The 257,861-nt window shown below is 41.7% G+C and overlaps 4 protein-coding genes and 1 long non-coding RNA gene across 9 annotated transcripts; 2 read left to right on the top strand and 3 right to left on the bottom strand.

The window, feature by feature from the left end:
- Positions 1–10,479: 10,479 nt before the first annotated feature.
- SOCS2 (suppressor of cytokine signaling 2) lies at positions 10,480–13,129 on the bottom strand. The gene is given in 4 exon segments (XM_068402202.1): positions 10,480–11,847; positions 11,850–11,981; positions 12,984–13,083; positions 13,085–13,129. Coding segments are annotated over 4 exon segments (591 nt in total). The 3' UTR covers positions 10,480–11,533.
- A 19,111-nt stretch (positions 13,130–32,240) lies between these two features.
- On the bottom strand, positions 32,241–39,414 carry MRPL42 (mitochondrial ribosomal protein L42). 3 transcript variants are annotated; one of them, XM_068401555.1, is made up of 7 exons: positions 39,334–39,351; positions 38,339–38,402; positions 37,696–37,858; positions 36,439–36,502; positions 35,099–35,183; positions 33,646–33,809; positions 32,241–32,356 (listed from the first exon to the last, which is right to left on the bottom strand). In XM_068401555.1, exons 2-7 carry the CDS (start codon positions 38,384–38,386, stop codon positions 32,311–32,313), a joined length of 570 nt encoding a protein of 189 aa, XP_068257656.1. In that variant the 5' UTR covers positions 38,387–38,402; positions 39,334–39,351; the 3' UTR covers positions 32,241–32,310. The 3 variants fall into 3 exon arrangements, with proteins under 3 accessions (XP_068257656.1, XP_068257657.1, XP_068257658.1); XM_068401556.1 differs by lacking the exon at positions 38,339–38,402 and having other exon boundaries at positions 39,334–39,414; XM_068401557.1 differs by lacking the exons at positions 38,339–38,402; positions 39,334–39,351 and adding an exon at positions 38,675–38,844.
- Positions 39,415–53,460: 14,046 nt separating this feature from the next.
- UBE2N (ubiquitin conjugating enzyme E2 N) lies at positions 53,461–73,628 on the top strand. Its single transcript, XM_068401937.1, has 4 exons — positions 53,461–53,554; positions 70,712–70,958; positions 71,146–71,286; positions 71,912–73,628. The coding sequence occupies exons 1-4, from the start codon at positions 53,525–53,527 to the stop codon at positions 71,950–71,952; spliced, it is 459 nt and encodes a 152-aa protein (XP_068258038.1). The 5' UTR covers positions 53,461–53,524; the 3' UTR covers positions 71,953–73,628.
- Positions 73,629–79,624: 5,996 nt separating this feature from the next.
- Positions 79,625–111,812, bottom strand: NUDT4 (nudix hydrolase 4). Of its 2 annotated transcripts, none has more exons than XM_068400730.1 (5): positions 111,403–111,812; positions 95,316–95,426; positions 86,403–86,447; positions 83,832–83,919; positions 79,625–82,377 (listed from the first exon to the last, which is right to left on the bottom strand). In XM_068400730.1, exons 1-5 carry the CDS (start codon positions 111,499–111,501, stop codon positions 82,175–82,177), a joined length of 546 nt encoding a protein of 181 aa, XP_068256831.1. In that variant the 5' UTR covers positions 111,502–111,812; the 3' UTR covers positions 79,625–82,174. The 2 variants fall into 2 exon arrangements, with proteins under 2 accessions (XP_068256831.1, XP_068256832.1); XM_068400731.1 differs by having other exon boundaries at positions 83,832–83,916; positions 111,403–111,810.
- LOC137663470 (uncharacterized) lies at positions 111,252–223,183 on the top strand. 2 transcript variants are annotated; one of them, XR_011048189.1, is made up of 7 exons: positions 111,252–111,385; positions 116,954–116,998; positions 119,319–119,453; positions 122,999–123,157; positions 124,241–124,540; positions 134,538–134,773; positions 223,037–223,183. It is a non-coding gene; the product is annotated as an uncharacterized lncRNA (long non-coding RNA). The 2 variants fall into 2 exon arrangements; XR_011048188.1 differs by lacking the exon at positions 111,252–111,385 and adding an exon at positions 112,078–112,421.
- Positions 223,184–257,861: the final 34,678 nt, after the last annotated feature.

Below are 257,861 nucleotides of genomic sequence, written 5' to 3'. Positions count from 1 at the left end.
GCGAGCTCGAGAACGGCCTGAGGGAGAGGGGCGCCAGGGGTCCCCTCCGCTGCTCGGGGCCGAGGGGCTGCCGGGGGTGGGTGTCTCCCCGGAGGAGGCTCCTTTCCAGGAGTCTGGAGGACCTGCTGCGCTCTCCGCATAAGGGTGGTGGGGTTTTGTTTGTTTTGAGTTTGTTTTTTTTTTTTTAGAAAGTGGAGGAGTTGTATCTAAAATTAAATTAGAAATTACAAAAATAGAGTTTTCATGACATTAGAAACAGCTGATCTCATTACTTTCCAGGGATACTGGTTCCTATTTGCAAGTATATTCTAAGCCAAACTTTGTCCAGGTGCTGGTATCATTGTATCAAACATACAACAATGTTGCAAGGAATACTATATATATAAAAAATATATAGTTTCATTACTTTCATCTGAACAGCCTAAAAATGAAGACACTTTCAAAGATGAAAACCATTTAGTAAGATCCAGCCTGTGTCTACCACATTTCAAGTGCTGTGCACATTCTCGTGGTTTTCTTCATCTATTACTGAATACGAAAACATCTCTTTCACATCATTTTATACGAATATTTGAAACAAAAGTACGGTAGAAGAGAGAAAACTGTGATTCATAGAGCTATAAAAATGAGGCAGTGTAATTTCCTATCACATATCATCGAAGAACTTTTTTCCATCTTTACGCAGGTGTCAGGTGTCACACAGGCTTGAGCAGTGTCAGCCCTTTTCTTTCATGTTGGGACCGCAACAGCTATGAAAGGAAAAAAAAAAAAAAAGATCCTGCAGAGCTGGAACACGCTACCTCAAAGCTGCAGGCAACCGCAGCGAGCTGGCTGTGGTCTGCTCCGCTTGCTAATGCCTACCCTCTGGAAAAGCAGGAAAGGTGGTTGCTGCAGCTGCTGCTAGAAATGCTGCCACTGTGTGAATCCCATTTGTACGTTCAGTTTAGACTAATCGTGCAGATTTAAGGGTCTTTGGAAGATTTAAGGGTATTTGGAAGTTAGTTGTGGAAACGTTTACATGCCTTTCCTAGGTGGTGTACCCAGGAAATGTTTGCCATGGAAAAATAAAACTGAAAGTATTATTAGTAGAGCTCACATACTGCATATGCTCAACGTGATATTTATCTTCAAGGTTTTGCATAAAGATGCACACTTAGTTACACTCAGAAAGCTTAGATCCTTTTCCTTCTATTTTCCTGTGGCTGACAGCAAAGTTGAGAATTCATGTGGACGCAGAATGTAAATCACAGTCTTAAAGGCAAAGTTTGTATGCTGGATTTAAGAAAGTTTTAAAAAGTTATATACATTTATTATGTAGCCAGCTTCTGCAGATGCTACTTATTTGGCAATTTCAAAGCAATATTTTGGTTTAATTGACATAACGTTTTTATCTAGGATTATTTCCAGACAATAAATTTGATAGAAGGGGTTTAAATTGCTTTTAAATAACAGATAAATAATGTCGTATTCCAATACATCTATTAAACCAAGGTAAATGTTTTTTGTCTTAGGCACACATGTTAGTCTTCTTGGAACACAGACATAAAAAATTTAAATAGTCCTATGGGTTGTTTTAGAGTGATGCATTAATGTATTTACTATGACCTTGACAACACTGGAAACAACATGAGTAAGTCATCATCTGTAATTCTAAGACAAGAAGTATGCTGCTGTTGTAGCCAAAGTGCAGCTGAGGTGGTTCTAAATTGTCATGTCACAGATAGTTTGTAATACAGGTTGTGAGAAAATACATTTATAAACAACACAGACTGGCACCAGGGAGCAGAGAGCACCACAGATCATCTATACGATCATTCCTCAGCACAGCACTGTACAGCTACTGAAAGTTTCCTTTCTTAGCTTCTTGTATTTACGATTGCGAGCTCTTTTTTTTTTTCAGTCACGATCTAAGGAACTGTAATATATCTGGAATTGAAGTGACCAGACTTGGAGACTTAAAATATCACATCATTGTGATCCTGACAGCTGCATTTAATTGCAGATAATGTGCCTATATTTTAAAATAGAAAATGAAGACAAGTGGTTACATCACTTGCATTTACTGTATCTTTTTGCCAGATGAGGCAATTAGGATTATTTATTTCATACTGTCCAAGAATATCTTAGAAAGTTAGCAAAACATATGGATGTGCACAGAGCAACTCTGGTTCCTGCTCAAGTAAATGGTAGCAGCCGTACAGCCAGCATTTAGTCATGTCTTTGCTTACAGTCTAAACAGAGATGCAAAGAAGGAAAGCAGTGAAAGGAAACAGATAAGCCTAGGAAGGGAGAGGATGACTGCAGAGGTCCAAGTCTGGTTAAAGGGAAAAATCTGGTGTTTCCTTTTCCTCCCACTAGTTTATAATGAGTGCTGCAAATTCACTAGTGGAAACTGTAAATGCACTAGTGGTGTTTTGGGTTCCTCTTTAGCAGTGCACCCCAGGTGCCTATTATACTCTGCAGTTACAGAATAAGGATGCGCACGGGTAACACTTTTAAGTCCACGGAGAGAAGCCCTTAAACTTTTTGGTTCTGTTTGGGTTCATCCCTGACTAAAGTTCTTCCAGTTCTGGTCTGGTCTGAGTTCTAAAAAACTTCAGAAGGATGGTTCAGTTCTATTTGAGTTTTAGGGGAAAAAAAAAATGTATTTGAGCCATTTTGGGTTCAGCTCAGCTCCCCACTAACTCTGCTCAAATCTCAAAGCTAACCATGTAGATTAAAAAAGTATTTCCTAGGCTTTGTAGATCAGTGGACTACGGTCAATCCTGCACATCAGTATCATCAGACTTTTAGCCTTAAAACCTTGTTCTCTGTGGTTCTGTGGACTGGGGAATCACCGGTGCTCGTCAGGCCGCACTTTTGAGGACTGCTGAATTCGGGGTGGCAACCAAATCTGTGGGAGCCAAGCTAAGCAGGATCTCTTCTGACAATGCTGTTCTCTTTACATGTGGGTTATTCCAGGTCAGCATACCAGATTTTTAAATTTACCATACACTTTCTTAAAGCTCACTTAAAAGTCCCAAATCTTTTAGAAACTCTGTGCAAGTATAATGAGATTTAAAAGAAAAGAAAGCTTTTGGAAGGATCCTTTTTGCTTAGAGTCAAGCTGTATACTAGCATGTACATATTTTCTTTGTTTTCTACAGATTAATTTGTTTCTGTTGATAACAAGAGCCAAAATGTGTTTTTAAAACTAGTGCAAGCAGATTTAATCTATTAGGACTATGCTGTTTTCAGTTGTCTGTAGGACAGCATTCCAACTTTAAGGACAAAAGAAAAGAAATACAAGCCTCTAGATTTGTTTATTAAAAACACATCTAATTGGTTAAATCTCTCACAAAACCTCTGAAATGAAGATGGAGAAAAAGAAACATATTATATGGTTGCCTGTCATTTTTAGAAAGAGCAGCACAGAAAACATTTCTGAATGTGATGTGTCTCAAAAACACTGTTAAAATACAAGTCAGGGTGGCCCAAAGACCAGATGAGGGTATTTCAAGCCATTGCCGTCCACTGCCGTCCCAGGCAATAATCCCTTCCCTTCTTCCCTCTCCTCTTCCTCCTCACCCTGGTCTGCCTTTGCAAGCATGGCCCTCCCTAATGCCAACATCCAGGTCTCCTGTGCCAACCACGGAAAACCAGGCTGATGCCAAGGAAGGGAAGGTTTTGGTATGGAAAGGCTGCCCAACTTGTAGACTGAGCTTAGGGTGCTGGCAGGATTTGAGGGCACTGGCCCGTGGGTTGGGAGGGGGTGTCGCTCTTCAGGTGGCATTTCCTACTCCAAAAGTGATTCCTTATCGCTCCTGGGAAAAGATGACTGGAAGGACTGAAGTGCATCACTGAAGGGGATCAGCCTTTCAGGCTGCTTAGATTATTCTGATGCTTCATAACTTCCTGTTTATTTAAATAATAAAGGCTTTAAATTAAATGCACATCAAAGAGAGCAATGACTATAAATGTAGGTGACACATCATGAACTTGCTTAAAAGTATTATTTTATTAAAAGGCGTGTCCAGCATGTGGGTAAAATACAGCACAGAAAGTTTCAAAACATCTTAAACCATGGGGTTTGAAGTGACCGTGTAGTGTCTGTATGTTTACATTTGTTTCAATAATAAAAATAAGTGTTTATTAGCAGTACTGCAATTAATTAATGCTGTTTGCTTTGATACAAATAGTCTCTAGCCAAAAGTTGAATGCAGAATAGTTATAAGAAAAGATAAAAGCATCAAATGTGAAACTTTTCTATTCATTCCAGAAAAAAAAATCTCTGCAATGGATTGTAATAAAGACCCTGCAGTTAATATTTACAAAATGTGACTCCGTATTTCTCAGAATTTTTAGTCCATTTTCTTTAAATATATGAATTAATGTAGTTCTCTGTTTGTTTTTGAAGTTTAATTTAAAGATGCTTTGAGGAGACAGATGAAATACTGCAAGCCTCTAAATATTTATTCCAGACTTATTAAACTATTTTTTAAATGTAGAGCAACCATTTTAATAATGTGAGAACAAACAAAGAAAATTCACAAATCAGCCTGAAAATCAAACATTGACAAATAAGTAAAAGGAATTTAGGATTCAAGTCTGAAACCTTTTCACAAAACCAACTTTTTTTTTGTTTGCAAATGACAGCATATGAAACGATTGTCTAGTATTTTAGATAAAAGACTGGAAGGTTGGTTTTATTTAGGATTAGAATAACTAGTGCTTTTTGTAATCTCCTGTTTCTTTCCCAGGCTTTGAACTGGACAAACTCATACACAGTACCTATGTTTTTAAAGTTTCTTACTTTCAGGTTAAGCTTTTCAGGAGCCAGTAATGATTCATGGAAAGTTTTTACAGGTGGCCTTGCAAGAGATTTGCCACTGCTTATACTTCTTCCATACGTCCTGTTTGAAACAAAAAAATACTCTGTGATTAAAAATTCACTTACTCTGTTTTGTTCCCTTTCAAAATGAAGCCTGTCTGCATGCATGGTTGCAGTGAGCTGGTTAAACAGCCTGGAGCACTGCATCCTCCATCAGGGGAGTTAAGAGAAACGGAGGAGTTTCCATAAAACAGTTATCTTCTCGCAGGCAGTTTCCCTTGCAGAGAACACGCGTCTGAAGCACTTCAGCTCACGGAAGGAGCTGTGATGCCACTTCCACTGCAATCTAGTTAGACAAGAATCTCACCTTTCTAATTTATTTTCTTCTCTCTTCCTAGCAATGCAGCCATCCAAAGATGTTACCATCATTGCAGCTTAAGTTCCTGTCAATGTTAATTGAAATATAAGCGACTTTTCGCCTCGTGCTGATGACTTACAAAATGTTAAGGCCACTCCCTACTTTACAGATAGGTAAATTGCAACTAATACAGGCTCAGTCTTGTTTAATATTGCTCTTCCTAAAAGAAAATGAACCAGCTAAAAATCGTGTAAACAGGAACAGTTGATCCACAACTTATTCCGCCCTCCAGGCTGTGTCAATAAGCAGCACACTAGGTAAGAGAAAAGCAAATGTATAACGTGTAATATAGGTGTCCGGAGCAACCCCTCAAATTGGAAGATTCTCCCCAAGACAAACTGAGGTACGGACATTCAGCTGTGGGTACAGAGATTAAGCTGAACAGATCCTACTTCAGGGCTGCAACCTAAAGAGATACAATTAAATTGTAACAAAGCATTTTGAAAAGGGATTTTACAGCTTTCAACTATCAGTCTTACAACTCTATCTTATATAATTCTTGTTATCAAGCCTGATCCAAATAACCTCAATAAAGTCAAAAGAAGAATTTGTGCTGGGCTTTGAATCTTTTCCCACGTTTAATATACCTCTGCATTTACTATTTGTTTACTGCCAGTGCACCAAATTGCAATCCTCAGCTATGAAAGATAAATTATGGAACAACTTGACTGAAAACAAAAAAATTTACTTACATAAACCCTGCCTGCCAGTGAAAGAAAAATTAAGGCAGGAACATTGAATCTGGGTTTTTTTAAATGTATTATGTTCTTTGCAGCACTCAGCACTAAACTTTTCCTGAGTATTATCTGTTTGAACTTTTTCCTACTCAATGCCAGCTTGTTCCTTATGCTAATATAAATAGCTCTTGCTCCTGCATTTTATTCCTCCTTAGTACCGCAGAAAGTAATGGTATTATTTTAGTATTTCAGTTCCCGGAGAGTTAATGGCTCCAACTCTGGAAAAACAAAACAAAGCACAGGTGCAATCCTTTTTTTAAATACGATTTAAGTAGAATAAAATCCACAATTTATCAGGCAGATTAAACACCATAATTACCGTAATATGCTTTTACATTTCCCTAGACTTTCTCAGAGGCACTGGCTACTTCAAAGCCCTGTAGATAACCTGCTTAATGATCACAGTTAATCCTTTCCCACCTTGGCAACCCTGGGACCAGGACAGACTGATTTTGCTATAAGGTTTTTTTTTTGTGAAATTCAATTATCTGGCCAGACTTTGTTCGTATGTGGTTTCAAATTGTGTCCTGATACTAGTTACTCCCCTGGACCTTTAAGCTCTACTAATACACGTTTCAGCATCGTACTAGTCCTGATGCACCTTGCTGATGCTGGCTTTTCCATGTTCTGTCCCTTCTCAAGACACCAAAAGCCAGACAGATGATTCACTCCTCAGCAAGCAGAAGAGCTTCTCAGCTGGTTTCCTTGTGGCTGTATTTTGCCTAGCTTTTAGCGTGCCCTCTGTCCACGACAGCGGATAAGGACCAGGGATGGTCAGCACCCCCTGGCAGCACCAACTCTGCCTCCCAGTTTCTTTGACTGATTGTCAGTCCCTTGTAGAAATTACCCAAGTTCAGCAATACCGTGGCAAACCGCCATGTTGTTGTAAAGCGAGCTCAGACCTTGGTGATCTGAAGTTACGTGTCCGTGGAAGGTTGTTTCCAGGCATTTTCAGTCATGCAAAATCCTGAGACCTGCTGAAGTTAACACTAATAAAGAAAAGGTTTTCAGGAGCTAGGCTGAGATACCAAAGTAGCTTGTCATCCCCGCTTCCTTTGTGCAAACAGCACTAGCCAGCTCAGACCTTTCAAGTAATTTCTAGTTATTCTATTTGGAAATTTTATGGTTTATGTACTGAAAGTTTCCTTTATTTCTATAGTTTTTAAAAAATAAAATTTTTCCTTTCAACAGAAAAGTTTCTTGTAATTATTGAGAATCAGTAATACAACTGTTAGAATCCCTCAAGCCATTACTTCCTCTAGCAGTCAATATGATACTTAGATTTATTTTAATGACAGCAAAGTCAGCAGAAGTTTTATTTTATTTTAAATGACCGTTACACGTGACACCCACATCTAAATTTAATTCCATCCTGTGTTTTGCCTTAAGAAGAACAAAGCCCTGACACCACTCGACTGACTTTCTGCTAGATCCTAAGCTTATAGCCAAAGGAAAAATCTGTAGGAATTTTATCACGAATACAAGAAAAAGCTCTCGAATAGAACACATAAGTAAATAAAGTTTTTCTACGATCTTTAGCAAGGTAATTTACCTACAGGAACACTTTTTTAAGACACGAGAGGTGGCTAAGATACAGGAATTCTTGCAACTACAGAACCCTGTCTTTCCTATCGTATGTAGATTCTGTTTTCTTAAGGTGATGAGACTTAATAAGAGTCTTGGACGCTAAAGCTCCACAGTTTTTAGTGAGGAGTAAGTTCTGGATTGTTTTAAGATATAAAAATAAACCCCTCTGCCCCCATATTCTAGTGAACAATTTTTTCTTCTTGCTAATAATTATATATTGTTTATCTAAAATGTGGTTACATAAAATATAATTAGGACAATAGTGACAAGATCAGATTAAAATAAAATTGCTTCTAATGCAATGGGCGCAGCTGCCTGGTTACATTCCCACTCTACCCACCCGTCTTGTACTTGAACCATTTTCTGTCTCTGGTGATACTACTAGCAGCAGGGAAATACCCATACAACTTAAAATGGAGCCATAGTTCACACTTTTGCTAGGTTTAGTGCTCAACTAAATAGAGTCACCAATTCCTTTTTCATCATTCATCTTGCAATTATTTTTTATTATTTTTTGTAAGCACCACCTTTTAGGATTGTGGGATTCTCAGCTTTCCTTTAATTAAAATGAAGAGGTTTTCAGCAACTAACATTCCAGGTATGAGCTGGAAAATCAGAAACCTCAAGGCTCAAAAACGAAAAACCAAACCAACACATGGAGTGGAAAAAAAGGCTTAGGATTAAAGTCCTTATCATGATTTTTGTTGACTCATGGGCATCGAACCTGTGGAAATGTCTTCACTGAACATTCGGTACTAGCAATTCAAGCTGACATATATCAGTTAGAAGTAATTTTTGGAATCTGAAGGGCCAACAATTTAAAATCTAGTGCTGCAAACAAGCCAAAACAACATCCACAAAGTAAAAAAAAAAAAAAGGCACTGGAACTTTTAAAAAAATGTTTGGACAACATGATTGTGCCTGAAAATTCACAAGGACTACATGCAAGATTTTTGCACCACTGTAATCTAATCATGTGCTATCCTTGGATTTTTTGTACCAGAACAAGTCATTCCTATGTGCTGCGTTAGAATGATGCCGAGCTTTCAGCAAGCTATAGTGTGGTTTAGTTTTACTAGTGCAATGCATCAGCCCTAGGGCTGGCATCCTCATGAGGACAAGAACTATGATTTCATACAAAGAGGACTAGTTCCCCCTCCAGTCTGTTCAAAATATTGTTCACTGCTTCAAGCACACCATAGCTACAGACCCTACTTTTCCTCACAGTAACTAATACGAATGATACAAAGTGTAAGCCAGTGTGCTCAACATTTGGTGACTTGATTCCACATCCCAGTAACTACTCTTGATTATTTACAATAAATCACCACCTTTCACTTTGCTAGCACTCCTTGTCTTCAGCCTGCCATTTGCCCTTGTGCTTTGGAGAACTGCTAACAAAAAGCCCAGAAAGCTGCCCTGCATCTGCCCTGTGTTGTTCCTCAGAGCTTGGCTCTGCCGTGGGCTATAGCTGGCCTGTGACTGCTTACAGTAGGCTGCCAGCAACGAGCCATACATCATTTCTTATACGTACAACACAACAGTCTCATTGCACCTCAAAGCTCTTGCCTTCTTGGCCTGCTTATTCCAGCATTGGTATTCATGGTTTTAAATCCCCAGGCCAGGGGCTAGCCTGGAGGGAACTTATTTTAAAGGACCTTTGTATAATGCGTTCACCACTAAGATCCCAAGCGTATCGCAGATAAGCATCATCTTGGCTAAAAATGCCCAGTAGTAGGAGGTTAATGTAGCAGCAGATGAGAGTGTTTCTTGCTGTAACGGAAGTTATTCTGTGTGGCAACTGTCTCATCTCAAGGCAGAGCTAGGCAAGAACTGTAAGAAAACAGATTAATCAGAATGGAAAGTGTTCCCAGGAATACGGTTCTTTCGTGGGCACTGCTCACAGGAAAAGCTCCTCAGTTTCAGCGTAGCAGATCCTAGCAAGACCGATGACAAGCACAGAAGAACCACGTGATTATGACACGTACCTGGAACACAAGAGGTCTCCCGGGATGGGAACCAGAGAGTGGTCACCATGTTATGTGAAAAAGTTATGCTGCTATGTTTTGGCAGGGCATGGGGAAAAATTTTACATAAGAAAAGCTTTTGTTTTGTTTTTCAGGAGAAAACTCCCCCCATTTCTATACTAAACCTTGCATTAAAAATGGGGAGAAGCTGTGGAGGAGGTGGGAGAAAAGCCACGTACCAAGTATTTGCCATACTAAGGGACTGTCACCTCTGCCTCGGGTTCTTGGTGTCTTACTTGTCTCAGCAGCTGTACTATTCATTTCTGCCAGCATGTTGATAACAAAACTGAGACGTTAACACTAGGAGTTTAGAGGCAATGAAATAAGCTAGTCAGTGCCCCAGAGTTTATGAGAAGGGACACAGCATCTTGACAGTACTACAGAGCAGTTAAGTCACAAGGAAAACAAGATGATTATTTTATGTTGTTTCTATTTCAGCCTGGGCAGGGCTAGATTACAGCAAGTCTTGACAGCCCTCCTTGTTCAAACACAGGTCTATTTGCTTTAATTAAAAAGTAAGCTAAGGAAAGAATTAAAACTATGAAATTGTTGACTGAGGATGAATCTATGTCCTTGTTTCTCTCTTTACTGATCTCTTAGGACTCTCAGCCTGGATATTTCTTCTATTAAATACTTTACATTTAGACTGAGGAATGGGTACTGAGGGTCTTAGTCCCTTCTTCCCATTTGGAGGACCGCTGTAACAGAAAAAGCAATGTCCTATGCTAATACCTAACTACGGGAATTCAGCAGGCAGCCTCTAAGCCACTAATCTGAACGTAATCCATCTACTCCTTTGAGCAGCACCACAAAGGCAAAGCAGGGGTATTCATCCTCCCTGATACGTGTACATTTATTTGAGTATTAGCTGGGAAATGATACAGGTTCATAAGATCACTGTTTCCTGAACAGTAGCAAATCCATCCATAGAAAGACTGGGAGATGGTTGTGCAACTTGATTTACTTTATTGAGTAATAGTCTGATAGCTACAGTGGTGAATTAGAAGAAAAGAAAAAAAAAAAAAAGAAAAAAACCCAACCCCCTCCAAAAAAAAAAAACCAAATCCATATTTCCCCACATTTTGGGAAACAAGCTGAAGAAAACATTCTACACTGTAGAAGACAGCTGTAACTGCTGATATCCATGTTTTGACATTGGAACACAGCAACTGCAAGTCTGCAGTGTACAGTCCTAAAGCCTCAACCAAAAGAGGCTTAATAGTAATAACATGGATATATCACCACTGGGACGATGTTAACATGTTAACAAAGATTCTGGGATACCAATCTGGTATAATCAGCAACATACTGGGTTCCTATGAAAGATGTGGCATTTTCTCTTAAGGTCAGCTTTTAGAGAACGTTGAAAAACAATGTTTTAAACTGATTATTTACAGTACTCCTTCGCTTGCAGAAAAGCACAAGAATTATAGTTCAATAAAAACTGAATACATGATCACTTTTGTGACTGGATTTGATTAGTTGCATAACTTTGGCAAGATTATCACAGTGTGATCCAGTTAAGCTTTCAGGATTATATGAACACCAGCACCAAATTAATATTGGAATCAGACAACTGAGATACTTATGCATTCTCATACGTCTCTGACCACTTCTGCAGCCTCTCTCGGTCCCACTGCTTCAGTTAGCATTTGATAGTTAGTGCAGTATTTTATGCCATTGACAAAGCAACACAATCAGGATAGATCCCTGGCTTCTCTCTCCTCACAAGAATACCACGCCACCTTGTTGAACCCCCGAGGATGCAAGCTGGGATTATTCTACATAAAGTCTCCCTTTGTGGCATCTGAAATAAAAACCTTTCCCCCAGAACTGCCACTGTTTTGATAGTGAATTCCATGCCGACTTGTACAACTGGTTACTCAGTTCTTTGGCTGCTTTTAAGAATTGCATTTAAAAGTTTCTCTACATTAGAGGCATTTAGAAAAGATATTTATACCTGGTATTGGTACTCTTTCAAGTACTCTTTTAGTCTTGTTGGTAAAGGCAGCTCCCAGATCTGATTTGTACATTTGTTTATAGTTATTCTGCAGCGGTGTTGCAGAGATGGAGCGGACGTATAGAGAGGTTTGTTCAAGTAAAGATGAACTGTTCCATTTGAAGGTGTTTCAGTTCTGTCCTTGCACATAAGAACATAGTACTCAATCAAATGCACAACACTGTTGAACTGTTTAAGTCTAGATCTGACACAAGTGATAGAGTCCAATCTAAACTTGCCATCTTGATATTCTATACGTAGGTTTGTCGTCCCGCTGATGTTTTTACTGAAATAGTCAGTAGATACTCTGAATGAGAACTATCCCTAACCAAAAAGGTCCCTTCGGGGGCATCCTGTAATCTCTCTTTGGCTTCAGCAACACTCATGTTGCCCCAGTACCATCCTGTTAAAAGAGGAGAGAAAGAAGGGTTTTGTTTACTCCTGTTTGCTTGTTTGTTTAAAAAGCTGCTCTTTGGCTGATATGCTTGTAATAACCCATTTCCCTTGTTGTTTGAAAAGCTAAAGTCCTGCAGGCATTGTAAATTTTTATTTGCTGTTAAATTCATTTGCTTTACAATGCATCTCGTTTGACAGAGCCTTTCAGGTCACTGGTTTATTTTCGTATCTATGCATACACACGCACAAACTTTCCTGCCACACGTCCTGCGAGGCTAACGCCGAAGCCGCGACCCCACGGGCCGCCCAATAAGATAGGAGGGACGCGCCCCGCGGCCCCGCGCTGCGCACAACGCCGGGGAGAGCGCTGCCTGCGCCCGGCAACACGCTGCCAGCCCCAAAGAGCCCGCTTGGTAATTCTAGGTAGGCTGTTGTTGAAATGGGCTTTCTCGAGCAATCGGAAGCAGAGAGGGGTAAGAGAACAACTTCGGCGGTGCGGCTGCGGTCCTTGCAGGGAGGAGATGAAGACAAACGCCCTTCCCTCCGCCCGCGGCCAAGCTCCGCGTCCTGCGGGGGCCGGGCGAGCCGCCGCCACCCCGGCGAGCGCAGCTCAGGTACGTGGGGCCGAGAGGATCTGGTGGCGGCCGCCGCCCGCTCCCCACACCGCGGCCGCCCCGGCCGGCGGCAGCGCCCGGCCCTCGCCCGGCCGGCGATCCCGGGCTGCCGCCGGGGCGCGGCGCTGCCGGCGCAGGCGGTGCTTTCACTTCGGCCGCCGCAGCCCGCGGAGCCGCCGCCCCTCGCCGCCGCGGAGCCGCGACCCCCGCAGCGGCGGGCGGCGACGGCAAGCGTCTCCCGCCGCCCGCTTTCCCTCTCGGCCCGGCAGGGCTGCCTGCCGCGCCGCTCCGCTCCGCCTCCCCCGGCAGCGCGGCAGGCGGTGGCGAGCCGGGCATCCCGGCGTGCGCCACCGCCCCCAGCGCTCCCCCCTTCCCGGCCGGCCGCCCGGGCTTACCTCCCCGCCGCAGCTCCTCCATAGCCGCGGCCAGCTGTGCCGCCTCACGGGATTCCTCGGCAACAGGCGCCGCCGCCCCGGGGTGCCCACCGGCGCGCCCGGGAGCCCTCCGTGCTCTCCAGGGACCCGGCGGAGCGCAGGGTCATGGGGGGCGGCGGCGGCGGCGGGCGCGGCCCCGCTCGCACGCAGGTCGGGGGCTGCCCGCGGGGGAGAGGGCTCCGCTTCGCCGCCGCCGCCGTGCTCAGCGCTCGCTCCGGGGTGCATGGCCCCGGGCCCGGCCCGGGCGCCGCCTGCGAACGGAGAGCGTGGTTAGCGGCGAGCCCCGCGAGAGGCGCTCCCGACGCAGCCCGTGCGCTTCTGGCGCTCCCGCTTCGGAACTTCCCAGCATCCAGAGGAGGGACCCGAGCCGAGAGATCACCTCCCGGCGGAGCGGGGGAGGGACATCTCCTCCCCCCACCCCACGCCGCCCAGCCTGTCTCCGGCTCCCCGCCGCCGGGGACGAGGCGGAGGCGGCGGCCCGTGAAGGTGGTCTCGCTTTACCGCAAGGACAAACCCGCTGATGCGCCGCTCCCTCGGCCGGGGTAGGCGAGCCCGGCCGGTAGCGCTGGGGAAGGGGGGGACGGTGTTTCGGGAGGGAGTAGGTCGGGGGGAGAGTTGAGCACGGAGAGGTGTGAGTGAGGAGGGGTAGGCACGGCGCAGGGCAGGTCCCAGACCCGGCTGCACGCCGCGGTGTGCAGGAACGGCACGGTACGCCTTTCCGTAAGGTCATCCGCAAAGTCGTACCTCTAGGAACGGGAGCCCGGCGTGGGCCGTGCTACCGGGGCGAAAGCGAGCCTCTCCCGGGCTGCGGCGTGCCCGGGGAGCTGCGGGGAGGGTGCGCGGGCAGCGCCGGCTCCCGGGACTCCCTGGCCGCTCGGGTCCGGGAAGGCGCAGCGCGGTGGAGGGCGCGATATATTTAGCGCGGGGCAGGAAATGTGCTTTTCCCGTTCCATTAAATGCTGATACGATAAAAAAAATTATCTTTCCGCTCGGCTGAAGCAAACGGGAGGGACAAAAAAAGAGCCTCTCGCTCTCCCACCGTCGCGCCGGGAGCGACACGAAGCCGGGAAGCGCCGGCGAGGGGGAGCCTAGCCGGCTTGGCCTGGGGCGGGGAGGGGGCTCGCGGGGAAGACCGGGAGCCGCCGCCCGCGCTTGCGAACCGGGCAGAGTCTCTGCCTCCAGGTGCGCAGCAGCCGCCAGGTGAGGGGTTATGCCGAGGTGGCTCCTCCCGTCACAAGTTCCGCGAAACTTTTCCAAATTAAACTTTGTTGGCAGCTGATCGGTTGCTCTGCCGGGTTTCTATCGCAATATCTGCGGGCACACACGCGGCAACCTCCCGGCAAAGCCCATCCCCGTCCCCTTCTCCCCCGCGCAGGACCTCCCGCCGCCGGCTCGGGGGACTGGGCGCAGGTGCGCCTGTTCATCGGAGCGGCTGCGGGGGCCGCGGCGCAGAGCCTCAGTGCAGGTGGGAGCAGCCTTGCCGGGGGTGCTCGGGCGCGGCCCCTTGTGAAGGGGAAGCGCCGCGAGCGCCGGGCCGCCAAGTGCCGCCGCCCGCGGGAGCTTGGCGGGGACGGAGGGTTTGCGAGGCGGTGGCAGCTAGCTGCAGCGGATCGTCCCGCGGCAGAGACGAGGAGCGCCGGAGAAGACCGCCTCCGGCTTCGGGGGAGCCTCCATCCCGCCTGTCGGCAACTCCGTCCCGGCAACAGGGCGGTAGGCTCCCTGCTCTCGGGGAGCGGCAGGGCACTGGGCGCAGGGGACGACGACAGCACTCACCCGGGCTCGGCGGGACGGAGCTGGGGCCGCCGCTGCCGCCGCCTGGAGGCGGGGCGGTCAGGTTGTTCTCGCTCCCGGCGGCTTTGGGGAGCCGGCAGGGCACAGCACCCGCCGCCGGGGAGAAGAGCCGGGGCTGTGCTCGGGCAGACAGGCTGCCGCTGCCGGAGGAGGATGGTGCTCCTGGGGAAACAACACCCTCCGCTCCCCCCCCCCCCCCGCCTCTCCCCGGCGCGGGCGGTCTGTTCGCCTTTGATTGCGAGGCGAGGGCATCCTCCCCCCGCCGCTTCTCCCCCCTCTCTCCCCCCCCCCCCCGCATGGCTACATACAAAGGCTGCTTTCCAGGAACTTTCCAGGAACCGCATCATGTGACTGGACCCGCTCCGGCGCCTCCACCGGAATCGCGGCCAGCCGGGGCCGACGCACCGAGCCGACGCCCCTCTGTCACGCTGGGGCAGCGGTCCCTTAACCCTTCCCCCGCGTCCCCCCCTTCTGCCCCCCGCCGCCTCCGCCCGCGGAGCAGGTCAGTGGCCGGGGGCCGCTGAGGTACCGGTGCGCGGGCGGCCGTTGGAGCCCGCCGGCGGGGCCGTGCGCCGCCCCGCGAGGCACGGCCCCGCCGGCGGGCTCCAACGGCCGTCGGGCCGCGCGGCACCTCCTGAGGTAACCGGGCGAGCGCGGGAGAGCGCCCCCCACCCCCTCCTTCCTTCCGCGGCGGGCTGAGGGCGAGGGGCTCACGGCCTGCCTGGCGCCGGCAACCGCGGGCACCTGAGCGCGGCGGGGTCCACCCTCAGAGCCGGGAGCGCGTCAGGGGCCGGTGCCAGGAGCTCCGTGCCAGGGAACTTGCGGCGGCCGAAGCTCCTGGGACACCCCACCCTGGTTTCCACCCCCCTTCACCCTCCGGCGCTAAATACCTCGTTGCTACAAACAGCCAGTACCCGCCGATGCGCGCGCCGCTCCTTTTCCCCCCCCTCCGCGATTTTTTATTTTATTTATTTATATATATATATATTTTTTTTTTTTTTTAAATAAACTCGTAGTGTTTTCAGCGCAAAGGTGATTGATTGCGCCGCGGGTGCTGCTCGGTAACCGGCCACCTTCTGCCGCTGCCCGGGCGGCCTCGAGCCGACTTTAGACCAAAAAAAAAAGGGAGGGGGGAAAGAAAAGAGGGGAAACAAAGCAAAAGGAGCCGTATCAGTCTCACCCCAGCCCCTGGCAGCAGGTCAGGGCTCCCTGCGAATTCCACAGCGGTGTTTGGGGGGGGGGGGGTGGTAGTATTTTTCGGGTTTGACGGGAGAAGGATTAAGGAGTGTCTTTTGAAAGTCCTCAGGAAAAAATAATAGAAAATAATACAAAATAATCTCTTTAAAAATCGGGGGGGCGGGGAGCCTTTGTTATCGAAGAGATAAGTTAATATGTATTAGGCTGGACGATCTGGCTGAGGCAGCGGGGTAGCAGCGGCACGCCAGCTCCCCTGCACAGAGAAAGCTCCCACAGGGACACTCCTGCCTTGCGTCGTGCTCCCCTGTAACTCCTGAAATTCAACGTTTATTAAAAAAAAAAAAAAAAAAAAATCGTGGAGGACAGTTCCTGAAGGCTTTTGTTAATAGACATTATTTATAATTTTTAATCATAAGGGGATGGGTGAAGAGCATTAGAGTTAATAGTTCTCTTAAAAAATAAGTATTTAGTAATTAAGCAGATTCATCTGAGGAAAAAAATGTGCTTTGTTAAGTGAATTGATGAGTATGGTTTCATCTCTTTGTAATGCCTGGGTGCTTTTGAATTTAATTTATTCAGTGTATGAAAAAAAGGTGGTTTTAATCACTGACAGCACCGCAGATTTAGAATGAGGTCTGAGGAGCAAACATGGGCTTTCTTACTTGAGCATTCTCAGAAATGGTTTAAAACAGTTTAGGTCTTGAAGGTCATTCTTGTTCCTGTTTTCATCCATGCAGTTCAGATAGCCTCAGATTCAGCCTCCAGCGACTCTTGTGGAATCCCCACTAACTTTTCATTGGATAAATACGAACAGGGGAGAGAACGTGTCTGTGTCCTTTGAAATTTAGTTGACAGTTCTGCTATTGATGATATGAGAACTTGCATAAAATCTGATTTACTTTTTCAGAATTACACTGGCTTCACTATGTTCAGAAGAACAAAAAAAAAAGGAATACAGATGTATTTTTATTACTAAAATAATTCCGTACATGTATTTGCAGGCACAGAGCTTTTGCTCAAAAATATGTTATTTTGATGTAATAGTGTTCAAATTAGGGCTATTCCTTTACAGTTCACTAATTCATCTTAGAGAAATGGAACACATCTTGTCTAGATGCAAAGCTGCTTTTCTACAGCTTTGCTGTAGTTCTCTTTCCCTATGTTATTTATTAATGGCATTTTTATGTGGATAGTATCTCAAGACTTCCTTTGCTTCTGCTGTTTATTCGTCACTTGAAGTCACAATAATTTGTTTCTAAAACCACAGCTGGCTGCTATAAAGGCAGAGAGGAAGACCATGATTTATGTGGTGAATGAGAAACAAGAACAGAAGAATGTAATAAATATTTGTTACTTAAAACTTCAGATACAGTTATGAAAAAGGTAGAATAAAAATTAAATAGGCAGTATATCAGCAGGATCTTTCTGAAACAGTTCTGTTAATTTTTTTCCATGAGAAGCTAATGTCTTCTTAAAATAGTACTAAAGATCTGATAAATTTACAAGAGTAATGAAATTCCAACTTAAAAACTGCAAATTGATCTTTAAATGACACTTTTGGCACCTCACAAGAGTACTTTGGTTCACAGTTACCTTTATTCTCTGGTATGAGACTTCCATAAGTACTGTAGGCTCGGTGGAATAAGTTAGTATTTCACTGTTTCTTTCAACAATGTAGTTAGCTGGTTTTCTCCTCTCTCTGCGTGAGTCTTTCACACAGTCACAGGGGAGAAAAAAAATAATTTTTAAGTGTAAGAAAAGGTGATTAAATTAAATTACTTTTGGGATTATGGGCCACATGTGATGCATTAAACTACTTTAAGCTACTTTTAAGCTGCTTTGGCATTAGGATGTTTAATACATACTTGGTCTGCCTCAAGCGTTTTACTATATAAAAAATTAGAATGGAGTAGGAGAAAGATGTGAAATGGAGAAAGAGAAAAGAAGCAGCATGGAGATCGCAGACTCCGAAAACTTAGCTTTCCATCATGTAAACAAAATAAGATTTTTTTTAGTTTGCCATGTAACAAACAGAAATTCTTCCAGAGTCGGTAATATGAAGAGAAAATTAGTTTATACAAATGGGGATTTAAAATTTGTAAGGACAATTCAAACCAAGTGATTTATTTATTTTTAGTCTATAAGTTTTGGGGTGGCAATTCTAGGACAAATATTGCCTGTATGTATACAGTTATGAATGCTTCTGAGCCAGTTTTAGAGCTGTATCATCTGACTGGAGATGAAAGGCACAAACTTAAACAATCTCTGATTTCTTTTCCAGATACTTTCTACTGTGCACTGTTCTGGTTTGGGCAGTATATCACCCATGTAGTAGGTATTTTGAATTGAGATTTAGATTAGTAGTGAAAACATGAACATTAAGAGTTCTTGAAAATCACAAGCAGAATATATTATATTTCTGATTTGTTTTCAAATGTATGTGCTCAAAAAGAGAAGGGGAGGGACAAGTGGATTTATTTTTTATTTTTCCTTTGGGCAAAAATCCCTTTCATGACCAAGGAAGGCAGCAATAACGTTTTTACAATAGTGTGAAGTGCCTGTTGCTAGAAATGATTTTCACTTTGTTCCTGAAAAGTATGCCAAATTTGCTGGAGAGCTAGCGTGCTGATTTATTTATATAACGTGACGTGAGTGGAGGAGGGGGTAATGCATTTTTGGCCCAGCTGATGTTGCTAAATTTGCTTTGATTTGCTGAAAAGGTTTACTGATTTATTTAGCGGGATTTATCTAGTTACCTGAAAGAATACAAGGGGCCTTTCCTTGCTCTCTGCATCTTCACTTCCCAAAGATGCAGCACAGAATATCCATTATCCATGACATACCATGTGGTCAGATGAAATCCGCTTTAGTTAAAAGGCCAGTTATTGCTTATCACATATGTCTATTTATTCACCATGTTTTGACAACTGTTTAGCTGAACTGATCTAAATAACAATGCATAACTGCCACGGTTTCTCAGGCAGCACGTCTGGTTCTCGAGCAGAGAAATATGAATATTGAGCCTTTATCTCAAGCAAATTAGAGTAAGTTAATTGTAGCTCCACACCACGAACAAGGTCCACAATGCGAGCCCTTAGAGAATTTCTCACTCAGCAGTCAGGAGTCAGGTTTGCTTATTTCACAGAGAGTTCCTAAAACATAATAAATACAGCAGAGAGAAAACAAATATTTTCATAAATGGGATCACTCTGCTCTTTCCAGCTGCCTGAGGAACAGAATGTTTTGATGAAATAAATTATGATGTATACCAAACAATTTTACTCTTAACCGGCTGCCACCTTATTTCCTGCCATTTTTATCTATTCAGGTTTAAGCTTTATCTGTCTTAAGAATATACGTTTGGTAAAAGAGAATGATCAGAAATCCAGTGAATAATTTCTATGAATCAGTGGTGTTCTAAAAGAAAACCAGCACTTGTAATTTAAAAGCAAACCATCAAGAAATGGCACTAAGAGAGCAGTACTTTGAAATAACATCCAGATTACTGTCTTTCAGGGATGGTTGAGAAAAAGAAGGATCATTTCCATTAGTTCAGTGGATAGGTAGATGGATAATCACTGGCAAGCATGAAACTCTGACCATAAAACGGTAGCATTTAAATCCTTCTCTCATCTCATCATGTGCTTTATACTATTTAAAAGTTACGGTAGCATCTAAAGGCCTCAACTGCATTGAGTAAGAGGTTATCTAGATGCACTTAGGATCTTTAATTAAAAACATTAAATGTAGTGCTTTTATAGTTTCTCTAATTTACTATTTACAATTTAAAGTAAAACCAAAATAACGTAAAAATAATTTGGCTGGACTTCTTAAGGAAAAGTGGAATGTGGTGACAGAGGGTACTAATATATTTTAAAAAAGATAATTTACACAGCAGTTTTCACCTTACACTATGTTAGGCTTCTTTATTAACAGTGAGCAGAATTCTGTTCTGTCACTTTGTTATTTTGTGAACTACGCAATTTCACTCTGACTAGAATTAGCTAAATATTGCTGAAAGTTACCTGAGGATAATTGGTAAATATACATGCTTTGGCAGCGTTTTCTCCTTATCACGCTTCCTTTTTATTAACACGATAGAAAAAAAGACTACTGGCAAGAACCGTTTTGATAGCAGTCATTTTAAACAACAACTAGGGGAATATTTGCTATGGATTTCAATATTCAGATTATAGTTTAAGATGCTGTGACTGTAATATTTACCTTGGGTTTTGGCTGAGAAAGTGTGTATATCCCTGAGAAAGAGTGCATAGGTGTATATATACACATACACCTAGACGTACACATGTTCACAACCACGCTCTTTGGATTTTTGGATTTTTGGAGAAATGTACACTCTTGTCTCTGTTTTAGAAAAATCCTAGAGATAGCACAGCTGAAAGCACTCTGAAATCTTGCATTCTCGTCCTAGATGCTGCCAGAAAAAACAAGCCTTTTATGCTTGAGGAGCTTGAGATTTGTTCTTGCAGTTGCAAGTCCTACTTCTCAAAGTAAAAGAGAGCAAGTAATGTATGTGAAAAAAGTTTTCCTGACAGACGGCATGCAGGCAGCTCTCCTGTGCTCTGCCAATCCATAAGTAATTAAAGTTCCTTTGTTGGCGAAGAGTCAGTTCTGAAACGAATAAGGAAAATTAAAACAGGTGATGCAGTGGCTATCTCCAAAGGAGAGAGTTTTGAGTGCAAAGTAAAATGAAGATGAAGAAGAAACTGGGTTATACATCTCTGAATAAATGGTCTCCCATCAGAAAAAGATAAATTTTAAATCACTCTTCTAGTTCTTATATTGAAGATGGTTTAATGCACCCAGAGCTATTTGGCCTTGAGGGTGAATTCCTACAATTAAGTGTTTATGATTGAATGTGCTGCCATGGAAAGCAGACAGATGAATATAATTTCAGGAGTACTGTGAATCATTAAATGATTTGTAGAACCTTTTCCTGGGCATGAGCCACTTTTAAATTTCATACTAAGGCTATAATAGGCTTCAGCATGAGGCCTGACGTATTGCTGTATTTAGGAGTTTGAATAACAGGAAAATCAAGATGTACTAATGTGTTTATATAATTTTAAACTTCTTACAGTTAATTGCAAATATGCTGCCCATGGTATGTGCATATGCTGCTTGGATCAAATAGTGTGTTAATTGTTAGTGTCAGGTAATGAACTTAACCTGCCTCTGATGCGTTGGCTCCTTTTGGCTCAAGATAGGTGTGGCTGCTTTCCCCACTTCAGTATAAAGAGAGGCTGGACATGGAATGTGATACAAACCTGAACAGATGACAAGAAAACAGTGCTAGCTGCCATCTACATTCTCTCTCTTTATTTATCATGATTAGTGCTTGTTTTTTGTCAGGAAGGCTCAAGGCATCATCCTATAACTGATTGGCATGTTGGGAGGACGTAAAGTGAAATACAGGCCAGACAGACAGACTGGCATTTTTTGGGCTCAACAGAGGAAATACAGGGCTACTCTTCCTGGTTAAGGAAAGGGCATTGGTCCACAGCTCACCTTTTCTTGGCACTGCCTGTCCATTCCCAGGATTGCTTGCCCCGCCTCTCAGCAGTTTTGCCAGGTATGTGAAATTAAAGCTCAAACAGTAGTAGGTAAAATTGGATAGATTGCTTGAGGCAGTTATTATCTACCCTTATACCGTACCTGAACCGTACCTGAACCGTACCTGAACCGTACCTGAACCGTACCTGAACCGTCCTTCCCATGGCTCTGACAGAGTGCTGCCTGCAGCAGGGATGAGAAATTAACTCACGCATCTCCTCCTAAACAACTTCAGCTTTCAGTCTGGTGTGTTAAGATCAACCTCAATTTCAGCGTGGCTCAAAACTGCGTCGTTCAGGAGCAGCTTCTCGAGGTGTTTGGTCGTGAGGTGGCAAATTCTGTCACAGGGTGGGGTGAATGGTTGGGGATGAGAGTAGTAACTCCTTCAGCCATGTGATTTTAATCCCTTACCATATGTGACTTGAAGTCCTTAGATGCCCTCTGCTGCCATATACCAGAATTAACAGATGGCTCTGTGTAACCAAATTCAGATTTGCTGAAGTTTGTTATATTCTCTCTGTCTTTGTAAATGAATGGGGGAGGGGAACTAATATCCATAATTATTACAAAATATGCAAAACCTGTTTATAAAGTGTGAGTTTGGGCTAGACATCTTTTCTGACTTTCAGTGCCATTGACCTGTATTTCAAAATTTTAACACTATTTTTAGCATTCTCTTCAGAGCTCACGTCTCTGATAAATTATCCCTCTGGGAATCAGTTTGATCCAGAAAGATGCCTGAGGCACAGCAGAATTTTTCCCCAGCATTTCAGGCCACTTCATGCTAGACAGAAGGAAGCTGCAAAACCTGCTGAACAGAAGAGTCTCTGTTCTGGGAAGGACCTAAAGGATGCATTTAACCATTGGATGTATCGTTTGCAAAAGACAGAACAGCAGGCAAGAGTCTATATCGAAAATGGAACACGCATGACATTTGTGTCGCACATTTGACAGTGTTATGACAGCGTTTGTGTGCTGGCAGGCAGAAAGCAATCCCAAGTCAAACAGAACTAATCCTGAAGGGAATCACTCTACAGGCTCTAAGAATCAAGTGTTTCTGCAGTGCTTGAGCTTTAGCTGAGTTGGTTGTATCAACTCCTTTTCCCTCTGTAAGGAAAACCCAGTAAAACAATCACACCTTTAATTCCCCAGCCCAGGTTCCTAACACTGATTTGACTGAGTGGGTTTGGTCCAAACGAAATTAGCAGCCATGTTTTGTGGACATTTTTAGACATGCCTAACCTTTTCTGAGGACAGTCTATCACTGTCATTTTACTCCAGGGGGTTGCCAGGGATGTTAGAGACAGAAGCGGGCACGGCAGGATGGAGCATGAGCTTTCCAGTGGGGCACGTGACAGCGGGGATCTGCTCCAGGTAAGCGAAGGGGTACATGTACATAGGACATGCAGGAGGGCCTCTGCCAGGCTAATGAAAAGATAAAGCATGGGTTCATTGAAGGTGTGAGCGTTCACACTGTGCTTTCTTTTCCCTCCAGCACAGTCTTCCACGTTCAGGCACAGTGGTCTAGAATGTGCTACTTACATTTCTCAGGAGCTTTTGTAATTTTTCCAGAACATAATCTCAAACTAACACAAGTCCACAGCAAAATATTGTGAATGGGGGCTTTGTTCTGTGAGACTATTTCTGAAAATGCCTGGTTCTCTGTTAGCCATTGCATAAAAGGCTGAAACATGAATTTGTTCATATGCTTTTGTTTCCAGCGTGTTCATTCCTTCAAAACCTGCCCTTTCTCCAAGAAATACGTGAAGCTCTTCAAGTCCTCCTGGCAGGTGGGCCATATATTATTATGGTGGCAAACCTGTGAAGCTATACCAATTTATACCACCTAGCAATATGTTCCATTGCATGTATTTTTACTAGATCCACATTTTTCCAATTTCTTCATGTTCTTTCAATGGCATTTTTTTTTCTCTGTCCATCAGGGAGTGGAATCCTGCATCCAGAGAATGTAAGTAACAGCTGTTTCCACTCAATTTGCATTTATATACTTAACACTTCCAAACAGATTATTTCTAGAAGCTTTCACAATCTAGTCAAAATTCCTATTTAGTCAGAGGTACTAGTGAGATGTTAATGAAATCCCTTTGGACTGGCTGATGGAAAAGAGGCATCAACAACAACGAAATTCCCAAACAAGACTGATCAGTTATGTGAGAGTTATACTTCAACAATCAATTGAAGCAGATCTTTTAATCTCCTTGGGCATTTTCAGGATCAGTTCCTTGGGCCGTTCTAAGGGGGTGAGAGTAAGCCAAGTAAGGAGATGAATTGTTAAAAAATCTGTGCTGAACTGATAGTGTATTTCTAGCAAAATTAATCATATGAGTACAGCTGAAAAGGGAAAAAAAAAACCAAAACAACACCTGGCAAGCTAAAGTGAACAGCTTATTTACCAGTGTCACAGATTTTTAAATAAATAAACCCCTTATGTCCTGAGAATAACTGAAAAACAGCTCTTTGTTTTTTGTACCACTATTTGTTGACATTTCACTAGCCCTGAAATGGGAACACAGCATTTTTATTTAGTAATGCCTAAATGAAGATTTTAAGAATTATGTCCAATTATTGTTTTTTTTTTTCTCCAGGAAACTTTGAAAGCCTTTCACTTCATTATTTTGCCAAATGCCTCAACTTGAACCATACCTTTAGATTTCTTTGATCCTCTGAACGCTGAGAATCACAGAACATTGACATTTAGTGACCTTTGGCACGGTTCATTTACTCCAGTGTGGACTGTTGAAGAAGATGCTTGCTCCTAAATCCAGATTTTGTTTGAAGTTATAGAAATGCACTTTCTTCTCTGCATATTTAATTTTGTTTATCCAGAAGGAAAAAAAATCCTTTTATTTTTACAAGAGTCTCAACTGGGGCATCTCTGAACTGGATTGGACAGTCTTGATGTCTCAAGTTGTTTAGAGAGAACAGTAATTATGCATGTGAGTTGCTGTTTTTTCGAGTCTTGGTAAGCCTGTACCAGACTCATTCAGACTTAGTAGTCTGAACAAAAACAATCATCTGAGCTCAGGTTGTCTGTAAAAACGATGTGGGGCCCAACCGCTTGAATTCAGAGGGCATGCTTGTATTTCTAAATAAAAATAGTCCCAGACGCCAAGAGGCTTGGCTTATATTCGTACTAGCTGGGGCTGGTTCCCTCATGACACTCCTATATTCACATTCCGGTACTCCTTGGACTCTTTCTGGTGCCCCTATAGACCCAACATGTAATTGTGATTTTTTGTGTATCTTTCAGTTTGAAGTATGTGAAATTATGTGAAACTCTACTGCAGCCTGGGAGAATGGTGCTTTCCTAGCATGAAAGTTCCATGTTTTGGGATGTGGTAATGTTTGAGAGCGCACAGTCAGCTTGAGCAGTTTAGAAGAGTATGTAGTGTAAAGTCAAACAAGATGTGATCTCGGGAGCAGTGCTTGGTGTGAACTCTCCCTGCAGGGGTGTGCAGCCATTGCTTTAAAGAGGGCTCGGTGGAACGGGGGAAATAACGAAGAGGTGTGGGGATCAGCAGCCGGAGCCTGAGCTTGCTGCCCAGCCTGCAGCAGTAAGGACATGCTCAGAGGGACCCCGAGTATCAGTCTGCTGCTGGCGACCGTCTCTGGCTGAGGCAAAGTGTAGACACAGGTGTTTTGACTGTGGGAGAAACGCTTCACTCTTAAAGAAATTTAGGGCTTCTCATGTATCATTTCCACAAAGTCATGAGTTAAAATCTTGGTCATATTGAAGCAAAACACTCACCCAGTTCCAGCAACTCAAGGTTTTGCCCTTGGTTTGGACAAGGACTGGCTGAGCACTGCATAGGTACTAACCCCAGCTGCTCTCCATCAGGACCACCACTGCTCTGCTCTTCAGAGGTCATTGTGTCACCTTTCAGCCTTACCAGTGGCCTCTTTGGGCTCATTCCAAATCTTTTTCTTCAACAAATGTGGCCATATAAAGTCAATGAATTGTAACCCACGCAGCCAACATACAGCATGTTTATTTTAGTAGATTTGAACATACAAATACATGCTCTAGAAAGGGAATTTCTTTGCCGTTTTTCTTATCTCTGCTTCTGGTGAACTTGCCATGAATTTTGTTTGCACTGTGCCTCCACTCTGGGTGGGAAATCCTTTTTCTTAATCTAATTCTAAAATTTGTGGAACTCGCTGCCACCCTCAGGTTCCCCATCACTAATGCTAGTGTCCTGGTTTGCACTAGGACAGAACCCATTCTCCTTTCAGTTAAGTTTCTTCTAAGTGTAGTTTCTGAAGGTGACTACACTGTGCTTGTTCCCATGGAAACCAGGGTCCTTGCTGGGTCTCTTTGTTCCACAAGTGAAAGGGCTTAAAAGTGTTGCACCTGCAGGGAGGAGGGGACAGGTGACCCAAACCTGACCAACAGGGTATTCCATCCCACCCACATGATATTCAGTTTAAAGCTGAGGGACCAACAAGGGTCATGCTCTCTTCCCCTGTGGCCGGCATCTGCAGAGGTCTCTGCGTGCTCTTCTACCTTTGATCCTGAATCCGGTCCCCACCTGCTGCTGAGTCCAGTTCAGGATGTCCTAGTGCCTGCCCTGCAGCATCAGTGCTGATGTGATTGTCATTGGGGGGGGGGGGGGTGGGGGAAGAGCTCAATAGTTGTTTTGTATACAGTTCGTTATTTATTATACTTTTTTTATTTATTATACTCTTTTAAAAATTATTTATTATTTATTAAAACTGTTTTAACTTTCCAACCTGTAAGTCTCTCTCCCTTTTCTCTTTTCCTTTTCCCTCCTGGGAAGGAAAGGGTTAATAGAGAGCATCTGTTGTCCACATAACAGCCCAGCCTAAATATGAAAAATGGGGTGGGGGGGAAAGAGAGTTTTATAAAGATATGAGGTATTCTTGGAAAATAACAAGTGAAGCCATACGTAAGCCAGTCAGGATTAAAAATTGCAAACTAGCAAAAAAATATGAAAAGCCTTATGCTACTGTATACCGACCATTTGTTACTAATTAGGGGTCAAGGAAAATTTTTTCCTGGCATTAGTTTATTACACAATTGAAATCCTCAGTGTGTCTTAACTAAAGCAGAAGGTAAAGATCGCTGCTGCAGCACAGCTCTGATCCAGCGTAACTCCTACAGATGTTGACCTCAGAAAAATGCTACTTTGCTTATTATTTGTTTAAACAAATACATCATAAATTTGAATAATGAGAAAGACTAGCAGTATTTAAGAAACACTAATCTTTACATTAAACCATAAAGCTCTGGTTTGTTAGCATTCGTGAGTAGGAAATATATCTTTGTACAGTAGGGTCAGGCTTTAATAGTTCCATCTTTTACTTAGGTTAATTTTTATTCTACATGATAATGGCTTAATGGAGTAGCCTAATTAAACAGTCACTTTTCACTGTTCATTTGAATTTTCTGTGATACGGTTATGGTTAAATATGGTTAAACTTTTATTAGTTTTGTCAGAAGAGATGCTAAAAATGAGCTCTTCCAGAATTCTTTTTTTATGATATCTCATATTTCGCTGTAGGGAGATTCTTTTGCTGAGGAACTGTGAATTTTGGTAGGAGTCAAACCTGGCCTTATTTTAAATGGTAAACTGCCTCTGACCCAAGTCTGTTTTTCATCTTGACAAGCAGAAAAGCTGAATATAAGCACAACTGTTTTCTGTATTTATTACTTACTTGATTTTTCAGAAAGACTAGTTGGCAAAGTTTCTCAGCTCTGTGCGCCATTCCAGCCTCCTGTGGTGCCTCTAGGTGATGATAAACTTTGTGATACATTGATTATCATTTCTCACCTACAACATGACACTTTTTTAAGTGGTACTCCAGGCCATGAAATTTTACTTCTCTAGAAGCCCTGCAACACAGAACTGCTGACCAAATGTGCCATTTGGTTCATGCAGCTTCTACATGGCTCCTACCTTCTGATGTGCAGTGTCCTAACAGCTGTAGTTAGATGCAGTGGAACTAATATTCTTTGTAAATTGTATTTAAATTTTCAGAGAATTCTGTGCAAATTTGCTACTTTACTTTTAGGGTGACAGAGCACTGGAACAGGCTGCCCAGGGAGGCTGTGAAGTCTCCTTCTCTGGAGATACTCAAAACCCACCTGGATGTGACCCTGTGCAATGTGCTCTAGGGGAACCTGCTTTAGCAGGGGGTTGGACTAGATGATCTCCAAAGGTCCCTTCCAACCCCAACTATTCTGTGTTTTTTCTAGAAGTATGTAGAGGTAACAGCTGGGATCATGAGCTCATTAGAAGAGGTGCTATAAAGATACATAAAATAAGTATCTTACTTCTCCTGTGACTACACACCGAATTAAACAAAAAAGTAACAGTGTAAGTATTATCTTTTAGCATTGAAGGATTGACTGAATATAAGGAGGCGAGATTAAAATCCTATATACAATTTATTCAAAATTACAAATTAAGTGTGCATGAATTACTCTATACAGAAAGCAAAGAGTTCCTATATATGGACTACATGCTACTGAAGGCTAGCAGAAACAGCAAAAATTATTTTATCTTAAGTGGAGTATTCCACTTTTATATATAGGCTCTCTTAAATTAAAAAAAAAGGTAAGACTGTTTTCATTTGCTATGATACAAGCATCTGAATCTCAACTCAGCTTCATCCTGCCTTCACAGATGAGAAGGAAAAAGCACCTCCAGAGAACAATTTGTGTGACATTCTAGACAGTAAAATCTTAAAATAAGATCAACTGCCTTGTGTAGGTACTTTTTTTGGTGTCAGGGAGCCTACAAAGATTAACTCAGGCTTAGATGTCTAATTAGTAGCTGTCTCCAACTTGGAGATGAATCCAACTTTTAAGTATTGTAGGTACACAGTTTGTCTGATGTTTATTCTAGTCAATGGTGGGCTTTACATCAATTTTATTGTATTGTAGCATTAAACCAAAATAGACATCCTCTATTACAGAAGAGGAATGCGTCTACATCTATTTGATATCTTCATTATATAACTTTGTACTGGTTTTGAGGACTGAATGAGCATGTGAGACATTATAGCAGAGCAGATGCTAAAATTCATAGATTGGAATAACGGAGAAATGCAGTGTTGGCTTTAAACAGCAGTCACTGCTGTGACTTATAACGGAGCTGCAGCAATGATTTATTCTGGTACAGCAGAATTTAGACATGGCAGCTGAAATTCAGACCTACTACAACAGTAAATGGACAAGAACGGAACTGTCCTATAGGGCTGAAAAACTGGGGGGGCAGGAAGGCATGGATGCATGGATGGATGGATGGATAACTGCTCCCTCCATTATGGTCATGAGGAACTGAAGCACAAAGACATGACACTTGTGACTTGGGTGCATTTGGCAGTCAGGTCCCAGTACTGCTCCACCGTTGGCTCAGTTTTTGAAGACAGGAGAGTGACATCTCTGCTACACATTACAGAAGTCAAATCAGTCAAAGCAAACAGGCAAGTCCCGCAAAAGAACCTTTGACCCTTTGAATCCAACAACTTTCAGACCTGCTAAGGAGTTCCTTTTTCTTAAGTACTTACAAATTTAATTAAAGAGCAGCTAATGGATGTCCCTCAGTGTTAAATTTGATGATATAGCTAAATCCTCTGTGGTTTCAGTCAAATCCAGTTGAGTTATTGTGCAAGATTGCCTCCTGGTGGTAGTACCAAGAATCTGCAGAACAACATTTGAACATAGAAAAGGCAAAAACCTGTTTTAAAAGCATGCCTCCTTTTTTAATTCAAGTCTAACTAGAGGAAGTGAAAGAACTTTCTTTTCACTAGGACATCAAGATAAATTGAACTGCAATTTAAATGGTCTGAATTGAGGACAAACTTTTTGACTGAAACAGTTTTCTAATGGCAGGCTGGCAAGCAAAGCCTCAGACTTTTAGTGAGACATTAAAAAAAATCAGTAAGATGTACCCAGCTGTGCCTAGTAAGGTCTGAAACACTTAGTAAGTAACTACTAGATACAAAGGAAATGGCTAGGTGTCTAAAATTGCATACAAAGACACCCAAGCAGACTTAACATTCAGTAAATTCTATGCAACTAAAGTTTTCAAACAAGAGCAACAGACAACCGAAATCCCAAACTAACTTTCAGAGGGGTTATTCTTTTGCATAGAAATGGAAAAAGAGTTGAATGGATGGATGGATTTCTAGTTCCAAGTTTTCAAGTGAAGAGAAACAGATAAAGATAGTTGTTCAAGGCCTAGAAAATCAGATCAGCTTGGAATTACTGTGAGGGTAGGATTTTAATTAGGTTATGCTTCAGGTGACCCAGGAGAAAGATTTAGTAGAAGAGAACATAGAAAGATTGAGAGTGGCAGTGTAATGCAGGGAAAGATTTTAAAATATTGATTTTATTAATTAATGTAGTAATGAAATGGCAGAGGGTACATGTAGTGAACATGTGTTTTAGACTCAGTTTCCAGCAATGCATCAGAAGAGGAAGTACTTTAAAGATAGCAGTCCAGCACATCATAGATTCTTAGCCCTCAAAATGCCTGAAAAGCATCCAAAAATGTTTGGGAAACATTGAGAAATCCAACATTTCCACAGCGATTGTGGATGTCTGATCACAAACAGGGTTTGACAGGCAGGAACAGACAAATGTGGTAACAGAATGTTTCTGTAAAGCAAAATGTCTTAATAGAATTAGGCAGCAAAAAGCAAAAGTATCAGGGAGAAGAAGGGGGAAAAATAATTGAAAGTTTAAATTAATCCAAGGATATCTTTGCTTACACTGGAGTAAAGTCAAATGGTGACAAAGTAGGTCTCAGCTTTCCAAAAATAAAGGGGGCTCGATTTTATGCAGCAAAACATAACAAACACTAAACATGAGCTGTAAGCTTATTGCTTATGGACCAGTGTCAGTATCAGGCACCATGAATTGATGAAAATACTAAAATTCATTGTACTACAAATTACTGAAAGCTATTTTAAAAGTTCTATTCTAGGCAGAAAAAAATCAATATTTTCATGCGATTGAACTTGCAGAGTAAGCAGCGATCCTCCTCATAAACACAATAGACATTCCTTCATGATAGCATGTTTGTTATCACGCGAGCAACACATCGTATAATACGGAGCCAAAATCACTTGGCTGACGTAGGCTCAAACATGGACTCGGCGTATAAGCACAACAGAGAGAGTAAGTAAAACTATTTCATGCTCTGCCTTGATAAGCCATTATCAGCTAACTGGCATTTGGATTTAAAAATGCATTTTAAAAAATAATACCAAGATAAATATTTAGACTAGCTTTACATAAAATTTTCCAGAAGTATTTAAAGGCAGTCTTTTTACACACATCCAAGATGGCTTTTTTCACAATTAAAGGAATTTCAAGGAAAAAAGGTTATTTAGTAATAACTTCAGAAAAGCGAGTGTTCTTTATACTAACAGTGACCAGAATTAGAGACTTTTTATGATACTCAACTTCTAGCCAAATCTGTAGGTAACACATGCTGGCAAAGTGACACTAGACTAACAGAAGAAACAAGAACCTTCCCAGCTTATCCAAGTTGCTTTGGAAAGGAAATACAATAAAAATATATGACATATATGGTATAATTATTTTCTGACTATTTATTAGGATCTGCTAAGATCATGTAATGAAGTCACTGGGATCTCTGCAGAGGCACAGTGTACCAAGCTAGCCCTTTGTGTCAGAAGGCTGATGCCTAAAATTGGGGACTGGAGTAGGGAATCTCCTTTTCCTGAGGAAAAAAAAAATGCTAGGTGACACAGAATATTATAACAGCAGAAACATTTAAGCACCACAAAATGCTAAAACTATGAAGTAGAATCAAGCCACACTTCTTTAATTTAAAGCATTTTATATAATAAAGGACCCATCGTTTCCCCTAGGTAAGCTAGCAAGCTGGGAGTCTTCACCAATTACCTTGCTGAGGCAGAGAACTCCTCCCCTGGGCTACAGCTATTCCAGTTTATATACAAACATAGCATCCTCACTGAACAGGAGTTGGGGTGGAGTTAAAAAAAAAAAAAAAAAAGCCCACGAACCACGAACACACACGGAAGTTCTTTTCAGAGATTTGGAAGAGCAAGTCATTATGCCTTGGAAGCTACAATTTAACCACGTTGGCCAGTTTTCAGTACATGACAATAGTTTTAAATACAATCACTTGGCTGATGTAGGATTAAACATGGAATCAGATCTCTTACAAGTGTCACAGAAGAAGCAAAACTATTTCATAATTTTCATAAATACCTTGTATAATATTTTTCATCAATACTATTTCATTAATACCTCAGTATTCAAGCTCACCTGCATTTCAGTTACTAGATTTCTAAGAAAAAAAAAAAAATCCCCAAAATAACACCAAATCCTCACGTGTTCAGTTCTGGACTTCCCATTTCAACATACTGCTTCTATGCATTCATTTCACCAGCGATAAGTCTCTGACCTGGTTTAATCGGAGCACTCCAATCACCTGTCACATCCAGCTCTAAGCCTAGCACGTTCCCTGACCGTGCAAGTACAAAAGCCTTCACTGGATCCTTGTTTCAGTAGTGCCATTTTGTTTTTCTGTCAACTAGTTGAAGTAGAAAATAACAGTCAAATTTAGTGAAGCATGTTTCAGTTATAGCACTCACACAGAATTGCCAAACATCTCACTTTCTGTAATTTTTATTTCCAATAGAGATTAATAGCAAAGTGCTGATGAACAAGGAGTTATCTTAATTATCTGTCTTTAGGAGGATTAGGATTCTTGCGTCTTCTATGATACCTAAAAGAAAAAAAAGACTGCAGTGAATGCAAGCTTTGGACAGTCTGTGATTCCTGATATCCTTCCCCTCAGTGAGTGGTCTGGAGGTTACACAAGTAAGAGAAACACAAAATCCACGAGCACAACCCATCACCACTCATTAGATGTCATCTCTTTTGTTCATGGAGTTACATAATGCTACTCATTTCTATCGCTACATCTGCTACAAGCACGCAATAATCCAATCAGTTCTATGGCTGAATAGGTACGAAGGCTGCTGGTTATTCTTAATCCTTTGTGCGAAGTTAATTTTATTACATGGTCGGCTTTTCCTGTAGCTAAAGTGATTGCTACAGAACAAAGAGATTTTATGTTTAAAGGGGTTAAGCTAGACTATACGTTAAATAGTGTAATATTTTGCAGACAAACTAAAAAACAAACTCTTCACTAACTAAAAAATGATCCCTACTTCCTCTTAATTGCCCACCCTAAACCATGCAGATCCTGTTTGATGCTCATTAAAGTGACAGCTACCCTTTGGGCCATAGAAAATTCTATCATTCCACTCCTTTTATCTACTCCCAAAACACAATAATTAAAAAGTTTTCTGTGGACCAAAAAAAAAAAAAAAATCTGCCTGTATCAAGTCTCCGTAGCTATAAAATAAGCAGCTACCAAAAGGTGTAGTAACATCAACTGGAAAGGAGTAACACAAACTAGAATGCCATTTGTTTCCAGTGGTATATCTGAATGTATATAGTTCCTCTGTAAGCTCACCCATGCATATCGGCACCTCTCCTCCTCCTAGGTTTCCGAGTACACAGCACACCAAGGTGCACTTTTCACCATTTCAAATTAAAAATCTCTACTATTCTCAAGTCTGAGAACCATCCCATTTAAGTTTTTTTCTGAAAAGTTTATAAGGAATAGCCAATGCATGTTTCCAAGCTGTATTTGGTTATATCCATTGAGGGTATTTTACATAGTAGACTCTTATGCTGACTTCACTTATGCAACTTTAGTAAGTCACCTGAACCAGCAGCTAACGAGATGGTATGAGAAATTCCTACTTCATGATATATTTTACAAAAAAAAAGTTACAAAGGCCACCAAAGGGGCAATGTTAAAAAGACCTCACGAAATACCGTCTTCCATTTACACAACACTGCATTTAACAGGTTATGCAGTAGCCCATGTGCTAACAGTATCTTGTCTCACATGACTTATCCTAGGTTGAATCTAGTCATTAGATTATTCCTATATCTCCTTTTACATCCCAAAGGAACAAATATTGAAAAGAAAATACTTACTGTCCCACAGGATACCAGCGATGTTTTGTCGTATAAAACATTTTGCTGAGCTCTTCGATTGTAGGACCTGTGTTGTTCTTTAGCTCATTTTCATTCAATCTGGATTTCAAAACTTGATCAAGGGTTTCTTCTTTATTATTCACTGGATCTGGCCGTGGTATGGGCTATAAAAACAGCAATGTATATATTTCCTTTTTCTCCTTTTTTTGAGACAAATGAAAAGCCAAGCTACGTAGATAGCATTACAATTTTGTCTTAACAGCTGAAACCAAAGGAATACAGAAGAATACTTGTAATTGTAAAGGCTGTTTACCACCCCACCCCCACAACAAAACCACATCACTGTGGAGCAGATGTCTAGCAACATCTAATTACCCCAGGTGCTACAGCTGATTACCCTACCCCTAAAATCAGCACTGCTGTCATCATTACTGCTGATCTCATCCTTACAATTCACTAGCTGAATCATAAGCTTCAGTTCTACTAATACAAAAGTACTCATATTATTCCTATTTCGAAATTTATTCATAGTGATGATCATCATCACTAAAATAGCTTTTAAATGATTTGTACCTCGGAGAAGAATGTCACTTCCTAATTGTTTGTGCATCTGCTAAGACCAAGATGTTTGTTCTCAACATGAAACCTAACTACTAGCACTGTTACAAATATTTTTCCTTGTTTTAGTCTTTTACACCTGTTTTTCCCGAGACATACAACTGATTTTAAATTTAAAGATACTGATATGTAACTTGCAGGCAAAGAGTGGTAAAATGTTTTAAGTTCTCCATGAAGAACTTTCACATTGGGTACTTCAGCAACACAGCTACCATTTGCAGTATTTTACTAGCATGTGAGAACTGGAAATTGAAAGAAAAAGCATACACTAGAAAAGTTTACCTAGACTTACTTTCATCAGTGTAAAGAACACATTGAAAGTACTACTGATAGATAAAAATTCCATGTTTAAAGTTTTTTGTGGCATTTATGAACCCAGAGTGCTAAATGGAATTCAAAGTGTGAGTTGAAGAAAACAGCAGCACTTCTTTACATCCTCTTGCCCAGACTGCTGCATCCGTACACAGCAGGATGTGTGAGCTATAACCTGCATTCCAAACATCCTCTTTGAATACACTCACAGACAGACAGTACTTTTCTCTGTACAAGTGCACAAGTATTTGAGTGCCTCATTTAATTCTGTTTGAGTCACTTAATACGCTGTGGTAGCTGAGCATTTCTTACTCTGCAGCTTTCCTTCAATTCAACTAAAAATAAGGTCCTCCTCATGGCAGCAGCTATATTCATCATTCACTTACTTCACAGACATGCTGGTAACGTAATGAAAAGTACCTCGGTATTTTAAATTAAAAAAAGATGCCCTAAAGACTCAAAATTATGAACTACTTATGCCGCTACATGAGCAAGAAATATAAATGTGTACATTTGGACCTACTTTTGTATGCTCGTATGGAATCTCAAGCGAAGGGTGGTAGCAGACAATGGTCTTCAAATCTGATGTCACTGCAAGTTCCACTTTGCTATAAAAATAAAAACTTACACTCTTCAATATATCCCTTAAAATTTGTAGAAACACTGAGCAACTGAACAGCCCAAGTCACAAAGAAAACCAGATTTGACCCTGCATTTATGAATTCTTAAGAATCTTCTATAAAATAAACCCTTATAAAATAATGGTCACAAATACTTGATCTGAACTTCCCCCACCCCCAAGCCATCTTCATGTTTCTTTTTTGGATGGAGAGGAAAAAGGCTAAAATAAGGTATTAAAGATAGCTGGAAATACAGGTTGGAAAAACATCTTTAACACTTTGAATAATTAAATATAAAACTGTAGCAACAGAGGGGGGTAATGATCATTAGTGATACCTACGACATCAGGCCATAAAGGCCTGATGGCACGTACAATAAGTATGGCACCTTCAAAAGAAAGAACATAAAGCTCTGTTTGGGGTTCCAGCTTTTACATTTGGTAAAAGTTGATGAGAATGATGTACAAAAAGTCGTACTAAGAGACTCCTTGAGGAAGTATGAATGATTCTTTTCTCACCTTCCTTCCTTATTAACTTCCATGACACATTAGTTTCCTAAAACCTTGTATGACACAGATGCTGCATTTCTCACTATATTTCATAGAATCACAGAATGGTTTGGGTTGGAAGGGACCTTAAAGATCATCTAGTTCCAACCCCCTGCCACAGGCAGGGACACCTTTCCGCTAGACCAGGTTGCTCAAAGCCCCATCCAACCTGGCCTTAAACACGGCCAGGGAGGGGGCAGCCGCAACTTCTCTGGGCAACCTGTTCCAGTGTCTCACCACCCTGACCGTAAAGAATTTCTTCCTAATATCTAATCTAAATCTACCCTCTTTCAGTTTAAAACCATTCCCCCTCGTCCTGTACCATCTTTTCCGGTTTCTACTCAAGTTTCCCATGCAGCAGCACAAAAATTCCTGGACTTCATCTTAACAACAAGCATCAATGAAAATGACTGTTCTTAGCTACTTCTGCTCTTCCACAAACAAAACTGGAGGGTACTGGGGTCATCACCATGTTTAGAATTAGTCTGGCATGATTTTTCACTACGCTTATTTTTTCAAATCTTAACTTCACAATCACTATGATGGGAAATGGTACTTTAGTTAAAATTATTACATATACCCAAAACGGGCAGAAGATGTATCTGATACCATTATATGGCAACTTCACGATAAAGAAAGTAGCCCTGGAATAAATGTTACATGAAAAGGTCACACATCAAAGCACATTTAAGTACCAATTGTAGTCTTCAGGGAGAACAGAGTATGTAGATTTATGGCAAGCATGATACACAGCTCCATCTGCAAAACATGTAAAGAACACTAATGTAAAAACAGAGCTGTGCCAAATTTAAGAATGTTTACATTTTCATTCCATCCTAAACCTTAATCAGAGATTATAATCATACTCTGTTTTAGATTAACAAAACCCAAATACTGTCTAAACAGAAGTTCACTTTGCTACACAGATTTCTAGTGCAATCAAAAAATACAGTATCTAGGTAGCAATGGCCTATGTTTACCTTTCCAATTGTACTCTTTTCCTAAGAAAAATCACAGTATGAACAAAATACCTACAGATTTCACCATTAGAGCATATTCTTTATATACGCAAAGAACATTACCTTATGACTTACAGGGAAGATCATAATTTCATTCATAGCAATATGTATTATAAAAACCAAATTTGTACTTTGCTGGTGACTGCTATATATGCTATACAAAACACAAAACTATAATGTCTTGGCTGTTGTAACACTAGAGAACTTCACCCCTTTCCCCAGGTTCCTGCTGCTCCAAGGAAAGCAATCACAAGAATTACAAGTGGTAGAGAAGGCCAACAGCATCCAGGACTGTACTAAGCGTACTGAGGGAAGGGATTATCTGCCTCTACTCAGCACCTGTTAGACCACATGTGAATACTATGGCCAGTTTGGGGCCCTTTAATAAAAGGGAAACTTGAACGAGTTCAGCAAAGGCCCACCAAGAGGGTCAGGGACTGCAGTACCTTCCCCGTGGGGAGAGGCTGAGGGACCGCAGCTGGCTCAGCCTGGAGCCTATCTTTTCTCCCCTACATCTTTCTATGACATCTAAAGCACGGACAAAATCTAAGAAATGATATTGCCTGTTTTCACTTGTTCTCTGTTTATGTTAAATAATGAGATTCTACTGTAGCCTTTTCTCACCACTGTTTGTAAGTCTGAAAAAATAAATTTAAATCTTCAAATACAATCAGCGGTAAGAAGGGTGGTATTTACAAGCTAATTCATAAATTAGAGAGGCATCATATGTGGGACCATGGAAGCTTTAAAAGAAAAAAATAAGATATCCTTTAATTATTAGCAGAGAACACGGAATATCAGACTTGATTCTGTTCAAACAAAAATTCACTTCTACGCTTCCATTACTTTAAATAGTATAGAAAAAAGGCTCTCAAAGAACAAATTTTAATATGACTTCTACTTCATTCTAGTAGTGATTTCATCACTACTTACTCTGCAGTGGGGCCTGCTTACAGGTTGCTACTGAACGCATCCAAAAGAAGTTGGACCACGCAGTTCTAAGTGATGTTGCCATGCTGACAGCAGAGAGGAAACCAGTCCTAGACAAGATGGAACTCAAACGGACAACGTATCCTTTTTTTCTGCAGAACACCCTCTGAAAGAAACCAGTTTCGTAACTGTTCAGGGTACAAAAGACCAACAATTTAAATTCTTGACTATCTTAAGGAAAAATAAAATTTGTGCAGTATATTCCTCAGTTGTTTAGAAGTCCTCATTATTTAAGATACTGGCACCTGCCTCCTTAATAGTCAAATGTGTTACAAGACTTTATTTACAGAGAGGTACTCTTTGAAGGTACCTCATTAACTTTGAAGAAAGTTTTCAAGCTTGGGGCTTCTCAGTTTTTCTACTGGAACTTGCCCACCTAAATTTTGCATCCTTCCTTCTGTGCGCTCCACAGAATTACTCCTGAAACATGCTTTTCTTGTTCACGATGTAAATATCAACACTCAGTACAAAAACAGAAGTGCTTATAAATAACACTTGCTTTAGTTAACAAACTGTCTAGATGCAGTTGGTTTCATCCATCTCAAAACCAATACACCTAAAAGCTACAAAACACCATTTGGAATACCTTAAGTATTACCCCAAATTTCACAGAAGCAGAAGGACACATAAACATCTTCAGTTTTCATTGTCTACAGAAAAAAAAATGCTTCAAAGAGAAACTTATAATGATCCTTAATAAAACCATATTTTGAGACAGTTTAAAGGCATACTCATAAAAAAAAAAAGAGACATAAAAAAGGTCTCTTTAAAACTACTTTGTATTTAGCACTTACGAACACCACCAGAAGTGTGTATTTTAGAATTTCTACAGATAATTATTCATAGTTTTCTTTACTTGTGACAAGTGCTGTTGAAGTTAGAGAATGCTAACACAGCATCTGCTCAGCTGCTCATAACTTGCCTTTGAAAGCTCGTTAACAGAAAAGGCGAGAAGAACATGGTGGATCTGGGCCACCTTGTCAAAGGATGGGGTTCAAGCACTGGCCCATTCTCGACCTCATTCGAGGACCACTACAGTTTAAATCGGGACAATCCCATCCCTGAGACAGCACACAGAACAATCCTAAAGATCTGTCAGCAACGAGCAGAAATACAAAACCTGACACTTCAATTATTGCAGAAAATATTTAGCTTAAACAAAAAGGTCATTAATCCGTCTAAGCAAGCAAAAGAGTACCCGTTATAAAAACAGATCTGCAGGCTATTAAAAAAAAAATCTGAGTGCGAAACGCAGCGATTTAACTCCTCTGAAAGCATATAAACTCCCTTCCTCGGGCCCATTTCGAGGCCTGGCCTGCGGCTCCCCCGCATCGGCCGGGCACGCCTGGTCATCAACGGCAAAAACAAGGCGGGGGCTGTGGGCGGAGCGCTGCGGAGCGCGACCCTCAGGCGAAGCAGCCCTGCCCGCGGCCGCCCTGCCCGGCCCGGCCCGGCCCGCGGACACCAGCGCAGAGCGCAACAGCCGAACCCAACAACCGCAGACAGGAGGGAACCGCCACCGCCTCCTTCCCTCGCCTCCGGCCACGATAGCGCGACAAGCTGCCCCGGCGCAGCAGTTACCCGTGCGGAGCCCCCCGTCTCCTCACGGGCCCGCCGACCGCCGCAGCACCGGAAGTGGCACTGAGCGCCCTTCCGGTTCCGCCGGCGGCCCGCCCCGCGGCACTCCGGGAGACGTAGTGCGGGCGGGGCCTACCCCAGGCGAGGCGCCGGCGCATGCATCCGTGCCCGGCGCCGGCGCATGCATCCGTGCCCAGCGCCGCCCCGGCCCCGGCGGCAAACCCTGAGGCATTTCAAAGTACGGCTGCGACGACAGCGAGCCGCCCCTTGGCCGGCGGAGGCGGGCAGGGCCAGGGCAGGGCAGGGCAGGGGTGAGCGGGGGGACACGCAGCGCTCGTCCCCGCCCTCGGGGCTCCCCGACGGCCCCGGTGCTGAGCGCGTTTCGGGGGGCAGCGGACTGCTCCGATACCCGCAGCGGGGGGCTGTTAGGGCACCCCGGCGTCGGCAGCAGCTCTTCAGCCAGGGAAGAGGGCGCGAAGTACCCGGCAAGGGGCGGCGGCGCACCTGCCTGTCCAGGGGACATGCCGTCCGTCGTGTTAGGTTAGCTGCAAACTGACCCCCTCTAATCCTATAATTTGAAGGGACATCTCTAGCACTATGGGTTATGTCACAAGCCTGTGAGCGTAGCCTGATTGCTTTCCAGGTTAAATTACACAGTGGCTGCAGCAGCTCCCTCTGTTCACCCTGCCAAGCCTTCGCAGTACCTGTAATACCTTTTTGGGGTACCTATATACCTGATACGGGGAAGACCTGGGGTTTATGTACGTGAAAGAGCACATCTCAGATATTTAAGGCATGCAGAAAACTCACCTGAATGCCCCAGGCACACTGCTGCTCTGGGGCTACTTGCTTTGCTGCTTTTGGAGACTGAGTCACAAACCGCTTCAAAGACAATGTTACATTTACACAACACTGATAAAAGACAAGAAGTAGAGACAAAAATCAATTCTCTGACCTGCTGCTCTAGTACCATCATTCCCATCAAGTTTCCTTGTGCAGCTACAGAGGGGTGTGATCTGGGCTCAAGCACCAAACAGAAGCAACGCAGTTCTACGTATCTTCTGCTGTGTACCAGCTCATCGTTCCCACAAGGAAATCCTTGTACTAGGATGAGGGCAGTCCTTGGATGAACGACAGCCTTTTGAAGCTGAATACAAGTCACAGAATCACAGAATCACAGAATGTTAGGGATTGGAAGGGACCTCGAAAGATCATCTAGTCCAATCCCCCTGCCGGGGCAGGATTGCCTAGACCATATCACACAGGAACGCGTCCAGGTGGGTTTTGAATGTCTCCAGAGAAGGAGACTCCACAACCTCTCTGGGCAGCCTGTTCCAGTGTTCAGTCACCCTTACAGTAAAGAAGTTTTTCCTCAAATTTAAGTGGAACCTCCTGTGCTCCAGCTTGCACCCATTGCCCCTTGTCCTGTCAAGGGATGTCACTGAGAAGAGCCTGGCTCCATCCTCTTGACACTTGCCCTTTACATATTTATAAACATTAATGAGGTCACCCCTCAGTCTCCTCTTCTCTAAGCTAAAGAGACCCAGCTCCCTCAGCCTCTCCTCATAAGGGAGATGTTCCACTCCCTTAATCATCTTCGTGGCTCTGCGCTGGACTCTCTCTAGCAGTTCCCTGTCCTTCTTGAACTGAGGGGCCCAGAACTGGACACAATACTCCAGATGCGGCCTCACCAGGGCAGAGTAGAGAGGGAGGAGAACCTCTCTTGACCTGCTGACCACACCCCTTCTAATACACCCCAGGATGCCATTGGCCTTCTTGGCCACAAGGGCACACTGCTGGCTCATGGTCATCCTGTTGTCCACTAGGACCCCCAGGTCCCTTTCCCCTACGCTGTTCTCCAACAGGTCTGTCCCCAACTTGTACTGGTACATGGGGTTGTTCTTGCCCAGATGCAGGACTCTACACTTGCCCTTGTTATATTTCATTAAATTTCTCCCCGCCCAACTCTCCAGCCTGTCCAGGTCTCTCTGAATGGCTGCGCAGCCTTCTGGCATCTCAGCCAGTCCTCCCAGTTTTGTGTCATCAGCGAACTTGCTGACAGCGCACTCTAATCCCTCATCCAAGTCATTAATGAATATATTGAATAGAACTGGTCCCAGAACCGACCCTTGCGGAACTCCGCTAGACACAGACCTCCAACTGGACTCTGTCCCGCTGACCACTACTCTCTGGCTTCTTTCCTTCAGCCAGTTTATAATCCACCTCACTACCCGATCATCCAGACCACACTTCCCCAGTTTAGCTGCGAGGATGCTGTGAGAGACCGTGTCAAACGCTTTACTGAAATCGAGATAGACCACATCCACAGCTTTACCATCATCTATCCACCGGGTAACATCCTCATAAAAGGCTATCAAGTTGGTTGAGCAAGACTTCCCGTTGGTGAAGCCATGCTGAGTGCCCCTAATGATCCCCCCTATCCTTGATGTGCCTAGAGATAGCACCAAGAACAAGTTGCTCCATCACCTTTCCGGGGATGGAGGTGAGGCTGACCGGTCTATAGTTACCTGGGTCCTCCTTCCTGCCCTTTTTGAAGACTGGAGTGACATTCGCTTTCCTCCAGTCCTCAGGCACCTCTCCCGTCGCCCACGACTTAGCAAAGATGATGGAGAGTGGCCTAGCAATGACTTCCGCCAGCTCCCTCAGCACCCGCGGGTGCATCCCATCAGGGCCCATGGATTTATGGACATCCAGGTTGCTTAATTGGTCCCTGACCCAGCCCTCATCAACCAAGACAGATTCCTCCTCTATCCTGACTTCTTCTGAGGCCTCAGGGGTCCAGGGCTCCTCAGGACAGCCTCCAACAGTATAGACAGAGGCAAAGAAGGCATTCAGTAACTCCGCCTTCTTTTTATCCTCTGTCTCCAGGACCCCCACCTCATTCATCAGTGGGCCTACATTGCCTCTAGTGTTGGCTTTACCTGCAATGTATTTGAAGAAGCCCTTTCTGTTGTCCTTGACCTCTCTTGCAAGGTTTAATTCCAAGGAGGCCTTAGCTTTCCTAGTTGCCTCCCTACATCCTCTGACAACAGACTTATATTCCTCCCAAGTGGCCAGCCCCTCCTTCCACGATCTGTACACCTTCTTCTTCCACTTGAGTTTGCCCAGCAGTTCCCTGTTCAACCATGCAGGTCTCCTGGTACCCTTCCTTGACTTCCTACCTGTTGGGATGCTCTGATCTTGAGCTCGGAAGAAGCAGTCCTTGAATGCTAACCAACTATCTTGGGCCCCCTTACCTTCTAGTACCCTGTCCCATGGGATTTCCCCTAGCAATTGCTTGAAAAGGCCAAAGTTGGCCCTCCTGAAGTCCAGGGTTGTGATTCTGCTAGCTATTCTGTTCCTGCCACATGAGATCCTGAACTCTACCATCTCATGGTCGCTACAACCAAGGCTGCCCTCAACCTTCACCTCTTCAACCAGACCCTCCTTGTTAGTGAGGATCAGATCCAGCAGCGCTCCTCTCCTAGTTGGCTCATCCACCATTTGCATCAGAAAGTTATCATCAATGCACTGGAGGAACCTCCTGGACTGGGGATGGCTGGCTGAGTAGGCCTCCCAGCAAATATCAGGGTAGTTGAAATCCCCCACAACAACCAGGCCCTGTAATTGCGAGACTGCTCTCAGCTGCCTGTAGAAGGCCTCATCACCGTCCTCATCCTGATCCGTGTGGCCTGTAATAGACACCCACAACAGTACCACCCCTGCCAGCCTGCCCTTAATTCGCACCCACAAACTCTTCAACTCGCTCCTGATCTGCCTCTGGACAGAACTCAATACATTCTAGCTGCTCACTCACATAAAGACAACTCCACCACCTCTCCTTAGCGGCCTGTCTTTCCTGAACAGGACATAGCCTCCATGACCACATTCCAGTCATGCGAGGCGTCCCCACCAAGTCTCTGTAATTGCCACTAGATCATAGCCCCCCGACCGCACACGGATTTCTAACTCTCCTGCTTATTCCCCATGCTGCGTGCAAGTGAGACATATTGATGGACAAAGAAACATGTTGAGGGTTTTAAGCTCAAGAAACAGCGTTGACAAAAATAAATAAATGGTTATAAACTGTCTGAAACAAGTACAGTCTGGAAATTGAAAGAAAGGAGGGAAAATGCATTTAAGGAGCAAGCTTCAGGAATGTGTTGTCCATAGGCATAGTGGGGATAAACAGAGTCACTTCAAAGTGACTCTTTCTGAGTTTATGACCAGGAGCAGATTGTGACAATGGGGGAACCGCTGCTCAGGATTCTTCCCTGTCTCCTGGATGGCCCCAGTGTGACACACCTGTACGCAGATGCACCTTGCTATGGTCCCTTAGCACAGAACACTGTCATGTGTGCTACGTGTGTGTGTTTGTGTGTGAACCTGTGACACAAGTGCATTAGGCCTTGTTCTGGTTTCCTAGGAAAAAGTAAAATTAAGACTTCTCTGACTTATCTTGAAGGTGCTCATGACTTAGTTGTTATACCTTCTTTAAAAGATTGCTTAAACTCAGGGGTGATGATGGCTGTGGTTGACATCTCTGATTCTTAGATGTCTTCTCAGGAGGGTATTGTTCATTTACGCAGGAGACAAAAATCCTTTGCTGTCCAGTGGAACCTTGAAATTAACTCCCTTCACAGCTGGAGACCACTGCAAATCACACCTCCTTTCTCCAGTGTAAGACACTTTCTTCTTTTCTAACTTATCTTCTCTATATTGAGCAGTATCTATTAGAAAAATCAATTTTTAAAATCCTCTTGCTAGCCCCTTAGAAAATTGCCCTCTCCATAAAAAATACTAGATCTTGATATGCTCGAGTATATTAGTCATCATTGCAATATAAGCCTTCTGTGGTGCTGCTACATTACTGTTTCCTATATCAATTTATTTGCTTTTATCAAGACAATTTTTTTACTCTTCAGTGCCAGATGTATTTTATGAGGACAACACACAGACACATACTCATGGGTATGTGTGCTCTATCTCCTCAGACACAAGTTTGAAAATGTAGAGTTTCTGATGTTACTGATGAATGAGACCAACATCTTCTAACGCTGCGATTTTGTAGGCTGGTGGTATTCAGTTGTTAGCTAAGGAGCTAATTAATCGATGAGATTGTAAAGAACAGCAAAAGATCTTGAATTTGAAGTGTCCTTTTTTTTTTTTAAATAAATGTTGCATCACATGCCAGTCTGTACTGTGTTGTTTTCAATTATTGTATTTTTTTTTCCACATAGCAAATGCTACATGGTTCTCTGGGGAGAATTTCTGATTCCGACAGCAGGGCAGCCACCAAGAGGATTATGGGTATCTATTACCTAGAGCCACCACATCTTTAGTCTTCTCTTTCAACATCACTGCAATGGAATATCACTTGCAAGGTTCATCAGAAATTGTTAGCAATATTCTGTCCCTTGTGTGAACTCATTGGGAACACTTGACAGCCCTCTGAATCTCGATTCACAAAACAGCCTTCACTAGATTTTTCAGATTCCCTGATTTTATACCCTTGTTGCATAATTAGTTTTCAATTACAGGTAACCTGTGGGTATTTCTGTAATGATTTTATTCTGGAAATGTGTGCTTTTAAAACATCACTGTAATGGCAAATCTTATAACTTAAATCCTGGTTCTAAAAGGTTGCAACTGAAAGTACTGCAGAACTTTATTTTTATTTTTTTAAAAACTAAACCACATTCCCTGTTAAGCTTCCAGGCTATTTTTACACAGTTTCTATAAAAAGATTTTTTAGGAGACAGTAGATGAGGTCTACCCCCTCCCTGACACATAATGTTCTGTGAGTCTATTCTTAGAAGCATGTTCTGATGGATTACAACTTTCTGGTAGGGAGATGGGAATTGCTTAAGGACAGCTCAGAAGCGTGACTACACACTTCTCCAGCATGTCTGGAGATGGGGTTATTAATAACTGCCAACGGCCTTGCTTGCTTCAGCAGGTTGTAGACAGCAAAGAGGAGAGCTGCGCACTCTGTATTGGCTCAACAGAAAGATTTCTCTCTCCATTAACTGCAGGGATACTGTAGAGGCACTAACAGTGATGAGTTGCAGACCTCTGGGACTTCATGTCTTGGAAAAACTGGAAAGTTTTGTTTCTAGGTTGCTCTTTTGCTGAAGAAAAAACATCATCTGTTCTTAGTCAGTCAGTCACAACCTTCTCCAGGAAATATTCTGATAAAACAGTTGCCCTATAGTTAGGCAACAAATGCTGTGTAGTCATGAGGGCAGGACTCTGTTGGTTGTCTCTATTTGAGAAGAACAAATTTATAAATCAGAACTGGCATCTGGATTGGCATGGGGTTTGTGTAAGAGCTGCACACGCGCACACACACACACACTCCCCCCTTGTGGGAAATGGGAAATTGGGACTTGGCTGTTCTAGCTCTTTTGCTGCAGTGGCATATTTAGGAAATTGTTTCTTAGTGAAATCATTTAGACTGCTCATTAGCAAACTGACTATAATAAATATTTATTTTTTCATAGAAAACAATGTTTCAAAATCTTCCAAGAATAAGCATTTGGTTTCCTTTGTTTCCTTTAAATCTGGAGTAGAAAAGGTACGACACAATCATACCGAGAAGTGGAACTGAATTTGTGAATGGATGGGTTTGTTTTATGGCAAAGGTGGTGTCTGAACAATGGAGATGAATGAGCCTTCACTCCTGAAATAACGTATCTTAATCTTTGTGAGGTTATTCTATAAATTTAGGATACAAATTTCTAATGAGACATTGTAGCTTCGTTATGGTTTTAATTGTCAAATCTTCTCAAGTTATGCTGTAGCCAGATAGATTTCTTGTTTTAAGTCAATCTGTACACACCCAGAGTAAATGCCAACGCTTATGTCGATAGGCTATCTTCATTCTTTAGCAGATCTCACACCATCTCATCACTGGTCCATCCGGTTACTGGTAAGGAGTCAAGCTGCAACTGTAAATAACAGATGACAAAACTAAAGTGCCTGTAGCGGTCATATGCAGCCTAAATAATTTGTGTTCCTGTTAATTACTGTAGTTCAAGTAAGCAATGTTATGCCTCTATTCAAGCAGCCACTTAATGAAAAAAATCAGAAGTTATTTGCTACAGCGAAGGCTCCTACATCACTGCTGTAGGAGTGTACATGCTGCTCCTACACAGCATCCCATTCTGATGTCCTAAGTTGGTAAACCATATAACTGGTGGGGCTTTTTTTCTTCTGTCAGTACAGTTTCACCTAGTACTGATAGTTAAGATCATTCAGAAATTGTCCAGTGATTCTTACAATTAGTGCTAAGTGAAAAACACTGCATTTCTGTGTCTTAGTTTCCCCATTTGTACATAGGAATCATAACAACTCTTGTAAAATGCTCTAGGATTTACTGAAGAACATTTTTAGTATAAAATCTAAATATCACTGTGAGAATTCCTTCTGCATGTGTACATACATACATCTGTTTTTTGCTGTTGAACAGACTTTTGACAATACTTGACAAAAATATAAACATGCTTTTATGCAAAATAAAGAATATGGGGTTTGAAGTGGGGTTGTAATTGCAGTAAGACTTTTATAAGATTGCAAAGCTGGGTAGGAGGAGGAAGTAAGATTAGTCAGCCACAGGCTCAGCTGGCCTGGATGCGCCCACTCAGTGAGTAACTCGATGACAGCAAAAGCTGTCACAGGAAGATGGTCAGCAGCTGTGTTGAATTGTTCTGGGAGTATTAATTGCATAATTGCAATTATTCATTTACCTTTTCTGCCTATAGTGATATTATAGAGCACTTTGTTGGTGAATAAGGTGGTTGCCTAACTTTGTTCTCAGAACCACTGTAATCCCCGTGATTTGTAGGAGAAGGACTGTGCTCTCCATCCTGGCCTTCACATTAGTGCGGTGGGACAAGATCAGCTCAGCCAACAGAACAGGTCACTGCTGCGGGAAGGGGTAATCCTACATCTGTCACATCTCACTCTGTTTCCTACTGCTTCTCTTGTGCCAGCTCTGGTGCCTCAGTGAGCTGCTCAGAAAGGTAACTCAGCCAAAAAAAGCCTCTGTACCCCAATAGGTACGTACCAACAGAAGGAGGGGATCAGGAATACAGCGGAGAGTGCAGGGAAAGGGAGCAGGAGCTCAGTGTTGCCTGCAGCTTCTCCAAAAGAAGAAGAGGCATCCACAGATGGGTTACTAACTCCTGGATACTACAAGGGGCAATGTCACTCCGACTTGTGTTACTCACCTTTTGTTGTCCCTGGCACTTGCTAGACCCCACTGTAAGCCAAATCAACTCACCAGTCCAGCAGAAGACCAGACTAAACAGCTGTTTTTCTGCCAAATTAGTGCATTGAGTCAGCTCAGCAGAACCTGATAAGCCCCAGGAGTGAACGGTGGGGGAAATGCTGTGTGTGAGGAAGGAGAGTAGAAGGAGTGAGATGGGAAGGGGCAGTAAGAAGTCTTCTTTTTGACAGATTGACTCAGCTGTCTGGTTTAACTTGACCTCAAAAACGTGGTTTCATGCTCTCCCTAGTGCAGTGAACTGTAGACAGTCCCCTTCTCACACCCTCAGGTATGGGTTCCTGTCCCCTTTCTTGTGCCAGACCTACGCAGCTATGTGACTGCCTGTGGTGAACATCAGCTCACTGCTCACCCAGGAACTATTCACACTTTTGATCAGCTTGTCTTCTGTGAGATCATGATGTGAGCTGAGGGAGCAGCGGTGTGTGGCAGAGGAGGAGGGCAGGAGCCCTCTTTACCATCAATGCAAATACAAAGTGGTGTAACCCTGACATGAAACTACACCCTAAATAACCGCTGTGGAGGCAGACCTTGGTGGAGCTGGGCTGTAGGAATGAACTCCGATTTAAATAGGGACTACAGGTGATACCCGTCTTACTGAACACTGTACCTAAATTTCCTCTGAAATGCAAATATGAATGTTGCTTTATAAAAGCCAACCAGCAGCAACTGTAGCATGACAAGATCACTTTTCTAAAATGAACCTGCATTTTCAGGCTCTCTGAATTCAGAAGCAAAGCATCAGGGAGCAGCAAGGGTGGCACTGCTCCCTCAGGGCGGATGAGCCAAGGGCTGAGGGCACTCCAAGGCGAGCCGAGCGGTGACCCCACCAATGGTGCACAGCCCCACTGTGCCAGAGGCAGGTGAGCAGAGCAGGGTGGTTACTGCAATGGGTCCTATTGATGGTCCAGGGGTCATCAGGCAAGACACGGTAACAGGCCAGGTCCGAGGCTGGTGCAGGAGTCCCCGACACTCAGGCAGGCACAGCTGAGGTGTAGCTCAGGAAGGACTGAACACCCAGGCCCCTCAAAGGGTGACGGTGGAGGCCCCTGATGAGGCCATCACAGCAATTACGGTCTATTTGTGCACTCAGTGCCCTGACACAAAGCTGTGGAGTCACAATAGCATCTAACAAAGCCTTTACTGATCTAAGGGCAGTACAACCATTCAGAGTCCTGTCTGATATCCTTGAACTGTTTATCAGCATGTACCTGACAAAATATAGGCATATCCTATTCCAGATCTCCTCATGTTCTGCCTGAGATTAAGAGTTTATTTCAGGATATTAAGGAAGCAAACAGTTAGCAATTGCCAGTGCTAAGACAAAATCAGAAGAACTGCAGGCAATGAGTCTAATGAAAAATTTCAACTTAATTTAAACAAAAATATAAATCTAAATGACTTCCAAACACATAGCATCTATATCTTTCAGCCTAGCAAAAGAAAAATACCAGGTTGAGTCAGGGAGGACAGCTGTCTAAATGAGGATGCATGACTCCATTAATTACAATACTCAGGATGAAAGCAGAATTTTTTTTTTCCGTCAAACTTTTATTTTACAAAAAAAAGGATTTCTGAAACACTCTGCAAGTTTTGACAAAGGACACAGGTAGCACTGTGGAAAGCTAGTTTTTCAGATCTACTTTTTCTTCTCTCCTTTTCTCCTCTCTGTAGCTCCTCCCATGCCCTCCAAGAAACTTTTAATTTTTTTTAGGTCATTTTAATGACACTGTCATAAGTTTAATTGTATTATCTTATGTTTTATGGTATATGTGGCTTTGAAAACTGTATGGATAAAGAATCCCTATGCCATACTGCTCAAAATAAATAATCTGGCAGAGAAGAACAAATACATTTTAGCAACAACCTTGAACTCCAGAGCAGGAGCGCTGAAGTACTGTTCTACCCAGGGAAGCGGAAAGCAGAAGCATGCTAGGCTGGATCACCCGTGGTGCTTCTCCAAGGATGTCTTCCGAGACACATGCCAAATGGAGGATATGCACATGGAGCAGTGCAGGCTGCGGTCCAGAACCCAGTTATGGTGGCAATAATGGCTGAGCGGAAAATTCTGAAGGACAGGGGTGGGCACTGGAAGGTCATTGGGTTGGGAAAAGCACCTGGAAGATGCAAGAACTTCCATGGGATGTGGCTATCTTGAGGAGACAAGGCTCCCTGGCACTTATGTGTCTTGTTCCAGCTCTGATTCAAAGGATTACATTGCCTCCTTTGGGAATTGGAGAATGCTATAAAAGAAGGACAACTTTTACTATAGCTTCTCCTGGAAGATATCCCTTGGTACAGAGGGAGTGCAAAGAAGCAAAGTCTAAAGCCAGTATTCTGGAGTAGCCAGTTTGGATGGCTTTTCCAGCATGTATATGGATACTCAGGGATCTCTGCAGCAGTCCTTTTAGGAGCTAGAATGACTTAGGGGAACAACGTAAATCTTTGTAGATACAACAACAGAAAACAATGGTTTTGTTCATCGCAGTCTTCTGAACAAGTGGACTTCAAAAGCCTCTCCCTAAGAGGAGCCGGAAAGAGAGGTGTCATGAGCACTGCAACTTTCCCAGGATGTGCAGGCTACTCGTTGAGCAATGAAGACTATCAAAACATAATAGCTTGCCAGATTGACTTACTGCAACTTCAGACTGAAGCAAGATTGCTGGTCTACACTTGAAAGAGGACACTGCAGCATTCATGAGCAGTTGTTTGAGCCAGCTATGCTCCACTCTGTTGTTGCATCTTGCAGACATAGGGCAGGGTTCACAGAGCAGAAGTTCCAGCACTTTCAAAAAACTGAGTGGCATTTTACTCACATTAAGCCTAAAGCATCTTGTGGCCCATGTTTTCTTCCACTTATGCCAGTCCTTTAATGGTCAGTATTCTGGGAGAAGGGTAAAAGGAAGAAAAAAAGAGTAGGAGAAGGCAGAAATGAAAAAAAAAGAAGTAATTCTGCAAGCAATGTAATAAAATATATTAGTTTCCAATTACTTTGGTCTTGAGGATATGGCCCAGTGAAGATTCTTTGATGTCTAACAAAGTGTTGGGAGTCATGGAGTCTTTCTCCTAGTGGGATTACCAGCAACACTTTTTTTTCCTTTTGTCTTCCTACTTTCATAAAATTCGCAAGGAATTGCTGTCTTTCACAAGGAATTGCTTCACCTCTCCAGCTGTATTTGCATATTTGTTTGATGCTGGCAAGTGCATACAAGGGTTACTAGCATAGAACAGAAGGGTGAAAAGGAATCATTTTGTTTAGGGACCATTTCTGGTCTTGGTCCCTAAACTGCCTATTATACTATGTGAAATTCACACGACATGGAGAGAACAATTTTAAAAATAACCTAAATATTTGCAGCCCTTCCACATATGTCAGTATACCTACTAACTCAACATGAAGGCTCCTAGTTATAACTGGGTGTCATAGCAACATGATTACAAATATTTTCATCAAGTTTCAAGATTATATGAATGTTAATTTCCTCTTTTCATTAACCTTCCATCCTCGTTTTTTTTCTCTTGACTCCCTAAGCAAAGTTCGCTGTAATCCCATTCCTCAAAAGCAATTAGATTCTCTACCCCATGTGCATGCCGCTCAGTGGTAAGCAGTTATTTATATGCAGGTCAGCGCTGCATTGTGGTTGTCACTAGATGTTGTTAATTCATTTACACCAACCTCATGGCTCTCCCAAGTGACAGACGATTTGAGAAGGCATTGCCTTGTAAAATTTACTGCAAAGGAAGCCTTCCTTTGTGAAGATCTGAGTTCTAGAAATGGGCACTAAACAGAGCCTCAAGATTCTTCCAATCAAACAAAGACTGCTTGAGAGCAATTTTAGTACCACATGTGTTCTAAACCCCCCATATGAGCCCAGGCCTGAGGTTTACATTTGCCCATACAAAGAATGTCTTGAATACCATACTTACCGTATAGACTATTTGTTCCTGCAGAGGGGTGGGAAGCTGTGCTGTAGTCATTTGGAAGAGGTTTCACATCTCTCTTTGTGATCTCACCTATCTGAAAATAGACAATAAGACACTGTGCATCCTCAGAAGGAGAGACCTAGCAGCCCAGATTGTACTTTTTTATTCTAAGGCACCAGATGTGCTATAGATATTTGCTGTCTGTGAAGCTAGGAAAAAACCAGGCTAACATGCAGCTGATAAACACATTATCTTAGAAGGGTTTTTCTCCACCTTACAACTTTTTTTTTCCTAGAGATCGGCATGTCACCTTTTTAGATTAGATGGTAAGTACTGTAAAGGTGCTGAGTATACAAAAGTATCTGCTTTGTCTTGTTTAGCAGTAACAACAGGTTGTAATAATTAAGTAAAAAAAAAATCCACAACTAAAGAATAGTTCTGTATGCAACCAGCATGACCAGATTTTGTTGAAAGACATCTAAACATGGCCGTTTCACATGCTAATATATGCAAATGAGCTCACCACTCTCCATTGCAGAATGAGGAGGTGTTATCGACAAATGCTTCAAGACCCAATTCTGCAAACGTGTTTTCATGCACTTCTCTTGGTGCATCTCACTTCCTTATTGATTTGACTAACTTCAGAGAAAGTTACATCCAGAAAGTTAGGAGAGCAATTGAATGCTTAAAGGGCCAAGGATGTACACAGGAGCTCACAGAGATTATGGGTTTTCATGAACTGGCGTGAAGTCTGGAATTACTGGTGTATTCAACAGCTGAGTTTATCAAATAGTGTAGAACAAGTCTGTACTCGTTAGTTGCCTTCTATAGTGCCAATGGCTTAGTGAGAAGGCTAGAGAAAGAAAACTAGGCTTTTGGGAAGTATCGTGGGGAGGATGAAGGGGGGAGGCACACCACTCTTCTGACACGTGTTTCATGTTATCATTACCATCATGTAATAATAGAAATGCTTAGAATTTAGGATAGAGAACACATTTGTAGCATCTGTGATAGGAGTGTTTCAGCAATTACACAGTCCAGATTTGCCAGTGTCAGAGAACTTTCCATTCTACCAGAGCGTACAGAAATTATGTAGATCATCTAAAAGCCCTGTTTTTAAACCAGGAGAAAACACTTGACAGGGAATCGTATGTATGCAGGGTCCTGTTCCTGGCAGCATGGCTAGCCTGCTTGGTAACCTGTGGCAAATAGTTCACCTTTCTGTGCTTTTATTTCCCATCAACAATGATGCACGGTGCCAGATGTTGCTATTACTATGCAGCTGTAGTGGTGTCCTAGGATGCTCACATGATAATAATACTCTAACTTCTACAATATTTCACTTTCTGCTAAAAATGGAGGAGGTTCCCTAACCAGGTGTTATTGAGACAAAGATGTTCTAAGATTTCTTTGTGACAGGTTTAGTGACACTGACATTGCCTAAAGCCAGGACAACGGTACACATTGTACCATTACGGTGCACAAGACACGCCGGTGAAATCCTAATTCTGTCAGGTTGACTGATGACTCCACACACTTATTACAAACGGGCTTCCCGGGCTTCTCCTGCCTTTGCAGACAGCCGGTGCCCATCACGGAGGGGGTAAACCGGAGGGACCGTAAGCAGCTCCGGGCAGCGGGCTCTGCCAGCACCTACCGGGGTGGCCTAGGAGGCCGCTGCCCCCAGGAGTTGCCCGCTTCTCCGGCAGGACTTGGAGAAGCGAACGCCCCCCGGCTCCCCCCACAGCGCCCCCTCCGCCGCGTTCGTGCCCACGGACAGCCCGGGGATCCCTTTTCAGCCGAGGCTGCCGCCTCGCCCGCGGAACAGCTCGCAGCCGGGGCAGGGCGGGCGGGCGCGGCCTACATTGCCCGGCGTCCCGCGGCAATGGGCGGCGCCACCGGAAACGCGGCGCGGGCTACTTCCGGCTGTGCGCGAGCCACGAGCGGAGGCGAGCCCGCGAGCTTGCACCCCGACGAGACAAGATGGCCGGGCTGCCCCGCAGGATCATCAAGGTACGCCCGCCCCCCCCGCCGCGGCCTTCAGGGGCAGCCGGGCCGGGCCCCACGCGGCGGGCAGGGCCGAACCGGGCCGGGCGCCGCTTCCGGTGGCCGCGAGCAGCGCCGCGCGGGGGCAGGGCCGCTCCCAGGCCTCCTCCTTCCCCTACCGGGCGCGGGGCGGACCGGCGCCGCGGGAACCAGTGGGGGCGGGGGGCCGCGCCGGGCCTGCCCCCCGCTTTCCGCCGCCGCGAGAGCTCCTGGGCCCGGCACGGTGTGCGCAGGCGGTGGGGAGCGGCTGGGCCCTGTGGCGGGCCGGGGGCGGCGGGGGGGAGCGGGCCCGCGCTCCTCGCTGTAGCCGCCCGGGCGGCGGCGGGGCCTCACGGCCTCCGGTGTTGCCGGCCGTCGGGTGCCTGCGCGCCCCTTCCGGGGCCCGGAGCTTGAACGGTACCGGGCGCCGCCCCCCCGCCCCTTCCGCCGGCGGTGCTGCTCCTCGCTGGGGGCGGCCGGCAGGCGTGCAGCGCGGCGCCCGGCCTGGCCCCGGCTCCCCGGCGCAGCTCTCGCCGTGTTTGAGCCGGGGGAGCGCGGCGGCGGCGCGGTGCTCGGGTTCCTACTCCTGTGCGGGGAGGGACAAAACACGGCGAGTAGTTACACCTGGGCTTGAACTGTACGGCGGGTGCATCCGTACCGGTACGCGCCAGGCCAGCCGGGGCACGGGTACGTGCGCGCTGAGCTGTCAGACCGGACGGTGTTAGCGCGTTCGTGCTGGCCGTTCAGTGTCTTGCTTCGACTTCCATTTACCGAGCTTTGTAAGGGCTCTCAACTTTGGGGTACTGTCAACTGACCCTACGAGTGCAATTTCAGCTTAAGACGAATGATTTGGAGTCGCTTAACAGACATACAGGTAGCTGCATTGCAATGCCCGTGAGTCTTCTTGATAGCTCAGTCCTGTAGCCAGCACGGATGTCTGTGCTGGGCTGCCGTCTCCCACTCGGTTTGCAGTAATGTGGATTGAAGCCCTCAAATTGGGGATTGCTTCCTTTACAAAAGTCACTAAGCAATTCCAGTAAGGTCTGTTAGCTTTGATAGGAAATAACAGCACCCTTGTTACTTGTTGAAGTGAACAAATGTCACAAATAATTTATAATGCTGTAAAGCTCTCTTGGTTGAGCATGCCATGTTGGCAACCGTTGTAAAACACCTGAACGTGGAATATGTTAAACAGTGGATGCAAAAATAAAACTGGATTTTCTTAAAAAAGTCAAGGTACCTGATAGGTGATAGAGGAGTTGAGGTAAAAAAAAGGCGGGAGTAGCGTTTATCTTTTGTGAGACTGACTAAACTATGATTACTGCTCAGAAGTGTCAGCGGTAAAAATAATGAAGACGAATCTTACAGAATGAGTTTGACACTCGTCCAGCTGCCTTAGGACAGAGCATGCAAAGCTGAATATATTTCAGGTGTGAGAGGGGACACTGATTCATAATACAGTGGAACTGGTATTCGTCACAGAGATGTGGTAGAAGCTCAGTCGTGAGGCTGGTGTCTGTGCTAAAGATTTTTAATAGCTCTTGACAATTCCCCTGAATACAACCAACAAGTGCATCCACTAGTAAGCTGGTGCATAATCTCCTTCTCGGCGCTTTTGTTTTGTTTGATGCTTTTCTAGAAAAGAACTGGAGCAATTCACACAACTCACTTCAAAGATGTGTGATGGCATGGGAATATTTCTTCTCCTCCTGGAGAGAGGAGGTGGAGGGCAGCAGAAGAGATACCTAGAAACTCCAGATTTCCTCCGGAGGGTCCCCCTTAGAGTTTTTGGGTTTATTATTTGTTATAGGGTGGTGTGTACAGTGGGTTGTGTATTTCCACGTATGCATTATGTGTTGTTTGCAGCCAGTCTAGAGCTTTTAAATCTTGGGTTGGTTGTGTTAGACGACCAGTTCTGTAGCTCCTGTGTGGTGTGTGCGTTCGGTTGCCAGATGTGCATATGGTCCAGGACTTGAATCTGACTAGTTACCACAGCCTCAAAAATGTGCAAAGTCATATTTTGAAATAGCGCAGCTGCAGAGGTGCAGACCTAGAAATATGCCTGCTTGAGTCTTCAGGAGTCTCGAGTGAGAATTGTTTTGACCTTTTCTATCCTGCCAATTCTGATGTTAGAGTTAAATTTCCTATTGTTGGTTGCCTTAGAGGGAGTGAACTCTGCTGCTAGTGAGAATTTGGAAGATCAGGAAAGGAGATTGAAAAGAGAGAGACAGGAAAGAGCTATAGAAGGGTGAAATAACTCCAAACCCAAGAAGATCCGATTTTCTTTATGCACAGTAGTAAATTTGATGATAAATAAATAGCTTAGGTTACTGTTAGGAAAAGACCTTCTCCATTTGATCCATATGCACCCTTTGTGTTGTCATCCGAGGGAGACCATTGACGGCTGATTGGGGATAGCAGTGCACATTTGGACTGTTATGAAGTACAGAATCTAGCTAACTGCTCGAAATGCAGTTGGTGTTCCTCGCCTTGATGGACTGCTGGCAGATGGCCTGGCTCTCAGGTTGACTAGCGGCCCTGCGCTCCTCAGCCTGCTTCTTCACTATGTGCAGGCTGTCATCTGCCCCAGTAGGAGAGCGGTAGCTTTCCTTGTCTCAGCAGGGAGCTCTATTCATATTTCCAATACTTTCCCCAAATTCCATTAAAAGGTGACAGTATAGATGTTGCAAAGCAGTTGTTTCAGAAGATACAGAATTACTCCTGGTTTGCTGTGCTTAGATTACTTAGAAACAGACTTTAAACAAGGCGGGAGGGGGAATGATCTGTAAGCTCGAGAGATGACTTAGTGTTAGCACATTGCAAGTGGTGAGTAGAAAATAATGATATAGTTTTGAATCTTTAAAGATATAATCAGAGTTGGAAAACCTTCTGTCTTCTGAATAGAGACGAGGTATTTTTATTTTCTTCAGTTGTCCAAAACCAGGGGTCCTCTGAGAATCACCTTGACAAGATAATCTATTAATGTAAGATAAAATAAGAATGTGATACAGCACATTTACATAGATGTATGTTTTTGATGCTGTAAACTTTTTTTCGTACTGCGCAGTATTAAAAAGTGAGCCTTTGCAATATACACAATAAATAAGCCCAGCAATTTTTACGTTGAAGCACTTATTACACCAATTCTCTCCAGTGTTGCAAAGTCACGTAGCTCCACTCGAGTAAGGAATTGAATTGCATGTTTGGGTTTTTTTTTTTGGCTGACATTCAAACCACCTCATTGCTGTGTCAAGTGCAGTGGGTATATCTGAATGGGATGGGCAATGCTGCCTCGTGTCATCTTTTCACATGTTTTTTCTGCTGTTTTCACTGCTGCAGTGATCTCATCATTCATGATTTGATGTACAGGTCTATGCGTTGGCTGTGTAGCCAGTTGTTAGTAGCGCTTCTGTTAACAATCACTGCAGCTGCTCATATCATGAAGTAACCATCTGAAGCAGTATTTGAGACTGCTTCAAAATTTTTTTTATTAATGAATTTATCGGTGTTACATTACTGAGGCTTTGATTTCCTCCCTTGCATGATAGTGTGGGGTTGTCTGAGATGTGCCTTCCTTGCTGTTTACTGTGAGAAGCTATTTTGATATTGCTGCCAGTGAGTTGCTGCTTGCAGTGTTTTTTGAGAATCTGGGTAACATTTGGACTGCTGCGTTATAAAATGCTGCCTCAAAACATAAAATTTCTGGGAGGTTTTATGGAGATTCTCGTGTGTGGTGATAGGCACCTACAGCATTTTATGTTAGAGGTCAGTATAATCAGCTTTCTGTGTTTTTTTTAAATATAAATCAGGTATTTAGTTTGGAACTTCTGAAACTCTCTAGAAGTTCTTAAACAGTATTACTGGCAGCCAACTTGAAGTTTCTCACTTTGTCTATGGGCTTCTGGGGCATGGACATCTATTTCCACATGAAAATTTAAGTCGCCATTACTTTTTGATTTCTCTGACATTTCTGGCCGTTCTTTTGTTTCCTGGATAAAAAATTTAAATAAAAAAGACTGGAGGTCTTAATACCTTTTTGTGGTATTTTACATTTATTTGGGTGGTGGTTAGGCATAGAAAAACACTGCTTCTGGGCAGTGCTGTTCCTTGGCATTTGTCAGAGAAGCTGTGTATTTGGTCTTCGTAATGTCTTTTTGCACCTTTTACTCTGTATGAATCTTGTGGGTAACCTCAAATTTGACAGAATTGTGAAAATTTTGGGAATTTTCAGAGGGTTTTTTTGTACTGTTTTTCTTAAAACCACCTTCCCCCTGCCTCCCCAACAAATGTTGGAAGATAATACATAAGCTACTTTGCGACCCGCGTTGAGTCTTCTTGCCAGGCGACTAGTATAGCCAAGGCTGGCTGCGGTAGTGAGAGGGGTGTATAGGCAGGTATTGGAAGCCTGAAGTTTAGCAGGACAGATACTTTGTGGAGGTGTGGGAGGGAGGCTGAGAAGAAGGCTCAGGCCCAGAGGATAACAAAACTTTCAAGACAGACCAAGGTGCCAGTTTTAAAAGGAAAACATGGAGTCTTAATAAAAGATCTTAAAGAGGACACTGATAACTTGCCACAGACTTTTCCTTAAAGAAGCTTCCAGTAGACATTAGAGAATAAAAACTGAGGAAAAACCTGCAAGTAACCCAACTAAGGCAAAAATCTTGTTTGGACTTCCTTCTTGTATAATACTAGAGCAACTTTGGGGTACAAATCTATAGTACACCAAGCTTTCTAACTACTGATGCTAATGTTTTTTTTTTTATTGTTTTGCACACAGTTGTTTTATACTGCACTTGTCTGTTATGTTTACATGGCTTTCAGTGTATGATCAAAATTTTGTTTTCTGTAATAGTATAAAACAAAACCACGTTTTCATAGTTAGATGTGACTGGTGGGTTAATCATAGAATCATAGAATGGTTTGGGTTGAAAGGGACCTTAAAGATCATCTAGTTCCAACCCCCCTGCCACAGGCAGGGACACCTATAATAGTGAGAAACAAATAGTGAGAAACAATTGGCAAATTTTGCCATAATGGCATTTGGACAAAAGTTCTGTATGAATTATTGTTTGCTTTAACCGCACTTTGATAGTTGTCTCCGCACTGTATATTAATGCAAAACTCTAATGCAAATGTGCTTCATCAGTATAACTGCAGGAATGTTTTACACTATTAACTTAGTGAATTTAATTATGCCTCACTTTTCATGGTGCATCTCCAGCTACAGTAAAGCTTGGTCTGTGCTAGTACAAAGATAATCCTCTAGGAATTTGCATAGGATCTCAGCTTCACAGTTCCAAAATCCTGTAATCTGCTGTGGTAAATTTGAGAACGAGGTCATTCTCAGAGGAGAGTGATGCTGACCTTAAAAATGCCCCTCTTCATGTTACTGTTGTTTGGCAACAAGGTCATCTTCCAAGAGTGGGTAGATTCTGGTTTGGTTGTTTTTTTTTTTCGTGGGTAGGCACTGTTACCTGGAGCACATTTGTCTTCATCTCACTGTAAATGACTTTGCAGTGGTTAGAATTGTTTGTGTGGTGATGGGAACTGGAGAACCAGAAGTGCGTGAGGGAAGATTGTGAGCAATCCAGAATTCACAGAGCTGTAGCTTGAAGTTGCTGGATAGTTGTCCATGAATTGAGTACTAGTTAATGGCTTCTAAATCTACTGTACCACTGTTCTATTCTTTCTTTTTTTTTTGCAGCTGATGCCTTTGACATGTTGCCACTTGGAATGTTTTCTTGCTTTTTATTTTTTTGGGGGTAGGTACAGTCAGAGCTGGTGATGAGGTCTAGGAACCCGCAGTGTGGTGCAAGCATTAGTGTACAGAGACATTAGCCCAATAATGAGTCCAGGAAGCAGAGGTGTGTGGGATGCTGACACTCAGGGATTATATGGCAAGGAAGAGAGGAATTTGTGTGGAGGCCAGCTACTGGAAACCAGAAGTGCAGCCTTCTGTTTATGATGTTTGACCTTTGCTTTTCAGTTTAATGGGCTTTATTGCTAATTCTTTTTTTCCTAAAAGGCAGACATTATTTACAGAAGACTTTCTCCAATGAAGTTGTTTTACAGTGGTATAATTTTAATCTAAACATTCTGAAATCTCTCTGACAATATGACATCTGCTTAGGTAACCAATTTATTTTCAGTAATGCTGGTTATAGCCAGTTCTTTACATAATTATAGCTAATGAATTGATAGACCCTGGAAGAATTTGTGCCAAAATGTGATGTACTGTCATAGGAAGTTTTTGAATTAAGTCTTTGTGGTTTTCTGAGGCAGCTTTATCCCTATATGTAGAAGACAGTTTTGACTGATATGCTTTACTTTCTCCTACTGCCTCCCCCTCAAAAATCAAACCAAAAACATACATGTGGTTTACCTTCTTGTGTGCAACTTATCAGTTCTTGGTGAAGGAGATCAGTGTCATCTTCCCCCTTATCCCACTCTGACAGAACAGGGAAGAATTGCCATTTGGCAAGTAATTATAACTTGTCTGTGTGCCAATATGCTGCTTTAAGTTTCACCCTATGCAGCTAAAACCTTTAGTTTCTAGTTCATACCCCAAAATTAATCCAAACTATTAGATGTAGTTGGAAGATGATGGCACTGGTAGCTGGCAAGGGTTTCCTGCAATCAGAATAAAAATATGAAACAAATCTATGCTGTATGTAGTCTGAATTGAAATGCTGAAGTTCTGTGGTTTTTGCAGATAGCCAGCATAAGGCAGGAAAGTTACCACCTGCTTAAGTTAGATTAACCAGAAGTTCTCAAGGTGATTAGCCTGCGGTTCATATTGTGCAGCCTCACTTTATAAACAGATTTAGCCTGGCCTATGCTGGCACAAAAGTTCTTGTGCCGCTGCAGTAAACTTGGACGGAGGGACTGATTTGGCTCAGAACGCTGCAGTAGAGGTTGTTTCTTAAGCCAGATCAGTTCTGTGATCTCATTTTGTTGCTTGACTTTGCAGATGCTTGGGTTGATGAAGGGGGTGCATGGAACAGCGACTGTACAAATTAGCGCTGCTGCTGAGAAGTTAGGGCTTCCCATTCGGACAAACCCTTGCATTTTGTGAGGAATGGAAAAGGTGGAGATAGTTACCAATGTGAGTGAAGTTGATCAGGAAGGACTGAGAACCAGGCTGAAATGGAGGGGAGAAAAGCAATTTGACTCAATTGTAAACTCAACAGCTAAAGCCAATGAAGAATGAGATAACGGACTTGCACTAATTTTAAGTCGTTCAGAGTGGAACTTAGGTGTAACACTTCTGTTGTCTTTTGAAAAAAATCGCTTTGTGTTTTGCTATCAGTAGTGACTTCATCTGCTTTAGATATCTTCCTGGAGGACCTGGAAGCAAATGTCTGATCTCCCCTAGGAAGCAAATATTGAAGAGGCTGATGAGCAATCGGTTAAACTGAAAGATATCTCTTTTTCCTCATCACATCATCTTCCACATAAATTGGTATGTGTGGTACCCTGCAAGTGATAAGTGTTATCATTTCAACTGTAGCAGAAAATGGAGCTAGTGGCTTTCATTTTAAGTCTGTCATCTCTTTTTGAAGAACTCTAATTTGCAATATCATCTGTGGAGTCTGAAACTGTCTACCACATCCTCTTTAAAAGTGCTTCTGGATACAACAGTTAAAATGCATTTCAGATTAAAAGTTACCTTGTCATTTATGCTGTAGTGGGTTGACCTTGGCCAGATGCCCACCCAGCCCATCTCTTACTCTCCCCACCTCAACGAGGCAGGGGTAGAAAAGACGGAAAAGCTCATGGGTCAAGACAAAGACTGGGAGATCACTTACTGATGACATGACCATCGTGGGCAAACCAGACTTGGGGAAAATTAATTTATTGCCAAGTAAAATAGAGTTGGATGGTGAGAAACAAAGACCAAATTAAAACAACACTTTTGCTCCCCTTTTCCCCCACTCAACTTCAGTCCTTCAATCCCAACTACTCTACCTTCCCCTGTCCCTGATGATTGCAAGGGGATGGGGAATGGGGGTTTGTGGTCAGTCCATAACATCTCCTCTCTGCTGTTCCCTCCTCACACCTTTCCGTGGATGTCTGCTCCACTGTCGTTCTCCATGGGCTACAGGGAATTTCTGCTCTGGTGCCTGGAGCACCTCCTGACCCTCCTTCTCTGGCCTTGGTGTTCACAGTAGTTTTGCTCACACTTTTTTTTCCCCTCACTAATCTCTCTGTGTGATGTTTTCTGTCCTTTCTTAAAGACGTTCTCCCAGATGTGCCACCAGCTTGGCTGATGGGCTCAGCTGTGCCCTGTGGCAGGGTTGTTGGAGCTGACTGTGCCTGGCACGGGGCAGCCCCTGGCCTCTTCCCGCAGAGGTTACCCCTGGAGCCCCCCGCTGCTAACACTTGACACCTACACCCTGTACATGTCCCTAGATGGTTATGCAGTTAAATTAGGCCATACCAAATACAAGTTTTATGTCCCAAAGAGGTGAGGCAATCTGATATGTATTTTTTTCAATCTGAGTTTCTCTTTCATTTTACCAGTAACTTTCTTTTAGGCTATCTTGGGACTGTTCATGCAGCGTTACGTCCTGTTGTTCCTTTTAAAAGTGGCCAAGGCTAACAAAGAAGTTTGTTTCGTAGCCAACTGAAGACCCTTGCTTGTAGCACCTATGGAAGAAACGTATCAAGAGATGTGTAGATTTCATTCATTCGTACTGGTGGAAGATGCTTTTACTCACAGCCAATGCCAAATGTTCATCAGTTTCTGTTGGAAGTTACTGTCCTCTGCTAGATGGCAGCAGAGTTTGTATGTTGTCAGTCAACATTTTTTCAGGTTCAAGATCTAGTTGAGAGAGCCCAGCTCACTTTTCCTGAGTTGAATTGTGAATGCTGACAGGGTTTACCTTCTCAGTAGTCTTGCAGGGTGGTCATTTCTGGCAAGGGGGCAGCAATAAGCAGTGGGAGTTGAGCTGCGAGCTGTAATTCCTGTTGCAGATTAAGTCTTATTAAGACAAAGATACTCATCCATCATCTGTCTTCCCTGATCTGTTCAGAATAAAGCCACCTAGGGTTAGTTGAACCTACAGGTAAAGGTTACCTATTTTTTTTCACTGTCTGAAGTAGATTAGAGAGGGCTTGTACCTTGCTTTGGCCTGACAGAATTGTAGGGGTGTAACCTCCATCTTAGTAGGTGATGCTGAAGGTAAATTACTTTACTACTGCATAGAGAATTGAGCTAGTAAATGTGCTGCTGAAAATACAAGGAAAGAATCATTCCCCTGAGGCTTTGCATAGAGATGTAGTATTGTGACATTTTAAATATTTAACAGCTCTAAGACCTGCAATATTTTCTCTTTGCCTAAGAGGCCTTATTAATGTTTTCTGTTTTAAAGTTTCAGAATAATTTTATCACAGCTGTGTTGACCTCTGGAAGTCTTAATGATGTTCTCTCTTTCTTTTTAAGGTACTAGCATAAAGCTGCTAGTTACAAGGATGCTTTTTTGTAGTCTCAACACTATAAAAGGTTGTTAGATAACTGTTCACAACAAGTAAGAAGATATACAGAGTCTTTAGTGTTTAAGACTTTTATAGATGGATGAAGACTTTAATTTAGCAGTTCACCATCTGTTACTGAAATTAGCCCTGTTGGTAGTTAAGCCTCTTCCTTTGGAATGAGGAGGTAGCCTCTGTGTTTCCTTTTTAGGTTGGTTACAGAATAGTGATGTGTTACGCTAGTATCTTGCTGTGATTAACACTGCAGTCACAACTCTTTAAACCAGTCCTTTCACCAAAAGGAGCAGTCTGTTCTCGCATCCTTCTGACAGCATGTGTTTGCACCCTCCTTTTTGTTGGCATAGCTGTTTGCATGGACATGTGGTGAACTGCATCAGGGACTCTTCTCTCTTGCATTATTTTTTTTTTTCTTTTTTTTTCCTTCCAGATCAGCTACATGCTGTGCTTCACCATGAGGTCAAGAGACAGCTATACAGGCAAAAGTGAAGGTGCATAATAAGCTGAAGTGGAAAGGCAGCACAGCTTTTTTTTCTTCCTTTCCCCAGTGGCTGCTTATTTATCAGCTTAAAATGTTCAGACTTTGTAAGGTGTTGGCATTTCTCTAAGCTCCCTTTGTTCTAATGGATTTTATGAATTTCACCAGCTGATTTCACAGCTGATATTAAAGGACCGTGTAGAGCAGAAGACCTTGTTAAATGCTGTCAAAAAGTGTATCCCTTCAGTTGTAACATCTCACTAACGACTACTGTATTTAATTGTGTATTAATATGTAGAATTTTTCACTTATTGAAGATAACTGTATAGCAGTAACATTGAATGTGAAGTAAGAAAACTCGGGTGTCAGGAAGAGGAGTGTGCAGACAGTTGAATTACTAAGCAAAGCAAATTTGGCTGAAGACATGGAGCTTGGATTTCTTCTTCGAGCTAGTTTGTGCTGACTTTGCAAGCAAGCTTCTTTCTTAAATTCTAGTGGCCTTCATACAGTAGCCTTGAAGTTCCCGTATTTTGTACGTGCTAGATATTGATTTGTTCTTAACTTTTTTAGCCACATCTCTTGGCAGGCAGTGTGAAGTTTGTGGTGATTAACTATTGCCATTGTACAGGGAACAGAGTTGCACTTGTTTTTCCAAGCAAAGAATATAGTACTCCTTTCTAAAAAGCAATGAAGGAGCTCTAAAAATTGTTCAATCCCATGCAACAATTTCTTCCTTCACTACTGGAGTGGTCTCTGTCAGACAGGTGAAGCTTTAGAGATTTCAGTTCAGATGCAGTGGCTCTGCTATGTAAGAAATAATGTTTGGGGTTTTTTTGCAAATACTTGCATACGTGAGTTTTCTGATGGTAGTTACTTGCCAATGTGCTGCTGTTTGATCCTGCCTAAGTCTGTTGATAGCAAGTAAGACTTCTGAAGTAGCTTTTTGTTTACCGAAAATGTAGCATATAGAAATCTTCTTTTGGTTGTTTTGACTGAGGCCTTGGCAGCTTGAGGCTTTTATAAACACTTCTGCAAGACTGGAAGTGATTAAAATAGTAGTTTATTTCTAATGGATTCCTTCTTTGTACACTTGTTCATATCTCCATGTGCTCTAACAATTGATTTTTGTGCGTGTCTGTGTGGAAGCATCTTCTGGGTTGTTCAGTTCACTTCCTTAAAGAAGGGCTCTGTCTTGTTCTGGATGTATGAACCAGAAGAATCCTGGTGGTTATGTCTGCTTTTCAGTAACTTTTTTTTTCCTCCCGCTGAAAGCAGGATAACCAAGCTCAAGGAGTCAAATTTACCCCCCTGCAAATCGATCTATCGTGCTTGCATGGCTTCTCTCAGTGTTGGCAACGTGAAGAACCCTCACCCCCACCTCCTGCTCTGCTGGTCTCTTCTAAAAATCATGGTGCTCTCTTCCTGACTGTAGAAACAGGTTGAGGATTTCTCCCCCCTTGGGTACAATTAGTTTTCAATGTAATGTCTTCATAGAAGAGTAGCTATGCAGAATGTCAGCTACACCATCTGTCCCATCTGTATCATCTGTCACTCTACTTCAGGCCACCTGTGTTAATAAGAAAAGCTTTGCTTTTCCTTGTCAAAACACCTTCAACATTTCTGTGTTTTTTTAACCACTTAATTAAAAAAAACTGGGGGCATAACCAGTTGTGAATGACAGTGGTTTTTGTGGTGTGGGTTTGTTTGGTTTTTTGTTTTTTTTTTTTTTTTTTAACTACTGACTGGCATGTATCTTCATGTTGGGTTTATTAATTTTCTTTAGTCAATGGAAATTATGACAGTAAGTTAGAATTGGAAAAAGTGGAGTAAAAGCAGGAGCGAGAAGAGATCTCAATCTAAAAACATTGCCGAGTATGGCAAATAGAAATAACTGCCTACGGCAGCATGGGATGCTTCATTAAATGCTTTAGAGCTCGAAATATGTCCTGAAATCTCTTCTGTGAAACTTACTATGTACGAGTATGATAGAGGAGAGCTAATAAGAAACACTATAAAGTGCTGTTCTGGAACACTTATTTGATGGAAACTTGTATTCCTGTGAAGGCAAAATGAACTGTGCTATTGTAAAAACATTTATTGTGAGCAGAAGAACTGTACAACCTGGTTTTCTGTGAATTTGTACTTTTTCCTCTTTAGCATGTTAATATTTGGGTGTCCCAGCTGTTTTTATCCTTATTGGCAGGGGTTTTTGCCAGGCAAGAATAGTACATACTTGGTTGGAATAAACTGGCCAAACGGCATGTAATATCAGAGTTCTTCATGTGTTTCTCTTTGGTAGCACTGAGCTTGGTTTCTGTCTTAGCTGCTGCCAGCTTACAAAACATACAGAAAAGCTGAAACTGGACAAAGGGTTCAAAGGCAGTTTTGGGGAGAAAGAGGGAAGTAACACATTGCACAAAACTCACTTCCTCAGCTTAAAAAAGTGTTAGAAAGATTTTGCCTAAAAAGATACTGGAAAGTGAAGTATTGCATATACTTGATCTTCCTGATTAGTTAAAAGGTGAGAAGTTAAATAAATAAATAGCTTCTAATTAAACTTTTATTTATTTATTTTAACATGTTTGAGAGACAGTTTTTCATTGGGTAACCATCCTCTGGGGAAAGTAATATAAAATTACAAAATAAGATCAACATGTAGTTAAACATTTCCATGTTTGTAGATTGGGTTCACATCTCGTGACTCTCTTGTGGATGACTTGCAGGGTTGTGGTGTTTTTTTTTTGTAATGTACACTTCAAAAAAAAAAAAAACCAAACCTCTAAGCAGTTCAGTTTCCTGACCTGGTGCATAGTGTTGCCCTGTATACTGACAACTGTTTATCTCAAATATGACTTATTTAGCCAATTCTTATGGCAAATCAAATTGATTTTAGTATCAGCATGTCTTTAACTGGCCATCTTACTGTAAAACGTAGAAGTCAAGTCCCTGATAGCACCTTAGGACTGGACCTACTTGTATGTTTAAGCATTTTATATGCTTAGACCTTAAAACGTAACTTTTTGATTAATTTCTGCCTTTATGTTCCTTTTCCATGGTTTCCCCCAAAATATATTGAAGATATTATAAATTTCTCCATAATTGAAGGGCAAAAGCCTTATATAGTGTCAGAAGTTAGCAGGTGGTGTTGATGTATTTAAGTACAAATATTTCACATTCTTTTAATAAATGGCATCTTTCTTGTGTTTTTCATAATCTTAACAAGCTTGTCTGTGTTATACTGTTTTAAAAAGATGCATTTTCTGAACCAAAGATGCTTCTCAGGTTTTGTATAAAATGGTAGTGATGTGTGTTCACAGGAGTCACGACCTATCAATTTGTGTGTGTCAGAGAAGTTTAGCCTGGTGCTTGCTCTCTTGGCGTGATGGCTGCGTAAGAGCCTGGCGGGCGGGAAGGATGAGTGTCAACCAATTCCCTCACAGATTTCCTGCACATATTCCTCCTCATCTCTGAAAACAGCTTTAATTATGCCGATAGTAGTGGAGCTCCACGCACAGTGCAGGAAGTGAGGCGTGCTTGCTTAAAGCATTTTTCATCTAATATTAATGTTCCACAGGGGGCCTGTACAGCCTGAGTAGCCTCAGCACTAGTGTAGCTGTGTGCAGCATAAATGCTTTTCTGTGGTGTTTTATAGCAAGATAACTGCATCCACGTAATGTAGAGGCATAAAGGGATATCTGAACATGATGACATACTAGCAGTGGTGTAGCCCCTTCAGTATAATGCGGTACCCCGATTAAAAGAATAGTTTTTTTTCATACATGGGCACTCTCATTGTTTATTGATAAATGGTTTTTAGTGGCAGAATGTGCAGCTTGCAGCCAGGCATTGCTGCCTCAGTTAGGCTGGCAGGTAGAAGTGCTGATGCTGCTGCCAGAGAACTGCTGATTCTGGGTTATTTTAAGCCAGGATTGGCTGCCCGGTATGGTTACAGTCAGCATACTGGTGTAACTAGGGAGGCAGTCTGGGGACCAGAGTGACTGAGTGGGGGCTAGGGACTGCTGAGATCAGCCCAGCTATTAAAATGTGTATTTAAAAAAAAAAAAAAAATCTTAAATTTGAGTATGTCCATAGAAACCAAACCCATGATTTGCCTACTAGTGTGTATCTGGCAAAGTCCAGGTGGTAGAAGCTGTGAAGAAGTTTAAAAATTGGGTCCTTTCGTTAAGTTAGTTCTTTTTTAATTTCAAGTTGACTTGCTGTATTAGTTTGCATTTGGCGTAAGACACTGTTCCCTCTGCCAAAACTGTCAAACTGTAATAACTATATCATCCTTTATAGGTGAAAATCCAGATTGTCCCATTTACCTGTGGCAGCACTCATACTGAAAACTTGCTGAAAGAAATGGAGAATGTTTTATGCATTCACAGGGATAATCTATAGTTTCTTACTGACTGTCATACCACTGAACTAAAGCTTGAAGCATTCATTATAACTGCTTTTCTACAGCACAACTGTACAAGTAAATAGCCAGCAGAATACAAATTCTGAGTATGTTATAAATTTATGTGTATCATTTAAAATAAAATATACTTGCAGAATTGAATGTAGACAGCTCTAAGAAGCTTGGATGGCCTTCCAGTAAGGTCTAGAAGTGGCACTGGCAGCTAATGCCTATGCAGATAAGTAGGCAATATGTAGTCACAACAAGGAATTAGATCAGATAAATTTATTTTTATGTTTGTGTATGTACACTGTAATAACTTCAATATTATGATTTGTAGGACCTTGAGAATTTTGAGATGAATAACTGGATTTTAGCATTAATTACTGTGACTTCACTTCTTTATATTATATATTTGATTATTTTTTGCTAAAGTGAGGTGTTAGTTAACTGCATCAAGACATCCATTATCACTTAAATGCTGTGTGAATTTATTTCTACAAAATGCCAGTATTGTAACAGTGCAGTTATGTTTGAAGAATATATTAAGCCAAGTAGAGGTAATCTGTCTATTTTGTGCTTGTAGTAGTGCTGCTGTCGACACACAGAATAAATATGCTATAAAACTGGAACAATAAATTAATATTACACCTACAAGTCACCGTTTTTCTTCAGCGGAAGTGGGATAATTTTTCTTTGTGAAAGCCAACACAGAAAGGTGGTGAAAAAATTAACTGTACATAGTAAAAACAAGCTAGAGGAAAAGCAGGAAATGGGGCTAAAATTACCTGAGGAAATGAGGCTTCGGCAGGACTTCTTATCCTTGCCTAATGTCCTGTCGCCTGTTTTGGCCTTGGGTTCTTTTTTGTAAGAAGGAGCAGAATGTTGCCTGTGAGACTTGTGAAGGCTGGCAGCAGAGGAGAGGGAAGGATGTACAAGACTTGGTCGATCTGTCTGCTCAGTGCATTAGCAAGATGGATGGTCAGAATGTGGGCAGCACTTAGCTATGGTTGCAGCATGGTGCCTGAGGTAGCGTTGGTGCTGCGGGCAGAAGAATTGAGCAACAAAGAACACAAATCTCTGTAGGAAACCAGGCTTCCCTAATTTTGCTGCTTACAGAACAACTTGCCTGTCTCCTACTGTGGTCGTCCCCCTGTACTTGGCACTGGTGAGGCCGACCCTCGAACACTGTGTTCAGTTTTCAGCCCCTCACTAGAAGAAAAGACATTGAGGTGCTGGAGAGAGTCCAAAGAAGGGCAACGAAGCTGGTGAAGGGTCTAGAGCACAAGTCTTATGAGGAGTGGCTGAGGGAACTGGGGTTGTTTAGCCTGGAGAAAAGGAGGCTGAGGGGAGACCTTATCGCTGTATACTGAAAGGAGGTTGTAGCAAGGTGGATACCAGTCTCTGCTCCCAGGTAACAAGTGATATAACGAGAGGAAACGGCCTCAAGTTGTACCAGGGGAAGTTTAGATTGGATATTAGGAAAAATTTCTTCACGGAAAGGGTTATCAAGCATTGGAACAGGCTGCCCAGGGAAGTGGTGGAGTCACCATCCCTGGAGGTATTTAAAACACGAGTAGATGTGGTGCTTAGGAATATTGTTTAGGGTTATTGTTTAGTGGTTGACTTGGTAGTGTTAGGTTAATGGTTGGACTTGATGATCTTAAAGGTCCTTTCCAACCAAGACCATTCTGTGATTCTGTTTGTTAGGGTGACTTAAACGTAGTTATATGGTTGGTGACCTCATTAATGTTTATAAATGTGTAAAGGGCAAGTGTCATGAAGATGGAGCCAGGCTCTTCTCAGTGACATCCCTTGACAGGACAAGGGGCAATGGGTGCAAGCTGGAACACAGGAGGTTCCACATAAATATGAGGAAAAACTTCTTTACGGTGAGGGTGACCGAACACTAGAACAGGCTGCCCAGAGAGGTTGTGGAGTCTCCTTCTCCGGAGACATTCAAAACCCGCCTGGACGCGTTCCTGTGTGATATGGTCTAGGCAATCCTGCCCCGGCAGGGGGATTGGACTAGATGATCTTTCGAGGTCCCTTCCAATCCCTAACATTCTGTGATTCTGTGATTCTGTGATTCTGTGATTCTGTGATTCTGTGATTCTGTGATTCTGTGATTCTGTGATTCTGTGATTCTGTGATTCTGTGATTCTGTATATGTAGGCTGGAAGTGATCACACTGAAGCTATTTACACATATATACGTGTAAATATATAAAACATCCTTAAAAGCACCTTCAGTGTTGCAGCAGAGTAGTACTTTTAAGTCTTCTAAGTTGGATCTGATTCCAGTACAAATGTTCATCTTCATAAACCTGTCCCCTGTTGCTAGAGCAAACCTTGAATACTCTGTCAGTGATTAACCCGTTTGGCTTTTCACTTATTTGAGGTAGAAGGGGAAATGCTTTTGGTATTTTCATTGGGGTATTCTTTAAAGTGCTTTTAAGTAGATTGAAAAAAACAACAGCTTGGCAGTAGTTTAATCAAAATTTAAGAAATTTGTTGAGGACAGCTTAATTATCTATTACCTCGCACTGCAGAAGCACGCAGCAGTTGAGGGATCCGAAACTAGATGAATACCAGTTTACTACATCTTAATCTTCTTTCTGCAGATGTTCTTTGAAGTATTTGTCTAACATTGTTTCAGTGGATGTAGGCGAATAGCTCATAATGAATAGCTGTTGTTTTTAAAATAGTTTGTACGGGTTGTGTTTATTTTAAATGGGTTGTATTTGTTACATTGCCTCTTCTTCTTCTTCTAGGAAACCCAGCGCTTGCTGGCAGAGCCAGTCCCTGGGATAAAAGCAGAGCCAGATGAAAGCAACGCACGTTATTTTCACGTGGTCATTGCAGGTCCACAGGACTCCCCCTTTGAGGGTGGGACATTTAAACTTGAACTATTCCTTCCAGAAGAATATCCAATGGCAGCTCCTAAAGTACGTTTCATGACCAAAATTTATCATCCTAATGTAGACAAGCTGGGAAGAATATGTTTAGATATTTTGAAAGGTAAGTGCTACCTTGCTTTGTTTCTTTTGATCTTACTAAGTACAGAAACTTGTAAATTGACCCTAAAAAGAGATTTCATTTGTTTAAAGAATACCTTGCTTATTCTTTAATCTGGGAGAAGAAAACTTGCTGTTTCTGTAGATTGTGATGAATATGTTGCTTCATACTGCTATAAATGTCTCTTCAGATAAATGGTCCCCAGCTTTGCAGATTCGTACAGTTCTGCTATCAATCCAGGCTTTGTTAAGCGCTCCCAATCCAGATGATCCACTAGCAAATGATGTAGCTGAGCAATGGAAGACCAATGAAGCCCAAGCCATAGAAACAGGTGATGTATCTTACGCGTTTTTTTTTTTTTTCCTAGCTTTAGGAAGTAGCTGATTACTAATTGGTTGGGGGATATAAATCCTGACCTCTTGTTTTATGTCTGCAACTTGCAGAAACAATTATTGCATACAGTTATAGTCCAAGAAGCCTGAATGTGCCTGCGGTGGTCTATTTTCAAGTCTGTGAGGCTTGCTAGAAGAAAAGCTCTCTCGATCTCTTTTATCTCGAGTTTTCATGTTTCTGAATTGTAAGTGTGTCTAATTTGGAGTCGTGGTAAAATAAAAGTACCCACCACTGCTTGTCCTCTAAAGCTTAAGGAACAGATTGTCTGGTTTCAGAAAGTACATCTCTTCTGTACCTGCTTCTGTTGCAGGCTGTAATGGATTGAAAGAATTACTACATTATGCCTCTTCACTTTTGGATCCACTGCAGTCAGGCAACTTCTATAATACACAAAAGTTGACAGCTGCTGAAGTTCAAAATTGCACTTAAAATCTCAGAACTGATATGTTTTGTATACTTGCAGCAGCGGTATGAAAGCGATCTTTAAAAATACGTATTTAAAATGACATTAATAAAGCCTGAAAAATCCATCTTTTCTTAAATGTGTTTCTTTTTCTTTACAGCCAGAGCATGGACTAGGCTATATGCCATGAATAATATTTAAATGCGCTTTGAACATCAAGTGTGCATCACTTCTCCTGTTCTGCCAAGACCTCTTCCTTTTTTGTTTGCATTTAATGGACACAGTCTTAGAAACATTACAGAATAAAAGCCCAGACATCTTCAGTCCTTTGGTGATTAAATGCACATTAGCAAATCTGTGTCTTGTCCTAATTCACTATTGTACCGCATGAGCAGAGGCTAGAAGTATCATCTGGATTGTTGTGAAATTGTTTAAAAGCAGCAGCACATCTCTGCTTTTAATCATTTTTCCCATCATGGTTTAAGTATAAGCACTGTGAATGAAGGTAGGCAGGGTTAGCTGTGGGGCTTTTCGTTTTAATTTTGTGGGCTCCTCCTCCCTTTTTATGGTGATGCTAATTGCATTGGTAAAAGCAGCTAACCAGTTATACTTTAGAATATACCCTCTAGCCCAGTCTAACTTAGACGCTGTAGGTGGACAAGCTTCATTGTTTGAACAAAAAGTGGGAACATTAAACATCCATCACCTTCACTAATAATATTGTGATTCTGCTGCCAAGTGTAGAAAAATCCCTCCAAGAAAAAGCTTGTGACCATTTTGTATGGCTTGTCTGGAAAATTTCCTGTAAATCTTATGTTTTAGTAAAATATTTTTTGTTATTCTACTTTGCCTTTGTACAGTTTATTTTGCTGTGTTTTCATTTCTCTAATGTGACAATCGTATTTAAAAAAATTGAAACCAGAATTGACAATTTGTCTTCACCAGTCTGACAAAATAGTAAAGAGGTGGAATTCACAAGATTTTTTTTGCTTCTGTTTGCTGACTTTTTTATTAGCTTGTGTTATGTGGGTGACCTTACCTGGCCAATTTAATATGAAATTGCATTTGGAGTGACTTCTAGAAACCGGTCTCTGATGTAACCATTGTAACTGTAATTTTAGTAATGCATTGATATGCATTTTCATGGAAATAACCATAATCGAGTAGGAGGCTGAGAGCAAATGACAACACTAATTGTGAGTATCTGCATAACTTCTTTGCTGATTGTCATCAGGTGTTAGGCTACACAGTTTTCTAACTTCTTTAATTCCTGCCCTCTGTTTAACATGAAATACCAGTGTGTAGAACCACGGTTACAGCCAGCTTGTGTATTGACTGATGTTTGCTTAACCACTTAGAGCTAGCGCCTCATTACCACTGGTTTTCTCTACAAGCCCTGTTAAGCTACGTGCTTGAGCAACTGGTCTGCTTAAATAGCAACAAAGCTTCTTTATTGGAGGGAAGGAAAGTGGTTAAAAACTTCCTTCTCATCCCTTGTTTTTTGTGTATGCATCGTGTCTGGGAGTCCAGCATCTTTTCTGGGAACCGATCTTATTGCTCCCCTTAATTTCTTGTATCCCTTAATTTCTTGTATCCCTATTCTCTTCCTTTCCCCAAGCCCTCTCCCTCAAAAAAAAAAAAAAAAAAAAAGCGCTTTTGGCAAGGCCAACCTGAAGTGTATAAATGACAGCTTGCAGTGGTTGCAGTAGGGAGTGTTTTGTCATGCAGTTCAGGGGTACGGTTATGTAGTCTATTGGTATTCTCCCTCTTTCACCTCCTCTTACTCTGGTGTCATCTGAAATTTCTATAGAATGTGGTGTATTTATTGTGCTCTTATGTAAGATGAAGAATATCTATTAAAACTACGTTTTCCAACAGACAGTGCTTTCAGTGGTTGGTAATCGGTATTGTCCCTCAAAGTACTCTTCATAACATGGTTCAAGCTTTGCTCAAAATTCAACTTTTTCACCAGACAGCTGTAAAAAAAACCCAACTGTTTCAAAAGTAGTTGCTGTGTTGGATGTAAGCCACCATTGCATTCAGGGCTTGTAACAAATTGTTTGTTCATCAGAGTGGGTAAGCACCATTAACCCTGCCTTCTCGTTACAAATGAGCATGTGTTTGGGTTTAGCTGGAATACATCCCATACGTGCTATTAACATGGGCAACTTCTGTGGCGGGCGGCTGAGAATGTGAGCTGTGTGGTAGACCCTGGATTCACTTCACCTACCTCTTAAAGCTTTACCTTACACTATGTATACAGTTTTCTGTGGCTCCTTCTCTAGTCCAAGGATGAGTGGCGCCCCCAGAGAACAGTCAGACCCATCTAAGCACTCCCTTTGGAAGGGGCTTTCCCTTCCTTCGGTAGAGAAACAGGACCTGAACTGGCACTTACTTACGCAATTTAACTTCAAACTACGGTGGCGACGAATCCAAGACCCAAGGTCATTTAGCAGCTGTCTAGGTATTTGTACGATCAGGCTTAAAACTCAGCTAGAGTTGGCAGCTAATCGGAGGATGTAATTAAAACTGAGTAAATTCTTGATGGAATATTGTTAATATATTAATAGAAAAAAATCCTCTGCCTCCGTTTGCTAGTGACTGAATAAAGTGGGTTATGGAACAGTTTGAGTACACGGTAGCCAGTACGTGTCTGGATTCTTTTTTTTAACTGTCTATCTCAACAAACTTAAAATTTTATTAAAGAAGTCCATGCTGCTGTCTGAGTTTGAACATGAGTCCATAGTGATGGTATATCTGAAATTAATGGTGTAAAAGTATAGGTGAAATACTGTATTCTGAAACACTTTAGAGTATTTTCAAATGGTAGTTGTAATGAAGAAAATTTTAAATGGGCTTCCTAAAAACTAAAATGTGTTTGTTGTGGGGTCTATTCAGCCATATTTTAATCATTTTAAAGTTGATTATATATATTAAATAATATGTATTTAACGGTTAAATGTGATTTAAAAGCCCTGTATAAAGCCAAGCTGGGAATTTCCTTCTATCTTATAACTTCCAGACTAAAGTCTTTGAAGCCAGTTAGATGTAACTTTTTCCTCAGTTAAGCAGGTGTATATTCACAGGCATTATCTGAAACGCAAAGTTACTTTTGTTCCATGTACAGTTACAGATGGTTAGCAAATGCAGTTATCTTTTAGGGAGCGTTAGTTTTCCATTTTTAGTGGATGTCAGTTGGATAAGTTACAGTAAATTTACAATAAATGGGTTTCCTCTAGGATTACTGGCGCTATGTGTCAGAAGTCCTGAAATCCCGAGCAAGAGTGGTGACATTGCATTTTGTATGGTAGCGGCTGGATAGTAACTGCGTGGCTGTTGAGCATGGGTTATCACATGGGCTCTCAAACCATACATGCAAAATAGTTTTGCAGTGTTTCCTTTAGATCAAGAGGAGGATTCGGAAGGCGTTTGTTTTTGCATAACCATTCAGTGGTGGTCTCTTAACGTGTAGCCATGTTCTGTCATGGGCGTGAAGTGTATTATTCCTGGGAACTGATGGAACAAGTTTTTTGTATCTATCTTAGCTGACTTTAGTCTAAACCAAGTGAAACGTTGCTTCTGTAGCTTTCCAGAAAGTGTATTTCCAACACATTGAGATCATTGTGAAACATCTTAATGGACCAGTAACATCAAAAATTGTGACATCTCGATTTATGTACACTCCTTGGGATTTTTTTTTTTGAGGGTTACTCAAAGTAAAATGTCTGGTAGGTTTTGTCAATAACATGTCTTGACTGTAATGTAATATGACACTGAAATAAAAGGAAGAGTGATTATTCATTACGTAGACACTGAGCTTGATTTAACTGTAGTGGGCTGCCATCAGCATGCAATAGCTTTAACAGTTCTGTTAAAATAAGGAAGATGATAAACATTGATAACTTCTCTCATAACTCACTTTCCAGTTACTGTGGCTTTTTTTTTTCCCCCCTCTCTTGTATGGGGAGCAAAGAGCAACACCTCTGTCCTAAAGCCATCAGCGGGGGCTGCTCTGGTACACACGTGGTGTGTGTGATGTGAAAAGCAGGTGATGCTGATTTTTTTTTTTTTTTTTTTTTGTCCTGCCTGTGTTTAAATCTGCCTGGTTTAGTACAAGACTTTCCTACTTAACTGCACAGTTTGGACAATTTCTAGTGCAATCAAGTTGATAGATGCACTAAGCTTTGCTAAACCCTGTTACATTATGAGCATGGCACAAAGTTAATAATTATGTGTCTGCTATGATGGATTTCGTACTGTGTATCATAACCTTTCCTGTCAAAGTGTGCAGGAAGATTTTAATATCTAATTGTTATGTTGCACTGAAGTACATAAGAGTGGAAGCAAGCAGCGTAACTGCTTTATCTGTGTTTGCTTTCAAAAACTCCCCTCAACACCACTTACATACAATAAGGGGTTAGGTGTGAGCAAGTAGACTGTTCTGTTTGTCTGCAGGGCAGAAAACTAAGGATAAAAACTGCTCTGACAGGAAAGGTCACGGTGGTGGAAGCTGTCGGCTGAACACTACCCACTGGATGACCTGTGTTAGGAAAGGGAATTATACCCTACAGTGACTCATCGGGGTAGCTCAGTTTGTTGCTAGGGAGTTGTCACCTTTGATGAGCCCATCACTGAGGCACTGAATGCTCAAGAACCCTCAAGTTAGGGAGCACTGGGAGGTACGGTACCTGTGGTTTCTGTGTATCACTCATGAGCGTTCCCAGATAGAGAGATTGATGCAAGTGTGGCAAGGAAGAGAAATATTATTATTTTTTAAAAAGGAAAATATGAATTTTTTCACATGGGAAACTCATCTCTGACTGGAGTACTTGTTGCGAAATTGTGTTTCAGATACTCCGGTGTAGGCTGGGCTCTTCAGAGTTGCTGTGAGTAGTATTTTTGGTTCAGGCATAATCTGCACCTCCCTGCCTGACATGTACCCACATTCAGATGTCTGTGATTTCTGTAGACAGCCTTGCAAGGTCAGTTGTAAATCTGAAAGATTTCATATATGCTGTTCACTGAGATATGCTCATCTCAGCCCGAGTACCTGCTGGGCCTTCAGAAGTACCACTGCTGTGGTTTTCCCACCAGCTCCTCTCATTATTATTATGGGTCACACTGAAGGCTTAGGATGGGTACTGATAAATTTATGGAAGGATGTCTGTGGTCTTATGCCCCATGCACAATTATTAAAGGTGGGCTACTCTCAGAAGAATAAGACACAGTAAGGTGATTCTAGTATTTTTCCTTTCTTCAGTTGCTGTGGATGTTTACCTGCCTTATTCAAAGACAGGTTGTGCTGGTGGCGTACCCAGACAGCAGGAAAGAAGGAAGCGGTTAGCACAGTTAAGCAGCTGAGTGGCAGCAAAAAGTCCCTTGGGACAAGGGCCTTGTTACAGAGTCCATCTGGATGTAACGGGCACCAGGCCACAGGTAAGCCAGCAGCAGGGTAAGTGCATAAGGTGCTGGTCTTTGGCCAGCAGCATGTGTTGCTGTATGTGCTGCTTCATACTGTCTATCCATCAGAATGGGTGGTCACAGATATAGAGGAAAGGCAATTGGGAACCAGTGTTGCCACTGAGCTGCTTAGAGTTGGGTGTGGGCCATCAGGCAAATAGCAGCTAGTGATACAGCAGGCTCGTTCAGTGGTGTCTAGCCTTCCTAAACTACCTCTTTGAACAGCATTTCCTGCTTATTTAGGGACATAAAATTGCCCAAGAGCATTGTCCTGGTGGTGCACAGCCTGGAGCACTCAGATTCCCACAAGCAGGGACATGCCTGTGGCTGCTGAGTTTGTAGGTTGAGGCAAAACCATTGTCCTCCTAATGTGGATGCACAGTGCTGGCTTCATCACTTCAGCTGAGCATGCAGTGCCTAGCTTAATGCCACAGCAGTACTGAGGCTAGAACAGTGTCAAAAGAAAGAGGGTCAGTTTAAAGAAACCCAAACACATTAAACTTAAAAACCTTAAGATTCTTATGATCTTCTGAGTCTTGGAAAAGTCAAGCATTTTGCCTTTCCCTCTGCATGTTGTGCTTAGACACACACACCACCCCTACTTGTGTGCTTCAACTTCACCGGATGCATGGGAGATACTCTGATAGGAGCCAGACAACAACAGTAAAACTCTTAAATCTGGAGAAGGATGTGTGGTAACTGTCTACTTGTCAGAAGTCATACAGAGAGTGGGAACAGAGTAACTGCTCACTGTCACAACAATGTGGAAGGAAGCAGATTCAAAAAGCAAGGCAAGAGGAGGTGGGTCTGCAGGAGCAGACTGAGCTCCAGCAGTAGTCTCCAAGCTGGGGTGGGTATTAGAGACAGGTATGTTCTAAGGAGGCAGGGGGTATGGTGTCAAGTTCAAGGAAAAGAAATCCATGCCTTGTAACAGCACAAAGAAACTGTGGCTGGCTGGGGAGGATCCTGAGCTACAAATGGTGTTAGGCAGGGGCATACTTGAGGCAAATACTTACTGCCCTGTTGCTACCAATTCCTGTAGGCAAGGGACTGGGATATATGGCCCTTTGGTCTGACCTGATGCAGCTGCTCTCACTGTTATTGTACAGGTACTAAATACATGTCTGTGCTGCAACTGGCAGGTAGGAAGATAATGAAAGGAAGTAGAGAGTTAGAAATCTCATGGGTCTGGTTAACAGTTCCATCAGAGAGAGCTGTACAGGGAGTGAGGGCAGTTGTGCTGTGATGAGCTCTTCAGGGGGCTCTTCCACAGCACTACGTGAAGCTACAGTTGCAAGGATGAGGCAAGAAGTAGGAAACATTAGATGAAACTAAGTATATTTTAGAGGGGATTGAGGACTCTTGCACAAACGCTTCTCTTGCAGTATTTGCCATGGAATGACTACATCCTTCACAGGACTAATTTAGTTTTTATTCTGGTATTTCTCAAATATAAAAAGTCAAAATTCTTACATCGATCTTTAAAGAAAATCCATGCAAGCAGGTCAAAATGTTTACAACTTAATTTGCCCCCCCCCACCCCTAACCCCTTCCCTTCAGTTTTCACTTCACAAACCATTTTGGTAAGTAAACCAAGTGTTTGCCTCTCAGTTTGTTTGTTTTTTTTTTTTTTTAACAGCACATTGTTAAAAGACCAATGCTAGGCTAAGTCAGGGATGCAGTAAGCACCAAAATAAGATTTTTCACTTCAACAGCCTCTCTGCACTACCTCACTATTTCTTGTGTTTAAAAGCACATCCATTTCACTTAATTCTGGCTCCACATGACTTTAAACTGTAAAGGCTATTTCTGTTTGATACCACCATAATCTAACTCCTGATACTCTCAAAACCCAACAGCCAGGAGAAGCAGCATTACAAACTAGACTTTTTGAAAACTGCAGATGACAACCTGTCTCTTTCCTTTTTTCTCTGGAGAACCAAATCTGGATATACTGTACAGAATTTATGGCATGAGAAAAATCCCAAATCTGCTCTGTATGAAATAGGTTTGGCCCATCTAAACAGAGATGCATATAAAAAGAAAATGCTCCTACATTTAAATTGATAGGTAGTAGAAAAAACTTCAACCTTCCTCTTCTGATTTTTACACAGACCCTTTCTGTTGAAGCTTAGTGTCAGGTTTCATCAGGACTGAAGCCATACCACTGCCTGTTTACTACAGTTGTTTCCTGTAGCATCACTGAAGTGATTTCAATTTACCTTTGCAATTCACAAAACATTTATCTTTGAAAAGGAGCAGAAGTCAAACTAAGCTTCATTCTGAAGGTTGCATAGAGACTGAAGAGATTGATACAATGAATGCTGTTTATAAAAAAAAAAACCCAATCTGTCTGGCACTACTGAACAGCTCAAATGTGTGACCAAAAAATGACTAAAAAATAACCAAAATATTTATAGGCAATCAACTCTGAGTTTGTTAGCAACAGCAATACTGTACATTTTTACATTATTATCAAACACATAACTCAAGAGTTACAAAATAAGATCATGCATTACCACTAGATCTCATACAAGCTTGGATTGGTTTCATTCCAAGAATCTGAGACAGAAGCATTTTTATGAATAAGAACTCAAACTCTGGATTCTTCTTTTAGCTTTCACAGATTCTATATAATCTTGTTAGAAGAAAGCCTGTACACGTTTGCTCAATTTAAAGTGTTAAAATGACTACTGAACAAAAAAGTGAGCATCAGAGTGATCAAAAAAGGGAGCTAAATTATTCACTCTTTCAAAGGCAACTTTAGAGCCAGAGGTACCCTTACACACTGCAGGTTTGATTTTAACAAAGATTAGACATTCTTCAACATGCTCAGCTCTACCTTCTTCTGTTTTACCTGGCAAAACAGTGCTTTTGATAGACTGCTCAGTTTAAAGAAGTGAGCTGAGCAAATGGTGTCCCTATCTGGATTAGGTTCAGTGTAATGTACGCATACACGCGCGTGCACTGCTGAAATATCGACACTCCTTTGCCAGGCCCCCGCCTCATGACTGAAAGGCAGGATCAGCTGTTGGTTGGCCACACTTCCACCTTTTAGGTGCACCTGAACAGAGTTGTGTGTTCTTTCCAGTTCTGGAAGTGACCTGGAATAGGAGATACAGGGATGGAAAAGCAGCATCCTACCCAACATTTCAGAAGTCTTCGGCTTTGTGGCTCATGCCTCTTGTCAGTAGTATTTATGCCTCTTCAAAGAGAGCAGCATTAAGAGATCAGATCATCTGTCTCCCTAGTTTCAATGCATTTACATATGGCACAAGATTGGTTTTCTAAAGAGTAACTTGTGGCAACAACATTTTTTCCTAAAAAAGTGTAACAGCACAAAAAAGTTTAATTTATAGCAGCATTTTACACAATTTGTGTTAAAAAAGTAGAAGTTAACCATTTGTGTATTGAGTAACAAAAGGTTTAAATTACATTTATTTTCCATTTTACACTCACTATTTACTAGTTGGACTATTTACAAAGGTTCAATGTTGTATAAGAGAATGAGCTTTACCTAGAATAAACGTCACATGTGAGGTAATGGTCTACCTCAACCTCTGTTTTGTCTGGCTATAGAGGAGGTACAGTTGAGTTTAGATCCTAGAAAAAATTCAGAATTAGGATGTTCATATGAATTAGATTGTGTTCTTGTAGAAGAAACCATACACACACACATACACAGAGAGAGTAATCCTATGGTAAAAACATTAAGACCAACAGTGGATTTAGTTTTCATTTTTTGGCTGAAAAAGAAGAGAAAATAATTAAGAATAGGGAAGTTGTCAGCTGTATCTCATTTATTCCAGCTAAGTTTTATCAAGAGGACAGCTTTTAACTCAAGAAGCTAAAGCAATTGATGTTAAAACAGTAAAACTGAAGTATTTAAGAATTAACTTAAAATTGGGGCCTTCAGCACAGCTTCTGAATAAGACAAAGGAACATTATTTCTCCATTAGTCTAAGTATCAACCCACTTGCCATCAAGCCCAGGAGGTGCCACTACAGGCTCCTCCTGCTGGGCAAGACACCTCAACACATGCTTGCTAACAGACACCTCTGTAACCTAAGGGTGCTCCCTTGGTAAGTCTTACTTTCCCCTACACATTTTTAAATGACAACAGAATGCAGGAACACTACATGCAGTGAGATACTTCTCACTGAAGAGTAGAAGTTTTTAGAACCTGCAGTGTAATTACACCATGAACAAAACATTATCAAAATGGTAAGAGGAAAAAAGTGGGGGAAGAGGGATCTACAGTGCTTTTCATGTCAGTCTTCTGACAGTTCATCAGCTGACCAAGTAATGAAACAAAAGTATAGTGGATAGTTTTTGGTAGCTGCAAGACAAAAGTTATTGTTCTTGCTCTAGTTATACATTACAGGAAGATTGCATAGGACAAGGCAACCTTTTGGATAACTGAGGCAAGCAGTGCTTAGTGCCGGTATCCTTTGCTCTCAACGAGCTCAGCGTGGTTTAGTGCTTTATTGTAGTCACACTTATGCATTTCTGCTTTCAACACGCCCATTTACCCAAAGAGTGCCATCTTATATCTTAGCGCTTCATCTGTGGATACCAAATAAGAGTTTAGTATAAGACTATTTGCTCAAGCATTTTTCTAAGCAAGTACTCTTGCGGAACTACTGACTAAAACTGACAAGTCTTAAATAAGCTGAACACCAGTGAGATGCATATTTTATTTTAGCAGATATGGAAATTTATATACTCAAGTTTCTTTTTCTTTAAAAAATGGCCTATTAAGGCATCTTAAAAAAATCCATATATGGCTTTGGTTTGCTGAAATACTATTTTACATTGTTAAAAAGAAAAAACATGTTCAAAGAAATTTGTCATTATGACACATTCACATATTTCACTTAGAACTGACAGTTATACAGATGCCTACACGTGATCACAGATGCCTCCCCTTGTGATGACACGAATAAAAAGGTAATCCAAATGTTTATCTCACAGTAGAGGGCAACCCGGAAGTCTGTGCAGAAGTGACATACAAGGAGTTATTATCTGGAAGGGGGGGAACCACAGAGTTTCCATTAGTGGGCGAACAGCTCAGTTTCAGTTTTTCCAAGTACTCTGCATGAACTGGCTTGTGACACTGAAGGACCTTGATTGCATCTTCTACTTTAAACCATTCTCTTTTCCTTCCTGAATGAGTATAATCCACAAAGAAAAAGAGAGTTACAAATCTGTAACAGCACCATTTGTTGCTATCTGATCATTCACTTCTACTCATTTCAAGTTCAAGTTGTCAGGCAAAAGACACAGTGGAAAGACATTGAAAGAGCTGATGAACACAAGAGATTCACTCAAGCTTACTGAAGTGAAATTCATGATAAAGCCTTTCAGATAACTCTCTTGAAGCAGATACTGGGCAGATGATCATGTGACTGTTCATATGTACCAAAAGCTACACCTATAGTCCTTACAGAAAAGAGTATTATTATTTAAACGACTTAATACTGCCTTCCTACGTTGTCATGCCTAGCACAAAACCAATCTGCAGAATGAACATGCATGAAGTTACAGAAGAAGAATGGCTTGGTCTGATTTAGAAAGCAGCATTCCATACTCAAAATATATCAATGTACAGAGTTACTCAGGTTAGCCGTAAGTTTTCAAAAATAATATACCTTATACCAGAGTTATTTTTTAAGTTCTAAGACTTAAGTGCATGCAATTAAGAGACTGCACTCCCCACAACTTGATAGTATCAGAAACAAAACATTCTCTCTCCACCTGAAAAATTGAGCACAGTTTTGAAACTACCCTTATATTTACATGCCATTTGCTGAGAGATTAATAGCACTAAGTTTGTGAATGTTAACACTCCTAAAGCGGCACCCTCCTGAAAAGGGCAAAGCATAACCAAAGTAGGATGTCATTTTTTATACCAATTCTTAGTTAACTCAGATTTCAGCTGGACAAATACACTGAATGCACTAAGTTTTGGTTTTGTTTGTTTGTTTGTTTTAATTAAGGACAAAAACCAGTTAATATGTTTACTTAAATTAGAAGTGGAAGATCCATACTAGATCATGAAGTATGTTAGTATAACTAAACTTCATGACATCAGTATCTGTATGATATAGATGCATATATAGGAATAGATACCTCTTAAGGTCAGCACTGTCCCTACTGAAAAATAAGGCTAAGGTGAAAGTAAATAGTAGTGATTTTTTTTTCTCCCAGGAGAATCAGGAGAAACTTTCCAAAGATTTTTTTCAAAGACACTTTCAAAAACACACTGGAGTATCAGACAGCAAAACATTCTACTTTTTAAGGAAAAAATAATTAAACAGTATAGTATTTGGCCTAAAAACAAAATTAAAAGCTGTATCAGCAACTAGTAACGAAGGTTATTCCATCTTAATACTTAGAATATCCTAATTAATAGAACACGAATAACACGGTATGTTGGAAGCAACCCTAGTTATACGTGTACAAAAGTGTCAAAGAACAGCATCACAATTTCCAGTAATTTCAGTTTATAGAACACAATTAGTATTTCCCCTCAAATTATAGGAATTGCTTCAGAAAATGAAAGATGTTTGCTTAACACATTTTAAGTGTAGCTCATGGAAGACAGAGAATGGGTTTACCTATATTAACTGAATCCTCCCAGTCTTCCAGTATTTCCGTCACAGTAAGAACATAAACGTACGTCCTATGCTTCCGATCCTGGTTCTGCTTGAATATTAGAAGTAGACATTTTAATTCTCAGCAAAAAAATAACTTAGACTTACCACAACTATAAGATTAGAAATTACTTACCACTGGGGGATACTTGCCAGCAAAACATGGCTTTTATTTTCACTAAATAAACATCTGTACTGAGGTAGGCCCAAAAGGATGGGAAAACTTTTATTTGAAACAACGGCTATTCTATTTTACTAGGCTAAAAAAAAAAAAAAAAGAAAAAAAAGAAAAAAAACACAACCCAAAAAACACCCCCAAAATCACCAAAGCAAATTTGAAGATTGTGAAGTTGGGACCAAACTATGTTCTTGGTCATCCAGTTTAATATTAGCAGTTGTCCACTAGTAATGCCCATTACTTATCTTTTACGTATGTTGTAGGTTACCACAGTAGAGTGCATTTGCTAAAACTGTTTCACAACTTATGTTCCTAGATGAAAGGTTATTCAAAAAACCTTTGCAAGATGGAACCACTATCATGTGGCCAGATCATCTATGCAATGCTGGCTATAAAGTTTCACTCAGTAAGTGAGGCAAATTAAATAGACTATGTTTGCAATCATGACAAATGCAAAAATCATTACCATCTGTCACTCAACAGGTTTGCCATGTTAGCAGCACTAACCACCTATTTAGAAAGCACACGCTTTTTGAACAAGGCAAGTCAAATACTGAGACTGACAGAGAAAGCCTGCTTAGGGCAGGGTCGCTGTGCCACAACCCACCCACGCAAGGACTGTGTAGACATCACTCCCTGCTAGCTCCAAAGTAGGCTAGCAGCACACTCTGCAACGTGCTCCCCTCTAACCAAACCATACCGCCCCTTGGAGCTCCTAGAAAACCCAGGACCATCTACAATTACAGCTATATTAAGAACGAAGAGAAGTTACGCCCTAGCTCTTCTAACCGATGGTTTTATCCTTGTGCCAGTAACCATTCCTACTTAACTCTCTTTCACTACAAGCTTAGTATAGTTTTAAACTGCAGTGCTTTACTAGGAAATAAAAATACTCCAAGACAGTTGCTTGTCAATATCGCTATTAAAGGGAGTGAATACATCTATTAAAAAAAAAAAATATAATTTCTGGCTGTAGTTCCAGAACACAAGGACTCGGCGGCAATATAATTTCCATTTTCTCTTTACTTCTATCTCCAGGTCGCAACATGTGGCACTCTCAATGGTATAACAACTGTTTGTGGGGCCACGCTGTGAAACTGAATTAGGGCCTTAATTAAAGTCAGCAGTAAGCGAGAAAAGTGACACTCAACACATTCTTTATCTCCTCTGGTCTAGATGGTGGTAAATGGCTTCAGAAGAACAGAAAGCTAAATTATCAAAGAATCATCATCCCTTGCAGCCCCTGTTTTGAGGCAACAAGATGACAGGTATCCTGTCTTTTTTTGGTCTGAGCTGAAAAATATGGAATACTTCTGCAGACTAACCAGCAGAGTTAAACAAACAAGTTTTTACTGCGTAGGACCATCCAGGTGTATTCATAAACCCAAATCAAATCAGAAAAAGGGTACCAGGTATAGCAAATGCTACTAATTACAAACAGGAACTTCTCTTAATTTTGTCATGGTTTCCATAGTTCACAATAGGAACACCTTTAGCACTGTATCAAGTAGTCATACATGACCAAGTAATATTTCACACAGGAAATCCCTAGAAGGAATACACTGCCTCCCAAAGTTGCTTTTATAATTAAACTGTGAAGATTCATACCTAACTACTAGACGAAGGGACTTCCACTCTCACCCATCATACAGCACAATGTAGCAACGTTGGGTGTACTATGATCTGAACACTCACACCTACATTTCTACAGTCTACTCCTGTCTAGAACCTGAGCAGCAGCAGGCAATGCCAACACTAAAAGAGTTATATCTAGTATGTGTCCTTGTGCTGTCAGTAGTTCAGAGTCTGATGCCTACACTACAAAATACAAGTTTTGAACTACATAGTATTGCTGTTAGATTCATCTGTAATCCAAAGGTATTAACTTTTTTTAGTGAATCAAAGCCATATGAGATACCTAAATTGATAGGTCTGTATATGAACTGTGTGAAAGTTGACAAGTTACTTCAGCAAAATCTAATCAGAGAGGAAAAGTCAAAATACAGCCCCAAAAAAGGCATATGTGACATTTCAGAAATCCTAGATCTATCACTGTTCATTTCACTTTTTTTTCTTTTAAAACTTTTAGATGTTGTCTGAGTACTAATTTAATCTTTCCAGTGCAGTTCTAAGTACTTTGAAATCTTCCTATTTAAACCTTTACACATCATGTAACAACTAAAGGAAAAAACCTGTCTAACATACCATTTCCAGTAGCATTGCAAAATTAAAGGCAGGTAGTTCTTAAGAACTTAAGTCTGATTCTGTTGTGTAAATGTTAAGTTTCTGTAGTTTATTGACTCTCACAAAAAAAAAAAAAAGAACACTGTTTTTAAAAGGTAAAAGAAATAGCTCACCTCAAATATCCCAAGCAGTCTGCCTAGCTTTCCCTTTACTCCAGCCTACAAAACAAACAGGAAAAAGTGTTAACATGCTTTTTAATTTAAAAACACTAAAATATCAGTACCAGCCCCCTATATCAGCATAAGTGAATTACTCCTCCTTATTAGGGTTATTTAAGCAAGTGTTTTAACGTAATTAAGTAAGTTTTAATTAAGACAGTGCTGCATTGCTTCTACAGTTTCTGGTTTTAGGTACTTAGAGCATTAGAACACCCCAGTGAGTGGATCAAAGAATACATAAATCTTTCAAGTTTTCCATTCAGAACAAAATACTGTTTTACTTACCATGTTCTTTGTGTACTGTATTTTATTAGAGAGAGAAATGACATCCAATACTTAAATAATCCAGGGAAGTAGATAGGACAAGAGAGAACTTAAAATAGTACAGTAATAAATCTAGAGAAGGAATCATTAAAACTCCACTGCTATTTTACACAGTAACTTAAGTCCAAGTCTTCAAAATACAACAACAAATTAAACTGTAGGTTACTGGGTGGATCTTGCAGCATAGTGACTTAATGTACGCTAGTCTTCATATCAAAGTGTAGCTTTTGGCATGTAAGCTTAAAACAAAATTTATATCCCCAGTTCTCTACAGATTTGATTCTTTTTCTAGTTAGTAACGTTAGAAAAGGCTTTAAAGTTTAGAGTTTTACTCCAGCTTTTAAAAACCACCCCTATGTGGATCATCAGCCTGTGCTTGGTAATTTCTATCAGTACAGTTATGGTAGTCGTTATGTTCTAAGACTCTAGGGTTTGTTTCTCCAGAAGTAATATATAATGCCTCTTCCAACAGAAGTATTTTAAGATCATCCATTTATTCTAAACAAATCTGAGTCCATACGCCTGAGACATAAAAGCATATGTAGTCTACTGGTAGACAAAGCCATATTTAGATTTTATTTTGTCTTGTTGTATAACCGATATTTAAAATAGGGCTTCTTAGTGCTAAGATGACATTTTCCAGTCTTCAGTCTTTCTTTCCATCTTTAACCAAAGAAAGTTACTTATGTCTTATGTCTCTATATAAAGGACCATATGGATCTTAATTACATTTTAATGAGTAAATCTGACAGACAACTGGGCAGGCTTTAGCAATAAGTCTAATCAAGATGTTACAAGTTAGTGTTTTCTGTGTCTTTCTTTTTAAAGAAAGCAGATGGCTGGTGTTATTTATTAAGCAGTTTTGATGAAGGAAGTCTGACTGCAGCCCCTGCAACTCAACAAGCATTTTGCTTATCTAAAGGAAGAGCTAGCCTAAAGTTAATACAAAACTACATACAATATTCTTCTGGTCATCTGCTGTGACGACAGAGATACCTGTTAGAGCTCATGAAGCTGAAAAACATAACTGGACCTGCTGGATAAGTGATTAGGCAGCACATTCATTATGAAAGGCTCCGGGGAGACCTTCTAGCAGCCTTCCAGTACCTGAAAGGGGCCTACAGGAAAGCTGGAGAGGGACTTTTTACAAGGGCAAGTAGTGTTAGGACCGGGGTAACAGTTTTAAACCAAAAGTGGGTAGATTTAGAGTAGATATTAGGAAGAAATTCTTTACTGTGAGGGTGGTGAGACACAGGAACAGGTTGCCCAGAGAAGGTGTGGATGCCCCCTCCCTGGCAGTGTTTAAGGCCAGGTTGCATGGGGCTTTGAGCAACCTGGTCTAGTGGAAGGTGTCTCTGCCCATGGCAGAGGGGCTGGAACTAAATAATTTTTAAGGTCCCTTCCAACCCAAACCATTCTGTGATTCTATGAAAGCGACAGACCCTTATTTTGTTCTGAAAGGGTCAGCTATGCCACAACAGGCACTAAAAATTGTTTGTGCTTTACAGGGGGTAATGAAAAAGCATTTATTAGCCTAAAAGAACATATGATGAAGAAATATTTAAATCTTACTGATCCATCCTAATTTCCTCAACATTACAGTATCTTTTTTAAAAGAGAAGCAGAACCTAGAAGGCTACAAACTTATGCTTCTGTCCACAATTTTTGCCTTTCTTCTCACGCAGCTGTATCTGGGAATCACTATATCCTTTAAGACTTCTACTTTGTGGTAAACCGAACAACTGAAAAAAAAGCAATTTTCCATCATCCTATTCCATCAAAAGTAACAACATGAATGTGGGATTAGTCTTTTTTTACTATTTCAGGTGTCCAAGTGTGCAGTTTTAGCTGCACAAGTTTTGTAATTTCTTCCCTCAAGTTGCAGCAAAGAACAAGATTATTTAATATCCTTAAAGCGATGGCTTAATGGCATGACAGAGAGCCCAGTACAGACTCTGCAGGTTTCTCAAACATTAAGAAAAGCTTTTCCAAGTACCAAGGAACTGCTCTAAAGGGGACTATGCTCTACCAGAGGGGGGAAAAAGATGACTCCCCCTCACCCCAAACCCCACACAAACCTCAACCAACCCACTCCCCAAAACAAAAAATTTCAAGATTTTATAATTCTTTAAGAAGTCCTAGCCAAGGCCTTATTTACATTACAAAGATTTCTTAAAGGCAGGTCTATGGCAACAGGACTGTTGAAGGACAATGCAGGAGGGCTTCTTTGAACTGGAGTCTGACAATTAACTGACATCCAACACATGGCACAAACACAATGACCAGGTAAGTTTACCAATACGGAATAGCTTTCATAGAGGAGTTTTTTCAACTTAGTAGTACACCATAGTCACACTGTGACTTTATCAGCAATGTTACTCTAAGTGTAATTTACTTAACAGCTTCTCTATTCTCCCTCCAAGCAAATCAGTAGTTTAAACAAGTACTCTTAGCTGGGTAATTCTGAGTGAAACAATTAAAAGCATTCCATTACATAAAGTGTAAAAATTCCCCAAAGCTTATAACAAAGCTTTTGTGAAACCAGACGTTGCTATGTAAATGTGATTACTGTCACCGATGCCTGGTTACTCTCTAGGCAGAGATGTGCTTTCAAAATGTAGCATCATTCCTGCAGACAGTAGCATCTTTTGAAACCTCTATACCCAAAAGTATAAAAAGGTGGTAACTAGAGTCTCATGATTTTTATCTCAAAGTAATATATTCAACTGAATCATCTTCATAGTTTAAAAAGTACCATTAAACTGACTGTGATACTTTTTTTTAAGTGCTTTTGCTAACAAAAGTATTTCCTCCAGGTTCTTACCTTAACATAGTTCCTCCAAAATGCATCAAAATTAAGTGCTAGAGGACCAAGAAATGCTTCAGCTTTTTCCCTAGAAAGTCACATACAGTTCCCACTTTCCCAATCACAAGTTTCTAATCCAATACACTGGTTAAGTCCTGGACTTTGAATCATTTTTGTCTCTAATAAAAATATTTTTCTTCCTTTGTCCATTATGTGCCCATGGCTGTTAAAATACAGTTATTTACAGAATCACAGAATGTTAGGGATTGGAAGGGACCTCGAAAGATCATCTAGTCCAATCCCCCTGCCGGAGCAGGATTGCCTAGACCATATCACACAGGAACGCGTCCAGGCGGGTTTTGAATGTCTCCAGAGAAGGAGACTCCACAACCTCTCTGGGCAGCCTGTTCCAGTGTTCGGTCACCCTCACCGTAAAGAAGTTTTTCCTCATATTTATGTGGAACCTCCTGTGTTCCAGCTTGCACCCGTTGCCCCTTGTTCTGTCAAGGGATGTCACTGAGAAGAGCCTGGCTCCATCCTCATGACACTTGCCCTTTACATATTTATAAACATTAATGAGGTCACCCCTCAGTCTCCTCTTCTCCAAGCTAAAGAGACCCAGCTCCCTCAGCCTCTCCTCATAAGGGAGATGTTCCACCCCCTTAATCATCTTCGTGGCTCTGCGCTGGACGCTCTCTAGCAGATCCCTGTCCTTCTTGAACTGAGGGGCCCAGGACTGGACACAATATTCCAGATGCGGCCTCACCAGGGCAGAGTAGAGGGGGAGGAGAACCTCTCTTGACCTGCTAACCACACCCCTTCTAATACACCCCAGGATGCCATTGGCCTTCTTGGCTACAAGGGCACACTGCTGGCTCCTGGTCATCCTGCTGTCCACTAGGACCCCCAGGTCCCTTTCCCCTACACTGCTCTCCAACAGGTCTGTCCCCAACTTGTACTCATACATGGGGTTGTTCTTGCCCAGATGCAGGACTCTACACTTGCCCTTGTTATATTTCATTAAATTTCTCCCCGCCCAACTCTCCAGCCTGTCTAGGTCTCTCTGAATGGCTGCGCAGCCTTCCGTTGTGTCAGCCACTCCTCCCAGTTTGGTGTCATCAGCAAACTTGCTGACAGTGCACTCTATTCCCTCATCCAAGTCATTAATGAATATATTGACTAGAACTGGTCCCAGTACCGACCCTTGCGGAACTCCGCTAGACACAGGCCTCCAACTGGACTCTGTCCCACTGACCACCACTCTCTGGCTTCTTTCCTTCAGCCAGTTCACAAGAAAATCCTGTAGGCTACAATAAGCCAGTGAGTCTAAACTTTGGGAGAAAAGCCTGAAAAAACAGCATTTCTTCTGGCAGACAAGCTGTTGAATTAAGTGCTACACCCCCCCAGAATGATTCCCTAAGGAAGCCTATGAGTACTGTGTAGGTAAGGTCTCAAATCTGAATTTATGCATATATTTTAGTATTAGTCTAAATCCAACCACACGAGGGAAAACTGGCCACTTCATCCCATAATCTGTCTGGCCTGGAGGTCATTCCCTGTTGGCAGCTGTAGCCGTACTGCAGTCTCAGATGTGCAGTCATACTTGCCTTTTGTTTCCTGTAGATGGAGCAAGAGTCACGCTGCAGTTTAATTTGTATGCTAACGGTCTACCAGAGCAGAAAGTTACTTAAAACCTGAAAGATTTAAGCATTATTTTTAACTGTGGGATCTGTTGGATAGTACCTTAATGGCTAGGCTCCTGAAGGCACAGTGCAAGACTATTCCTGCCCTTTCTTGCATACTCTTATAAAACCCAAAGGGTTTCATTGTACCTGCTACAATCTTTCAGCTGAAAGGGTGTTTTATTTATTTACTTTTAAAAGTATCTACCTAGTCCTAGTCTGTAACACCCAATCATTTTTCAAGTATTAGACACTCACTGGAGTGGATTCCTCTATTTCCTGCGAGAGGTCTTATTTCCATCTTTCATGCTACCCAATTAAAGACTAAGCTCCAAATTCATTTAGATAAGGTTTAATACCTTTCTGTAATTGCTTTATACTGTAACTTCATTTTAGTATTCTACTTTCAAGTTTGTAAAAACTTACTGTACCTAAGGAACTTGACAGGTTATCTTAATTACTGTAACCTGGGAAATGGCAGACAAACTTAAATGAAATTCACACTAAACATTTAGCAGAGGTAAAACCCCAAGTCATTAACATGAACAGAACTTAAGCATTAAATAAAAAAAAACCTGGAGTCATGCACACAGGCAGACTATGGGACAACTATAGTGCATGTAGATTTGACTACAAAGATCTTTGCTTGGGTTTTAAAACAAACATTTTTAAATACATGACTGTTGGTGGGAAACTGAGGGATGTTTAGAGCCAGTGGGCTATCATATTGTGAGCTATTAGCACTCCTACCATTAAGAAATGCCATTACAACTCCCACTATCAATTTCTCTATTTTTATAAATTAATGGAAACTGATGCTTAGTTTGTGCATGACCCAATACTGAAGAATCACAGTTCAAACCAGTGCCACAGTGTGCCTCCTTTGAAGTTTATTCATTCACAAAACTCTTAACATTCACTTCACTGCACTCTAACAGCTTGCCAGGTGACATTGACCTTAGTATAAAAATAGAAAGGACATCCATCTCTAGAAAGGTTAGTATGAATTTCCATGGCTCAAGTCAACCCCCTGAATACCACTCTGGCTTTTCTTCAAAAATGGCGCTTTTCTTTGCAGTCTCGTGGAAGCACACAAGATCTAGTGTGCAGCTTAAGAATATTTTACTTTAGGGCATGAACTTTTAATGCTTATCAGCTACACAAGCTATCAAACGCTGGAAACCCTGAAGCTGTAGAACAAGTGTCACCAAATGATTTTTGCTTGTTAAAGCCTCCAGCCTTTGAAAAATCTTGACGCATTCGCAAGCACAGCTCACAGTCGAACATGGCTGGCAAGTCTGTGTCTTACTCCAGACCACCATAGAAAAAGCATAGCCACTGTAATAAAAGTGAATAAAAATTGGTTTAACTTCTGAGCAAAATGACCCTGCTAGCACCACTCAAGAGCTTTACATTTGCTGAGTTCTTTTCTTTACTTTTAGAAACAGTTTCTCTCATTGTGTATAGACACTGATGACGTTGGCATTTTTCCAGTCATTTACAACATGCAGCTTTTCTATAATGAAGCCTCTTACTGAAATTTTGATGGCAACATATATATTCTAAGCAGCTACAGAACAGCATAATGTCCAATACACTGAAAAATGATCAAAGCATTTGCTTAAGCCATATGTTTACATGTAGCTGTATGATAGCACTTGAACAAAACACGATCAAAAGGGTATGAGTGACAGAGGCTGACATCTGTCTTCACGATTCAAAACTAGGGCTTCTGAGTACTGCAAGTCTTGACCAGAACCACCACGATGTATAGGAAAGTCTTTTGCTTTGCCCTGACAAAGAAGTGAGGGCAAGAACAAAATTGAGCTATGGAAGGACTGTTTCACATCATAACAGCAGGTACCCCTATTTTTCCGTATTTTTCACTTTCTGATTTGCCCCCCCCCCCTTTTTTTTTTTTTCTTTTTTGCCTGCTGGTGTGAAAGCATGTCCAAAGGGAAAAAAGATAATTCATAAGCAACTAATGGAGAAATTTGTACTAAGTTTATACTATATGATATATCATCCAGTAATAGTCTTAGCTATCCCAGCTTAACCTTCCCCAACACTCATGGCCCATACACTGCACCACTGCAGAAATTTGCAAGCAGAGCTCTAGCAAAGCCAGGACTTGGAAGTATTCCTCAGAATATTCTCAGGGTAGAACCATGTATAGCAGAAAACTACCTTCCAGGCCCCAGGTCACAACTCTCACTGCTATACTACTTTGCTACAAAGTCAGCCTGAGAGCTTTGTGTGTAGCACTGCATTCCCTGCAAGCTGAGAAGCCAGACTGCTCAAGGCAGCTTTCAATAGTCGGTCAAACCCCAACAGGAACTTTGATGACATACCAGTAGCAGACAGGTCCTTTTCAAGATGATCCATTCTTCACCACCAGAGAAAAAACAAGCATGACTACAGTTCAGTCAGCTCTAGTACTGACACAGAGATGAGGTTTTACTATTCCTCATCTTGGATTATGCCTTAGGTCAGATCAGTGATTAAAACTACCAGTGCTCAGAATAATGAGCCAGTGGTCCTCTGCTTTTTAATCCAACCCATCAACTCATGACAGTAGAAGTGCCAGGACTTTCCCCACAGGAGCTACTAGGTGCCTTTCGTTCCCAGAATCCTAGATCTTTGCTCCTTTCAAATGGCATTGGACTGCCTGGTGGCTGTCTCCTTTACTTTTATAAATACACAAGCACTTATCCGAGTGTGCCTTGCACAGCTCAAAATTGGCTCCCCCGCCAAAATCGAACACAGACAGAAAGTCTGGAATCACTTTGTATCAGGGACGCATGACGCTTATGTTTGGACATGGTTGCATGAGGACTGGTAAGAGCATTGAACACCAAACTAGTCTGTTCCCCGTGTAAGAGGAGAGGTGGGTCACTGAATTACAATTCACACAAGATCTCATTTTGACATCGAAGAGCAAGCAGCATTTGGGGCAAGTTGCATCTACATCAAGTTCCCAAGCCTCTACAACCCAGCAAAACCAGTCTTAAGGGTAAGCAAGCTAAACTATGAGGTGGCACAGCTAATAAAAAAAAAATCACTATACATACAAATTAGCAACAATGTTAGTGTGTTTTGTGAATAGCTGTAGTCAAACTGGGATGAGAAAATGGTTTAAGGCTACCAGAAATTCCGTAGTTCACTCACTTGCCAGCATGCATCCACTTTTGCAAAACTTTATACCTTCTATTTAAGAAGTATGGTAAAGAATTAAAAGAGTCCATCTGTGGACACTTATGTTTGCATAATTTCTAGCTAAATCAAGTGACTGTAGTTTTTCTTGAAGTTTTACTTGGCTTACAGTGCTGGCTGTTAGATACTCAAGACATTTCACATTTTTAACAGTTTGCCTCAGAAAAATAAATAGCAAGTTAAAAAAAATAGAATTTTGAATTTGAAATTTAACTATCACACTAGAGTGGGAAACTGCATTAATTCATCAAGACTTAAAACTGTGTTTTGCCTAGGGGTACAGGCAGAGATAGAAAGGCAGACTATACCTACGGTGCTTTCTTTATAGATAAACAGCCTTAAATGTACTTAATGAGGCCTTTTTATTGTTGAATTCTCGACTGCTTAGATACATCAGTTTCTAATCTGTTTAGTTTGGAATCTCCTCAAAGGTCTGTTTATTTCTCTTTCTTATGTAGCTACACATAAATGGTTCATTCACCTTCAGTCTGTTCTAGAAGAGCTGCAAGTAAAACATTTTCTGCACAAACACAGAAATGCTACACTACTATAATATGTCATTTGGCATAAAGTCACAGTTGCACTTCCACTTAGTGTTTATTAAGGCAGACAGAAATTTAGCTATGAAATGAAAGCATGCTGGGAAGCCAGCTAATTAGTTTACCTCACCACACTATACCCCAATTCTAACACACAGAACTGCAGTTCTTTGAATTTCACAACCATGGAAGTCTCAGTTAAATCCTGGATAAAGGAGGTAGAGTTCCCTCTTTCTTCTTGATTCCCATCTGAAGATAGCAGCAGCAGAAAGCAGCTGGATTTTTTTTGTTTTGTTTTTGTTACCTCTTCATACACCTCTCTGACGGCTGCTCCCCCTGGCTCTTCTTCTGGTTCCATTCCTCCACCTGGTACAATCCACTGATCTGGGTATCGGCTACTGCTTACCAACAGCACCTATAAATAACCGCAAATGACTGTTAAATACACCTCACAAGTCAGGAATCTTGGTACTATCTGCTTTTTCAGCAATGCACTTATTCCCGTAACCAGATAGATTACAGATTTAGAAATGAAACGTAACAGGCAACCAGGAGTTGTAAGAAATAAATTTTAAAAAGTGAAATTATTAACATCCAGTCTTTTTAATACAACTAAGTCAAGACAACATCATTGTAATCTTGCACAAATACTTGCATCAGATGCTTAGACACAATGGGGAAAATACACAATACCATATGCACAAGAATGAATATGTACAACAAAATTCTAATAATATTCTCCAATACTGAGTAAGTCTTAGGGTCATATAGATGGGCACAGTGTGAAAACTACAACGTTTTCATCACACAGAAGTTAAACTAATTCTTCTGAAATGGCATCTTGTGGCTAAAAAGCTGAACTTATGAAAATATTTCTAATTTTAGTCTTAAACAAGCTTCTTTTCAGTAATTTAAGTCTTATGCTAGCATGGCACGCTTACAATATTGCATAACTAAATTATAAGGAGAGTACTTCATTGGCCCTTGTCCAACTTGGTTTCTTTAACATTTCTGTAAGAGGAAAAACTGCAACACATTGAATTTTAAATGATTTATAACTTTAATAACAATTTTTTTTTACAAGACACTTTAATTTCACTTAATTTGACTCTGTTCTATTCAATATATTCATTAATGACTTGGATGAGGGAATAGAGTGCACTGTCAGCAAGTTCGCTGATGACACAAAACTGGGAGGAGTGGCTGACACACCGGAAGGCTGCGCAGCCATTCAGAGAGACCTAGACAGGCTGGAGAGTTGGGCAGGGAGAAACTTAATGAAATATAACAAGGGCAAGTGTAGAGTCCTGCATCTGGGCAAGAACAACCCCATGTATGAGTACAAGTTGGGGACAGACCTGTTGGAGAGCAGTGTAGGGGAAAGGGACCTGGGGGTCCTAGTGGACAGCAGGATGACCAGGAGCCAGCAGTGTGCCCTTGTAGCCAAGAAGGCCAATGGCATCCTGGGGTGTATTAGAAGGGGCGTGGTTAGCAGGTCAAGAGAGGTTCTCCTCCCCCTCTACTCTGCCCTGGTGAGGCCGCATCTGGAATATTGTGTCCAGTTCTGGGCCCCTCAGTTCAAGAAGGACAGGGAACTGCTAGAGAGCGTCCAGCGCAGAGCCACGAAGATGATTAAGGGGGTGGAACATCTCCCTTATGAGGGGAGGCTGAGGGAGCTGGGTCTCTTTAGCTTAGAGAAGAGGAGACTGAGGGGTGACCTCATTAATGTTTATAAATATGTAAAGGGCAAGTGTCAAGAGGATGGAGCCAGGCTCTTCTCAGTGACATCCCTTGACAGGACAAGGGGCAATGGGTGCAAGCTGGAACACAGGAGGTTCCACATAAATATGAGGAAAAACTTCTTTACGGTGAGGGTGACCGAACACTGGAACAGGCTGCCCAGAGAGGTTGTGGAGTCTCCTTCTCTGGAGACATTCAAAACCCGCCTGGACGCGTTCCTGTGTGATATGGTCTAGGCAATCCTGCTCCGGCAGGGGGATTGGACTAGATGATCTTTCAAGGTCCCTTCCAATCCCTAACATTCTGTGATTCTGTGGTCATATCATTGATATATACTGATATAAAAAACACTGTCTGTAGCACCCTTCATAATATTCAGAGCTAAAAAGATTTTAGCCGCCTGTCCAAACCAGGATGCCTCATATCTAGAGTAACTTTCAGTAGAAGACAATGAAAATAAGACCTTGATTCACATAGAAATAAACAGTTTAACTTTTATTTGAGACACATCCTGATTAATAAGACATTCTCAGTCATCTGTGTAGTAACGTACTTCATATTCTAGGCAGTACTTACATAAGCCCTACCCTGAAGTCAAAGGACAGCTGTGGGGAGCAAAGGGACGGGATCAGTGCTCGAATCTTTAAAAGCAATTAAAAGACTAGCAACAAGAACCTCAGTCTAAAGGTTAAAGTATTGACTGGTACCAGATGACTGAAGGGACAGTCCGGTCCTCACCAACTACCTCACCTCACTTCAAGAAAAATGTTGAGGTGTTGGAGCGAGTCCAGAGGAGGGCGACCAAGCTGGTGAAGGGTCTGGAGGGTCTGACCTATGAGGAACGGCTGAGGGAGCTGGGGCTCTTTAGCCTGGAGAAGAGGAGGCTCCGAGGTGACCTTATTGCAGTCTACAACTACCTGAAGGGAGGTTGTAGTGAAGTGGGAGTTGGCCTCTTCTCCCGGGCAACTAGCGATAGGACAAGAGGACACAGCCTCAAGCTTCGCCAGGGGAGGTTCAGGTTGGACATTAGGAAAAATTTGTTTTCAGAAAGGGTTATTAGCCATTGGAATGGGCTGCCCAGGGAGGTGGTGGAGTCACCATCTCTGGATGTGTTTAAGAAAAGACTGGACATGGCACTTAGTGCCATGGTCTAGTCGACAGGGTGGTGTCAGGGCAACGGTTGGACTCGATGATCCCCGAGGTCTCTTCCAACCTGGTTGATTCTGTGATTCTGTGAACTACCTTTATGGTCTTTAAACTCATCTCCCGTTGGATTAAGTAGGAAAACGATTACCTGACGAGGGCAACACTGAAATGCTTATCACTTAATGCTACATCCCTTTGGCTCTCATGGAAATACAGTGTAGGTTCACCTACAGAAACTGCGGAGCGTAATTAAGATGACTGCATACCTTTGTGAATGCAACAACACGTGTGCATACTGAGGTGCACCTAGAAGAGCTTTATCTGACAGATATTTTCTTGCTGTAGTGTTTATTTGCAGTCAAGATTTGTCCTACTCTGAAGGATTCTCCACAGTACTAATTTCCCCCGAATATTTCCTATGCTAAATAAGGAACACAGCAGAGACCTCATTTAGTACAGAATCATTCTTAGCATCTGATCTAAATGTTCACATTTTCAGTCAACTCAAATATTTCATTCAGCTCTCTGAAAACCTAGAAAGAGTCAGCAAAGGCAACAAGGTTAGACACAAATGCATCCCAACTTGATTCTTACAACCAACGGTTTTAGTTTCCTAGCATCCTTTGGTATTAACAGAAGATTTTCAGGGTACACAGCTCTACTAACTGTAGCTTTACAAGAAGTTTTTGAAAACGTAGGTGGAACATCTATATTACTTACAAAGAACTGCCTGTCGGCAATGCTTAAAGAGCAGTTGTAAAAATCAAGTTATGAATTCACTTGTGGGATCCCAGACGTAAGCATTACACATTATTTTCTGCTGATCAAACTAGCACTCACTGCAGTCATGTGGAAACTAGCAACAATGCTGTTTATATCACATTGAATCATTCCCAGCTTGGTAGAATGGTTTTAATCAGCATTCATTGTTTAGTTAAAGCTAAACATAAAATTCTTAAATTACTACTAAGGGATAAATCAGGTTGCTGGTTCTGGCAATGTAGCATAAAGCCATGAATTTTTTTATGCCTTTACATATAATTGACTACCACCAACCTGATCAATAGTCTATTAAGCCAGGTTTGTGTATCTGTTAGTTTTAAATTACCCTTTTAAAAAGCAGAAAAAAAATACATCTAGCAAGTAACCAACATTAAAATACATCAACTCTGGTAGATAGGCTTTACAGCTATACATATAACAAATTCCAAAGCGTTACAGCCTAGGAGTTCATTTTGGTGACTATCCAAGTCTCCACTAACCCTGGAACTGAAGCATTTTCTCAAATATCTTTCCCTCTATGCTTTATTCTCCTGTGATCCCACTGACCACACCAAGATGCATCCATGGGACCTTCAGATGCATATTTTTTCCTCCCAATAACATTAACTTTTGAAGCCACTAGGGCATTAGACATCCATCCTAGAGTATGCTAGCAAAAGTGTACTCAATGGCAATGAATTTCTACAAAAGCTGAGAGGTGATAGCCAGCAATCATAAGATTGTGCGGTAAGGCTGAAAATCACTCCAGACAGATTCTTTCAGTTACGGGAGCAAGCAGTCATGCACTCACTTCCACATTTCTGGTTTTGGTGTTTTTAATTCCATGACATGGATGTAGTTTTCAGGTATTTCCATCTGTAAGTGGCCAGCAGACACATCCCACAGTACCTGAATGACTAGGCTGTAAAATATTACTTAAAAATGAAGACACCAAAAAGCTGTGGTTGGTTGACAATGCACTCATGTGCCAAAAGAAGTACAAAACCAGCAGCAGAAAGCCATCAATTCCCCAAATGTAAGATAAGCAAACCAGGAGAAGAGAGATCTACGTTGCCTGGACATTGTCTTTTCTGAGGAGATTCAATGTTCACCCAGATTACAGTAGTCTACTGAAAATCAAGACTGCAGAATCTCACACACCTACATTTTTTCTGGCCTATGCACACCACATTTATATCATAACCTCATTAGGCTAAGAAGAAAACAACAGAAGTACTTCCTATGCAGAGAAATCTGTATTCCATATCTCTGAATGCAAAGAAAGGACTGAGATTTCTTGTGTTGTATTGCTTGCTAGTGATCACTGCCTTTCTCATGTCTCTGAAAAAGCCCTACTGTTGATGACTCTTGTTCAAAAGGTTTCCAAAGTACAGAGTAATGGCATCAAATCTGCTTGCCTAGTTATACTGTTAAGTTTATCTTACTCCAAAGACTAAGGTAAAGCTATTATTTTCCATAATCCTGCCCAGTGAGGAAGTAAAGCTGCAAAATTCGGTTAAGAGGAGAAAACCAGAAATTTTTCCACTAAGTCTTACTAGCCAAGTTTTTACCGTGTTTTCAAGTCCAGGAATAGCAATGACCTTTGAGCGCAGTGAGGAAGAGAAACTGCTAGTCAGCCTACTTGTAATAAGCACCCATCAATATGCTTAACCAAGATACGGTTAACCAAAAACCCAAAGTTAATTACAGAGCATGTGGCATCATGGGACTTGCTCACTATAAATGCTAAGTCTGCAGACAAACAACTGAAAGTTTCTAGAGAAAGATGCCAAAGTTTTGGCCTGTTTACTGTTCTCAAGTCAAAAGAAACTTGTGAAACAGTTAGCAGCCATATATTCCAGAAGACTAAAATTGGCAACAGCTCAGAGTAATACAAATTACAAGAAAAAGCTATTCCTCTTTATATTTTTTTTCATATCAAGCACTCAAAGAGATAGAAAATGACTTAAGGTTATACAAAATATCACTGCTTTCTATCTTCCTTAACTGTAGGGAATTATAGCTTACAAAAATAATTGTATTAAAAGTCAGCTTACATTAAAAAAAAGAGCAAGGTTAAGGTTGTAAACTTGCTAGACAGAACAAACCCTCACACAGCTGGAGTCTTTTGACTTCAGAGCAGAGTCATCCATAACTTGAAGTAATGAAGCAACAGCAGCAGAAGACCCTATAAGCCAACTGCAAGATGGGAGTTTTTCCATAGTGGATGTTTTACTTGCAAGGAAAAGTGTACCGACAGTTGAAAAGGTACCACTCCAGTTACACAGAAACTATTTGTCATTAGATGTCTTTGTAAGCTCACTCCTCCCAGCCTAATCACATCTATTCCTCTTCTCCCCACTGCACACCCCATTTTCTCCCCTCTCATCACCCCCACTAATCCACTAGTTACGTCCAACTAGCTGTTTGAATTACCTGATGGAGATAGATAGCCAAGTTTGCCTTTTTCATAGTAAAACTGTGAGTTAAAAGGAACAACTTTCAAGAGGAAGGGAATCAACCCCTCACCCCTGAAAGACTGCTGAGCACATGTGGCTCAGTTGCCAAGAACACCACATTGCTCAGGTGTACAACTAAACACTGCACAGAGAAGGAAAGGATAAGGCAGGTGCATGAAAGACAAAGGATTTAGCTCCCAAGCTCTATGAAGCTGAATATACGTGAACCATTTCAGAAGCTTTAAACCGTTCAAAGTATAGGAAAAATCGTAAGGGTGGCTGTCACGGTTTAAAGCTGGGCCAGCTATTAACCCGGTGGCAGACGCTCTCTGTTAACCCTCTCCCCCCCCCACCCTAAGGGAAAGGGAAAAGGGAGAGAGACTTACGGGCTGGAAAGTTAAAACAGTTTTAATAAACTATAGTAATGAAAAAGAGTATAATAAGAATAACAGAAATAATCAAATATATACAAATATATACAAAACCAAGATTGAGAGCTTGGAAATCCTCCTCAAGCAGAGTTGCTCCCCCCAGCACAGGCAGAGGGGAAAATGCAGTAGCTCCCCTGCCATCACACCTGCAGGCTTTTAACTGGAGAATTGGCAAAGCTGGTACCAATCAGTGGGAGACAGGAGGGCCCCTCCCTCCTGGGCCCCACCTCCAGGAGGCAGTGGGTTAGTGATAAATAGGAAAGTGAGAATGACGTGTATGGGATGGAATACCTCATTGGTCAATCTTGGGTCACCTGCCCTGTCTGCTCCTCCCTGCAGGTGCGACCCCCCTTCGGCTCTTCACTCATAAGCAGTGAGGAATTTAGCAGTGACCTTGGTTTCTCTAAGACTAATTGGCCTGGTTTGGGCCAAACCAGGACAGTGGCAAGAGGTACCTCTCTCATGTACAAAACAAAGTGTCAAAAAGCTACTAGAGAGAACAGATGAACTGTATGTTCTCACAGGCATCAGAAACATTAAGAGGAAAAAAAAAATCCAACCCTATTCTGAGAAAACAACAGGATGCAGTTGGATGGAAGTTAATATAATGTAACCTAGCACACCCAACATGGAGAACTTCAGCCTACATGGTTGGTCTGCCAAAGTTACAAGCACCTGAGAGTCATAAAGATGGTATAATCCAAATACAGCCAAAAGGGTCAGTCACACACTATGATTTGTTTGAAAACGACCATAAGCAGGTGCTCAGGGAAGAATATGAGCAGGAAATATTTCACTGTTCCCTAACACTTCCAAGTTCCAATTGTTTTCAGTTCAGGAACTCCCTTAAAAGTACTGGGAAACTACTTTGAATGCCACAACACACGACCATTACCAAGGAGCAGGAAAAGCATCTCTTACAAATGCTATCAAACCATTAAAACAGCCAATTGGACCATATTTCCATGATTCACTGCATGAATTTTTAAGCAAAAGCACATGTTTCAAATTAGAGTGCACATTTCAACCTGCTACTGTAGTTACAGATTTCCTTTATCTAACACTTTTTGCTCTTTTAAGAATTCCTGCCTCACTTCAGTAGTTCTGAAACAGTTTCTCAGTTCCCCTATAGGTACCGTGGTATCCTTGTCCTAGAATGCCACTGCGTCTTTTTGGACTCCAGAAAGTTGAAATATGCAACGGAGCTTTACAACTTGCCACAGCAATGCCACACAGGTAGCATTTAGTAAGGAATGTACCTTTGCCTTCCTGAAAGTATTCTCAGTAGAGTGATTGCTTATAGACCTCATTCTTTACTGCAGTCATTTTCAAAATGACTTTTCTTAACCTGGAGATGTAACATGCACAAAGTTATTGCAGAGCAGTAAAAAACCTTAGCATCAGACTTGACAGCATTTTAAAAGCTAATTAAAGTCAAGGCTGCAACATCTTTATTCTCTCCCTTACGCTGGCACAATGAGTTCAGGAAGCTGATCTGGCTGAAAACTAGCTTGTACCTTTAGAGCTTAGTTTGCAGCCTTTGCACAATCAACACCAATCAGTACTCAGCCACACAAGGGTCAGCACTGCACAAACTGGGGCAGAAAGGCATGACTGCAGCTACCCTATGTCAGATCAGCCTAAGCCCATTCAAGGGCCTCTAGCAAAGTACTTTACAGACAATAGACTGAAAAGCAGTCCCCAGCTATGACAGAGATTAAAAAGAAGATTTAATCTCAACGAACAGGAACTGGCAGAGCAGCAGAGAAATGGCATAACAACTAGCAGTACATTAATCCTAACGCTCATTAACTTGAGCGCAGCATCTTGAAAGCAACGCAGAAAACTGGGTTCTGTCTGTACAACGTATTAAATAAAGTCTGAAATATCCTCCCAACTTTTCCTCCCAAAGTAAAGATCACTTTTCAAAGCAGCAGCATGATGCTTGAACATCAATCGGTGCAACTTTACCGGCATTCTGAAGATGAATGATAAGGAAATATATGCACATATTTTCATAATACTTCAAAATCAGATCTGCAAATGATTTTTCCTTTGAGATCGTCTGATTTAAAGGCTGCATGGCAATAGGAAGAAAAACCATCAGCCTTTTTCAGAAATTCACATATTTGGCTAATGTGTTGTTATAGCGATTCAGAATTTGAGTACCTTCCTCTGGCTATTTAAAGTACTTTGTTTTGTTCTTTGGCTAAAGTGTTCGTATCAGGAACAGACAGCACTATACTACTATGGTACGTCAGTCAGAACACATTTCCTCATGTCAACAAGCACCGAAGTCAACTGTAACATTAGATCTCTCCCCAAGCTTTGGCATGCTCCGGAGAATCAGATGTGACAGGTCTCATGGTGCGATGAAGGGTGTGGATCTTGCACCCAGCTGTATGGCAAAAGGAGATTCCTGGCTGCAAAAGACCCTGCAAACAAACAAGAAACCCCCCCCAAATGTCTATACAAGAAGTTTTACTTCTCACGCTGGGTCAGCTCCCCAATCTGCTTTACAGTATGTCCTGCTTCTCTTATGCTTGCCAATATAGACGAAGGGAGAAAACACTTAAGATAGTAGGGGAAGAGCTAAAACTCATATTGCTGCCCGTTTCTTTGTAACATGAAACCACGGCCTAATCTTGAGCAGGAGAACTGGGCTTTACCGGTTACTCAGCAACATAATCTGTTTGACTAAAGGATCAGCTTCCAAGCACTTGTGAGAAACAAGAGCTCCAAGTCTTGAGAACCATTCGGCTGCAGGTAAAGACATGACAAGGTTACTTCTTCACAAATACCAGTGACCTTTTAGCCTTTTTTGTCTTTGAGATACTTAGAAAAAAACCATACATCTCTGAAGACAAAATTTGTTTTAAAATATTTACGTTTGTAGGACTGGTTCCACTAAAGAGCTCAAGCAGTAAGTCAGATTGTAGTGTTTCATGAAATCAGTGGCTGGCCAAAGCCAAACACATCTTTCTTCAAGCTGGAATAACTGGTGAAAGCCACCTCATTAAAATAAGCTTTTTAAGTGTTCTACAAACAAGACTGGAAAAAAAATACACATCAACCCGTGGTCCGTGAACTCGCATATCTACAAAAGATGTTTCAGAAAACATCGCTAAAATCCTAGCTAGAGATATGTATATACCTATATGCATATATATATATATATATATATATCTCTAGCTAGGATTTGCATATATTTCTGAAGACGTCTGCCACTCTGCTATTTCACAGAAACTGGTAACTTGGAAGTTTAGAGCACCACTGACTTAAGTGGGGCAATTCAAACAGAAACTTAGCCACCAGTTTAAAACCTCAAAGTAAACTTTTGGATGGTGCAAGTAAGCTATAAAGGATATTTTCTCAAGTACCTAAACACTTGCAAATATTACTAGATCAAAAAGACAACATCTTCTAAACAGGCCAAAGCACAAAACATGTTTTGTTGGAGGACACCTTAGCCTGATGTTAGACAGGTACAGCCATGTTTCCTTCTCCCCTCACCCCCTTTTGAGCAACTATCCACCCCATTAAACACATTTGTATGGCATAGACAAGTAATACCATAGGCACTGGAAAAAAATTATTGAGGTTTCGCAATAAAAAACAGCTCATGGTTGACTGATTTCAGTATCTGAAGAGGCATGAGTGAAGACTGAAGCTTCCTGCCGTGGTGGACAGCTGAATTCCTACGGCTTTGCTGAACTTGCAGGCTTTCACTGCTGGCAAGAAGTTGCAGTTTGTCAAAAAAGATCCCAATACGAAGGCAAGGTGCATATGCAATGCCTCCAGAAAGCTGTTTTTCTGTGGAAGTAGGGATAATAAGGCACTTTGTTTTATAAGCTGGTTACCTGATATAATTTCTGCCACAGCAACATAACATTCAGTTATTTTTATTTAACATTAACACAAGCTTAAACCACTGGAGAAACCCATACGAGCCTGCAGGGATACACTGTAAGCAGACACTGTGTCTGTAGACACATCATAAAGAGCCATTTTGGAACCTATTTATAGGTCTTGATTTTTCCAGCTATACCCCTACTTACACCACATCCATGATGTTCAAATAAGAAGAAAATGCTGAGGAAAAACTAAGGCAGCGATCATCCTATGTCAATTATTCCTCCTGTATATTAGCAGTGCAGAGACATGAGACAGAACAAGTAAAAACCACAGTGCACCCGAAGTGCATATTGAAACATGTGTTCTCTGGTATTTTAAAATATGCCTATACTCTATTAGGCAATCATAGAGCAAGCTAGGTAACCTGTATCAGTCCATACATCGCTTTGGAGAGCACACCAGCCTTAAATATGGTGCTGTGGTCATAGTCTGTTATATTTTAAAGCACACGTTATCTGTGTGTTTAGACCTGAAAGCTTACACTGAAGAATAAAGAAACGAAATGACAAATTCTAAGAACAGAAGATCTTTCAGCAAGTTTATTTACAATAATTCCTAGAACACCCCATTTTGCCAGGGCAGCCAGGTGACACTTCTGGGCCCTGGTTTTATAGATCAGGTTACATTACAACAGGTCTTTCTGGTTTTCAGATTATTTAGACCAATGCAAATAAAAATAACATTTTATTTTTTCCTTTATTATCCTTTAATAAAACCATTACTAATATGTAGCAACAGTTGTAAGAAACTGAAGAACATTACCATTTTTTAAAATAATAAAGCAGTAACCACCAGAACAAGGTAGATTAAACAAAGGTTTCTTAAATCTTTACATTCTACAGCCCACGAAATAAAATTCTCTAGATTGGACCAAAAAGGAGATACAATACTAGGAAGCTATAATTTTTAAACTCAAAGTTAAGAGGCAATAATTGACATGCAAATGTATGCCCTGCTACAGGGGAAAGAAAAAAAAAAAAATCTACATTTCCCATAAGTGTGTGACAATACCGTTATCCTCACTACTGTCTCAACAGTAACAGGAAATCCTTCCCATCTATTTTCATCTCTTGTACAAGGCTCATCAACAAAAATAGCAAAATTAAAAACTGAAAAGCCTGAAGACTTTTTTGCATATAAAACTATTTTTTAGATCTGCCACCAGTAACTGCTGGCTGAACACTAAAGTAGGGCTTTCAATACCATACTCAATTACATATAGCAGAGTTACAGATGCCAAAATAATTAGAATGCACTCAAGTTTTATATACAAGGTATTTAAAAATAACTGCTCATTTATCTGTATAATAAGTAGTTGATGGAAGAAAAATGAAATTAGCTTTTGAAATTGTTTTAGTTATCCAAATGACTAGAAAAAAATATTAGTATTTGCTCTTACTGCTTTAAAGGCCTGCCTCGTTCTCTGCTTTGAGAGGTAAGAATCTCCTTGCCTACCCTCCGCCCAGACCCTAAGACAGCAGCATTTTATGTAAAACCAGTGTTTGCAGAGTACTGAATGCATAAGCAATTCTCACTGGTGGAAGCGGTCGGTCCTCGTAGTACTGAGACGTTCTCCTGTGGGTTTATCCTAAAGCTGCCATCCACATCTCCCAGTTGCTCAAGAGAGATCTGCATTTCCTCATACACAAATCTGCCAGCCCATCCCAGTCTGCTGAATACCTTCAGCTTTTTGCACACACCTAACAGCTTCTTGCTTGTTCAAAGCAAAAAGCCTGCAGCTCCCACGCATTTCATGCCCACATAAGCCTTGTTTCATTTTTCATGGGATTTCTCCTGCTTCACTTGCAGCAATTTTTTTTTGTTCAAAGGGCAGACAGTGCCTGCAATTACTGCTTCATTTCCATTAAGAACGGCAGGAGCCAGCACTTAAGCTCATATCCAGCCATCCTGCTCTCTCTCCAGCCCAAACGACAGCACTGAGACACCAAAACAGGCAACACTTTAATGACAGTAGTCTAAGAGATCTTCTAACACACTCCAAAAAAAAAATCCAAAGCTACTGGCCACATTACTTGGCTGTCTGGGCTTCCTCCAGGATTTTTTTTTTTTAAATCATACAATATCACAGCATGAAGGCTACAAAATCTAAACCAAAATGGGCTATATAGCACTAAATTGGCATCTGTGGAGTCACTTGAAGATGAAGAAACAGGAAGGGAGGACTTTTGCAGTGGTGCATCCGGACAACCATCAGTCATCTCAAGTACATGCAATGCCAGCTCTCAAGACAAAGCAGAAGCTTTTGACAGGTTGCAAGACTGCGGGCGAGCCCAGTTTCCAGCCCGTAACACCCAAGAGAACTGACTCAACAATTTTAAGTCTGGCAGCAAAGACTGTTGGTATGTCTAATTGGACAGGGTGCTGTAGCTGGAGAGTAGGAGTTCAGCAGCTGTATTTCAAACTGTTTGCAGGGACCACCAGACTGAATTTTGCCTCAGTGGTATTCTAGAGCCCACCTATGTTTCAAATTAAGAAATAAAGAAGTGAACAGAAAATGAATGTAAATACAGCATGGTTTTACCAAAAACATCCTTTGTTACCATAGTCTTTTTAAATTGACACGTTGTTTCACTGTCCATAAACCTCAGATGTAACATGGGCTTCAATAAGGCTACAAAGGTAGCACGGGAAGTACAATACAGTAGGAAACAGACCAAGAAGCCATAACAAGCAGATTTTGCTAGACAATTATTAACAACAGAGATATTAAATGTTTTAGTGACTGGCCCAATTTTCATTCATGATGATCACAAAAAGCTGTTACTGAAATCTGCAAGTCTCCAAATTGAGAGACAGTGTCCCTAAGTCACAATACCAACAGGGGATCTTGTGCTGAAGTTGCAGAAGGATCACATTTGGTTAAGAGGAACATATCGTGTATCTAATGCACAGAACACTAAGAATTTCTGATGCAAGTTGAGAGTTCACAAGGTGGGAACAAGTTAGAGACTTAGATATCACCGCTAATCACAAGACGACTACACCATAGCTTTACAATCATGATAAAGACAGGTCCTATCACAATATTTTTTTCTGGTATAGCTAGAGAACTATTAGGAACCTTTTACACAACATAGTGAGATTCCATCTAAACGAACCACAACTATCGCTCACATTCAAAAAATATGGCTGTCAAACTGAATGAGATGAAAGAGCTACCATGATGATCTGAAAAAGAGAAAACCAGTTTTAGAAGATGGGGCTACAAGACTTCAAGTCCATCAAAAAAGTGCTAAGAAAGGAATGACTGCTGACGACAGATATGTCAGAAAGCTAAGTGCAAGAAAGGAGGAAAAAAGCTAAAGCAGTCACAACTGGATATGGACTGGCCTTTCAGAAAGTCAGAATGGAAGTAGGAAGACAGGTTAATTCTAAGATTCGTATCAGAAGATTGCTGCAGATACTCATTCCTCCAGACAGAAACTAACCAGCTGAAAAGTAGAACATGATGTATTGAGATAATCTTGCACACAGTATCTCCAGAAAAAAAAAAAAGTTGATATTTTGATTTCTTGATTTAAGACTCCCAGAAAGAAATGCATTGCTAAAGATTGCTTTCAGTTGTCTGTTCTATTGTCTCTCCTCCAATGTCTAGCAACTGTTTGCTTATGGGGTAGTAACCCTGTAGGTTAAAATAACGATGAAAACTAATGTTTTTTCCCCCCAATAGCTTCTACAGGTGCCTGCTGTTCCCTGCTTCTCCCTCCAGTCACTCAAATACTGCTTTTGTGCTCCCTCACAGCAAAAGTTACCCTGCAATTAAAGATCCCCAGGATGCAGGTCAGCTGAAAATCAATGGTACAATCTCTAAAGAATTGCAAAGGAAACACTGAACACATTTACATGGAGTTTGAAGTAGACCTACACGGAAAAATATTAGGACAACAGTGCTCAAGAACAACAGAAGCAAGCCTCATCCAGCCAAGTCAGGGAACGGGGCTGGTGATAAAAGTTAATCACAAACAGTAGTCAGGCATCAAACTTCTAAGGAATAGGTTCTGTATTGATACAGATGGAGCTGGCACTTAGGAAACAGTTACAGATGTTGCCATTGCTTTTCCAGAGATAACATATCAGAAAATAATTTGAACTGTTTTTGCATGCTTAATCTACGTCACAAATCTGACTTGGTGTCATCCCATTCATTTCATCCTCAAATGTGTCTACTTGCACAATGCCAAAGCCCAGCCTCACGCCAGCCATACAGGTGCTCCACCTGCAAGACTCCAAAGTGCTCTAGTGCAACAAGCATCAACATCCACCCTTCTTACGCAGTCTAGCAAAGCTGCTGCTGCTACTATCCTTAGCCTTGGAGGGTGTTCTTATGCACAAATAATTTTTGAAGCAGCCACTGGTCTCATTTGGATACAAGATTCAAAGAGAATATAAGAAGTTGCAGCAGGAAATGAAGAATGAATGGAAATTACTGACAGACATCATCTCAACCATGAACTTCTAACTACAATTAGTGCAAGAAAGCTCTAACAGTAGCTCAGGTGTTTGAACTTCAAACAAGTCTGAGCTGGAGTAGCATCCAAAGATAAATACTGAAGACACATAAATGGGGAAGCACGCTGGAGTATCAGAGCTGCTGCTGAAACCAAAGAAAAGCTAGACCAATACCAAGAACTAGCATGATTTCTGCTGGGCACCTTTCTCCTTTATGATACCAGGAAAAGCTAATCAGTGTGATCCCAAGGCTGTATTTATACCACACAGGGAATGGCACATACCAGAACGCCATGCAAAATTTTTGCCTAAACTCAAGGGTCAGTATTTTCACAGAATCATAGAATGGTTTGGGTTGGAAGGGACCTTAAAGATCATCTAGTTCCAACCCCCCTGCCACAGGCAGGGACACCTTTCCACTAGACCAGGTTGCTCAAAGCTTCAGGCTTCTCCCTACTGCATTATATTCCCTATTAGACGTTTGAAAATAAGGAAGAAATTTGCCGTATTGGCAGCTTGGATATGTCACTAGCTTCTTCCAGCACACAGATAAAAACCCCCAAGCCCTAAAGCTATTAAATAACAAAATGAAAACGAAAATCAGGAAAGCGTGTGTTTCCAGCCTGAGAGAGTCTACAAACGCATTGTGCAATGAAACCATCGGCAAACTTTCCAGAGAACGGCCAGCGCGATTGACCTTGGCCAGGAATATAGGACAACTTTGTTGCCGCCTCCCGATTCTGCTGCAACATAAAACCCCGGCTGAGCGCTACCCTCTACAACCATAACTACAACCCGCCCCCCTCCCGCCCCCGAGCTCCTTGACAAAATATTTTTAAGCACCATTTTCCTCTCTCGGTAACAAACACAGGTTTTTCAAACACAAGGGGTTTTTTTAATCCCACCCAAGTATGGCAGGGGGCTCATCTTCGGGGCAGCACCAGCCCTGCCCTCAACGCGCCATTACACATTGGCCGCTTTCCTGCGCGTTCCAGGCGCACAAAGGATAACCCCGGGGCTTCAGCCAGTGCGCAGTTCCGCGCCGGGAGCAGCCCCCGGCCCCGTCCCCCCGCCCCAGGGCGAGGGGCGCCGCCCGCCGCCGCGCACAAAGGAGGGCGCCGCGCACGTGGGCCCGCGCCCCGCCGCCCCAAGATGGTGGGCGAGGGAGAGGCGCGCCGCGCCCGCCCCGCCCCCGCGGCCGGCACGAAACAGGCCGGTACGGCCCGGCCCAGTAGGGGGGCGCCCGCCCCCAGCGCAGGCTGCTGGCCGGGGTCCGCACAGCTCCGCGTCGCCGCGCCCACTCCCGACTCGACTCTGTGTGTGCGGGGAGTGTCGCCGGGAGGGGCCGGGGCGCCCCCCGGCCACACAAAGGGACGCGACACCGGCGGGCCCAGCTGGTGACAGCGGAGGAGGAGCCCCGCCCGGCCCGGGCCCGGCGCCCCCCACCCCACGTGCGTGGCAGGCTCACCTCGTCCTCCCGCTCGCTGCGGAAGCAGAGGCACGCCGCCCGCTTCTTGTAGCCCTCACGGTCGTACGTCCGCGTCTGGTTCGGTTTAAATTTCATCATAGAGGCGGTAAAACGCCGGCTGCCCCCGGCCGCTGCTGCCGCCACGGCTCCGCTCTCCGAGCGCCGCCGCGCCCCCGGGACGCCGGCGCGGGCCCCCTGCTCGGAAATGGGGCAGGAGAAAGGCCAGTCCCAGCCGCCGAGCTCCTGTCACAGCAGCGTCGCGCTGCTGCCGCCGCTCCAGGAATCGTGCCGCGCCATGGAGGCTCCCACGTCGGCCCGGCTCGCCCCCGAGCCGCCGCCGCGGCGGCCGCCCCTGCGCCCACTATTTAACTGTAACGCACATTCCTGCGCCCGCGCGCGCCGCGCCGCACCGCGCAGGCGCCGGGCGCGGCAGCGGACGGGGAGGGGGGTGAGAGGCGGGCCGCGGCGGCGGGCGGGGCCGGCGAGCGGGAGGGGAGGTAAAAGGCCGGTCACGGCGCGGTAGTGGGCGTGCTTAGTCACTAGCGGGGCCCTGCCGGGGGTGGGAGCAGGCTCTGGGGTGAGGCGGGGCGAGGACCCTCCCTCTCGCCCGCCCTCATAGCGCCGTGGGCTGACCGGAACTGTCCGGCGCCGTGGTGGGGCTGATGGGCTGCGGCTCAGGGGCCGCCCGCGGTGTCCCACCGGCCGCGGTTGCCCCGCCGAGCCGGGACTGAGGGCAGGTGTGGTGGGGCAGGGCTGCCCCATGGGCTTATGCGGCCCAGTGTCCCCGTGGGGCGGGAGCGGGCCTGCCGCCAGCGGTGCCCGGCCGCAGGCGGTCCCTCCGGGTCCCTTGTCCAGCGCGGCTCTCCGAGCGCTGAAGGGATGCGGTGTCTGCTGGCAGCCTCCGTGGCAGGGAGCCCGGCGTAGGTGTGCGAGGCAGGGCGGCTTTCCCTGCTGCGGGGCTCGGTGGATGGAGGATGCACGTAGCTCAAGTGCCGTAGTAAGAACGTAGCTTTGCCCATGTGAGTTAATCCGGTTTTGAAATAACTTATTTTTAGAAGGCACCGGTGTATGCAGGCTGGGAGAACAGCAGCCTATGCTATTTTTTTTTGTTTGTTTATGTAATAACACTTAGGTGCTAAAGATGGACAAAAGGTTTTCCCAGCACTGATGACAGGCCAGAAAAAGCTTTATGTACCTTTATTATAATCTAGTAGGGTGAAAGCCTGGGGGCTTTATCATCAAAAAATCCTGCAAAACCCAACCCAGACGCAAAACAAGGAAATGCTACTCTCTTAAATGCTCCTGAAAGCTGTTGATTGCAAGTAGTCGTCAAAGCACTTGCTGCTTGTGCATGAAACATTGCGTAGTCGTGTGGGCAGACAGAAGGTCATGTCCGCTTACATACTTGTAGAAATAGCCAATCCAACCTGTTTCATAAACTTCTTCCTAATCTGAATCTTATTGATGTTCATAGGCTCCTTTGTGCTTTTAGAGTGGACCAATGTGCTTTAAACTTCTACCCTGCTTGTTCCAAACACCTACTTTTTTCATCCTAAATTGTTTTGTGTTTTTTTTAACAATTTTGTTGATCTGTAACAAGTTGGACTTTTTATATGCTTTTTGTGGCATGCATTGAAAGGAGATTGGTTTGTCATTGCTGCTTGCTCTGGTTCTTAGTGAAATTTGGACCTTTTGTTCTTCAGAGCGTGAAGTAAGTACAATGAGTCAGTGCAGTATCACACTTGAAAACCGTGGAAGCTAAAGGAGGGAAAGCACAATTGTATTGAACTGTATTATTTTGTTGAAGTTATAATAAGCTGTAAAGTCAAGCACCCAAAGATTAAGAAACTCCAAATTTAATTTGCTTTTACACATTGATTACTTGTATAAGCATATTTTTCTTAAGAAGGCCCCTGTCACTTTTGCCACTTAGCAAATGGACTGGCTTATTAGATTTCTTCTTTTTCTCCTCATTTGGTGCAGATCCAGGTCTCATTTATTACTGTGACCAGTCAGGCCTCAGGCTACATACAATTTTAGTAGGTATTTAATGGATCTGTAGTCAGAATAAATTCTTTTTTGTGAGGAAAGGACCAATACTCAATTAGTATCTGAAATTTTTAGTTCAAAGTTTAAAGGGCTGAGATCTGAAGCCTTTGAGAATGCTGAGGAACAAAACATGTTTTTGATGCTTGTGTTCATAAACTTGTCCATGATACAGAAAAGGGAGTGTGGTATGGTGTAGTGAAGCTCAAGGGCTAGAAATTAAGATTGCAGTTAGTCATTGCACCAACTTTTCTTAGATTTTACATGTTTGACCTTGCCACCTTTGCTGTATTTCTGTGTAGTTTTAAAGGTACATCTTTATGAACAGCATAGATGTGCAGTCATGTAATGCATATAGCGAAAATAATCTTGCCGTTGGTCTGCTTTTTATGATAGACCATTATGATAGAACTCATTCTGCTTTGGGGTCTTCCTTGAGCTACTGTTTCAGGGTTTGTCTTTTAAGACAAACACGTTTTAAGTCTTCAGTATGGCTCTTTCTGAATTATCTTTTTTTTTGTTGTTGTTTGGGAGGCTTCACCTCTCACGCAATTGGAGGAAGTTCAAAAGTAGGATTTATACTTAACGAGAATAGTGTCCAAAGATCAGATGAGCTTAGGCCAGGTTTTCCACTTTTGTACAACTCACCCCTCCCACCCCCAAAACCAAACAAAACATTTGACTGCCAAATCAGAACACAACGCACAAATCCTCTCTCTGTTGCGAAACTCGATGGTTTCTTTGTCACGTATCACAGAGGTAAGAGCTGGAAGAGAGAGCTCCGTGAGACAGGCCGGTCAGTAGGCTGGCTATAGTTACGTTATCTAGTCCACGTATCCTCAAACACAGTAACGGCTCCGATGATTGGTGAATTCATTGGGGTGCTGTTTGTTTTCGTGAAAGTCCCAACTTCTGCCTATATGTAGTTAGGCTTTTATTTTACAAACAAGAAACCCGACTTTGTGAATACGGAAAAATATTAAAAAATAATGACAGATGTAGCCTAAAAAGGGAAGTAGAAGGATGTTTTGTTTTTTTGACCTTGAGGGATTTTCTTTTGAGCGGTGCTGCTTTTTTTTTTTATTATTATTTTTTTGTGAGAAAGGTTGAGATTCATTGTGCTAGGAATTAATCTTAAATGCCTGAAATGATATTTTTTGTTTGGAGATGCGATTCTTCAATGGCCCTTGGTTTTTAGACTCGTCAAGAGGCTTGAATCTTCAATGTTTTTGTATTTTTTTTTTTAAGTTTTTGATCTTGTAAGTCTAAGTTATGTGTCTGTCTATACACAGAAGGCAGCAACAACTGTATGTGAAACAAATCATCAATAAATAATTAACATTTACAATGCATTCACATATTCATATTTGCAGTAGTTCTGTAATGGTGCATTGCTTACTATTTTGTTAATGCACTGTATGAATGCTGGGTATCACATTATGATTGCATGGGATATTACTGAGAGGAAGTGCTACAGTGTGGTACCAAAGGTCTATTTCATTCAGAGGTGGGGTTTTTTGTTTGGTTTTGTGAAGAGTGACTCTGGATTTTGCACTACAGCAATAGTAATTGTGAAGTAACTGATGATACATAAAGTACAAGTGTGAACCAGAGCTGAGTAAACAATGGAGGATGCAAAGACACTTTAAAGCAAGTTCAAAAACCTCTGCATTCAGACAAAAATGACTTTCTACCTGGCTAGTTACACTTTCAGTGAAGTGAAGTCTGCTGAAATTCAAGGGAACAATTTTCTTTTCCTTTAGAGGAAAGAAACAGGTTTAAAAATTTACAGAGTAATTAGATTTTCCAGTTCCCTTGACCTACATTTATTGCCGAGATTAGAAATTGCAGTGTTCAATAACTATGTTCTGGCAAGTTTTATGTAACTTTCTTTTCCACTCTTAGTTTATTATGGTTAATAAAAATGAAATATTTGCTTTGGAGGTACTTTCAGTCCTCTACATAACATTTGCTCTGAAGAGAAATAGATACTTAGATTTTTTTTTTCCCTTGCCTCTGCAAATAGCACATCAAATGAATTACTTTATATTAGGGAAAACAGTGTCTTTAGTTACCATCATTCTGATCATAGATGATCATTTGTTCTGTCATGGTTACGACATTTCTTTGATATTCAACAGTTAAACGAGCACAAAAATCCCAAAGTTCAGAAGCGGACAATGTATTGAGAACGCATCCCTCTAGTGCCGCATTGTGTGGGCCTTTGGAACAGTAAATCCTCGTTCAGCTGCATTGTAGCCTGGTGAAAGGCTGCCTGCAGCTCTAGGCCCAGTCATCATTTCAGCAGAAATGACGGTAACCGTAGCGTTGAGGTTGGCAAGGTTAACCTGACAACCAGACAGGTTAGCACCTTTCCCAAACCTAGAAAAAAATTGTAAACATTATTGAATATAAGAAGGTTTGGTATATGGAAAGGATAAGCATTCATCAGGGTAGTTCTTATTTAAGGTGAATTACTCCCCCAAGATAGAATAGGAGGGAGCAGAGATTCTTCTGAGATTTTATACTACTCTGCGGTTAGCTACGAGGAAGCAAATGAGAACAGTGCCAAGCTAACTTCCCTGTAAACTTAAAATGTCATTTTTATAATGATTTAGCAGTTATGAAAACGCCAGCATTAGTCTTAAAATACTTTTAAGTGCCAAAAAATGTACAAAAAGCTTGCCAAATCATACATGCACTCTCTTCTGGTAAACATTGAACAGAGAGAACTAACTTTAAAAAATGGAACACTTATTTATTTCTAAATCATGCTTCTGCAAAAGCGGCTTTTATATAGTAAGTCCCACACTGTCTTTTCCCTCGGAGCCAGAACTTCACCTGAATCTGTTGTAAAATGCACTTTAAAGAGAATACACGCACATGCTCACTGCGATAAGGGTTGCATTCCCCATCCACAGGGCTCCCTTATTTCGAGGTGAATCTAGAGCACCGCTACAGCTGCCAACAGCTGTCTTTTCCTTTGATTTGTTATCGTTGAACAACTTGTATGAACTGTGTGCAATTACACTATTACTGTCCGCAAATCCAGCTTTACAATCTTGCCTTTTATGAAAAAGTATGGTTAGCATTGCTTTGATGCTTGGTAAGAGTGACCATTCCAGTAAAGACAGGGTTTTGCATTAAAAGCTTACAAATTGGGAGAAATGATAGTTACCCGTGAATGAAAAGGAGGGAATCAATTAAATACAGCTATGTTTATTTGAATGTAGACATCGAAGTGTGTTTCTTTTTATATATAAACAGTATTGAATGCTTTTGTGTGCTTTTATGGGTTCAGTGGATTGTGATTGGTTTGGATTTGCTTAAAATTGAACTTCCTTTAGCAAAATAGAAAAAGTAGTATTTTACAGAACTGTTTAGCATATTTTATTTGGCTTCTACAATAAAGCTGGATTGATAATACTCAACTTCGCTAAAAGTACCTGAAGAAGATTTTTTTTTTTTTTTTAACTGGTGCAAAATTCTTTTATCTTTATCACAGAGACAACCTAAAATCCTGAGGATTTTGACAGACTTCATGAAATAAGTAAGTATGAATTAAGATCATTGTTGTGTAGTTCAGATTCTCTGTGAGATTATGTAATCTTAAACTTGGGTTTATGCTCCTTAGCCTGTAGGGCTTTGTTAGTGGGATGTCCTATTGTTTAGTTTTATGTTTACTTCACAGGATGTATTCTTCCTGTGAACAATGCATTTCACAGGATATAGTCCTTAGTGTTTTCTCGTCCTTAGTTATGAATTCATTGCCATAATACTCTTGTTATTGAAGTTTTGAGTTCATTCTGGTAGTAGACTATTTTTGGTGTAAGTGGATGTCGTTTGGAGAGACTATATGAGTTGCTAGGCTTCTTCAGTGATAAAGTTATGCCTTCCAGTGATTGCAGTGGAAACCCGCGTTACCTGCAAACATTTAAAATTCTAAGTGTGGCTCCATGAAGATTGTAGTAGTATGAGTACGCTCTTTGTTGGTCCTCTTTCAGTTTCCTGAATAGGGTAAAATATGTCCAGGTTTTGAGGAGTTGGGCTTCTTGGGAAAATAGGACTTCACTGACTCATAGCTGAGAAAATACCTGAATTGTTTTGGAAGTCTACGTGTGGTTTAGATGTTATTGTGGCCATAGCAGCAGCAGCAAGCCTGTACCAAATATCAGCTGCTCCAGAGTCCTAGTTTAAGGTACAGAGGAAATGGGACTGTGAATTGGGTTGCCAAGAGATGGGCACACGTTCAGTTGGCCATATCTACTGTGGAGTGTGTTTTCTGGCAATGAGCTGAGGGAAGGAGCTGGTGGTGGGATTACCTCAAAACCATGCAGTTCTTTCTGGCAGAGCCTATCTCTTAGAAGCCAGGTTAATAATAAAATGGTAGTTGCATTGTATTATTAACAGATGCACCAAAAATGGAAGGATAGACTGCCGTTTAAGCAATCTTCTTTCCTAATCTAACGGAAGTCTGCTTGGCTAGACTTGGCACTCAAGTCCCACAGAACAGCTCATTTATTTTTTATGTTTATTTTGGTATGTTTGTGTAGCCAAGTTGCTGACTATTTGAGCCTGTCTATTTCTGATATGACACTATATAAATCTAGTAGAAGACTTTATCTGATAATTTTATACCCTTTTTTGACTGTGTAGAAAAACATAGTAATTTGTGGCAGAAAAACATTCGAGGCTTGGCCAAGCTATGCTTTATAAGGAGCTGTGCTAAATAGGAGTGGAAGCTATTTTGTGTAGTTGTGACTTAAAGAAATACTTGAGAGAATGAGTAAAGGTAATTCTGTGTGATTAAAACAGTGATTAAATTTTATGCTCATGTCTGGTTGAATTTCAAAGGTCAATCTTGTTAGTAGAGCCTAGTGATTTCGTAAATATCTGAACAATATTTTGAGTGCTTTTTTGTTGCAGGCTTCAACCAACTCACTGGAAAAAGTGATTACTGCAAAGGTGTGGTGTCAAAGAAAGCAATAAAACCCCCCTGAATGTTCCTCTCCACTGTTTTCATCTGAAGGCTTCATTCCAAAATGTTGGCTTTTGACCCTGATGTGTTTAGTCAGGCTTAACCTTTCTTACACAAAGCAACCTCTAAAAAAGATCAGATCTACAGGTCAATATGGGTGGAGTAGACATAATAGGTACCTCACCAATTTTTAATCATACTTAATCATTATCATCTTCATGACCCATTACAAGAGTAAGATTGATTATGGGCTACTTGAAAACACCTGGACAGTCAAGCTGATCATTGCTCTGTTTTTAAAGAGGGTATATAATGACTGAATGTGTTACGGGCTTTGGGGCCAAATTACAGTGGGGCCTGGTATTACCACTTTTATTTCAGTGCTTTTGTTTCAGACTGTGGTTTAGCCACTGTTACTAAATATATACATCAGAGCTGTTTGCAATTTAACAGTTGAACCTCCTAGTGTTAAGAGGGCAAGCAGAAGGTAGCTTTTAAGCTGTGCATAAGGGCTCTGCTGGGGTCAAAGGCACAGGTGTGTTCCTGTTTTGTTTTTTGCACATAGAGAATTGTGCAAGGACAGTTTGTGGGCAATCAGAAGATTTGCATGGGAACTTACATGTTGATAGCCGTGGCAAATCACTATAGTGGCTCTGGATTTTAGCCTAGTGATTTCCATATGCTTGGGGTTCTGTTGCTCAGCTTCTGAGCAGGTGGAGTATGTTTTCTGTGTATGGTTACAATAACATGGCACTGATACAGGGGATAGTGTCAAACAAAAATATGTTATAGAGCTAGCTAGGACTCTGTCAAGTTCTTTTTTCCCTAGAAAAGAAAGTTTTACTGAGGAATTGTATTTATTCTGACAAACTATCTCTGGAAAACTTTGCAGGTCCTGTGAGACAGAACTTGTATTTGAGAAAGTCATCAGAATGGACAGATGGTTGGAGCACTGAGACCCAGTAAGCTTCAAATTAGGAACAGCCAAGAAGGGAACTTCTAGTTGTTTCTCTGACTAGTGCTCTGAGTGAGTGTTTTTCTTTATGGCACAATTCATATTTATGATTTAAATATTTAAATGTGTTAAAATTTAAATATTTAAATTGCATGTTTTGATAAGTATCTGTTGAAACTTGTCTGTTTATCTTTTTGTAAAGAACTGGGTTTTTTCCCCTCCTACAACTAGTTTGAGAGGAGTCCAGTATATGTATGCATGTAGTCTTGAGAATGCAAGCTCTAGCTCTATAGTTTTTCTTAACAGTAATTTAAAACATCTCTCCCAGGTTCTAGGAAGATAAATGAAAAAATGCAGTTATACAGAATAAAACAAAGTTTTCCTCCTGCAGTTCCTCCCAAAGTTAGTATGTCGGATGTTAGTTGCTACATTATCATAACTACAGCTTGTTCCCAATAGAAGCTGAGTAAATGGTTACTGAACTATGTCCTGAAAGACAGCAAGTGTGGGCAATTTTAAATCAAAGCCTGAGGGTGTTTGATTATGAAATGCAACTTTTTATTGAGATGTGTGTTAACAGCTTCACATCTTTCAGTGTAATGAGGCTCTGGTTTTACTATTCTCTTGATGACAACTGTTAAAATATCGATAGGGGTCGTGTTTAGTGTAAGTACGCTGCAAATTAATACCTTTTGCATTGTTACTGCTTGTAACGTTGAACCACAGTAAGAGTTAGTCTGTTGTTTTATGAAAGTTCACTATTTCCTGAATTTGGGAATAAATCCAGCTCTTTCAAACTCCTTCACAGAAAAAAGTGTTCTCTACTGCAGTGATTAAGCCTTTCTCAAGAAGAGGAAAGTCTCGTTATCATTTTAGCATTTTTTTGGTCTGTCTGTTGCTAGCATTGAAAGACTAACTATGTCTCTTCAGCTTGTGGCTATGTCATTGTATTGTAATTGTCTCTTCAGTCATAAGATTTCCTAAAATATTGTTTTCAGCTTTATCTCAAGGCTTCCTTATTTGTGTAAGCGTGCGTGTGAATTTTCAGGGATGGTGCTGAGTCCATCTCATTCTCAACAGATCAAGTGAGAGTGTACAGGACTTAGAAAGTTTCAACAGTGGTGTGCATATTATCAATATTAAAATTTGGTTTTAAAAGCTTCATTTTCCATTTAATATAGATTTTAATATTGCTTTTACTGGGATAAATGAGTAATAAATGAGTAATATTTCTGATTAAATTAAAACTGATTCTTTTGAATGAGTGCTTAATATTTACACTGTGGGCAAAGGGTAGGTGAAAATAACTGTAAAATGTCTTAAAAGACAGTGTGTCTTGGTCCTTAAGTTACATTTATGTAAATTACATACTAAAGTACAACTCTGGGGCAAGAGTTTAGGGAACACCTTATTTCTTATTTTATTTTTGTATCTGGTTTTAACGTTTCTCACAGGATGTAAAAGGCCAACATTGTAAAAGGATGAGGCTGCTTTTGATTTTTATATTATTTCCTGAGCCTTTCTGTCACTATTTTTAGAGTTTAGATAAACCATCTTTGTATGTATATAAGAAAGAAAATTCTGACAATAACAGTGCATTACTGGAAACATAAAACATCTCACAAACAACTTTTTTTTTTCCTAATGGCAATTTGGGTCCCGTGTTCTGTGGTTCATTGTTTGTTACTCCTCTTCTGCCTGAATAATGAAGACTCATCCTAGGGAGAGCCTAAAGATCCCATGGATTAAACATATCCCATGAATTGCTAGCATTAGCAGGAAACTTGTAAGAATGACCCACCAAGGGCAGTGCTTTACTACAGATCTTGTCACTTTGAGTTTTAAAAGAAATGAAGATATTATGGTTTCAATTAAGTTTGGAATAGGATTTAGAATTTGACTGAGGATGAATCCAGTTTAGATGGTTAGAAGGCATAGGCTTCACAATTCATATCCCGATTATGGAAATGCTAAAAGATCAGTTGTATTTGCAACTGCAAATTTGTCTCTATTTGAAGTGGTGACATGTCTTTTGAAATCATCTATTAGAGTCAAGATACTTGCTTTGGAATGTGGCTGGAACCAGATTTTGCAATTGGATACTTGGACTTTGCAATTGGCTACTAGTTTTCCCCTGACAGTAGGACCAAAATTGTTGACATAAGTGCAGATAATTTCTAGAGATGCATCGTAAGTGGCACCAAACAGAGTCCAGTAAAATAAATGAAAACTAGACGCATGAATTAAAATTCCATAATATAAATGCTGGGCATTTGCTTTTTAGCCTTTACCCCTTCTACCTTTTCTGATTTTCTCCCATTATCCCAATGACTTTTCCTTTTATCTTTTATGTATTTAGCTTTGGGAAGCGTTATCCCCTTTGTATCAGTTTTGTGTCATATTCATATCTAGGTTGCTGCCAGATGGACTTTCACAAAGGTCTGCTGAAGTCTTTTGGGCCTTCATGTATGTGAAAGTGAACTGAATAGATCCAATTGTGTAACTGGGATTAGGCTTGGTAAGAGCGCTGTGAGTTTGATCTGTAAGCATTGCCGCAGTATTAGAGATCGCAAGGCCGTTTCATTCTGGAACACTGCAAAATGACATACTAATTGTATTGTGTGGACTCCAGTTGTACACTTTCCTGGTTCAACAACAGTGGAGCAGTCTCATTTGACTATGAAGTAATGTCTGCCACTTCATTTGCCCTCAGTTGAACTCAATGGACAGGCCTCATATAATAAAGTCTAAAATACAAATAATGAACATGTAGTACAAGTACTTTACTATACAAACTTAAAATTCATGCTGACATGACTGTCCTAAACTGTTTTTAAATATAATATGCGTGCATTATACAGAGATGTTAGTTTATTTTAAGGTAGATTAGTTATTTTACCAACTTCCCTGTTACGATGATTTTGATTCATGCAGAGAAACTGTTTCAGTAGACTCATTTCTAAAGATACTCTAAAATTCATGCTTGTGTTAGGGAGTGTATAATTCTACAGATGAAACCATAATATTGCTCTCTTGGCAGATATTTGAAGAGATATTTCATGTCTGTAGCTATTGAGCATTTGCCACCTTATGATCTTTAACTTGATGTACAGTACGTTACCTCATTGTATTTCTGAGTGAATAGACTTAAAATACTAAAGGCAATTTCAAATGTAAAACGATATAAAGCAATTGTCCTTTCAGGTATTTTCTTTTTGAGTAAGGCTTTATGAAATAAATATTTAGGAGAAAAGTGAATGGAAAGATATGACTCAACAGCTGAAGTTCAGCATAAACTGACAATAGAAATAAGATTTTGATGTACGTCAAGCCAACTCACTAAGCTGGGGGCAGAATTTGCATCATGGTCAGCAGTCTTCCCCTACTGTACAGCAATGTGCTGCAAACTAAATTTGTAGTGTGTGTGTCCTAAAAAAAAAAAAAAAAGGCTGCTATATCTCTCAGTTCCCTTTTACATGAACTGGGAAATAAACTCCTAAACTCATTTCATTTGAAGATACAACCTGGATGGGAATCCAACTACTTAGATAATGTTATTTCATTGTAAGAACACTGTGGAGCACCTGTTAAATGTTCTTTCATGTTTGTCTTTTCAGGTGAACCATTGGATGATTCTACTTCATAGACCGCTCACTACTGCACACTCCGCTTTAGCTTTTCTTTACGCAGCCACAAGATAATTTCTTAACATGCTGAACTTCCACATTTTTACTTGGTAACTTTCATATTGAACAAAACTTTGAAACTCCAGCCTTGTGAGTAGTATATTTGTACTTTTAAAAGTTGAACGGTACTAGGGGAAGAAGAGGGTGTAATTGAGTGAATGTGGGGGAAGGAATGTGCTCAGAAACAGCATGTGTAAGGCAATGTGTGGAGTCAGCCTGGGTGTGTAGGTATATAGGATTGTTCCAGGGAATGAGTGTGTCTTCCTGAGTATGCAGAAGGGGCAGTACATATTCGTTAAGGGCACAGAGAGACAGAGTTGAATGTTATAGCATAGGAGTAACTAGCATTTGTGTGAATGAATTGTCACCATGTAAGAGCACAAAAGTAAGCTAAAAACTTAATTTGAGAAGGAGTAGTAGGTAGCTGGATTACCCTACGGAGTGCTAACAAGGAGCAGGTCCTCACTGAGGTACTAAGAATGAGAGAGAACTGCATGTGGTAAAGGTTCTACTCATCCAAGGGCCAGAATCAAAGCAAGGAGTGCAATGAAGGCAAGGGTTGCTGAGGTAGAAAATTAACCACCCAAAAGCTAAAATGAGGCACAACAGCTGGACAGAAAAGAGTAGTGGAGAACAGAGCAGAACTTTACCAAGGTCTGCAAGCAAGGAAGGACTCCTGGGGAGCTGGAAATTGGATGTGGCCTGATTCCTCTTGAAGTTCAGAACTTTATTCCTTAAAAGGAAGAAAAAAAGCTACTTCATACAGGACATAAATATGTAAAGTTTGGGACTGGGAGAAAACGTATAGAATATACATTAAGTCACCTTTCTTTTAAAAAATTCTGCATTTCTCAATTTCCTTTCTGCTTTTCCTTTCTTCCTTTCATGCCTCCTTCTTTCTGTAGTGATCAGGTTATCCTGGCAGTAAGGAAGTTACATGAGGCATAACCATTGCTAATAGAAGGATAATTATCCCTGTTTCAGTGTGTGGAAGGGCTGGTCTGTTTGAAGATTACTTAACTTTTATCATAGTTGATTGTACTCCAACAGACAACTAACAAAAAAAAAAAAACCCACAAAACAGGAAGCTGCTAATTGATTTATATTTTTAATATTTCATTTGCATTTTATTTACATTTCATTTATTTTAATGCTTCATTGCTCTTCCTCCAGTTCCAGACAGCTTCTCTGAATAGCCTGAATGAGTATTCATCCTTATGGTATACATCAAATAAGTGCATCTTTGAACACTTCCTGTAAAAATGCACAGCTTGGAAAAGATGTACACCGTTTTTGTTTTTCCTTCACACGGGTTCTAAGTCTTCAAGCGTATTCAGCAACTCTCTTGAAATATGATGTCTCAGTTACTCTGCCGTAGAAAAGCATACAGAATGGTAAAGTGTCATCTATGAAAGCCACATCAATCCTACGCTAATAACTACAGCTCATCCTGTACATCTACAGGTAGATCAGGTGGGTGATCAGTGTTAATGCTGTCCATTCCCTATTAGGAGATCTTTCAAGACATATGTTTTTAGTGGATGGTGTAAAGATGTTGCAGATCTTGGGAGGGAAAACTTGGAGGTTGAATTCTAGATGGAAAAAGACAGAAGTGGTTAGATGGTTATTTTCTTTCTTCTGTGGCTCATTTTGATGATCTGTATAGCTTAGTATGTCTGTTGCCTTAATCCTTCCTACTAAAAATTTTAGCCAGGCTAATTATTGATTGTGTGTGCAGTCCAGAGATTGGAAGTAGGATCTACTTTCTGCCTTCATCTCTTATTAAATGTATTGATGACCTTTATAATTTGATGACCATGCTGTACTTATCCATTATTGGTACTGGATAAAATATTTATTTGATAGTATTGTGCTAATATGTGCAGTAATATTTTCTGTATGCACTTTTAAGGGAATAGAAGACTTCTAAGTACCAAATTAAATGGATGTAGATAGAAATGTTGTGTAAGAATAATTTCTGTCTTGCTGCACCTAAAAGTGTTCAATATTTGGTAACACTTTTCCCCTCCTCACATGCTACTACAAAATAAATCAGTCCTATCCCTGTATTTTTCATTGTCATCATTGAAAACCTGGAGGATTAGGCCCATGGTGGTTTTCTCACATTTTTGTACTGTTTTATATTACCCAAATTGTTTCTATATCTGTATTTTGGAAGAGCTTTTACTTAGTAAAGTAAATGTGGCTATCTTATAAAAGTTCAAGTAAAATTAAGTTTTCCATTCTCAACATTCTCATGTCTGTCTTCGATAATATGTCTTGCTGTGTGGATGTAGATGAAGAAACCTGGAATAACTGAAATAAAGTCTGATAATTCAATGTAGAAATAAAATTATTCTCTGTAATTAAAAAGAAAATTCCCATATGGGCAGACAGTTCTACAACTTGTCACTGCACGACTTCTTATAACCTCCTTTGAAGGTTTTTTTTACAAGTGCTTATGGAAACAACAGGATCACTGGTGCTTATCTAGTAGCATTATTTCTATGACTTTAATGGTAATCTTGTGCAGAAATGAGCTCAAACTGACTTGAGTAGATCATGTAGACTCACATTAGCCATGATACTGATTTTACTGGTAAGGAATAATTTCAAGCAGTAACCCAGGCCAGACTGGCCTGTGTAAATCCTAAATAATTATTTTGCAATGGTAAAGTAAAACTAACCATTTTTACTTTGTTTTGAAATAGTATACAGAAATTTTAAACTTTCCTTTAAAAAGTGCCCCCCAGATCTTCCAGCAGTGGAAACATCTCAAATTGCCTGCTGCTGTGCAAAAGAGGACAGAAATAGTTGCAAGTTAACTCTTTTTTTATTTTTTTTTTTTTAAGCTGTTGCTCCTCAGCTGTTTTCTAGAACAAAATGGTTGTTGTTTGAGAACAGGTAGGCAGTGAGTTCTAGTTCTAAAGTAACAAGAAGGAGCATCAAGAAAAAGAATGGAACAGAAAGATGAAAGGCAGGTATGATGAAAGGGAAAGGCAGGTATGAATGGCAAAAAAAAAAAAAAAGAGAACAAAGATGCTTTTATGGCACATACTAGCTGCAAGTAGTAAACATGGTATTTCATTTGCCCATCTGAATTAAGATTTTGGTCTTTGCATTAGGGAAAACATGTTTTCTGCTGCTGCCAGCTACCATTTTGGGAACCTTGTTCCATATGGTATTTATGATATTTCCTACTTAACAAAGAGCCAACATTTTGTTCCTAGTGATGACTCAACAGGAAAACTCTGAAAATGTGCTTAACTTTAATTTTTTTTTATGCTCTGGGGTTTTTGTTATGCAGAAGTAATCCATCGAGTTGCAGTAAGAAAATATAAACCTCTTCAGAAGGGAAACAAGTTCATTCCACACGTTGTACATAAACAGGCTTAAAATCACGTCTTCAGGAGGAACACAAAGCATCCAATTACTTAGATGACATTTCTATCACCTGATAGATTAAACAACATTACTTCCCATTATTCATTGGTGAGAAAGGAATATTTGCTTACCTGCAAGCTGGGCACGTCAGTTGTATGTCTAATGATATCTGTACTTTGGTATAACATTTCTAATGCAGAAAATAAAGCAGGTATTTTTCTGTATTGTTTTATCAGACAATTGTTGTTAACTATTCTGATGTGCTTACAGTGTACCAAATTGTTGTAAGCTAGTGGCAAGGCTTGCAGACCTAGGCATTCCTGTGTTCAGGAATTTTCATACTAAAAGCGTCACTTTCAAGGCACAACGCTACAGCTTACAATAACCTCCCACAGATCCAACCACGTGATTCAACTGCAACTCCTAGAGTATCACTGTTCATATTTTTTCCCATAATTAGTTTGCAGGGTGGAAACCTCTTCTGAGGTGGGGGAGGTTTGGTTTCACTTGTATCTACGAGTTGTCAGTTATAGGCTATTCTAGATGCAGACTCAAAAATGCCAAAATGTAGTTTAAACCCTAACAGTCCTGCCTTGGAGTAGAAGAATGGACCAGATGACATTTTAAGTCCTACTTTTTCAAGCCCTTGTCCTAGAAAGAAAGATTTTTTTTTCTGATTCTTTGCCCTTGGGAGCAGTGTAGTCTGACCAGTAACTATGTCTCATTTATATAAAAGGGGATAACTTGTCAGTCAGCTGTCACTGCTGAAGATCTGTGATGACACTGTGGCATGCAAAAATAAGTGGTGTCTATGGTGTTATGTCGATAAAACATTTAAGACTTTAAGCATTAAAAGTAATATAAGTACTGGTTATAATTTTGCACATTTCTCTGTTTCCAAAACAAGAAGAATTTCTACTCTGAATCAGGGTTTCTTAGGATAAAATCTGTTTTTGGAGTGTTTCTACTAATATGCTGGAGAACAAGACTCAGCATGTGCTAGCATTCTCAATTTTCTTTGACATTCATGATTTCTAGCAGTTGCTTTTTTTCTTTTCTTTTTTTTAATGAATATCAGATCTCTGTAATGCCAGCAAGGATGCCCTGTTGCCAGGCAAAAAAGAAAAAAAAAATCCCAGGAGGCAATAAATAGAATTGATATGTTGTGGATTTCTTTTTTAACTCTTTTTACTCTTAAAGTAACTTGAGTAGCATGCAGGGTTTCAGAACAAGATGTGGTGTGTGTTTATTTTGGTAATAGCTGCCATATGCTATTTTTCTTTTTTCTTCAGTCATCTCCTCTCATAAGCGGGGTTGAACACTAACAGAACATAACTCAAAAGAAAGTCACCTTAAATACATTCCATTGTGTTATTATAAACTGATGCAATCAAACTGCTTGACGGCCAGGGTAACTATACCCAAATACATTTTTCGTATAAAATAGCTGTTAAACATAACACAAATGCAGAGCCTTAATGCTAGTTTTCAAAGATGTCTGAAAAGGAGGAGGAGAATAGGAATTTCTTTAATATTGGACTATGCTGTCAGAGTTTCTGAAAGAGTTATGATAATATAATGGTAACCAGCCAGTGCTGTCACTTACTATTAGAAGCCATACATAATGATATACCTCTTGATATATCTTTTTGTGCTGGCTATGTGGTTATCTCCTTGCAAAATGAACATGAATCATGTCTAAGACATGCATATATTTTTCCTCCTTTCTTCTGAAAAAGTGTTGAGGCAGAAACAGTGTAGTACAAAAGCTTCTCCCTGCTGCTGGAGGGCAAAGGCAGTAAAGCTGAGACTGACATGCATTTAGGAGCCTGAATCCCGTTGAAATCAATAGGAATTGGGTGCTTAAGGGCACTTGCAAATGGGGGTCTGACTTCTGGCTAGGCTGCGTAACAATGTTATTGGGAGGAACCATGGATGGGATGGGATCAACCAGCATGTTCTGGGTTCCACTTCCATTCTATTGTTGGTCCTACCCATTGTTTGAACAGTGCTAGTCAGCCCGTGGACCACCATCAGCGATGAGTTTGCTGACAGCTTGTTCTTTCTGACAATCAAGTTGAGCTTTCCATTGACAGTAGTCCACAGCAAAGACTCCTTAGTTTCTGTGTGTTATCTTTCCTTATTTTGATTCCTGATCAGCCACAGATGTCTCAGTGCATGATGTATGCTGTTTCTCATTTTTTAACTTAAAAAGAGAGTTCTTTCTGCAACCAGTAGTGTGCATTTTGCATTTGTATTTGAGAAAGATTCCGAACTTCAGAGAGCTGCTTGTTTCTTTGGTTGTTTTGTTTGTTTTATGTTAGTGTGCAATTAAATCTAGATGTCCCTCTCTCCCCTATTTTTTTTAAAAAAAAAGAAGAAAAGGTTTTAATCCTGAATTTGTGTGGTAGCATGTTTTGTAGCTACAGTTGTTGCAAAGGTGAGGTGACAGGCACTGACTCTGGGTCTTCCTCTGATATTTGTGTCCCATCTTCTGTATGCCCACAGTTCACATGCTCTAAAATTAAATGTAAAATATGCTCAGTGTTTATATCTACTGTCACTACATTGTGCAAACATAGCCATCAATGTCTTCTGAGCTGCAGTCTGCCTTGAAGGGTTTCTTGTGCTGCCCACACAAGAGGTTCTGCAGATGGAAGTTGTAGCAGAAGCTCCCAGACTTTGCCTTTGATCCTGAGGTGGAAACTGGAGATAGAATTTGCTTATTGACAGATAAAAAAAAACAAAACCATTGACAACAGCCTGGATATATTTAAAACAAATTTGTATTATAACGGATATGGATGTATGACAGGTGACATGGAGGCAGTAACTCTTCCAACAGTGCTATTCTGCATGGAGTGTAAGCTCAGGGTTAGGTGATAGGAAGGTGGCTATGCTATTTTGTAGTTTCTTCTCTCCACCTGCAGCACGGCCTCTTGGTGATTGCTTATAAAAGCATCAGAGCTGAAACTGAGTAGAGGATGAAAATCCCAGAAATTCTAAGTAGTGTTTAAGTTTTAGCATTTTGTTAGCCTTGGTTCTCTCGTGGATGCTCGTATCACCAAAGTATTTTTTTGAAAACAATTTCTTGGTGGGGTTACAAGTGTGTATAATATGTTATAGTTTATCTTAAATACATACCTGCACTGCAAAGTAAAATTACACGTTGCTATGATATAATATATTGCTTTCAGAAAGAGGTCAAAAGGGAAAATTTATTGTGGCAGACTAAGTTTCTCATGGCTTAACTGCTTCCCCTCAAATTTCAGTATAATTTGAGTTCATAAGAGCATTAGGTTAGGCAATCAAAATGTGGTATAGTGAATGTCTGGTATCTCTTCATTTTGAAATAGCAGTCTCAGGGTGTCTTGGAAGTTTGGCACAGTTTACACTGAGATAGATATAATTCCCAGGATGCTTCTTTGCATTTTCATATAATTCACTCCTTTGCAATGCCCTTCCAACTGTGATCCATCATTTCCAATAAAACCTAGCCTACTAACAAAAATTTAGTGTCTCAAATAGTTGAGAAGGCAAATTGCCAATTTTGGTGTCTATGTGAGTTCAGAGCACTAATGACAACTACCTGTGACTGTATCTACATTACAGTTAAAGGTGTGACAGCAACATGTATAGATATTGCTTTGCAAATATTGGTCTAGCTAGCCTAGGCAACAGCACTGAAGTTACAAGAGCATTGAATTTGGCTTCAGCTGTACAAATCTGGGCATTATCCCGGTACTATGTGGTAACTGAAGCCTCTGCAGTGCTACTTTGCTTATAGCTAATGAGTTTTGGCATGTCAGCTACAGTCCTACCTTTGACTGCAACTTACAAGTAGCCTGAAACTCACGCTGAAGAAAGAGGAGATACTAATACTAATGAAAAGGATTAATTTGAAGAAACAAAACAGTCAAGTGAAAGAGGTGATGTTGCATCTTAGGACTACTTGCTTGATCTTACGACTGCTTTCTTGACAGGAAGGCACTAACGCAGCATCAGCAGCCAGACCAAGTCTGTCTGGCTTGTGGTCTCAGCTTAACAAAGAAGCTGTGTTTATATGCAGTTCATATAGACCACACAACTATTTTCTTTGTGTTTTAACTGGAGAAGTTCCAACTGACTGGAAATTAGCAAATGTAACGCCCATCTACAAGAAGGGTCGGAAGGACGATCCAGGGAACTATAGGCCTGTCAACCTGACCTCGGTGCCAGGCAAGGTGATGGAACAGATCATCCTGAGTGCCATTACACAGCACATGCAGGACAATCAGGGCATCGGGGCTAGCCAACATGGATTCATGAAAGGCAGGTCCTGCTCGACCAACCTGGTCTCCTTCTATGACAAAGTGACCCACTTAGTAGATGAGGGCAGGGCTGTGGATGTAGTCTATCTAGACTTCAGTAAAGCATTCGACACTGTCTCCCACAGCATCCTCCTAGACAAACTGGCTGCCCGGGGCTTGGATGGGTGGACTCTTCGATGGGTTAAAAACTGGCTGGATGGCCGAGCCCAGAGAGTGGTGGTGAATGGGGCAAAGTCCAACTGGCGACCGGTCACTAGTGGTGTTCCCCAGGGCTCAGTTCTGGGTCCGGCGCTGTTCAATATCTTTATAGATGATCTAGACGTAGGGATTGAGTGCACCCTCAGCAAATTTGCAGATGACACCAAGCTGGGTGGGAGTGTCAATCTGCTGGAAGGTAGGAAGGCCCTACAGAGGGATTTGGACAGGTTAGATAGATGGGCCGAGACCAATGGCATGAGGTTCAACAAGAACAAGTGCCGGGTCTTACACTTTGGCCACAACAACCCCATGCAGCGCTACAGGCTGGGGGAAGAGTGGTTAGAAAGCGGCCCGGTGGAAAGAGACCTGGGGGTGCTGATCGACAGCCGGCTAAACATGAGCCAGCAGTGTGCCCAGGTGGCCAAGAAGGCCAATGGCATCCTGGCCTCTATTAGGAATAGTGTAGCCAGCCAGTCTAGGGAAGTGATCGTCCCTCTGTACTCGGCACTGGTGAGGCCGCATCTTGAGTACTGTGTCCAGTTCTGGGCCCCGCACTTCAAGAAAGATGTTGAGGTGTTGGAGCGAGTCCAGAGGAGGGCGACCAAGCTGGTGAAGGGTCTGGAGGGTCTGACCTACGAGAAAAGGCTGAGGGAGCTGGGGTTGTTTAGCCTGGAGAAGAGGAGGCTCAGAGGTGACCTTATTGCAGTCTACAACTACCTGAAGGGAGGTTGTAGTGGAGTGGGAGTCGGCCTCTTCTCCCGGGCAACTAGCGATAGGACAAGAGGACACAGCCTCAAGCTTCGCCAGGGGAGGTTCAGGTTGGACATTAGGAAGAATTTCTTTTCAGAAAAGGTTATTAGACATTGGAATGGGCTGCCCAGGGAGGTGGTGGAGTCACCATCTCTGGATGTGTTTAAGAAAAGACTGGACATGGCACTTAGTGCCATGGTCTAGTTGACAGGGTGGTGTAAGGGCAACGGTTGGACTCGATGATCCCCGAGGTCTCTTCCAACCTGATTGATTCTGTGATTCTGTGATTCCATCTCCAGACTAAACTAGTGTCACCATGCTTTGTGTCAGCTATTATTATTGTCATTAATGCCACATACATGAATCAGGTTCTAGGAGCTCATGAGATTTAGAAAAAATCCACACATACCCAACTTCTCTTTGTTTCCCAAGGTTTTGACTCACTGGAGGTTCAGATTTTTAAGCTTTTCTTTAGAAGCATGAGCTCCATTATAAATCCCTTTTAAAAAGGCCAATGCCCTCATGCTTCCAAGAACAACTTAAGAATCTGCGTTTGATTCCCCTCAGCTGGCTAGTCTCTTATTTCTTCCCTGAGTACGCTAGCCTCTAGACAGCCACATAAAAGGTGGGGGATGCCACCTTCTGCTTTGGTAATGCTTCTAAGTGAAGTATGTGTTATACCCAGTGTTTTAATCTGGTCTTGATGTGGCACTTTTACTACAAGCCTGTCTATCGGGTTGATCAGCAGACAAAGCGCAGGCCTGATTGATAGCTTGTGATCAGTAGGCATGAGGTGGGCCCTTGAAATGCTCAGCTAAACCAAGATCTTGGCATGCAGAGTAGTAGAATGTCTGGCACTCGGCAAACTTCACTGGTGAGAGTTAAAGCACTAATGACTTTTCAGGTGGCAGAGCTTTGAAAGCAGATTTGTATTTATAAATACAAATGTTACTCAGAGCAGAGCCAGTTGGTATGAGGTGACAAGTTACTGTGCCTCAATAGGTCTGTGTGCTCTGTGCTCTTAGTATGTGGCAGGCACAAGTAATTTGAGTGAGCATACTCCGTAGTGAAGGGAGCTGAGCTGCTGTGACATTGCATTTTTTTTGTTGACTTGCACAGCCAATTACTGTAGGTCAGCTGAGGTGTGATACTTGATTAGCTTCCAGCAATTCATTTGAACCTTTGAGCCTTGAGACACCTAAAAATCTCTGTGGATGTGGCACTAATGATGTAGAAGCAACTTATTGGAAAGTTCTTTCATCTACTAGTTGATCAGGGAAGACACTTAAGCCTACATTTGTATGAGAGGGGAGCAGCTGGCAGGGCATTTTTCCACACTGCTTTGGAACTTGCACTTCCCCCAATACCAAAATAGTTCTGGGACATGCTGCAGTGGCCCACTTGTTTTTCTTAGCAGTAAGGGCTTGGGAGGATTCTGGTGGAAGATTGTAAATAGATCTTTTCAGCTGTTGGGCTATGTTTATTATCAAGTAAAAAGGAGCTACTGCTTTAGTATATCTTTATAACTGACACTCTAAAAATATAATCTCAAGCAAAGGGTAAGCATCCATTTCTTTAGAGTGACTGTATTCGCATGGAGTACCAATGAAAAATCATACACGAGAAAGGAGGGAAATCCATTTTGCTGAGAGCTAGCAGAATGTGTAGCAGTGTATATATATCAAGATACTGAAGATAAGATTTGCTAATGAATTTAGGGTAAGTTCTCAGTGAACTGATATTTACTCTGTAATTTTAGCTACAGTGAGTCTACCTAATATTGGATTGCCGTTTGCTTCCTTCCTGTTAACATACATAATCACTCTAAGTAACAAAATATTTGAGGGTGGAATTGTGGTTACAAAAGACAGAAAATGGGAATTATTTTTTCAGCCTATTTTAGTTCTGTAGACTTTATTACTTTCAGACAAAAAAAATCACCTCCCACCACTCTTCACGTCGTGTATTCACTCCAATAAATGGAAGATAGGAGGAATGATAGTGATAGGGGTTTGAAAATAGGCTTTCACATATTAATGGCTGTAATGGCACAATAAATGTCAGAACAGAAACAGTGTCTTATTGAAAACTATGTAACTACAAATATGAGTAAAGAGCACAAAACTGCCAGTGGATTGCTCAGTATGAGAGTAATTTCTCCCACTTTGTTCTATAACTCTCTTACCTCACTCTCCTTCAAAATTTTAGGGGAGGTGGGCAGAAAAATGTAATATTACAAGGATGTCCTAACTCTATATAGAAGATGGTGAGCTTGTATCTCATGAACAAATATATCTCAAGCTTCAAGATGCCATGGGATCATATTTCATTTACATCATAAGTTATAAGTGATCTCTGCATTAGCTTTTCTCCTCCTTCCATCGCCTTCTACCTTCCAAAGTTCTTCTAAATAGATTACATCTCTTTAGAATTATAGTTGCTTTGCTAATGGCTATTTTTGGCTTATCAAATGACCTGCTCTACTGCTGAAGCTCTGTTTCAGTGTCTTCTCTAATTTAGAATCTTACCTAGAATGGAAATTTCAAAGCCACGAAGTCCCGTTTTCATAAATGACTGATGAGCCTAAGTCACTTCTGCTACTTTTGAAAATTTTAACCCAGACTATTTTTTTTTAATATTTACAGAGAACTAGGTACAAACAGAGAACAAGTTTGAAAAATTTTCTCATAGGCATGATTTAAAATGCAGGTTTACTGTTTGTTTAAGGAAAACCAAACTCACCTACTCTCTGCTGAGTAGTTTGGTATCTGCTGGACTAACTTGAACCAGATCTTGTCATGGCTAAGTTCTTTCTACTTCTAACTTAGGACATCTTACAGAGGCTGCTGAAGATTTCCTGAGAAAAGCAGTTTGCAGCATTAGAGAATGCACATGAGTGGAAATACAACCATAATAAAAAGACTTCAATTGATTTTTGCCTGGAAGCAAGATCTTAATGAAATGGCTGCACCTGGCATGACATAGCCCTATGATTGTGACGAGGATGCAGAAGGGTGCCTCACATCTGTTACTCACAGTATTATGGACTGTAAGCACAGTGCAGGTAAGCACTCGAGTGTTCTACTGTATTAATTTCTCCCATTTAGTCTGGCATGAGTAATCAAATGATGTTGCCTACAAAGAGTGAGGAAAACGTTTACAATAGACAAAACAGAGAGGAAGGCATTAATATTTTTTTTGAGGAATAATGTGTAGTATTCTGCTCTTCCATATTCATGAAGGATGAATTAAAACTGGAACAGGTGCAAGAAGAGGCTATGAGGGTGATCACAGGAATGGACAGCATATTGTAAGAGCTCGTAAAAGCTTTGTTTTCATGCACTAAATAAGCCCACATCTCTACAAATATATGGGAGGGGAAAATATACTTAGGCTGAAAAACAATGTGGGGATAAGAACATATGGGTGTGAACTAGGCTAAAATAAATTAGAGTTAGGCTTTCAAAACCACCTAACCTTCAAGTAGGAGATGTGAGAATGGGAGCCCTAACTTCATTTAGGACTGATTAGTTTAAGAAAGCAAAACTTTAACATTGAGAAGATGACAACCTGGAGATTGAGGTGATTCTTTTCCATCCTGTTCCCATGTAGCTTTTACAAGGAGAAATGGTAACGAAAACGTTAGCAGTGTCTCTGTTTTAGAATTCACAGAATGGTTGAGGTTGGAAGGAACCTCTAGGGATTGCCTAATCCAACCCTTGCTCAAGCAGGGTTAGCTAGAGCAGGTTGCTTAGGGCCATGCCCAGCTGTGTTTTGAATATGTTCAAGGATGGAGACTCCACAACCTCTTTTGGCAACCTGGTCCATGGTTTGATCACCCTCACAGAGTAAAAAAATGGTTTTGTGTTCAAATTTCTCGTGTTTTAATTTGCGCCCATAGCTTCTTACTCTGTCACTGGCCACTACTGAGAAGAGTCTGTCTCTCTCTTCTTTGTTCCCTCCTATCTGGTATTTATACACATGGATAGAATTCCCCTGAGCCTTTTCTTCTCTGGGCTGAACAGTTGCAGCTCTTAGCCTCTCATGTCAGATGCTCCAGCCTTTTAATCATCTAAGTTGCCCTTTGCTGGACTCACTCCAGTAAATCTCTGCCTTGCAGTGGGGAGCCCAGCAGTGGACCCAGCACTCCAACTGTGTATCACCAGGGCTGAACAGAGGGGAAGGATCACCTGCCTTGACCTGTTGGCAGTGCTGTTCCTAATGCAGCCCAGGAGGCTCTTGGCCTTCCTTGCTGCAAGGGCCCATTGCTAGCTCATGGTCAACATGTTGGTTGCAAAGACCCTAAAGTCCTTCTCTGCAGAGCTGCTTTCTACCCGGTCAGCCCCCAGCCCATACTGGAGCCTGGGATTATTCATGCCCAGGTGCAGGACTCGCATTTCCCGTTGTTGAAATTCATGAGGCTTTTCTCTGCCCATTTCTCCTTCCTGTTGAGGTCCCTCTGGAAAGCAGTGCACCCATCTGGTGTATTAGCCACTCCATCCAGTTTTGTATTATCTGTGAACTTGCTGAGGGTGTGCTTTGTCCCTTCATACAAGCCATTAATGAGAGTGTTAGACTGTACTGGCCCCAGTATTGACCCCTGGGGTACACCACCAGTGACTTGCCCTCAGCTGGACTTTGTGCCACTGTTCACAACCCTGCCGGCCTGGCTGTTCTTGTTTTCAGTCCACCTCACTGTCCACTGATCTAACCTGTACATTGTCAGCTTGGCTATGAGGATGTTAAACAGAGACAGTGTCAAAGGCCTTACTAAAGTTAAGATTGCAAAGAGTTTCAATAAATTCCCAAGAAATGACTGTTAATAGCACTTAGACAAAGTGGAATAACATAAGGAAAGTAGTGAGGGTAGGAGAGATGTGGCAACCAGAAATAAAACCATGGTAAAGATAAAAGTAGAGATCCTTACATTTTTCAGAGCAAGAACTGAACAGACTGATTCCACAAATTATCTAGTGTACTTTGCACAACAGCTTGTAGACCAACAGCTGTTGCCTTTAAAGTTGTTGATATGGAAATATATATAGAATAGAATTCATTAATAAAATTATGTATTACAGTTAGAGCAAATTACCTTTAGTATATACAAAAAGTTGATCACTGTTACTGGCATTAGGCTGTTTGCAGCCGTTGAGTGTGGTGAAAAATAAAAAAATCACGCTCTTTTTCCAGCTTTTTTTTGTATGCTGTCAATGCTGCCATTTGCGCCATAAAATAATGCTCTATCTGTTCAGTGGACAAAGCTGACTTTTGGAAACAGGATTCCTGGGTATTTAAATTACAGGAAGACAAATCGCATGATAAGAGGGAATGATTGTAGTGAGGTCAAAGGGAGTAGACCAATAATGCAGAGTAGTATTTAATTCTGCAAGCAGTTCAAAAACAGCCTTAGGGTATGAGTGTCCTGTACTCCTGTATTAACTGTGATCTACTGATGACACTAAAGTCAGATTTCCAGGTTTAAGTGTTTGAGCATACATTTATGCCTGTATGAAGAAGCAATAATGATGGTATTCTAAGAGAACACCAAATAAAGCAGTATCATAATCAAAGACAATGTAATTATTCTACAAAAAGCATATTTCATCCTTTTCTGTCAGAAATGATGTGGATCAAAGTTAGCAGATGATCCGAACTTTTAAAGTTTTACCGAAGTGTTTTAATTAAAAAGCAAAATAGAGCTTGGCTTTTTAGAGAACCTAGTGCTGCCAGTTTCAAATGCCATACTACAAGGCGTGAACAGATGTTAACAACACTGTTCATCTTTCCGAAGCAAAATTAAAGAAGCACAGCTGTATGCAGTATGCCATTTTAAAACAGGCTTTCTGTATAATATGAACAATGTTTCGAGCTTCCTCCATTATATTTTAAGAAGAACAGCTTCTCAAATGACTTTATAAGTGTTTTTTTAACGTGCAGTTTTAGTGAAGTTTACATAGATACTCTTTTTAAAGCTAGAAAACAATTTTAGTAGTTCTCAGATATACAAACTATTCTTTAGTAAAAATAGGTCTTTCCAGCTGAGGTACTTAATGCTGGAAGAAAAGCCAGTCTCAGACACTCCTTCTAAGAAAAGGAAAAAAATGCTTGCAAATCCAGTTCAGGCTGTTCAGATGCTCAAATTGTGTCATCCTGGGCTTGATGTCTTGAGGCCTAAACAGGCTTTTCGTTGACAGCGGTGCAGATATTTATTATGACATGCTTGTTCTCTGAAAAGCTTAAAACAAGAGGGGAAGCCTGTAGACTCTGAGAAAGCTTGCAGTCTACACTCACAGAATAGCACATAAAACATTTATTACACCAGAGTTAGCCCTTAGCCTGTCTCAGTCACCAGAGGCATAAAGGAGAGGTGATAGCACACCATCGCTGCCCCAGAAATGCCTCTAATTAAGGAAAAAAAAGAGATAATTACCAAAAAAGATAAGATTAGCTTTGATTATCAAAGTTCATATAACAAGAGCTGTCTACTCAAGGCAATGCTAATAGGGCTTACAGTTTCTGCATGTACTATTCAGCAGGAAAATATCCACCAAGATTTACCCAAGCCATCACTATGCTCCCAGCCCCAGGCCAGAAAACATGCTGAAGGAATACCACACTAGTTGTTTCAATCTCATCTTAACATGCATCTGCTTGGTTTGTGCTCTAAATAGTATTTCAGAGGAGGTGGAGCTCTAAAGTAACGTTAACCCCAAGAAGTCTCCAATATATCCTTCTCCCATCCATCCTATGTTACCTATTTGGAGTTTAATAAGACCGTAATGGGAAAACTATTTCCTGCAGCCAAAAGAACAGTTATAGGTAACATCTGATTTAATATACTAGTCATTGCTAAACATTTAAGTGATAAAATGTTTATTTTTTGTGTGTTATGTACCACAGGGATACTATTTTTTAAATTGATCTGATTTAGTTCTACTCTACTGAGTCATTCTGTTAATTCTTTAGTTTGAACTACCTGTTTTAAAGCAATAAGCTCAATAAACAAAAATACGTGAATTCAAAAGTGAACTCATGTGTTACCCAGCTAGCCTATAGCTAGACCTGGCTGGAGTGTGGTCCTAGCATTTATCCTAAAATCTGAGACGGTGTCCTAGAAATACTGGTTAGAGTGGTGATTTTCAGAACTGACCTGTTGGTGGGGCATAGGTAAAAATGATGAACAGCAAGTATTGCAAAAAGATTTGTCTGTAATGATTACCTGAAAATGTCTTTTGGAGTACTGAGATTTAAAAGGGCTGTAGACCAGATTCTCTCTGGCATAGGTGGATATCAGAATTACCTCCTCACAACAGTGTTAAAGTGGGAAGAATAAGTAGGTGGGAAGAATATCCATCTCTGTTGATCTAAACAACACAAAACTTGAATAGCTACATTTTTCAACCAGAACACCAAAGCTCAAAGGTTTGAAGAGTCAGGGCAGGCTTACATTGTACTTACTTTGATGGTATTTTTATGTGCTTCATATGACTGTGTAGTAACTGCTTTGTAAAGGAAAATTATTCCAGTGAATGTGCAAGTATTACTGAGTATGTGTGCATCTCTAACAGATCTCTTAAAAGATGGATGTCTTAACTCATGACAGGATGAGCCAATCCTGTAACCATTAAAGTAAAAAGCAAAACTCTCACTAACTTGTAAAATGAGGCGGTTAAAGAGGATTTCTGAAAGGCTTTAAATGATAAACATGATTCAATTTACATTTTAAGTATAATATTTCCATAAGCATATTTGCTAATTACCTAGGGCCTTTGCAAGTGTTTGCCTAATAATCTGTACAAACATTTAAAAGAAGGATGTTGAATAATAGGAATAGAAAGCTTTCTTCAAAATGCTAGTTTGGTACAACTTGAAACTTGGAGAGAAACTTGAAGTTTGTTTTCTTATGCTGATGCCTCTCAAAGAACTAAGACCTGCAGAAGGCAAATGGTATTTTGTGTATTTCCTTATTAAGTTTGAATTATCCCTTTAAAAATTAGAATATATTTTCCAGGAATTACTTCATCTTTCAGGGCTACAGAGTATATTGTTATCATCAGAAAGTTAATATGTGTAAATGGTCTCTCTAGGCAGTTTGGTGATGAACACTTAGTGTTTCCTCACCAGTTATTGAATGGCTTCAAGGCAAACATGAGGTTCACCCTAGTTTTTGACAAACTTGCTACCCTAGGAAATCCACCTCATTTTTAGCCTCAGCCAGTGCACCATGGAAATACGTTCTTTCAGATTTTCTCCTAAAATAGGCAGAATTTCTTTTGCCGCATTTTGAAAATGGATTTCTGAAACATCTCGGTGCCTTATAGGTTGTAGACTGTAGTTTCTCTAAGTCAGCAGTTGTTTTCATGTCTTTTTTTTCTCCTAATGATCTTGATCAACTTGATTTAATTACTGATGGGATGTAAATCAGAACAGATTTGGGAAGGCGAACAGATTTTCCTAGCTTTAGGATCCTGAACAGAGAACATCTAAGTGGAGTTCACTGCAGAGGGGATCATCAACCATAACTCAGCTGGACAGAACCATTTCACTATTGAATATGTCTGTCCAGTAGCAATTTTACAGGATACCAGTAGCTCTCATAAATCTGTAGTAATGCTAATTGTAAATACTGTATAGTGTTTACCACAGAGTGGCTTTGCTCATGTGGCTTCCAAGGTCAAATTTTCTGTGACATAGTTAAAACATTTCTGGTGGACGTGTCGCAGTTTAACCCCAGCCAGCAACTAAGCCCCACGCAGCCGCTCGCTCACTTCCTCCCCTGGTGGGTTGGGGGAGAGAATCGGAAGGGTAAAAGTGAGAAAACTCGTGGGTTGAGATAAAGACGGTTTGACAGGTAAAGCAAAAGCCATTCGCACAAGGAAAGCAAAACAAGGAGTTCATTCGCTACTTCACATGGGCAGGCAGGTGTTCAGCCATCTCCAGGAAAGCAGGGCTCCATCACATGTAACGATTACTTGTGAAGACAATCACCATCACTCTGAACATCCCCCCTTCCTTCTTCTTCCTCCAGGTTTATATGCTGAGCATGATGTCATGGTATAGAATATCCCTTTGATCAGTTGGGGTCAGCTGTGTCCCCTCCCAACTTGTGCACCCCCATCCCACTCGCTGGTGGGGTGATGTGAGAAGCAGAAAAGGCCTTGATGCTGTGTAAGCACTGCTCAGCAATAACGAAATCATCTCTGCATTATCAACACTGTCCTCAGCACAAACCCAAAACATAGCCCCATACCAACCACCATGAAGAAAGTTAACTCTGTCCCAGCAAAAACCAGCACAGGACATCACGGAACTTTTTGCATTTTTGCTTGTATCCTAGTATAGGCATAAGAAGTGGGATCTAGAATAGTTATTTTCTTATTTCTTTTTACATGCAAACCCCATTGCTACCTTAAGACAGACATTGGCTCTTCTGTTATTTCAACAGAGCCCACATTTTAGTCTAGATATATATCATCACAATATTTGAGTGCTGTCCTTTGGGTAATCTGCCTAACCAACTGTCCTGTACTTGATCTCTCTCATCCTCTCCTGAGGGTTTGAAGATGATCTGCTAGAGTGTTTCATTGGACAGAAGGTTTGGGTTTTTTGTTTGTTTTGCTGTAGATGTCTTGCTATGAATATGTTAAAGAAGGTGTGGCCAAAATTGTTACAGGTTCATCAACGTACAGTAGTTTCTGTAGGGAGGATTCCAGGGTAACTGTAGCTTCCTGGTGCTGACTTGTTGGTTTGACAGCAATTACATCTTCTTCTCTCCCATATCTTTCCATTAATAAAGTGCCTCTTAATAAATTAAAATTTAAAGTACTTTCTAATGTTTAGCTTTTCTCTTGAAGACAGAAGCAGCTGAAGACACAAAACATTTCTGATAAATGTTAAGCATTAAATGTTGTGGGAAAATGGCAAATCAGATGCCTCATCTGAACCTTTTATGTGGTTCAGCATCAGATTGTGCTTAGGTTATTCGCTTTCTTTTTCATTGGATAGACTTTCAAACCCTCCAGAAAAGATAAATCAAAATCACATTCCCACAAAGTTCCTCATTCATTGGATTAGTAAAGAGCAACAAAAACATATTTTCAGAGAACTTTCAAATACCCTGATTCACCACTTAGTTTTCCAGCAAGTTAGTTTTATCGTTGGGACTGCAAGAGGCAAAATCCTAGTGTGAAACATAAACAATGACTTACCATTTTTGGTAGCACATTATATGTCCTTTTGATTTGTACTGATGCACAGCCTGTAAACTACTTCAGGATGGTGTCTGCTGGGTGTACGTGCTGGAGTAGTAAGCCTGTAATGTCTGTAGCATCATATGAAACCTCACAGACTCCTCAAGTAAGTCCACATTTATGGATTTTAACATCTCTTTAGGCACTCCCAGATATTTGCAGCCTTGTATTGACATGGTTCAGTACAGATGATGGTGTAAATTGACATGTTGACTAGTATTGACTAGTGACTAAAAACAGTTATGAAGATAACCGGTGTCACCTTGTTGGTTGCAAAATGTTAATCCATCCATTTAATACTGGAATCTGACAGTCTGAAAGACAGTGGAAATCCGCAGCCTTTTCTGCATGAAGAGATCTAACTGGCAAACAGGCTGTTGGCATAGTGCAGGTAGCGAGTTCTTTTGGCAGAATGCATTCACATTTGGCTGCTTCTGTTGGCAATGTATTTCTTCATGGCTTCAGATTGTATTGGCAAAATATATGTAGCAAGTAAAAGGATCTTTGTAACTGTCTGTAATGCTGTGCAGTACTAGTCTTGAAGCCAAATGTGCTAACTATTCAGTGTGCACTTGTTAGGGTGTTGTAACTGCTGAATCTGGGGACACAGAAAAATAGCTGATTCTCCAGCGGGAAAAATATTGCATAGCACTGGAGTTTTAAAGCTCATTCAAGAGAGTCCTTACTGCTATATGGATAGGCTGTGCACCTGGCTAATTCAGTTGTCTGTGCAGATAAGATGGTTCCTTGTCCTTAGGACAGCTGTGTCATTGCTTGCTGTGAAGGGTGATGGGGTTTGTGGGCAGTCTGAGGTGTCTATGTGTAGAGCCAACTATATTAACGTGCAGTTATTTGGCATGCAACTAGGTGAGGCTGCTTTTGAATATTGAATACTGAGCAAGTATCCAAGAACTGAGGGAGCTGTGCATTAAAGCCACAGAAAATACTTCCTCAAGGCTGTATTTAGTATTCTCCCCACCTTTTCCCTTTCCCATCATAGAATCATAAAATTATTTAGGTTGGAAGGGACCTCTGGAAGGTCACCTAGTTCAATGCCTTGCACAAAGCAGGTTCAACAGGATCAGGTTTCTCAGAGCTCTGTCTGCTTGAGTCTTGACCACCTTCAAGGACATAGATTCTACAGCCTCTCTGGGCAACCAGTTTTTTGACTACTTTCTTATGTCTACTTGGAATTTCCCATGTTCAGCTTGTGTCTGTTGCCTCTTGTTCTGTTGCTGTGCATTTCTGAGAAGAGTCTGGCTCCATCTTCCTTGTGTCCTCTGATGAGGTAGTTGTAGACAGCAATAAGGTCTTCTCTAAGTCCTCTCTTCTAAAGAATGGACAAACCCAGTTATTCCATCCTCTCTATGTACATCATGTGCTTCAGCTCCCAATCAACTTGGTACCTTTCAGCTGGACTCACTCCAGCACGTCAATGTCTTTCTTGTGATGGGGAGCCCTGAACTGAACACGGTACAGCAAAGCTGTACTGATAAGTGGAGTGATCCTGCCTGTTGTAGGATGGACAAGACTTTGTTGTATAAGCAGAGACAAGATGCCCAGAATGACTGAACACCAAAAAATAACAATGTTTAATGAGAAGTCTGGTTTTCTACAGGTGAAGTGGCTCTGATGGTGAATGGCATGTGTTGTATACTACATAACTTCTGAAACTATCATGTCCCTTGTGGGCTTGTTCAGGTGGAGAAATAAGGTGTTTGTACTGACTGTTGAAGTCAGAGATATGCCAGTTCCATCTGCCATATGTCCCAATTCTTTGAGGGAGCATGAAAGAGAGCATTGTGATGGTACGCACTAACCAGACAGTGATTGTTTTTGTTATCACACATGCAGAAATTGTTTTAGCAATTAATTTGGGGGAATTTCCATCTAATACAAAATAACATAAAGCTGGATTTTCAGAAAATAGACCTTTATCAAGCTTAACTTACAATATGGGCAGTGCAAAGTGCTGGCCTTGGCATCTGTAGCTGCTTCTGAGTAGGAAGATTCATAGCAGATGTTCTCCTCCATTGGTGTTCAATACTTCAAACCCCCATTTTCAAGAAGGGAAAAAAGGAAGACACGAGGAACTACAGGCCAGTCAGTCTCACCTCTGTGCCTGGCAAGATCATGGAGCAGATCCTCCTGGAAACTATACTGAGGCACACGGAAATCAGGGAGGTGATTGGTGACAGCCAACATGGCTTCACTAAGGGCAAATCGTGCCTGACAAATTTGGTGGCCTTCTGTGACGGGGTTACAGCACTGGTGGATAGGGGAAGAGCAACTGATCTAATCTACCTGGACTTGTGCAAAACATTTGACACTGTCCCGCACGACGTCCTTGTCTCTAAATTGGAGAGACATGGACTTGAAGGATGGACCACTTGGTGGATAAAGAATTGGCTGGATGGTCGCACTCAAAGAGTTATGGTCAATGGCTCGATGTCCAAGTGGACACCAGTGACGAGTGGCATTCCTCAGGGGTCGGAATTGGGACTGGTCCTGTTTAACTGTCGGTGACATGGACAGTGGGATTGAGTGCCCCCTTAGCAAGTTTGCTGACAACACCAAGCTGTGCGGTGTGGTCGCCACGCTGGAGGGAAGGGATGCCATCCAGAGGGACCTTGACAGGCTTGAGAGCTGGGCCTATGCGAACCGCATGAAGTTCAACAAGGCCAAGTGCAATGTCCTGCATGTGAGTCGGGGCAATCCCAAGCACAAATACAGGCTGGGTGGAGAATGGATTGAGAGCAGCCCTGCGGAGAAAGACTTGGGGGTGATGGTTGATGAGAAGCTCAACATGAGCCAGCAATGTGCGCTTGCAGCCCAGCCAACCGTATCCTGGGCTGCATCAAAAGAAGCATGGCCAGCAGGTCGAGCGAGGTGATTCTGCCCCTTTACTCTGCTCTCATGACACCCCACCTGGAGTACTGCGTCCAGCTCTGGGGCCCCCAACATAAGAAGGACATGGAGCTGTTGGAACGAGACCAGAGGAGGGCCAAGAAGATGATGAGAGGGCTGGAGCACCTCTCTTATGAAGACAGGCTGAGAGAGTTGGGGCTGTTCACCCTGGAGAAGAGAAGGCTCCAGGGAGACCTCATAGCAGCCTTCCAGTACCTGAAGGGGGCCTACAGCAAAGCTGGAGAGGGACTTTTTACAAGGGCATGTAGTGACAGGATGAGGGGGAATGGTTTTAAACTGAAAGAGGGTAAATTTAGATTAGATATTAGGAAGAAATTCTTTACTGTGAGGGTGGTGAGACGCTGGAACAGGTTGCCCAGAGAAGCTGTGGATGCCCCCTCCCTGGCAGTGTTTAAGGCCAGATTGGATGAGGCTTTGAGCAACCTGGTCTAGTGGAAAGGTGTCCTTGCCTGTGGCAGGGGGGTTGGAGCTAGATGATCTTTGAGGTCCTATCCAACCGAAACCATTCTGTGATTCTATGATTCTATATCAGCAAAGCAACACCACTAACATTAGTGATTAGAAACAGCAGGTTTTGAGGTGCATGTATAGAACCGGTGACTGCTGCAAAATAAATAAGCTATTAACTATAAGACTGTGGCACTCATTGAATTTCTTGCCATTACCAATGTACTTTCTGAAGAGATCTGGCTGTAATATTTGTTGCCTTGGAATAGTGAAAATACTTGTGTTCAGGAAGGAAGCACTAAATGGACAGTACTTAATAACTATGAACAAAAAGCTGAATGGCTGCTGAAGGCACAGGACTAATAGTCTAAACTAACTGGTTAGGATGGCCTTGTGAAACGGGAAAGTCTCTTGCTGACTTCTGCGCTTAACCCTGATTTCTGAACTGAGTGCTGTGAGATAACTGAGGAATTTTTGAGAGTATCCCGGAGCACTGTTGAGGCTTTCACACTGAATGCTTACAGATACAGTGAACTAGAAATATCTATGTGTCATGATAAAGCATAAGATGCAAAAGCTATTGTGTGGCATGAGTTTATGAGCCAGAACATTTGTACGTTGCTCTTGCAAAGGAAACTAGTTGCAGCTTAACAGTATTAGAACTGTTTTTCTTAGACGTGGTAGTAAAGCACTCATTTTCATGGCCTTACTTGGATCCATGAGTTACCTGAATCCAAGAGTTAAGAGATTAGTCATAGCAACATTTGCTTAGAAAATATTTTCTAAAAGAAGTTTAAGGGAAAAGATCCTGGATCTTCTGTGCTCTAAACGTAAAGGCTTAGGATGAGATACTTCCATATAATTTTAGCCAATTAGAAGATAAAAGTTAGCTCTCCCTTTATAGCAAATAGTGTAAAGTGGGCTGAATTGCCCTCCAGAGGTGTCATTCCTCTTAGATGCCTATTTTAGGATAGGAGGAGTTATGCCATTGAAGTCTCAGAACTTCTTAGTACAGAGTGCCTGTACAGCTGGTGAGAATGGACACCTAACTTCCATCTAGCTAGACAGATTCATCAGGACAGATGGGTCCCACCCATAGTAGTATTTTTTTTACAGTAAGAAATCCCAAGTAGTAGCCACTGTAGGAATTTTAGTGTCCTCTCAAAAAAGGGAGAGATCCTATTTCTTAGGGCAAGATTTTACAATATGTTCAAATATAGGTGTTTTGAATATATCTACAGGAAATATGCAGTGGGAAATGTAAGCCTTTACATTAGGTATAACATGTGGAATATAAATGGGGAGGGGTCCGATTTTCCATTCCATGTAAGTTTAATTCAATTTAAAGGCTGCTTCATATTCTGCCAGTTAAAACAGTTCCCTAGGGACTTTTTCCTACAGGAATGGACCAGATTGTTGGAGAAATTTATACTTTGACTTCTGATCCCAGTTTAATAATATATTCCCATTTGTTGGCCTGCCACCACTTAGGGGTTTCCATATGGATGGGAGGAATGATGGCCACTATCTGTTCTATTAGTTTCACTGAGCAACTCAAACCCAAACATACAAAGTTAAGTTTTGGTCCCATTGAATGCGGTAGCAAAACTGCCATGGATTTTAGAGGTATTAAGATTTCACCTCTGGTATGTTTGCGGCCACTCTGAACTTTCTGTTCTCTGCACTTCTGCCCTGCTGTGGTTTGTTTTTGGAGAACAAAAGGAAATCGCTACCCTTTTGTTTAAGCCGATAAATCTGAATAGGGTTTTGTTGTGACTAGAGTTAAAGCACTGCTTGAAGCTACTGCTGTAATATGTAATAATATGGTCTAACAAAGTACCAGCCTATGGTTATTTACTGTACCATGTTTCACACATGTGACAGGAATCTAGAGACAACAGACAGTTGTGCTGTCAGGTGATTTGATGTCAAACTATTAAAACTGTGGTTCTGGCCTTCTCAGACCACAGAACTAATTGAGCAGATACTGTGTTACTTGCCAGTAATTCACTAAAACTGTGAACACTGTTGGAAATTCGGCTGAAGTTTGGAGGACCATTGTCAACTTCAGTCATGCTTCTGTCAAGAGGATTTTATTTGCTACTGTAACTGACTGGTGGTGGCTTTACTGAGGGGGTTAAAAGAGCTACTTCTGTTTCCTGCCATTAGCACCGCCCAGTGTGGGGTCACTCCTCATTGCATGATGGGACGCTATCATGTGGCTGTATGAGGCATATCAATACACAATACATGTGTATCCAGTGCTGGTTATGGCTGCAAACTAAAATGACTGATTGAGACTCTGGGGTTGGAGTGTGTGGGCAAAGGTGAGGGGAGAAGGGAAAATAAAACCCAGTTGTTAAGTTGTTTAGGCATTTAATAGTGTTTTCATTATAAACAGTAAAAGATGAATTAATTAGACAAAATGAAGCCTCAGGTTTGGAAGCTGTGCTCTGCAGGCAGACCTGTTGACTTAACCAGATGAAATTCCTGCAGAAAGCCTTCTTCTTTGCCAGTTGAGTAAGTCTAATAGCCTTTCAGGCTAAAACAAACTTTTAAGGATTTGTAACAACAACTTGCTGTGGTCCTACAGAGACAACAACATGTCCATAAATCAAAACTAGTCATCTGACGGTGCCCATTTGTCTGACCTACTTTCTACTTGCACTCTGTAAGGAACCACAAGAAACAAATTAGGGGATGACAGAAGAAGGGGCAGTTGGAGGGGTAGAAGAGAGGCAGAATGTTAAGTAGCTTACACATGCATTGTATCTCATCATTTATAACCAAAAGAAAATGTATGAGGGGGACTGATGAAAGAATACTGGTGTCTGATGAAATATAAATCCAGAAGAGTGATTGCTTTCTCTTGACTATTACCAGCGGCAGATCACAGATGTAGGGGTGGCTCTCTCTGAAGAGTCATTGCAAGGATCTCACTGCTTTTTATCTTCCTAAAGTGAATGGAAAAGATAGTCTGTGTTCTGAGAAAAGTTTCCTTCTCAGGTGTTCGTGTTCCTCTTGCCAAATGATGCTATCCCCAAAACCAGGATGGCAGAATGTGTGTCAGCGTGCCAGTCATCCCAGTCAACAGTCCAGTTCACAGGACTGGATTTTGGGTTTTGTATATCTGCCAGATGGTGAGGTGGAGCAGCTAAGGCATACTTTGCCACACTGGTCTATGCAGCTGAGTGTTGCCTTTTCGGTCTCATTGGTCCTGTAGCTGAAGCCTGAACTTCTGTAGTGTGAGCTATTCAGCCACATTATACAACTAGCAGCTGTAATAAAATCTTACTGGATGTTGGTTTGGAACATTTGGGATTCTTGAAATCCCTGCTCTTTCTTACTAAGGCAGACTATCTGTTTTACTCAGAAGCTGAAAGCTAAAAGATGGATGCTTTCTTTTTCTATTGAATTGAAAACTCAAACCACTTTTTTTCTTAACAATTACAATTTTTTCCTGTGCTTTGCAATTACTTATGGCAAATATCCATGGCTACTTGTTAACCTGCTGCAAAAACTATTAAAAGTCATACTGAGGCTAGGAAGTTTACTATTAATACTAAAGCAGCCTAGTTTGCAGCTCTGCCAACACAATGCACATCCTGGTCTGCCCTGGCTTTTGACATTCAGGAAAATGGTTAACTTGTAAACTTGTATGGTTTTCCTCATGAATGAATTCTGCGAGAGATACATGTGTAAGTACAACTTCAATGCGTAGACAAGGCAAATACGCAAACGTTCAAAAGTACCATTATGTTCTCCAAAATATTTACAGGTCAGGTAAATAAAGTTATGAAAAACACAGATTCCAACAGACCTATGTGTGAAGGGAGCCCCTGGAGTCAGGTACTGTGCGCTTGGATCTGGCGTGGTCCATAGCCCTCAGTTATCAAATAATTGGGCAATAAGACAGTGACCATGTGAACACAGTAATTAATATACTCAGCAGTGCTTCTGTGATGACTGACCTCTTGCCAGAGCTAAAAGCGAGAGCTGTGCCAGTCAGCTAAGGAGCAGCAGTTCTAGAGCAGGGAGTGGGAATAGCTCATGTTCTCTCTGGATTTCCCACAGGGAAAACTGTTTGCATACTGGGAGGACTAGAGTGCTACTCAGCTTCTCTTCCCTTGAGGGTTGCTGTGTGCTGCCCTGTGTCCACCATCCTTTCCTCTTCCTTCCTCACCTACCCAATGGACACAGTAACTTTGGAAAAATGGAGGCACTGCAGTTCTCAGCAGCTGTTCCTAAAGTAATATAAAGCCTGGCTTTTTATAAGTCAAGTTTTAACGACAACAGAATCACAGAATCACAGAATCACAGAATCACAGAATGTTAGGGATTGGAAGGGACCTCGAAAGATCATCTAGTCCAATCCCCCTGCCGGGGCAGGATTGCCTAGACCATATCACATAGGAACGCGTCCAGGCGGGTTTTGAATGTCTCCAGAGAAGGAGACTCCACAACCTCTCTGGGCAGCCTGTTCCAGTGTTTGGTCACCCTCACCGTAAAGAAGTTTTTCCTCAAATTTAAGTGGAACCTCCTGTGTTCCAGCTTGCACCCATTGCCCCTTGTCCTGTCAAGGGATGTCACTGAGAAGAGCGTGGCTCCATCCTCTTGACACTTGCCCTTTACATATTTATAAACATTAATGAGGTCACCCCTCAGTCTCCTCTTCTCTAAGCTAAAGAGACCCAGCTCCCTCAGCCTCTCCTCATAAGGGAGATGTTCCACTCCCTTAATCATCTTCGTGGCTCTGCGCTGGACTCTCTCTAGCAGTTCCCTGTCCTTCTTGAACTGAGGGGCCCAGAACTGGACACAATACTCCAGATGCGGCCTCACCAGGGCAGAGTAGAGAGGGAGGAGAACCTCTCTTGACCTACTAACCACGCCCCTTCTAATACACCCCAGGATGCCATTGGCCTTCTTGGCCACAAGGGCACACTGCTGGCTCATGGTCATCCTGCTGTCCACTAGGACCCCCAGGTCCCTTTCCCCTACGCTGCTCTCCAACAGGTCTGTCCCCAACTTGTACTGGTACATGGGGTTGTTCTTGCCCAGATGCAGGACTCTACACTTGCCCTTGTTATATTTCATTAAATTTCTCCCCGCCCAACTCTCCAGCCTGTCCAGGTCTCTCTGAATGGCTGCGCAGCCTTCCGGCATCTCAGCCACTCCTCCCAGTTTTGTGTCATCAGCAAACTTGCTGACAGCGCACTCTAATCCCTCATCCAAGTCATTAATGAATATATTGAATAGAACTGGTCCCAGAACCGACCCTTGCGGAACTCCGCTACACACAGACCTCCAACTGGACTCTGTCCCGCTGACCACTACTCTCTGGCTTCTTTCCTTCAGCCAGTTCACAATCCACCTCACTACCCGATCATCCAGACCACACTTCCTCAGTTTAGCTGCGAGGATGCTGTGGGAGACCGTGTCAAACGCTTTACTGAAATCGAGATAGACCACATCCACAGCTTTACCATCATCTATCCACCGGGTAACATCCTCATAAAAGGCTATCAAGTTGGTTGAGCAAGACTTCCCGTTGGTGAAGCCATGTTGACTGCCCCTAATGATCCCCCTATCCTTGATGTGCCTAGAGACAGCACCAAGAACAAGTTGTTCCATCACCTTTCCGGGGATGGAGGTGAGGCTGACCGGTCTATAGTTACCCGGGTCCTCCTTCCTGCCCTTTTTGAAGACTGGAGTGACATTCGCTTTCCTCCAGTCCTCAGGCACCTCTCCTGTTGCCCACGACTTAGCAAAGATGATGGAGAGTGGCCTAGCAATGACTTCCGCCAGCTCCCTCAGCACCCGCGGGTGCATCCCATCAGGGCCCATGGATTTATGGACATCCAGGTTGCTTAATTGGTCCCTGACCCAGCCCTCATCTACCAAGACAGATTCCTCCTCTATCCTGACTTCTTCTGAGGCCGCAGGGGTCCAGGGCTCCTCAGGACAGCCTCCAACAGTATAGACAGAGGCAAAGAAGGCATTCAGTAACTCCGCCTTCTTTTTATCCTCTGTCTCCAGGACCCCCACCTCATTCATCAGTGGGCCTACATTGCCTCTAGTGTTGGCTTTACCTGCAATGTATTTGAAGAAGCCCTTTCTGTTGTCCTTGACCTCTCTTGCAAGGTTTAATTCCAAGGAGGCCTTAGCTTTCCTAGTTGCCTCCCTACATCCTCTGACAACAGACTTATATTCCTCCCAAGTGGCCAGCCCCTCCTTCCACGATCTGTACACCTTCTTCTTCCACTTGAGTTTGCCCAGCAGTTCCCTGTTCAACCATGCAGGTCTCCTGGTACCCTTCCTTGACTTCCTACCTGTTGGGATGCTCTGATCTTGAGCTCGGAAGAAGCAGTCCTTGAATGCTAACCAACTATCTTGGGCCCCCTTACCTTCTAGTACCCTGTCCCATGGGATTTCCCCTAGCAATTGCCTGAAAAGGCCAAAGTTGGCCCTCCTGAAGTTCAGGGTTGCGATTCTGCTAGCTATTCTGTTCCTGCCACATGAGATCCTGAACTCTACCATCTCATGGTCGCTACAACCAAGGCTGCCCTCAACCTTCACCTCTTCCACCAGACCCTCCTTGTTAGTGAGGATCAGATCCAGCAGCGCTCCTCTCCTAGTTGGCTCATCCACCATTTGCATCAGAAAGTTATCATCAATGCACTGGAGGAACCTCCTGGACTGAGGATGGCTGGCTGAGTAGGCCTCCCAGCAAATATCAGGGTAGTTGAAATCCCCCACAACCACCAGGCCCTGTAATTGAGAGACTGCTCTCAGCTGCCTGTAGAAGGCCTCATCACCGTCCTCATCCTGATCCGGTGGCCTGTAATAGACACCCACAACAGTATCACCCCTGCCAGCCTGCCCCTTAATTCGCACCCACAAACTCTCAACTCGCTCCTGATCTGCCTCTGGACAGAACTCAATACATTCTAGCTGCTCACTCACATAAAGAGCAACTCCACCACCTCTCCTTAGCGGCCTGTCTTTCCTGAACAGGACATAGCCATCCATGACCACATTCCAGTCATGCGAGGCGTCCCACCAAGTCTCTGTAATTGCCACTAGATCATAGCCCCCCGACCGAACACGGATTTCTAACTCCTCCTGCTTATTCCCCATGCTGCGTGCATTGGTGTACAGGCATTTCAGGGAGCGAGCTGGGCACACCGATTTCATCCCAGATTCACCTCCTGATTTCACCCCAGGGGGATGGGGGGCCTCCTGGTCTACCTCAACACTAGAGCATTGCCCCAGTGGTGCAAGCCCAGCTACCACCCCATCCCCCTTCGAATCTAGTTTAAAGCTCTCCGAATGAGCCCTGCTAATTCCTGTCCCAGAACCCTTTTGCCCCTACGACATAAACCTTTCCCATGTATCACTGTCACGCCTGGTGTCTTATAAAACCAGCCATTATCAAAGAACCCAAAGCCCTGCCTGTAGCACCAGTCTCGTAGCCAGGCGTTAATAGAGAGAATCCTACTATTCCATCCCACGTCATCACCTGAAAATGGAAGGAGGGAGGAGAAAACAACTTGTGCCCCAGACTCTTTCACCAACCGTCCTAGGGCCTTGTAGGCTTTCTTCATCCCCCTCAGACTACGGGATGCAGCTTCTTCCCCACCTGTCTGGAAGATCAGCAGGGGGTAGTAGTCTGTGGCCTTCACCAGGTTGGGGAGTTGCCTGGTGATATCCCTGATTCGGGCTCCAGGCAGGCTGCAGACCTCCCTGTGATGGGGGTCAGCTCTGCATATTGGGCCCTCAGATCCCTTTAGGAAGGAGTCTCCAACCACTAAAACTCTTCTCTTCTTCCTTGTGGAGGAGGTAGCTATACGCCCGTCAGGTTTTTCTGACTGTGGTGGGACCTCTGATATAGGTTGCCTCTCCACCACATCCCCATTGAACGTTTTTCTTTAAAGCAGTCTCTTGCTTTGCTATTTGCACTTGCTGTTGCACCTTAGGTGTGTGAGGGATGATAACCACGGCTTTGCTCGCTTTCACAGCTTTGCCAGTGAAGTACTTCATAATATGGCAGCTTTCGTGAAATCTTTTAAAATGTGAACTTGAGGTTAGGCTATAGAAAGCCTAAAGAGGGAAGAAAGGACAGTAGGGCAGGGAAGCTGGGAAAGATGGAGACTTCCACCTTCTGGAACACCTAAAAGCTGAGATAATCTGAGACCATTAGCATTTAATGGTTTTTATGGGGTCTTTCTATATTAGTTGTTGCTTTTAGACTAGCTACAGCTGGTCATACTGTAAACAGGACTGATGGGCTAATTAGCAGTCTCAGAGGCCAAAGGTTGTGGGGTCAAACTAGGGACTAGAGGTTCTCAGGGCTGGCAGTGTGGCATGGTTGAAACATTTGAGTAGAACAGGTAGTGCATATTCTGTACGGTAACTTTTCTAATATGGGTACGAGATAAAGCTGCTTTCATTAGATGACATCTCTTGTTTGTTTTTCAGTTCAGGTTAGGCTGCATATGAAACATGGACTAAACGTTTTGCATACTAGTGTACTTTTTAAAGTGGCTAATGCTACCTTTACACAGCTAATGGTAATATACTAGCACTTTTTCTTCTGCAGTGAGAAAAAAGGCAGAGCCAGGCAGCGAAAGAAGAGATTGATTCTGCTTCTTTTGTATCTAGCAGTTAAATGTCTTTGCACTGCAGATACTTTGTGTCCTTTTTCACGACATTAACTCTGCACTGCACACGTTGAATCTCTGCCATAAATGACTAGGGCAATGTCTCCAAGACTGTTCTATTGATGCTTGAGTTAACAAACTGTAAAGGTCGGATCCTGCCTCTTCACTTTTCCTAGCTAAAGCCACGGCAACCTATACCCACATTTTTCTGGTTTATATGGTGAATAAAGTGGAAGAAGCAGATGCCCTAGATTTGTAGCAATCTTGTGGCCCTGGACTTTTACAAGAAACACTGACTTTTTTCATTTGTATTCATATTCTTATGCCTTGAGTTCATCCTAGTGCCTTGATTCAATCCAGTAAGCTCTTATTGGCATATTGTTGATTTCTGAACTAGCAGTATTGACCTGCAGAGTTTTAGTAGCAAAAATGGAACACTGAAAGATCAGGATCCTCCTTTCCTAACAGAAGGCAGTTGCCTCCTTATTAACGTATGGAAAATGTCCTTTAAAAAGGTAAAACAAAACAAAGAGACCAAGGACCCAGCTTTGTCAGAAATGACCTGAAAAACAATGGAAAAGATGAGGTCCCCTCCAATGCTAAAAGCATAGGGTCAGTCACTTACAGGCACCCTCTGCGGTGGCAATGGGAAGGTTTTACAGGCATGAGTGGAAGTAGTGGGATCCAGGCTATGAAATTTTTGGGCAATGGTGTTTCCATTACCTCGTGATGTGTGAGAAACACCTGGCAAAATCCCAACAGGGAGAGCTCATAGCCTCTTTTCACTTATCCTTTTTCTCCTTTCTTATGTAGGAACGAATGAGGAAGATCAGACTTTTGACTCTGCCCTGCTTTTGCCTTGGTGGGAAGAAAGCAATCAACAGTAGCTACCTAAAGGAACAGTGTTTTATTATTCTTTTTAATCCAGGCTTGCAGATTAGTCTAACTCAAGCCACAAAAGAAAACAAAGATATACTGCCTGATAAAAAATGACCATTATTGACTTCTATACATATCGTATCTATACAGATATTTCCCTGTGTTTGCTGATTCATACAAAAGCTGCTCCACAGCACAGAGATATCAAACAATACCCCAAACATGTTAACCAAGCTCACAGCAGCTTGCCGGCTTGACTCGCTGAAGTCTCGTGCTAATCAGCAGGGGTTGGCTGCTAACATGTCATTTGCACTGTTCCTTAGCAAAGGTACTGAAGGTCATCATTTTGTGCAAACCTTAGTGCTGGCAGACAGACAAAATAATACTAAGAGCTGGCCTTAGCAAACTAAGATGGGCCTCCAGAAAGGCCTTTTTATAAGGCCCATCTAATGTATACAGACTCTCTGTCATCAGTGGGATATTCAGGATGAACATTTTGATGAGGGTCTGGAAGAAAATTGTCTACAATGGACTCTTTTTTTTTTTTTTTAAAAGTGTATCTTTGGGCCCACAGGGAGCCCAGCTGTTTATACTAGTGTCCAGAAACTGCTGCCAAGGTTTTGTTGGTCTGATCTAAGAAAAAGGAGCATTAGGTCAAATGCTTGTGTTACAGCACTGTAGAAAAAAATATTTGTGAAGGCTTTATGTAAGAGGCTCAATCCACAGTTGCTTTTTTAAAAAAAAAAAAAAATTCAAAACTTTTCTATAAATATTGTAAGAAAATATAGTATATTATTTTTTTTTAAAATTACTTTTTCGCAGTCATAGGAGAGTATCTAGGCATGTGACAAGGTTTAACTTCAGAATCTTGTACTTTATGATGATCTTGATTTAGAAACTGTTTCTCAGCTATAGGGAACACTTGCCGACTGTGGTACAACCTAATGACAGAGGCTGTTGCTTCAAACTTGACTCCTGTTGTAGCAGATGCAGTCTTGTGCATCTTGACAGTGAGTGGCTGAATCTGCATCAATTGAAATGATTCACTGTATAAATTCTTTCACACTTAAACACTCTTTCACCCCATGAATTCTATACTGGCTTTTATGCCAATAAATTAAGCCATATGATGATTTAACCCCATACCATATTAGTAGATCCTAAAGCAGGCTTAGAGCGTAGATACTTCACCACTTCACAACTAGCAGTGTTATGATTAAACTGGCTGCCTGCAGTGTTAGTGACTGTAGAAAGAGCAGCAAAAGCTTGTCAGTAAACAAACTTTATTAATAGAAATCTTATCACAAATGTCAACATATAAAAACAAGTATGACATTAAAATGCATGTGTTAATTCGCAAGGATTAATTAAAACTTTTTATAGTTCAAACAGTATTCAATTTTGAGGAACAGCAACAAGCAATAACTCCATTTGCTGTCATTTCCAGCTATTTAATACATGTTTCTGAAACAAAATGAGTTCCATGGTTGCTGCACAGACTGACTTTGATGCACGAATGGCATGTACAAGCACCTGCACTATGCAGAAGTGTATCCTTGGATCATGATGATCTCAGTTTTTCTGGTTTCTTCTGAATGTACAGCACTCGCAGTGACATCACTGGCAGTTCCACATGGTCAGGAGACGGATGGACTGGTCAGGCAGAGGACTGATCTGAGATGTAGGACACCTACTGCAGGTTTCCTTCTTTGATTCTGAGTTGGTCGTTTAGCTACTGAACCTTCACTGACTCGTGTCAACGTGGATTATGTCACTGACTTAAGCAGAGTGGGAAGTCTCCACATTTGTGCCTATACTGTGCCTGAGTGGGCTGGACTACTGAGAAACCTAATGTTGGTTTGATCCCTCACCCATTCCTGTGAAGCCGTGTCATTACCGACTAGATACCTTTTGTTAAGTGTGTGTGGGTCTCCTAGGCTGTCTAAAAATCCCATCATCTCCTTTTGCAGTGTATGATGTCTGAACTCTCTTAAGAAGCTCTTAGCAGCTTTCTTGCAAGATGGGCAGATGGGGTAAATGTTGATGGCCAGCTAAGTGCAGCATGGTCACCCTGCCTGTATGGTCTGTACATGTGTACACTTGGACCCGTGTTAAGGGGAGTGTAGGTCTGAGATTTTTTCCTCAGTCTCCCCTATATCTACCTCATGTACGTGACTGAATTTGAAAGTTAAACCAAAGCATAGTTTTGAGTTCAAAACATTGTGTAGGTGTGTAATGTCTGTACTTCAATTCCCCATCTTCAAAAATGGATAAAATAGGACATTACTGCTATTTCACTCTTAATGATGGTACCACTGCGTATTAAAATGAAAGGCTGAAGAACTTGAGTACTACAGTGACTGGGGTCATAAAAGTATCATGCACGATTGTATTGTAGTTGTGCTTCTTGTTTCTATAGCAACATTCACCCAAGAATCTCAAGGCTCTTTACAAGTATTCATGAATTAAACCTATGAGGTAGGGGATAGTGATTATTCTTGTTTACAAGTAAGGAAATGCAGATGTTAAACTACTTGATCAAGGTCACACAACAAATCTGTACCCAAGCCAAGAATAAAAGCTGACTCTGTGGTCTGTGCTTCAGTCACCAGGCTGATATTCTCTGTCGGAAGGGCTGCGCAGGGCTGAGAAGAAAGCCTTGTACAAAGTCTACACATTTGTTCATTCACAATGTACATTCCAGCTCAGATTGCCTCACTGAAGTGACCTTATATTTTTATCTCTTTGTCTATCTAAACTTTGCCCTTGTGAAAACATCATTATATCCAGTCAAAGCAGGAGTAACATGATTTTGACAAGAGTTTTGCAAATCTCTGACAAAGCAAAACCGAAGCCTATGCTAAAAAAGTATGACAACCTTTGCGTGTATGATTGCTAATCCTTCAATGGCAATTAGATAAACAGATCCAATACATGCCTGGTTCTTTTCAGTGGCTACATAAACCAAAGAAAACAAACATATTTACACGAAGAACAACTATGAATTTTCTCTGGAGTTACCACAGAGATATTGCATTATGTGATAAGTAAATGGGGTTTGTGGATAGACAACAACAACAAAAACCCCAGTCTCCTGTGTTTCTTTTTAAACTACAGGAAGGGAAAAAACTGTAAACTCTTAAACTTTTATGGTATCCAGCCTCTGCTCTTCCCTCTGTACATTGTGCTTGCCAGCCCTAGAATACTGTAAATGGAAGTATTAGAGAACAACATCCACACTTTTTAAACTCCATCATCCCACTGGATGCTGTTTCTAGAATGAAAGTGTGGAAAATAGCAAATATGCTGTTAGGGTTGTTCTTTTCTAGTCTGGGCTAAATAGTATAAAATGCTTTCTTGCTTCCTGATCTGTTAGACATATAGATGTCTGACCTAAGGCATGCTTCTTTTCTTTCTTCTAGATACCATGCCTTGCAGTTATTATGTGGACGTTTGTCTGCTTGTTAGCTATATCCTCATGGTCGTGCTCTTTTTTTTTTTTGTCTGGGTAGCTGCAACTGAGAATTTTACACTGCTTGGAGAAATGGTTTGCTGCTGTTTTCTCAAGATCACTGGCTACTATGGCTGTATTACAGTTCTGCTGAAGAACAAGTCAGCTGGCTGAATGGCAGTAATTTAGTGAGGAAAAGTCTTGTGAGAGCTGAGGATCATGTTTAGCAACGTTTGCAAGTCTGATTAAAAAGTTCACAGAAGTGCTTAGCAGAAAGGAGGCTTATTGGACCGGCTTTATTGCTTAAAGGGGGCAAAGCAGGGATGGGATAAAGACAGGAATGGGGAGGATCAGCACTGCCCCCTGAAAGATAAAGCAGTGCTGGAAGCATATAGCCATATATATCCCAATTTGAATCAATATCCGATAATTTTCTCATCTTCTCAGAAATCCCACATACATGAGCATTAAAATCAGTGAAATACTGAAAGGATGAAGTGTAAGTGTCACATAAGGTCTGATAATCAATCTGCATTTTGATCACTGTGTCAAGTGACAGCTGCACCTCAGCTGCCACTGTGCCCTCTGAGCTGGGCAGTCAGAGATGGGGATGACTGGAAATCTTCCTCAGACTCTGTGTACACTGCTACTTCTCAGATTTTTCAGTTTATTTCTCAAACTTTTTACTAGCCTTTTTCTGAGTTTTTTGTAGCGGTCAGACTTGCTTGAGAATTTGTATGTAGCCAAACCACTCCGTATTACCAGTCCTCGGCTTGCATTACAAAGGATCACTTGAATGTACAGTATCTCTGTTAGATAGGTACTGGGCCAGACTTGTCAGCTGATTTAGACTAGCTGTGGATCCAAGTATACTTATGTTTTATGGGTCACAGAAAATTAAATGGGAGAAATGTAGCAATAGAACCTAGATGAAACTTTGGCGCGCTACTCGCCAATCTCAGGCTCAGGCCGTTAGTTATTCTTTTCAAAAACTATATCCACATTAATCTCACATAGATCTTTACAGTTGTGGCAATAAAAATTTAAGTGGGAATACTTCAAAGGAATGAAATTACTGGCTTTGTATTAGAAAGATCTAATGATCTTTTAGTACTCTGAGATTTTTGAGAGGATATGGCTTCTTCTGTATGTATCTAGTTGTGGTGGGTTGACCTTGGTTTCACTCCTTGGGAAATGCAAGTGCTCAGTGTTTCCCAGACTAACCTGAAATTTCTGCTAACATTGGGCAGGTTTTCTGATGAGGTAAAATGCACCAAAGAAACTCTTTGGTGCATTTGGAAACAGGACTCTACTATTTAATTACATGTCAGTGTAAAGTTATGATCTTTTTGTCTAGCCAGCCCACGGGGTTGGTAAATCTAGTGGAGAGAAAGGTTTTGCAGAATGTACAGCTGGGGTCCTGATGGCTGATCTTTGAGGCATTTTCCTAAATGTCAGTTGAGTGGCCACCCAAACTGAACTGTACTTTGGCTGAAGCTTCCTCTTCTGAACTCTTGTTGTCACAGAAGATCCTAGTCAGGTAAATGTACCCCTATTATTTTTCTGTAGCCTTGACGATCCATCAAATGAAGGTATTAATCTTACCTTGTTATTTATGAAGTGCAGTCTATCACTATGTAACTTTCTGATAGTTGAAAGTGCTTTTCTGAAATGTGTCACTGAAGCTAATTAGCTCTTAAACAAGTATAGGAACCAGTTTATTGATAAATTATGGCCTTTCTTGCTGTTCAGATTTGTGTTATTCTGGAATGATTTGTGAGATAAACTCTGAATTGTCATAGCAGCTTTAGTGCAAATCTTTTACATCTATAGAGAGTAGCTGTGAAAATTTATTAGGAATGCTAATTAATAATAAGGAATGCAAGCGTATCTCTAGTTTATGTAGAGACTAAACCTGATAAGTAAGAAGATGAACATGAGAACAGTGGTGGTTGTGGAATATACCATAGCTGCCCATCATACATAATGTTATTTTTCCTGCCCTGGTAGAGCAGAGAATGCAGTGGACTAACAGAACGTGGATAAAAGCTGAATGCACCAGATTTTCATCTTTCATGCCTGGTAACACCTCCACGCATGGTCTTACTTAAATGAACCTAACAAACAGACATGTCTGAAACAAAATACTGCTCAGATAACATGTGGCCTTTAGAGAGAAACTAACTGAAGAAATTCTACACTCAGACTGTCACTCACTCAGTTGTTGACACAACTGTTTGGGGATTGTGAACTGGATCAGGGAATCAGACAAGGTTAAAAATAATGCAAACAAAAAGGGGGCAGGAAAAGGTACCGGCTTACTTCTGTGGAAGAGGGGAGGTTTTGCACTTCTTCCCTGAGCTGAGCTGTGCTTTGCACTGTTTCTCTCCGCATCCTGGACAATGGTTTCAATATTTGTCACACCCTTCTGTGAGCTGATTTAGCTCACTAGATAGAGCAGCAGAAAGCTATCCAACACTGGTTTATACCTTGCCATTTTATCACATTAAATTAGCTCAAAGGAGTGTCTGGTGAGTAGTAGAGCTAGTAGGAGTTAAACAGCAGAAGCATGACCTCCTGCTCATAGTTTCAGGGAGCTATTAGTTTAGCTTAGTGCACCTCTGGAAACCCTGTGCAAATAATTGTGTCATTGCATGTGGGGTAAGAGAGAGCTTCAGCGCTGAGTAAAACAAGTGACTGGCAGAGAGGGTAGAGAAGAATTCCATTGCCAAAATCCCCTGTATCATGAAACTGAGGTGTCAGCATGAGACAGAAGGGCAGCCCTTGTCTTTCTGTATCAGAGTGTAAAAATCAGGAGATAAAGGGTTTGGAGAAGAGACGGTGCTTAGAACCTGAAGTGCTGTATTTGGAACTAGCTGTAGGAGTTTGAATGAAATGTAGAGCTAAGTATGAAATAACAAATGGAGATTGTAAAGTAAATGGAGATTTTTCCCCTTTAAAAACAAAGATAATCAATGGAAAGATAAAATTTAGATTTGCTTGCAGAGTGATTCCCTATCTTATCATTGCCTAGAAAATAATTCATTTCTGTTTTCAATACCAAATTCCAGATAACATCACAGACTGGTGGCCAGACAGCCCTTGCTGGCTTTCAGCTGCACACGTTCTGCATGTAGATCTTGTCCTTCTAGCTTTGATGATCTGTCTTTGCCCCCTAGGGACCACCACCAGTGGACAAGCTGCATGATTTAAATTCATAGTACTTCAGCAAACTTTATTTCTTTCCCATTACAGAGATGGCTGTTTAATTAGGGGAAGCAAACTACCCACAGTGCACTGAACTGAACTAGGAGTGTGCGGATGTAACTAGGACTTTTTCAGTCCTGGAGACATAGCAGATTGTCAGTAAGATGAAAGCATTAAACTGAGGTTAACAAACACCAGTTTAAGCTAATAACTAAAATGCCATGGCTAGCTTATGTCTGCTCAATGCTGCTCATAGCGAACATGTAGCCTTAATCTGATTCTCAAGGACAGAGTCTAAATAAGCTCACTACCACCTCTGACATGACCAGAGCCCATTTATGATCAGGATTTGTATCGGTGGTTTCATGAAGCAGCTAAAGACTGGATATGTCTACAGGAGACATTAAACTTGTTTTGTCGATAGAGGATACCATTCCTCAGTTAGCTATGTTTACTGTAATACTAATTTCTGATTATCTGCAATGCACATTAAAGACAAACGCTGAAATGTGACCAGCCACAGTTTGCATAAAAGTACATTGATTTGACGGGACAGGGTTGTTGATGGAAACACAGCTTTATGGGGAGTGCCCAGCCTTCCTGGTGGTGCTAAAAACCCTGCCAGAGTGAAGGCATTACACCTAATGCAGATCAGCTCTTTGATCTGCTGCTCAGTGTAACCCCACAGAGTTTCACTGGCACAACAGAAGAGGGGCAGGAGGGAACAGCTGTGTTTGCCCAGTTGTGCCACTGAAGCTCTTTTGTCATCAGCCTACAGCCAGAGAACTAGAAAAGTAACTTCTTTATCTACCTTCAGCTCTCATCTAAACGGGGAACCACTTGTTCCTGTTCTTGTGCTGCTGTTCACTCTTTTTTTTTTCAATTGTGCTGTTGGAGTCTGTGTGAGGCTGACTGTAAATTGATCAGTGAAATGATTGAGGCTGAAAAGCCATTCCCATTCCTTATTTTAAGTTCTGACAGTTCAGTTGATATTGTGTTAAACAACAGTGCTACATAGGTAGTTGCACAGCACAAATAAGAAGAAAAACAGTTGGCCAAGGATAAAGGACATCAGAAAACTCTTCTATTGGTTTGGTTGTGGGTGAAAATGTGAATAGAACTACCCTTTAAATGAAAGGTGCAGTTTAAAACCAACTTAGTTTATTAGAACAATACAGTTTTGTGGGAAGGTGCAATCCTGCATTTTACATCTTCCTCTTTGAGGCAGGTTTGAATCACTCACTGATATCCATGGAGAAGTCTTGTACCAGTTTGCCTGTGTGGGTTTGAAAGTGGCACTCCAGTCATACTGATTGTTTAAACTCTTTCTCCTTGCTTAGTTAAAAGCATTGATCATCTTGCTCCTAATGACCCTTTTATAGCCCTGAAGAGAATGCTGCTTTATGGTTACCTTGTTGTTGATCAGATTCACTTTCCTTCTGAATTGACAGGACTCTGATACGGTGCACAACTTTCATTAATTACATACAGGAAGAAGAAGCTGTGGTGGTGTGATTTTAATAGTTACCTAAGATCCGAACACAAGGCAAACTCAGGTGACACATCCTTGGAAAGATTCCTAGTGAAAAGTGTCCTGGAGAGAGCATATGCAGTGAACAAAATTACCCAGGGCAAGGCTTGTCAGTTACTGCAAACTGAGAAGAGGCAGCTTGGAAAAACAAATTGAACTTTGCTGTAGGAAGGAAATCATGCCAGTGCAATTCTGTGAGAGCCTGAGCACATGACGAGGGTGAGGACACCCTCAGAGATGCCCTCCTCAGTGACACTTGAATGGGTCACTGATGACAGAAGAATTTAAAAAGTCATGATTAATACTCGGTGTCTGTGACGTCTCACAGCAATAGAACATTCAAATCCTTTGCAGTGCTCTCATTGTTAATTGTAGGTCCCTTCAATCATTTACATTGGATAGATCACAGAGTCCACATCTCCTTGCAATTTCAAGATATCTTCTCTACCTCAAGGGGTTTTTTTCCATCTAGTCTAATTTTAAAATTCCCAGTTAACATGACAGCTGCTACCAACAGCATGCTGATTGCTGAACTTCCTGTAGTGTGAGGGAAAAACACCCTTTTTTGAGAGGATTTGAAACTTCTGTGTGCTGAGTGTGGATGGGTGCAGCCTCCCGTTTTCTGCCTAATAATTACTCAAATCTTGTACTTTTGTATAACGATTTACATACAAATCCGTAGTGCAGCTGAAGAAATAGCCTAGATGAAATAGCCTAGCTCTCACAAAGCGGGTAAAAATGCAGCCTCAAATTGAAAGTTATGGTATTTTTCTTAAAACTCACTGTTGTTTAGTTAGGCGCTGAAGAGGCTTTTCTCCTAAATGATGATACACTGGGTTAAACTTTAGCAAGGAACAAGAGCAGGTTTAAGTAATACTGACATTACTTTTCCATGGCTTGAGCACATAGGCTGCAGTTTTGCAAGGGATAGTACCACTGCACCAAAAACCCCAGCATTGTAGACATTATGCTGTAAAGCAATTAAAATTCAAAGAACAAGACAAACAATTTCAAGTTTATGGATACTCCCACACTATTTCATGCTATAATTTCATTGATGGTTATGCTTGTACTATATTTTTTATTTAAGTGAAGAAACTATGTAAAGCCTTGTTAGTAAAACTTTGCTAAAAATTTCACTGAACAATCCTTAACTCATTATCTGCTTTTAATAAAAGCATAATACATAACGTTTCCTATAGTATACTAATTCTTTACAAGTACTTCTTTTGGGATAGATGTGAAGAAATAATACACACATGGTATTTTTTTCCTACTATGTCAGATATTACTATGTTTGAGTGAAAAGTTAGGCAGCTATTTTCATTTTTCTGGGTGTTAAGGTAGGCTGTGATGATCTTGGGTATGGGATGTTGGCTTATAGGCTGGAGGTAGAAAGAGGAGATAGCATGGCTGTAATTTTGTCTACCTGTAAGAATTCTAAGTTTTTGGAAAGTCGGCATTAATTTGAAATGTCTTCTGAAGAGATGTGATTTTTTAAAAAAAAAAAAAAATTGTAAAATAGTTATATATTGCATCTGCTTTTGTTATTTGTTTGCTTTGGTGGAGGTGTGGGAGGTTCACAGGAAAGAAGTTTAACTACAGAAGTACTTGGAATTTATGTTTTCTTAACATTTGTAAGGGTTTTATTTTGCATTGACCAAGTATAAGTTCAGGTTGACAATACATCATTATTTTTCCAGCTGCTTCTCTACATGTTAACAAAGTAAGATAGTTCTTTGACCATCATATCTCTTGGATTATTATGTACCTTAACCCTGTAGTATCTGATGGATTTGGAAAATTACAGCTCTTGGAGATATTTAAGTATGGAACCTCTTCAAGTATTTAGCTGTTGGACTGTCCATTTGCTTATTGGAAAGTCAACAATAGCCACCACAAGACTGTATTAAAATAATCAAAATCTCCTCTTTAGATATACTGAGTCACATAGACAAACAGATTATGTGTCTTGCAAAATAAGTCATTAGTGTTTATTCTTAACATAGTTCTTAGATATTGAAAACACTGAACATATTGTCTGTTATGCATAAACATTTGTGCAATTAGTACTGCAAACAAGCACAAGGACTATTCAATTATTTCCACAGCATTCCGCAAAAGCCTGCCTGAATTAGCCTAGCATACTAAAACAGTATTTTTTTTTCCCAATACAAGAGATCCTCTGTGTATTTGAAAGATCAGCTCATATGAATTTGGCAGCCTGAACTGGAACACACGTGTCGTCATGCCAGTGAGCCAGCACTGTTCTGGAGTCTGGCTGAAGGTGTATCAAAAGTCAATACTTGATTTTTTTCCCCATGAAAATCTGCACTGAAGTTATTATCCTTAAGTAAACGACACATGTGAGTGACAGCGGTCTTGCTGTCACTTTTTTTTAATCTTGTTCACTTTTTGTCTATGGGCCTGTCTCTGTCCAGGTGTTTGGTTCTTGTAAGGAGTCAGAAACAGGAGACCAGGGACAAGCTTCTGCAGATCTGCTGAAAGGTGGTAATCACAGATGTGCCCCTTTGTAGCAACAAACACAAGGTAATTGACTAATTTTATCAGGCGGTGAATCACGTTGTTTTACTAAAGGCTAAGAGTGTATTTGTTTTGTGGCTTAGCTGATAAACTCTTGACTGATGTGTTTGGGCCTTAATTATTCTCTTTCCAGTTATACTAGATTGCTTATCAAAAGATCACAATTTGAAAGAAAATCTCCCCAACCCACTCACTGCAAGGCACCAAATAACTCCCATCTCACCCCAGCCTCACCAAACTCATAATCAGAAACAATGTTCCCACAATCCCTGTGTATCACTAGTGGAGCCAAACTGTCGAAACAAGAAATGCAAAACTAATACACACGTTTCTACAACAACCACAGTAAATGCTCCCTTCTTTGAACAGAAGCATCACTTGTCTTTCATCTCCCCCCACTCTGTCCTATCATCACTCGCCTGGCTGTATTCCTCATCTAATCTGCTTGTTTCCATTACTTTTCTCTCTGATATTATCAAGTAGGTTAATGTAACTGAGAAAAATTCAGAGAGACTGTCTCCAAAATTAGTTAGCTTAAGTTTGCTACTTCTGTTTTGGGCCTGTAGAAAGATTTATGTCCCTGAAAACTTATCTGCTTTCCTTCGGAGCAGCACTTAGTCTAATGAAAGATCTTACCTCTCCCCACTAACTTTCCTTCCTAGCAGAGATGACATCTTCCTTAATTTGCTTGCTTTGGATAAAGGAAAATAAGGAAAATAGTTACAGAATTATTTTTACCCTCTACCAGTTGAGTGATCCAGTTTACAGAAATGCCCCACAACAGCCGTGTCGATACACCTGCTGGGACGTGAGCTGCAGTGCAGGAACAGCGTTTGGTAGCTGGGAGAAAGGATGGGAACTTCTTAAGGCAGCTGCTCCATCTCATTTAGCTATACCTCTCTGTGTTAACTGGGGAGCTTTGTTGCACACCTAACACCATTAAATACAAGTGCTGGGATTTTATAGCCAGGGTATCTTTGTAAATGTGAATAACTGTATTTGTTTGCTTAAAGAGACAGGAATATTAAGAAAGTCCATATACTTTGGTAAGTGGTATCATGACACTCCAGAGTTTTGAATGCTTCTAAGAAACAATTATTATGTTCTGAATGGTAGTGTAAACATCAAACTGATGACTATTTTTTGTGAATAGCAAAACTGCCTAAAAAATGCAGTTTTAGGAGGAGTGAAACTAATAATTTTTAGGTCATGTACTCAGAGATTTATCCATAATAAAAGGAAAAACATGGAAAGTCAGCATATTGCATTTTGTAACTTTATAATTTTAAAATTTGGGTTTTGAAATGGCATTTTCATTCTCTTTTATTATTTTAGTAGAAAGTCTGTCAACCTAGAGATGAAATGAAATCCTATTTTTAGCCTAAGTAAAATGTTCTGGGTGAACTTGAAAGGAATTTTTTGTTTATTTAGTGTTGTCCACCACTTGGCCAATTCTATAAATACAAGGTATACAAATATGAAACTGCTTATAGGTGCCTGTGATTAAAAATTCATTATAATGAAATATCCTGTATTGAAGTTTTCTTGGCCTTTAAATAGATGTATTGTATACATATGCAGAGCTGCGTTTTGCACTCATAGCAATTTTGAGCAGCAAAACTGTTGCAGAAGCAGCCAGAAGTTGGTCTTCTTTTGTTTGAACAGCAAGTGACAATTTTACTTTCGATCTAAACAATAGATTTCTTGTGATAGGGATGTTATGTGTTCTTTTTATTCCTTAGACTAGACCTTTGGGAAAATTATACTCTCTAGGACTTTTTGAACAAGATAGTGACAGAACTGAGGGCCGCTATTAATTGATTCAAGCAGTGTCAGTTATTCTAGTATATTGACTGCATTTCTTTAATATTCCCCTGGTTTCATCTCTCTGGCCCACATGTAAGATGAGTAGCTGGTTTGGTCTTTCTGGTTGCACTATTCTCACCCCCTTCATGGAGCTGTGTTTTTTTTCTGATATGAACATCAGTTCATGCTGAAACAATAGCTTTTCTAATTGATTTCACACCATTGTATCTGTTGAGACCAATCCTTTTGATAGTGGTTTTCTGTGCAATCAGTATGGAAAAGAATGAAAGGGACCCTCTGGAGAGCATTATCATCCCCATCATGTACTCGGGAGAATTGAAACCTAGGCAGACTTCTTGAAATCACCCAGAACTGAACCTTCTTTCCACTAGCATTGGCCTACACCTTTACATCAAGAAGACTCAGAAAAGCTTTCGATAGCTGAAGAATAAGCCATAGAAATAAGTTTATACAGAACAGAATGAGCTCTGAAGAGAAGTGGAAAAAATTTTTGTTTGTAGCATTTAAAACTCCAGTTTATAAACATTTGTATTTGATTAACTTCACCCTCAATTATAGCTCTGACTAAGCTTGTAATCCATAATTCTGAGACCACAAAGAAGAATTTCAGCAAAAATGCAGAATGTCAGAGTTGACATTCTGGCAATGTGTAAAGGAAAAGATAAACAAATAAAACCAGCCCCCACGTTTTGCAAAGGAACGTTCTGTGCGCTGGAAATACTGTTATCAAGTACAGTCATGGGAATCACATGCAATGGCAAGGAAAAGTAAGCAGTATGAATTACTGAATGTTCTTCTTGTTCTTTAAAAATGTTTTATAATCTTTGTGCATGAAAAAGAGAATGAAGAGGTTTTCTCTTTGAGGAAAAATAAATGTCACATTTGAAGGAAAAAGTTAATAAAGATCAGTCAAACATCCGAATGTGATGCAATCTTAACTTGAGGGCTGCTAGAGCTCTGTTAAGCGGAACGCAGTAGTCTCCCAAGGCTCTCTGCATGCACAGTTAATTCCACAATCAATACATTCTTCCAAAATGTGATTAAATATGGCTAAGTTAAGACACTGCTCTAAATTGCCCCCAGAAGAGTTCTTTTTTTTCATCAGCCAGATATCAGAATATTACTGCCAGATAGTGCAAAGAATATATCTGCCTCTGCTTTCACCTCTGTAAAGCAGGAATGATAATTCTGGTGAAGATTTGGAGAACTAAGGACACACTACTGAATGGCATCGAGGTGTTGCTTTGATTAAAATTGCTCATATGCCAGCTTAGCTATATATGGTGTTAAGAGTCTATATTAGACTACAAAAAAATTACAGGATGAATTCTCAAAAAGATTTAGGGACTTAAATCCTATTTCCAAAATTGAGTTGAAAGAGGGATTTGTTTAATGAAGTGTTGATATCTAGAAATGAGCTACCTCTGAATTCAGGGAAGAGAAGTGGCTACTTTGTAGGGTGTTTTATTTCATCCTAAAGGTGAGGCCCAGAACAGGTCAACTGTGTCATCGCTGACCAGCTCAGGTCTTTTCTTCAGACGTCTAATCCAGCACGATGAATTCTACTCTTGGCCATCTAGGGCTTTATTCAGAACGTCTAAGTTCTACCTACAGCTGTCAATCAGTTATTTCTTTTGGCACCTCTCAAAGCCTAGATTTGTCCAGAAGGAAATATTATGCAAAGGAGTTAGGGAATGTTTAAACTATCTGGCCTGTAGGCTAAGGCCTCAGTCTCCTTGAAAGTCCAAAGGATTAGAGTCCTAAGTCCCTCTGGCACTTTCAGAATGTTTCTTTTCAGTGCTGTTGGAAAAGACACTGCTTTACATAATAAAACAGCACTTCAGTTTTGTGAAATACAAGTCTTCATCACATTGATAGTATGCATTGCTGAGCTTTTGTCACATAATGCTGGGCCATCTTTTCACATCTGCTGATGAAACCCTTAAGAAAAAAAAAAGGACAAGAAGGGAAGAGAATTCAGTTCTATCTGCAGGATTCACATCTCAATTTCTTTTTCGTCAGATGGAAAAGGTCAGTGAACTAAAAGTCTTTTTTGGTGACGGAGCTAGGAGGTCCAGAAGAATTTCTGCAAATAGAAAAATGTAAAACAAATCATAAATGTAAATCAAAAGAACATTCTGTTCTTGCTTATCTTGCAGTTGAAACTAGAAATTCACAAACCTTTACGCACAGTTGAAAGTGGGTTTAAGACAACCTGTTGTCTGCCTATGATCTGAACAGCTGTTTGTAGGAAAATTTTCCACATAGGTCACCACAGAAAAAAAGTAAGGTGTTGACAGCCTGACAGATGAGTTTGGCTGGCATGGTGCCCATCCAGTTATACCACTGACACTTTCATGTACAGTAACTATCGCATACATTCGGATTGCCTGTAGTATAGTAGCACATCTTCTAAAGTTATAAACTGAAAACAGAAGATCACCCAAGTTCCTAAAGAGCAAGCCACTCTTCTCCTAAATGCTCTACCAATAAAAAGAATAGCGAAAGTTCAAATTAAACTTACGAAAAGCTCTTTATGTGAAAAGTTGCAGCTGTTAATACGTGGAAAGGATCATGCTGCTTTCTCCACAGAGCTAAAAGATAAGCAAAGGTCCCATTGCTACATAGAACTACTCCCTGTTTCCCAGACAGGAGCAGCGTTTCTTGTCTTTCAGAATATTGGTGGCCCTTCTGTAAGCAAAATTTTGCTAAATGGTCAGCCAGACATGGACACGCACACAGAGTCTCATCGTTGTTTCAATTAGTTGGCATTGACTGGTATCTAAAATCCCAGAAATCTCATCCTTTTGCTTTGTGCATGGAACTTAGTGTTGCTGCAATGCAAATAAAAAAAAATCTTCAAGCCACACTTTATTTGAAGGAAAAGAAAGACATTTCCTTCTTTAGTTTTTACTTCCCAAAAGACAAATACCTGTCTGTTTCTGCTAAAACTTTGCTTGGAGTTTCCTTTCAAAAGAGAAATGGATTACCACCCGACATGGTAGATACTTGATCTGTTGACCATTCCTGGTTTATTAGGGTATGGAACTGAAAATACGCATTTTAAGTCCTGCTACTAGGTGGCTCAGTGGCCATATGCGAGTCATCTAACTTTGTCACAGTTTAAAGCACTTCCATGAGGAGCCCATACATACTGTGGAAGGTGCCTGCAGCTTGCTGGTTTAACCTTGGGCTGGAAGTGAATTTGGGAAAGCTTTGTTCTGAGCTTGTTTGTCAGTAACTTACAGAAAAAACAGAATTGAGTTCCTTAACTTCTCCGTTCCCCTGGTGCCATATTTGTAAAGTTGCTTTTATATTTAGTATTTACCTGCTGTTGCAAACTGTTGTGAGGCATCTGCAAGGTGAATATGCTACTGTACAGAGTGCTTTCTTACTAGAAGCCAAACAGCTAAAACGTGACTGTCATCACCAGCCTGGCAAATAGAAAAGCAGTAAAAGAGACTTGTCTCCTGTCTCTTTGTCATATAGGAGTCTTCATTATCCTGATGATTATTTTTTAATAATGTATTATTTATATATATATTTATACTTAATATATGTTAAGCAAGCCTTTGGGATCTCTCTGGTGGGGAGTATTAATTGTAAAGAAGGAAAATGAGTCTCACCCCTACTTCTTATCGCAAGGGTAGGACAGCATGTGGCACTCAGTTTGTCTCCACAGTGGAGGCAACTGGGAATGTTTAACTGCCTTGCTTCCCTGGCTGGGGGAGCCTGCAGTGATAGATGCAGGGTGAAAGGTTGATGTAGGTGCTCCACCTTGTTCTGCCCCAGACCCTTCTAGGAGTTTTTCTACCCCCAGGAAAAGAGTCCGTTTGCTGCATTACACTGGTAGAAGGTAAAGTAATCTGGTATCTGCTTAATCTCTGTAGCCATGTAAGGCAAAGAAGAATTAGATTTATCTTCATTTTACAGACATGAAAATGGACAAGGATGTTGCCAAAGGCCTAAAGGGGTAACTGTGTTGGATCTGGCACTGAGTTACTTCTATCATCAGGTGTGTTCTTCTAGGTATATTCTTGCAGCGTTCCTGCCTGGAAGTACACAAAAAAAGAGTCAGTTTTCTTTTGACATCAATACTTTTAATAAGAAATTAACAGGAATGATCCCTCCCATGTTGGAAGATATGTCTGTTTTAATTACATGGTTCTGGCAAGCCTGGTATTTTTTTTCTTCTTCTTTATTTAACTTTTTCCTCCTTGGGTTTTTTGTGGGAAACCCTTTCTGAATGCTTGCTCTGCAGAGGCATCAATATTTTTCTACTTCTTTTGACTGCTAGAAATCATACTGTGCTGGCGATCTCACAGTCAGATGGTATGTTGGCTACCATGTTAGCTAATTAGCTAGTTAATTAGAGTGTTGTCGTAGGGGTACAGTAGAGCGGATGTATTTCTCTACTGGAGTTTCTAAGCTGCTTATATGATCATTAAGTGTTTTATTTTAGTCCCAACTGCTGGCAACGGAGCAGGAGAGTTGTTAACATTTAGCTTTGTAACAATGCTTTGTTTCATTGCCCTATTAACAAATAGCCAAAATTTAAAAATATAGCAGAAAGCCACGTTTCCTGCAGAAACAAATGGAAAACAGACAGTACAGACTATAAAAACAGTGACATAAAAAGTGTGTCCCGAAACTGGAGAAGAGCTCCCCAAACACTGATTTTTAATTATAAACCCTTCCTTCTGCAGTGTGCTGTGGCTCAGTGAGTGCCCCAGAACCAAAGCCCTGGGCTTGCTAAAGCTTATGCTGACTGAAATCTAGAATCATTGAAATCCAAAGAAGTCATTCTTGAGTCATCCATGCTCCAGCAGATTTTTTACTGGCTTGACAAACTGTTCAAATTAAACTGATGCTGTGTTCTGTGTACAGACAAATCTTGAGGTTCACGCCAAGGTTGCTAAGTCTCACATGCAGTGAGCTGAAACAAAATGTAAACTCTGAGTCAACAGGGAAGATTATGGGTTTTGAGCAAATGAGGCATATTGCCACAATTGCCTTATTAATGCGTGTCACTCTAAACTTCACTTGTGCCTACAAAAGCTGATAAAAAATGAATTAAGAGTGGCTCAGCAGGGCAACTGGTGCTTTCGCTGTCTGCTGATTGGAAATAAGTATACCCTTGCAAGCTCCTCACCTGCGTCCCTGCTTAATAAAAACACGTGCAGCTTTTATCCCCAGTGGCATGGTTTTAAGTTGTTTCCAAAGCTGTCTTCCTTGGTGACTCTGACTGTGAAGAGTAGGTTTAATCTTCTCTGTTGCACTGAATTACCACTTCAGCAAGGGTGCTGGGCAGAACTGCTTACTGGTGAGTGTTTCTGGGGAGGGGGCACAGTCCTCAGTCACGCAGGTAAAGCTAGATGGGCTCACAGACAGCAACCTTAGTAACAGAGCAGACACAGAGCTAAAATGCAGTGGATATTGTATCAATTCTTTTTTATCAAATCTTTCTTTTATCAAAGGGAGAAAAAATACTGTAAAGAAAAGATTACTATCCTTAACTACCTATATAGCTACATGCATAAGACATATAACATTCAAAAAAAGAGAAGACAGCGTAAAGACTGCTGTCTACCAATCTGCAGTAATATTTTAACTTAACTTATGTTGATTGTACTTTTGTATTAGTTTGCAAATAAAACAACTGCAATGAAGTTTGGTGTATAATATAAACTAGGAGTATAGGACTACAACATACACTTAACACAGGACTGAAGAAGTAGGTGAGGATGCATAAATACAGTATGTCCTGTACTAGAGGTCAGCTATTTTATGCGTACTGAGTAATAATAACCAATCCTAAAACATGAGGAAACATCCGATTTAGATGATTTACCCATAAGATGTCGTCACCTGTTAGGTCAGATCCTTTTGATAATGTTACAAGAACGGATCTATTTTTACCCAGCTCTGTTCAAATATCATTCACTAGCTCTGCAAGTGCTTTGGTCCAAAGCCTGAATGAACAGGTGTGAGAATATTATCTGACCAAGTATGAACTCATGTATTTTATATATTGTACATGCTCAGACTTTTATTTATAAAGTGAGTTCACTGTTCCTGGCATTTTACTTGCACTGTTTCCATCTTGTCTGTTGAAATCTGAAATGAAAGAAAGCAGCACCAGTATCTCCTAAACTTACATGATGAACTAGCAGAAGTAAAAATTAAGCGAAACTTGAGAGGTTTTCCCCTCCTAGCTGATTTAATGAAGGCACATGAAGTTTAGTTTTCTATTATTTTGGAAACAAACCAAAATAATTATTCACAAGTTGATGTTTTTGTCTATGTTGCATCTTAGGATGGTTTTTTTTTTAGTTATTACCTACAAAAACTACAGAGAAATATAAGAAAACTCTTTTAAATTCTCTGTAATATACTTTTTCAAGAGAAAATAAAATAAAAGCAGAATTAACTCAATTTTCATGTGTGGGGGTTTGTGTATTTACTTTTCAACAAAGTTTCTGGAAGGAAATACTTAAAACATTATGGCTATGCAGATCTTTGCATTTCATGTATGGCCTTTGTTTAATGAAAGCCTGTGAATTTCACATACCTCTCTGTATACATACTTTTCTTTTCCTGCATGGCTCAGGGTTTCTAAAGCTACCAATAATTAATTGAAGGTTCCTGGTAAGATACAAAGAAATTACATACAGACAAAATGGAAACCCAATAAACAAACAATTATTATATTGGAAATGTGGAATCATACAACTTTTAGACATACCTGAGTCAAATGTCTGTCTTTAAATGTGTACTTTTTAACATGTTTTTTTGCAAGGATTTGATAGCAGAGGGGCTGCGCAACACTGGCAAGCAAGCTCTGCTGCGTGTTTGCAGATGGCTCATAACTGCCACATGCATAAGGGTGGAATTTTTAGCAAGCATTTTTTAGCAAAGTCTGTGTGCTAAAAGCTGAAGCTGACCACCCTTTTTATTTAACCAGGGCTAATATTTTTTGCTGAAGCTAAGTTAAAATTAATGGAGCTAATGGATATTTTCTCAAGCCAACAATCTAAATGAAAGCACTACACCTGTATATACATAAGATTTCAGGAGAAGCAGATAGCACTGTACAGTGTTAAGGCTGCACAGCATGTCCCGGTATGACTCCTTGTATTCAGTTGCTCATAACTGTGAAGCTTAAACAGTTTTGGCTGCACTTTTCCATAGCTGATGTCTGCTTGAGGTGAAAAGCTTTGACAAATAGCAACCAAGTGATCAAGCCATTTCTGAAAGGAAAGTTAAGGGAAGACTATGTTGCTTTATTCCTTTAAAAATATTCTTGAAAGCTTGTCTCTGCAGTGTTTAGTTTGGCCTGGGAGCTGGGGGGAATGGAGAAAGGAATGGGAGGCAGCTGGATGATGAACAGGAGGGAGGCATGGAGATGGTGCAAGAAGAGGGAACGAGTGAAGAGGGAAGCTGGGGCTGGAGAGAAAAACAACAACTGGGAAGGTTATAAACTGGGACTTACCTGGGCAAAAAGGAGGACAGGTAGCCATGGGAATGTAGAGGGGAGTTCACATGTTGAGGTCAAGGATGGAGAAACACTGAAAGAGAGGCAAATCAGGCAGGGTCATTGAAGACAAGGCAGGAATGAGGTAACTGGTACACATCTGAGCAAGAAACTGGGAGGATATGTCAACCTGGGAGTTGTTGGGAGACTGATATTCAAGGAATGACCTTGGAGGGAAGGCAAAGGGAGAGAGCTGAGACTGGCTTAGCCAGGGCAGTGAGACTGATACAAGAGGCTTGCTGGAGAAAGAGGAGGACACAGATGGCTACAGAAAAGGCACGGGCTTCAGGAGCTGCTGTTATAGAAACCCTTATGCATGGATAGGGAGAGATAGGAATGGCTGGGAGCTGTGAATAAAATCCAAGAAGAGTGGGTGGGAGTTTTACCTGTCAGAACACATTCTTTTTCTGTGATTATTCCTGAATTACCTTTCCCATCAGCAAATAATGGTAGTAAATGTTACCTGACAAAGTAAATGCCTTGCAACCTCTTCTGCTGGTTCACTGGCAGAAAGGCAGCTTGCCTGGCTCAGGGGCAGAGACATGTGCTTTGGGTCCAGAAGTCTTGGCTTGTGGATGTGTGGTAGGCACCTGTGACAGGCATGCAGGAGTTGGTGTAGTGATTCAGTGTGGCATTTCTGTTCTTCTCAGGCTGTGATTTGAGAAGAGTCTAGGAAATCATACACAAAATGGTATTTTTAAGACTGCAAAATCAAATGCCTCAAAGTTAGTAAGCAGCTACAAGAGTCTGCTCTGAAATCACAGTGATTAATTTCCTAATGCACTTTTTTTGTCTTGTGCATCCCTCTTGAATTTATTCCATAATACTCCTGTGACATGATGGGGCTTTTGTACCCTCTGTTTGTTATCTGCACTAATTTATGACTGACGTGGCCAGGAGCTGATATTTCAGAGTGCTCAGTGTTTAGTACCGCAGATACTCAAAGTAAAGCATCCACATAAACTAACCACAAGCTTACTCTTCCGTTGTGGTACAAATTAGAATCCACAATCTCAAGCCACAGATGGGAAGATGAGGAATATGCAGTTGCTAAAAAACAGTGAAAAGTGTGATTTAAATGGCTTGGCTGGCACTGCAGAAGAACTCAGTGGCAAAAAGCCACATTCATTTGCTTTCGTGCAATACCTTCTGTTTTCTTCAACTTCAATCACATGCCAATTTTTGCAACAAATGACGTAGAGGGGAAAAAAGAATGTCCAGAAAGGGGAGCCTCCATCACTACATTGTCTGTATTTCATCCCAGAGGAAATCCATGTAGTAAACAGGGTAAGGCAAGGGCCTCAAAAAACTTGCATGTAATAATACATTTTAAGACCTTAACTCAGTGTACATAGATAATCCTAAGCACAGCATCCTGTCACAAACTCAGGTGCTTTTGGTGCTTGGCAAATACTTAGAAAAACAGGCTTAATGTTTTGGCTTCAGAGTTTTGTGATAACCAGACCATGGCCTATAATGTGTGCTGTGATGCTGCTGCTGCTGGAGGACTGGAACAAAAAATAATGACGTGAATCTCTGCTTTTGTTTTGCAAGTGCATTTTAAAATAGAAGTATACTCAGAAAAATGACTGCACCTGACATCAGAGTTTCCTATATTTATAGCTGTTGCTCTCATGTCAAATGTGTTCAGTTTACCCAGCCTAATAACTACTGTATCTGCTTCAAATCCAGCAAATTCAACCTAGGCCATACAAAATTAAGCGATGTTATTATAGGTCCATTCCAAGCTGGGTTTTATAATGGTGGACAAGTGCTGGTAGAGGAAGAGTGTTATCTTGTGTATTTGCTCCCGTGTTCCTCTGGGGATCTGGATTTTCCACATGCTGCTGTTATCTGTGACTCTTTTGACCTGATGCATCACATGTGGCTGGGTTGATGCATGGATAGGAATTGTAGCTCTGCTCAGCACCCAAAGAAGGCGTGTTTTTCCTCAGCACATTCCCAAGTCTCACTCCAGTGGGCAACATACTCCTTCCTGTGGCAAGACATCGTCCGTTGGCTTTGTGCTGTAACTTGATGCAGTGGGAGGATCAGCCACCTCTTCTAGCCTGTTCTTGTGGAGGTTGGGTCCAGCCTGGCCACTGTCAGGAACTGTAAGTCCTGTGGTCAGAATTGTGGCAGTTGGCCTGTTAGTGTAGGCAGAAGACTAGAAATAAGTTTTCTTCCCTCCATCTGATTCATCTCTGCCATTCCACCAAAAGCAACACTTTGCTGATGTCAATTAAGTTAGAAAATAACCCTTGAACACCCTGGAAATAGACAAGCAGAGTAATCAGTTATGCATGCCATTTTATAGAGTCACTTCAGTGCCTGTAATTGTGCTTTAGAAGAGAAACACCTGAGGGAAAGTCAGTAAGAAATTACAGTTATGTAGATGAAAGTCATGCTTTATTTTTAAATGTAAAAGTGCAACACATACCAAAGATGTGCTGCTCAGGGCAGAAAGGTACAGAGAATTTTTTCAGTAGTTAATTGGGAAAAGTTTTGTATTTTTAAAGGAGAGGGGAGGGATTTGAATGTAGAAGGGAATTATTTTTAAGAGGCAGATCAGAGACTGGGGACTGAGCCACAGGAGTAGGTGGTACCAAGAGAGGAGGAGGAGCGAGTAAGAAGTATAAAAACCTCAGGAGAGTGAACAAGGGGATTTTACTCTTTTCCCATTTATGGACATGCTGCCTTTTTCTCTCCTGGAGGTGTAACCCTTAGTTGGTGTTTCTGAGACTATTAACAATAGCTTGACTTTAATTTTCTTGTTAAAAATTACTGGCTTGCATAAGGAGGGTAAGTATTTAATGTTAACAGCAGCATGTTGCTCAGGGTGGAGGAGCCTAAGCCAGGTATCAAAACAACATTCTGTCCTGAAGGAAAGAAACTGGCCTTTGCTTTTACCTCACCTGCCTGCAGGTACTGCGTTTCAGGCCAATGTTTGGATATCACTTTAGGATGCATGAAGCATATAGGTTAAACATATTCCCAAGGCATAACTTTTCATTGTAACAATGAGAAAACTTAGACCCAGAACTGCTTCAATAAATCAGTACCAAATACAGAATTACCTCTGTTATCTTCCACTGAAGTCCCTGCACTGGCAGGGATTTGATCATTTGCCTAGAAGGTGCTTCCTCCGTAATTGTTTTCCAACCATTGAACTTTTGGGTGTGAATTTACCCTATCAGTGTGTTTTTATGCCAGATGCCACATTACATTTGTAAAAGACAAACACCTGTATCCTTAACAGGGCTGGATGCTGCTTCATTGCCCTTCCTGTCACTGATGTGTCATCCTTGCCGTTCCTGTGTCTTTCCATGGTTTAAGAAAGACCTCTCCCTTAAGAGAGACCATGAACAAAGACCACACTTTAGAAAAGCAAGTAAACAAATAAACAAATACTCAGTGGAGGACAATGATGTTTCTTTCTTTAGCTATTATTTTAATATTTTCTTCTTCATTAGCAATTTTACTCCATTGTCATTTTATAAGCAGCTTGTAGGAATGAACAGACACTTAGGATGTCCAACAGGTGTTCTGCCTGACTATGTGAAGAATGTTCACTATCAGTCAAGTGGTTGAAAATAAAAGGAAACCTTGTACTGAACCTCATTAATGTGTAATAAAATAGACTAGCTTGTTCTCTTGGAGATACAAAGCACTCTACCCTGTAATAGAGAACATCTGCAAAACAGAGAAAGAGAAAAATGATGTGCTTGTAGGAGCAGCAGCATATTTGGCATAACCAGAATTGCTCCGAGGCAGTGGTGCCTGTGTTTCAGCCTGGGCAGTCACATAGCTTCTGACAGCTATACGATAAGGAAAGGTGTGGCACTTCCCTTGTCAGATAAGTGGCCGTGTATGTATCATGTTCTCAGAATCTACCTGCCCTGTCATCTAGCTGCTACATGTCCAGGTACGTGTGAAATGAGTCATCTCACTGGAGGCTGCGTGTATGTCCTGTTACGTGGCTAATGCAGGTTTACTCTGTCCTGCGATGGCCGCACAGTGTGTCATATGGCCAGAGGTTGCACATCTATCCTGGCAGCCATGCGTACACAGTCCTGCCTTGCATCTTTCTTGTGGTGGTCAGCCTGCCTATAGACTATAGACAAGATGAAGGCAAGCGGTGGAAGGACTGTGAGGCCCTCAGAAGAAATGGTTGGTTCAGGCAGCCCAAGTAATCACCTGGTTTGTGGCCTGGATGAACTGCTTGGCGTGCTGCATTCAGCTCATGAGCTCACCACCCCTGCACTAAAAACACTCTGACTCACTAGCTAGAATTTCGTCTATTAGTGTAATTAAAAAGTAAAAAGAAATGAAGCAAAGCTAATGAGCCTTCTTTAATAATCTCAGTGGACATCTCTGAAACAGAAACATAGGAATAACTTCATTTTAGAATAATTAGACTTTATTCATTGAAGTTTCAAAAGTGACTAGGTTTTGGAAGTGTAACAAGCTGGTTTAACCAAATTCCAAATAGCAAAGCAGAGGTCATGACTTGTTATCAAACCCATAAAGTCTCAACATTTTTTTCTCATGTTAGGAGTGCAAACAGATGTTTCGAAGGAGTAATATATTCAAGTTGTTTTGTAAACAGGAGACTGGTAAGGGAATACAGGTCTGGTTTTGCCTTGCGTCTTTGGAGGAAGGCAGGCAGGCCAGCAAAGGGAACAGTGTTCAGATTTTCCTGCAGTGGGGACCGACTATGAGTAGGAAAACCAAAGTATATATGTTACTTTCCTAGTTTCCTTTTTGTCTATACTTTTCCCCAGGCTTCTGCTTGGATACATAAGTAGCCTGCTTTTTACTGATCTAAATCTCAAATTTCACTTTGTTGTTATGCAAAAAGGCTACAACTATATCAAAACCTGAAAAGCATACAGGGTTTGTGCTGATGTATAGGTGCTGGTCTCTCCTGATGTTATCTGAATCATGTTGGAAAATACTGTATCAAAAACTGGGAAAGACATATGTATTTAGTATGCTTTAGCATGAAACCTCACCAGCAGACAGGTTCAACTGGGAACGTGAGTATCACCCAGAGTCAGGTGTTGGCTAGGAACTAGCACAGTGCCTGACCTGTAGTCCTGGAAAAGCTTCAGGCTGTTATCCCTTCCCCCAAACCGTGGGTCCATTCAGTATCTGAGGATGGCTCAGCTCTAGGACCGTGTCTACTGTGACAGTGACTGTAATAAGGATAAAGTGCTTGAAACTGTGGAACTGCCTGCTTAAATGTGATTAGCTCTAGGGATGGTTGGATGGGTTTGCATGAAATAAAAATAACAAGAGACTTTGTAAATGAGTCAGTTCCCTTTTTTATTTTATTACAAAGTGTACATCTCTGGACTTCCAATCCTGCTTGGGAGGAAAGGCTGAAAGGCCAGGTGTTTTTTAGGCTGTCCAGTGTTAGTGGAATGGGATGCCTCGGGGTGGGGATCTGCTGACATACTGCTTCCAAAAGGGTCTGCTGATTTTCCCTCTCCTGCTCCTGGCTGCATCGTGCTGCTTCTTCCCTTATGTGGACTCTAGTGCTTAGCTGCCTCTATGCTGATTCAACTCACTGAAGCAGCAGAAAAACATCTGCTTTTCTATTTTATTTTTTAGATTAGTTTTCTGCCTCTTTAGAAAGATGAATTGGTTCATTGAAAGACAGCACAAGGTGAAATGGAAGACGAGATGACTGAGAATGGTATGAGAGAGCTGGGACCCTCCTGCTCTGGTTGCTGTAAGGTGTTAGGTACACTCAGGTTGCCTTGTGTTGGGAATTGCCCTCTAAGTATGATCTGCGTGAGTATAAATACCTTGCATGTTGATGTGGAGAAGGTGGTTCTTACTGATTCTCCTGAAAACTACCATGTGCCTAACTGCACATGCGTCTCTTCCCTCAGTCCCTTGGTTCTTTGAGGGCGACCCAGGTTAGCAGGAATCCTTATAATACCGTGTGTGGGGGTGGAGAAGGGGATGTGGGTTGAACAGGATTATTTTGACAGATCTGAGTGCAGAGCATATACAGCCAAGCAGGCAGGAAGGAATGGGAACCTCAGCTGGGTGACAGAGAGGTGAGGGCAAGAACCTTTCAACCAGAGCATTAGCTTTGATCAGAGCCCAAACTTTTGTACACAGACAAAGGTGATGTAATATTCCCAGGAGCTGGAAATCACTTCAGCTTAAACACTCCTCTGAGTTTGACTCGCAGAGAAAATGACTTTATGTGAAATATATTTTCAAAACATTATGAGGAGGATTTGGATTTTATCACTTCTGTTATTTAAAAGCCATAAATAAAAAGCATATTTCTGGCACTCCACAAAATCAGTTGGCTTCCAGAATGTCACAGAAGGGGGGTAGGAGATTTCCTCTGGATATCTGTTACCAGAATCACAGAATCACAGAATCAATCAGGTTGGAAGAGACCTCTGGGATCATCGAGTCCAACCATTGCCCTGACACCACCATGTCAACTAGACCATGGCACTAAGTGCCATGTCCTGTCTTTTCTTAAACACATCCAGAGATGGTGACTCCACCACCTCCCTGGGCAGCCTGTTCCAATGTCTAATGACCCTTTCTGAGAAGAAACGCTTCCTAATGTCCAACCTGAACCTCCCCTGGCGAAGCTTGAGGCTGTGTCCTCTTGTCCTATCGCTAGTTGCCTGGGAGAAGAGGCTGACTCCCACTCCACTACAACCTCCCTTCAGGTAGTTGTAGACTGCAATAAGGTCACCTCTGAGCCTCCTCTTCTCCAGGCTAAACAACCCCAGCTCCCTCAGCCGTTCCTCATCGGTCATACCCTCCAGACCCTTCACCAGCTTGGTCATCCTCCTCTGGAGTTGCTCCAACACCTCAACATCTTTCTTGAAGTGCGGGGCCCAGAACTGGACACAGTACTCAAGGTGCAGCCTCACCAGTGCCGAGTATAGAGGGACGATCACTTCCCTAGACTGGCTGGCTACACTATTCTTGATAGAGGCCAGGATGCCATTGGCCTTCTTGGCCACCTGGGCACACTGCTGTCTCATGTTTAGCCAGCTGATCTCCATTCCTAAAAGGCCCATTTTAAGAGTTTGGTAGGTATTGCTATGTGATGGCTTCAAGGGACTGCCATTGTAAAGGCAAGGAATCCTTGCACCTGGGGATGAAGGGTTGGCCCAAGACTTTAGGAGCTGAATGATTTCCCCTTGCTGAGAAACAGGTACAAGAAGTGCTGTAGAAGCAGAGCAGTCTGTGACAGTGTGCAGTAGCAGGCAGGTTGTGTCTTGTAAGGATGCTGCTCCCTAACTCTGCAGGATGATGGCCATCAATGGCTAATGCTCGACATTAAGTGGCAGAGAAACCTGATATTCGTCTTAACTTTCTCACAAGACAGGGGATAATAAGTTAAGTGATTTATTTGTATTTCTGCCCATTTAAAGTAGTGTGTAAGTACGGCAAAGAGCTAAGAAGTTGAACTTCATCAATAATAAACCCTCCTCTTGCACGGATCCTTCTTCAGCTTTTTCTTTAGAAGTGGAAAGCAGGGCTGATGAGTGCAACCAGGGCGTGGAGTGTTTCAGAGGAAAGTAATGGAGCTGGCTGTAGCACTGACAAATTGATTTCCACCCTCTGGAAAGAATCACTGACTTCCCCTCTGTGTCTTTGTACCCAGAACAATGAGATTAGAAACAGATGGAACCGCTGTTATGCTAGGAGCTGGAAATCCTGTTTTTTCAGAGTTTTAGGAAGAGGAATCGAACATTTTTCAAGTTCATTGCACAGCAGGGTTTCAGCGCTATGTACAGCTGATGCACATAAGCCTTTCCCAAATACTATAGACATTAACAGCAGCTCTCCAGTAACGGAAAGAGGCTACAACTTTAGCAAGAATGTCAAGCATTTGTAGGAGCAGATCGTTTGAAAACACAACAGCTTTGCCTCGCCAGGTGGCTAAGTTTGCTTGATTGCATTGACAGGAGAGTAAAGCACTACAATGCACTGCATAGTTTGTTCCAGTTACCAGATGAGACTGGTTGGTACTGGCTGAACAGGCTAGGCTGTTATTGTAGCTTTCCTCTCACCAACTTTTATCTTCATTCATCCTATTTTTCCTTTCTTTACACATTGCAAGAACAGCTCCATTAAACAGCTCCTTTCTACCTCTAACTGTGCTCTGAAATACTGTGATCTTGCAATGACCATGAAGCTACTGTATTACAGTGCAAGCACTAGCATCTGTCAATAAAATCAGAAGAGTAGGGCCACACGACCCTAACAGCATGGACAGGACATGCAGGTGAGGCTTAGAAAAACTGTCCAGCAGGAAGTGGAACAAGGGCTGTAAGTCTGAGAGCTTGAAGGGAAAGAGAAGCAGGGCCATCTGACACAGGAAGCCCTGGTAATTGCAGTGGAATTGATAACAGTGGAAACAGCCTCTGCACTTTGATAGAGTCAGGAAGAAAAAGGTGTCAGGGAACAGGCAAGCAGGCAAGGAAGATGTCACCACTTTCCGTTCTGCACCTCATGCCTAATTCTTGAATGCAAGTAAAGCACGTAGGACACTGCTGCTGAGTCTGTGGGCTCAGAGGGAGATCAGGTGGGGAGATGAACTGAAACAACAATGACTAGTGCACCAAAATAATCTCAGAAGAGTGGAGCAGCAAGCATCAGTTAAGCTGATGGTGGAAGTATCCACCCAGCACAAATGAACTGGAGGAGAAAGAGAGGAACAGGAGAAAAAATGTGAGGAGTGCTTATCCAAGGCAGTGACTGCCAAAGTGGGTCCTGATGTCCAAATTTTTTTCTGGGCCATGTCTTCCACAGTGTAATACTGTCTGAGTGTCAGTGGGGAATAAGGTATTAATATTATGACTTCTTTTCAACTTCTGGTAATCTCAGAATCTTCTCTGTATTGATGGGGGTTGAATGCATTGTCTAGCAGAGTGCTTAACAGCCAAGATCTTCCTTCATCTACACTAGATTTTACTAATAAAAGGTGATGATCCTTTTCTGGTGTGCCAGCCGTCCTCAGCATATTGCTGACTGATGCTACTGAACTGGGCCTTCTGCAGTGATGATTGGATTTGGCTTGATTCTTGTTTCTAGCCTTTTTTTTTGTTATTATATTGGTTTTCAAATTAATTGTAGAAAGTGCCTGCAGATTTGTCCTTGCACAGTCTGGGCACTCTGAATACAGTGAGCTGACGCTCACTGGTAGCGGTGAGAGAAGAATCAATCCTGTTGATTCTCTCTCTTGGGAGAAAGACAAAGCAGAGGAATATAAGTGTAAGGGGAGAGGGGACAAAACAACAGTTTAAGCAGTCTGTGCTGACTTCAAATTGTTGGAAACACCCTGCTCAGGTGGCACATGCATTTGATGAGGTCTGTGCTTGCAAATCCTGTAACTACCTGTGCATATCAACTCCGTGTAATCTTGTGTGGGGTTAATAGCAGTAAATGATCAACTTAGATTTTCCAGATTGTCTGGAGGTTAAATGTCTTTAAATCCCTTTGGGTGGAGGTAAAGCAAGTGCATAGCTTGGGCTATGTGCTGTGACCTGTAACAGGATCTTGCTGGAATACACTAGCATGGGTGGCCTTCAGGAAGGAAGGCAGATGTTTATTGATATGAGGGGAGTGCAGGGGGGAGTAGAGGGAAGTTTAAAAATTAACAGAAAAAACTTCAGCTTTATAATTCCAAATAAGACCTTTCAGCTGTGACTATCAGTAAGAAAATTAAGAGCAGACCTGCCACAAACCATGTCAAAAGCACATGAAGAGTAGTGACACTGGAGCATCCTGAAGTCTGAGCAAAACAAGTTTGCATGCCCTAAATTGCAACACACTTTTACTACTAATATGCATGAGGGGAGTGTAACACAACAGTTGTGCAACCCACCAACAACGGTGAGTGCTTGGAGGCACCTCTCAGGTGGGCACAGTGGTGGCCCTGGGAACAGTGTGTCTGGCAGTCACAGGTGAGGTGGCAATCAGGTACAGATCTAAGTGCTGACAGAAGCCGAAGCAGTGGATACAGAAGGCTGCCAAGGGCAGACCAGCATTAGGGAAGTTTTGCTAAATGGAGAGTAACATTAATATGTAAGAAACTGGAAGAGTACAGGCCCTGGAGCAAGGCAGGTAAACAGGGCAGGACAGGCTATGTAGAGCCCAGCAAGCTCACTTGCTGACAGGGACTCCCTCAGTCCCCTCCCTCCTCACAGCCCTTCACTGTTACAGCTGGTGTCTCCATTTCACCCAGCACTGCCAGGTTTCTCCTGCTCCATGACTCTGTGCAGTTTGAGTGTTATCTGCTTGTGGGCTGTATTTGCCATGTGGGAGTTGCAGAGTGAAAAGCCCATGAGATATGCGTCTTTGAGCCAGGGATTGTGTGTGCTCCTTGTTTTCTGTGCACCCCCATCCCATATGGCAGTCTCCCATGCCACTGAGTGTCCTTTCCCCCTGCTGCTGTCAATGCCCTGCATTCCCTCTCCCACAGCCAGTGGCTCTGTGAGCTCCTCCGGCCCCCTTGGCTTCTCCAGCAGTGATGCTGTACATCTCTCCCGCTGTCTTCTCCCTAAGCATTCTCTCCTTTCTCCCAATCTGCAGTACAAGTTGTATCTTCAAGGATGGGCAAGACTTGCAAAGCTGAGCTAGCAAGACAGGGTGAGATGGAGATGGCATTAAGGATAGGGGGTGTTAATGGCTCCCTTGAAGAATTCTGAAAGTTCATGGTAACATGGAAGTGGTTGAAAAAAACAAGCTCAGGTCAGCAGATGCAGCCTCTGTTTTCTTGCTTTCTTTTCAGGTTTTCAGTGAGTAAGAATGAAATGTTCCTCTAAAATGTGAGGATTGATCAGAAATGATGTCCAAAAGTTGCAGCTTTATATGCAGAGAGGCAGAGAATTGCTGTTGAGCAGAGTACTAGGTCAGGCTTTCTTTTCCTAAGATGTTCTGGATTTTTTTAATGTACCTGGCAGGTACTCTTTACTTGCACTTAGCTCTTAAAGTAAGGCTGGCTTCCTTCCACCTTGCATAGAACTGTTACTAACAGAAGCTTGGAAGCAGAGCAAATTTGATACACCATGAAAAGTTTTGCAAATCCCTGTTTTTCTGTGTAAGGAAGCTGAGGCACAGACAGGCTCAGTGCTAAAGGTTACACAGCGTACATGTAGCTGAACTAAAATTAAATACGAATTTCTTATTTCAGGTTTTCTGCTTGCCTTTTAGCTCATACTGCTGTTTTGCAATGCTGATAACACCGGTGTGATGTTTTTGGCTGGTTAGAACTGAGGTATGTGCATTTTCTGTGGTCACTTCAACCTGATATATTTACCAAAGTTGAGTTGCTTGGATTACTCCTATCTTCTACACAGGTGATGTAAGATTAATATGGTTACTAATCTTACAGGGAGTTTGTGTCCTTGTGCATAGAATTTTACAGGATGCTTTTTAGTCATTAGCAGGCTACAGCCTTTTTTTTTCAATATATGGTAAACTTCTTAAATGAAAAGATCTTCTGTAGCTAAGAGCATCAGAAGGAATCAGTGTTCTTAGCAGAAAAGAGATGTTATCCAGAATAATTATATCAGAAGCTAGGAGGAGTAAGACTTAGAGAATCTTATTTAAAAGAATTTGTTGTGTAAATCAAACCTTCTGGATACACATATACAGGCTGGATCCCTAGACAGAAAATGTATTTCAGTCAGCTGAAATGTTGACAAAAATAATCATCGTGATGAAGTTTCTTGTGCACTATATGTCGTTAATTTCAAATAGTTTTAATCATTGTTTTTATTTCTGGAATGGAACTTTTATATAGTGCCTGTGCTACTGTTTGCAATCAAGTCCTGCAATCGTGATAACAATCTTGATAATATCTATCAATCTCAGATTACATTATCTGAGAGTTATTAAGTTTGTATGTAAGTGTCCTGTACTTGATTTCAGTGAGGCTTCAGGACAGTACTTAGGGACATATGTAAACACTTTAAAATACTATTTAGACATCCCAGTCAATATGGTATTATATACACTTTTTTTGAATGTATGTTGGTTTCTTTGTTAGGCATTCTATGCGATGCATACACCCTGTGTGTCTAGTAAGAGACAGCATCTAATAAAATAAATTTATCTTCCTTAATACAATGAGAATAGCATCTGGTAGGTATTAAAGAAGCTGTCTTCTAGTCCACAGAAATTAGAGATAACAACGATGAATTAGTTATTTCTGACAAAAGAAGCTTGTCCTGTAATGCATTTTCTAGTGCTGCAGGACAGAATTCAAGTGGTTGGTAATACTATGTATTTAGCAGAAGCTTCTTGTGGATTAATTTCTTCTCAAAATTCACAGTTTTCTCATTATTTTAGGTAACTACATAATTGTCATGTACAATACATGAGATCTCAGAGCTGTCTCATGGGGACTAGATCTAAGTTCTCCAAGTATACAATGGCAGTGTGACATCTGAGCTATGGGACCACTGTAGTGTGCTTCGGAAAGCATGTTTTAAGTGTAGTTAAGCCAGCTTGGGTGTCAATTCATGTTGTAATTTAGAGTGTACAAAAGGGTGATTTTAGAGAGTGGGGAAGCCAGATGTTGAAATCTCATTGACTTTCAGAAAAAAGTTGTGAACATAACTTCCCTTTGTGCTTTTTTACAAACCTAAGCGTGGAGTTCATGTAGTTTTGCTTTCTTTCCCCCTTGCTCATATGATCTCTTTCTGGTGTTAATCAGAACTATTGTTCTCACATGGGCTGGTCCTGCAGGGTGGTGAGTGGTTAATCGAACAGTGCATGTCATCTGCTTTAAACCATGTACAGTATTCCAGGGGTAACCAGGGATAAGTGCTCTGAAGTTAGTTTCCTGTTATCGTCTCTATTTTATGAAATGGGCAGCCTCCTAAGCCTGTCCAAATAACAGAATTGAAAAAGAAAAATGCTTGTTTTGATGGCTGTGTGTTGGAGATGTATGTACCAGTGCTTGTTTTTTTTTCCCTGGGCATGATGAAATGTTACATCATAGCCACCTTGTTTTGCTTGGCTGTGCTCCTTAGTTTCTCTTATGTGGATGCAAAATAGTAAAAAAGAACTTGAGCCAGATCATGTTTGGGAACTTTTAATTTAAAACATGTCCCATTGCACAGATTTGCACCTCAGAGTAGAAAATATGAATTACAACTAGTTTAGCTATTTTGATATAAGATTCTATAGGAAATACTCTCACACTGAGTTTTCCTTGAGGTCGTGCATACCTTTTTGGATTCCTTTTCTTTCAAGCATTGTTTTTACTCCAGTTGCTTTTGTTAAACCAATTTTCAGTTCAACATAGAAACAGTTTGATCAGCACACTTGAGGGACAGGCAAACAGCCTCTGGAGGGACAGGGACTTCCCAAGTTGGCTTCACTGCTGGATTTGATGTGTTGTAAGACTGGGATCAAGGTCATAGTGCCTGTATTTGTGTGGTCGTGTCAGGCTTTCTTGTCCTTGTGGTATTTTAAGTATCGTTCTGTGTATTTCTTCAGTGCCACTATCAACTTAATCAACTGCTCCTGGCTTCCCATTCATGTCCATGCAGTGCTTCTTCCATCCTGCTGTCAGGTCTGTTTGGGCACTTGCAGACTTAAGAGGACTGGGAATGGATCCATCTTAAAACAACCATTTGTTTTGCTGTGTTGTTTTACAGATGGATCGGTTCTCTGATCAAGTTTATGGCTTGGTTGCTCAAACAGCTTGGCTGGCAGAGCAGAGAGGGATCTAAGATGGAGAAGTTGTTCAAACCAGCTGAAACAGCGCTGTTGCCAGACACGAAACCCATCTCTTACTGCTCTGCTGTGAATTGTTTGTTTTATACCCTGGGTATCTGATGGGCCAAAGACATATATTGCTGTCCTTTTGACTAGGTCATTCAGTCTTGCATAATGTTGACTGAGGAAAAAAATCCTGGTTTATGTTTTTAAGAACCCCATTATTTCATCTGATCCCCCAAAGAACTTTGAGGACTTTTTCACAGTCCTCTTAAATGAAAGGTGAAGATGTGTCCAAGAGATTCAAGCCAGCTTCCTGCACTCGCTGTTAGAGGTGGAATCCAGCCACAAGTGATGAAGCAGCATTATTGGCAGAGGAGCTACTGGATAATATTGATAAATCTGCTTGAATTCAGCTTCTGAATTCTGTGGGAAGTGACAACATGCTAAATGGCCATATCCTCCATCATTCCTTGGTTTCTCTTGTCCTGCTGGGTTTTTTTTCCACAGTAGGCAGAACTGAAGGCACTTCACTAATAGTCTTTTGACACTGCAGGATATTTAAAGCTGCAGGCTTGCTTTGCCTCTGACCCATAATCATTATTGGAATTGAAGAAGGTGGTAGGTAGAGGGTATCTTCCAACATCAGAAATATGTTTAATCATTCAGGTCTGTGGTAAGGAGTTTAAAGATGTGATTACGGTTAGAAACTACAGAAGTTGAGTTATGCATTTTAGTAGCTTACAATAAATAGAATAGGAAAGATGGAAGGTTGTGTCAAATTTTATTCCCTTCATTGCTCATCAAATAAGATGCAAGTGTTGGAATTAATTTAAATAACATTTTCTTGATTTTGTATTAAGTGAACACTTCTGAAACTAACATATCCAGCTGCACAACTTTCCTGTGAAGATCTTCTTTTCCCTTGTCATCCTGATCTCTGGAAATTTAGACGTCAGATATGACAAGTAAAACAATCATCCTTGAAGTACAGTTGCTTCCAGGGGTAAGAGACTATGCCAATACCAGAAAAGCATTATTTTTCATATATTGCACTTGACGTACAAAAACTCTTGGGTTTTTTTTTTTACTTGAATAGTTTTAGACACCTTTATGTTTGATTGACTAAGAAAAAATATCTATTCAGGTGACACTGCCCTCTGCCTATTGGTAGTGAATTAAACGAGACATTCATATGTAATTTTTAAACAGCTGGTCTTAAGTGACTTCACAAGGACATGTGCTTAACACTAGATAACTTTGCAGTTGCATCCACTACATCTGTTTATACTTATGAATGTGAGTCTCATATTATTGGAAGAATTTGGCATTTGCACTATGAGGATCCTGTGCTCTTAAGTTCTGAGTACAGTGCATTGGCTCCTCAGAAATAAGCTGACGAGCTGAAAAGGGAGAAAAGTGGCTCATGCACAAGCTGGCAGATGTAATTTTGCTCCTATTAACCCTGAAATGACACCTTATGTTTGTAGCAGATTTTTTTTAAGGAATAAGTGGACTTCAGTTTCTTGTTCCCTTTTAAATGACCTGAACTATTGCAGGTCTCTCTAGAAGCCTGTGTCAGCGTGCAGTTTTAAGAAAAATGGTTTATCCGCATTGTTGAAGATGAACTTGAAACAGTTCTGGGGTTCTTTATGTCATGGCAATGGATTGCTTCATGTTCTCTTTGTGGTTTCCTATAATCCCAGGTTTTGTTCTTCACAATTTCTGCCCACTATGTATTTATGCAATTAATTCTCCCTGAGTGTCATACTTCAAACTTACCGTTTCTAAATTGCATCCTACCTGTCCTGCATTTTTTCAAGGTCATTTAGAAGTCTGTTTCCACTGTGGTGCTTGCAACACTTTGCAGCTTGTTATCGTTTGAAAGGTGTTTTTGCTGCTTCATCAGCCAAGATAGTAATGAAAACACAGAGTAAGACCAATACACCTGTCTAACATGGAATTCTATGTAAGGTACTCTTAGAGTGTGAAATTACTTACAGTAATCTTGTAATGAAAATTACTCTTTGAATACAGTTTTCCAACTTGTTTTGCAGTCAGCATACAAAATCTGTAACTTGACAATATCCCCATGTTTCATTATGAGAATGTTGTGTGAGGCAGTATCAAAAGTCTTATTAAAGCAATAGCAATCTCCATGGTATCTCCTATAGCCACAGGGTATTTTTACTTCTAACCACTCTAAGAAAGACCTATTTGCTATATGCTTGTTTTTCAGTTCAGCAGGCTATTTATTGAAAATACAAGTAGCGACATAAGCAGGTTTTGCTAGAATGAACAAAATATAAGGATTCCTTCAAAGGTACCTTTTTATTCACTTAAAAAAAAATTAGGAACCAGTCAAATAGTTGGGTAAATAAAATTATTCTGCACAATCTAGTCTGCCCTTGAAGCTGGTGGTGCTTTAAAATACAGAACTCTCCTGTGATTAAATACTTTGAACTTTGAGGTTTTTGAGAAGAGAATAGTGGTTGCTTCCTACCAAACTGAAAGGAAGTTACAGCTTTAATGAGTGTGTCTGGAGTACAGGATGTAACAAGAGAAGTCTAAGTAATTATAAATTCTTTGCTTCAGAGGCGTCTTGGAAGATCTCTGAATAAAGATGTAGCTTGCAGCAGTTGCCAGAATTATATTTCTCCTGTTGTTTTGTGTCTTTTTTTGAATTTCAGTTTGTAGAAGAAGTAGATAGTGTGTCTGACAGTCGGGTAGCTATGTGAGGAGTTCTGTATATATGCAACTTCAAAACCAAATGTATATTCCTCTTAATTGAACTCAATATATTCTGCAATACAGACTAAGCCATGAAATATCAGTGGCAATGCATTTTCCTCAGTAATATGAGATGTGTCTCATGCTTCCCTCCTAGGATGAGTACGTTGATCTAGTGGCACCAATAAACAACATGGTGAGAAATTGTCCATTGTAAACAAGCAATGTCCCTGAGCAGTTCCTACCTCAGCACAAACACACCGACTTTGCCACCTTATTTCCTTTTATTTACTTTCTCTTTTAACACCTCTCCAGTCTCTTATGGTGATAGATTCACCGTTAGCTCTTCCTGACTTCACATTTTCATGGATTAAAAGACATTTTGAACATTTTCATTTGCAGTACATTTAAAGCATTAGATCCTTGTATCTCTTTCTTTTCCACTGGAAAGTCGGTTGCCAGAAAGCCTTGATTTGATGCTACAACAGTGCAGGATCATGGAGTTGCTTTTACAAAATCCAGGAAGGTCTGTTTCACAGGATAGTTTTGATTTCTACAAAGCTTGTTTGGCAGTAAAATTAGAGGTCGCTTAAGGCTGTTGCTGTATTGATGCAGCACAGTGATATATCAGTTGCAATATTTCCTTAGACTAAGATTAATTTTTAGAACTACAGTCAACTTGAGTGCAGTAAAAAATGATCAAAAGTCTCAAAAGCCCAATCTATGATGAAAGACTGAGAGGAGCAGGTTTGTTTATCTTGGAGAAGACCGAAGGGAAGTATGATAACAGTCTTCAAATACATGAAAGGTCACTGCAAAGAGGAAGGGGACGAGCCTTTGCTTGTATCATACTTCTTGGATTTTGAATCCAGTCCAGCAAAGTCACTAGATCTAAGATTCATATTATTACTAGTGCTGCTGTGAAGTTATTGGTACTGTTGTCAGTCCCTGAGCCAGTGGAGCAATTATTTTTTTTGCTGGCCAAAGCTGAAATGTCATCTGCAAGCTGTTGCCTTCTAAGTGAGTGAATGCAGGAACCTCAGCCTGCTGCTTTGCTCGGCAGCTGAAGGCAGGTTCTGCTCTCACACTTGATTAATCTTTTCCTTTCACCTCTCTCTTCTCTCACTGTGTTTTGGGAACCAGGTAGTGTTAGCTGCAGTTGAGTTTTTTTTATTTCATGGTCAGTTGCCCACTAGAATTTGGGCTGTTCGGTCACAAAGGCTAGTTAACTTTTAGTGAAAAATGAGGGGAGAAAATAGTGTAGGAAAGTACTGTGGCTGTGCCCATAAGGTATAGGTTCAGGTGCAGTTGACAGTTACCAGCTTGTGCTAGAACTCATTTGATGGCTTTCTGCCTGGAGAGGTTGCAAAAACTGCGTAAGTTTTGCACAGCTGATCAGTAATAATCTTTTCTTTATTGCTAAAATAAAGAATGACACAGCAGAGGGGAGCTGATAACCTCTGCTCTTGTGCACAGGTAAGGAAAATCTTCCTGTTGGGGGACACCTTCTAATATTTATTTTTCCTCAGGTTCCAGGAGGTAGAGGCATATGCCTCTACTAAAGCCTTCTGGCCCTCAGTCACAGTGACCTGGCAGGTTTTATTCTGGTGAAAAATTCTGAGACAGTAGGTCAACTGTATTGTCCTCTAGGACTTATACCCTGGCTCCCTGTTTACTATTATTTCTCCTTGCTAACTCTGAGGGGTCCCAGAGTTCAGCAGCTGAATAACTGCAATAATATGCTTAAAGTTGTTTATTTTTTAAGTCTGGTATTTTGAAAAAGATATTTTGAGTGTCCTGAGAGAGCTTGAACAATTTTTGTTTTGCTTTCCAGTATCCTTTTCTGAAGTATCCCCACTCTGAAATCTGCAGTTGCCATCAGGTTGCCCACATATTTAACTCAGTGGGGCTTCTGACTGATTAGTCATTCGGTAGATGTCAGGCAGTATGCCAGAGTTTCAGATCAACAGGGTTTAGGAGAGGGAAAGCCTCCCATTATTAGATATATTTACAGAAAGAAGCAGTCATCCTTTCTTAAAATCCCAAATAATTTCCTTACAGTGGAAGAGTAAATGTAAATCTGGTAGGCTATTTTTGGTGTTCAGATATCTGCCATAGATTCAGGTATGGTTTCACAGTGAGCTTAAGACCATGCCGCTGCTGAAAACACTGGTCCTGCACTGCAAATATGTTTTTCATGTGGACTATCCAGTTGTTTGAGTTAGCCCCTGTCTGGATGAGTGCTACAGCTGACGTAAGGGCAGGAAGACAGAGAGGGAAGGGCCGATGGCACCTGTGGAGGACACAGTGAACAGCTTGTCACGGCGGCTGAGTGTGAAGCTTCAGGCTCAGGACCAGGCTTAGGTCAGGCAGCAGGACCTGCGCCAGCACTATGTGCCTTGTCCAGTTCCCGCCTTGCACTGGTAGTGTTCTTTGTCCCCATTGCCCAACACGTTGTGAACTGTTTCTTTCGTAATATCATGGGAACTTGTCCCCCTCATATTTTCAAGTTCCCATTACCTAGGCTAGTTGAGTGAATGCCTTTACTGTCTCTTTTCTCTTTTCTTTTAGACTGACTCCTCTGTCAGCCTTGAAGAATTATGCTGTTTTCCAGCAATGCACTCGCTTTGCTCTTGATAATTCTCAGTGCTGTGACAGGCCAGGTTGATTGAAGAGGTCTCCTGAATGGTCTTCTCTATCAGCATACTAGGAATTTTTTCCCTTGCTTTCACTCTTTCTGGTTTTTAGAGAGAGAGATCAGAGCATTAAAAAAAGGCAGGAGTGGTGGGTCATCTTCTCTGGCTTCACGTAAATTGTGTCTCCTCATGGATGTTTCTAGGGCTGACTCGACTGGGTTATCTGATTGTCTCTGCTGACAGGAATCACATTAATTACAAGTGACTCTGAGTGATAAGGTTCCACAGGTATCTACTGTCAGACTGGGCAATCACATTAAGAAGTCATCAAATTGCGGAAGTCATTGCTAGGCCACTCTCCATCATCTTTGCTAAGTCGTGGGCAACGGGAGAGGTGCCTGAGGACTGGAGGAAAGCGAATGTCACTCCAGTCTTCAAAAAGGGCAAGAAGGAGGACCCGGGTAACTATAGACCGGTCAGCCTCACCTCCATCCCCGGAAAGGTGATGGAACAACTTGTTCTTGGTGCTGTCTCTAGGCACATCAAGGATAGGGGGATCATTAGGGGCACTCAGCATGGCTTCACCAACGGGAAGTCATGCTCAACCAACTTGATAGCCTTTTATGAGGATGTTACCCAGTGGATAGATGATGGTAAAGCTGTGGATGTGGTCTATCTCGATTTCAGTAAAGCGTTTGACACGGTCTCCCACAGCATCCTCGCAGCTAAACTGGGGAAGTGTGGTCTGGATGGTCGGGTAGTGAGGTGGATTGTGAACTGGCTGAAGGAAAGAAGCCAGAGAGTGGTGGTCAATGGGACAGAGTCCAGTTGGAGGTCTGTGTCTAGCGGAGTCCCGCAAGGGTCGGTTCTGGGACCAGTTCTATTCAATATATTCATTAATGACTTGGATGAGGGATTAGAGTGCGCTGTCAGCAAGTTCGCTGATGACACAAAACTGGGAGGAGTGGCTGATGCGCCGGAAGGCTGCGCAGCCATTCAGAGGGACCTGGACAGGCTGGAGAGCTGGGCGGGGAGAAATTTAATGAAATATAACAAGGGCAAGTGTAGAGTCCTGCATCTGGGCAAGAACAACCCCATGTACCAGTACAAGTTGGGGACAGAGCTGTTGGAGAGCAGCGTAGGGGAAAGGGACCTGGGGGTCCTAGTGGACAGCAGGATGACCATGAGCCAGCAGTGTGCCCTTGTGGCCAAGAAGGCCAATGGCATCCTGGGGTGTATTAGAAGGGGTGTGGTCAGCAGGTCAAGAGAGGTTCTCCTCCCCCTCTACTCTGCCCTGGTGAGGCCGCATCTGGAATATTGTGTCCAGTTCTGGGCCCCTCAGTTCAAGAAGGACAGGGAACTGCTAGAGAGCGTCCAGCGCAGAGCCACGAAGATGATTAAGGGAGTGGAACATCTCCCTTATGAGGAGAGGCTGAGGGAGCTGTGTCTCTTTAGCTTAGAGAAGAGGAGACTGAGGGGTGACCTCATTAATGTTTATAAATATGTAAAGGGCAAGTGTCATGAGGATGGAGCCAGGCTCTTCTCAGTGACATCCCTTAACAGGACAAGGGGCAATGGGTGCAAGCTGGAACACAGGAGGTTCCACTTAAATATGAGGAAAAACTTCTTTACGGTGAGGGTGACCAAACACTGGAACAGGCTGCCCAGAGAGGTTGTGGAGTCTCCTTCTCTGGAGACATTCAAAACCCGCCTGGACGCGTTCCTGTGTGATATGGTCTAGGCAATCCTGCCCCGGCAGGGGGATTGGACTAGATGATCTTTCGAAGTCCCTTCCAATCCCTAACATTCTGTGATTCTGTGATTCTGTGAAATTAAATGGAAGGGACTGGAGTGAACTTGAGAGGCAACTTATTTATTTGTGGGTTGCTACTTCAATCCATTACATTCTTGCTGTGTATACAGTTACAACAAAGAAGTGGCTGCATGTCTACAGCTAAGAAGGACAGCTTTAGGGCCCACAGGACTGTAATTCCGTAGACACATATACTAGCTAAGCCAGTCTCAGATGGAGTGAGTCCTGTGGTTCCCCGTCCCCAGGCACTGGCTCACGCCCTCAAGTTTGTACATGGGGTGGTGAAATAGGTGGAAGATGCATCCCTTGAGAACTGACTTGAGCAAAACAAAGGCAAAATCTATTTTTCAGCTGGGTAAGTTCCCCAGTCCTGTTTATTGTAAAGCTGCAAAAAACATCAGTGTCTGCCAAAAGGAAATGGAGACATGGGATGGGAGAGAGCAGGTGGACCCGTGAAGCAGCGGACTACTTCTCTCAGAGGCAGAGCCAGCTGATGCTAAAACACAGTGTTTGTTGAACAATGAATTAATGCAAGTGATAGCAAGTTTAAGCTGTCCTAAGGACCTTCTGGGCACCAGCCTCATCTTTCAGGCAGCTTATTCTAATTCCTAAGTCTCCCAGGCTGCTGTTTATGCAGTTGGGGAACTGACCCAGCTGAAAAAAAGCAGGGTTTAGGTGGGAACTGGGGGTAAAGTCAGTTTGAAACCTGTTCGCCCTGGGACCTCCCAAACGTCTGCCCTCATGAAGAAGAGAACAGGATCAAACTGCTGGTGGTGGGAAGAAGGTGGGAGTTGTTTAAACTGGCACTATCACTAAAGAAAGGGATCAGCAAACTGAAGGAGACATGCATTTGTTCATATGAGAAGGGCAGTTATTGTTGTTATAAACACTCCAGTTTTTTTTAACAATTGGCTTAAAATTCTGTATCTTGAAATTAAAAGATTTCTCTTTTTCCAGTGTGAAAGCCAAAGCATTCATTCATATGTGTTAAGAGTTTGTTTCATAACTCACATTTTCAGTCACTGGGCTTGTCTTTACTATTTTGGATTTTCTTCTATAGCTGCTGTGTTTCTTCTGACTCTCTCTACTTAGTCATATATGATTCTATTTTTTTCTACTTCTGTATTTTTCTACTTTGTTTCATTCACTGGAGCATATGATCTGCTCTGTTTCATCCTTGCACTAGAATGATTGGATTCTGTTAATCTTACTGGCTAAAAAAAGAAAAGGAACAAGAAAAAAGCTATGATTGGAACGTGAGGTTTATGCTCTAATATTTGGCTCTTTATATGTGTGAAATTCTCTTTGCTAGTAATGGACCCATCATCATATAATGGAAGAAGTAGATTGAGATAAGATAAAACAATAGTTCCCTAATTACTGTTCTCAATACTTCTCTGTAGTAGATAATCCAACTGTTTTCTTTTTCAGGAGGATGAACTATCTTTGCTTTTCATGAGGTATGGTGGTAATGGTAGTGGCATGGTAATGACTTGCCATATGACCTCTTGCCTTGCAGTGGTAAAATAAGAAATAGGGCTGAGAATTCCTGGTCCCCAGCCCTTGATTTAAACGTCTCCATCTTTAAGCATATTTCTAGGCTCTGTCTTGGAGTTCTCTGCTATCAACACAGCTGGTTGAAACGACAGAATGTGAATGCTGGAAGCATGGGGGATGTTTACAGTCCAATAGGATACAAGTTAGTACGCTATTCAGTGCACTTACACTTGCTACCCACAAAGTAATTTTTCTGTCGACATCTTGTGTGAGGGATTGATTTACACACACTACATAATTCTGGTCAGCTGAGCAGTTTCCTGTAATGGTGAAAAAGCCAAAACTGACACCATTCAATGGGGATCCATCATGTAACACATTTTACCTATCATGAGACCTATCTGTGCAAAATAGATATCTGGTGTAACCATATACTGGTGTGAGCTGTGCAGAGCTGGTGTCACACTCTGAAGTCATCCATTATTTTCAGAAGGCTTTGCTTGTCGCATCTGCCTAGCCTCTCAAAAATAGGTTTATATTAATAACTTCATGGTAGGCATTTTATGTTGAAATCCATTCCTACTGTATTGGGATTTTCGTCCATCCAATAAACGTCCACCATGATAAACAATAGAACACAGTGCTCACTAAATTTAGAGGAGACAGTCTTAAATTAATCACCAAAATCTTATTTATTTTTGTCAGTATCAGCTAGCTTTTAAGTAGAAAATGAATTGCTGCATAGATCTAAAGAAGAGCCTGTGAAGTGATCGGTATTTGAATTCAATAGCTTCGTCAAGAATGAGATTCCAGCAGAAATGAAGGAAGTCTTTCTTCATTTGTCAGTCTTCATAATTGAGACTGAAGCGGAGTTATAAATTACATCTTTCCTCTGGTGGGAGCTATTCATGGTGGATAAGTGTTTGTTACACTATGGCGTTATCCCTGCTATTGATGTCTTTTCATGCTCACTTACTCAGACTTCCTGTGCTGCTGATTTTAATTCCATATGGAGGTACAATGGCATAAGAAGTCGTCTGTGCTGGCGCAATGAGCAATCTCGTATGAATGGATTATGACAAAGTTGTACTTTTATAGCAACTAGAAAAGCTATGAAATTAACAATTGATTGCCTCACTTTTCAATTAGTCTTTGCACTGTGACAGGAATATTACTGCTCTGCTTCTCTGCCTTGCTAATGAGGTAAGACTCAGCTAGTGGGAGAGTTTCTAGCTTAAGGTCCTATCATCATTGTGTGTTAATTCTGCATTTAACCTGGGTTTTCCCCTTCAACATGGGATGCATTGTTGAATCTAAAGCAACTGTCAGAGCCACACATGAAAGTGCCGTCATAAGCTACCTTGGTGGCTTTTTTATCAGCTGTTAGTGCCAGGTGGATTCACTGAATGCATGTACTCATACAAAGAAGTAATCAGTCCTTTAACACCTACCCACAAGCCTTCTGGGCACTCATTCCCGTATACTACTTACCTGTTCTGGCACTCTCTTTGCATCATTGGCCTGAAATGGGAGACAGAAGACCTTTTCTTAGCATCTCTTATCCCAACCTGCCTACAATCTCTTAATTTTCATTCATCTCTACATTTTAAGCAGCAGAGCAGTGGGCTCTCAGAAACCCAAAAGTCTTTACACCAATTGCTTGACTGCAAGAACACATCAGATCCCTGGTGTCAGCCTGAGCTGAAGAGAGCAAAACCTTCTACTTCAATAATGAAGGAGGAGCACCAAACATCAAGCTGCTGCTGTTTGGCTAGAGGGCTGAGGAATCTGAAGATCAGTGTAGAGAAGAGATAAAGGGGCTGAGGGGTAGTGGCTGGAAATCCAGTGGTAAAAATTCCAGTGATTAAATGGGCTGTACACTGGCACCCCTGGGAGCATGGGGCAAGGGCGAAGCTATCCATGTCGAACATGGCATCTGCAAAGGCCAGTCTACTCACGCAGCCAGCAAAGGGACAGGGGGGAAAGAAAGGGGGAGGTAAGTGGCTTTACCCTGCCCTGGAAAAAAGGTCAGCTTTGATCTACAAGATGTATATCACACAAAGAATATAAGCAGCACAGATTAGGACTCAGCATCTCAGGATGGGAAGATGGAGGCAGTTGTCTTTATTCCTGTTTCAAAGGACAGTGTGAAACATAAGGAGTGTGCTTCATCTTGAAAGCTCGCCTTCAGCTTTCTGTTTGGAGATAGTACCGTTTGCCAATTTGCTCATTTGCTGATGGATTTCCCACTTTCTTCTTCCTTCATCCTGATCACACTGTGCAGACTGTTCGGTTCAGGTATGAGGGGGCAGAAAAGGCAAGCGGTACTTTATTGTTGGGTGGGTTTTCCATGCAACCACAGCAGTAGCTCTAAGTTGGTAGAGTGGCTCTGCTAGGGTTGTAAATGCTAATCTTCTCTACTGATTTCTGGGATCCCTTTTTCATTCATGCACTTTGAAATAGCTGGCAAATGAAGGAAAAAGAGTAAATCTAGCACTTCTCAGCAGGTGAATTTTTTCAGAATTCACCTGAGAAGCTTTTATATACAGACTTAAAATATTGTGTTGACGTCGTGATCAAATCTAAATTGCCAGATATACAAACCACTTGCCTATTTAGACAGCCTGTAGAATATAACATACCAGACTATTGCCTACCTGTTTTTTGTTTCTTTCTGGAGAGGAACAAGACAGAATTTTTCACTTGCTAGACTTCCAGTCAGTAATTCTTTTGTAAGAAAAACATCTCTTGTCCGCTTCTGTAGTTTGCAGTCCCTGTCCAGTCACTTGATTACCTGAGCTCCTTCAGTGCAAGAGAAAGATTTCCGTGATACAAATGGAAGGTGTCACCTCATATACTGTAAATAAACCATTTTTTTTCTTCTATTTTAGTATGTAGGGGTGAAGTCTCACAGTATAGCACAGCAGATCTAAAGGTCACTGTCATGTGAAAAAGCTTGTTTTTCTCATTTGTCCCTCTGTTCCCCTCTTCCTACTCTTCTTCCTGTCACCAGCTGCACAACTCTCCCCTTCTTCTTTCTCAGCACTCATCTTGCCCTTGGTGGGCCAGCTGGGCTCACTGAACCCACAGAAAACTAACTCGACACAAGAAAGTGAATATTCTGAGAATTTAGCGAGCCAGATTAGCTCAGTGGAGCTGCCAAGCCATGCAAGGGATGGAGCAGGAATGCAAGGAAAGGAATGGTGGAGGAGGCAGCCCACCTTGTGTAGCAGCAAGATCTGGCTGTTGGATCTGGCCAGCTGCACTGTGAAAACTTACCTGAATGGAAGCTTGCAGAAGTCTGAAAAGGGCACAGCATAACCACTGCTGCTATTGTGTGTTCTACTAACAGGCCTACCCACCTCCTTTATTTCAACAACTGTTTTGAATAATTAGAAGTTAAATTTAACTCCAAATTTCTTCCCTGAGGACAAGTCCCTCTAAGAATAATTCTGAACAGACAGAAGATTAATGGCAGAATGAGCAAACAACAGGAGCCAGCAGACCTCAAAAAGAACAAAGATGGGACTAATGTGTCTTCTAATCCCTAGGAGTGGGTCCTCCTCTCTATTATATTTGCACATACTTTGACCACATTAGGGCAGCTACTTTTCTAGCATCAAGGATTTTCAAGGCATGTGGAAAAACCCAGAATGTTTATTTTTGTAACATGCACACAAGGACTGTATCTACACACGAAGCAACAATCCCAGTGGACCATACCGCAGCCCAAACATGTGACTTCCTTCTCCTTTCCAGGCACTCCTGAGTCTGTTAGAGAAATTGTATTCCTCTCCATCTTTGCTCTGGCAGCTGTACTGCTTGCTGTGGCTACGTACAGCCTCAGGGCAGGCATGAAACATGGCAGAAGTATGCTAACGTTGCGAGTGTGACCATACTGTAGCAGGGTAGGCTAGCACATGGGGATAAGCTCTGATTAATTACCTCTATCATTGGCAAAAGTTAAGACAAGGGTTTTTGCTTTGCGCCTCATGCACTGCGCAGCAGGTACGTTATTTCTCTGCCTGACAAGTGATGCTGGGAGGATAAATCCACTAATATTTGTGTAGTGCTCTGTTGCTACAGTTACTATAACTTGAACTAACTCGTCAGGGTGAGCTACCAAAGGGGTGAGTATGGGCATAGTCACCTTTCCATACAGAGGTAGTTCTTCCAAGCTGGAAGTTGGGGAGGTGGTGTGAGGTTTGAAGGTGTTTGTATTGTAATGTGTCCCTGACACACTGCTGATGTCCTTGCTGTTTCTGTGAATAGGCAGACTTCAGCACATTCCTGTATCAAAACAAAAAGTGCTCATTTAACAGTTAAAATCAACTGCGTTTTATTATCTTGTGTAGCACTATTCTGCTTCCAGCCCGATGCCCGTGGAGGATATTGCTTTAGGCGTATTTTAACTACAGGCATTTCTCCTCTGCTAGATTCTCAGCAGACAGGGATTAGGATGCGGTACTTGGCTGAAGCTGTCCTGCTGACAGACCGTAGTGACCTTGCTGTGACTTCTGTTCTGATATCACTGGCACTGCTGGAATTTGACACACTAGAACATGAGAAACTGACTCCATTATGCCACTAATTAGTATCCAGAGCATTGTGTTCCTGCCTCCTTCACCATCCGATGTAGGTGGCAGATAGATAGTTCTAATTTATCATCTTTGCCATCTGATTTAGGAGACTTAAGTCTCTATCTAATCAGCCAGTTGATGACCTTATCCTTTCATGTGGCTGTCTTTATCATATGCAGGTGTATGAATTGACACAAGCTTGTATTGTAAGCATGGTTGGCCTCCTGATCTTATTGCTGGGTGCTTTTCTGGAATGGAAGGAAATTGCTTGCTCACTGAACATGAATAAAACACACTAATTATTTTCTTATGCATCTTTTGAGGTAGATCTTCACATATTTTCTTTATTGGTCAAATGTACAGTAACATAATATTTTATTTCTGCAAGGTTATTTAATTTTTGGACTGCACAGAGTGGCTTTTATTTTTGTCTAGCAGTAGTGTGCAAGGTAACACAATAGCAAAATTCATATCCTTAACCAAAATACCTCAGAGTTTGCTTTTATAATTATTTTTTTTGTCCCATAAACACAAAGCTGAACAAAAAGTTCAACAAACTGAAACAGAAAACAACTCCATATGGGATGATGTCTATAGCACTTTCTTTTTTTCCCCATGGGCAAAAAAAAAAGACAGTAGTTTTCCAAAGTCCAGTTTTATCAGTCCTACAAGTTGGAATTTCATCCTGTTCATTTAATTATTAGGGAAGTTTATGACCCTGAAGAATATGACTTGCAAATGGCTTGGTATCAAGAGGGAACAAATAACAAATCTGGCCTGGAGGGAGCACAGGGAATAGTTGTAAGCAGCAAACTACCTGACACAATTAACAGATTAATAAGTTGTGGATTTATTACTGCAGCTTTGCCAGCTGAAAGTAATATTTATTTCCAGCACTGGTTAGACACCGATGGCTAAATCTACAGGGGGACTTCAGCATTATCAAAGTGACACTCACCTTGCTGGGTCCTGGCTCCCTGGGTGGAATTCACAGCCTGATGTTAGACCCCGTGCCCCCAAAGGCAGGTGTCTCAGAGTTAGATGCAAAGCAGTCTGCAGCTACCTAAAATATCAAGCATGAAATGCTGAATTGCACAGCAGATTTGAACCCCGCTTCTTTCTCCTGGCTCATACTAGGCTGTGGGAGTGTGCCTAGGCTAAATGAGAATCCATATCCTCTTTTTAGGTACCTAAGTTCACCCTTTAAAAATGGGGTAGACAGCCACTGGTGTGTAGAAGTTAGAAAGTAGACAGGCTGTGGATGGCTGGGGACAACTCCTTGCTGGGGAGGCTCTTTCTTGTCCTTGATTCAAAGACTGTTCATCTGTTTTACACTAGCCTGCCCACAAGACTCAGTCCTCCATCTGAAGAGTTCTGTGTGGGCGCAAGAATCTCCAAATCTCAGAAATAGGGTAAGGGCAACTGATAGGAGAGCTTGCAGGGCAAACCACAGAGCAATTGTCAGCATAGGTATGAATGCAACTCACGTCCCTGAACTGGGTTATTATAACTACACCAAGTTTCTCCTTTCTCTAAACAGGGAATAGTTGGCAAGCTATAGAAGAGAACTTCTGATAATATTGACAAGGTGAATTAATGACTCATAAACCGTACTAATGAGGCTATTGCAGAATGGAGTTCAAGCAGAAACATTCAAAAGAGTTTAATGCACAGGACATGTTAAGGACCAAGCTCTCTCTTTTATGCTTTCATCTCACTGATTATTTTTTAATGGCCTACAAAACCTGACAGATCTGAACAAGCAGATACTCTTTACTGGGAAACACTGAAGATTAATTTCCTGATTTTATTTGCTCTCTATTGAGTACAGCTGCACACTACTAAAGGCAGATTTATTTCTTCAATAAAGATGTGACACAGAGAAGCTGGTAAAAATCCTCTATTTTCCTTGACCTTAGTCACATGACCAACACTGGGGTGAGAAAATGCTACAGCAGAGGTTATCATCTGCTGAGTACAGCACGTAACATTTCACGGTGCTTTTTTGTAATGATCACACAGCTGAATTTAAAGCTTTAGGTGACTATATTGAATGATGATAAACTACTGCCAGGTAGTTTGGTGACTTAAGACAGGACGATACATGCAGTTTACATATTTGTTTTTCCTAGATCTTATTATGGTTGAAGAGCATGTTGGTCACTATGCTGTTTTCTTAGAAGAACAACTAGTTGCTTTATGACTTTTTGTTACTTATTGAAACAGACTTACTAAGGTATTTTTATGGTCCCCTTTTTCATTGCGTCCAAGCTCCTCCTAAGTATCTGTTGATTTCTCCTCACAATTTCCTTGGCATTTCTCACGTCAACATAAGTATTTGTAATATAGAGGAGAGAGAGCTCTTTTATTTTTTTTTTTCACAAAGGAAGAGTCAGTCAAGAGACAGTTGCCAAAATCATTACAAATTGAAGGATTCTTTACCAGGCAACACACACACAGCAGTGTTTAGTAGTTTAGCAAGGTGCCACATTCAAACCTATCAAGACGTTACAAGATGGCTTAATTTTTTTCTTAGAGGTTGGCTAGACTTTCTTTCAAGCGGTTGGACCTCTTAGAGGTTAGGACCTCAGGCTGTGGTTCCACAGTATGAGGCATCTGGTGGCAGTGCCAGATAAAGGGGTTCCTGCTTCCTTCTCCTAGTTCCACATACTCTTTCCTTCCCCTGCACTGCAAGGAACTAGCCCCTCGGTCAGCCAACACAGAAGTCATGAACCAGATCAAGGAACTAATCCATGTTAAAAAATAACTTTTGTTTTGTTTTTAACTTGGCCTGGCTCCTTGGTGGATTTCATGGCAGGGTTCCAGAAGTGGTGGTGTTTCACAGTGCATCTGTGAAGGACTTGCTTGGCCAATGGGAGGTGAAGGTGGAGCTCCAGAATGGGATGTTTCTGCCAAAAATTTGTTACTGTGGAACTATGGTCTCAGATTTCCCACCTTCCCTAGAAAGAGAAAAGCTTTTTTCTTGCCTCTTTCCTTGGGCTTACTTAAAAGGGACGCGAGACCTGCATAACTCTATGTAACCATTTTTTTTCAATAAGGCCACTGTGAGAGCATTCTAGGTTCATTCTGTGAGCAGATTAAAGTATTTTATTCTACTATTGACCACTTAGGTCTTGAAAGCACACTGATTACTCCCTACTTCCTATCTTCAGTTGTTGCTGAAGTAGTCATTTTTATTGAATTGCTTAAGCATAGCATGGCCAAAGGTTGGGGAAGCTATAAAACTACCAGTAGCTAAAAATTCTCCAACCTAAAGGCATGTTTGAGGAGTGATTACCTATCATCAATAGCTTTGCAAGTGGAATGACAGACTCTGTTAATCATTGTGAATAGTCTGCTCTGAAGAGTTCAGATATTGTCACCAAGGAGTGGTCCAGTCCACCCCTTATTAGGGTGATGAAACTGCCCTGCTTCAGAGGGCTGAGGCCAAACCTTCAAGGTACAACCAGTTAGCCTGCATTGCTGGGGTGTGGGCCCTTGCCCGCACCCTTGGAAGGAGATCAAATGAAAGGTGGTGCTGGCTAGAAAAGCAGAAGTTGCCCCACCAAATGGCAGTTTCCACAGACCCGATCACAATCCCATGATCCCGGGGAGAGTCTTCCACTTCTGTATGGACTGTGAATTCCCCCAGACCTTGGTACAATGACTGTTCCTGCCCGACATACCCCATCCTGGGTCACCCAGCAGTACAAACCTAAGTCAGATGACAGATGAGCACATGATCACATTTCTGTTGAACGCATTCTGGTGTGGATATTGGGTTTGTGTGTTTATTCAGGCTTTATGGTGGCCATGCAAAGATGAGCAGTGCTTGATCTGGCATAAAATCTGCCAGTGCAGAATTAATCCTTCAAAATTCTTTATTGCATTTGAACCAGCAGAGTGAATTTATACTGGATGAGTGCCTAATGTCCCATGGCCATGGCACTTCTGGGTCCATTTCCTGTTGCCTTAGAGGAGAATTCACCATAGTGTTGAAGATTTGTAGACCAGAAAGAGTGGGACCAGGTAATTTGGGGCAAGGAGTACTGAGGACAATTCTCAGATAGGTGGAAAGGAGCTGCTTTTGGAGCTGATGATCAAGAAGCTTCATGAAAACTATGCTATGAGGAATGATATATTACAAGGGAACTCTGGATTCAAAAAGGCAGCTGTGGGAAGGCTTCTTACTAATGAATGAAAGCAGGAGGTGGGTCTGTCTTGTACTACAGTGTGCTCCCTGCTGTTGAACAGAGATGTCCCAGAGTAACTCCTCTAAGGGATACTGGTTAAAACACATTGGTTTTATCAGGTCAGGGGCGATGTAGCCCATAACTGTTATATGAGTAAAGAGGTGTGTACATCAGTGTGTACAAACACAGGCAAGACCATGTCATTGTCTGAGAAACTTAGTATGTAAATCTAGACAGGCACGATCTATACTTCGAAGGCTCAAACTGGAAGCACTACTAACATAAAGAGTTTAATTACTATCCTTGGAGCCTGGTTCTCACCCAGCACTGCCTGGTATCAACAGCTATCTGCTGTCTGCCATTCTCTGCTCTCTAAAAATAGACGGAGATGGAGGCCATATAAACTGAAGGCATAAAAAGGCAGGATTATTTTTTTTTTCAGGGGAAAAAGGCAAAGGCATAGCCTAAAATGCAGACATAGGAGTGGAGAGTTGGGCACGTTACCTTTAGAGGAAAACATTATTAAACTTTTACTCAGGGCCTAGAGATTCCCAGATATGTTTATCTAGAAGAGGAAGATAAATAAAAAAATAAGGTCAGGAATAACTGTTTGTAAGTAGGCTAAGGATCTCACAAAATGACTCAACCTGCCTGGAGAATGTTTCAATCTCCATTTCAGGCTGGCCTGGCCCTCCCTCCTCGCAGGTGAATGCTCTTGGGAGTGGTGATTTGACCAGCTCCTTTGCTGGGTAAGCAAGGAGCAGCTTGGCTGAGAGAATATTATTTCTAATGCTGTGTTTGTAACCGTGAGAAGATCTCCACGGCAACAGAAGTTACTGAACAAGAGTTGGTCATGACATTTTGACAGAAGTTTTCCACTAGAAAATGCTGTTTTAATGCGAAAGTGTTGGGGAGAATGATTTGATGTTGACAATGTGTTGGTATGAAAAAAATTGGGGAAAATCTGAAAAATGTCTTGGAAGGAAGAGGTTTTTTCTTTTTTTAAGCCTGCTGCCTTCCCTTCTGGGACCTTTCATGTCAGGAAACAAGACTACTATCTCTTCCTTTTCTATTTTGGGACTAGTGGTTGAATTCCCAGTTCATCTCCTCTTTTTGACTCTTTATTGTTGATGCTTTTATGGAAAGGCTCTAAACAAAACAGGAGATGAGAGAAGCTGTAAATCCTCAAATATCTAAAGTATTGCTTTTTTTGAAGTTCTATTTTAGGAAAGAGAAATTCTGAAATAAAAGCAAAATAATACAGTGGAAGACTGTGCTATAATTACTTGCCCGTTCTGTTTTGAATAGTTGATTTTATACCATATGGCCTAAAATCTCAGATTAAAACTCAAGTGTTTTGTCTTCATGAGTTATCGTCACCCCTTCTCTCTACTCCTAGACCCAAACTTCGGATGCAGTGACAGCCAGAGACATGTCATTGCATATCATATCCTCTCACTAACATCATTAATTTCACCGATTAAAGGTCTTGGGACCTGCAAGTGCCAACCTAATGGTTTGTCTCTTTTCCCAGTGACGACTCCTTATGAAACCAGTGCAGAAAATGGTATGGGTAATAAATGTTTCTGTAGAGGCAGTTTTCACAGTTGTTCTGCTTCCTGACTCCTTCCTTGCCCATTCAGTATTGAGAATATGAATAAAAATGAAACCATTAATTCTTTGCAGTCGGAAAAGACAGGGAGATACACACCTGTCTTCCTCACTGTCTTCAGTAAGAATGTTATTTTTAAGAACTTCCCGTGAGATTTTTGGAAATGGATTCGGCACTCGAGACTATTAGTCAAATTTGCTGGTTAGTTCAGTCACTTGACTGCCTGCTGTCACTAGCTGCCATTTCACTACCACCTCTCCTCATACTGCTCTGCTGCAGAGATTACAGTAGCCTTCCCTTGTGCCTTCCCCTCCTTCCCCCACACTTGCCAGATCTCTTTGTGGATTGTCTTTTTCAGGGTTTTACAGGTGAACGTGGGACTATAGCTGCACCATGCAGGGCCAGGTGATGCTGGGTTAGTGCCAGATGAGTTCGCTCTGGGCTCACAAGTCCGATGAGGTGGTACAGGGACAGACTGCTGTTGGAAACATGGCAGGTCTTCCTCCGCAGCAGCGGACTGTTTTACAAACATGTATTGGTTCAGTCCACTGTAGCAGGTGTCCCCAGGCTGGAAGCTGCTAGCAGTACTGCAGCTATGCCGAAGTGGTACACACAACAAAATCCAGCCTGCTGTCTTTATCCTGGAGAGGATGGGAAGCAGATATTTTGGCAGCTGTCAGACACCCAGATACCTCATCCTGCACTTGCCCGTTGGCCAGCACAGAGTCAGGAACTGCTGCTGCTGCTACCAAGGAAGAACACAACTCCTGTTCTGGGATTCAGCCACCACCACAAAGCTATGTACGTTTTCATGGTGTTGACTCGTCTTATGTAAATTTGCCATGCAGGAATGTGCCAAGTCACTGGAGGTGATCATACCATGTAAAAAATGCTGGGAATGGTAACAGGATTTGTCAATTAAGGTATCTGGAGAAAGCATTAAGTCTCTAGCTGGAATAGCTAAGATGAACAAAAGGGTGGGGGTGAACAGAGAGAGAAATAGCTCAAGGTCATACATCATGTTAGTAGCAGAGCTGGGGTGAGCATCCAGCATCTAATTATCAGGCCATTTTCCTATCACCTAATCCGTAGACTCATGCTTTAGGTTCAGCAGGCTTATGCCTAGTTTGGATACATTTTTCCTGGAAAACATAGTCTCTACTTACCTCAAACTACATCACACCACAGGGTTTGCACTTGCAGTGACCGCTCAGCATCTTGACTCTGGTGTTAAAACTGGCAAAGGGGCAGATGATAATCCGCTTTGTCAAGGCTGACTGATGGAAAAAGGCGCAAAGCCAACAGCAAGTGCCAGCTCTGATAGGAGACTGACGTAAAAGAGGCCGAGGAACCATACAGGACTGCTGCTCTGGTTATATAACCTGGAATACTTTTTGTAAATGCTCAAACTGACATGCGTTGTGTTTTGGCATGTGTTTGTCAGTGCCCTTGTTTTATAGCCTTGCTGAAGACTCATTGACAGATGGCACTCAAGAGAGTGCTTTTTATAGGTGCCAGTGTCCAACTCGGATACAGTTTCTGAAAGCAAAAGGTGTTTGGCGGTGGAGGGATCTGACGCACTGCCAAAGCATTTTGTAAAAGGTGCTTTAGTGGTACTTCATACTTTTCAAAAAAGGAGGTATGTGCGAGATGAATGAGGAACATCGACTCTCATGGATATTGAGTCACCAGATTATTCTGGTAGAAGAGGAACAGCATTTGTGAAATGGAAGAATAAAAAAATGGGAATTTAAAGGACATATACACTGTGTCCAAGGGAGGCTGGATTTGGGCAGTGCCTATCTAATTTGGTATTCTGGAGAATGATTTCTTGTCACAGCTTGACTCAGTTCTTACCTGGAGACTAAGTGTGAACCCAAATGTAGGCTGTCTAGTGCTTCACAGCAGCTTTCTTCTTTGTGGGACAGGGACCTTGGGGCTGACAGTCACCCCAGTGCAGGCTGTGCCCTGACCGATGGGGTGCTTTCCCATGGGGGCCAAACCTGGTAGGCAGAGCCGGCTGCTGGTAACAGGCTCCATCAACAGCCCTGGACTGGGGGGAGTGATGACCCAGGTCCAGGGTCTATCCAGGGTGTCCATCTGGGAAAAAAAAGAGATGGGGCCAGAGACAGGGTTGGAGACAAGGCTGCAATGTGGATCTGAAGTCCATGCAGGAGGCAGGGCTAGAGGCTGGCACTCCTATGGCATTGCTGGTGTAGGGACTGATGACTCTGGACTGAGCTGAAATGGGGTCCTGGGCCATGGGCAGGGTGGCAGGAGAAGCCCCAGGTGAGATTCATCAACACCAGTAAGGCCTCTTGGTGCACTTAGGACCCTGACACTTAGAACAAAAGGTCTTTTTTTTTGCTACAGGATGACTCACATGCAGTGGCTGTCCAGTTTTACCAGAAGGAGGAAATAGAGGTGGTTTCAGCTGCAGGAAATGCCGAGTACTTTGTCTCTACTTATGGCTTTGCAGTTAGGTGGGTAAAAGTAAACAATGCATTCCTTATTCTGCTGTCATTAAACCCTTTATTCAGTAGAAGTATCTGGATCTTGCTGTAGCTACTGTTTCTAGCTCTGGGGCTGAAGGATTTGCAGGCTCTGACTCCTTCCCACATTTTTGGGAGCCAGGACATGGCAGTCCAGCCATCTCTGATTCCCAGTCTTCTGGTTGCCACGTGTTCTCAGTAGTGGGGATTCAGGCTTCCAGTTGAGGTGTTTGGGGACAAGACAGCAGGCAGGCTGAAAAAGAAGCATAGTCAAGGGGTTTATTAACCACAGGCACTTTGCTTTTTACATGTGCTAGGGAGCTATACATATCCCTGAAACAACGCAGGTCCATGAAGTACCTTTTGTGGAAGTCTATGGCAGAGACAAATATAGAATCTGTTTATTCTTGTAAGTGTTCAGCTGTGGAATGATCCTTTTTCTTCTGGAAGATATAAATCTACTTTACCACACACTTTACAACTTCTGCAGCAAAAGAAGCAAGGCTGAAGAGCCAACAATCTTCTCCGAAAGGCATCTCTGAGTAAGATCTTGTGTGCACTGCATGAGGTACAGAGATTTGCAAACCAATGGTATGTATTCCTGCAGATGAAGATTATATTGTAGAGCAAATATATTGGAGTACAGGGGAGATGAAAACAAGGTAATGCAAGCAACTGCGCCATTTCCTAATTCTTTTCTGCGGACTCAGATATTTTTTTTTTCTGTGACAGTTTTGTTGTGTGCCACTTCACAGGGCTTACAAGGCAAATAAAAAATGCGTCACAGTAGGAGGCCTACTTTATTAGATTTTTAAATACTAAGAAGTGACTCACCAACATGGCAATGATATTGATGCCCCGTGTAAGCCATTTGGAGCCTTTAGATTAATTGGACGTATTCCCATCCTTCCTGTGTGCCCTCACCAGAGTTGGGGGGTTACTTTGCCCATGTCATTTTTGCTACAGCGGGAGAATGGTGAGATGCCTTCTCTGAAGGGGACCGTGTCCTAGTGGGCTTCGACCCTTCTGCCTTGTGTAGGCAGCTTTTTCCTGTTCACCCTAACCATTTTTTCTCAGTTCCAAAATTCAATCCTTAAGATTCCTGTCCAAGGCTACCCTCCTCCCCATCTTCTCTCTTCCTGTGTATGTGAGAAAAAGGTCTTCTCTTACACCAGGCTATTCCCTGCTGATCTTCAAACTTCTGTCCCCCAATATGGGGACATAAAGGTTTCAGAAGAAAAAGTTTATCTGCATTTTTTAACATGAGTAAAATGTGAGCAAAGCTGGCTTTTCTTTGGATTTATTCTTCCACATTGTTGCACCATTTTGATGGATACTTTCTTAAAGCAGATGTCCAGCTGGAAAATTTAAGCTACAGGGATGGAGATCTGGCAAAGTACTCAGAACTATAAAAACACCATGGAAGGGGAATTGTCAGACAATGCTAATTATAGGTGTGGCAAGCAGCTGTAGCAACCAACATGGCAATTTCTGCTGTCTCTCTCTCTCTGTTTTGCAATTTAATGCTCTTACACTCTGTTGCCTAATTTTAGAGCAAATGCACGCTAGCAATTCACAACCAGGTAATGCTTGTAACCATCTGGAACAGAGATTAACTTAAAATGGGAAGTAGAGGAAACACTTTTCCATGTGGTCGTGACACTGTCTGTTCCTGACCTCTCTAATGACTGGAATTTAGGGAAAGCAATCATTAGAGGGAGGAGAGGAAGGAAACCCAGGGGAGAAGGTGGAGCAGGACAGAGTGCCAGAGCCAGCAGAGTCAGTAGGTGCACAGACAAAAGTAGGACCAAAGATTTACAGTGAGTGAGAAGCAGAGTCAGTGTGTAGATAAAACCAGTATCAGGGAGTGTAAGGAGCACTAGGAAGGGAGGAGAATGCAAAAGATTACTTCGAAGAAGCAAAAATAACAAGATTGGGTAAGAGAGGATAAATAAGAACTATGACTTGAGACTAATAAAAACCACCCACAAACATGCATGGTGGTCCAGTCTTGTTCAGAGAAGCTGCTATCTATCCCTGAAATTATGACAAGGAAGATCAGCTGCTGCTTTTGAATTATAATAAGTATTTTCTCTGAATAAAGAGCAGGTGGAGGAAGTCTATCCACAAAGTATTGGACTGAAATCTATTCTCTTCATATAAAAAGAAGAAAAAAAATTTGCATTTTTTGTAGCTTTTTGTTGATCCATTAGTACATGAATCCTGCTCAGTGCTTTTACTCAGACTATCTTACCTGCCTCTTCTTTCTGCATCTGAAATCCGTGAGGAGGTTCTGCAGGGTTTTTGGTGAGAAGAGTCTTCAGAGCTCAAAGATGCTTTGTGTAGCAGCTCATAAATGCCTAACTGTGCAAGTTTTAGGATGTGGCAACAGGTAGTAATTTAATATAACTTCATTGTTTTTAAGATAGTCCTGTAATCAGAGCAGTATTATCAGACTGACCAGCATGAACGATAAAGACAGGCATAGTTTTGTGTCAACTGTCATTAACAGTTGTTCATTCACTTTAATGTCAACCCACTTCCAAATACCATAAAAATAGGTTGCATTACATCTGGATGGAGTAAATAGCACGACAAAAATTTATGTGGGTGTGTTGTGTGACAGTCAGTCTCAACACACTATCATGGTTCATCACAGTAGTAGGGTAAAGCAACAGCATGATTGAGTGGTTTGAGGAGAGGAGAGCAGAGGAGAGAGGAAGGGGAAAGGGAGGACAAGGGAAGGGAAAAGGAAGGGATATATTGTAATGATAGTTACATTCCCTTCAGAAGCTACACTGAATTTTGTAGATAATGTTTTGCGTGAATGTTTTGCGTGGCAGAAAATCACCAAGTCTCTCTTGAACATAAACCCCATAAAAGTTCCTTTAAAAATGTTCGTATTCACAGCAGAACCAGAAAAGAAGTTAGGCAGGACTGTGTGGGAACCCACCCAGGGTAACAGGCACTGGTGGCCTTTGACAGTCTTTAGCTGCCTCAAAAGTGATGGGGTTACGCTTATAACTAGAGAAAACACACAGTTTAGAACAGAAGTTTGTATCTCTCAGCTCATTAGAAAATGATAACTTTAATCATAGTGCAGAACTATGCATTATAACACTGTTTTTGAAAGATATCAAAAAGGAATGCCTTGCAAATCTGAAAAAGTTCCGAACAATGGAAATCTTGGAGAGGAACAATACACAATTGACTTGGCTGCAGTGTTACAAGAGCCTTATGCTGGTTGGGGTGTAGTGCTCCTGCTGTAAAGTTAAACTGTGTTTAATACCCTGCTTGCTCACAGCATTGTTTTTCAGTCCCAGGAAAATAATTTAAATCAACTTTTATGATTCTGGAAAAAAAAATCTGGTATTTAGATTGGCTGAGCAAATGGAGATATTTTTGAACTGGCTTCAGTAACTTTCTGTAAGATAACTGTTGGCTTTCAACAGATAGATAAAGCTGAGTAATTAGTCAGTCATGACTGAAATCAGAACTATATAGCTGAAACCTGTTGTGTAATTAATATTCTCCCACATTTGGAACTATCATAAGACAGTAAATAATTCTGAGTCTTCCTGAAAAAATAATGGCTGAATACCTGTAAAATCCATTATGTAATAATAGAAGTGCTGCTAGCATTACATTAGCAAATTTGGAGAGCTGGCTTTACCAGTCCTTTCTGGATTTTCTTGGGAACTTTTCATCTCAGGCATCTCAGGCATATCCAGCTGTAAGCTTTACTGATGATTTTGCTCCCACAGTATGTTGTAGCTTTCATCTCAGTGGTTTCACTGAAATGAATTAAGTGCCATTTTGAAGAGATGGGCCTTCTATTCCTAAAATATTTGATTTTTGCAGAGTTTTGGACAGATTGTGTACTATGTTTAGGGAGTTCTGACCTTTTTTTCCACTTCAGGCTCTTACATAAGGAGCTTGCATTGCTTCCTTCACAACTTAAGATGCATCATGTAAGGCATTTCTCTGAATGCAAAGTCAATGCCTTTTCTGTGGAGTGTGCTCCTGATTTAACAAAGAACAAAGGTGCTTGGTATCACACTTACCACTTCATCTTTCATGTCTTGAAATAAGGACAGTATCTTTGGTTGTGATCTAGCAATTTTATGAATTAGCTAGAATGGGATTTCCTAAGTGCTTATGAAAACTTCATTTAAGATCATGCAGTTCTGAGTAATATGTTTCTTTGATAAGTCTAGGTAATTTCCAAAACCAATGGGTCTGTGTTCCTCATGATTCGTCCTGGTGCAGTCTCATTGCTGCTCCAGACACTAAAGCTGTTGTCTCAGAGCCACCATCATACTATTGTTTCTGATAGTTGCTCAGCCATATGTTGCAGGTGTAGAAGTTGTGATTTCTGCTATCTCGTTTCAGGTAATTGGATTTGTGAGTTTGTTTTGGTCTCTTTTTTCTAGTCATCTTGAAACTTCAGAATTACTTAATTGCTTGCAAATCAAATAAAAACTCACTCTATTTTAGAGACTTAAAAAATAAACATCCAAATCTAAACTGGCCTTCCTGGGCTTTCTTTGCAGTCAAAAGAGATAGAGCTTGACCTCCAGGGAGCAATGAATCTGATGGTAGTCACAAGCTAGGGCAAGATGATTTGTCTTGAAGAGGTACTCAGTATATCCACTGACTATACACAGAGTCAGGAAAGACCACCTTACACTTTGGCATCTGAGTTTTAAACTTCTGGATTTGAAAAGATGAATTCTATCCTTTCTGTCGCAAATATGGTTTTGGTTTTTTTTGTGGTGATGCGAATATCTTGATGCTTCTTGTATTTGTTATTTTTCAGTGAGAAAAATATAGATTGTTGGGAGGTTTGAAGTCTTGGTTAAATTCAGTACATATATGGCAACTGTATATCTGTATAACTGGAGTACACCATCATTCTCTTCAGACTAATCAAAACATGAAAAATCATTCAATGAGGATGAAAAGAAAGAGTGACCATATTTCACACAAAGTTATGTGCTAAGAAAATATTAAGTTATGGTGGATAAAGTATCTCAGAAATGTGAATAAAATGAGGTATTTCATTTCTGGAGCAGGCAATGGAACAGAGAGTACAGTATGACAAACAACAGAAGTTGATCTATTTGCTGCTGGGAATGTAGGGTTTTTCTTCTTTAGTCAGCTATTTGTTACGTGCTGTTAACACTTTAAAAATGCAACTTCTGATTGTGTTTTGAGCTGTACTTTACTTAACTTTGAATGGCAAAGGATTAGAGAGCTGAAACACCTGTAGGTCTCTGAGGGGAACATCTAGCTCACACGCTGGTCATTGCAGCCTTTGTGGAGCAGTTGGCAGAGTGAAGAGAGAACAGCCCATACCAGACTCCTTACCACACTGGAAACAATCTGCTTTTCTGTTTAGTAGCCGAAGACCATCAGTTCCTCTTTCCTCCAGGTCCCTGACAAGTGAAATAAAAATCAAGGGGTAGCTGGAGGCCCACTGGCCTTCAGAAAGCTGGAAGTGCAAAAGAGCTGTTGATTCTCTGGTCAGTTTGTGCTTTTGTGGAGATCATTCACTGTGCTGGGATAATGAAAAAAGAGACCTGCTAGCAGGGAATCTGCCCAAGGGGAGAGGCGGGATCTGGATCTGCCCCAGATGGTGGAGTTGAGAGATGGTCATCCGAGGGCAGGAATGGGAATAAGAAGCTCCTCTGTGAGAGGAGGAGGAACAAAGGACTCCTGGTGGAAAACAAAAAGAGGACTTCACGTAGGGACACAGGGTACCTCTTCACAAAATAAGTAGCCCCTTCACAGCCAGGGAAGAAAGGAGCTAGACCTTTCTGCAGAGAAATTCCTCAGCTTAGAGGTAGTTAACATTACTTGATTGTTCTTCTTGGGGAAAGAGGACTTGAAACTCTTTGGAGCACTACAGAAGTGTACGCTGAAACAGTAGGTATGTATAGTCTGTGGCCAGAGGTGTGATGATGAGGCAGGTCACCATACCTGGGGGAGCTGCCCTCCACCTGCCTTGTGTACAGTCCCAGCAATGCAGCGATGGTAGGGGCTTCACTGCAGCCTGGGAGGGCCAGCCTACTCCACGAATATGAGCTGGGCTGTAGCGATGCCTTAGGGAGCCTCTGCCATGAGACTCTCACCATCGCAGGAGGGACGACCCTGACCACATCCTATCACTGCAGTGTACACATAAGTAAATTCCTGGGGGACCAGCCCAAATATAATGACCAGCCCAGCTATAACAGGTAAACAGTGGACTGTAGCTATTAGCTTACTATTTTCTAACTACATCATCCTTTCCTCTGAGCTAGTAAGGAAAGCTATCTACACCCCCTGTCTTTACAGACTTTGATAAAAAGGTAAAAGGCACTGTGAGAAGGTGAAGTGCTTGCAGAAAAGACTGAAGGATCTCAACAAAATATGTAGTAATGTGAAGAAAGTGAGGAAAAGGAGCTGGATCTAGGGAGCTGTCACAGTGAAAGATTGTGTTTTGTTTTTTTTTCTCTTAATTTTTTGTTACATGCAGGAGAAAATTTAATATGTGCAAGCTACGTCTGTTGACTGAGTTACTGTAGGTCCTGTAAATTCTTTCTTTCAAATAATAAATTATACAAGACTGGGATTTGGAAAGTCCTGGATATGGTATTTGCCTCTTTCTCCAGTGGCAGAGGCCGGCTACAGGCACTTTAAAATACCACAGAATTTTTTTGCACTGGACATTTTTTTTCAGAGCAGTGTACTTCTAACCAGCCCAAATCCCAGTGGGATGCAGTAATACTTAAATGGGAATGCTTATCCTGATGTACCTTATTCTGGTCTGAGAAGAAAAATAAACTCTCCCCGTATAAAGCTCTATGATGCTGTACATAGAATCATATAATTGTTTTGGATGGAAAGGACCTTTAAGATCATCAAGTCCAACCTCTAACCTAGCACTGCCAAGTCCACCACTAAACCATGTCCTTAAGCACGACATCTACATGTCTTTTAAAAACCTCCAGGGATGGTGACTCCACCACTTCCCTGGGCAGCCTGTTCCAATGCTTGACAACCCTTTCGGTGGAGTAATTTTTCCTGATATCCAATCTAAACCTCCCCTGGTGCAACTTGAGGCCGTTTCCTCTCATCCTATCACTTGTTACTTGGGAGAAGAGACTGGAATCCACCTTGCTACAACCTCCTTTCAGGGAGTTGCAGAGAGAGATAGGGTCCGTCTTCCCAAATTTAGGCATATAAATTAGTCAAGTGTCCTGGGCTTCCTTTTAGTCAATGGAAGAAATAGTACCTTCAGTATACGTATGTAAAATATCTAAGACAAATCAAAGAAATCACCCTGGAGGTGTCGGTCCCTCTCCGTTGACTGTACAGGGTGCTTAACACAAATGAGATTTAAACATATAACTTTCAAATGTCTACATTGGAATGAGATCAATCTGACCATGTGTATCTGCACTGGAACTTGAATCATTGCAGCCACATCGGTGCAAAATCATGAATTCAACCAGCAGAGTTGTATGGGTATGACTTCCCCCCCCCTAATGTAAACCAAAGCTTACACTTAAGGCACATGACAGAGCTTTTGTACGCTGTAGGTAGGGACTTTGCTACACTGTAGGAATAGCAGGCTAAATACTTATGTAGGTGGGTTTGCTAACTGTGTGGTAGAAATATTACTGTGATAAGTATCTGGTCACTTTTTAGTGCACATCCAAAATACAACAGCTGATAACATGTTTTGAGCTAGTGGTATAGAATTAGAAGCTGCTGAGATAATGCTGCTGATATAGTTAAGCTTGCCAAATGCGTTCCTCTATAAAAGCAGCAGTGTGTTTCATCCCAGTGTAAGTACAGTTAATTCTTGACTTGAGTGAAAATAGTTCTTATTTTTATGGAATGCAGAATAGTGTATTTAGACAAAAAACATGGGCTTTCCAAGAGAACCTCTCTCCACCTCCACCGCCTCAAATAGTGAAGAGACGGTTTATGAGAACAGTGTTCATCATGGATTAACTTTCTGTGGCTTTGGGAAAAGCCTAGGCTTGGTTTCAGGGAGGTATGTCCATTCTTTGTGTTTGGGAGAGGCTTTCTTACAGAAAGCTGTTTGTAGTGCACTCAGGCTTTGGAGGTGGCCTTCACTTGGTGGAAAAAGAGCAGTGTGGATGTCATGGATTTTGTCCACAGTGCAGGCAGTGCAGAGGGCATTGGAGCACTGCGTGTTGAGGCAGGTATACACAGCAGCCTTCATCTATAGCACAAGGTGCTTACTGGAAGGAAGTCTTTCACACTGCGTGGAGAATTTACTGTACCGTCCTGAGCTGGTGCTCTGGGCAAAGACCCCAGAGTGCCTGTTCTTTATAAAAGATGATCTAAGTGAATGGGCCCTTCACCTTTGATGCTAATAATTAGGAATACTTTTTGAGATACATATCTAAATATGTTCTCAGCATTATTTTGTTATCAGTAATCTAAAATTCTAAAATGAGCTCTACAGCTTGGTGAAAACTGAAGTGCAGTTTTAACCCTGCAGTGAATGATGTTATCCCAAAATTAGCAGTATTAACATCCCTGTACCTTTATATCAACCCTTTACATCCTCCCACTCGTAGTCCAGTTTATAAATGGTTACTTGCATGGCTCAATATCAACATTATTTGCGTCTGCAGTCAGTTACTAAGGTCTCAGCACATGATTGGGTTACAGGAGCTTGAAAAGATGCCCCTGAGCTAGTAAAGCTCAGAAGAGCTTTACTAACTGTTGATACTTATCCAGGTGTGCAAGCTTAGCCCACTGCACTTGGGCCAGATGTGACTTAGTTTAAGCCTCCATGAAAGATATTTAAGTGAGCCACGTTACTTCATATTTGAGGTTAGTCTGAGAGTGTACCCATGGATAGCTGGCATGGTTAATCTGACAGGCTATAACTTGTTAAGGTGCCATAATTTGATCATGTGACTGAGACCAAAATGTTTGGCCTGACATAGGCCTAGGTTGACAGCCAGTAGCCTTTGAGATAGGGTCAGGGTACTCTTGCTTGAAATGGCGGAGAAGATCCCTTCCCATGCCCATGTGCAGTTTTCCCGGTCCTCTCCATTTCTGGGTGTTTGTATGTGGTCATCACAGCACACATTGCCCCATGCATGTCCATGCGACTGCAGCCTAAAGGAGCTCTGCTCTCAGCCTGGACAACATGGAGAGTTTCTCAGGGAGCACTGGCACAAAACAGGCAGGCAGGAGGGAGTCCTGGCTGTGGCTGAGGTGGCAGAAAGTTGGCATGTGGACAAAAAAATAATTATGTTTTTCCTGTAACTTTGTAGAGTGATTATTCCTTTAAAGATGTGCAAAATTGTGGATAAGCACCATTATGAAGGATGAATCTTATTATTTTATTTCTTTTAAGGCTTCTTGAGAGGTCTAAATGGGAGCACCTGCTGGACCACATTGTGATGCCATCCCACTCTGCCTGCCTACATTTTCTTCTTATAGAAAATAGAGTTTATGAAGGAAAAAGGATGAGAAAGCGATCTGTACACTTTTCTTTCCTTGCAAGCTGGATGCCAACAAGTGGCCCTGAGTCTTGATACACCCCAGGTCAATACAAGACATGCCAGGTGTGCATACACCTGAGATTTGCAAAACACTGCTGGTTCCCACAGTATAGACACAGCTTGAGAAGATTCTCTGAGCAGATTGTTGAGGTAGCACAAGGGCCAGAAGTAGCATATGTATCTGGACTGAATAAGAGCAATCAAGGGCTGGGGAAGTAAAAACTATTTTACAGTGAGTGTATTGTAATAGCAGAAACTCCGCCAGTTCCTTCCTTTTATCCACTTGGATCAAGCTGTCTGGAAGCGTTTCATGTCTTTTGTTGCATCACATGAGGAAAAAGATGAAAAGACGAATGCTGTGCTAAACTCTTGCTCACTGGGTTTATGTTGAACTCAATAGGATCTGATGCAGAACTCTTTTTTTAAAGCATATGGACCCCTGGAGAAGAGAAGGCTCCGGGGAGACCTTATAGCAGCCTTCCAGTACCTGAAGAGGCCTACAGAAAAGCTGGAGAGGGGCTTTTTACAAGGGCATGTAGGATAAGGGGGAACGGTTTTAAACTGAAAGAGGGTAGATTTAGATTGGATATTAGGAAGAAATTCTTTACTGTGAGGGTAGTGAGACACAGGAACAGGTTGCCCAGAGAAGTTGTGGATGCCCCCTCCCTGGCAGTGTTCAAGGCCAGATTGGATGGGGCTTTGAGCAACCTGGTCTAGTGGGAGGTGTCCCTGCCCATGGCAGGAGGGTTGGAACTAGATGATCTTTAAGGTCACTTCCAACTGAAACCATTCTGTGATTCTATGATAAATATAGTAGAAGCTATGCTTCTAAATTCTCAGCAAAAGGCTGGGCTTTTTTCCAAGGTGTTGTGCAAATAGACAAGTTTACTGATAATTATCATGGTTAGGTTTTTAATGAATGCTTAGTTCTTACTTATGAAGAACAAAAAGACTTAAATATGTTTACAGATCAGGCTGCTGGTGACCTCTACTTTCTCTTTTGTAATGTCTAACATGCAGTTTCAATGTTTTGAATTTTTGCTTAGCAGGCTGAGAGCTGCAGCATAACTTTTTAAAATAGTCTTCATAGCTTGGAAGTTAATTGGAGTTTCTGTTGGAGAGGTTGAGATTTAAATGCTGCTGATACAGCTTTACACAGAGCAAAGTAAGAATTAGGACCATGTGAAATATGGCCTGGTGTTGCATCAAAATGAAAATATGGATTGTTACCAAACCTAGACTTGTGTGGGGCACTGTAGAAGTGTGTTATGTAGTATCCATGGAGTAAGATTGTTACCTTGCAAGGCAGAAGACATTTGAATAAAACCCACATCAACCCACGTTAGCTATTTCCTGTTAGGAAACACTGGATATTGTTTTTTGTAGCCACACTTTATGAATCGCATGTTATGATAATTGTCAAGCACTGTGATACTACTTATTTGGTAAGTCTTGTACATGTGGATGAGATATTATTTTTCCATGGGTACATTTATATGAGTTGCAGCCAGTGCCTCTACCTAGAAAACTATGTCAATGTAATGCAATGTTATGTAAGTTTTGTTTCAGTTCTTATACGCTGCACATCACAGGGTTGAACGTATTCCAGAAGGGCATTAGGTGATGGGATTGTCATCTGCTATGTATGGTTTTCTCTCTCCCATTCTTTCTAAAGGTGATCTTTGTGCTCTTTTTATTTTCATTGTCTTTTAAAATAGTTATTACAATATCTGTACATGGTTTTGTATGTATTTATGTGCCTTACATTCAGAATAGAAGATAGTGAGCTTTGTGCTGGGGATAATTCCAATGGGAGCTCATCCAGAAGTCTGAGACTGGCCTGAGAAAGCTGTTTTCTGCAGAGCTTTTCTTTGGAGATGGACAATCCCTCTGCACCTGCATGATGAAGCTGCTGTCTCTTTTTCCTCATCCTGTCTTTCTCTGTAGGTGACCTTTCACATAAGCGTCTGGGGTCCCAAACTTCTGAATCCCTTAGGAATAAGGATGCAACACAGAAAGTAACACAGCAGATGATTAAATACAGGTCTTAGACCTGCACCCATTCAGGAGTGGTTCTCGCAGCAGCTGTATCTTGTCCTTGCACATTTGCAGTGCTGATTCTCTGTTACATATAGTGGTGAGGGGGATGGCAGAACCCGGGTTAGAGTGCTCCCAGGAGGACCCCACATTGGAAGCAGTGTTGCTGTGGGACATTCCTCCCCTCCTTTCTTTCATTCTTTCTGGCTTTTTCAGGCTGAAGTCTAACACTGGGTCTTCAAATCTGGGTGTTAAAGCTGAAGCAGTGGCTGATATGTATCACACAAGTGATTATTAGAGTAGCGCAAGCCCTTTTGACCAAGTATTACTGCTGTGTAGTTTTTTTGTCTTTGGGACTTTTCCCCAGCTGGATATTGCTTTTGAACTGAAATGATCTGCATGTCTCTTAGGATCTGAGCTGTCTGGAAAACATTTTGATCAAATTCCAACACAGTTTTTCCAAGTGTGTTTCTTTTGCTAGCTACTTCCTGATGCTGTTTATCCAAAATACCACCTTCTGTCAAGGGCAATGCTGGCCATTTGAAACGTCTCCGTGTTCATGAAGCAGCTGTACCTATTAGGCTTAATTTCTGCAATGAATTACCAAGTGTGTGTAATTTAAAACCCACTCTTCTTCTCTGCCCTCCTACCACCACCAGTCATCTCATTTCATCTGCAAGCAGTGATGGAATTAGGTTGCCAAGAACCTGGAAGGTTTGCTTTCTCTATACCAAATTTAGCATAATGTATGTATGGCTTATGCAAGAAGAAAGACAGTTTTTCTGTTTTCCTACCGTACCATACAACCCTGGAATCTGCTCTCTTCATGAATAGCAACATTAACTATTAATTTCAGTTTATTTGGAGAAGAGGAAACAAAAGGCAAATGAAGAGTGAGCTTGGGAGGTGTACAATAGGAAGATAGATACAATACTCTAATAAATATTTTAAAACTCCAGGAGAGTCTGAACTTGGAACTGATATGCAAGAAAACACACAAGATTTACATATGGCGTGGATGTCCAAGAATTCTGAATCAAGGTGAAACTGAGCATATAGTTTTGCATTATAGTGGTCTGTGCTATATTTGGATCAAGCAAAGAGGGAAGAAAAGAGAAACTGAATTATTTGGAAGTACAAGAAGGTACAAGTGGACTCCAACATCATAATAATTCCTGAAATAATTATTTTCCTTTCTTTTTTTTTGTTCAGGAGATCCTCAAATATCGTGGAATAATGGAAGTGTGTCAATAGTGGATTTGAACATGAGCTGCCAGGAAGCTGGATGAATGGTGTGACTGTCACATCCACTGAATGTTCTGGAGCTTTTATGACAAGGTTTTAATTTTCTGCCAGTGAAGACTGATTTTATTTTGATTTTTTTTGAGACATAAGAAAATTTTTAGCCTCTAAGCTGTGTCAGCAACTGAAAGGATCTGTGAGGTCCAATGTCACTATTTGTTCCAAACAACCTACATAGCTGTTTTTTAATCCTTTTGGCAAGTATTCATGAGCATATTTACATTTTAGAAAGCCTTGAAGTAATCATTACAGCTGTATTTGACCAATAGGTTGCAACGGACTGCTCACCGTCTGTAAGTGATGAGATCTTTTCACTACAGACAGCCTGATCACTGTAGGGTTAACAGTTTGACCCTCCAAAGAATCCTGATACTGACTCAAAAATCATGAAACTGGGGAATTTAGGGGACAGCATTTTAAAGTTGTATTTTATAAGTCATATTATTACTGTCTTCTAATCAAATACACCCATCCATATGAACCAATTTTTTCCCCTTCCATCCTTCTCCCCATGTTCCTGTATCTCTTGTCAACCAAGTTTGTGAAACTGCTTTTTGCAGAATTCTATTAGCACAGAGTGTTGGGTCTTGGAATATTGCTGAACAACTCATAACGGAGAGGTTAAGTATTTAATTCAGTGAGGCTGGTTCAAAAAGGTTTTTACATTATTTGAACAGCTCCAAGACTTGCTTACCTGGCTCCCCTGCAAGAAAACACTTGATTTTTAGTATTTTCTGGGGTTACCACTAGATATTACATCTGGCGTCAAAGTCTGTGACACTTGCTTAGGTCTGTGAAAATCTCTGAACCTCACTTAAATAAACACTTAACAAAAATATACATTGCATACTTGGCAGTGGAGAGATGCCACAGTTAGATGACAGCCGCCCTATGAAAAGGGACTCACCATGCATTCCCAAGGGATGCATCTTATTAAAATAAAATACAAGGAAAACAAGAACATATCAAGAGTAGTGGCCTGTGTATTTCAAAGGCAACAAGGTATGCCAAGAAAAACATTGTAGTCATGCTTCCAGCTTAAAACAATGTTTGAGAAGCATTTTAAAAAGCTTTCTACTTTGGTTTCAGTTTGTTAGTTTGTTTTTTTTTAATCTAGATACAATATAGAAAATACAGAATTAAGAAAGAACATTCCTGATATTGGAACCCCTTTGTTATCCAGTCCAAAAAGATATAAAAAAATATGTCCTGGATGTGAGAGAAGGAAGAATGTCCTAGAACATCTACTTTGGATGCATTTATATGCAATAAGAGATAATGTATTTATCAAACTGGTATTGGTTGAAAACCTAAAAAAGAAATTAGTCTTTCTTGCAATAACAATAGCTAAATGGTGAGCTGGTGATGAAAACCCTTGTTTTAGTTACCTGAGATGAGGTGTAACAGTCTTAGCTGCAGTGGAACATACACTGGCTCTTTAGCATTACACAGCAGCTTCTGCTGGCTACATACTACATAAAATCCATTCTGCTGAATATTGTTTCTTGGAGCAATTATTAGCAGAATAGGAATGAAACAGAGTTGGAAAAAACAAATCAAAATAAGTGTTTTTTCAGACCACACTGTTATGGATAATCAGTGAAAACTGTGTGAACGGTAAGGGAATGAACATGACGAGTAAAAGCGACAGGCGTAATGCTATATGGCTTTAGGTGACATCTGGCAAAAGGTGACATCCAGAAAATGTAGCTGGTTTGGATGGGAATGAACTACAAACCAGCCAAACTGAGTACTGCTCAGAATGGAATATAAAGGCTTGTGTTTCTGATGAGTCCTGTGTTGCCATCTGTCCCTGCTCTAAAGAGCATAGCAAACCTTAGTGCCTCTACATGGTTGCCTGCTTAGGCCATTGCCTGAGCATCTGTTTTGTTTTACTGGATTTCAGTATTACCACCAACGAGGTGGAAATTAAAATAAATTAAAAGAGTAACCTAACCCAGGAGGGACACGGTACTGTTACTGCTCCTGTGCAATGTGCTGTCCACCCTGGCCCTCTTGACCTCTCCAGTTTTCTTCTCTTTCCCCTTTGGCTGCATTTATCTCATGGCAGCACACTTTCTTTCTTTAGCTGTCTGTGTGTGATTGATAGTTCAAGCTACAAAACTGGACATTATTCTATGCCTTTGGTTCTGTATACTTCCAAAAATTAGAGGAGTGTGCTTCTGGGTTTTAGATAGTGACACTTGTGGTGGGCTGGGAGGCATGGGTTAGAGCCGTGTGTTCAGCCCCAGTGGAGCAGAAAGCCTAGAACACTCCAGACCAGCTGCAATGGAATAAAACTATCTTGTCCTATGTCCACCAGGGTTTTTCAATGTGCTGGGTAAAACAACCAAACCCAAGCTTTGGAAGAAGGCAGAAAATGGAATTTCTGTAAGAAGTTCTATAACCAAACTAAAACTTCCTGAAAAGTAATGAGTTAAACACTTTTCTGGAAATTATTTAGCTCTTAAAAAAATGACATCCCATTATGTCTTCCTTTCTCTGGAAAGTGTCTGAAGTTTCTTAAGCTGCCTGGTGGGAGGCTGTGAAAGCCTAAGATCCTGTAGGCTGCTATGTCAGGGAAAAATGTAACTGCCCTTCAAAGACGTATTTCATCTTGCCTCTCATATTACTAGGCTGTTTTCTGCACTGGGTATTTGTAAGTTACATTGATCTTCAGAAAACAAAAATCCCAAACAGCTGAGTTAATTTCAAAACCTTTTATTTCAGAAATAATGTGTGAATAATATAAAGACTGTCAGATTAATGCAGTATCGGATAGGGGAGGGAAGGCACATTTCCCTGGCATTAGATACTTTAGATAGGCATTCATGATGCCTTAGCCAGCCCAGCTGTTGAATCCTGTGGCCTCAGTCACCACATCAGCCAACCAGGCTGCCTAGGCTTCCTCTGTAGGTAGCAGAGAGCGAGACCCCTGGACAAGGCAACTGAAATCACCTGAGTTAGGAGAGTCCTGATCAGCCAGGGAAGGAACCTCTCCCTCTTTGCTGGATATCGTGAGAATTGCTTGCTTGCTTGGGAGGTGCCTAAGATTGGGTGATACCAATTATCCTTTCTATATAAATTCTTAAACAACTAATAAATTGCCTCAAGTCTTCTACTAAATATCACGGAGACACTTACTTTCTGTTGGTTTCCTTTCCCAGGGGTGTATTTTTATTTCTTTAATTTTCCTAAATTGTCCTTACCTAGTTTTTATGTCCCATTCCTTGCACCATTATGTTATGATCATTAGAACAACACTTCATGATTTGGCCTTATCATAGGTCAATCAAAACCGATGTACAGAGGGAAACAGTACTTATTAAATTTAAACATCAAGGCAAACTGTTTATTTACATGCAAGACAGCTTTATTGTTATGATCATTTATTTATTTCACTTCTAGTGTACTGGGAGCTTTGCAGCACATATTGCTAGGTGTGCTCTCTGCCCTTTGAATACTGATATTTTGGAATTCTCCTGAGAATGAAAGGCTGGTTGATCTACTCTTGAAGCTCGACAGATGATATTCTTACTTATCTTTTTAAAATGAGAAAACAAAATGTAATCACCATTCTTTCTGAGCATCTGGAATAATGTGTATAGCAGATGTGAGCAGTTGCAATTCTTTTCCTCTGTTAATCACACTGGGTAGGAATATTTACAGGTTTTATGATCTGATTGCCTTCTTTGCGCAATGTAATTCACCACCACAGTTCGGGAGAAATACTTCAGGGAAAGTACCGTGAAAGGCAAAGTATACATTCTTCTTCATGTTGGTGCATTTATGTGTTTAATAAACCTGGTTCACAGCTTCCAACAGCTATAGCCAGCCATTAATAATGTAATTTATGTCGGTCCATAGGGGCCTGGTAGCGGAGCAATTAGGACACCTGGCCGCAGAGCCAGTCATGAGCGTGGGCTGTGCTCCATATGTGCGCTGACAGCGGTTCCCAAGGGATCCTGCTTTAAATGAAGGCTTAGTCACTCAGGCTGGCAAGTGGAAGGCGGGCAGAGGTGATGCCAACAGGCTCATGCCCGTCCTTGCTGTTTTCTGCAGAAGTGGGCATTCTTTTAACTGTCTTTACCCAGGTCTTATCTCAAGACTCAGGGAGATGATGGATGTGTTGGAGATGCGTATCACTGCCCTCTTATGGACGGAGTCAGCGGTGATTGGGAATATATTCTCAGTCCCCCACAGCAAGGTGCATGGTATGCTTCGGAGTTAGAAAGCCTCTGTGCATCATCTGATGCATACGGTGGCAGCCATAGCTTTCGCAGCAGGAAGATGTATGACCAATATGTGCTGTTGCTTTGCCATTCTGGAAGTGGGACAAGCATGCCAAATCACACAATCGTTAACGCATTTATTCTAACACGGTGTTTATAATTTGGCGGAACACTAGTCCAAAGCTAACAACGCTTCTTAATGTGCCCCAGGATATTCTGTTGGGCCCCGCTGGATGTAAGGGAATCCAGTCAACAAATAATGTCTTTACTATGTTTTGCTGCACAGACCCAAAGCTCTGTCTTGCTGAAGGTGGCCACCAGTTATCCCCTTATTCAAATGCACAGGCTGTCCTTGAAGCATGTTATGAAAGTAAAATAGATTAGGAAAATGGTATTATTTGCAAGCAAACTGAATAACGGGATCAAATCTGGTGGGGTAGCACTGTGCAGTCAATTGGAACCAAGACTTAATAACTTCTGTTTTAAGGGAGAGAGAGCACGTATTCTTCTTGGCTGGCAGTAAACTTCCCTGCCTATATTTTTGGGCTGCTACAGTTTCAGTCTCTTTTTAAAAAAAAGTAGTATCAAGCCTCAGCTCCATTATACTGTTTGCGACCTCCTTTTCAAACTCTTGGAGTCTCTTGGAGCTCTGGTGTCTGTGCTGGATCAGGTTTTGATCACCACTCCTTGCAATAAACAGCTGCTGCTTTTCTCTGTACCTGTGCACTGCTACCTAAGGTGCCCATCAGTCAAGGGCAGTTACATGCTATAGCTCCCAGTCTGGTGAATTACTGATGCTAAAGAGGGGAGATCCTGCTGCTCTCCCCTGCTCTGTTCATTCCTCTTCAGGCAGCATAGTTCTGCCTGTCCTCTTCAATGTCTCTAGGACTCATCTAACTGTACAGTGACCTGACTCAACTTGGCAGCACTGAAATAACCCCAAAACAAAACCAGCTTTTTGCTGCTTAGTAAGTTGAATTGGCTTTATTGTACAGACAGAGCATCAGAAGTTACACAAGAGAGGAGCTGAGGCTGTGTGGTTGGAAATGGGGATACAGGCAAGGAAGAGGGAGAAGGAAAGGGAAGGAGCAGGACTGTTGCATCCTAAGGCAACCAGCTGTTAAATCTCCTCCGCTACACATCTGGCTGTACGCATAGCATCTCAGCACCTCTCTCTCTCTCTCTCTCTCTCCAGGCCATGCCCGTGGAGTAATGGTGGTCTGCTATTGTCGTTTTACAGGAGAAGGCACAGAGACAATCGGGGGCCCTCCTGGTGCTACACAGATTAGCTGAGGCATGGCAAGGAATGGTAGTCAGGTGTCACAAACCAGAGATGAGTGTCTGAACTGCTGGCCAGTCCTCCTTACCAGAAGGTGCAACTAATCTTTCTTCCTCCCTCTTTATTTCTGCTCTTATATGGTAACTGTACTTGTGCTTATGAGCATATAGGGGTATTTTAATACTGCACTGCAAAGGCAGAGGTTTGGTATCCTTCTTCTGTCCTTTTATCCATGAACTATTGCAAATAATCTGCTAGCTAGGGAGTAAAATGGAAGTTGCCTTCCATTTGTTGCTGCCCTGCTGTAGTCTGACTAGTTAGCTGCCAGAATCTTATAATTTGTAAGCTAAATGTGCTAGCACTTGGATTTCAAAGTGCAAAACCATGTTCAGCATATTCATATCCAGGAGTGCTTCTAATTGGGGTTTTTATTAAATTTTTCTTTGTAGTTAGAATTGGTAACATGAAAATATATTATGCCTTTTGAAAGCCTCAAGTTAACATGCACCCAAGACTAGCTCGTTTCTCTATAATAATCATGTGACACTTAAAAGTCACTGTGCAGACTGTACATGACATGACACTCAGGGACATGTTTAAAAGCAGTGTAATTAGCTTTCAGTCTGGTCTTTCACTTTGCATGCATTTAGAGTAAGTCAGACAGAAATATTCTACTCATAGGCCTTGCTGAGATCTCTTTAACTACCCACTTGTAAAATCTTTTAGTAGCATAGTACAAAGGCAGAAAACAGCTTATATAGCATCTTGAAAATAAAGTAATGCACTGTTGCTGAAAGCTTCTGAATGATGACATATTAATTACATTTCATATTAGTCCCAAATAATTTTTTTATTGGCTGCATTTCGCTCAGTGAACATAACCTCTTCTGCTTGTGGACTTCATGCAGACAGACTGCGCTTTCCTTGCTCATATTCCATGAGTAGGTTTGCAGTATGGAATACTTGGTATCCACAATACAAGCTGCACTGTTTAGCTGTGATTAGTTACTTAAGTCATTTGTTATTATTTCCATTACCTAATTGAGGGAGAAGAATTTATAATTAGCAGGGTGAGTTTGGCTTTCTGAATAAGGCAGTAATTTGTGGGATGGGATTTATCAGGGAAGTAGAATTAGGACATTTTCCCTTTTCTTAATTATACAGGTCTTGTCCATAGAATCACTCCTAGAAAATTAAGTTACTCTTAATGCTTTAGGAAGGGAACATATTAATTTTAAATACTGTATTCTATTTAAAAAGGAATGCAGCTGTGCTCTTGATATTAACTGTGAGAAATACTGTCAGTACAGAGTTTGATTTATGTCAGCCTGTATACAGCATGTGTATTGTGTCTATTACGTACTTAGATATCTTTGATCTGTGGGCTGTGGCCCTCCTAATCACCCTTCAGTTTGAACCTGTAATCAGTGCTATAGCTGTATGCAGAGGCTAAAGGTTTGGTTAAGGCAACTGTTAAGGCAGCTTTTCTGTACTGCTTATGTGGTACATGTGCTGAAATGAATTAGGAATTTTGACAGTTAGGAGCCAGGAGCGTATTCCTACTTCCGCATTTGGTAGGACTGGAAGTCTTTCTAGGGATACATTTAATGTTAAAGTCGGGATAACGATGAGAGTCAGGACTAGTTGGAGACCTCAGCTTCTGCTGAATCTATATGGGAATATTATACTCTGGTTAGGAGTATTGTCCTTAAATCTGGGCAGATCAGTGTCAATCATGTATTTTTAAAAGCTTCAGTATTGGGTTGCTTTTAGTAAGCAGAGTCTTTGGCAACCCAGGTTTTAGTTCAATCTGTATTTGGCTTTCAAATTGCATTTTGAACTCTGGCCAGTAGAAATGAGAGGCTGAGATTAGACTCAAAAGTGATAGGGCAGTGTGTCTAGCCTCTCACTGGTTGGTGATGAGCATAAGGATTTGAGCAGTGCTTGTAGGGCAGTCTTAACCTCTGATGGGCTTATACAGAAATGGTAAGTTAGATGTCGGGATGAATTATCTTCAGGGAATGCTTGTTACTCTTCATGACTACACAGAGAGACTAATGTGATCTGGCTTCCGACTCAGATGTCTGCACTAAATACCTACTGCTAGATGGGATGAATCAGGTCTTTTTTGCATGTTGGCAGTACCATTAATGAGTATCAATTGCCTGAATTTTCAGCACATCAGTAGCAATCTAGTACTACTCTGGAATTTACTCAGATTATTTTGATCAGTGATTGCTCTCCTTATCGGTTATTTTGAATAACATTTTGAATCCTTTTGACAAATATGGAAATACTGTGAAAATGGGAAAGCTGGAGCCAAGATAGGTGAGTTCATTCCAGCTTTGTTCAGGCTTGATCTAATTCTGAAGAGAGTGCCTTTCCACAAGATGTTGGGTGGAGACACCCCAGGTTCTGTAGCTCAGCCAGACTGGCTGAAAAATGTTATTTCTTTTATATGTCTGTTCAGGCCAACTTTATGTTTGCTTCTTCTTTCTAACGGATGTAGAGGTTCACCTGGTTCCTATACATTTGGTAGAGTTTTCCCTAAAAGTTCAGTGGGTGTAAAAGTAGTCAATAACAACACCTATCATGCCTTTCATCTTTCACCTGCAAACTCTCTGAAGTCAGCCACCTCCCCCTTGTACAGAAGAGGAAAATGTAGTTGTGGAGTGGCTTGAACAGGAATTGAATCTTGCTTCTCTGAGGGTTGGGCTTGGCACAGAATTCATTAACCTGCAGCTCTGGCTCAGGCAGGCATTTTCCTCACTCTTTCCTCCTCCTTTCCGTTCCTCCTCTTGGCTGCTTGTCCTCGTCTGGCTCTCCCCCCACCCTGTTAGCACAGTTGTGAGTAGGACTGCAGAATAAGTTGGACTGGGGAACCGTTCCAGCTAAAAAAAAAATATTGTTATATTGGAGGTACAGATTATATTTCAGCTGAATCACTTCCTTAGGAGACTACATAAATGTTTGTGCTGGGAGGGCACTGCGAGAACCGTGATTGGAGGTGAAGTAGGAATGGCTTCAGCTGGCAAAAGCATCATGGCTGCCAAAGCCTCAGGCCCAGGAAAGTGCTCTGAGGGCAAGGACAAGTGACCTGATACAGTGTTGGCGATGGACCTGCTTTGAGCAGGGGATTGGACTAGGTGAGCTCCAGAGATCCCTTCCAACCTCAATTATTCTGCGGTTCTAAAATTCAAACTTAAATCCTGTTTCAGGCATCCTTTGATGCTGTCGTGCTGTTGCACACATTTCTTCAAGAGTACGAATACAAACCTAAGATCAATACTGTCCAACAGAGATAGAAGCCCTCTGACCATCTGGCATACTCAACACAGTAAAAGCCAGATCACATCCACCCAATTTTTATTTAGAAAGAAGAACACTATTGCAACTTTTCTTTGTTCTTTTCTGCTTTGTCCTAAGTAAGAACTGGAAACATGGCACTGCATAAAGACTCTTGTATTTTGATTTATTACAGCTTAATTGTAAATGATGTGAAAGCTGAAAGGATGATGTCTAGGTAGAAACACTAGATAACCCTGTACCTGCACCACTGTCAAACTCTCTGTGATACCCACGCTACTGACCCTGTTCTTCCATAGCCAGTGACAAAGCAGGCAGTGCCTTCTGTGGTGCAGGACTATCCCTGAAAGCCATCTCTCATCTCTGAGGATGAGGGCCACTGTGTGTTGGTAGAAGATTGCATAGCTGTGTTGAATAAGTACCTCTGTTTCCTTCTTCCCTGCTGTGATGCTGGTGTTGAGTGTGATGTTCCTTTCCAGGTGCCTGGCCTCACGCTCAAAATGCAGAGGGAGAGAAAGACAAGGTATCCCCTACTCTAGCTGCAGTAATGCAGATATCGAAGGAAGTGCTGAAGTCTGCAGTTCCCACCCATCTGAGGTGTGCCCCCTGGTATTCCAGCCCTGTCAGCCCGTGCTACTTTCCAATGAGGTAATATTAAAAAAGACCACAGCATAGTGCACAGAGAGATCCAAGGCCAAAGAGGAGCACTGTGTTCAGCACTCACAGTGATGTAGTTCACTTTTTTAGCAGCCTGCACAATTTCAATTAAAAAAAAAATATTTTTGGTATGCATGAAAGTATAGGTGGGAGACCTAATTCTAAAGTTTTGCTATGTTTAAGTGAGAATCAACTCCAACTATGCAAATAAAACTGGAATAAATCAGTTCCAAGCTGATATAAATGTATCCAAGTGGGTATTTGTAAGAAATGGTGCAAGCAAATACAGCTCCACTTGTTTGACATCTAGAATGGGATTCAATGGTGAGGAATAAATACTTATGAGTCATCCCATTCTAAGGCAGATATATGAATTAATTCAAATGAGTTATACTCCAGAAGTACTTCTCCACTACAGTAAAAAGGTTGTCTAGACAACTAACTCAGTTTTGCATGTTTACATTAAAGGCATCAAAAGTTTTAGTGAGATGAATCTCATCTGTGGTTTACTACAGACCTCACTTGTGTCCAGGTTTAACATGGGGATCTGAGAGCCTCAATCCTATTACTAATGTGAACATGTTTAGCTCTATCGGGATCTGATCCATACTGAAGAAAGGGGCTTATGGTGAGGAAGGACAGAAGCATACCGACATGCAGAGCCATGGCCAGAGCCAGGCCAAGGGGTACATGAGCCACTCAGAGGCTTCATGAAGGGTGTCACAACTTGGGGAGCATACAGTCAGCGTGATGTGTAAGGGCATGCTAGTAAAGCTGACAGTCAATTATTATCTGCAGCATGTGAGGGATATTTTAGAGAAACTGTACTTCAGAGAAGTATAGTGGAGGGTCAAGACTTCTTGGGCAGCTCAGGGACATAGTCTCAAGGGGAATTCCCTGGTGGCAGACCTGATCCCAGCTGAGATCTCAAGCCAGGTGGTCCTTTTCTCCATGCCAACACAGCTGTTCATATCACCATGTGAGAGACTAGACTGGGAAACTGATGCCACTGAAATGTAATGTGTTCTTTATTATTTTGCTGTGTGGTTTGCTGCCTTATGTGGCTCTGCTGCCGGATGTCCGTGATGAGGTTCACAGAGCAACCCTTGCTCAGAGCTGCGTTTTAAAGGCTCAGCATAGCCTATTGCATAGTCTCTTCGATTTCTGTATACGTCCTGTCCAGCAGCTCTTGCTAGTGACACGAGTCTTCACACATGTCCCTGGCTACCCTTCGGCTGGTCCTGAGAGAAGATCTTACATAAAGACCAGCCCCTATCTCCTTTGAGTGTGGGGAGCCAGGCTGTAGTCACAGCACTTTTACTTGTTGTCAGTGACCTCACTGGCGAGACAACTCAATCCTGAAGGAGGACTTGCTCTTTTAAAGGAAGTCAGTGAGCCTTTGCACATTACAGGTTGGCATGATAGGTATTGGTTATTTGAACTAGAGAGAGCAAAATCCCTTGGGCCTGTTGCCCAGGCTTTATGAGTTTATTTGGGGATGGCTGACAGCTTGCTGTCCCCAGGTCTGTGCCTCACCCTGGACATGCAAGGTGTCTCTGAGTCAGCTTCTGCATCACCTCGGTTTACATCATAGTTACGGTCTGTGGTATAATAGGGCTGATTCATGTTGATTCATCAGCAGCTCAAATGTCCATACGGTCTGCGCTAGGCAGAAGGCTGGGACATGATTTTTCTCCTTTCGTCCTATCTATCTAAAGCATTCCTACTCTTCACCACAGCTTGAATATGGGGAGATTTGCTGTTCTGCAGAGCACTGCTAGAAATTCTTCTTTCTACCCCCAGCACCCTTCTTTCAAGGGACTTTCTTTGGTCTTCAGTTGCAGAAACATAGTATCCGATGGGTCGTGGCTGTTCTGCCAACCTGTGCATGTCTGCAGGGTGCTGCCCACTTCAGTTCTTGGTAGCCTATTGAGGCAAATACTTGAGAATTTTCCTTCCCTTGCCTTTCTTGTCCCCTCGCTCAATGGGGTCCTAACCTGTTCTTGTCCCCTTTAACCACTCATGCAGAACCGGAGAACGCTATGACACAATAATGTTAAAAATACTGCAAAATGTTCGTGCATTTTCTACACAGCAGCTGCAGACAAAGCTCACAAAAGGCCGTGTTACTATGTACCGCAGGGAAAAATGCTGCCTGTTGTATGCTGGCTGCTTCCTTGCTACTGAGAAAGCTCCTTTCTGACTGGCTTGTGTTCTCCGCAGGGCGCAGATACCCTAAGCAGTTCTCGGCCTCAACCCGCTGCTTTCCTCCTTCATCCTACGCTCAGCCTTTCAATCCCATCCCTGTTTCATCCCTGCGTGCCAGGCAGTGGATTGAACCCTATCACTGAAATGATCAAAGCTGAAAGGAGCTTTATTTCTGAGGGTTATTTTTACTCCTGATGTCTGCAGCGATATAGTGAGCAGCACAGCCCCATCGACCAGTTATCAGGCAGTGCCTGGCAGAGAAAGCGGCTCTGCCTGGACAGGAATCTCTCTGGTGGCTTCGCCTTGCAGAAGACAAAGTTTTGTGGAACTGCTCCTGCCTGACAGCGGTCTGTCAAATGGGCTTCAGTGTAATATGAGTGGGGGATGCAAAAGATCTGCTCAGAGAGGCCTTAAGGAGGTGGTGGGGCAGGGTGAGAAGAACGGGAAGAAAGGTGGAAATGAGTGTATGGAAACTCAGTGGGTCCAGACAAGACTGGGAGTGCTGTCAGAATGGAGATGGGGTTAGAGGAGACTTTACTGGGGAGAGAGAGCTGAGCATCAAATCAAAGAGAGGGGTGTTGAAGGGAGGTATCATATATTTTACTAGCCAGACACAGCTAGAAAAAGCTCAGACATACTCCTAAGCACACTGACTTCTCAGTGACATGAAAATGGGCTTGTGTGCCTGAAAATCTGTCTGTTTTTTCCCCCCAAATACACAATTTAATAAAAACTAGGATCTGTCCTTACAAATATTGCCTTGGTTATGTCCTGAGGCCATCACAGCTCCAACAGCCACACTATTGCAGCCGTAAGTAGAGACAGAATGAAATTTGGGGAACTGGCAGTTGAATTGGAGAAAAAATTCAAAGGCAGCTCTTCTTGCCAGCTTTCCCAAGGATATGATAAAAACAAACCCCTGAATTCCTTACACAGTCTCTGTAGATTTTACATTCTCTAGGGTCCCTAGAGTTCAAACCCCTTTAATGTCTAAAAATGCTTTCCTGTTTGTCACAGATAGCCAAGTCCTACTCGGCTTTCTCCAAAATTAGCAGAGCTACCCAAATAGTAGAGATGAGCAGGATCAGTCCCTTCCTATTATCTTTGTGCACAATTTCCCCCGATCTTTACTGGATAAACTGCCTCAAGCTAAATGTATCCATCAAGGCATGTGCCAGAGCTCTATCCCAAGCTTGCCGTGGCACAGACACTGCATGAAGGAAGGCCCCTAGCATATGATAACATACTGCCTTCGTGTTTCTAGTTTAGGGAAAGGTAAGTGATGGTATACGATTTCAGGGAAGACTGCTGATCTGCAATCTCTTCAGGAAATTGTAATGTTCCCTTAGACATTATCCTTAGTCTGAATACATTAAGCCCACTGGCGAAAAGATAGCCACCATTTAAGTTAATTGTACAGTTGCTGGAAACAATAAAAGAATAGTTCTCTTTGTAGTCAGTCCTCCCACTCATGGGATCAGCTAGTTTCATATCGTCGCTATCTCACACCACGAACCAGTGGGGAGAAAACAATAATTCTTGACTCTCTTTTTTTTGAAGTGGAGGAGGCAAAGGAAGGACATTTTTGTATGCTGTACAGCTTTACTCAGCAGCAAGCTTGCATTTAACTGCAATTTTCAAGTGTCTCACAAAAGATTATCACACGTACCCTGAGAAATATCGGCAGTGGAACTGTCACTTCATTGTGAAGAAAGAAAATGAGACAAAAAGAAGTGAAATTGAAGAAATTAGTGTCAGGACTTTCTGGCTCTAGTTTTAGATTTAGTTTATTGGAAACACTTAAATGGGGAGGTGAGCTGTTTCCAAAAGGCTTTTTGATAAAATGAAATCAAATGGTAATGCTTCCAGGCTTTTTCCTCCCATTTACAGTATAGGGCTGTGGAATAGGTAACCAGGCAGTATTCTGTCTCATCAGTCCTCAAATCTGGAGAAAGCGAGAGAAGGAGAAATAGGCTGTTTGCCTCTGAAGTGCTAGCACTTGACTCCAAAGGATCCCTGAGCTTCTCGTTGATAGGAGAAAGCTCTTCTTCAGGTGTAAGGACACTGTCTGGGAGGTTATGGACTTGGCCTCAAATACAGACAAGAATTAGGTATCAGTGTGCAAAGAACTTTTCCCTGAGCATTCAGGAGGAACCTTCAGTAGCTCTGTGCCTGTTTACTCCCCAAAACAGGGGTTTCTGTGTGCTTTCTGGGGACAAATGCTGGTGAAAGCAAATGCCAAACCATGGCACCACATCAAGGCCAGCAGATCTGCTTAAAAAAGCAGACTGTTCCCCCTTCCTTCTCTCAGTCAGTCATTCCTGTCCTTATAGAAACCTCGTTACAATTGCAGAACAAGCATTTGTATGACCTTGTGGGGAGCTATATTGGAAAAATTGCATTTTTTTTTTCCCAGGGGCTGTTTTTCGGCTGGATCAGTTCCCTGATCTGGTTCACCATGTAGCCACACAAATATTTATGATGGCACAGCACAACAGATGATCAGGGAGAATATGTGGGAGTGGGAGAAAGTGGGGACTGCTTTACTGGCAATTGTGTTCACTTAAAAGAATACCAAACTGTAGCTTAAAGAAGAAAGGAATAGCAGTGGGATGACACATCTGAGAAGGGAGTTGAGCATGTGCATTATTCCCCAGAAATGAAAACACAGCTTCAAATGTCCAATGGTGCAATTGCAGGGGATGAAGATCAGCTAACCCAAATGATGCGATCTGCAGGCAGGGAGATTTTCAGTATTTCAGTCACTCTGAAACTTCACTTTGAGGGAGCTGGGAAGTGGAAGATGCAGATGGTGGATTAAAACAGCTGCAAAAGCAGAGGCTCTGCATGTGGATGAGTCTCCACTCCCATGTGATCTGCAAGATCTGAAGTGAGATCCTGTGTGAGATTGTTTTGGATAAATATGCTGGTATCTGTGTTTGTGTGTGTGCATGGGTACAGGTTGGGATTCTGTGAGGGGTTCTTTTGTGGTCATCTTCTCTTGAAGGTGCTTGTTGTGGATTTCGTTTGGAAAGGGATGACACCAGAAGGAGAATATAACCCACAGATTTATTTACCACTATTTTCTTACTAAGCTGTGCTACTTGCAGCAGCCTCCTGGGCCCTGCACACTGCAATGGCACAACAGCCTGGCCAAGTCCTCAGAGAAAGATGACATGGGCCTCCCTGTCCCATGTTGACAGTGTTCATCCTGACTTCTGTCACCTGGCACTTGGGCTTGTCTGGTCTTGGGACAAGTGCCCTGTTTGTACCTGCCCACACCCCCCAAAACTGACTTTGCTGGGCCTTTGATGGCCTCTGGCATTTGCTTTAATATGTCTGGGTTTTATGCCAAAACGTCCTAGTTCCAATGCATCCAGGTGGAGAGGAGAGAAACTGAGTGTTGTTCTCTGCTTTGTGAGGCTCTACTGCATTTTATAAAATCCTTCAGAGATAATTCCCTGTCCAGAAGGGAGCTCACAACATGCTTCACCATTATTAAGTTTGTGCAGTTGCCAAGTCTATTCAGAGCCTTACACATGTGCTGAAATGCTCTGCTCGAAAGGGGTCCAAAAACGCTGGGCTACGTCTCTGCTGCAGTCTCAAGCACCAGTTCATATCTGCTCTTTTTCTCCAGGACTCAAGATATAACTTAGACACATCAAGCTAATTTTGAACTTGTTAGCTCAGCTGCCTACAGCAGCCTAGCTAGGGGGGCAAGGAGTTCACCAAAATTTTCCTGTCAGAAAACCAAGGTAAATTAGGCAGCGCTGAGCTCTATGGTGCTGCAGGTTGATGGCTGTCTCTGTCCCAGAAGACCAAAGTTGGGGTCTTTTCACACTATACAGTATTTTTGGGGTAGTCATACCATTATGTTGTAATGGGCTCTGCTTCTTACATACTACTGAGATAAGTCTCCCCTGTTTACACCTGTCTTTTAAAAGATTTTCTACCTCACTATTGCGTATAGTCTCGTAGTTATACACGAGGTAAGATAAGGGCATTTCTGCTCTGCAGTCAGTGTTGCGGGAGGATGGACTATGTGCAAGTACTTTGATTCTAGACTAAACGCCAAGTCTGATTTAGCATGGCAGTTCTTGTATTAGCATTCCTGGGGACACATGAACCAGCTGCTTTCAGAAATGTTTTTTAATGAATGAAGTTCTGAATAGCCAAGTGACTTTTCATTATTCACTGGTACTTTATTTCAGTTTCAGTCAATATCTCCCTAGCTTTTAAGTTAATGATGTTATTATACCTCCACTTTTTCAGAGGCTCTCAGGATCTGTGGTGAGATCAAAGATGTCAACCACCCTGTCATCTTCATTAAAAAGAAAGACAACAGGGAGAGGGCTGGCTCAGGCAGCGAAGAGATCTTTTAAAAATGTCTCTTCAGACCATACTAATGGAGCAATGCTTCTCGCTCTGTGAAAGGACGCAGGATAACAAGCAGAACAGGGCTGGAATCACACAATTTGGTAGTTTCCTTCTTTTGCACTTGGGGAAGGCCCTTTCCAGAGCATTACAAATTCTGTGGTGCCTCTGCATTTAACAGCATTGTAGGAAACCTGATGGGAAGGAACAACCTTGGGAATGGATTTACAGTTCCAGCTGCTGCAAATTTAGGGACAGGATTGCTGGGCTTATAAAGCTATGAATGAAAAGGAAGCAAAAATATTATCTTCATTAATTCCAGGAGCAGAAAGACAGGGAACTTTTTTCTTAATTCTGCATTTCTGCATGTCAATGTCAGTGTCCTGAGGGCATCACCAGCCCTGACTGCCCCTGCCCAGCCCCCCGTAACTCCCCCTACCCTGCCCATGGCTCAGGACCCCATTTCAGCTCCCTGGGGCTGTCAATCCCTGCCCCAGCAATGCCACAGCAGGGCTGATCTCCAGCTCCCCACAGCCCTGCCTGGCCATGGGGCCCCCAAGCTGGACCCGCGGGTCCACATCCCAGCCTGGCCTCAGCCTGTCCCCTCCCCAGGGAGATGCCTGATGCCCAGGACTGGGGCTGCTCCATGGCAGCCCTGTTCTGGGCCCTGCCTTGCCACCCCCATGGGGATCCCCCAGCACCCCAACCCCAGGGAGCCCCCAGCCCTCGCGGGGTGCTGATGGTCGGGTTGCTTTTGCTCGAATTCAGCCAGTGCCTTTCTGAGGGCTTTTTCCCGGTGCTTTCTCAGATACATGAATACATCTGAGTTGAGTAAAAATATTCTTATCTATTATTCAATAATCTCTTCATCTTTCACCTTGCTGCTGGGTTGCTTTGTAAAACTTTAACAATAAGCTCATTTGGTTGAATTGGAGATAAGGAGTCAGCTTGTATGTGTAGATTTTTCTGGAGAACAGCTTGTGAAACCCATGCGTATTTGGTCTGTCTGCTCGTTTCAAGACCTATAGACACTACCATAATAAGAGGGTGCTTGTTTGTTTCCACGTGCATTTTGAGTACGTAAGATAAGACAAACATGTTCTTTAACCTTTATTTAAAAATATCTATTGCAAAAGCACTGAGCTCAACTCTAATACCCAGGAATAGCAAATGAACTGTTCACTAATGTGAAGCAATGCTCTAAACAGAGTATTTTCATTACTGTATTTTTTTCATTTGAATGATTCTTTTTCATCAGTGTCAGAATGTTTGCTGAATGTATTTGACAATGTTCCCTTAATGAGTTTATGACAGCCACGTGTTTGAGGCTGGAAGAGGAGGAGGAAGGGGTGAGTTACCTAACGTGAGAAGAAAGAAGACCGCAGCAACCCCCTGCCCCTCTTATCCTGTTTTGGATTTTACAACAGAGTTCTGGTTTTGGAAATACATGGTTTCTTTTTTTTTGCTCCTGAAAAAAAAACTGAATGCATTTTTCAATGTGATTGTGAGGCGGAGCCATCATTCTCCAGCCTGAGCAACCTGTGCGTGCACTGCGCGCAGGCAGTGTGAGAATGTCCGTCTCGTGAAGATACTTGTTCAGGAACGATACGGGAAGCCTAATTCTAATCCAGGGCATGGTAATATGTATGTTCTGAAATGTGAGTCCTACCTATGTTAAGCAATTTCGCTATGAAGTATCTATCATCTGAGTGGTTGCCCTAGTATAGATAGGTAGATACCTGTCACCTTCTGCTGCTTTTGCCATGGAGGTGGTAGGTGCGATAGCAGTGGCTTCTCCATGCTTACCAAAGAATCTCTTTCACATGAGGTATCACTCCAGATCTCCTATGTAAGCAGGACTGAAAATAAACCATCTATTGTTTTCTCAGTACTTCCCTGAACCATAATGCTGAAGGAAGAGAGGGTTAAAAGCATTTAAAAAAAAGTCTTGTTAATTAAAAATTAATTAAAAATATCTTATTAAGCTTCTTTGGCCTTAACTATACTAAGAAAATATACTGATTTAGCATGCAACTTGCACAAAACACAGTTGTGTTTAGTAATGTGGTAGCTTGTCACAAATTTCTGCCCTTGCTCATTCCAAGAACAAAATGAAGTTTAGCATTGGGATAGTTAGAAAACATTTTACCTCATGCATTTTAACACTGCATTTTCCCTGTATAGTGTCAAGCTTAGTTATTCTAATTTTATCTTCAGTAATGGGTTCCTAATTTTATTGTTGTGGCTGTTGTTCCCTCAGGGCATTTGGAAACGAGATTCAGCTTTTAAAAAAACCTTAGCTGTAACAGACTTTTAATAATGAAATCAATGAAAAGAGTATTTCTGCCTGTAAATCCCGAGTACTTTAACGTGGATACAAAAAGAGTTGCTACCATTTGTTCAGTGCTGAGTTTTCCAGCCCTGTTGCATTTAACTGCTTATTTGTCCTGGGGATATTGTGCACAGATCTAGAAATCTCCATTCAGAAGAGCCAGTGGATGACATATTTTCCACCAAAGCATTTGTCATATGTAGAGTCCACAGGAAACCTTTCAAAACACGAGAGGACTGTGTAGCCAGGGCAGCGTTATGGCATTATGACTGAGAAGCTGTTTTAGCTTTGAAGCAACAGCAGACATTTCCTCTGAGATAGAAATAGGTGCAATTTTTCTTTCACTTGTATGGAAAAGTTGGCTACTGCAGATCTGGAAGGAGGCATGTATATGGCTAGGTAGGACTCAGGGGGTTTCCAGCAGCTACACTTCTTCACCTGTTTAAAAAGGTGATCAGTGTCTTGCTGTGTGTGCGTTCCCTGGGGAGACTCTTCTCTGGGTCTCGTTACTGACTGCAGTTTGTCTGCTCTGCCCTGTGCCTCCCCTGCATTTTTATCTGAACCATTCAGGGCATCTGGAGGTAAAAGGAAAGCCCCAGAGCAAGCGCTTTGGGATGGCTGGGTGCTCACTTCCCATGATGGCCGTAGCATCAGCAGAGAAAAATCAGCAAAGGTGTCAGTGGGGCCCACACTTGCAGACTTCTTGATTTACATGTCTGCAGATTACTCAAATAGGATAATGTGTTTAAAAAAGGATTATCTTGCTGGGTCTTGTTTGCCAAATATCAGCCTGGAGCAAGTTTTTACAGCTGAGATACAATGGCCTGATTGCAATGTTCATGGTAGAAATTCTGCCGGCTATTTAATGCCAGCAACACACTGGCCACTTAGTTACTGGAAGACTTTGTTGTCAAAATGACTCTTTCTTTTGCAAATCAGAATACGTTTGGGGAATATCGCTTGGTGCTTCTAAGAGTACAGGCTCCACGCTGGTTAATGGTTAGCCAAGCCCACAGGCGCTGCCTGCGAACGTCCCCACGCAGCTCTGCCAGTAACAGTAACGGCTGGTGCTTACACAGCACTTTTCAGCTTCAGACTGGTTCGCAGAGAGATGGGACCCGCTCCTCACAAGCTGCGGTTGCTGCCGGCTGCAGAGCTGCGATGGCAGCTCTCCTGCGGCTCAGGCCGGGAAGGGTCGCGGCAGTTCGTGGGACACATGCTGCCTGTCACTCCCACATGTTGCTTGGAGAAACAGCAGCATGTGCCCTAAGCCAGGACACGCAGCACATCCCAGTTCGGCACTCATCGCTTGCTAGGACTACCACATCGTGCCTGCCTGGAGACAGGACTCCTATTAGGCTAAATAGACAAGGATCTCTTTATTAGGGTATTTTTGATGGGAAACATGCCTGTGAAGCACCAGGGCACTGTGGCTTCCTAAACTCTTTTGACTACTCTGTGTGTCACTGTGGGGGATTTTGTTCCTCTTAAGACAAATGCTTTTTGATCCTGATCTCATTTCCCAGACTTGGAGCACTCCTGGGTAAAGAATACTAAATATGCAAAATTATATAGTGTTTCTACAGTGGTGTTACTCAGTGCCACTCAATGCCCTTGTGCAAAAACAGTTACGCCACGGCAAGCTCATGACAGGGGCCTTTGCCCTCGTGGAACTGCAGGATAACCTTTCTGCGGATATGCCCTTGGGAGATACTCGGAAACAACGGTCTCACGTGTTGGTGTAGACAAAAGCTACCTAGAATTTGGATAAAAAGGAAAATGTGTTTGCTGAGCCATTCTTGGTAATGCAGCAGCTCATAGAGTAATGTATGTGTTGTCACTGGCCTGGTTTCAGCAGCAGGGTCTGTTCAGCTCATATTCAATCATATAAAAAGCCGTGAAAATTGACATTGTGATCCAAGACCACTGAGCTTCAGCTTACATGGTACATCACCTGCTTTCAGTTAGTCTCTATTCGAAGAAAATTATTGCCAGTTGCGTTTCATTAGTGCACCAAAAAAAGGGCTGCATTTTTGTTTTCCAGAAAGTTGCTGGATCACATCACTGTGCAGAATATATTCCTCAAATGGCCTCTCTCTAATGATGCAAGAAAAAAAAAAGGCAAACCTGTGTCAAAAGATGAAACATGTTATATGGGTTAGTTGAGGAAAAGTAGTATTATCTTTTTTTAATGCCTCATGCTGCAGTGCCTGCGAATTGAAGGGCATAGAGTGTTCCTTCTCTCTTTTACTGCTGCATGACCTGCACTTAACTATTTACGCTGCAATCCAAAGACCTGCTCTCGCCCCCCCAGGAGACAAATGCTAAGTATTGTTAGACCTTAGTGCACGGGGGGGGGAAGAGTTCTTAGTAGCATTTTAATGTATAAATATTGTATGCTTTATGCCAGTTCTTAGATTTTTACAGAAATGTAAGTTAGCTGCTGCACACTCTGGTGGCCACTCTTTCTATGAAGAGAACTCACAGGATACAACGTGGTAAATAAACGCATGTGCGTTTGCCACGTATTGCGCACCATTTTTCATTTGTAATTGTTAATTTTTAGAGTTGAGAACACATATGCTACTCAATGAAGTATCTTATGAAAGTCATTGCTCCCAACAGGTATTTTTTAGTTGCTAGTCTTTTGATCTCAAAGGCTGAATCTGGGTTTGTTTGATAAGGTTCAGTTTCTGTTAACTTTTTTGGTCACAGCTCTGTATCTATTTCAAAAAGAGAAAAAGAATAAAAAAAAATAATCTTATCCTCTCTTTTGTTGGACTAAAGTAAACATGGTAAGGCAAGGCTCTTGGTACACGTTTGTGTCATGCTCAGCAAATGCAGTTCTGGCTAGGCCAGGTCTTCTGGGCTTTACAGTCGTACAAATAACTACCAGCTCTCTGGACCTACAGTACAGGTATACATGGGTTAAAGATTTTTAGAAATTTTTGTGTATGCACATGTAAATTAGAATAAACATGATGTTCAATTCAGGCACATAGCCTCTACTGACAATAACTAACTCTGATATTTGTGTATATTCTGTCTCTGAATGCGGTTTTAGTATTGGTTCGCTTAATACTGCTTCTCTTTTGGTGTCTGTGACACACAGTTATGCATTTTCTAGCTATGCTTTTTGTTTCAACAGGAAATGCCAGGCTTTTCTTACGGCATTCTGCCTTCACTTCTCGGCAGTGCTCTATTACTTCGGCTGTAGGTGTTGGAAGATGAAATTCTGCTCAATTTCTAAATCAAGCAAATCTCCATCCTGCAATGTGCTGAAGTGCTGGGACACCCCAGCGACTACTGAAGGGCGAAAACACCGAGAGATTTCTTGACCCCTTGGGGGCCCAGGTGTGAACCTGAAGAAGAGGGAAGGAGAAAAAAGATGGTGGATGTGGATCTGCAGCCCTCTTGCCCATGCCTGGAGAGGCAGGTGCTGCTGCCTGCTCCCCCTGCCTTGCACAGTAACTCTCTTTGGCCCTTGGGACTACTCCTAAGATTTTTAAATCTACCTTTGTCTCTTCTTGGAGTTGTCACTTCAGGTTGCAAACTCCTGTCACTCAGGAAAAGAAGGCGGGCCTGCTCCCTCTACAGGCTTTCCTGGTTGTTGCTTTCATGAACCTGCCATCCAGGGGATCAGAGCTGCATGCAGGCTTTGAAGGCCGGCAAAAACTCTGAAGTGAGACATATTTTGCATTTCTTTTAAATATAGAGATGATTTTTGTGTATGTCTGTGTGTGAATATGGATATGTGTGTGTATGCATGTGCATGTGTGTATATATATATGTGTGTATATATATATATACACATTCTCTAACACCTATGTGTCTATAGCTACTTTTTCTGCAGAAGTCACATATCAAACAATTTTTACTGTTTAGTCTTAGTCTTTTTTAAGCCAATGCATGATCCTTTTGTGTGTGAATCTTCTGTTTGTTAATGGTTTATGATAACACCCTTCTGACTGCATTCTACCCTTATTAGTGGAAGAGACACCCTCTGAGCCGGCACTTCCATGAACCCAGGCATGCTTCCTTCCCAGTGCCTGCCATCACCACTGCTTTTCTCTCCTCTCTGTCCCAGGGCCCTGCCTCCTCAGTTGCACCAGCACTGTGGTTTCTGGCACTGTACTGGTAAGAAAAGCAACCCGTATTAAGAGCAACCCTGGAAATAAAAAAGATTATTTGTAACTTGGATCAGCTCAGTGACCTGCCTTACAGCACAGCCCCAACAACAGCTGCAGAGCAGCAGGAGTGTGAAGAAGCAGCTGGAGGCAAGGCAGGGATGGGAGACAGACGTTCCCAAGCTGGCCTTGCAGCTGAAGTCCCTCTGTGAAACTGCAGCTGCCAGCGTACCTTTACTCTGGCACAGGTATCAGAGGGAATTCCCCTGCAGTGCCTGAAATGACACTTTAGGGAAGAACTGACACATCGGTGAGTTATGTATTAACCGTTACAGGTGACCTTTCAGAGAGCGGCAGAGTAACAATCTCACTGAATTACTGATAAAGAAAAATGGCAATTTTTTCCATTATGCAGAGCACGGGTATTAACTCCTAGGAAAAGACTGCCCAGCTCTTTCCACTAAGTTTTACTGTTATCAGTTCTTCTACACTTTCTTAAATGTGAATAAATTGTTCAGATGTTTTCAATGCTAAATAAATGCCTCTGGCTTTTTCTTGTGGGGAGCTGAGGGGAGGAGGCAGGAAATGTTTCAGCTGAAATGATGCAGTCATTTCCAAGGAAGCCTCAGAAGAGCAACATACATGTTTGCTTGAGTTACAGAAAAAAATAATATCTTAGCCATCATTCAGCACCGTGCTCACTTTTCCTTCCCAAGGTCTGACCTTGCTCTGTGTTCAGCATTATCAGAGATCTGCTGCAATGAAGTTTATGTACTTATGTCACTTAGGACACAAATGAATTGCCTTAACTTAAGCTTAAAAGCAAAACCCTGCCAGAGATGACAAATATGAGTACTATATATCACCAGTTAAATGACTAATGATTTATTTGTCTTTGAAGCTTCTGGTGAAAGCTGAAGCATAATGGTGAAAGAAAAAATAATGTAAGTTACATAACACCTCACATATGGAATTGATAATGCTCTGGTTTTATATGGAATAAATTGCCCTTCAATGGTTATATACACAGCTATAATGAGGATGATTTCATTTGGTGTCCAATGTGTGCTGTACATATATTCAGGAGATTTAACTTTTTGACTGAAGATGAGATTTTCACAAAAGATCCTTCTTTGGTAAATATATTCCACTATTTAAGGAAAGAAACCCTGGCCATGTTTCTATTCAATTGTTTGGTTTTCAAGAGACGTTTTTGACCTTCAAAACCACAAAAATTATCCTTGTTTTAGACCTAAATGTCATCTTTTTGAATTGAAAAAAAAATCTGATTTTTTTTAAAGAACATCTTACTTCATTAGTAATATATTTGCTTCAAATTTGTATGTTTGGAATTTTATGTATGGAATTTATGTAGCCAAGGCTTTAAGCACCCTTGTATAATTAATAATATAACCAAAATCCCTGTGGTCTTTCTATCAGGAACTCAGCACCTACGGAGACTCTTTTGCACTCCATCATTATGGGAAGCATACTCTGCAACTGGACAAGGTGAAATAAGAAGGGATTCAGTAACGAAAGGCTGGTAATAAACACCAACCAGCACAGGAGATTTGAGGGTAGGCCATGTTCAGGGCAGGATATTGCTCAAATGTGTTTGGGGAGGAAGGACAGACAGGGTGCTTATCCATCCTTAGAGCTGTTACCTGCTTCCACGTGGGTCAGGGTTGTCCTGGGATGGGAAGGCTGCATCTCCTTTCATCCCACCCAGACCTCCTCAAGAAAAGAGAGGCATGAGTAAGGGAGAAGATGAATCATTTTGCTTAAATAGCTGGTGCTGTGGCAGCCAAGGAGGCAGCCTGTGACAGAGGAGGAGAGGTGAAAGGCTAAAAGGGGTAGCCAGGATTGGGCCAAAAGAAAGCAGCTAAGCAAAAGCAGAGAGAGACACACTGAGACAAAGGTTAGCCCAGGGATGCGTGATGCAGTTTTCTATGAAATTGGTAGAATCCAGGATATAAGTGTGCTTAGGAATAGTGTGATGGTTATGTTTGGATGCAAAGGCACTGTATGTATAATAGCATTGCAGATATTGAACATCTTTAAGGCTGGTGCCAGAGGTCTGTCGCATACATCAATCTTGGAATTGCTGCCAGTTTTCTGAGTACAGCGTGTCCAAATAATTATTACATGAGACTGCAGTTAGAGGCATGCAAAATGAGTCGCCTGTAAGTTATACTTGTATCTGATATTTGGGCTTTAAGAAAAGGGGAAAGAGATGTAAGTCTTGCATGTGACAGTTTTGATCAGTCTCTTCAGAAAAAAAATTGCTTTGTACTTGCCCATAAATTAAACTTGCGTTGTGATGTAAAGACAGCAACATCAATTTCCACTTGTTTGGAAATGTGTTGCATGCAGGCTTTGGGCAACGTCATTTCTCCTCACGGAAGAAGACTGTAAGAAATCAAAGCGTTACCTTTCAGATAGTTATGCCATCATGCTACTGTATTGCACCACCAGGGCGTTGCAAAGAATGCCTTAAAATGTGGAGCTACCCAAACTTAAAAAGGCTTGGGAGCAGCATATTCTTTACTGTACGCATGACCTCATGTTAAAAAGGAAGATTATCGTTAGCAAACCTAAGATGATAGAAGGTTGGGAGGAGTTGTTATAAATCTAATTTTGGCAACAATATGGTTCAAATAAGAAAAAAATACATTATTGTCATCATCCTCTTTGCCAGTTCTACCTATAACTATTCTTTTTTATTTCAGAAGAGGCAATCACCACAAAAATCAGGATGAACAAATTTCCCACATATGTGCCAGGGCAACATCAGAAAGTGGTGTGCAGAGCAGCTGGTATTGCTATCTGGGCTGCTCAGCACTGCCAGGAAGGTCATGCCCTGGGCTGGATGCAGGCGCCTGTGACTGCAGGGCAGAGGAGGGAGATGCCAGTAGCTGCCAGCAGCAAGCTCTGGTGTCAGACTTACGCAAAGTATGACTAAAACAATGTCACTGCTGAATACAAAATTACCCCATTTCTTTCTCACTTTAATGAGAAGAGCCCCGCAGATGTGGGGACAGGGACAAAAGTAGCCAGTATTTCCTCTCCTCTCTTTCTACATGCTAATCAGCCTTGCTCATGGGGCACTGGCTAATCCCTCTGGTTTCTGAACTGAGAAAAGAAGATGCTCCTCTTCCAAGTAGCTAATGAATCACCCCTTTTAGTGCGTAGCATGCATGACTGCATTGTTAAAAGTAGTTCTAATCACTCACTGAGAAAAACCATATCAATCATTTCTCCATTTTAGTTGTTAACTGGAAGCCTCAGGAGTTGTGACTCACAGCCTGTGTGCTCTGGCAAGCCCAGAGAGACTTCAGTGGATTTTTAGCGAGTGATAGGAGCTCCCTGGCATCTTATTCCTCGCATTTTCCTAGTATGGCTATAATTTGGAGAAATTATAGATTTCTTGGTTTCATACCTTTCTAGGAATCACTATTCTGCAGACGGATTTGACCTGAACTTTACACCACAGTTCAAAGAAGAGAATCATTTTTGGTAGGCAACTGACTTCTAGGCAACAACTCCTGGGCTGGAGGAAACCCACCCTCCATTTTGCCTTTACCTCAGTAGTGGCGTTGGACAAGCTGCACATACAGCAGTTCACCCTGGTTTACAAGCATAGGACTGTGTGTCAACAGGACAGTGGAATAAAGAAAAAGAAGTAACAAGAGTAAATTTGAAAGTTTTTGACAGCTTCCTGGAAAGAGAGTGAATGGGTCTGAGGTGAGAAATAAATTCTGTTGTTGACTAGGGATTGCCAAAGGCAGAGCAAAGTGAATAGATAAGTTTTCAATGTGACATGGGAAAAATGTATCTGTAGTTGTTTCAAATGTAGACAGATATACTACTAGAGGTACTTGTGTATTAATTGCATAAAAAATACTAGACTGAAAGATTGTTACCAACGCCGAATGGTCAAGTTCTCAACTGGTGGAGAATGCCAAAGTTAAGACAGTCTATACCCCCTTAAAATCAGTCCTTCTGTGTATGTATGTGTATTATAAGAGTATAATATGGCTGAATTTTATTATTACATCCAACTTACTTAATTGGATCAGGCTCTCAACTTGTTAATTTCTCCACAAATGCAAAAGAAACTACGGGACCTCCATGGAGGAGGAGGTGTAAGGACAGTTCTGTTAGTGAGTGATTGAAGCTTGTTTGTTGTTATCAATGCTTTCTGTTATTTCCCCCAAATAGCCCTTCTTGTTCGCTCTGTGTGGAGACCTTCCCCACATGCTCCTCTAGCTCTGACACTACATGACATGTTGCTCGTCAGCAGGTCCTCTGCTGTCCCACCACAGCCTTACTTAGCTGCTGGAAAATGGAGTTAGCTTCTGCTGCAAGCAGACACTTAGGAGGCAGGGGGAAGGGGGGGAAAAAGGCACCCAAAGAACTAGTGATTTCTTGTGTAATGATTGTGTAATGGTGCTAAAACACATGCATTACAAGACTTCATCATGTTTGAATGTAGCTGGGAGCAAAGGTGATGTAAAACAACGCTGACATGCTGAGCGATCAGGGTGGAGAGAGGAAAACTCTTTGCCAGGAGATGCCTGAATGCTGAATGTGATGCATCCTCGCCTACGCTGTCTGCTAAGCTGAGGTTGGTGACATGACATCTTGGTGATTTGTTGGGTGCTGTTCAACCATCACAGCTTTTTGTAACAGAAGGCATAATATCCTCAGTCTCCTGAAGTCTGCGGCAAACAGGTCTCTTCAAAGAGACCAAGTTCACCCGCAGTGGCTAATGATCTTTTCATTCCTCAGCAAGCCCTTCTGGCAGCTCAAGCTCCATTCTCAGGGAAGAAGGACAGAAAACGTAGGACTGGTTCAACTGTAGGATTAGGATCCATTTGCACGCTGCCCAGATGCAGTTAAGTATTTTTTATTTGCTGATGTGAAACATCAGCCATAAAAATACATGTAGTCTACTCATTAAATGCAAATTACTAAGGACAATGGGGATAAACAACAACAAAAAAATCTCCAGATAAATGGTATACTAAAACATGCTTTAAAAAGGCACTAGTAGTCATCATGTCATCTGCCTTTTGGGCTGTGCTGATAGAGGAGGACGGGTGGGCTGGCCCAGAGATCCTCTGTTTAGCAGGGACTGCTGGCACACATTTGTTCCATCAGATGATAATTGTTTTCTTTCAGCATCTTTGCCTGGCATTGGATGACTGGCTTTTTGTTTCTTGGGCTGCCATTGCCGCAAAAAGTATTGCCATCAGCTGTAGGTCTTCGAAATATCCTTTGGTATATGGAAAGGAAATGGGATTTATTTTGTGACAGACTCTCACTCTCCTGGTGGGTTGCCTGATGGACGTGGTCACTTGATGGAGGCATGCTGCCATAGGGGGACAGTCCCTTGGATCTGCCCCTGTACCAGCTCAGCTGTCAGAGAAAGACAAACCGCTGTGGAGGAAGCAGATGTTCCCAGTGGTATCACAAAGAAAGAACTGACAGGAACACATTTGGGAAGAAGGGCAGGCTAAAGGTCCTAGCAAATCCGCATTTGGTGGGTTCCAGGGAGGATTTGGTGAGAGCAGAGATGAACAGGGAGCCTTACTGGGGGATAGCTCTGGAGCAAAGCAGAGAAGCCCCAGAGGCTTCCCCAGCCACCACAGGCTGTCAGGGGGGTTCAGGTTTTGTGTGATGACCCTACAGATGCAGAGGAGTGCAACTCATAAAGCCGCAAATCCCAGCCATCCTCCACACTAAAGGGTCAGTGAGAAATACCAAATAGTAACTGTACAAAGTTCTAGCTTTTACATAGTTTTGTCTCGGTAGGAAACAACCTGGCCCTTGGCAACTAAAAATGGACAGACCTGTTGTAATCATCTGTAAATGTTTTCGCAATGCAGATAGTTACAGCAGCCAGCACTTGTTCTTTGTAAGTAGGGTAGCAGACATCAGGAAACCAACATCTTTAATAACAAGCTGCAGTTTGAATTCCTGACTGCAACTTCAGTTTAAAATCTCTTTAGTACTCTTAAAATATATCTCAGGCTTGTAACCTCATTCAGCATCAATTTCTTCTCAGATCTGAGATTACCTTTTAATATTTGCTGTTTGTTGCATTAATAAAAATAGTACTTAAACATCAGTGGGTCCTTTATAAACATAAGACTCTTGGATCACTTCAGGAAATTACTTATTACAACTAATTGCCCACCACTTCACGAAACCCCTTTCTGTTTCAGGGCCCTTCCTTGCAAACCCCCAGTGAGATTGACATGGCTCGTATCTAGTATCCCAATATTGAAAATATAATATTGTGACTCTCAATGCATTTTTTTTTTCTCCTAGACCCGTGTACATCTATAGGCAGGCACAGGTCTCCTTGTGAGACCTCAGAGTGGGGCCCTTGCATTGTGCAGCCAGGGGATTCACTCTGGTTCCCACACTCAACCAGATCCACTGCTGTGGCCTCACACACCTCTGTGACAGGTACATGTATGTGTTATCTGCCTTTCCATGTCAATGGAGTCCCAAACTGTGTTTCTGCCTAACAGGGACACCAGTCCTTAATGGGAATCAAAAGTCAGGATGATCAGAAAAGCCCCTTCCAGTCATGAACCGTGTGTAATGGTTCTCCTTTTTCCATAGTGTCGACTGGCATAGTGACTTCATGGCCTCACTGAGGTCAGCAGTAAAACTCTCACTGTCTGCAAGGGAGCCGAGAGTCCAGCCTTCAATATCTGACACCTATTGGGAGATTTCTTTGAATGTCTTGAAATGAAACCCTGAATGCCTGCTCATTTCTTTTTCTGCCTTGGGCCAGGCTATAAAATGAATGTCCTTTACAGACTGGCTGTGGACATTATGTTGCCAGGCAGCTGAGAAATGATGTTGCAGTAGATGACCCTCGCCCCCTTCCTAAGGACAAATGACATTTTAAACCTTATATTTTTGCAATTACGCTGTCAGGGTCTGTGATTATGATACAGAGACTTAAAAAGGAAGGATTTTTGTACAAATCAGAATTGCCCAATTGCCTACCAAAAAAGGCTTTATTATTCACTATTGGAAATCTCTATATTTGATCAGAAATGTTTAATATGAATAAAATATGCCAACTTCAAACAGTACACCTGATTTTCCATTTCTTGCTCATCCAAATCACCTGGCAAACTCATCAAGAGATTTTGGTGCACTAAACACATATTCTAGCCAAGTAGTTAAACCACCACTGAGAAATTTTGCAGGTTGGATGGTTTTAATTGGGTTTGTAATCTTTAATCTTAAAAAGATCTTTTCTTTAGAAGATGCTTTTTCTTGCTTACTTGGTTCAAAATCTTTTTGAGGCAGAGACAGCCCATGCTATAGACTTCTGCAATATATAACATCCAGTTTTGGAGAAGCCATTTTAGTATCATTATAAGGCCAAGCAGGAAATACGGAGTGAACACTTATTTTCTGAGCATATGCATCTCTGACATTGCTCTGACCATTACAGCTAACAACAGTCTAAGAAAAGAGAGGTATAGAGGCCAGGCTGTGGTTACAAGGCTTGGAAAATCTGGCCTCAGAGTACCTAACAGTGGATCAGAAAAGTTACCAGCGCAAATAGTAAAACATGCAGGTCTGGTGCAAACTTATCCCACCTAATAAAATGTGTTGGCATTGTTTTAAAGCAGTAACTTTCTTCTGGCCAGCTTTACAAAATGGATTTGATAGGGCTTTTTCTTTGCCTGCAATCAACTTATAGTCAACAGGAAGTACAAAACTGCTTTAACACTATATCCCACACTCTTGTTCAGAAGAACCAGAAATACAGTGGTGCACGTGTATTTGATCCAGATTAAAATTGTATTGTCAGTTGACCCAGTAATGTGTGTAGCTGGCATTCATGGAAGAGAAGCTTTAGCTGTTGAAGGGTTGTTCCTCCAGAACCATGTAACCATGTAGCATTTCATCGTCCCAGAGGAAATGCATTTGTTACTTTTTTCTTCATTGATGCCCACTGCCTGTTTGCCCTAGGCTTTGGTATACACATTTTATTTTCCATTTATAAATCAGCATTTTTTTTTTGTTTGCAAACTTTATCTAGTGTTTTATGTTACAAATCTTACCTACTGTATACCAGGAAAGGAAAATGATGAATGAAAAATCCCACTCATTATTCTTTTAGTGTGAACATTTTAACTTTAAAAAAAAATGCTTAACTGAGAGAGATTTTTAATCCTCCTTTGCTTACAACCGAGATTCTTCCTTATGTATAAATCATTACTATGATTGCTACATAGACAGGTTTGGCTAGTACTGCAAGAAAATTAAGGGCTGGCCAGCAGGGCATTTAGCAGTGTAATACTGTACAGCTTAAAAATAGCATTTTGGATCCCAGATTCAGCAAACTTCTAACAAAATACAAATCTGGAAGACTTTGAGAGGTTTATAATAACAGACGCCATTAAACATTGTGTGATTACTTGGAGTATTTGTTTGCTGTTTTAAGAGAGCCTGTCAGCCTCCTTTTATAGTTAAAATTTGTCCTCTATTTAGCAGCCTGTATTCTGAACAGTTAAAAATACTTAACTGAATTGGTGATGCAACACATGTACACAGTGACTCCCAACAAAGCCAACATTTATTACATCTGCTTATAAACAAAGCCATGAACAAATAGCACATTAATTTTCAGAGAGAGAGGACAGTGTTTGAATCAGTGCTGTATGGACCTTCATATATTTAATTAAAAAAAAAAAAAGCTTTTTATTACATTAGGTTAGATTTGTGTTTGGAAAAAAACCAACCCCACAGACCTCCAGCTTTTTTGCAATTATGCAGAAGGGTGATCAAAACAATGCCCATAACTCTATTATCACTAAATCTTCATACATGACTTTGAAAATTCATCTTATGTTTCTGCTGTAACTAAGAGAGTCCCAATAAGATTAAAGGGATCAGTATTACTGGCATCCTCTACAACCTGCACAACTAAGGGCTCCCCTGCTTATTTCATTTGGCATTTTAAGCATTTTGCTGAAAAATCTTTGTAATAGCCTCAAATGTGCCTAGACTGATGAATAAGTTTGCATCAAAGACCCAAAGAAAGAGAAGCTACCTATATATATTAGCACATACAAAGCGAACAGATAAGTAACCCCGAAGAATGTGTTCTTTAAGATATTTGAATTTTACTCTGCAGTGGAATTCCACCAGTCCCCAATCTTCTTCCTATTTACCCATTTTCTGTGCCATTTACTGGAAAGTGACTACGAGACTCGCCAGAAAGAGCTAAAGTCTCTGAAGTAACGGGATCGGAATGACAGTGGTATCACCACAGCTTTTTAGGGTGGAATTTGAAAGTGTTTGTTTTGCGGCACGCTTTCAACTTTGTGCAGAATAATTTCTTAGCTGAGGCATTTGGCAAAAAGTGCTCTGCTTGACTCAGTGGAGGATCTTCTCCATCTCAGATTTTGGTTATATTAATATCAGCTTTATTTTTTACATGAACTCATTTGTATTTATGACTTAAGCTCTCTTGCATGCTGCTGGGCTTTCTCTAGTTCCAGCGCCTGTGTCTCCAGCTACTCCAGCAAAGCTACATGGAATACTCCACACAGAGATTCAGTCTTGGGGTGGGTGGAAAAAAGATCAGTCACTGGAGCAATTTTTTGTTGTTAATACATATAATTCTATTATTTCTGTCTTTAATTGGGGTTACCTGGGGGGACCTGTGCAAATCCTACAACATTCAGGTTCTGTAACACTAGACAGAAGTTATGACTTTGAGCTCTTGGATTTGGTATTAATGCTAGCCATGCAACCTTTATTAGTACACACACTCGTTACTCATGCAAGTAATGGCACTGACTTGAAAGAGGCTTTCTGTAGCACAGGAGCTGGCCTCCAGTCATCAGCTCTTTGTTACAGACGTCATCACAGAGTCAGCCTGGTTCTAAAGTAGCTGAGCAAACACACTCACCCTAACACATGCAGGGTGAAGTAGTGATGCTTTGGCCCCAACCTCTTCAGTACCTCGAGTGAGGAACTGAAGAGCTGTTATTTTTCTCTGTAGTGAGAAGGGAATGGGTCAGGAAAGATTGGTGACTAGTTCAAACACAGACTAAAACTAGCCCATGGGTTTTGCCTAGCTCCTAGGGGAAGCAGAGGTGACCTCTTGCGTTTTTCAATGTCCTTCCCCTCTTCTCACCACCACATACCTTTTGAACCCATGGGGCAGTTTAAGTCTAAACGGAAAGAGGCATAGGTGTCTCAAAGGTAGTTACATTTATTGGTTTTCTAACAAAATTGATGACTGAGTAGAGGTAAAAAAGATACACATTTATGCTACTGGAAAGCTCAGCGAGACGAGCTGATGTACAAGAGCTCCTGTGCAGCTCTGGGTTGACCACAGCACATGCTGTCTCCTGTATGCCCTGAGTGGCCTTGGAGAGACAGAAGATAAAGTCTCTGTAAAGGTGAAGCTGTAGGATATGTTCTTCACAGGAACCTAGACTTCTTTCACTGCTCATATATCATTTCATTATCACCACCTAACTGATTGCTAATAAGTTTACAGCAATAGTAATATTTGACTCTTCTATAATGCTTTTAATCACTAGATTCCAATTTCTTTAATGTCTTTATTCTCACAATACCCTGTAAGATAGAGAGGTATCAGTACTTTCTTTCTAACAGGTGTGGAGTGTTACTCAGAGAACTTGCTTTAGGCTGAGTACAAAATTATATCCAGTCTCCTAGGTCTCAAACTAGTGCCCAAGCCACTGGCTAATCTGGATTTCCTAATGCAAGTTTTAAAACACCCTAAATATCTTTTCCAGGCTAAAGACATTTGTTTCACCTAACAGAGCTGAGAGGGACCAAATGGTAAATGAAATACTGAGTGTTCAGTCTGGACCGTCAGACTCTGTTGAAGACAAGACAGATGCTGTCATTTTAATACTCAGCCATTGTCCAGTTTAAAGTATATTCCTACAAAAATAGTAAAATCAGTAACAAATGCAAATTTTCGTATTTTGAGAACTCTGAGAAGCCTTTTAGTTGTTCTTAATTGGATATCTTAGTTCTCCTGTGGCTGTTGTAGAGCAGATGTGCCCTATATATACAGGTGGCAGGCAGGGAGGGACTGGCAGCTGCCTTCCTTAGCACTGTCTGTCAGGGGCCATCTACCTCCAGTATGGCACTGGCCCATCTGTGCTGCTAAGCAGCCCTGCCTTCAGTTGAAAATGCATTTGTGCCCAAAGCTGTAGTTCATAAAGCTTCCAAATTTTGTCATATGCTTTTATGACTTTGTGTCTCCATAGGTCTACAGAGATTGAAACAAAATGCGGAATTTCTGTGGTTTCCAGCCTTTTCCATCTTTTTGACTTTTCACCTTTATGTGTCACTTTTAAAATTATTTTTTCTTGATGTACTATGAGTCTCTCTGATGTCTTATCCCAACCATTTAACACTTACTTCTCTATATCACTAGTTTCACCAAGAGCTTCTATTTTCTCAAGTGTTTTCTGCCAGTAAGTCTCTTCAAGCTCATTGGTGCTGCCTGCAAGAATGAGTTGTACTTTCTCAGCAAAATGAAGAAAACATGAATTCAAACTGCACTCTGCATAGTTTCTTTGGAAATAGTTTTGAGAGATACAAGTATCAATAACGTTCTTATTCAGGTTAGTTTTTCCTTTCCTGTCCAGCCATGTTCTTCCTAAACAACAAAAGTAGGCATTTTGATGAAATGCTGCTTTGATTTAGGAACATCCAAATCCCTAATTTTCTATGGAATACATACTCATAAGCCACTCGGAGGAATTTGAAAATCCCAGATGTATGTTTGCTCTTGGGTTTCAGCAATGTTGTAACTTACGCTGTACTACTTACTTATGAATTACAGTTTTGCATTTACAATAGCTTGCTTCTTTTTCTAGTCACAAATTTACTAACTTAATCTGTTTATGAAATGTTACGTGCTTTACCTATTTTTCTTTTCTTTTTTTTTTTTTTTTGGCAAGTGAACTATTGAGCATGGCAAACCACTCCATTATGATGTTCATCACTTCAGAATCCAAACTCCTGGTGGCAGGTTTTCTAAATCACTGAGGATTGAACAGGAGATGAGGGCCATAATCTTCATCTCTATATTGACTCCTCGGCTGCCATTTCATAAATGTGCACAGTAGTTGTACGAATATTATAAAGAATTTGCTGTGCTTATCTTGTATGAAGTATTTCA

Source organism: Nyctibius grandis, chromosome 5 (assembly GCF_013368605.1).
Source record: "Nyctibius grandis isolate bNycGra1 chromosome 5, bNycGra1.pri, whole genome shotgun sequence".
NCBI lineage: Eukaryota > Metazoa > Chordata > Aves > Nyctibiiformes > Nyctibiidae > Nyctibius > Nyctibius grandis.
The sequence above is the reverse complement of the archived record's forward strand: the minus strand, read 5'-3'. Positions and strand labels throughout refer to the sequence as shown.

Coding starts and splice junctions, on each gene's coding strand:
- NUDT4 (XM_068400730.1), bottom strand. CDS start 111,501: ATGATGAAATTTAAACCGAACCAGACGCGGACGTACGACCGTGAGGGC. Junction 95,427..111,402: donor GCAGCGAGCGGGAGGACGAG/GTGAGCCTGCCA, acceptor GGTTATTTATAG/GTGCTGTTGGTAAGCAGTAG. Junction 86,448..95,315: donor TCAGAGAGGTGTATGAAGAG/GTAACAAAAACA, acceptor TTTGTTTTGTAG/GCTGGAGTAAAGGGAAAGCT.
- MRPL42 (XM_068401555.1), bottom strand. CDS start 38,386: ATGTTTATGTGTCCTTCTGCTTCTGTGAAATTTGGGGTAATACTTAAG. Junction 36,503..37,695: donor TAAGCAGGCCCCACTGCAGA/GTAAGTAGTGAT, acceptor CATGTTTTGCAG/ATGGAGCTGTGTATCATGCT. Junction 35,184..36,438: donor CTCCCTGAAGACTACAATTG/GTACTTAAATGT, acceptor TTATTTTTATAG/CAAAGTGGAACTTGCAGTGA.
- UBE2N (XM_068401937.1), top strand. CDS start 53,525: ATGGCCGGGCTGCCCCGCAGGATCATCAAG. Junction 53,555..70,711: donor TGCCCCGCAGGATCATCAAG/GTACGCCCGCCC, acceptor TTCTTCTTCTAG/GAAACCCAGCGCTTGCTGGC. Junction 71,287..71,911: donor AGCCCAAGCCATAGAAACAG/GTGATGTATCTT, acceptor TTTTCTTTACAG/CCAGAGCATGGACTAGGCTA.